General features: G+C 44.5%; 8 protein-coding genes, 4 non-coding genes and 1 pseudogene across 19 annotated transcripts; 1 reads left to right on the top strand and 12 right to left on the bottom strand.

The window, feature by feature from the left end:
- Nucleotides 1-8980: 8980 nt before the first annotated feature.
- Nucleotides 8981-19467, bottom strand: LOC138801751 (general transcription factor II-I repeat domain-containing protein 2B-like; annotated as a pseudogene).
- Nucleotides 19468-63342: 43875 nt separating this feature from the next.
- LOC138801970 (uncharacterized) lies at nucleotides 63343-72321 on the bottom strand. 2 transcript variants are annotated; one of them, XM_069985064.1, is made up of 3 exons: nucleotides 71633-72321; nucleotides 67157-67219; nucleotides 63343-63957 (listed from the first exon to the last, which is right to left on the bottom strand). In XM_069985064.1, the coding sequence occupies exons 1-3, from the start codon at nucleotides 72235-72237 to the stop codon at nucleotides 63867-63869; spliced, it is 759 nt and encodes a 252-aa protein (XP_069841165.1). In that variant the 5' UTR covers nucleotides 72238-72321; the 3' UTR covers nucleotides 63343-63866. The 2 variants fall into 2 exon arrangements, with proteins under 2 accessions (XP_069841165.1, XP_069841166.1); XM_069985065.1 differs by having other exon boundaries at nucleotides 63343-63939.
- Nucleotides 72322-101438: 29117 nt separating this feature from the next.
- LOC138800699 (uncharacterized) lies at nucleotides 101439-104917 on the bottom strand. Its single transcript, XM_069982582.1, has 3 exons — nucleotides 104193-104917; nucleotides 103654-103719; nucleotides 101439-101850 (listed from the first exon to the last, which is right to left on the bottom strand). The coding sequence occupies exons 1-3, from the start codon at nucleotides 104795-104797 to the stop codon at nucleotides 101760-101762; spliced, it is 762 nt and encodes a 253-aa protein (XP_069838683.1). The 5' UTR covers nucleotides 104798-104917; the 3' UTR covers nucleotides 101439-101759.
- Nucleotides 104918-108861: 3944 nt separating this feature from the next.
- Nucleotides 108862-147794, bottom strand: LOC138800698 (adventurous-gliding motility protein Z-like). Of its 2 annotated transcripts, none has more exons than XM_069982580.1 (2): nucleotides 147099-147794; nucleotides 108862-110755 (listed from the first exon to the last, which is right to left on the bottom strand). In XM_069982580.1, exons 1-2 carry the CDS (start codon nucleotides 147752-147754, stop codon nucleotides 109753-109755), a joined length of 1659 nt encoding a protein of 552 aa, XP_069838681.1. In that variant the 5' UTR covers nucleotides 147755-147794; the 3' UTR covers nucleotides 108862-109752. The 2 variants fall into 2 exon arrangements, with proteins under 2 accessions (XP_069838681.1, XP_069838682.1); XM_069982581.1 differs by lacking the exon at nucleotides 147099-147794 and adding an exon at nucleotides 114118-114740 and having other exon boundaries at nucleotides 108863-110755.
- On the bottom strand, nucleotides 123095-175508 carry LOC138801019 (uncharacterized). Its single transcript, XM_069983410.1, has 2 exons — nucleotides 175497-175508; nucleotides 123095-123563 (listed from the first exon to the last, which is right to left on the bottom strand). Exon 2 carries the CDS (start codon nucleotides 123557-123559, stop codon nucleotides 123095-123097), a length of 465 nt encoding a protein of 154 aa, XP_069839511.1. The 5' UTR covers nucleotides 123560-123563; nucleotides 175497-175508.
- Nucleotides 175509-193777: 18269 nt separating this feature from the next.
- On the bottom strand, nucleotides 193778-207093 carry ZFAND2B (zinc finger AN1-type containing 2B). Of its 5 annotated transcripts, XM_069982578.1 has the most exons (11): nucleotides 207015-207092; nucleotides 201163-201254; nucleotides 199407-199501; nucleotides 199184-199315; nucleotides 198620-198771; nucleotides 198164-198262; nucleotides 197639-197693; nucleotides 196758-196834; nucleotides 195454-195532; nucleotides 194313-194371; nucleotides 193778-194127 (listed from the first exon to the last, which is right to left on the bottom strand). In XM_069982578.1, exons 2-10 carry the CDS (start codon nucleotides 201215-201217, stop codon nucleotides 194351-194353), a joined length of 765 nt encoding a protein of 254 aa, XP_069838679.1. In that variant the 5' UTR covers nucleotides 201218-201254; nucleotides 207015-207092; the 3' UTR covers nucleotides 193778-194127; nucleotides 194313-194350. The 5 variants fall into 5 exon arrangements, with proteins under 5 accessions (XP_069838679.1, XP_069838675.1, XP_069838676.1 ...); XM_069982574.1 differs by lacking the exon at nucleotides 194313-194371; XM_069982575.1 differs by lacking the exons at nucleotides 194313-194371; nucleotides 207015-207092 and adding an exon at nucleotides 206964-206982.
- A 2640-nt stretch (nucleotides 207094-209733) lies between these two features.
- On the top strand, nucleotides 209734-239231 carry ADCY10 (adenylate cyclase 10). Its single transcript, XM_069984846.1, has 34 exons — nucleotides 209734-209872; nucleotides 211094-211198; nucleotides 211376-211414; nucleotides 212535-212678; nucleotides 212842-213047; nucleotides 213258-213348; nucleotides 213850-213938; nucleotides 214014-214205; nucleotides 214339-214460; nucleotides 217987-218063; nucleotides 218204-218393; nucleotides 219135-219190; nucleotides 220141-220312; nucleotides 220417-220609; nucleotides 221202-221288; nucleotides 221816-222096; nucleotides 222248-222411; nucleotides 222687-222821; nucleotides 222888-223164; nucleotides 223947-224203; nucleotides 224294-224389; nucleotides 224463-224612; nucleotides 226344-226410; nucleotides 227616-227832; nucleotides 228926-229063; nucleotides 229436-229617; nucleotides 231786-231933; nucleotides 232975-233179; nucleotides 233940-234036; nucleotides 235320-235435; nucleotides 235629-235746; nucleotides 235821-236016; nucleotides 236424-236612; nucleotides 238733-239231. Exons 1-34 carry the CDS (start codon nucleotides 209734-209736, stop codon nucleotides 238925-238927), a joined length of 5130 nt encoding a protein of 1709 aa, XP_069840947.1. The 3' UTR covers nucleotides 238928-239231.
- Nucleotides 239232-239571: 340 nt separating this feature from the next.
- Nucleotides 239572-261856, bottom strand: ATG9A (autophagy related 9A). Of its 2 annotated transcripts, none has more exons than XM_069982573.1 (17): nucleotides 261754-261856; nucleotides 254951-255018; nucleotides 253377-253488; nucleotides 252145-252295; nucleotides 251270-251313; nucleotides 249533-249597; nucleotides 249254-249409; nucleotides 248900-249041; nucleotides 246916-247664; nucleotides 245556-245709; nucleotides 245106-245285; nucleotides 244535-244780; nucleotides 243868-244034; nucleotides 243130-243247; nucleotides 242241-242448; nucleotides 241739-241881; nucleotides 239572-240503 (listed from the first exon to the last, which is right to left on the bottom strand). In XM_069982573.1, the coding sequence occupies exons 4-17, from the start codon at nucleotides 252245-252247 to the stop codon at nucleotides 240498-240500; spliced, it is 2481 nt and encodes an 826-aa protein (XP_069838674.1). In that variant the 5' UTR covers nucleotides 252248-252295; nucleotides 253377-253488; nucleotides 254951-255018; nucleotides 261754-261856; the 3' UTR covers nucleotides 239572-240497. The 2 variants fall into 2 exon arrangements, with proteins under 2 accessions (XP_069838674.1, XP_069838673.1); XM_069982572.1 differs by lacking the exon at nucleotides 239572-240503 and adding an exon at nucleotides 240510-240707.
- Nucleotides 261857-266397: 4541 nt separating this feature from the next.
- LOC138802286 (small nucleolar RNA SNORD89) lies at nucleotides 266398-266506 on the bottom strand. The gene has a single exon (XR_011364740.1). It is a non-coding gene; the product is annotated as a small nucleolar RNA SNORD89 (small nucleolar RNA).
- Nucleotides 266507-267241: 735 nt separating this feature from the next.
- LOC138802283 (small nucleolar RNA SNORD89) lies at nucleotides 267242-267352 on the bottom strand. Its single transcript, XR_011364737.1, has one exon. It is a non-coding gene; the product is annotated as a small nucleolar RNA SNORD89 (small nucleolar RNA).
- A 1625-nt stretch (nucleotides 267353-268977) lies between these two features.
- Nucleotides 268978-270152, bottom strand: LOC138801749 (histone H2B-like). The gene is made up of 2 exons (XM_069984845.1): nucleotides 270030-270152; nucleotides 268978-269178 (listed from the first exon to the last, which is right to left on the bottom strand). The coding sequence occupies exons 1-2, from the start codon at nucleotides 270150-270152 to the stop codon at nucleotides 268978-268980; spliced, it is 324 nt and encodes a 107-aa protein (XP_069840946.1).
- Nucleotides 270153-286392: 16240 nt separating this feature from the next.
- On the bottom strand, nucleotides 286393-286501 carry LOC138802285 (small nucleolar RNA SNORD89). The gene has a single exon (XR_011364739.1). It is a non-coding gene; the product is annotated as a small nucleolar RNA SNORD89 (small nucleolar RNA).
- A 795-nt stretch (nucleotides 286502-287296) lies between these two features.
- LOC138802284 (small nucleolar RNA SNORD89) lies at nucleotides 287297-287406 on the bottom strand. Its single transcript, XR_011364738.1, has one exon. It is a non-coding gene; the product is annotated as a small nucleolar RNA SNORD89 (small nucleolar RNA).
- Between the last annotated feature and the right edge of the window lie 952 nt (nucleotides 287407-288358).

The following is a 288358-nucleotide window of genomic DNA, read 5'->3' as shown; positions in this document are numbered from 1 at the left end:
AGAAAAAAATGTAGATGATTATGAAGAACAGGCAGAAGTTCTAAAGAACAGATTTTGCTGGGTATCCTGAAAAACAGGTACATGAAGCTTTGAAGAGAAACTTAGGAATTACCCAAAAAAGGATTTTAGTACCAAAATCAAAGGAAAAACCCCAACGCAGAAATGAACCAACTTTATTACAGGATTTAATGATAGTAATCCCATTCCGCAGGACTATGAGGAACCTAACCACTCCGAATAGAATAAAAAATCCAAGAACAAAAATTGTACAATGAAACCCAGAAAAAAAGGGATTAATAAATATGGTAAAAAGCTGTGAGACCATTGCATATGGGGAAAATAGTTTTAAATCAAATACAGCAGGGAATTAAACATCAATTAGTTTGTATCATCGTTTGTGATCTACCTATTGGATTGTAAATGTGTCTGGCATTACATAGGAAGAACTACTCAGCCACTTCCCAAAAGGATCAATAATCACAGATACAATACCAATAAAGGATTTTTTTCAATCAATCAATCAATATAAGTCAATAAATATACTTGTGGATGTGGGTATATTTTTTTAATGAATGTGTATATGTATGTTAATTGTAAGAGAATGTAGATGTTTTTCCTTTCTTCTATTCTTACCTTTAGAACTGAATGCCTGGAGCAGATACGTTCCATCCAATAATACCAGCAGAGGTTTCCTGACAGGTAATGTATACTTGGGGAATCCCTGCAGGAGATACATACTGTTATGCCGGAGTTGTTTTAAGAATTCCCCTTCAACGCACAATTTGAAGGTTGGTAACTTATTTCATATTCATATATTTCATATATTTTGATGTAATTGTACATCACCTATGGTCTGACCCTACACACCTGTTTTCTCCAAGATCAGCTGATGCATGTTGATGATATGTAAATTTGCAGTGACATTGTTATACCTACTCACAGGTGCGCTCACTTGTTGATGCTTGAGAAAGACTCCATGCTGGAGCTGAAACGTTGCATCATGTTTGTAAAGGCATTTTTGATAAAATAAATACTTTGATTCACTGGAATCTGTGGACTGCTGCAAGATTTTGTCTTTTATATTTACAAGGGGAGACTGGCCTTATCTGCTGGCACCCAACCTGTAAGCTGTGCACCTTTATCGTGGCCTTTTTTCCAAAGTGTACAGCACAGCAAACATTATCAAGTGGTCTATCTATCTATTATCTATCTATCTATCTATTATCTATCTATCTATCTATCATTTATTTATCTATCTTCTATCTATCTATCATCTATCTCCTATCTGTCTATCTAAAGTGAAAAAAGTGCTATTTATTGCAATGTGCGAAACATACAAAAATCCACAAGTGTACTGAAATCCACCAGGCCGACCAATAGTGTGAGGGTGTGGATCGGTGACCAGCCAGATCTCTATTTTCTTAGACCATACTTTTCTTAGACAACATGCTACAGGTGCCAAATCCTACATTTGTGAAACTAGTGATTTCCTACTCAAGATACAGGACTTGCACATTCCATCTGATTCCATAGTTGTATCATTTGACATTTGCAGTCTCTACACCTCCATTTCACATGTTAGGGGCTTGGCAGCTGTGTAGAAAGCATTACACAAGACCACACTCATCAGAAATCGCTTTTCTCTTGACCTTGTTGGAAATAGTTCTTACTCGTAACTATTTCTTGTTCAACGACACATACTACATGCAGTTGAAAGGTATCGCTATGGGTAAGAATGTAGCGCCCACGTATGCTAATATCTTTGTGGCCGATTTGGAGGAGACGTCTGTGTCCCACCATTTCAGCTATGTGCTGGGTGGTGGAGATACATAGATGACGTATTCCTGATCTGGCATGTTACTGAACAAGAGCTGACTGATTTCCATACGTACCTTAACTCCATTGATCAAGATATTGAATTCACCATGACAATCTCACACAACTTAGTACAAATTTTGGACACATTGGTGACAATTCATGATCACAGACTTACAACTGACCTCTACACAAAGTAGACTGATTGTAATACACTTCTCCACTATAAAAGCTGCCATCCCAGATCAATGGTCAAATATCTGCCCTACAGCCAGATGTTGAGGGCCCGGAGGATAGTTAGTGAGTCTACACAGGTTATGCCAGCCCCAGCAAAGATTTCAAACAAGTTCATAAACAGAGGTTATCCTACCAGTCTAGTCCAGAAGCACAAGAACACAGTTTCTAACATCGACAGACAACAGCTTCTACATTCATCACATTGTACACGTTCTATAGAAAGATTACCTTTTATAACTACTTATCATGTTGCAAAGATACTGGAATATCATCTGAGATATTTATACAAATATTCCTGAATTAGTATACCTTCACCTTAATCAGTAATTTAATGGATATACAGTGGGATGAGGATTCTTTATTTTTAACCCTAGATGTTACCTCTCTATATTCAGGCATTGAGCATGAGCCAGGTTTGAAAGCAATGCAATTCTTTCTAAAAGAAAAATATATTTGTAAGCATTTATGGAGTTTTTATTGAATAGTATGCAGTTCATTTTAACACATCACGTTTTTACTTTTGGGGACCAGGTGTATTATCAGACCAGGGGGACAGCGATGGGGATTCGAGTTGCACCACGTTAATTTGTGCATGGAACGGTTCGAGTCCTTTTATATACAACAGTCTCCCTGGACATCAGACAACATTGTGTACTATAAACGCTAGATTGATGATTTGTTCATTATTTGGAAAACACCCAGTCAGCTAATGCGTTTTTACATCATCAGAACTCCAATGATTGGGCATGACAATTTACTCTAACATGGATTTCGAGAGCATCGTTGTTTTTAGATTTAATAGTGGGTCATGAAAAACATTTTTATTAAAATAAATTTTAAACTAGTTGTTTCTAATAGTTTTTTGGATTTTAAAGGTTCACATTTTAGAAAATGAGACATAGAATATATCTTTTAGTCAGTTTTATAGAATAAGAAAAAAATTGCACAAAAGTAGAGGATTGTTTTTTCCAATTAAACATCGATTAGTTTGTACGTGGACACTGTTTAATAAGCGTGAGTCCTATTGGATTTATAAGATGCAATGCCTTATGCCTGAAGGATTGAATTTAGTTATTAAAGTCATTTGATCTGTGTATGTTCAGTATATATATATATATATATATATATATATATATATATATATATGAACAGCTATCCAGAAAAGGGTGACTCTGGATTTGCATATATTCACATTGGGAGAATATTATCGTGCAAAACGCATCCCAAGAAGCCATGAGGGCCCGTCTCAAACCTACAATGCTGCTAGAGGACACTGAATTTCAGAGGATGTATGAATTGCTGTCTAATAAGTATGTGTTGGACTTGATTTTGCTTCAAATTGACTCTATGCAATGACAACTCAAGGAAGTAACTAACTCTAAGGAAGCCATAGAGGATACACTGCAGACTTTGATGACGGCTAAAGAATACACACAATATACAAATTAAAACAATTTATGGAGAAATTCAGACATGACTTACAAGAAGAAAAAAGTGGTATCGGGACCTTCAGGACTACAAAACTGGTCGGATTTATGTCTGGGCAGCTGATACTGCGAATCCTGTACAAAAGAAAAACAAAAGGAAGGAAAGCGTGACGAGACCTACATCTACTTCTGAGAATGTTTTTTTTAGCCCAGCGCCCCCGGGAGTTCGAAGATCTCGGCGGACTCGAGCTCAAAAGGGGAGTCGCAACACCACTCCAAAGACTGTGTCCAAAAAGAAATAACAACTGACAACAATGTGGTAAATATCTCATTCTATGTTTTAAATGAGAATGAAAAATTGTTGTTATCTAAGGGTTTAAACCTTTGTCCGAGTGAGAAAATAGAATGGTTTGAGATTGACATGGATCTAACACAGTTTGTTAGGAGATTCAATTTTAAACTCTATTTTCAGAACAAACTGATGAGTAATATTGAGGATGCTTTTACTAAGTGCAAGTTGTCGATTAATAATTAGGGTCTTAGATGTTCAAGTGATTTCATGCCCCCAACTTCATCAACAGCTATTGAAACTTTTTCCAACCTGGTCAAACAGGATGTGAAAAAATTAAGAGAAAAAAATAGGTGAACAAAATGTGGTTATCCCCAATTTTACTGCAGGTGAAATAACACCATTGCCCACGGGAAGGACATTATTGTCAAACCCGCGGACCAGGGTGGGGCTATTGTGATTATGGATAAGTGTATGTACATGCAGGAAGCTTACCGTCAGCTTAATGACACGACAATATACAAAAAATTGCAAACAGAAGTTTAATACAATGAAAAAAATTGACAAGATTTTACAGGAGACAGTTACACACGATATTATAGACGAGAAGACTGGACTTTTTAACGCCCGATATTACCGATGTTATACCTGCTTCCAAAAATCCACAAGGATGTCCAGAACCCCCCAGGTAGACCCATTGTTTCTGGGAGGGGTTCCATCCTTTCAAACATTTCCATTTTTCTAGATCAGATTTTAAGACCCTTAGCGACTGGAGCAAAATCATATTTGAGAGACACGACAGATTTTTTAACTAAAATTCCAGATTTATATATACCTGAGGGAACCATACTTGTTACACTGAATGTGACAAGCTTGTATACGTCCATTGATCATGGGAGAGGCATGCAAGCCATTGCTGATTCTCTCATGTCATTGGAGTATAACGCCAAAGAATGTGACTTTATTTTGACACTGTTGGAGTTAGTGTTAATGAACAATTATTTTTCTTTTGATGGACAATTGTATCTGCAGCAACGGGTCGTGGCGATGGGGGCGAATGTAGCCCCCACGTACGCTAACATCGTCATGTTCCGGTTGGAGGAAACATCTAACTATACATGAAACATGATGAATATAGAGCCCAGTGATCAAGCTAGTGCAAAACGCATGTTGGGGAGGAGGAACTACACCCACTCCAGGTATATGGATTATTTGCTGGTACTTTTCCTGTAGCTTGACAGTGATATAGTAGTGGCTAGGCGTATCCTACTATTTTGTAATGAATATCAAGCAAATATAGAAAGCATGAAATCAGAATGAGGAAGAAGCTAAGAAGTTTTTTAGACTTTAAGATGTTCTAAATGGATGGAACATGACCGATTTATTGTGCTTTGGTTTTGCCATTTTTAATTTTATGTGTAAGTCTTTGCATTTTATTACATTTTTGGGTTAGTGTTATTGTTTTAAAGTGTTATTTCTAATTTTCAAAATATAGTGTTTATATATAAATATATGTTGATTTTTGTTTTAAAAACATAACTAAATAGTTTGTATATCATTTTACTTGATGCTAAAGTAATTTATATGCAAAAAAAATTGGCAGTCCATCATAGATTGTACAACTGGGGCGATACCGCTCAGTATGGGCCTAGTGTTAAAGTCCTACATTAGGTTATACCGGGTCATTTTAGGGGCACACTACACTGCCAGCCATATCTGCCCAGCAAATAGGCCAGATACTGAGTGAAACTCTACGTTGTGCGATAGCGGGACGTGGTACACGCACAAATTTAGGTTCGTCAAGGGCCAGGATTCTAAAATTAACCCCGCCCAGACTGTACCTCTTCTCACCCTTGTCTGGGAGTTACTTCTTCTCATCCTAAACAAGGCATATCATCTTTATGTGGACAACTTTTGTTCCATCATGGTCTTGTTCCAATGCCTGTTGTCCAGGGGCACTGTTGCCTGCGGTACATTCAGGAGGAGACAGAAACGACTGCCCAAAACGTTTGTGGTGCACCCAGTGAGGAAGTAGTTGTACAGTCGGGCAGTGTTCCGCAACAACTTGCTGCTCATATAGTACATACGTGACGTCCCTGTACTTTCACGCACCCAGTCCCAGTCCATGGATCCACAGTGCCTACCATCGAGCCTGTGGCTATTCAGGACTACAACAAGTATGTGAGCGGGGTGGATCTGTCCAATCAGGTCCTGCAGCCATACAACGCCCTCCAAATATCATACAAAGAAGTCGTGCTGTAGCTGATGCAGACTGCTGTGTACAACTCCTTTATGTTTTACCACAGAGCTGACCATGGGAGATTTCTCGACTTCCACGAGGTAGTCATCATGTGCCTCTTATTTGGGCAAACTGATGGTCCAAACAACCAACAATTTCCACTGAAAGTCCCTGGTGAACACTTCCCAGCTGAAAGTCCCTCTACAGAGAATAAGCTGAGGGCCTACAAGAGGTGCTGGGTGTGTTTCAATTGTGGTATCCGAAAGGATATCCTCTACTGCTGTGTAACATGCCTGGGCAATCCAGGGTTATGCGTTAAGGATTGCTTTAAAATCTACAACACCTCTAGAATTCTCTTAATAATAACCCCATTATTTTTTATATATTTTTGATAAAAACTTTATTTCACTACCTTGCTATTTTTCTTAGTCCCCCCCTATGCCCCAATATTATACTGCCCACATACTAACTGGTATTTAAAAAAAAAAAAAACCATAAAAATTCTCATTCTACCTCTAGATAAATATGGCTGAAGCAGTTCACGTTTTGCTGTCTGGACCTTTTTATATCTGGAACTTGGCATTGCAAACCCAGAAATAAAAAATCAGCAGTTTTATTTTTGCTGGCTGGACTTTTTATATCTAATAATACTTCTAACAATTCTGCTTTAATTTGGGGATATAGCACTTTCTGCATTGAAAATTCTTCAACATGTGTCCAAACAGTGATTTAAACACCTTTGGGGTCAAAATTCCCACAATACCTCTAAATAAATTCATGGGAGGAGTGTAGTTTCCAAATTGGGGGTCACTTGTGGTGGGGTCCACTCTGCTGGCACTACAGTGGGGGTGAGAATGCTAGTGTCATCAAAAAACTGCTCCAGCAAAATCTTCTGCACTGAAAATGCAAATGGTCGCTCCTTCCTTTCTGAGCTCTGCCATGTGGCCAAACAGCGGTTTATTCCCCTATATGGGGTACTATTGTACTAAGGAGAACACATGTTATACATTTTGGGTGTTTTTCCCCTATGTACCTTGTGAAAATATGACATTTTACACTTAAAAAAAAAAAAGTAAAACAAATCTTTCAATTTTTATGTCCTAATGAGAAATGCTTTCCTTTAACACCTGTAATATATAATGCTCACTATGCCTCTCGATGATCTTTATAGGGAGCAGTTTTTAATATGGGGGGGGTTTTCAATCCTACAAGCTGCTCCAATTCACTTCACAAATGAACTGGTCCCTAAAAAAAAATCATCGATTTTGGAAATTTTCATGAAAATATGAACATTTTTTTTAGAAGCAGAAATTTGTCAAGCATACTAGTGCAAATTTTTCATAACATTTTGCATTAAAAAAATACTAATATATTGACCAATTGAAAACACTAACATAAAGTATAATGTGTTATGAGAAAATGCCGTCTCAGAATCGCAAGCAAAAGTTAAAGCATTGCAGAGTTATAATAATGTATAGGAAGAGGTTAGATTATGAAAAATGAGCTTGGTCATTATGGGCAAAACAGACTGCAGAGGCAAGAGGGTTAATAATATCCATCTTATTTATAGAAACCTAAAGAGGGAGCTATGGGAGACTGAGTTACCAAACTGTGGCCTGGTGCTTAAGGGGTTAACAGCATCTCTTACATGTTATGATTTATTGGCATGGTTATTACCCTAGCCTATATCAAATCTGTGTATATATAATGTTCATAGAAAGTTTTTATTTGTTTATTTTCTTTTTTTTTTTAGTTTTCAGGGTAATTCAAAAGGCAGCATATAGGACATATTCTTGTTTTGCACATAGTTTCATTGGTCCAAAGCAGAAAAAACCTATCCCTTCATGCGCGGTGAACTACATACGTTGGCAATTTCCCGATCCTGATGTTAATTATATTGGCTTTAAATGGCCTGAAGATTATGCCGCCTATGACATGGCAGCCGATATCTAAAGTTGTAATAGGATCCAGATAACTCAGATTTGACTTTACTTATCTTTGCACTTTTTTTGCATTATTTATGTATTTTTATGTTTCCTGTTCATAGTTATTTATAGAGAAAAGTTTATCTTAATTGTTTTATTTTCTTTTTTTTTTTTTTTTACTATATATAGGTAATCAGAAAGTATCCCTTTCAAAACAAATAAATAATCTGAATTGAAAACTTGATGGTAATCTTTTTTTTTTTTTTAAATAAAGTTTGGGTTATCACTAGAGATGAGTGAACGGGGTTCGGGTTTGAGTCGATCCGAACCCGAACGATCGGCATTTGATTAGCGGTGGCTGCTGAAGTTGGATAAAGCCCTAAGGCTATGTGGAAATCATGGATATAGTCATTGGCTGTATCCATGTTTTCCAGACAACCTTAGAGCTTTATCCAAGTTCAGCAGCCCCAGCTAATCAAATGCTGATCGTTCGGGTTCGGATCGACCCGAACCCGATTCGCTCATCTCTAGTTATCATACAATAATAGAAAACTCAAAAAATTGCAATATAACATAAATAAGTAAAAAATAATAATTATTTGAAAACATTAAATTAACATGCTTGTAAAATTCTGTTACTAGAAGATAACACTGAAATTTTTTAGACTAAATTATCTAAATCAGAGAGAATTTTCACCTTGTAATATATTTTCTAAAATCAGCTCTTGTGCACCTCAATCATCTCCTGTATATTAGGTTTTTGTTTTGGAGCAATGTTTGATGGTACCAACAATCTTTTGGAAACCCAATCATGGGTACGATTTTTGAGGAATTCTTGCTGAGTGGGTGCATAGATTTCCTGTACAAACCATTCTTTTCTAGCCTTTGAATAAGAAATGTTGAAACACTCGGATCCCAGGACTCCGCTAGCTTTAGAAGCCTTCCGCACAACCTCTTGTACCCTCTTCACATTCTCATTATGATCAAGAGCTGCAAGTTGTGTACAGGCATGCATGCATTCCAAAATGTTGTCTTTTGGATCTGTATTTCAATATATTGCTGTGAAAGACAGCAGGTCTCCAGATTCATATGACACAGTTTTTGGATGTTGCCATTTTCCCACCTGTTCTGTGTCAATTGACAGTTCTGCATGTTGGCAAGCACTGTAGTCAGACTCGTCTTCTTTCCAGGTGTGCACATCCTGGACATGGTATAATAAGGAGTTTCACTCTTCCAATATTAGATTTGGATCCTGCCCTCAAGTATTGGAGGACCACCATAGGTGATTTCTTATTGGACCTATCCACTGTGCCAGTTCTGCACAGTTCTTTTTTTTTTTTACTTGCTGTCAGTAACCATTTGCCAACTGATTAAATTTGCCAACATACATTAAATTCATGAATAATTGCCGAATATTCGTCATGTTGCGAATGGAAACATGCAAAGTATACGTACATTTACTTCTTTCTCTAGCAGAAAATCTAGGGCATTTTTACAAGTTAGTTTCTTAAGAGTGAAAGAAGTTGCTCCATCCCCGAGTTGTTGAAAGTCAAAGTCAAATTAACATCCATCAGTGTGTAAATACAGTATTTTGCATTATGTCCTGGCGAGTCACATGATCCGTAGCCAGCAATACACACTGCTGTTTTTTTCCCAAAATTTCAAAATTTGTTTCCTGATTGCTCCTCCAAGCTATATCAATGGTAGGAAACAGAAATTCCTTTGATATCTGTAAAATATACTTTCAGATACACCAAGAAGGTTCATTAGATAAAAAAATAAAAACTTTTATTTTTGTAAAAGTATTTCCACTTAATAGAACTGCACTTGACAGCTCGGTGTTTCCTGTGGCTTTTCGATTTACTTTGGGTTGGCTTTCCCACACTATTTTAAAATGTTTTGATGTACACTCCACATAAACTGACAAGAAGGATACACTTTTTCTTCACAATTTGTTTAATTTTACCTGGACATGTTCCTCTATATTGACAAGGAATTTTCAATGATAAAGCATCTAAACAGCTCTAATAAACTAAGAAAACCGAAAAAAAATTGCACAATTATTTAGAAGTATAACAAAGTCCTTTATTTACATGTACAAAAATTTTTATAAAAACTAGGGAATTTCATGGGAAAAGACACAGATAACACCAGGCCAGAGGGGGAGAAAGATCTCAGTGTGGTAAATCAATATAAAATTAGAAATGATAAGTGCTGCAATATTATGTATACCAATTGCAACACTACCATCTAGTGGTCACTGAAATTATAGCAATGACAAGTGTTTAACCTGCAATGCAGTGACAGCATGGATGTAGTGTAATATGATATAATATAATGGAGGAGAGACTGTTTGTAACCCCTCAGCGGCCAGCCAAGTATTGAATAGAGCACCACAAGTAAGGCCCTACAGATTCCAATTCCTATGCAACCACACAAACCAACACTGAGATCTTACCCCCGTCCAGCCCACCAGCCCGATGCACGTTTTGCTCACTTCATCAGGAGCGAAACCACTTGCATCTGTAGCTTGCCTCAATATAATTGGTGATATTTCTGGACACGGCATAAGCGTTAGATTTTCATGTTGAGATAAAAACTCGGAGCTAACTTTTCGTACATTTGGGCAGCCAGCAATTTCTGATTGCGTTGGGTGAGACTTCTGAGACCATAGGTAGGATTTCACCACTTTTTGGGGGGGTTGAAGTAAAATGTGTGGATGGAGTTGAAACTGTCAGAATGCTTTCAGTGAAAACCAGTGATTTTTAAGATCGTGAAATAATTTTTTTTCTTTCCTTCAAAGTATTGCATTCCACTTTTACTGAGAATGTGGCTTGAACCTTCGTACTCTCAGTTCCATAGGTCCAATCAAATAAGGGGGCTTTTTCTGCTTTCTTTTTTGATATGTTAGAAGTCGCAGTAGATGAGGTTGTGCATTCTCCAGTAAAGACTTGGCTACATGTTGGACATTTTTCACCAACTTGGAGTGTAGCAGAACTTTGACCCATGTCCTCGACTCTTTTTCGTTTCAATGGGGGCGATTCTAAACATTCTAAAAGATCTTCTATTGCGAGAGCTCTTTGAAAAATAGTTGGAACCGCAGTGCGGGTGAGTCTCCTCTTCCCTGTTATTGGATTATGCAAGTAGCATGTGGGTTCAAAGTGCACAGAGCATAAATGATGTTTTTGAATCTTTGAACAGAAAACTTGCTCAACCATGTGATCAATATGTTGCATGTTAGGATCAATGACTAATAGCCATTTCTTTATTCGGTCTTTAGGGAACACGTGCAGTTTGACATCAGCTTCTCTGTCTACTAGAGGGTTTACATCCTTCTACAATGCAAAATGGCATGTTGAATCTAATAATAAAAAAAAAAGTTGAAAACATTATGGCAAACTTTCTTAGAGAAATATGGTTTTTTAATAAAATATATTTTACAATTTCTTTTTATCAATAATTTATAACTAATTAGTCACCCTATGTTAATCAGTACAGGTGCCTGCTTATACTACACAGGGCTTACACTGCTTCTTAGAGGGTATGTTGAAACACAGATGCCTGCTTATACTACATAGGGCTTACACTGCTTCTTAGAGGGTATGTTGAAACACAGATGCCTGCTTATACTACATAGGGCTTACACTGCTTCTTAGAGGGTATGTTGAAACACAGATGCCTGCTCATACTACACAGGGCTTACACTGCCTCTAAGAGTATGTGCACACTACAGAATCACATGGATAACTTGCCGCGGATTCCGCCGCTCATCTCTGCACACTCCCATTTCACTCTCTTGCCTGTACCACAGACTGCATTCTATGGTCAGGCGGATTCCGCCATCTGCCCAAAGTATGGATGTATATTATTTGGGCAGACAGTGGAATCCTCCTGAACATAGAATGGAGCCTATGGGACCGGCGGAACTTCAAGTCAGAGAAGTCAGAGTGTTTGTTGGGTGGCCAACAGAATCCACAGTGTGATCTCTGTAGTGTGCAAATACCGTTAGAGGGTATGTTGAAACCCTGATACCTGCTTATACTACACAGGCCTTACACTGCGTCTTAAGAGGGTCTGTTGAAACCCAGATGCCTGCTTATACTACACAGGCTTATGTGGTGAGCCCAGACCTTAAGGGTTTATCACGTGATGCCAGTGCCCGGTGGGCACACAGGTGTAATGGCATGCCTGCTTTTAAGGAGTAAGGCCGGTTGTACCCTTTTCCCCTGTGGTCGGTGTCCTGTTGGGTTGCTACCGGATCCCTTTAGAATAATGTAGTCACAGGTAGCCAGAGTAGTGTAATAACCAGTCAGCCAATCGCAATGCACCACACTTCGGCTGGGTTTACTGTAGGAAGGAGTACCGACCACAGGTATAACGATTCACAACCGGCTGCAAGGCCTCCCGGCCGGCCTGCTGTGCCAGGAGTTTTTTGTTACAATGTGGGGCGACACTCCCTCCCCATAGCACCAAACTAAATATCACAACAGAGCAGAGCAAGAAATATATATATCAAAGTACAAAAACTGGAAATTTAACTAACAATTTAAAATTTCTGGAATACGGAACCGACTCATTTTGTGTTTTTTAACATCTGCTTTATTCGGCCATTCTAAATAACACATGTTAGGGGAAAGAGAAGGAGCGCGTGAAGACCAATTTGAAGTAATGTCTCCCTTTGCAATTTTTAACGGACACAACGGACACATCCTCCAAATATTGGACATTCACTTTTTCATAAACATTTTTAACAATCCAATGAACGTTTTGTTCCTACGGCAAGCCGCAAGCTTGGTACGACCTTCCATAGCATCAATGCCAAAATGAATTCTTTTTGTGCAATATTTTAGGGCAAGGCTAAGTAAGTTCTCCAAGGCACCAATGTGGCAATTATGGAAAGGTGGGCAAGGTCTGCTAACAATTTTGGACTAGTGATTATTTTTTCAAGAGTAAGATAAGGCGCAGTCTCCTTATCTAACCAAAGAATTGGGTCGTCATCAGTGGATGGCAGCGGTCTATGACTACATTTTTTGTCAATTTCTCCATCAAATTCATGAGCATTGGTAATATGATGGAGTACCGACAGCCATCTCTCTTTCAAATACTGGACGTTATCATCTCAAGTCTGGATGCACTACCTAAAATGTAATTTTATCAATCCAAGGAGTAAGCTCCTTGCTAAATTTTTGGCGGCTAGCTTGTGTGAGTTTTTTTTCGAAGGGATTTAGCCAAATGCCAAACTGTTGGCAAATTTGGGGGTAATATAAATGCATATGTAACTAAAAAAAAAATTTCTGAATGGCAACATGCCTATCAGAAGCAAAAATGCAGACATTAAGACCTTCTGATAGGATTTGGTATATAACATTTCCAAATGCAAATTTTTCCATGGCGACTGATAAGCAACATTGAGTTTTTTGTACCACCTCTAAATCAAGAATTTTCTGTTTCACTGTCCATCATTGAGTAGATACAGTACTTTGTATTGTGGCCTGGGCTATCGCTTTGCCCATCGCCAGCAACACAAAGTGCAGTCTTCTTCATCTTGTCTCGTAAACTTCTCTTTTCAGCCTCCCATGAATAGCTGGAAAGAGAAATTTACTTTGATAATGGTAAGAAGAACTTTCAGAAATACCTACAAGCTCAAATAATTCATTAACTTTTTGAAAGTTCAAACCACTAAATAGGATAGAGGCTGCCAAGAGTATATAACCAGAACTGTAATTGACAATTTTTGGCTGTGTATGGCAAATCACAAAGGTATGACCTTGGTAGCACCTACCAGTAGCACCTACCCGGTGACTGGGTGACAGGCTCCCGACCCCCGTTAGAGCCCCCTATACTCACCTAATCCCACCGGGTCACGGAGATATCGGTGCCCGAAGCCCGGCGCACGCGCTCCTCAGATGAGTCCAACGCTCATAGAGAATGACAGGAGAGTCCAGCGCTCCGCCATTCTCTATGAGCATTGGACTCATTTCTCAGCGCGCGCCGGGCTGCAGCGGCTGAGATCTCTGTGACCCCACCGGATCCAGAAGCGGGACCCGGCGGGATTAGGTGAGTATAGGGGGCTCTAACGGGGGGTCGGGAGCCTTTAAGTTCCCTTTAAGGAATCAAATCCTACCGAGTTGGAATCATTAAAACTGTCTGCAGTTGGCAAATACTCCTCATCACTCCTGTCAAGATCTTCGTGTGGGCCACTTAGATCCATCAGACTTTCAATGGCTTCACAACACTGATCGATGGGCGACAGTAGACGAATGCCATCTAGGTCGTCATCTAAGTTTTCCACACTTTCTGGCTGGGCGTAATTGGGCCTTTTTTCAGAGGGGAAGAAAAGTCATCAGTCAAGGCTTTCGGAGTGCTATTTTTTGGGGGTAAAAAGGCCAAATTAGTTGATATAGGTGATAAATGGTGAGCCATCGGGTCAACAGACACATCGTGTATATATTGTATAATACAGTTACTCATTGTAAAATCTGTCTGAGTAGACACAGTACATTTACCAGAGTCTTCAACTAGCGAGCTAGAACAACCTGCCACTGAACCTTCATCACTGGTAAGGGTACTGGACTGGACAGCTTCACATGGCAGCTTCCTTTTCTTTTTATCCTTCTTCAAGTTTTCCTCTATCAGCCTCTCGCCAGGAATTAATGTCGGAAAAATTGAAGGGGTGGCCATCTGGGTCCAGCATAATGCCCCTTTTGGTCCGAATGTAAGAATTGCTGTGAAATGGAGGGAACATAAACAAAATTTGTTACATTTATTCTCTTGCTAACACATCCAAATTTTCAAATTGCTGGCCTGTACTCTGTAAACACATTTTTATCCTATCAAGATTTTTTGGGAATGAATGCAAAAGTGTGTCTGGACTCTGGCCTTTTCTTCCCATCTTTCTGAGACAGTTTAAAATGATACAGGTTGGCATAGTTGTTAGTGTAGCTGTTGGGAGAAAAAGTAAAAAGGAAAGATTATTAGTTTGACATACTTTAATTTCAAATATCACTCCAATTTTTTGCTAAATTTAACCACATACCAAGAATTTATATTAAACACCATGCTTTAAAATCAATCTGATTATTGTATTAAATTATACCACTGGAGAATTAATCCAAACCGCATCCATGTTGTAAAGCTTAGAAATAAAACAAAAAGGGGGGGGGGGAATAGACATACACATACTGCAAGTAGGTTGAATAACAATTTGTTTGAAAAAGTAAATTGTAACAAAGATATAGGGTGCTATCCTCAAGACCAGCGTACACGTAGAACATTGTAAAATAAAGCCCTACCCCCAGTGAAATACACCAAGAGGCACACGCATTTCATTAAATGTCTATGTACCTTAAGGCCCTATTCCACAGAACGATTATCGTTCATAAACTCGCTCCAACGAGCGAACGATAATCGCTTTGTGGAATTGGTGTAAACGAGCGAACGACAAAGGCGAAATCGTTATATTGTCATTTAAAATTGTTTTTTTCAGCATGTCGAAAAAAATCGTTGGTCTTTGAAAGATAATTCGCTAATCGGTTCGTAAAATTAGAAATCTTTCAGTCGTTCGTAAAAAGGTTTAAAAAAAGTAGGTGTGTTGTATGGTCATGATCACCCCGGCGAACGTTTTAAACGACCATGTAAAGTATATATGTGTTATCGTTCGCTAAAAAAAATTGTTTAGTGATCGTTAACGAGCGGTCGTTGGAGCGAGTTTATGAACGATAATCGCTGCGTGAAATAGGGCCTTTAGGCTTTACCTCTACAAAGAAGAAAGCTTGGAGCACAGGGTAGACAAGGCTTTAACAAAGGACAGAAAGGCGCACATGAATAAATTTAAAACTAATTACTTTTTAATTAACTAAATCTAAATTTTAAAAGGTTAACATACTTACCAACTGTAAAATTGAGAAGTGTTCAAGCTTAAAAAAAGTTTCAATACCTATAAAAATATATATATATATATATATATATATATATATATATACACAAATACAATTTTAACATATACGTCCCGTCGCTGCACTGTTATCTAACGTTTAATGGATGACAGTTGTCACAGAACCTGTGCCTATTTTATCTGCGGCAGGTCACGGCTGTCACGGGTAGCAGGGCACCCAATAAACACCTATTAAAAAAAAAAATTATATTTTCCATAAAATTTATTTAAAAAATTATACACTCACCGGCCACTTTATTAGGTACACCATGCTAGTAACGGGTTGGACCCCCTTTTGCCTTCAGAACTGCCTCAATTCTTCGTGGCATAGATTCAACAAGGTGCTGGAAGCTTCCTCAGAGATTTTGGTTGCTGCAGATTTGTCGGCTGCACATCCATGATGCCAATCTCCCGTTCCACCACATCCCAAAGATGCTCTATTGGATTGAGATCTGGTGACTGTGGAGGCCATTGGAGTACAGTGAACTCATTGTCATGTTCAAGAAACCAGTCTGAGATGATTCTAGCTTTATGACATGGCGCATTATCCTGCTGAAAGTAGCCATCAGATGTTGGGTCCATTGTGGTCATAAAGGGATGGACATGGTCAGCAACAATACTCAGGTAGGCTGTGGCGTTGCAACGATGCTCAATTGGTACCAAGGGGCCCAAAGAGTGCCAAGAAAATATTCCCCACACCATGACACCACCACCACCAGCCTGAACCGTTGATACAAGGCAGGATGGATCCATGCTTTCATGTTGTTGACGCCAAATTCTGACCCTACCATCCGAATGTCGCAGCAGAAATCGAGACTCATCAGACCAGGCAACGTTTTTCCAATCTTCTACTGTCCAGTTTCGATGAGCTTGTGCAAATTTTAGCCTCAGTTTCCTGTTCTTAGCTGAAAGGAGTGGCACCCGGTGTGGTCTTCTGCTGCTGTAGCCCATCTGCCTCAAAGTTGGAGGTACTGTGCGTTCAGAGATGCTCTTCTGCCTACCTTGGTTGTAACGGTTGGCTATTTGAGTCACTGTTGCCTTTCTATCAGCTCGAACCAGTCTGCCCATTCTCCTCTGACCTCTGGCATCAACAAGGCATTTCCACCCACAGAACTGCCGCTCACTGGATGTTTTTTCTTTTTCGGACCATTCTCTGTAAACCCTAGAGATGGTTGTGCGTGAAAATCCCAGTACATCAGCAGTTTCTGAAATACTCAGACCAGCCCTTCTGGCACCAACAACCATGCCACGTTCAAAGGCCCTCAAATCACCTTTCTTCCCCATAATGATGCTCGGTTTGAACTGCAGGAGATTGTCTTGACCATGTCTACATGCCTAAATGCACTGAGTTGCCACCATGTGATTGGCTGATTAGAAATTAAGTGGTAACGTGCAGTTGGACAGGTGTACCTAATAAAGTGGCCGGTGCGTGTATATATATATATTACCTCAACACAGATTTGCAGCTAATATGTGTTCAGATGATATCAAAACCCAATAAAAAAAACTATCGCTGTGAGATAAATGCTTACCTTTAAGAAGAAAAGTCTCGAGTACAGAAAGGTCTCCTTCGTATAACAGATCTTCAACCTAAGATTTAAAAAATATATAATTGTAAAGCATAGATTAAATGAATTTAAAATAATCCATTTAGGGTGCCTTCACACGTAAAGGATCAGCAGCAGATTCAGTGCCATTCTACAGTATGATAGCAGATCCCGCTGTGAGTATGTGAGTTATCCCCACGCCGCTGAGAGCATACATCAATGGCTCAGCGACGCGGCTGCAATTCAGGTTCCCGGCTCATTCAATCAGTGCACGGCAGCACTGATTGGCTGAGCGGGACCAGAGCCAGGAGCCTCACATGCAGCCGGGTCGGCGAGCAGGTAATGTATGCTCTCGGCGGCGGGCGGCGTGGCGTTAACTCACATAGTCACAGCAAGGGATGAGCAAGCTGGCCGAGGTTCGGGTTCATATGAACCTGAACTATCGGATTCTGATTCCTGCTGTCTGCAAGCTCCGTGGAGAGGGTGGATACAGCCTGAGAACCGCCTTGAGGCTTGGGCTGTTTCGGTACGGAGCTGGGGCTTTGTTTCAGGAATGTAACTTTTAAACTCTAGCAGCCACAGCATAAAACTTTGCCTTCACTTTGTTACAACACTGGAGTTTAATAAGCTCCATTTGAAGGTTAGTTGGTGCACTTTCCACATGAACTGTAAAAGGATTACTGAGCAGTTCAAACCTCGATTTCTGAGCGTCAAAGTCTGCAAATCAACCGACGTTGAAACTCGTCACGAAATAAACTAAGTTTTTCTGCAAACTCTGCTCATGGGAACACGGTGGTGGAGTATGTGTTTTTTATGATCTGACAGCTGGCAATATGGCCCAGGTTTTCTTCCATCATCTGAGTCTTCCACAGGCTCAGTTTTGTTTTAAAAGCTCTAACTAAAGCATACATGTCTGTGATAACACAGCCCCATCCCTGAAGCTGCTGGTTCAGCATATCAAGTTGGCTTGTAATATCACAGAGAAATGCAGGCTCAGCCAGGAGCTCTGCATCCCGCAGCTCTGCTGTGTCTCTGCCTTTACTTTCTAGGAACTAAGTTTCCTCACGCAGCTCTGCTAAGTACTTTTCCTCTACTTCACTTGTGTGTGATAAGGCACGTCTACATGTTCAGTACCACACTCCTCCTCCTGAATTGGCGATGATTTAAACCTTGTTTTGCTCTTATAAAGTTAACTACCAGTGTTACGGTGCTCATAACATGTTCGATCCTAAGGGCTTTGCCACACAACGATTCCTGATCTATAATGCAGTGGTAAACATTTAGTTCCCCTGCACAGTTTTCCTCCCGCATCTTCTCCCGAATCCTTACCACCAATCCATTCTTTTGACGGCACATCGCAGGGGCACCATCTTTTGTTAGCCCCAAAAGTTTATTCCAAGGTAGCCTCTTCAAAAATATCTTTTGCTGTGGTTGTGCCATGCATTGATTGTAACTCCAAAAGTTCCTGTGTAACGCACAGATTTGAGTCCACTCCACGAATAAAGATTGACAACTGGGCAGTATCAGTTATGCCACAGCTTTCATGCACAGTTAGTGAGAATGCAATTAAATTTTTTCCCTTTTCCATCAGCTGCTCATATAGATTTTGGGCAAGTTCACATGGACGATCATCTACTGTGTTTCTGCTAAGACTCACATTTAAAAATGACTGCCTTTTATCTGGGCACACAATGTCACGCACTTTCATCATGCACTTTTTGACAAACTCTCCCTCATTAAAGGGCCGTGCTGACTTTGCTGCCACAATAGCTTTTACAGCAGCCTCATTTTGTGCTAAGGCTTTGGTGAACATAGTTTGTCATGAAACCAAACTTTTTATTTAATCTCCTCTACTTTCCAGCACTTTTGGACTGTGCCCAGGTCCTTAAACCTATCCTGGTGTTTTGTTACATAGTGTCTTCTTATGTTATATTCTTTAACTATAACTCCATTGGCTCCACACACAAGACAAACTGGTCTGTCCTTTATATTTGTGAACATATACTCTGCTTCCAACTTTTCTAGAAAGATTCTGTTTTCCTTTCTTTTGGGCATTTTTGGATAGGTGTGACTTTAATTAGTAGCACAAGGGTTGCTGAGAGGGCATGTTTGGGTCCTGACTGATGTGAATGAATGCACAGGCAGTAACTAGCCACTGTGAATGGGAATAGTGTGTGTGTGGGGGGGGGTTGCCGTCGGCGAGTGTGTGTGGTGGTCAGATCCTATGTTACATCGGACGATCTGTGAGGCGGAGACAGCACGCAGAACTTGAGGGATACTGTCGGATGAGGGGGAGACCGTCCAAAGCAGCGCAGACAGTCCTCCTAAGGCCCCACACAATATAATTACCTGTCCTGCACTCCTGACAGTTATGGCCTCAAGCCTAGAATGGTGAGTTGCACAGTACAATTATGCGACTTACTGGGAGGCGGGTTAGGTTCAGGACATATCCAATGGCAGCACAGGAGGAGGGCAAAAGCAGGGCAACATGTGATGTTTGGTGGCGGGCTAGGCAGCCGGCCAATAGATCTTTGCTTACACATTCTGAACGGGCCAATAATAAACTTCAGCGGGCCAGCTGTATTTTAATCACAGATTTCTTAGGCGGGACAAAAAAAATGGCTCTGCAAGCCAAAGTTTGACATGTCTGGCCTAAATGAATGCATTGAACATACATAATAGGATATACTATCATTCCCCTACATACCTCTAGAGGGCAACATGATACCTCTTTCTCATGTGGATATATAACAATTTTCTTTATGCTGATCTACATATATACATTCATATCTTTATGTTTTCTCTTTATAATAATTTACCATCCTCACTTAATATGTCTCTATTAGGCTTCGTTCCCACTGAGGAAAACTAGCGAAATGCCGTTAGCCTCCCTCTCATAATGGGAGTCTATGGGAGGCGCTCGCTCCTGCTCTGTCCGCGGTGACATGCCATGTCCGTGCCATTGCTAAGACCCAGTTTCCATTCCCTGTTTGGTCGGCATACCGTGCCGGAGCGTCCGGTCATTTGTCAGATGGTAAAGGGTGACTCCACGCTGGAGGTGGTTGGCCGAGATACAGCCGGACTTTGGATTGTTACTTCGTGATGCCAGTGCTGGTTGGGCACACAGGTGTGATGGAATGCCTGCTTTTAGTTTACAAGGCCAGTTGTACCTTTATCCCCTGTGGTCAGTGTCCTGCCGGGTTGCTACGGGGTCCCTTGGGTTAGAGTGATCATGGATGGCCAGAGTGGTTTAGTGACCCTCCCGGACTATCGGAACTGCCACCCACAAAAAGGGGAAGTGTCCCAAGGTTAGGTGATGTGCTGTGTCGGTGGAAAGCGAAAGATCACAGAGTCTCTTTAACTTAAATAAGCTTGTTTTACTAAGAGGATATGTGTTTGAGGCAAGGTTACACGATTATGAGGTTTCTCTTGATAACGCACTTGGTAATACACCTGAAAATAGTTCCAGACAAATACTTGACAATACAGCAACCGAATCTGTAGTAGGATGCGGTGTAGGATACAGTCGTGCCGACTGAGTAGTGTACTGAGTCATACAAAGAAGCAGAGTGGCAGAGAGGAGGATGCCGTGAGAGTCTCCACCCAGGTAGTACTGTGCTCTGCCGGGATGTTGGAGGATGAGGTTAAATACTAAGAAGAAGAAGAACACGTGTTCCCATGTATTGACCTTGAATAGTCTTAACACCACCTTATGCCCACTAGACACAGGCACCAGACCTGACACCCGCGCTGCAAGATAGAGTTCCTAGGCTAATCGCAACTTTGCTCTATCAGGATCAGTTCCTAGCTTACTACTGTCTGTGGATACTGTCCTGCTCTTTGACACTCCTTGTCCTCTGTGTGGGTTGAGGTTTCCAACCCATATACAGAAATCATATACAGTACAGTAGTAGTACAGTCAGTGCACCACCATCTCCCATCCTGTAGAGTACTGTATAAGACTGCTGGAGTGCATATACAGTACAGTAGTAGTACAGTCAGTGCACCACCATCTCCCATCCTGTACTGTATAAGATTGCTGGAGTACATATACAGTATATAGAAAAAAAGGGATGTCAGCTCACCGATTCCAACTTCTCTGGTGCCCGGACTCACATATGGCTCGATTATATGTGATATGGCACCTCAAGGTGAACAAGAGTGCGCATGCGCTCGAAACGCGTCTAATCTGTGGGGTCACTGCATGTTGGTGTACTGCTGTGCATTGCAACGAAACTGAATAAAAACTAAAACTTCTTTGCCAAGTTCTGGACTGTGGAACATTTTTTCTCCAGTAGTACATATACAGTACAGTAGTAGTACAGGCAGTGCACCTCCATCTCCCATCCTGTACAGTACTGTATACGACTGCTGGAGTGCATACACAGTACAGTAGTAGTAGTACAGTCAGTGCACCACCATCTCCCACCCTGTACTGTATAAGACCGCTGGGGTGCATATACAGTACAGTAGTAGTACAGGCAGTGCACCTCCATCTCCCATCCTGTACTGTATAAGATTGCTGGAGTGCATATACAGTACAGTAGTAGTACAGTCAGTGCACCGCCATCTCCCATCCTGTACAGTACTGTATAAGACTGCTGGAGTGCATATACAGTACAGTAGTAGTACAGGCAGTGCACCACCATCTCCCATACTGTACTGTATAAGACTGCTGGAGTGCATATACAGTACAGTAGTAGTATAGTCAGTGCACCACCATCTCCCATCCTGTACAGTACTGTATAAGATTGCTGGAGTGCATATACAGTACAGTAGTAGTACAGTCAGTGCACCACCATCTCCCATCCTGTACTTTGTAAGACTGCTGGAGTGCATATACAGTACAGTAGTAGTACAGTCAGTGCACCACCATCTCCCTTCCTGTACTGTATAAGACTGCTGGAGTGCATATACAGTACAGTAGTAGTACAGGAAGTGCACCACCATCTCCCATCCTGTACAGTACTGTATAAGACTGCTGGAGTGCATATACAGTATAGTAGTAGTACAGTCAGTGCACCACCATCTCCCATCCTGTACTTTGTAAGACTGCTGGAGTGCATATACAGTACAGTAGTAGTACAGTCAGTGCACCACCATCTCCCTTCCTGTACTGTATAAGACTGCTGGAGTGCATATACAGTATAGTAGTAGTACAGTCAGTGCACCATCATCTCCCATCCTGTACTGTATAAGACTGCTGGAGTGCATATACAGTACAGTAGTAGTACAGTCAGTGCACCACCATCTCCCATCCTGTACAGTACTGTATAAGACTGCTGGAGTGCATATACAGTACAGTAGTAGTACAGTCAGTGCACCACCATCTCCCATACATTACAGTGCTGGGATGGGGGGGAGGAGACTATACAGTAAAGGAGGAGTGAGGAGTTAGTGACGGCGGTACTATAATTGCTGGTTTTGTTGAATGTTTCTTGTATATAATGTCCTGTACAGTATAGTGCTGCTCTGCACTGTACTGCAGGGATTATATTCGGCACCTTTCCCATGTAATATATAGATACTGTAGGTAATTATTGCTGGGTGCTGGAACCAATTAAACACGTTTATATTATTTCCTATGGGAAGACACTGCTCGGTTCTCACACTGCCTTCCTGAACCAATTAATTTCGAGAACTGAGGTACCACTGTATATATAATGTGGAATAGAGCATGGTGTGAATTGGGTGAAAAATAATTTTAGTGGTAAAATCCCTTTAAGTAAACGGAACTCAGAGATCACAAAGGTGATACTTAAATATAATTGGAAGTCAGAAAATACTAATCCTCCTCTAGAAGGAGACACAAGACCAACAATCACTTCTTCAGTTCCATGTAGCTGCTGGATCCTGGATAATGTAACCCAATTTACAGTCTTTCTGGAATCTTCTCTCTTTGTTTGATTCCAGCTGGTTTATCCCTATCTGATACACATTCAAGTCCAGTCATTGTGACCAGCAGGTAATATCCAGAGTTTCCGCCATGTGCGTCACAGACAACAGCTAGATGGGCGCGGAGTGACTCCATAAGATCCTGGACGGTGTCACAGGTCTCTGGAGCCGTACTGACTGGAGGGTCTATAGAACCAACAAGGTCCCCACAGATGATATATTGTGTTAAAATCTCTCGAATTAGGGGGCCAGGATAGTACTGGAAAGTCTTGGTCTTGCTCTTGCTCTTTCAACCAATGCTGGAAATTTCTCACTGTGTGACACGTTGCATTGTTTTGCTGAAAGATCCCATCCATCCCAAGGACTTGATGCTGGTGACAGGTTACAGTTCCCAACAGTAGGGTGACAGACATTAGAAAAAAATTAATCCGCATGATAGGGCATGCTCCCCTGTCGTTGGCTATGTTCAACTACCAGCAATCCCAATGTGGTTGGTGTGTAGGCTTCTGCCAGGTTACTCCACACCTACAACGTGTCCCCTCTATGTCATCCCTTGTGTCGTCTCTATATTCTTTTTATTCTGTAAAAGGGCAGCAAACGGAACAAGAATTCATGTAAAGTAAAGCATGGGGGGGGGTCACAGTAGCCTGAGACTAATGGGGCACAAGGTGGAGTTTAGACTACTTCAGACTCCTATGGACAGAGTCCCTGATCATGTAGCAGAGCTGAAGAGCAGGAAATACGTAGCAGGTGAACGTAACCCAGAGGTAGTGTATTACATGTAGTCACTTTGTATATAGTCAGTGTTCCTTGGGTTTAGCTTCTTTATCCAGACCAGGAAGCTTTAGATTGGTACCAAAGTGATTTGTCTTCATCATCAGCAGGTCCGTCATACGATCCAGGCTGCGTATACAAAGGGAATGGAAAGAATAAAAACATAATGATAACTATGATCATAGATTTGGCATATGTAAAGCAAGGACAGAAAATAAAAGGTCAGCTCAAAAGATGCGATCAACGACATACAAGTGAATTGCTGTTTGCCGTTATATGGTTATATTTGTACGTTAAATAAGTAAAATATTTTTGCGCATACATTCATTTAGCAATTTTGCTTCTTTGTGATAGGTTGCTCCTTCCCTCCAATTGTTGACATCTCGTTGTCTAGGTTACTGACCACCACTATGCTCTAAAAGCACTGGTCTGGGTGGTATTTGGTCGGTAACCTAGACAATGAGCTGTCAACAATGGGAGGAAAAGAGCAGCGTATCAGGAGAAGGATACAAGTATGTCAAATAAATGTATTTACAAAAATATTTACCTTGATGAGTCCTACAAGTATTTGTTTTAAGTATTAAGTTTATTAGTTGAGATGGGAATACGCCTTTAAGGAATGCGGACATATTCTTAGGGGGATTTCAGAAGTACAGCCAATAACTCACCACTCCAGAAGCAGAAAACAGATGATTAGAATATCCACATCATTGATTGTGTTTTTCCTTAACCTAAAATGTTACATTCATATAATGAAAATCAAATAAATAATGAATCTTAAATAAGCACTGTCATTTCAACAGACTGCGTAGATAAAGAATGCATGCGAATATAAGAAACACTGCATTATATCTTATCAGACAGTAATGCTTCCTTCTGTTAACAAGCACCTCCTCTCTTCCCCTTCCTGCCAAAGTCATCCACTCTTAAAATCAACCTAGCAAGGACTTCTGTTTACTGGTTACGACTTGAAGCAGCTCAGGAATCAGATTACAAGCCATGCAAGTCTATGGAGATGGGAGGGGGAGTGCCTGGGAACACACAGGCTACAGAGAGAGATCAAGAAAGCTAGTATAATTACAATAATACTCGGCCTCTGTACATAAATATCTGCATCACCCTGTGTAATAGGGCAGTGATCATCAGACTGACAAGCAAATGCTGACTGGTTGATTTGATCAATTTCATAATGTATTTGAGAATGGATAAGTGGCTGATAATGGAAGCAGAGGGTTGCACAAACAATCCTGCAAACGTTCATGTGGCCCGCCCCACATTGTAATTGATTCTTGTATTAGACTCTTTAAGGCTCGGTTCACACGTTGTAAGAGTGCGGCTGTATTTGCGGCTGTAATTGTGCGGTGGTATTTTTGGTGGTTCGTGTGTATGCTTGGAAGTATAGGATATGTGGCTGCACAGTGCACACTATGTATGAATCTACGGCCCTATCGTAAACGGACCCGTAAAAAATGAACAAGACCATTGTTTGCGGCTGAATATGCGGCCGTGGATTGACAGGCGGTCCGTACGGAGTACTTCAAAAATAGCCGGCAATGATGCCGAATGCCGATGCCTCTAATAGTTAATATATTAAATTAATCAAAGACATTTTCTTTGTAATCAAGACACTTTCGTTGATCAATAATTTATTTCTAACGAATCCATCATTTTGCAATTAAATATACTGTTAAAAAATATATATATATAAATAAATGTATATTTATCTATATATTTATTTTTTGACAGTATATTGAATTGCACAATGATGGATTCGTTAGAAATAAATTATTGACCAACGAAACTGAATTTATTTCAACGAAAATGTGTTTTCTTAATTAAATATTAATTAGTACAGGAAGCTCCATAAGCCGTTAATTCATATTGCCGGCAATAGAGCATTCTGTACTAATCATCACTTTACTTTAATGAAAACATCAAATGTTTCTTCTAATTATGTTATCACAATAGCATTATTAGAAGAAACATTTAGAATTATATGTGCGCTCAGCTGATTGGCTGATCGGCTGAGCGCACATATAATGAGCCGGTCCGCAGTACAGTGACTTCATTGTGCTGCGGACCAGCGAAGAGACAACATCGGGGTGAGTATAGAGCTCTCCCCACCCGCTCCCCGGAACTGCACCCCTCCCAGCAAGGAAGGGGGGTCACTTAACCCCTTCCTTGCTGGGATGGGTGCAGTCTGACATCAGTCTGGCCCCCAGGGGGTTAAGGGGGATGCAATACATCCTCCCTTAACCCCTTGGGGGCCAGACTGTAAGCAGCGATCTGTAAAGATGCTGCATACTGTAAGGAGCACAACACCGCTCACAATGATGGGTGTTGTGCTCCTGTTTGTGTGTTTTTTGTGTGTTTCTCCCTTTTTGTTTTTCAGATATCGGTATCCTGGGGATTACGTCGGATTCTATGGACTACGTCGATGACCAGCGTTTTTTTTACAGTTTTTTTTAATAAAATGGTCAATGAGGGGTGTGGGGGTGTTTTTATTTGAATAAAAAAATTTGTAAACTTGTGTCTTGTCTTTATTTCTTTACTTTATAGACTTAGTAGTGGAAGCCGTCTAATAGACGGAATCCATTACTAAGTCGGGGCCTAGTGTTAATTATTTATTTATTTAAAAAAAAAAACCGCATAGGGTCCCCCCTATTTTTATAACCAGCCGGGTTAAAAACCAAACGACAGCAGCCTGGTAACACCAGGGTGGGAAGAGCCATTGGTTTAGGCCCTCCCCAGCCTAAATCTTACCAGCCTGCTGCCGCCCGGTCCAGAAGCGCCAATTTTGACGCTCCGGGACCACTGGCACCCGGCTCTTCCCAGTACCCCTGGTGGCATTGGGTACTGGGGTAATAATAGGGGGTTAGTGTTAGCCATTTTATACCGGCTAACACTAGGCCCCAACTTAGTAATGGATTCCGTCTATTAGACGGCTTCCACTACTAAGTCTATAAAGTAAAGAAATAAAGACAAGACACAAGTTTACAAATTTTTTTATTCAAATAAAAACACCCCCACACCCCTCATTGACCATTTTATTAAAAAAAACAGTAAAAAAACGCTGGTCATCGACGTAGTCCACGGAATCCGACGTAATCCACAGGATACCGATATCTGAAAAACAAAAAGGGAGAAACACACAAAAAACACACAAACAGGAGCACAACACCCATCATTGTGAGCGGTGTTGTGCTCCTTACAGTATGCAGCATCTTTACAGATCGCTGCTTACACTCTGGCCCCCAAGGGGTTAAGGGAGGATGTATTGCATCCCCCTTAACCCCCTGGGGGCCAGACTGATGTCAGACTGCACCCATCCCAGCAAGGAAGAGGTTAAGTGACCTTCCTTCCTTGCAGGGAGGGGTGCAGTTCCGGGGAGGGGGTGGGGAGAGCTCTATACTCACCCCGATGTGTCCTCTTCGCTGGTCCGCAGCACAATGAAGTCACTGTACTGCGGACCGGCTCATTATATGTGCGCTCAGCCGATCAGCCAATCAGCTGAGCGCACATATAATTCTAAATGTTTCTTCTAATAATGCTATTGTGATAACATAATTAGAAGAAACATTTGATGTTTTCATTAAAGTAAAGTGCTGATTAGTACAGAAAGCTCTATTGCCGGCATATGAATTAACGGCTTATGGAGTTTCCTGTACTAATTAATATTTAATTAAGAAAACACATTTTCGTTTAAATAAATTCAGTTTCGTTGGTCAATAATTTAATTCTAACGAATCCATCATTGTGCAATTCAATATACTGTCAAAAAATAAATATATATATAAATATACATTTATTTATATATATATTTATTTTAACAGTATATTTAATTGCAAAATGATGGAATCGTTTACATTTAATTATTGAACAATAAAAGGGACTTTATTAGACAGAAAATGTGTTTTATTAATTCAATATATTAACCATGAGAGACATCGGCTATAGTGCAGAGGATTGCAAACCCCGGTAATAGCAATTCATGTAAACTGTTTCCCTCCTTTCCCAGATGCATCCAGAGGTGTTTGCATCACTTTCTTAACATTTTATTTGTTATTTTTAGTTGAACCAGATTTCCAAGTAAATGACCGTATGTTTTGAGCCGCATGTCTATTTTTTCCCACGGCAGTAGTTTCACCCGCACATTTACAGCCGCATAAAAAATACAGCCGCACAGTTACAGCGTGTGAACCCAGCCTAAAGGAGTACCAAGCTAGCAGATCAGTGCATCAGTGCCTGTAACAGGGCGATGAATCAGTATTTTCTTGATGTAATTTCTAACAAAAGAGATGTAAAAACTCACTTCTTTGGGCGCAACGAACAAACATTTGGAGCTTTATGATCGTCATCTTCCTCTTTTCTTGTCCTTAATGATCTAAGAAATCAAGAGATTATTTGTTACATTATAACTTTAAGCAGATTTTCCAGGCATGGGGGGATTTTCTATGTATCCCTCATGCTTCTGGGAAAATATAAAAGAATTATACTCACTCGGCCCGCTCCTCCACCGCAGTGTTGGGTCCCGCTGCAGTCCTGTTCTTCATAGTACCTGGGATGTTTTGTATGGGCAGAAATTTCCCCCTCATCCAACCACTATGCAGAGCGAGCAGTTACTGCCCACACAAAACATCACATAGAGGATGACGGGGAGTACGGATACTCGGAGAAACTCCAGCAGCGGAGGAGAGGGCTGGGTAAGTATGCGTCTTTTCTTTTTTCCTTGTGCCCCTTAAAAGAAAAACCTAAGGAAGGGTAAGGACCCTTTCACTCTCCCGCAATAACAAGCACCGATGATTGTGATCCATGTTTATTTGTACAGATTTTACAAGGCTCAATTAATCAAATTGTGGGTTGCACAAACGGTCGTTGGATCATTCATGGGGCCAATTAACTTCACCATAATTGGCCACACATTCCATTATTAGGCCCTGTTCACACTAAGGAATCTCGTGGCTGGAGGTGCAAAGCTGCCTCTGGCCACAAGAGAAACTGACAGGGCAGAAAGCTAGTGGCTTCTTGCTCTGTCAGTCAGAGTAATGCATCATAAACGCTCACAGATAAAGGGTCAGGGGTATGTGGGCCCCCCTTAGTGCATAGGCCCTGTAGCAGTGGCATCACTGTCATGAAAATTTTTTGTCGCAGAAATCAATAGTCCAGGCGATTTTAAGAAACTTTGTCATTGAGTTCATTAGCCGAAAAATGAATTTTTATCATGAAAAAGCAGTTTGAAGCTCTCCCCCTGTCTTCATTGTTCTCTATGGAGAGGGGAGGGGTGGAGGAAGATGAGTCACCAAAACAGGATGACAAAGAGTTAATTAAAAGCTACATTATCCGGCTCTCTCCTCTGATGTCACCACTGACCTATCTGACCTCTGAATAGCTCCCCCGCTTGTTCTCTGCTCTCTGCTGCCAACATTTCTCTGTGTCTCCTCCCCCCCTCCCCTCTCCATAGCACAGACAGGATACGTCTAATGGAGATTTCCTGATTATGAGCATTGGATGACAGAAAGGAGAGGAGGGGGGGACCTGGGAAAAGGCTTTTTAAATGCATATAATGACATATTTGCCTAATAAACCTAATTACAAAGTTTCTTAAAATCGCCTGGACTATTGATTTCTGCAAAATAAATTTCACAACAGTGACTCTTTAAGGTAGCGACACCACTGGAACCCCCCGCTATTTATCGGTTTCGGCATTGTTGCTCAATCCAGCATCGGTCTTTCTATTATATGTGCCACCGTTTTTGAGTATTCAGATCTAAAACAAATCTGCTAATCAGTCCATTTAGTGCATCACCGGCGTTCCTCGCCCCTCAGTGCATATCAGAAACTCTGCTGCAACAAGTACATAGCAGTAGGTTCCTTTTAAAACATCCATGAAATGCACCATTATATAGAGATATAGGAATCACAGAGTTGTAGAAATCAGGGAGATTAGTCTGATAGGATCTGCCCTCAGTAAAGCCTTGCCGGTATAGGTCCATCAGGTTGTTGGTCCTTAGGTGATCAGTTATGTTACGCTTACAGTTGTTAGGCCAACTGGCCTGTAGTTACTGGGCTCTTCTTTACTCCCCTCCTAGTGGATGGGTATAACATCGGCCGTTCTCCAATCATCAGGAACATCTCCTGTTGAGAGGGATTGGTCATACAGATCCGTCGGGATCAGCAATCACTGATCAGAGTTCTCTAAGAACTCTGGGGTAGAGCATTGTTTAATTTAAAAGTTTTCCTCTAATTTTATCCACCCCTCTGTAAGCTACATGTCCACTTTCTATATACCTCTTATAGGCAGATTCTTTTGTTTTTATTCCCTCTGTAATAAGCCGTCAAGGGACACATATAGGAGACAGAAAATTTGTAGAAACAATTTGAAGACATAATATAATACATGGCACCTACCTCAGCATGATGGCCATCCAGGATTTCTCGCACACGGTGTCCCTGGAGGTCTCACCACAGCAGGAGTAGGAGCCGTCTCTATAGGGTTCTGAGTGATCCATATCCGATGTCAGGGCTGAAGCTACTGTATAAGCCGTCAGGGGACATAACATAGACTGTGGTGACCTCTGTACGGCCTCACTGTTCTCCCGGACTGTGTGACCATATCCCAGAAAGTGGGAAACCTCATGGATGATTGTTCTTTGATGGGATCTAGATGTTGGATCCATTTTCCAAAATTCTTCACATAGATAGATGGTTGTGTCCTCACAGTCAGGGTATACATAAGCGATGGTTTCATTATCCTGTACTGGATTTGCGTTCTTTGCAATTATCACCTTCTCTAATTTCCGGATCAGCTCCTTCACCAGATCCGTGGTGATTAATGGACGATATTTGTTCTTCATCTTCCGGTCTCTAAACTCCATTACATCATCTACCAGGAGACTTCCCTGTTTCTTCAGGACATCGTATAAGAGTCGTAGGGTCCGTTTTACAGCCTCATAGGCCCGTCTCTTCTCGGCTGCAGTGAGGTCCGCAACTGACCACCGTGGTAAAACCTTAGAGAGCATGGTTCTAGACTCTACAAGTGTTCTCCTCTCCCTGTATCATGTCTTCTGCTGTTTCCTTCATACTGTATGCTGACATTGGGTAAGTGGAAAGTCCCCGTCCTTATTTCAGTTTCTTTGTGGTGCAGATGTTGTCAGATGATAAATCACGGGTATAGAAGTTGTCTGTTGTTTTGTTTTCTAGAATTATATACCATATGTAGCGTCCAGGAACCATTTAAAGAATGACTTTGGAATCTTATTTTATTTCTTCTGTGAAAACATCAATATATTTAATAGGTACGACATATGCGGTAGTGCTCCAAGGTAGAGAGATCCACCGTGAGATGTTTGGTTATCATGCTTTATGGGGGGTGAATCGTGCAGGAGCCCCTTTGGGCTTATGGGTGCCCTCCTTACAATAAGCTTAGGGTCATGTTATAGGGCCTTATTCTACCGGACGATTATCGTTAAATCGTTCGAATCTAAACGATAATCGTTCGTTTGAATAGCAGGTAATGATTAATGACCGAACAAGAAGTCGTTGATCGCTTTATAAGACCTGGACCTATTTTTATCATTGCTCGTTCGCAAAACGTTCGCAAATCGTTTGCATTGAATAAGACATCGTTCGCAGTAGATACGAACGCAATAGCGAAGAAAAAACGATCGCAAATACGATCATAAGTAATGATTATCGTTCCATGGAAATGAGTGAACATTTTCAGGTCTTTCGCAATAGCGGTCGTTTGAGATCGTTAATCGTTAACGGTTATGCGAACGATAATCGTCCGGTGGAATAGGGACCTTAGGGTCATGTCATAATGTTGGCCGAAGCTGTTACAGACTGACATTTGATGTGTATTGTACAGTTTAAAGGGTTGCTCCAGTGGAAAAGAATTGTTGGTGCCAGAAAATTGTGTATTCTTTGTAGTCTGACACAGTGCTCTCTGCTGCCACCTCTGTCCATGTCAGGAACTGTCCAGAGCAGTAGCAAATCCCCATAGAAAACCTCTCCTGCTCTGGACAGTTCCTGACATGGACAGAGGTGGCAGCAGAGAGCACTGTGTCAGACTGGAGAGAATACACCACTTCCTGCAGGACATACAGCAGCTGATAAGTTCAGGAAGACTGGAGTTTTTTTTTTTTTTATAAAAGTCATTTAAAAACCTGTACAACTTTTCTTGAGCACCCCTTTAACCCCTTGCCTCTAAAGCAGGGGTGGGGAACCTCCGGCCCGAGGGCCGCATCCGGCCCCTGAGACCTCCCGATGCGGCCCGCAGCTCCCCTGTGATGCTCGCCGCTCTGCTGGGGAAGAAGCCGGCATACACCGCATCCTCCGGTGTCTGTGACAGCTGGCGGACACCGGAGGATGCTGTCTGTGCCGGCTCCTTCCCCAGCAGAGCGGGGCGTATCTTTAGTCTCCTGCGGGCCGCGCGCGATGACGTCATTTCATCGCGCGCCGCCTGCAGGAGAAGACCGGCACAGAGGACCTGGGAGAGAAGAGGACCTGGACTGCGTGGGAGCGGAGGTAAGGTGAGTGGGATGTTTATTTTTTTATTTGGGGGTTAACTAGGATCCCAGGGACATGACTGATGGGGGGGGACAACTAGGCTACCAGGGACATGACTGATGGGGGGACAACTAGGCTACCAGGGACATGACTGATGGGGGGACAACTAGGCTACCAGGGACATGACTGATGGGGGGACAACTAGGCTACCAGGGACATGACTGATGGGGGGAAAACTAGGCTACCAGGGACATGACTGATGGGGGGGGGCAACTAGGCTACCAGGGACATGACTGATGGGGGGGGACAACTAGGCTACCAGGGACATGACTGATGGGGGGGGACAACTAGGCTACCAGGGACATGACTGATGGGGGGGGACAACTAGGCTACCAGGGACATGACTGATGGGGGGGGACAACTAGGCTACCAGGGACATGACTGATGGGGGGATAACTAGGCCACCAGGGACATGACTGATGGGGGGATAACTAGGCCACCAGGGACATGACTGATGGGGGAGACAACTAGGCTACCAGGGACATGACTGATGGGGGGGGAATAACTAGGCTACCAGGGACATGACTGATGGGGGGGGGGGGGGGGGGACAACTAGGCCACCAGGGACATGACTGATGGGGGGCACAACTAGGCTACCAGGGACATGACTTGGGGGTTAACTAGACTACAAGGGGCATCACTGGGGGTTAACTACAATAGCAGGGGCACTGGGGGAACAATACTATGCCTTGTCCTGGGTGCTGCAAACCCCCGCTACTAACTGCCGCGCACGGTATGCGGCCCTCGAATGATTTTATTAATGCCCGACCGGCCCTCGACATGGAAAAGGTTCCCCACCCCTGCTCTAAAGCCTGTTTTGGCCTTAATGACCAGGCTCATTTTTCAACATCTGACCTGTCTCACTTTATGCTCTTATAGCTCAGTGATTCTTTAACGTATGCTAGCGATTCTGAGATTGTTTTTTCGTCACATATGACACTTTATATTAGTGGCAAAATTTGGTCACTACTTTGTGTGTTTTTTTTGTGAAAAACATCAAAATATCATGAAAAAATTTAAAATTTTGCATTTTATGAACTTCTGAAATTCTCTGCTTCCAAAAAAAGAAGTCATAGCACATAAATTAGTTGCTAAATCACATTACCAATATGTCTTCTTTATTCTGGCATAATTTGGTAAACACATTTTACTTTTTTAGGGTGTTATGGGGCTTAGAAATTTATTAGCAAATTATCACATTTTCGTGAAAGTTTCCAAAACTGATTTTTTTAGGGACCAGTTCTTTTTTTTTTTTTTTTTTTTCATATTTAAAGTTTTATTTATTTTTATATGAGAATAACAAACAAAGGACGTTGAGTCCTCATCAAAACATAAAACAACATCAAAAGAGAGAGAACAATGACAAGGCGTTATCCATACAGTACAACAGATAGTCAAGGGACCCAGCTGCTAGGTGACAAAACTGCTCGCCAGATATACCCACTCTTGCAGGTCATATCCAGCACTATGGCCACTTACATTGGCCCTGACCTGTCATAAGCAATAATAGTAGAAATGTTGGACGCCCTAAGTGTGCAGCAGGATCTCACGACCGTAGCCACTTATAGATTACATGTTCTTACGAAAAACCAACTTAAAGAAAGGCCTGTCATGAGCCAGTAGACATAAATTGAGAGTAACAGAACAAGACAAGGACAAAGAGACAAAATGAAGGGAGGGAGGGGGATACTCTACGTCATCTAGATAGTATGTGGTCACAGCAACATATGTCATGGAAGATAAGGAATATCACTCGGCTGCGTCTACAATTAAGGCGGTGAGATTGGGTAGCGAGGGGGGGAGGCACTTCCCAGAGCGATCTTAAATATCCGCGTCCCTATATGAGTCTGAGGAACGGAAGAGCAACCATGAGCTCCATGTGGCTGTATACTTCTTTACAGCTGTTGGGGTGACCGCAACAAGATTCTCCATGTCATGAATTTGGGCAATTTCGGCATACCAGTCATCTAGTGTAGGGGGTTCCTTGGTCTTCCACCGTCGGGGAAGTACTGTCTTTGCCGCCTGCAGGAGATGTCTGGCTAAGGACTTCTTGAATCGGGATTGGGCAGTGGGAAACATATACAGCAGCACCGCTTCCGGGGTGTTGGGAATAAGGATGCCCGTGACAGCGTGTATAGTACGCAGGATAGACGACCAGTACCCCTGCAGTCGTGAACATGCATGCCAAATGTGTGTTATAGTTCCCTCAACCTCCTCACAACGCCAGCACCCAGCAGGTGTCGTGGGATACCATTTGTGGAGAAGGGCAGGAACACGATACCACCGGGAGATAATCTTATAACTGGTTTCCTGCGCTTTACAAGCCAGTACTGCCTTGTGCGAAAGAAAAAAAGCCTTAGACCATTGTTGTGGTGTAAAGCTTTTCCCCAATTCCGACTCCCATGCAGAACAAAACGATGGTAGGTGTTGCGAGCCCGAGGACAGCAGCTGTTGGTATACCACAGAGATGATGTGTGGCGGGCAGGAAGGAGACACATACAGATGCTCAAAGTCTGTCAGTTCCTGATGTAGGGAGTGTGTGCGTTTAGAGGAGGAGTAAAAATGTTGTAGTTGAGCATATTCAAACGAGTGTCGCGCAGTAGGTGGGGTAGTATCCAGGATCGCTGGTAAGGGCAAAAGGGAACCCTGTTTGAGTATCTGGTGGAAACGGAGGACCTGGTCTGCCGGGTGCCCTAAGAAAGAGGGAGAAAGGCCCGGTGGGAATTGTGGATTGTGTGTTATGGGGGTCAGTGGTCCAAGCCTACGCAGCAAAGCATGAGAGTTGCCCGTCCGGTGTAGAGAGGCCAATGTATGTCGTGTAACGTAGGACAAAGCAGTGGCATCCCGCACAGAGGGTGACCAGGTCCAAGGGAGGGTGGATAGAGGCCTAGGACATTGCGCCTGTGCCAGTTGGACCCACAGCTTAGAGTGGGAATGATGGACCATGTCCAGAACCCGGGCGTGGACACAGGCCAGATAATATAAATGACAGTCTGGCAGACCAACCCCGCCTGCATCCTTAGAGCGAGATAGGGTCTCTCGCCTAATCCTAGGACGACCTGCGGACCACACAAAAGAGGTGAAGCAACGTTGCACTCGTTTCCAAAATGAAATGGGGATGTACACGGGGATGGTCTGCAGCAAATACAAAAGCCGGGGCAGTAATGTCATTTTCAGGATGTTGATTCTCCCAAACCAAGAAAATTCCTTCTTGTTCCAGGCATCAAGATCCTTAATAAAACGTGCCAATAAGGGGAGGAAGTTTACCTCAAACAATTGGGAGAGGGCGGGGGGGATCCGGATGCCCAGATAGGTGATACCAGATTTGGGCCAAGCAAAAGGGAAATTGGACTGGATGGTGCTTGCCACTTTGGGGTCTAGGGACACATTCAGGGCTTCAGACTTGGAGAAATTGATTTTGAAATTAGACCACACTCCAAATTGTTCCAACCTAGCCATCAGGGCGGGGAGGGCAATATGCGGATTTGTGATGTATACAAGGAGGTCGTCCGCAAAGGCGGAGCATTTATACTCCTGGTTCCCAATACGTATACCCGTGATGTCTGGGTCGGAACGAATAGAGGCTAGCAAATTTTCCATGATTAATGCATATAGGAGAGGGGATAACGGGCACCCCTGTCTGGTTCCATTAAAAATGGGAAAGGGGGCCGAGAGTGTGCCATTCACTTTCAGTTGAGCCAAAGGGTTCTTATATAAAGCCATTATTTTAGCGAGGAAGGAGGGACCTATTCCAATATGTTGCAGGGTTTGCGTCAGGGAGAGCCATGAGATCCTGTCAAACGCCTTCTCGGCATCTAATGAGAGGATCATCAGGGGGATATGGTGCGATTGCGCATAGTGGATAATATCCAGAGTTTTGAGGGTATTATCACGGGCTTCTCTCCCTGGCACAAAGCCCACCTGGTCAGGGTGAATAAGAGAGGGCAAGTGGGGATTCAACCTATTGGCCAGTAATTTCGAATACATTTTTAAGTCTACGTTTAATAGGGAAATCGGGCGATAACTACTACAAAGCTGGGGGTCCTTACCCGGTTTAGGGATAAGGGTGACATGTGCGTTGGTAGCATGAGGTGGGAAGGGAACAGAGTCTGATATAGAGTTAAAAGCAGAGAGTAGGATAGGAGAAAGAGGTTCTGAAAGAGCCTTGTAGAACTGGGCAGTTAGGCCGTCAGGTCCTGGACTCTTCCCCCCGGGCAATTGTGAGATCACATAAGCTAGCTCGTGTGCAGCAAACGGCTCCTCCAAATCCTCTATGGTCTCAGTGGGGAGACGCGTCGCAAGGGGTGGAGGGGAGAAGGGCCCAGGAGTCGCGGGCCGGGAGTTTGGAAGGTGATACAGGGCAGAATAATATGTGTGAAAAGTGGATGCTATATCTGAACTAATGTGCTTAAGTTGGTGAGCAGAGTTCCTGATACAGCCAATGTGTAATTGTGCCATCCGATTCCTCAAGGCTCTGGCCAACATGCGCCCACATTTATTGCCGTATTCATAGAATCTGCTGCGGCATGTTTGGAGAAGTCTTCCCCAAGATGCCTCAAGGAGACGCTTAACCTCCAAGCGGGCTAGTTGTAAGTCCCGTAGCAGAGGTAGAGACAGGGCTCGCTTGTGGGCCAGTTCCAAAGAGGAAACCTTTGCAAGAGCTTTTTGTAGGGATGCGGCCTTCGCCTTTTTGAGCCTAGATCCGTGTTTTATAAGTACTCCCCTGAGCACACATTTAAGCGCCTCCCATTGAATGATAGGGGAGGTTGTGTCAGCAGAATGGTCTGAGCGAAAATGGGTAATAGTTTGCTTCAGATCAGCCAAACACACCGTATCCAGAAGCAAAGACTCATTTAGACGCCACGACCATGTAGTCTTAGATAGAAAAGGTAGGGTGAGGGAGCAGAATACCGGGGCGTGATCAGACCATAGTATATTGCCTATGGAGGCGGCAGTCAGCCACGGCAATGCACTATGTTGGAGGAGAATGTGGTCAATGCGGCTGTATGTCCCATGTGGGTTAGAAAAGAAGGTATAATCCCGGTCAGCCGAGTGCAGGAGTCGCCAGGCATCATATAGCTGTAATTGGAGTAAGGCTCTTTTGGCTTTTTTAATGGCAGCGTACGAAAGGCTTGCGCGGCCCGTAGAATTATCTAAGGAAGGGTCTAAGGTAAGATTTAGATCCCCACAGAGGAGCACTGTCCCTCTGACCAAGGGGAGGGAAAGATCAATCAAGTTCATAAGAAAAGCAGTTTGATCGTGGTTCGGGGCATAGGCATTGATTATGGTAAAGACGTGGCCACTAATGGAGAGGGAAAGTATTAGGTATCGTGCCGCTGGGTCAACTGTGCATGACAGGATCTGACACGGCAGCGACTTATGAACAGCTATGGCCACACCTTTGGTTCTGGAATCGGGGTTGTTAGCGAAGAACCATTGTGTATAATGTCTATCCCGAATGGAGGGTGTGTGGCCTGATTTAAAATGTGTCTCCTGTAGACAAAGTATGTGTACCTGTCGGCGGTGGAAATGGTGGAGAACCTGTGATCTTTTCTGGGGTGTGTTCAATCCCCTCGCGTTGTAGGATGCTATGTGTAAGTCTGCCATTCACAAAAGACGCCGGCAGGCGCAGCCGAGAACTTCCAGAGAGTGACCGAAACTGTTACAGGAAAGGAGATAGAGAAAATTAGGGCAGGGGAGACATAGACAGACAAGGACACACACAGATACAACAACAGCAGTAAGAGCAAAACTGCAGCGTAAACTTCAATAACTCTAAACTGAGTACTACCATACCCGGAACCGCCCAGGTTGGGTTTCCCATCTATTGGGGGGAAGAGACAGCTAAGCATGTAGATGCAAAGACCCAAGGCTCCCTCACAGACCCAGATGGTGAAGTGCAAACAATTCCAAGGCATATATCGGCTATTAAACATGTAAACTGATCCAACAGTAACGGGGATGGCAATAAACCATTAAACACTAAATGCTGTCCATGACTCAGGGGAGATGGGTACAGGGGCCATCCTGGACGGGAGCATGTGGAGAGGAGGCCGAGGTCTGGCGTGGGCTGTTCCGTCTAGAGGCTCGGGGGCCCCCGGCTGAAGATGTGGAAGATCGAGGTGACAGTGGCCTCTTGGCATTCCTGGAGGAGGACAGCAGTGACGGCCATTCAGGAACGGCAATGCCAGTAATGTTTAGGTCTTGTAGAAAACCCGGGATGTCCTCTGGTGCCCGTAGGGTAAGAACTCGGTTATTCCAGCGAACAATGAGGGCAAAGGGGAATCCCCAGCGAAAGGGGATATTGCGATCGCGTAGGATGTCCAATACCGGGCGAAGAGCAGCTCTCTGGGCTAGAGTGTGCCGGGAAAGGTCCTGTAGAATAAGCAGATGCACTCCTCTGTAGGTGACGTTACGTCGACGCCGGGCTCTCAGAAGGATTTCTTCTTTAGTAGAGTAAAAATGAATGCGGCATATAACGTCTCTGGGCCTCTGGTCATCACGGCTAGGAGGCCGCAGTGCTCTATGTGCTCTGTCTATCTCGATGTGCGTATTGGGCGGCTGCTCCAGGAGGTCATTAAAGATGGTGGAGAGTACATTAAATAGGTCGGAAGAAGGTACAGATTCCGGGAGTCCACGGATCCTGAGATTATTACGCCTGTTGCGATTCTCAATATCATCCATGTGCTGTTGCAGGACAAATAGCTGGTCGGAATGTAACTGTACAGTGGATTGAAGAGCAGACAGGGTAGTGGAGGTGGTCTCTTGCGCAGTTTCCAGTACCTCTACTTTAGATGAAACCGATGTGAGCTCAGCACGAAATTGCGCAAATTCATGTTTACATTCATCCAGCAACTGCTTGGCCAGCGTGGAGATGTCGGTTTTAGTAGGAAGAGACTGGGTGAGGGCTCTGAGATCCGATAGGGACACTGGTCTGTCTTCATCCATTACTGCGGGGCGACCAGAAGTCAGTGGGAATGACAAGTCAGGAATTCCGGAGGGTGGAGGTTGGGAGCAGACCCTAAAAATAGGGGGGGTACCCTCAAGGGAGGGAGGTATATCTGGTAGCCTTCTCGAGGATAGCACCCGTACAGTAGGAGAAACAGAGGAAGCCGGGGCATGTACAAGAGCAACTGTCTGGGTTACAGCAGCCGAGGCATGCGGGGGTGAGCTGCCCCAAGAAGAACCCGAGGACCATTGGGGTGAGGAAGAGGCGGGGGAAAGTCCTCCTTGTGCAGGTGGGAGTAGAGGTAGAGGGCCCCCTAGCTGGTTCTCAGCAGAAATTGGGGGTGCAAACCAAGGGCCACTCACCGCCGCACGGTCCCACGGTGGTGCCTGAGGGTTGAGGCCTGGGGAGGCACTTAGAGGCAAGGCCTCAGGAGGCCTGGTGAGGAAGTCGCCTTGTGAGTGCCGCGGCGGCAGCGCCACCAGTGGGGGGGCGCAGTGCGGGCTCGTTGCGGGGGGAGAGGGTACTTGCCGGGCACTTGAGGTGGTGTCCTCCCGCTGCTGTGGCTCTCCCGGCGTGTTCTGGAGGAGCTGCGCGCCATCCGGGACAGCAGCAAGATGGCCGCCGGAGCACATGGCGGATCGGGTATGCGGCCGGGAGGAGGTCGCGGCAGTCGTCTCCGGGTCCTGTGAGGAGGTGCCGATGCCTGCGGGGACCCCCGGTAGGTGTTGGCTCTCAGTGGCGACCCCAGATGACCGGGTGCGAGCCGCTGTGGGGAGATCTGGCGCCTCGCCAGCATGGCGGCGGCCATGTTCTGTGTCCGGCAGCTCCGTCCCTTTAGCAGGCCCCGATGGCTCCGGACGGGTGAAATATGTCCCGATATCCCCCTGGGGGGATGCAGTGCGGGTAGAGGAGTGTCCCCTGCTCTTTTTCGCCGTCTTCCCCATGGTTAAGGTGGCCGATGCCGGCAGATTAGAGTCTGGGTCTGGAGGAGCTCAGGCAGAAGCTTCCTCACACGGCCATGGCTGGTCACGCCCCCCAGTTCTTTTTTTTAAATGGATTTAGAAGTCTGGTATTTTGAAAACCCCCATAAGTGACCCCATTTTGGAAACTACACACCTTAAAGAATTAATTTAGGGGTATAATGAGCATTTTAAGCCTACAGGGGCTGGAGGAAAGTATTCACAATTAGGCCGTAAAAAAATCAAAAATTTTAATTTTCCAATAAAATATATGTTTAGATTAAAGTTTCTCATTTTCAAAAGGAACATGACAAAAAAAGCATGCCAAAATTCGTAACGCAGGTTCTCCTGAGTACAACAGTACCCCATATGTGGGCGTAAACCACTGCATGGGCACACAGCAGGGCTCAGAAGGGAAGGAGCGCCAATTAGCTTTTTTAATGCAGATTTTGCTGAAGAAGTTTCTGAGCGCCAGGTGCGTTTGCAGAGCCCCTGTAGTGTCCGCAGAAGAGAAACCCCCCAACAGTCACCCCATTTTCGAAAGTGCACCCCTCAAAGAATTCATCTTGGGGTGTGGTGACCATTTTGACCCCACAGGTATTAGAGGAAAGTATTTAAAATATGACAGTAAAAATGAAAAACCTGAATTCTTCCAATAATATGTTCGTTTAGTTTGAAATTTCTCAATTTCACGAGGAACAAGAGAAAAAAAGTACCCCAATATTTGTAACGCAGGTTCTCCTGAATACAACGGTACCTGATATGTGGGCGTAAACCACTGCATGGGCACACAGGAGGGCTCAGAAGGGAAGGAACGCCAATTAGCTTTTTTAATGCAGATTTTGCTGAAGAAGTTTCTGAGCGCCAGGTGTGTTTGCAGCGCCCCTGTAGTGTCCGCAGAAGAGAAACCCCCCAAAAGTCACCCCATTTTGGAAAGTACACCCCTAAAAGAATTCATCTTGGGGTGTGGTGACCATTTTGACCCCACAGGTATTAGAGGAAAGTATTTAAAATAAGACAGTAAAAATGAAAAAGTCGAATTTTTCCAATAATATGTTCGTTTAGTTTGAAATTTCTCAATTTCACGAGGAACATGAGAGAATCTGCACCCCAAAATTTGTAACGCAGGTTCTCCTGAGTACTACGGTACCCCAAATGTGGGCATAAACCACTGTATGGGCACACAGCCGGGCTCAGAAGGGAAGAAGCGCCAATTAGCATTTTCAGTGCAGATTTTTCCGAAGAAGTTTCTGAGCGCCAGGTGTGTTTGCAGAGCCCCTGTAGGGTCAGCAGAATAGAACCCCCCCAAAAGTCACCCCATTTACGAAATTGCACCCCTCAAATAATTCATCTTGCGGTGCAGTGAGCGGTTTGACCCCACAGGTATTAGAGGAAAGTATTCAAAATAAGACAGTAAAAATGAGAAACTCGAATTTTTCCAATAATATGTTCGCTTAGTTTAAAATTTCTCAATTTCACGAGGAATGGGAAAGAAAACGTACCCCAAAATCTGTAACGCAGCTTCTTCTGAGTAAAACGGTACCCCATATCTGGGCATAAACCACTGTATGGGCACACAGCAGGGCTCAGAAGGGAAGGAGCGCCAATTTGCTGGAGCAAAACCGCAGCTAGTAATAGTTATTAGAATAGCGCAGTTACTAAAATACAATTAAAAAAATGAGATTACAGGTAATGTGGGGTGGTCACGGGCAACCTGGGGTGGTTATGGGTAATCTGGAGGTGGTTATGGGCAACCTGGGGTATTTACGGGTAATCTGGAGGTGGTTACGGACAGTCTGGGGTGGTTATGGGCAACCTGCGGTGGTTACGGACAACCTGCGGTGGTTATGGGCAACCTGCAGACAATCTGGGGTGGTAACGAGCAACGTGGGGTGGTAACGGATAAACTGAAGTGCTTATAGGTACTCTGGGATGGGTACATGTAATTTGGGGTGGTTACAGCAATCTGGCGTGGTTACGGCCAATCTGGAGAGGGTCACAGGCAATTTGGGGTAGTTTCGGGCAATGTGCGGTGGTCAGAGGCGATGTGCGGTGGTCAGAGGCGACGTGCGGTGGTCAGAGGCAGCGTGCGGTGGTCAGAGGCAATCTGCGGTGGTCAGAGGCAATGTGCGGTAGTTAGGTGCAATCTGGGGGGTTACGGACAATCTGGAGGGGGTCACTGGCAATTTGGGCTGGTTATGGGCAACGTGCGGTGGTTATAGGCAACGAACGGTGGTTATAGGCAACGTGCAGTGGTTACATGTAATCTGGCGTGATTACAGGCAACCTGCAGCGGTTACGGGCAAACTGGGGTGATTACAGACAATCTGCAGGGGGTCACTGGAAACTTGGGGGGGGGGGGGGAACGGTGACACTTTTTATCCCCTGTCACTAATGATTTACCGCCGATCGCCTGTTCCGGGACCCCACAGGGGGGTCCCCGATCACTCCCCCATGCTCTCTGCTACCTCCAGTGGCGGAGAGCATGGGGCTTTGATTCATTTTTTTATTTCCATCCCTGTGAACAGATATAGTCTGTTCACAGGGATGGGGGCGGCCATCTTGGATGTGATGGCCGCCCGGGGAGGGGGGTTAGTGATCGGCCGAGGGGGGCTGATCTGGGGTCTGATTTACACTTATTTCATCTCATGAAATGCAGCGGCGCCAGTACCAGCGGATCGCCGCTATAACGGTAATAGCGGCGATCCGCCGGTACCGGGGGGCACGGAACGGCCAGGGGGAGGATCAGCAGTGGCAGCGGGAGGAGGCAAAATGCCACAGCCCCCTCCCGCCGCCCGATCGCCGCCATAGCACAAAACTCCCCATAGATGCTGCGGTCGCATTGACCGCGGCGTCTATGGGGTTAACTGCCCGGGGGGAGCGCGGCTCTTTTCCGGGCAGAGGCAGCAGGAGGATGCTGTGTGACACAGCCTCCTCCTGCTGCCTGATCTCACTTAGGGACAGTGGGGGGAGGCAGGGAAAGCATGACGTTTGGGAAATGTTATGTTGCAGGAACTACCTGCTTGCGCGGCTTCGGGGGGGGGGGGGGGGGGGGATTTGGAGCCCACTAGAGGGAGATCGGGGGTGGGGAGGGAACGGCCTGGCACATCGGAGGGACGGAGACCGGGACAGAGGAGCACAGGGAAGGTGAGGGGAGGGCAAGGAGCACGGGGGAGGGGGGCTGGGGAATTCACATCAGGGGGGGCGGAGCACTGGGAGGGAGATCGTGGTGGGGGGAGCAATCCGGGGGGGGGGGGTGAAACTGTCCGGGGGGAGCATCAGGCAGTGGCGGCTGGAGGAGGCAACATACCGCAGCCTCCTCCTGCCGCCCGATCTCTTTATTGAGCGACAAATCTCCCTATAGACGCTGCGGTCGCATCGACCGCGGCGTCTATGGGGTTAACTGCCCGCCGGGCAGTGGCAGCAGGAGGAGGTTGTGTGAGACAGCCTCCTCCTGCTGCCTGATCCCTGCTAGGGACAGAGGGGGGAGGCAGGGAAAGCATGACGTTCCTGGAACGTCATGTTGCGGGAACTACCTGCCTTACATGACGTTCCAGGAACGTCATTTTGCGGCAAGGGGTTAAACTGTACAATACACATTATATGTCAGTCTGTAAGAGTTTAACAAGTGGATTTGAAAAATGTTCTTTTTCTCCAGAGTACCCCTTTAATGCTGTGTATATTGTTCTAGTTTGCCGTATTTGTGTGGTTTGGCAATATTTGTGTCTGGAAAATTTCCGTCCATTAGGTCCCCGCTGCTTGATTGTAATTGATGGGAATGAAAACAAGGGACTATTTCTTTGACGAGCGTCCATCCTTCTCCCCCGAAACGTGCGTTGGGGTGGGGGCCGCCGGTGGACACTTTGACCCTTATTATTTATGGTAGGACACTTTAGTAATTTCTTTTATCAGCTGTAATTTATGAATTGTTTATTGCACTCCTTTGGCTTGCTTAGTATATACTATTTACCTATAGCTTTCTTGGTACTGTATTTAGCACTTTAGTCTACCATTTACTTATTTATTTATTAATTTATCTACTTGTGTCCATCTGCAGCAGCCCCCTCATTGTATGTTTGTCGTTTTTAATATTTCTTGTCAGCCATGGTTCATTGTGTATTTATTCATTATTTTGTTATTCTTTTGCAATTTTAACAATAAAATTTATATGTTATAATATGTCAGAGGTTGTTTTTCTATTGGTATTAAACATCAGCCATGGTAGAGCGGAGAATGGAACGTGTTGCTGCACATCCTAGAAAATATTACATAAAAAGTGAACAAAACTCTTATCTCCCAGCGCCCAGAATGTAAAATCGATAATAATCGTAATGTGGTGATACTAAGAAACTCTTGTAGAAGAAAAACAAAAACGTATAAATGTGGTATTGCTGTAATTGTAGTGACCTGCAGAGGACACCATGTTAAGAAATGGGGAACACAAATTTGTGCAATTCTTTTTTTTTTTTTTTTTTTCTATTTTAATTTAATTTTCCACCCAAAGAATTGACATGGCGGATCTTCAAGTGGAGGCCGCACGGTAAAATCAGCTTGAAGTCTCTGTGTGTATTCTGTATTGTGCACACACCCTAAGGGAGTGTTCAGACTAGGTAAAATGGAGAAGTTCCGAGCAGAACCCCTGCCGCGGAATCCGTTTGGACTCCCGCCTGTCTCAGTGTCTTAATGTAATGTTTTGCATGTCTCCGCTCTCCAACATATTACAATGACACTGAGGCAGGTGGGATTCGGAGTGGAGTCTGCTGCGGGGGTTCCCCTCGGAATTTCCCCCTGTTCCTTTAGGGAAGAAATATACATGAACAAATTAAATTGCTATGGCATGAAGGGGTTAATGAAAAGCCAAAAAATGGGGTGAGGTCACATGGCTCGCTGTGTGTTTGTAGTAACTAGCTGTACCGCTGTGCTGTGCCAGGGAGCTGGAATTCTGCTCTCTGCTTTCATTTTCACTTTTCCCGCTCACACGGGGGTTTCCCGTATTGGGGGCTTTGTGGAAGTTTTTCGGTGCTTTTACAAGTGACGGTTTGATGTAGTTTTAATGCACAAAAAAAAGGGATGGATGGGAAACCAGTATTGTATGAGAGATTCTACTTACTGTATTTTTTGCTTTGTAAGACACACCCCCCCCCCCCCTTCAAAGCATTGTGTGTGCAGAGAAAAAAGGGAAGTAAAAAGTTATTTTTGCTGGTGTACCTAGTTAGATCTGGTTGCATTTTCCACATATAGGCCCAGTTCACACTGAGCAAGAACGTCTGAATTGTGAGTCACGGTGGAGTCCGGAACGCTCCGCCGTGGAATTCCGACGTTCTCACTCAGTGTGAACGGGGCCTTAGACTATGGTTACACACAGTATCTTGGTCAGTATTTTGCAACCAAACCCAGAAGTGGATTGAAAATACAGAAAGGCTATGGGGGAGATTTATCAAACATGGTGTAAAGTGAAACTGGCTCAGTTGCCCCTAGCAACCAATCAGATTCCACCTTTCATTTTCCAAAGACTCTGTGAGGAATGAAAGGTGGAATCTGATTGGTTGCTAGGGGCAACTGAGACAGTTTCACTTTACACCGTGTTTGATAAATCTCCCCTTATGTTCACAAACTGTTGAAATTGAGTGGATGGCCGCCATTTAACCCATAGGACCCATGATGTACTGGTATGCCAGTGGGTTGTGTGATTTTAAAGGGAACCAATAAGCACAGGTGCTTATATAACTTTGTAATAGCTTTGTATTATTGATGTAGCCCCTCTCTCCCGCTCCATCCCCACTTTGTTAAACACCAGAAGTTAGGTTTATACTCTCTTTATATTGACTGTTGACCCCTCTGGTCTTCATTACGGGCGCCATTTTGTGTTGCTGCATCATATAATTTATTCATGATTGGCAAGGGTCTTCAGTTTGTCTGCTTTCTTCAGTTTTTTTTTTTCAAATCCGTATTTATTGAGGCTGAAACAAAACAGTTAACAACCATTGTAGCATCACAGCACCCATTTTTTCATTTTATCGTCGTGAATACATTGCAAAGTTTTCCCAAAAGTTACAACAGAACATAAGTGCATGGTAAGTTCAGTAAGGTCATAACACCGAAACACAACCCGCTTCCAGATTAGGATGCAGCATTATAGCAACAAGTAGTGCTTAAAAAAGGAAAAGAGGAAAGGAAGGTAATCAGGAGAAAGAGAATACCGCTGCCATAACGAGCTCCTTCCCAGAAGAAAAGGAAAAAAAAAAGAAAAAGGAGAAAAAAGGGAAGAGAGAAAAGAGCAAAAAAGGGAAGAGAGAAAAGAGCAAAAAAGAAATAAATAAAATACAAGAATGTAAGAGCTTCACAGAGTGAGGGAGGGGGGGGGGAGTTAAGGGAGGGTTTGGGGATGCTCCCCCACTGCCGTCCTGAAGATGGTAGAACTACAGAGCTATGCGTCCGACCTTGAGGTCCTAGTAGTCTGCCGCGACTCTACATCCGGGAGCCTCAGGCCTCCCATTCCTCCCGCAATGTCCCCCTTGAGGTACCAGTCAGTGTGTCTATATGGTCTCACAAAAGCGTGTACCTGATCTGTCGTAAAGTGAGTCAGTAGGAAGGTTTGCCATTTACTAAAAAAACGCTTGGCATGTTTTTCTGTGTTCCGATCAGCCTCCAGCCGGTCAGCAGCCAAAAAATTTTCAGATCCTCAATGACCCCTGACACTGTTGGCACTTCAGGGTGGATCCATTGCCGCAATAGGACTCTTTTGGCGATCAGCAGAATTGCATGGATGAGAGCCGGAACCGCTTTCAGGCTGGAGGCATCTGCCCCGAATTATCTATGCATTGGAAGACCAAAGGCAGGGCCTCCAGGGGCAATTTGAGTTTCCAGTGCCTGCTTACATAGTCCACTACTTCCTGCCAAAATGTCTGGGAAAGGGGACACAGCCACATGCCATGCCAGAAATCAGTCCGGTGTGTCTTACATTTAGGACAGTGTGTTATCCTGTCTGGGAGCAGGGCCGTAGGTGGTACGTCAAAACCAAAGTATGCTGAGTGCATTACCTTGAAAAAGGTCTCCCTCCATACCTCGCACGCAACGTGTTTCCTAACCCTGGCCCACCCCTCCAGGATTGATTCTCGGGGGTCTTCCATCCCCAACCGGGTCACCCATCTAGAAAAGATCTTTGTTTTGTCTATGGTCAGGAATTTGTCATTGAGGGCTCTGTAAGTGTCAGATAGAGTTACCCTGCGAGAGTTTGATCCCACAAAGCTATCAAAGCCGTTGGAGGATGATTCCTTAGAAAGCTTTAGTCTTTTCTTAAAAAACGACATGATCTGCTTTATCGCCAGAAAATGTCTCTGGTCTAGGCCATATTTCGCCTGGACCTCAGATTCCGTAAGCCATCTGTGGTCTGTATCGTGCATGAGATCTTTGACCGTCAGCACCCCCTTCCCCCTCCATTCTGAAAAGATAGCATTCTCTCTCCCCTGGGGGAATTCCGAAAGTCCCCAAGGTACAAGCCTTTTGGACATGAGGAAGGATAATCCAAAGATTTTCCGCACCGCTTTCCACGCCAACACTGTGTCTCGGATAATCAGAGATTTTTCGAAGAAGAGGGGGCAGTAGGGATATTTTGGTGTGTAAGCAAGGCACTAGATTCCACGGTGCTGCCAGTTCTGATTCCATAAGTAGATTACAGAAGTTACTAATGTTGTGAATCCAGTCTAAGACGTGTCTCAGCAGGCAGGCCAGATTGTACCCCCTAATGTTTGGGAAATTGACTTCCTCATCAAAACTGGACAGCGTCAATTTCTGAAGGGCAATGCGGGGTCTCTTGCCGCTCCAAATTTATTTGGAGAAGGCTGAGTTGAGCCTTTTTATGTCATCGTGCTTGAGCAAAAGAGGGATGGTTTGCAATGGGTATAAGAGCTTAGAAAAACTGAGCATTTTTACTTGATGACATCTGCCTAGAAAAGAAATTCAGCTCACCACAGATTTTTTCAATTAAACGGGGATAATTTAGATGGTATAGGGAATGGGGGTCTGCCCCTATCTTAATTTCAAGGTACGTGATTTGTGATTTTTCCGCTCCCCCCAATCGCACCGTCGCCCAAAAGGCCGTGGGCAGTTTTTTACCTAACTGGAGTATTTCGCTTTTAGATGGGTTGATTTTGTAGCCAGATAATGTGCCGAATTTGGTTATGGCCTCAAGAAGCGGTCCCAACTGTTCCCTAGGTCTGGCTAAAAATAATAGGGTACGTCCGCGAACAGAGCCATCTTAGTAACGGTTTTCCCCACCGCTATTCCCTGGAATAGGGAGGAGCCCTGGAGGAACCGTGCCAGCGGCCTTAGAGCCAAATTAAATAGCAGAGGCGAATGAGGGCATCCCTGCCGTGTTCCCCTACACAGGGGGATGTTAGAAGACAGTTGGGAGGGCAAGGCAATTAGGATTGGTATATAGACCTCCCAGGAAAGTCCTAAAGGGCCCCACAATCCCCACCTTGTCGAGCACCATCCCGAGCCAATCCCATCGTACATTGTCAAACGCTTTTTCAGCATCAAGGGCTAAGAGTATTGGGGATTCCTCTGGCCCGGGATGGTGCCGCACCCGATCTAGCACGGTCAGGACTTTGCGTATATTGTATACCGCGGACCTCCCCTTAATGAATCCCACCTGAGCTGAATTAATGATGTCGGGAAGCAAAATGCTAAGTCTATCTGCAAGTATTTTAGATGGTATTTTAAGATCTGCGTTAATTAGGGAAATCGGCCTATAAGAAGAGGGCTGAGAGGGGTCTTTCTTAGGTTTTAGTAGGAGTTTTACATGAGCAGTGTTGGCATGGAGCGGCACCGTACCTGTGTGTAGTAGGCAGTTGAAATGTTGCCGTCAAGGGTGGGGCAATCTCTTCCAGCAATGCCTTGAAGAATTCTCCCGTGAACCCATCAGGTCCCGGAGCCTTACTATTGGCCATCCCCTTCCCTTAATGACTCGTCTCACCTCCTCCTCTGTAAAGTCCGCATTAGGATGTCCCTTTGCTCTGGGGAAAGAGAAGGCATAGAAATGGAGTCAAGAAAGGTTCTGCCGCTGTCCCCCACCCCAGGAGGTTCTTTGTATAGGTCAGTATAGTATGCTTCCAGAAGCTCTAGTATCCTCGTGGGATCAGTGTGTGCCTGGCCCCCCTCGTCTTTCAATGTGGCCACAAATTGGGGAGAGAACTGACCTTTGGCCAGTTTAGCCAGGAGGTGCCCAGATTTGTTGCCATATCGTAGGTACTCGGATTTCAGTCTGTCTGCTGATGCTTTTACTTTACGTTCAGACCACAAGTCAAAGTCAGACTTAGCTAGTTTCCATTCGTCACAGTGCGTAGTGGTGGGTGTTGTCAGGTAGGTAGAATGTGCTCCCCTCAGCTTATCGCTAGCTAGTTTATATTCGGACAAGGTGCGTCTTTTAAGGGTCGCCATATATCCCATGAGTCTGCCCCTGAGTACCGCCTTCGCTGTTTCCCAGTATAGGGAAGGCTCCCCCACATGCTGCCGGTTGGCGGAAATGAATTCTGCCCACCATCCTTTGAGGGGTTTTTTACAAATTGCTCATCACGTGTCATATAGCTAGGGAACCTCCACACAAATTCCTGGATTTTCTGTAGTGGCTAGACACCATAATAGAAATGAGAGAATGATCCGAGATTACCAAATCATGGATAGCGGTCCCTTCCACCTTGTCAACCAGTTGGTCATTCACACAGAGATAGTCTATACGAGACCAGGCTGCGCGTGAATTTGAATAATGCGCAAACTCTCGATCGGCAGGATGTTGTAACCTCCACACGTCTTGGAGATTAGTAGTCGACAAGAAGGAAGGGAGCACCCTGTCTGAGGTACGAGTCACACACAGTGCATCTGCCGGGCCCTTCCTATATTCCCCCACACACAACACGGTGTTCATATCACCTCCCACAATTTTATTAACTATAGGGTCTAGTATTATTCTATCTCTAAGGGCAGCATAGAATTGTCTATTTTCACCATTGGGTCCGTAGATGTTGTAAACACTATAGTCGGTGCCCTCCACTCGTATAGTTGTCCGTTCCCACCTACCCTCCGTGTCATGGTCGTGGCCTTACCACCCGTTGCAGGTGAGCCGTACACCTCGCCAACCCATAGCTTTTTCATACGTACAATATCTTCCTCTGCAAGGTGACACTCCTGCAGGAGCGCCACGTCTGTGTGTAGTCGCTTCAGATGCCTTAGCACTTGTATCCGCTTGCCTGGGGACCTAAACCCCTTCACATTCCACGACACCACCTTCATGTGGAGAACCCGTAGAATCTGGGTATAAAAAATGGATGGCAAGTGGGTGAAGGGGACAACACGGGTTGGGGAGGGGAGAAAAGTGAGAGGAAAAGAGAGAAGGAATAAGAGAAGAAAAAAGAGGATAAGATAGGACAGTGAAAGAAGAACCCTTACTCGACAGCAAGCAAGGGCAACACCGGACAAGAAGATGCCCAGTAAAGAAATCCACTTTAGTGCCCGTAGTAGAGGGTGAGATGGCAACCCTCGGCACAGTGGTAACTGACTTCTTTTTTTCTGGTATGAGAACCCCGCCCGCCCCTCAACCCCATAAACACTGTAATAGGGTCCCCAAGAAAAGTTCAGGATCCAAGGGTGCTTATACACCCCTCCTAAGAAACCATTAGTCATAGCAGACATACAAGGGAGAACAGGCAGGGTAAGAGGTGGTCACTGACTCACATAGGGTAGACTCAGAAGATGGGAGAAACCAAGACATTCTCGCTGTGGAGAGGAAACAAAAGGTGTAATAGAGAAAAAAATAACATTAACTCCAACTTTGAGGGGCAGGGTCAAAGAGGTCGCTGAGTACTGACACCCAGCTTTTTCCAACTAAAGTGTTACATTTATAACTGCTACCCAGGGTTAACAAAGAGGAAGGAGTACTCCACCCGCCCCGTATGATATATCAACTGCACTCCCCCTTGAGCTCTTTACCCCTACCCGTTACCTAATGGGGTAATAACATATCAGGAGAACCATCAAGGTAATGGCCCCCTATACCCTGTTCATCCACCACAGGTGGCAGGCAAGAATACCAACATTCCCCATAAGTAATGCTCAAACCACGTTAGTAACTTTCGCAATTAACAGCATCAACCAACTCGGTGAATAACCCCCCTGGTGAAGTTTAGCCTGGCCCCCCAGAGTCAGAGCATCGAGGAGGATCTTCCTGCAAATGAGCGCTATCTTCCCTTTGTGGTGTTCGGCAGCGTGCAACATCTGCAGAAAAATCTTCGACGAGAAGCACCTTGCAGCCTCTAATTCGCAGCAGAGTATTGCGCCTCCGGAAGGTACGTAACAGCTCCTGTTTGTCATTGTAATCCAATAGCTTCATAATAACCTGTCTCGGTCTGATCACTGCTGATTGTTGTGCAGGGGTTGTTGAGAGTTGAGGGTCAGGGCCTATTCTGTGCGCCCTTTCCACCCTGCAGAAGTGGCTCAGCCCCAGCTCTTCAGGGAGTTCCCTCCTGCATATAGAATGTAAGTCAGCAATCTTCACCGCCTCATCTAACCCTACCATACGCAGGTTATTTCGTCTTGTGCGGTTCTCAATGTCCTCCACTTTCTGCCACAATCTCCCATTTACCTGCTGTAAGGCCCTGAGAGTCCCCATCACCTCATCCTGGGCTGCTTCCAGCTGGACCACTCGACGGTCGGTGGATTCCACTCTCGCTGTCGTGGCAGTGAGGTCAGCCTGCAGCTTGGGAAGGGTAGCCTGAATGGGTCGAGACGTCGTCGGTACTGATCCTCAGTATGGCCGGGTACGCCAGTTGGAACCGCATTTTACGTCTATACAGTTCCGAGCACACCTTGCTAAAGGCCCTTCGGCGGTGTGCAACATCTGCAGAAAAATCTTCGAAAAAAAGCACCTTGCAGCCTCTAATTCGCAGCAGAGTATTGCGCTACCGGAAGGTATGTAACAGCTCCTGTTTGTCATTGTAATCCAATAGCTTCATAATAACCTGTCTCGGTCTGATCACTGCTGATTGTTGTGCAGGGGTTGTTGAGAGTTGAGGGTCAGGGCCTATTCTGTGCGCCCTTTCCACCCTGCAGAAGTGGCTCAGCCCCAGTGCTTCAGGGAGTTCCCTCTCGCATATAGAACGTAAGTCAGCAATCTTCACCACCTCATCTAACCCTACCATACGCAGATTATTTCGTCTTGTGCGGTTCTCAATATCCTCCACTTTCTGCCACAATCTCACATTTACCTGTTGTAAGGCCCTGAGAGTCCCCGTCACCTCATCCTGGGCTGCTTCCAGCTGGACCACTCGACGGTCGGTGGATTCCACTCTCGCTGTTGTGGCGGTGAGGTCAGCCTGCAGCTTGGCCAGGGTAGCCTGAATGGCCGTTTCCACTGCCTGTTGGATGTCAGGTACAAGTTTTAGGGACACTTCTGCTGCCAACCGGGAGTAATCAAATTGGAGAACTTGGGATTGTCCGCAAGCGAACGTGTCCGGCTGTGAGGAAACCTCCTCCATGTTAACTGGGGCCCCAGCCATATCCCAGCGCGGGGGCAGAGATGGCGCTGGAATATGGCTCGTGGCTGGGTCTGGCTCAGGGTCAGGCAGTCGCTGGCTGCTTCTCAGGACGTATAGGTCCATGGGGTATAGTCCCTTGCAGGGATCAGGATCTGTCCTTGTGGCGTGTGAGCCCTCTGAGCTCAGGTGAGAAGTAGAAATGCGATGCCCTGTTCATCCACCACAGGTGGCATTCCCCATAAGCAATGCTCAAACCACGTTAGTAACTTTCACAATTAACAGCATCAACCAACTCGGTGAATAACCCCCCTGGTGAAGTTTAGCCCGGCCCCCCAGAGTCAGAGCGTCGAGGAGGATCTTCCTGCAAATGAGCGCTATCTTCCCTTTGTGGTGAGCACCGCCGTGGGCTGTTCTGGAAGATAGTATCCATGGATGACTCTGCTTCCTCCGGGGTGCGACATATCAGGGTCGAGCCATTGTCAGTACTGATCCTCAGTATGGCCGGGTACGCCAGTTGGAACCGCATTTTGTGTCTATACAGTTCCGAGCACACCTTGCTAAAGGCCCTTCGAAGATCTTCGAAGAGAAGCACCTTGCAGTCTCTAATTCGCAGCAGGGAGAGAGAACACACACTTGTCCTCCTGAAGGTGGAAGACAAGACTGAACAGGAAGTCACATGGTACTCCCCAGCCAAAGCTCGATGACCATTGGGGTTACCATGGAAGCAGGGGCAGTCACGTGACATCCAGCCATTGCATTATCACACCATTAGGCATATACAGTGAAATATACATGAGAAGTACCATACTTGAACACTGGGGGCGACATACCTGTTAGGCACAGATACCTGAAGATGCATACAAGAAATGAATGGAATAGCAGATCTGAACACTGAGAAGGGTGACACAATACACAGTTTGCAGTGAACCATAGCTTTCCAGAACAGAACTGGTTATAATAAAAGTGTGATGATAAGAGGACCTGTTCTGGGACACTGCACTAGGAATATATCGGCAGGTGTCCTATCCATGTATTAGGTAGAGGCAAGATGGCGGGCAGCGGGTCTGTATGTGAGGCAAAGATGCAGCAATTTGCCACCAGTCTCTGGGGGGGAGGGGGGCACCCTGGGTATGGTGTCCAGGGAGATGGGGGTCTTCAGATAACTCACAGGTCACGATGTTCCTTACCCCACCTCCACAACTGAGAGTCTGCATCGCTTCCAGGTGAACGGCCTTGCTTCTCCCCTGGGATCAGCAAGATGGCGGGGGGGACATGGCACAGCTGCCTTCCCCCTGTAGTGCGCTCTGTGTCTCAGACTGCTGCACTGCCACTGAGCGGCTTCAGCCGCGGCCGCTGTTTCCCCTGTCCGCGGCTGCCCACAGAGATCTGGCTGCGGTCGCCTGGGTGTGCAGCCTCGCTTCTACGCCCGGAGGCTTTATGGGCGGGAAGATGGCGGCAGACAGCGATGCGGGGGACGTGGATACCGGCGCTGTTCAGGGGGGCGCCGCACCAGAGGGGACCACACCGAAGCCGTCAGCTGTCTGTCGGGCACCCGAGGACCCGGTTTCCTGCGGATCCGGTAAATGAAAGACGGTCGGGCGGGTGCGGGAGCCCTCACACACGCAGCTACCCATACCAGTGCCGGAACTGGAAATCTTTCTTTTTCTGTTTGTTGCGTCACTGCCAACGTGTCCAAGCTGACTGTCATTAGTTCAGGCCGCTCACACCCTCTGATTCAGCATTCCAGGCAATGACACGGCCGACAGGAAGTACTGGCAGCGTGCGCTTAGGAACTGCACAAAATGTTGGCAGCGGTAACGGGGGTCGCAGGGGTCCAGGAACGGTGCAATTTGACCATGGAAGGCCCACATATTTTAAGGTAACACCATACCAGCAGTTTGTCTTTTTTTATATACAGCGCCGGAGTACTCTTTTAATGGCCACATAGTGCTGAGTCATGTATGAACTAACTACTTCACAAACAAACCGAGTTGCCATAAGTTCTCATCAGTTTCAAAGGTCAAATGTATCAAATTTTACTCTTTCTGCCACCACTAGGTGAGGTGCACTTTTTAACAATTTATACAACGACTGGGTTCAAGTGTAGGTGCTTAAAGGGAATTTGTCGCCTAGATTTTCTTTTACTAATCAATAAAGTCAGATATGAAAAGTTATTTTATTCCAATATGTTTCTATTTTCTGACTAATTGTTTTTTATTTCACTTTCTGTACATTGTTATGGGAGCGTCTGTTAACTGCACTTAGTGACATGCTTTACAGTAAGACTCATGGACATAGATGACAGTAGACAGACTCTGTCCCTTTGGGATGAATAGGTAACATTACTGAGCGCTCTGTGATCTGTGAAGAGGTCATTCCACTGGGAGCTGCTATTGTCTCCTCTATCTACTGGTGTCACGTGATGCTGTAATGCTGTAAAGATCACTTTACAGCAGCCTCCTCTTATCACCAGACACAACATGGGTACTACAAACTGACACATTTACTCATAACCCTCTTTAGAATGACCCACCCCAACATTGTATACACTTTCAAAATAAGGACAACTGGACCAGAATGGAGTAAAATTTGGCCACGGCCTCTTTATTAAACAGCATAAATTCATCAAGTTTACCTAACCGGCTATACCAGCTCCAGTTAGGATATAAGAATTTCAACAGTAACCATAAATTGACTGGCTAATACATAGGGCCACATGTATCATCCAACGAACGGATGATTTTCGGCGGAAAGTGGCGATTTGCATATTTTTTTATACGCAAATGGCCGATCTGCGAATAAAATATTCGTAAATCGTCACTTTACGCCAGGGGGGGGGAAAGGGGGCGTGTAGTGGGCGGAACGGAGGGCGCGGACTCAGAGTCTGCTCGATTTACCATCCGTTCCGCCCAAATGTACGCCGAAAACCTACTCCAGTCCTCAGCTGGCGTAGGTTTTCGGCGGTGCGCACCGGCGAGCACGGGATTTGTGTAGAGGCAGTCCGCCTCTACATAAATCCCCGTAGCGCCGGAGCTGCGGGGGCATTTATAAGTCCGGCGTAAAAAACGCCGGACTTAATAAATGCCCCCCATAGTGTCCACTCAAAGAGCGACATTACGCTAAACAGGCCTGGCCTAAATAATACAGAAACCGTAAACTTCAAAAGAGGGGGCGGGAGGGCGGGACGCAGCTCCACAGGTAACAGTAGCTTCTTCTTTCTTGACAGGATCACAGCAGACTGGAACCCCCACCCCTGCGCCTCCCCCTTATCACTGCTACCATTATGGTCAGCTAACCGGCCCGAATAGTAAATAAAGCTCGCTGCCGTGCAGTTGCCCCCCGGATACAGGCCAGGAACGCTGCCATAGGCTGAAAAGACAGCCAATGACAGCTGTCCCGGCATAAGGCCCCTGAAGGCGGGAAAAATTTCATAACAGGTCACACAGAGGTCAGCTGTAGTCCCATGCAGGCCTAAAGGTCCAGGCCCTGTACAAGAAGTCTCAGCTTACTTTTTGCCCCAGTGGTAAGAATAAAAATGACAAGGTATCAGGATTAATTTAAAATATATGTAGAAAAATTGAAAATGAGAAAAAATGTCATCAAAAAAGTCATTTTCTGATGACACTTTCTCTTTAACCCCTTAACGACATTGGGCGTAAATTTACGCCCCCGCGCTCTAGTACTTCGCGCAAATGGACGTAAATTTACGCCCGATGTTTCCCCGATCGCTGTGTGTTCACACACAGCGATCGGCGAAGATGGCCCCTCTATAAATCATAGCAGGCCATCTCAGCTTCTCTGACGATCGCCGCTATTGGCTGATCAATTCAGATCAGCCAATAGCGGCGATCGGCACCTTTCCGGGTCATCGGCAAATCGATGACCCGAAAAAAATGGCGGTCGGTGCTGTCCGAGGACGTTACCGGCCGCCATTACTGTAAAAAGTAATGGTGGTCACGGTGCCACCGGCCCGATCGCCGTGAATGGCCGGCCGGTACGGCGATCAAAGTCCCCAAAAGTAATAAATACCTGCTCTGGACCCCTCAGCTAGGTAGCTGAGGGGTCCAGAGCAGATATTGGTACATTACCCACCTGTCCTGGGGTCCTGATCGGCGTCTTCCGGGTTCGCGGCGTCCTCGTCTTCTCGTCGGGTCTTCCGTGGGTCCCGTTCAGCTTTTTCCGGCTCCAGCATTGTCTTTTTCCGGATTTTGCGCTCTGCTGCCCCCTAGCGGCTGATATGAGTAATACACTTATCAGCAGCTATAGGGATGTTCAGAATGTAGTAAAAGTTTTTTTTTTTTCCAAATTTTTTTTTCTATTTTTCACACCCTATCGCCGCTGAGTGTTGATCAGCATCGCACGAAAGTGCGCTGCTAATCAGCAACTCCTCCTTTTTGGCATAGGGTGTTTTTTTTCTATATCCTACTGCCACGGTCTGCTTATAAGTGCCGCACATAAGTGCGGCATTTATCAGCAATTCCTTTGTTGACGTAGGTTTTTTTTTTATACTTACTGTAAAAAAAACACGTAAAAAACACTACATTACACCACACTACACTACATTGAATAAAGTTTGACACTACACCACTACATACCCCATATACCAATCCCCATATAAAGATGGCCCCCAGGGTGTTTTCGGCGTCGGACGCATACGCTATTATTGCCTCCGACACCGAAACAGCCAGTGAGGATGAATGGGGGGATCCTTCTTTCCTCCATTCATCCTCATCGTCCTCATCATCCAGTGACGTGTCTGGGGGTAGCATAGCGTACGCTGCCCCCCAGACACGTATTTTCCGCCAGTACCGTCCAAATAAGAGATCACGGTAGGGCGTGAAATTCTACAAACGTACGTGCACACAGCGGAATGGCGAAGGATAACCCTTTGTGCATTCCGCAGCTGGCACCCACCGGCGGACTGATGCAGGCGCGTGTCTCCACCCGTGTCATAGACTCCATTCTATGCACGGGCGGATTCCTTCGTCCATCCAAAGAATGAATACGTTGGACGGTGAGCGGAATCCACCTGTGCATAGAATGGAGTCTATGACACGTGTGGAGACGTGCGTGCCCGCATCAGTCCGCCGGCGGTTGCCAGCTGCGAAATGCACAAAGGGTTATCTGTCGCGATTCCGCAGTGTGCACGTACCCTTAGAGTGTATGATGGAAGGGACACCCGAATCCAGCCCCCAGATGAACCCCCTCCCCCCCAATCCTCGGAGTTAGTGGGAAGATCGTTTGGGAACTGATCTTCCCACTGCTGGATAAAGGTTACCACCTGTACGGGGATAACTTTTATACCAGCACCCAATCTTCCGGTCCCTCGCTGCCCTGTAGCTTGCGGCACGATCCGAAAATATCAGAAGCAGTCATAGAGCCCTAATATTTAGCAGCCATGGAGCGGACCCAGCGCTTCTGGATATGAAGGACCCAGTATCGCACCAGGGCAACTGGAAAACGGGAGACCCCAGAAGTGCAGAGTGTGGCGTAACAGGGGGATCAGGAAGGACACCATTTTCCAGTGTGACACCTGTCCTGATCACCCCGGCCTCTGCATACTGGATCGCTCCAAGGCGCACCACACGTCATTGGGGTTCTACATTATCTAAATTCTGTCCCTTATTCCTATTTCAGGGGTCACGTTGATCCGGGGATTATTCTGATTGCCAATATGGAGTCAGGAAGGAATTTTTTCCCAGTGATGAGGCTACTGTCGTCTGACTTCCTCTAAATCACCACAGGTTGTATTTGATGGACACCTGTCATTTTCAACCTTATAAACTAATAATTGGCCTAATACCCCCAAATAAATTAGAATTGTCCTATTTCCCCAGCTAAATAGGTATGACCGCCATTCCCATTAGAGGATGCCATGATGCAATTACAAAGCCTCTGTGCTGCCAGGACAATAGAAACCCCCCACAAGTGACCCCATTCTGGAAACTACACCCCATAAGGAATCTAACAAGGGGGGCAGCGGGTATATGGCCCCCTGGTGACGGGCACATTTGTGCTGTGAAAATGAAAAAAATTTGTGTTTTTTATTTTCACACCACATGTTCTACATATGTGCCCGTCACCAGTGGGGTCCATATGCTCACTGCACCCCTTGTTAGATTCCTTATGGGGTGTAGTTTCCAGAATGGGGTCACTTGTGGGGGGTTTCTACTGTCCTGGCAGCACAGGAGCTTTGTAATTGCGACATGGCCTCACTCCACCATTCCAGCCTCTAAATGGCGCTCTGTCCCTTTGGTGGCTTGCCCTGTGCCCATATGGCACATTATGCCCACATGTGGGGTATTTTCGTACTCAGGGGAAATTACCCTACACATTTTGAATTTATTTTCTTTTTTAACCCCTTGTGGAAATGGAAAAAATCAAGGTTAGACCAACATTTAGTGTAATTTTTTTAAAATTTTTTACTCTAAATCATTGATCTTGTCATGATTTTTTCATTTTCACAAGGGGTTAAAAGATAAAAAAAAACACTAAATGTGTAGAGCAATTTCCCCTGAGTACGGAAATACCCCACATGTGGACATAAAGCGCCATGCGGGTGCAGGGTAAGCCTCCAAAGGGAAGGAGCGCCATTTGGTTTTTGAAGGCTGGATTTGGATGGAATGGTTTTCGAGGGGCCGTGTTGCATTCAAAAGGCCCCTGTGTTGCCAAGAAAGTTGAAACCCTCCACAAGTGACCCCATTATGGAAACTACACCCCTCAGGGAATGTAACAAGGGGTGTAGTGAGCATATGGACCCCACTGGTGACGGGCACAAATGTGGAACAATGTGGTGTGAAAATAAAATATTAGATTTTTTACACTATAATGTTGGTTTTGTTGAATGTTGAATTTATCATTTTCACAAGGGGTTTAAAGAGAAAAAAAACAGACAAAATGTGTAGAGCAATTTCCCCCGAGTCCGTAAATACCCCACATGTGGACATAAAGCGCCATGTTGGTGCAGGGCAAGCCTCCGAAGGGAAGGAGCGCCATTTGGATTTTGGAGGTTGGATTTGGCTAGAATGGATGATGAACGCCATGTCGCATTTACAGAGCCCTTGTGCTGCCAAAACACTGGAAACCCCCCACAAGTGACGCCATTCTGGAAACTACACCCCTCAAAAAATCTAACAAGGGGTGCAGTGAGGATATGGACCCCTTGATGACGGGCACATATGTGCCATGAAAGTGAAAAAATGAAAATTTCCACTTTCACGTCACATTTTTCCACATTTGTGCCCGTCACCAGTGGGGTCCATATGCTCACTGCACCCCTTATTAGATTCCTTGAGGGGTGTAGTTTCCAGAATGGGGTCACTTGTGGGGGGTTTCCAGTGTCTTGGCAGCGCGAGGGCTCTGTAAATGCGACATGGCCCTTGAAATCCATTCCAGTGAAATCCAGCTTGCAAAGGCCAATTGGCGCTCCTTCCCTTTGGAGGCTCGTCCTGCGCCCGCTTGGCACTTTATGTCCACATGTGGGGTATTTCCGTACTCGGGAGAAACTGCGCTACACATTTTGTCTTTTTTTTTTTTTCCTTTTATCCCTTTGTGAAAATGAAAAATTGAAGGCTAGAACAACGTTTTAGTGTAAAAAATAAATTTTTCTTTTTTCACGCCATATTGTTCGGAAAATCTGTGAAGCACCTGTGGGGTCCAAATGCTCACCGCACCCCTTGTTACATTCCTTGAGGGGTGTAGTTTTCTAAATGGTGTCCCTTTAGGGGTGTTTTTTATGTTTTGTGTTTTTTATGTTTTTTTAAAGTGGTACAGTCAAAAATGACCAAGTATAACGGAGGCGTTGAAATTCACTAGGCGCTCCTTTGTATCTGAGGCTTGTGGTTGCGTCAAATAGCGCAATAGGGCCACATATGGGGTATTTCTATAAACTGCATAAACGGGGCGATCAATATTGGGGTGCATTTCTCCGGTAATAGGTTTATAATTATGAAAAAATATTGGATTACAATAAAATCTGCACAGAAAATTTAAATTTTCAAATTTCTCACACACTTAGCTTTTATTTCTGTGACTCCCCTAAAAGGTTAAAAAACTTTCTGGATATGCTTTTGAGTGTGGGGGGTGCAGTTTCTGAAATGGGGTGCTTTGTGGAGCTTTCTAACATACAGGATCCTCAAATACACTTTAAGGCCAGGTTCAGACTATGTAAGTGTGCGGCGGTATTTTTGGTGGTTCATGCGAACGCTGGAAAGTATAGGATATACGGCTGCACAGTGCACACTATGTATGAATCTACGGCCCGATCGTAAACGGACCCGTAAAAAATGAACAAGACCATTGTTTGCGGCTGAATATGCGGCCCCGGATTGACAGGCGGTCCGTACGGAGTACTTCAAAAATAGCCGGCAATGATGCCGAATGCCGATGCCTCTAATAGTTAATATATTAAATTACTAAAACACATTTTCTTTGTAATAAAGACACTTTCGTTGTTCAATAATTTATTTCTAACGAATCCATCATTTTGCAATTAAATATACTGTTAAAATAAATAGATATATAAATAAATGTATATTTATCTATATATTTATTTTTTGACAGTATATTTAATTGCACAATGATGCAATCGACATAGTCCACGGAAGCCGACGTAATCCCCAGGATACCGATATCTGAAAAACAAAAAGGGAGAAACACACAAAAAAAACACAAACAGGAGCACAACACCCATCATTGTGAGCGGTGTGCACCTTACAGTATGCAGCATCTTTACAGATCGCTGCTTACAGTCTGGTCCCCAAGGGGTTAAGGGAGGATGTATTGCATCCCCCTTAACCCCTTGGGGGCCAGACTGATGCCAGACTGCACCCATCCCAGCAAGGAAGGGGTTAAGTGACCCCCCTTCCTTGCTGGGAGGGGTGCAGTGCTGGGGAGGGGGTGGGGAGAGCTCTATACTCACCCCGATGTGTCCTCTTCGCTGGTCCGCAGCACAATGAAGTCACTGTACTGCGGACCCGCTAATTATATGTGCGATCAGCCAATCAGCTGAGCGCACATATAATTCTAAATGTTTCTTCTAATAATGCTATTGTCATAACATAATTAGAAGAAACATTTGATGTTTTCATTAAAGTAAAGTGATGATTAGTACAGAATGCTCTATTGCCGGGAATATGAATTAACGGCTTATAGAGCTTCCTGTACTAATTAATATTTAATTAATAAAACACATTTTCGTGGAAATAAATTCAGTTTCGTTGTTCAATAATTTAATTCTAACGAATCCATCATTGTGCAATTAAATATACTGTCAAAAAATAAATATATAGATAAATATACATTTATTTATATATCTATTTATTTTAACAGTATATTTAATTGCAAAATGATGGATTCGTTAGAAATAAATTATTGAACAACGAAAGGGACTTTATTACAAAGAAAATGTGTTTTATTAATTTAATATATTAACTATTAGAGGCATCGGCATTCGGCATCATTGCCGGCTATTTTTGAAGTACTCCGTACGGACCGCCTGTCAATCCAGGGCCGCATATTCAGCCGCAAACAATGGTCTTGTTCATTTTTTACGGGTCCGTTTACGATCGGGCCGTAGATTCAGACATAGTGTGCACTGTGCAGCCGTATATCCTATACTTTCCAGCGTTCGCATGAACCACCAAAAATACCGCCGCACAAATACAGCCGCACACTTACATAGTCTGAACCTGGCCTTAAAAATAAGCAGGCAAAACGCAGGTTAGCTTTATACAATTGTTCTGCGTTAAAATACGCAATTGCGTATTTTTGAAGCGTGAAGCTACATGCGTTTTTCGCACAGGTTGTTAACAACTGATGCTTTGCTAACAACAAGCTTCACGCTTCAAAAATACGCAATTGCGTATTTTAACGCATTCAAAAATACGCAATTGCGTGTTTTAAAGTAGAACAATTGTATAAAGCCAACCTGCGTTTTGCCTGCTTATTTTTAAGACTGATTCACGCAGCAAATACGTCAAGTGGGTTTGTACCCTAAACCTGAACAGGTCCCTAAAAATATCTGATTTTGAAATTTTACTGAAAATTTGGAAATTTGCTGCTTATGTTTTAAGCTTTCTATTGTCTAAAAAAATGAAAGATAGTTTATTAAATGCCGCCAACATAAAGTAGATATGTTGCTAATGCTATTTAATATATAATTTATGTGGCATAACCATTTTCTGTATAGGCAAAAAAGTTTCAAAGTTGGAAAAATGCATTTTTTCACAATTTTTCACGTTATTTTGGGTTTTTTCATAAAGATTTGTTATAAGTATCGACTCCAATTTACCAGAAATGTTAATTACAATATGTCACGAGAAAACAATCTCAGAATCAGCCAGATAGGTAAAAGCATCCTGAAGTTATTAATGAATAAAGTGATACTGGTCAAATTCATAAAATGTCTCTGTCCTTAAGGCCATTTCAGGCCCGGTCCTTAAGGGGTTAAAGTGGTTTTGCCATGAATCAATCTCATCAAAACACCCTGAAAGGCTGATAATAGTTGGTAACTCAGTTGCTCTCTCAATGCATTGACTTCCTTCTGAGCTTCTGCTTATACAGAGCAGCAACCTGAAGAAGAACACCTGCAGTGTAAAGCATGGGGGTCATTGAAGTAGTAAGTGGAGTTTAGACTATTTTAGATTCCAGCAGATGATGCAACTAAGCAGAAAGCACTGATCATGTGTCACAGCGGAATTGTAGGAAGTAAGTAGCAGGTAAACATAACCCAGAGGTAATAAATTAGTCAATCACGTCTCAAATAGTTTGTATATATCGTCATTGTTTCTGATGTTTATCTTCTGTATCACTGAGAATTGTCAGAAGGATCTTCATCCTCATCATCATCAGGTCAGTCATTATATCCAGGCTAAATGGAAAGAACATAATGTTAGTGGTTACTTATTCTAAAACACTATGCACATATTCTTATCACACATACTCATACATGGCCACTTTCTCCCAGAGACAGCACCGCTCTTGTCTCCAGGTCAGGTGTGGTTTGCAATTAAGCTCCATTTACTTCAATGGAACTGAGTTGCACTGGATAACCCCTTTAATAAGCCAATCAAAATGTGTCAGTGTGGAGCCGGATTAGAAAGCATGGCAGAAACAAAAACAGATTGGTAAAAATAAACTCCATGTAAACACCCTCCCTAGCTTCCCCCATACACTGGAACTTGCTACCTTGACACTTCCGGCTCTAACCCATCTCTTCAAATTAGGCCACAACCTAAAATAACCCTGTGGACACCTCACGGCACTGTGACCAGCTACCTCCCCCACCCTGTAGATTGTAAGCTACCGCTCTCGGGCAGGGTCCTCTCTCCCTCTGTGAGCCCTCGCAGGCAGGGTCCTCTCTTCCTCTGTGAGCCCTCGCAGGCAGGGTCCTCTCTTCCTCTGTGAGCACTCGCGGGCAGGGTCCTCTCTCCCTCTGTGAGCCCTTGCGGGCAGGGTCCTCTCTCCCTCAGTGAGCCCTCGCGGGCAGGGTACTCTCTTCCTCTGTGAGCCCTCGCGGGCAGGGTCCTCTCTTCCTCTGTGAGCCCTCGCGGACAGGGTCCTCTCTCCTTATGTAATCCCTCGTGGGCAGGGTCCTCTCTCCCTCTTTGAGCCCTCGTGGGCAGGGTACTCTTCCTCTGTGAGCCCTCGCGGGCAGGGTACTCTCTTCCTCTGTGAGCCCTCGCAGGCAGGGTCCTCTCTTCCTCTGTGAGCCCTCGCGGGCAGGGTCCTCTCTTCCTCTGTGAGCCCTCGCAGGCAGGGTCCTCTCTTCCTCTGTGAGCACTCGCGGGCAGGGTCCTCTCTCCCTCTGTGAGCCCTTGCGGGCAGGGTCCTCTCTCCCTCAGTGAGCCCTCGCGGGCAGGGTACTCTCTTCCTCTGTGAGCCCTCGCAGGCAGGGTCCTCTCTTCCTCTGTGAGCCCTCGCGGACAGGGTCCTCTCTCCTTATGTAATCCCTCGTGGGCAGGGTCCTCTCTCCCTCTTTGAGCCCTCGCGGGCAGGGTACTCTTCCTCTGTGAGCCCTCGCGGGCAGGGTACTCTCTTCCTCTGTGAGCCCTCGCGGGCAGGTTCCTCTCTTCCTCTGTGAGCCCTCGCGGGCAGGGTCCTCTCTTCCTCTCTGAGCAATCGCGAGCAGGGTCCTCTCTTCCTCTCTGAGCACTTGCGGGCAGGGTCCTCTCTCCCTCTTTGAGCCCTCGTGGGCAGGGTCCTCTCGCCCTCTGTGAGCTCTCGCGGGCAGGGTCCTCTCTCCCTCTGTGAGCCCTCGCGGGCAGGGTCCTCTCTCCCTCTGTGAGCCCTCGCGGGCAGGGACCTCTCTCCCTATGTAAACCCTCGCGGGCAGGGTCCTCTCTCCCTATGTAATCCCTCGTGGGCAGGGTCCTCTCTCCCTCTGTGAGCCCTCGCGGGCAGGGTCCTCTCTTCCTCTGTGAGCCCTTGCGGGCAGGGTCCTCTCTACCTCTGTGAGCCCTTGCGGGCAGAGTCCTCTCTCCCTATGTAATCCCTCGCGAGTAGGGTCCTCTCTCCCTCTGTGAGCACTCGGGGGCAGGGTCCTCTTTTCCTGAGTAAGCTCTTGTGGGCAGGGTCCTCTCTCCCTATGTAATGGTCATTTTATTTTTTAAAGATTTGTTTATATCTTTGCTGTCAGTGCATACTTACCTTCTGTGCTGTGACCCAGCAACCCGTTCTAGCAGCTCTCTGTCCTGTATTTTCAGGCCCCGCCTCCTCCATCTGTCAATCATTCTGGAGATGGTGGCGGCCTGAAGATACTGCAGAGAACGGATGAATGAGATGCCAGATCATAAGCAGATGGATGTACTACTGCTTCTGAGCTGGAAATTGACAGCCCGGGTATATGCATATCCTATATACATATCTGTCCTGTCAGTTTTCCTTTATTGTTATTGGCTGCACATTACCCGTTTACACAGGAAGATGTGCGGCCAATAACTATACATTTTGTATAGTTGCTCTGAAGACATGGTCAGCCGAAGATCAGGCGTTTTCCCCATCCTCAACTGACCGCTCTCACTTGTACACGGGCCAATTATCGGCCGCAGGGACGTTTCTAACAACAATCCTGGCTTAGAATCGGCCAGTGTAAAAGGCCATTAAGCCCTCGTGAGCAGGGTCCTCTCTCTCTATGTAAGCCCTTGTGGGCAGGGTCCTCTCTTTCTATGTAAGCCCTTGCGGGCAGGGTCCTCTCTCTATGTAAGCCCTTGCGGGCAGGGTCCTCTCTCTATGTAAGCCCTCGTGAGCAGGGTCCTCTCTCTATGTAATCCCTCACCGGCAGGCTCCTCTTTATGTAAGCCCTCGTGGGCAGGGTCCTCTCTCTCTATGTAAGCCCTTGCGGGCAGGGTCCTCTCTCTCTATGTAAGCCCTTGCAGGCAAAGTTCTCTCTATGTAAGCCCTCGCGGGCAGGGTCCTCTCTCTCTATGTAAGCCCTCGCGGGCAGGGTCCTCTCTCTCTATGTAAGCCCTCACGGGCAGGGTCCTCTCTCTCTATGTAAACCCTCACGGGCAGGGTCCTCTCTCTCTATGTAAGCCCTTGCAGGCAAGGTTCTCTCTCTACGTAAGCCCTCACGGGCAGGGTCCTCTCTATGTAAGCCCTTGCAGGCAGGGTCCTTTTCCTATGTAAGCCCTCGTGGGCGGGGTCCTCTCTCTCGCTATGTAAGCCCTCGCGGGCAGGGTCCTCTCTCTCTATGTAAGCCCTCGGGGGCAGTGTCCTCTCTCCCTATGTGAGCCCTCACGGGCAGGGTACCCTCTCTCTATGTAAGCCCTCACGGGCAGGGTCCTCTCTCTCTGTAAGCCCTTGCAGGCAGGGTCCTCTCTCTCTCTATGTAAGCCCTCGTGGGCGGGGTCCTCTTCCTATGTAAGCCCTCGTGGGCGGGGTCCTCTATCTCTATGTACAAGTCTGTTATTTACTCTATTCGTGTTGTTTTCTTGATTTTATCTTACGTTTTATATGTTAACCCCTTATGATGTGCACTCCAGAGGCGCTCTGGAATCATATATAATATAATAATACAGTGCTTTCGTGAGTCAATAAAAAAAAAATGTAACCACTAAATACACACTCACACTTTTAGATGTGAAAACATGTCATGTAGAGACTTCAGATCATCCATTGTGTCTTCCTTTAACCTAAAATGTTAGTTACATAAGGAAAGTAAAAAGGTACAAAAATAAATATTGAATTTAAAATGCAAAGTCGAATCACACCCCTCTCGCACATTTTTGAAACCTTGGTGGGGAGGGTGGGATAGTTGGAGGTGGGGGGGGGGGGGGGGGGGGAGGATTAAAATCTTTTGGGTCTGAGGACATATGTTATTGTATTACAATGATGAATACATTTGTATGCCAGTTTTGTCCGATATTTATAAGATGTAAATGTGAGATTCTTTTTGTTTAACACAATAAAAATAAGCTTTGACATTAAAAAATATAGTCCCTCCCACCATGCATCAGGGCAGAACAGACATCGTATTCTCTTTACACACTGAGAACATTTGTCGTTTGCTCATTGATCTCTGTTATCAATGCTCTCTGTATGCGCCTCCGATGCGCTTCACTCCCCAGCCGGCAGAACCTCAGACTCTTTCACTCCGTAGAGCATGTGTGTCCAAACTGCGGCCCTCCAGCTGTTGTGAAACTACAACTCCCATCATGCCTGGACAGCTAAAGCTTTGGATTTGGCTTTCCAGGCATGATGGGAATTGTAGTTTTGCAACAGCTGGAGGACCGCAGTTTGGAGACCCATGCCGTAGACCATGGATGGGGAACCTTCAGCCCTCCAGCTGTTGCAAAACTACAATTGCCTTCTTACTTGGGCAGCCAAAGCTTTAGCTTTAATTTTAGTTTTGCGAGAGCTGTCAGGCCGAAGGTTGCCCATTCTTGCACTAGGGCGCTTTTACAGAGAGAGATTTATCTGACAGATTTTTGAAGCCAAAGCCAGGAATGGATTTGAAAAGAGAAGAAATCTCAGTCTTTCCTTTGTGACCTGTTCTCTTTTATAGTCACTTCTTGTCTTTGGCTTCAAAGATCTGCCAGATAAATCTCTCTTAGGCCCAGTTCACACTGAGCAAAAACGGTGGAATTCCGCTGTGCTCAGTGTCCGGCAGCCTCTGAATGGAAGGACACTGCAGGACACCGAGCACGGTGGGATTCACACTGAGCAATTGTCAGCACCAAACGGACGATGCACGATTTCTCGTTTGTCGTTGTCTGGATTTACACGAAATGATTATTGTATAAATTTGAATGATATAACGATAATTCACACAATAATCGTCCCAGGTAATAGGGCCTCAAGTCTGCTCATTGTATGCAAGCAAAGCCATGCCCTCATGTCATGCCCAATAGCTGCACAGTATTGCCGATGATAATGACTTGCCCCCTCCTCTCAGAAGATATACTTCTCTCTGGTGTCATCTATTGGATATAACTCCTCTCTGGTGTCATCTATTGGATATAGCTTCTCTCTGGTGTCATCTATTGGGTATAGCTCCTCTCTGGTGTCATCTATTGGATATAGCTTCTCTCTGGTGTCATCTATTGGGTATAGCTCCTTTCTGGTTTCTTCTATTGGGTATATCTCCTTTATGGTGTCATCTATTGGATATAGCTCCTCTCTGGTGTCATCTATTGGGTATAGCTCCTCTCTTTTGTCATCTATTGGGTATAGCTCCTCTCTGGTGTCATCTATTGGGTATAACTCCTCTCTGGTGTCATCTATTGGATATAGCTCCTCTCTGGTGTCATCTATTGGGTATAGCTCCTCTCTTTTGTCATCTATTGGGTATAGCTCCTCTCTGGTGTCATCTATTGGGTATAGCTCCTCTCTGGTGTCATCTATTGGGTATAGCTCCTTTCTGGTTTCTTATATTGGGTATATCTCCTTTATGGTGTCTTCTATTGGATATAGCTCCTCTCTGGTGTTATCTATTGGGTATAGCTCCTTTCTGGTGTCATCTATTGGGTATAGCTCCTCTCTGGTGTCATCTATTGGGTATAGCTCCTTTCTGGTGTCATCTATTGGGTATAGCTCCTTTCTGGTGTCATCTATTGGGTATAGTTCCTCTCTGGTATCATCTATTGGGTATAACTCCTCTCTGGTGTCATCTATTGGGTATAGCTCCTCTCTAGTGTCATCTATTGGGTATAGCTCCTTTATGGTGTCTTCTATTGGGTATAACTCCTCTCTGGTGTCATCTATTGGGTATAGCTCCTCTCTGGTGTCATCTATTGGTTATAGCTCCTCTCTGGTGTCATCTATTGGGTATAGCTCCTCTCTGGTGTCATCTATTGGGTATAGCTCCTTTCTGGTGTCATCTATTGGGTATAGCTCCTCTCTGGTGTCATCTATTGGGTATAGCTCCTCTCTGGTATCATCTATTGGGTATAGCTCCTCTCTGGTGTCATCTATTGGGTATAACTCCTTTCTGGGAAAGAGCTGCTTAGCATTTTGCCTTTAACAGTAGAGCATGAATGGCTCATAAGTCTCCATGCCTTTTCATTTCTCGTTTTAGTTTCTCGGTTATATTTGGCTATGTCACGGCGGTATTGGTAAGCAATGGTACATATACACTCACCGGCCACTTTATTAGGTACACCTTGCTAGTAACGGGTTGGACCCCCTTTTGCCTTCAGAACTGCCTCAATTCTTGGTGGCATAGATACAACAAGGTGCTGGAAGCTTCCTCAGAGATTTTGGTCCATATTGACATGATGGCATCACACAGTTGCCGCAGATTTGTCGGCTGCACATCCATGATGCAAATCTCCCGTTCCACCACATCCTAAAGATGCTCTATTGGATTGAGATCTGGTGACTGTGGAGGCCATTGGAGTACAGTGACCTCATTGTCATGTTCAAGAAACCAGTCTGAGATGATTCTAGCTTTATGACATGGCGCATTATCCTGCTGAAAGTAGCCATCAGATGTAGGGTACATTGTGGTCATAAAGGGATGGACATGGTCAGCAACAATACTCAGGTAGGCTGTGGCGTTGCAACGATGCTCAATTGGTACCAAGGGGCCCAAAGAGTGCCAAGAAAATATTCCCCACACCATGACACCACCACCAGCCTGAACCGTTGATACAAGGCAGGATGGATCCATGCTTTCATGTTGTTGACGCCAAATTCTGACCCTACCATCCGAATGTCGCAGCAGAAATCAAGACTCATCAGACCAGGCAATGTTTTTCCAATCTTCTACTGTCCAATTTCGAGGAGCTTGTGCAAATTGTAGCCTCAGTTTCCTGTTCTTAGTTGAAAGGAGTGGCACCCGGTGTGGTCTTCTGCTGCTGTAGCCCATCTGCCTCAAAGTTGGACGTACTGTGCGTTCAGAGATGCTCTTCTGCCTACCTTGGTTGTAACGGTTGGCTATTTGAGTCACTGTTGCCTTTCTATCAGCTCGAACCAGTCTGCCCATTCTCCTCTGACCTCTGGCATCAACAAGGCATTTCCGCCCACAGAACTGCCGCTCACAGGATGTTTTTTCTTTTTCGGACCATTCTCTGTAAACCCTAGAGATGGTTGTGTGCGTGAAAATCCCAGTAGATCAGCAGTTTCTGAAATACTCAGACCAGCCCTTCTGGCACCAACAACCATGCCACGTTCAAAGGCACTCACATCACCTTTCTTCCCCATACTCATGCTGGGTTTGAACTGCAGGAGATTGTCTTGACCATGTCTACATGCCTAAATGCACTGAGTTGCCGCCATGTGATTGGCTGATTAGAAATTAAGTGGTAACGTGCAGTTGGACAGGTCGTTAATCGTTAACTGCTATTCAAACGAACGATAATCGAACAATTTAACGATAATCCCTTGGTACCCTATTACATGCAACGATTATCGCACAGAAATTTGTTATATTGTTCTAATGTAAACGATAATCGTCCCGTGTAATTGCAGGCAACGATGGAAAAAATGTGTGTCATTGATCGTTGATTTATGCTGCGTTTACACGTAACGATTATCGTGCAAATTTGCACGATAACGGTCGAATTCGAACGATAATCGTACGTGTAAACGCAGCGAACGACGCACGATAAATCGTACATTTTGATCTTTCAACAGGTTATCAAATCGTCGTTCATCGTACGCAAAAAATTCGCAAATCGTTCCGTGTGAACAGTCGTTCGCCGATTTAACCAATGTGTGAGGTAGGCTAAAACGATCGCAGAGCGAATTTCTGTACGATATATCGTACCGTCTATACGCTGATCGTTATGAAAAAAAATCGTTAATCCGACATCGCTAATCGTACGATCGGGCCAATAATCATTTCGTGTAAACGCACCATTAGATCTGACCCCAAAATCATTGTTAATCGTTCGCTGTAATTTCAAATCATTCCTTTATTTGCTGGGATCAGATGGAGTAAACGATCATAGTAACGACTATTGTTCTATGTAATATGGTGAATGATTTCACCTTAACAATAAACAATCTCGTTTGCGATTATTCATCGTCATACATTAAAAATCGCTTCGTCTAATAGGACCCTCTAAACAATTTGAAGACATAATATAATACACAGCACCTACCTCAGGTTATTGGCCATCCAGGACTTCTCGCACACGGTGTCCCTGGAGGTCTCACCACAGCAGGAGTAGGAGCCGTCTCTATAGGGTTCAGGATGATCCATGAACATTGTAAAGGCTAAAGATGCTGAATAAGCCGTCAGGGGACATAACATAGACTGTGGTGACCTCTGTACTGCCTCACTGTTCTCCTGGACTGTATGACCATATCCCAGTAAGTGGGAAACCTCATGGATAATCGTGTCTTGTTGGGATCTAGATTCTGGATCCATTTTCCAAAATTCTGCACATAGATAGATGGTTCGGTTCTTAGACCTGCTATATACATAAGCAACGCAATACTTGTCCCTCACTGGATCTGGATTCTTTGCAAAGGTCACTTTCTCAAGTTCCTCGATCAGCTCCTTCACCAGACCTGTGGTAAGTAATGGCCAAATAGTCATCTTCCGTTCTCCAAACTCTTTGGGATCTTCCACCAGGAGACTTTTTTTTTTCTTCAGGGCATCTAATAGAAGTCGTAGGGTCCGTCCTTTAGCGTCATAGGCCTGTCTCTTCTCCTCTGCCGATAAGTCTGCCCCAAACCATCTTGAGAAAAGCCTGGAGAACATTGTTCTAGATCCTACAGGTGGTGCGTGATTTCTCTATCGTGTCTTCTATCGTATATAGTGTCTTCTGACGTCCTTTTAATATTGTTGCTGATAATGGACTGGAAAGTCCCGAAGCTTCTTTCACTTTCATTTAGGTACAATATATTTTATTACTCCCTTAGATTTTTTTCTGTCCAAACATTGGCACTCCCAGTTATTATACTCATACTGACTGTAATTTCCAGGAGCAATCACACGATTAAAAGAATAACCTTAGAATTTAATTATATTTCACTCATATTTTTATGAAAACATAAGACATATGGGGTAGTTCCCTAATGTCGTGAGTAGACATGAGTGAATTTACTGTACAAAGGAAGCAAATTGCTTTGTTAGCTCGGCAATCGGCTTATACATCGGCTGCCTGAGAAGTCGGTGCTGCTTGGAAAAGCACCCGTGGAGGTCTGGGCCTTGCTACACGGAGTGATAATCGGACAAATTGAGCGGAACAGACTTTAAAGGCAGCAGGCTGATAAGTCGATTGCCAAGCTAACAAAGCGATTCGCTTAATTTGTACTGTAAATTTGCTCATCTCTAGTAGTGAGTTCCACCATGGGATGCTTGAACATCATACTGTATGGGGGGGTGAAACTGTCAATGAATTGTGCAAGAGCTCCTTTGGAGTCGCAGGTTCCCCCTATGTCTGTATGTATGTTGTGCCTGATTCGGACGATTAACGCTTCGTGTAATATGGCCCATAGAGTCTTTGCTGAGCTTTTATTTCCAGGGGTAGCGCCATGTCACCGAATGTTTTGAAATCGCTAACAGAGACAGACAGAAGGCGAGTGGGACAGGTAAGTATATATCACCGACATGTCCTAGCAAAATATAATTATACCTCGGACAACCTCTTTTAGAAGTAATTTACAAATCTGTATAACTTACTGACACCAGTTCATTTCAGAATATATGCGTCATTGTGCCATGTAAGTCAGTGAAAAGTCCCTTCTCTGCTTTCACTTTCATTGATATCATATAATATGGTTATAAAACACATTTTATCTGTTATATTGTTTTCCTAGAAATGGCACTCCCATTTACCCAAGTTAGATACAGACTAATTTCCAGCCGCAGGGGTTAAAAATTAATTTTGGAAATTCAATAATTTTTTTTTTTTTAATTTTCCAGATTTTGAAGAATAAATAAGCTGCAAAGGGCAGTTGTACAAGGTAAAGTGAGACCCATCACGAAAAGCTAGGTCATAGTGGGGGGGGGGGCTGTTGCGTCATTTAAATTCATTGCAAGGTTTTTTTGGTGCAAAAAAAAGTCAGGAATATAAAACTATACTTATACTAATTTGTTTGGTGTTTTTTTTTCTCAATTGAAGTGCCTTTCATGGGTCAGAGGAAGTTTTTCCAAAATCAAGTGCACCGCAGGGGGTTTTCTCTAGTGGACCTCCATTTTTCTTTAATTTTGTGAAAAACAGGCAACACAGTGGCTCAGCGATTAGCTGGGGTCCCGGGATTCCACCAAAGTCAACATATGCCAAAGGGTTTGTATGATCTCCCTGGGTTAGCCTGGCTTTCTTCTGGGTACTCCGATTTCCTCCCTCACTAAAAACATACAGATAGGTTGTCAGATACTTATGTGGCCGCCCTCCAGTGTTGTCCATGGCTGAAGCACAACCCTGACCTCCAGGAGCATGCTCTGACAACCGCACAATGGGCGCACTGTAGGAGTGCACTCCGGACCTTCCGTATCTCGTTTCCAGTAGGTTAACTACACGAATACACAACGCATATACTGGAACGCTGCAGGTCCACGTGGACAGTGTATTGTGGAAGGCAAGTAGGCAGGGTCAACTGGTGGGGTCAGGCTAGGGCTCACTGTCTGTGTCCTCTCCGTCCTTTTTCTGGTCATACCCTACCTACGTTGTGACATAGGTGAATTTAGATTGTGAGACCTAAAAGGCACAGGGACCAATGTGATAAAAAGCACTGAAATAAGTTGATGCTATATAAATAAAGGAATTGTTAGGCAATGTTCACACAACGTGAGAGACCGGCCATTCCGTAACCCCGGCCGGGTCACGGGATGGCCGGTCTCTGCAAGGATCATCCCAGCCGGTACTGAACTTTTGGCCACAGGGTTCTGATGCCGGTGTACGATGTGTATACGCTCCGGCCGGGATCCCATAGAAGCAGAGGCAGTGTTCCACAACGTGAAAAGTACGGCCGTTGTTGCCGATGGCAACAACGGCCGTACTTTTACGTATAGTAAACATAGCCTTATTGTGTAAATAAATGTATTTTTCACATTTATTAATATAAATATTAAAAAGATGTCCTTTGAAATTAACCCTTTAAAGAAGTATTCCAGTTTACTTTTCGTTCCCCCCGCTGCAGTCTGGCACGTATACTTACCATTGATGATTGGTGTCCCGCAGCATGGCTTAATTCTGGTGTTATGGTGTCTTTTGGATCCTGCTCGTAGTGATCTCACGATACTTCTGACCCATCTTTTTCTACAGCATTTTTGAAAGTCGGACGTCAGGGTCTCCAATGCATCTCCATTAGAGGCTCCCAGCTGACGAATGATTACATGTACTGTGCTTCCCCACAAAATAAGACAGTCCCTTATATTTTTCCCCCAAAAAAACAGGCACTATGTCTTATTTTCAGGGGGAGAGAAATAAGACAACCTTCCCAGTCCTCCCCACAATACTCACCAGAAGAGCGCATCAACGGCGGGTCAGTGGTGTAATGTATGGTGGCAGTGTGCGTTGGGACATGAGGAGGACATGAGGGCCATGGACCAGGCTGTCTGCGGTGCCAGTTTCGGAGGTACACAAGGGAATTAGGTGAGCCAGGGGTGGTAGGAGGCAGCCTTACTTCCGGGTGCCCTAGTTTAGAGTAGGAAGTGCCCTGTTTTCGGGGGGGGGCTTACTTTAGAGTAGCTGAAGTGTCTTATTTCAAAGAACAATTAAAACGCTCTACAAAATATGGTACCAATGAAAACTAGAGATTGTGGCTTTGTGGGTTGAAAAATAAAAGAGCAATAGCTTAGAAGGAGAGGAGGAAAAAAGAAGAATTGTGTTTAAAGGAGAGGTTCGTCGAAATTTTTTATTAAAGTATTGTATTGCCCCCCCCCTAAAGTTATACAAATCCCCAATATACACTTATTATGGGAAATGCACATAAAGTGCTTTTTCCCTGCACTTACTACAGCATCAAGGCTTTACTTCCTGGATAACATGGTGATGTCACTTCCTGGATAACATGGCGATGTCACTTCCTGGATAACATGGTGATGTCACAAACAGACTCCCACAGCTGTGGGGGCTGTGGCTGTTGGAGAGGATGATGGCAGGGGGACACTGAGGGACACAGGGCACTGGAGGGACACTAAGCATCCCCCTGCCATCATCCTCTCTAGCAGCCACAGCCCGCACAGCTCTGCGAGTCAGGTCGTGACATCACCATGTTATCCAGGAAGTGACATCCCCATGTTATCCAGGAAGTGAAGCCTTGATGCAGTAGTAAGTGCAGGAAAAAAGCACTTTATGCGCATTTCCCATAATAAGTGTATATTGGTGATTTGTATAATTTTTGGGGGGGCATACAATTCTTTAATAAAAATTTTCGCCGGACTTCTCCTTTAAGGAGTTGGGGCGGTGCAGGAACATAATAAACAGTATACTTACTCGTCCCCATGCACCCACTCCGGGGTCTCGCTGATGGCTACCGGCTGTAATTTTCAGCTGCAATCCGGATATTTCACATATCCAACGTTTTAAAGGACCTGGTCTCTATTCCTGAGTCTATATTCCAAATATTTATGTTTATATTATATTCCAAATATAATTATTTTCATGACAATAAATCTGAACTAGCACGCTTGGCTTTAATAAATTCACCTATGGGAAAATTTCTTATCACATGTGGCAGGCGATTCCTCATGGCGTGTAATATACCGTTCCACGATGTCGGTTCCCTAAATAGCTTAGTGGGAATTTTGAGTCAGCATGACATCTAGGAAGGCAATGCTACACGTTTAAAATTCATAGGTAAATTTAAGATTTAAAGAATTACAATTAATGAACTGTACAAATGACTCCAGCTGCTGTACATCTCCCTCCCATACTAGGAGGATACCGTACCAAGATATACAAGAGGTAAAAGGGATATCGGTACTATATAGGACCATCTCCCCCTAGTATGCCATATGCAAATTTGCAAGTGAGAGGGAAAAACTTCACTCCCATCAGACAATCAACTTGTTGAATATAAAATGTATCTTCAAATCTGAAAAATTACATGATAATAGCAGGCAAGTGACCATAATTATGTACTCGAGTGTATCACTATAGTTTGCGTATTTGTTGAGATGATAATTCAGAGCTATCACGAGAAATACAAGTATACAAGCCAGATACATGGCATGGCAGCCAATAGCATCAGGTAGTAAACCTGGGTCAACAAGCTCTTGATGTCCTGAATGTAGTCTATCATCCTAGTAACCAATGGCTGAAGCAGAGAATCCACCCAGGCTCCAATATGTTCAACCAAAGACCCTGAATAGTGTCGGGAAAATACTGGAGTTTGTGGGAATGGCACATCAAAATATTCACATATCTTATCATCTAGAATACCTAATTCCTAACCCATATCAAGTATTTCTTTCGGTTAAACTCGGGAGCGTTTCTTTAATATGTATGCGTGGATCTAACACATTCTAGCATTCTCTTCCATTATGCATCATGCGTCTTTACTATGTACATTATAAACAGTTTTGTATATAGAAATTTGGTAAATCACCTTAGATGATCCAGGTAATGTTGGATCATGTGATCTTTGTTCAAGTTTATAGGCGTTCCTTTCCTGTACGTCCTCGCGCATGAGGAAGGAGGAGCCTGTCCTCCGAAACGTCCGCCGTGAGGTTGGATGGTTTGGACTGAGAGTGGAACACGCCAGCCTGTGAGCATTTGAATTTGTCCTGTACGAGATACCGATTTAAGAAAAATAAATGAACGCAAAGTCTGCATCTGTGTGAGTACTCTCCTTGATTTCGTGGAGTGAACACGGCAAAGCGGCAACTTCAAGGTATTTCTCGCACACTAGACACATCTCTCTATAAAGTATTGCTGTTGTATAGCGGATTTAGTGGAATCCATTAGATGTGTATGGACTTATATACTGCTTGGGAAGTGCGGTGTTGGTTATTTATTGTCAGACATCAAAATATTCACATATCTTATCATCTAGAATACCTAATTCCTAACCCATATCAAGTATTTCTTTCGGTTAAACTCTGCAAGCCTCTGTAGGATCCAACAAGAGGGGTCTGTAGGTAGTAGTGTCCTGAAACATATTACATATTTCAGATACGTGATTCTAATAAATACCCCTTCCATGAGATAACCGCTTTTATCTGTGGTTTACTGGACATCTGCGCCCTATCTGAGCCGGGATCCCCCATGGTCCTAAAGCCTGCTGCGGCTGATATACTTCTCCCTCTGACTGTACGACTCCCTTGGACGTACCCCGGCAGGAGCTGCGGTGTTCAACCCAATATGCCTGATATAGAGTTGTGCCTATAATCCAGCACAACTCTACTAGGTGAGTGTAACACCTCTTTCCCCTGTGTTTATCACTCTGGTCACCTTTTATTGCACCAGGAGGCGCCCCCACCTCTTCCCCTCTTCTCCCCCTTTTCTATATTTCAGATACGTAGAGCGTTTTATCCAAAATTATCACAGATCCCACAAGATTCATAAACATTTTTTTTTTTCTTTTACAGTATCTGGGTTCAAGTTCAATTCAACAATTTTCTTTTTTCAATTTCATCATTGCTGTTAACCAAAAATGACTCATCAGGATTATCCTCCAAATCACTTCTGTGAAAAGTCGTGTCCTCTTCGTTGTGTGTTGTAGAACTGTCATTCGCAAATTTCCCCTCTACAACAACGGATTCTTTGGTGTGAAACCATCAATTTTTGGGTGCAACATATGGAGCTCATAGAAATTGCAGACAGAATAAACTGTTCCCTTTCTGTTATCTCATGAAAAATCAAACAATAACTGTGTTTGAAAAAATTGATGGAAATTGAGGTCCAGAGACATTGGCGGACGGCTTAACAAAGTAGGTTGAAATGACAGATCAGGCTGTGGACATCTAGTGTCCCTAGCAATATTACTGTTATAGAATGTTACAGATGTTTAGTTCTTTAGCTGGAAACAGACATCAACAAAAACATTTTTTTTTTTGCAAATGTAGGTCTGAGTTGAACGATTTTTCTGAAATAAAGGGTACAGTCATACATAAAAAATATAGATAAATGGTTGACGTGTTCTTCCTCCCTTGCGTTCCGGCGGCCGCGTCCACTGCCCAGTGATGCATTGCGGTGGGCGGCGTGGCGGATGTGGCGTACTGCGGTCCAGCGTGACACGCACTCGGTGTACACTCCCGGAAGTCGCGGGGAGGAGGCATCGATCCCGTGCCCAGAGAAATTAAGGACGAGATTTGAAACATCTGTAAGTTACTATCACTGTATAAATTGTCTGTTTATTATTGTGTACTGTTGGCTTGAGAAAGGTGGCCGCTATGCCACTGAAACGCGTTGTCAAATAAACCTTATCCTATACACTCGGTGATTGCTTATGTGGCGTGGCATCGCATGGACTGGGATTGTTCCTCTTAATTGGCTTTCTTGGAGGGGGATGAGATACCGGTTATCTATCCCCCAAGCGAAGTAAGTGAATTCCGTAATCCTCTTGACATTTTGGTTTATCTTGAGCGCGGTCCTTCCCTTTTGTTCTTTCTCGTTTTGCTTTTGTTACCGGTGTGGATCTTTACACTCGGGCACCGGACCTGCGCCCTCCCCTTGTGGATGCATAACCATTGAATCTACCTGGCTCTAGGTGTTGTGGGTGTTCCAAGCTATACCCACAATCACCGGGTGAGTGTCACTCTGTGTTTACATCTTTTATTATTGGATGAGCGCTGCTCTATGTACTACTCCTAAATATAGATAAATAAGATAAGATAAATCTGTGAAACATGTTTGGTCAAATTCAAAAAGTTTGGGTTTAGCTTTTTCCTTTGCCTTTTCCAGCAGGCAAGATGCTTAGTTCTTTAGCTGGAAACAGACGTCGACACAAATTTTTTTTTTTTTTTTTTTGCCAATGTAGGTCTGAGGTGGCTGATTTTTCTAAAACATAGAGGAGTAACATTGGCTTTTTGAGGTCCAGGGGGTACCGACCACAGGAGACGATTGTATAAATGGTAAAGACTGAGAAAATACCGGTGCATACTCAGAACATGAAATGGTTTCCAGAGCAGTAGTCACAGAAGACTGTGGGGGAGGCTCCACACGAGATGGCTTTGTTGAACTAAAAGTGTCAGTGGGCGGTAGGCTACTAATAGTGCTATTTTATGGTAGTGGTGGTGGTGGTGCTAGACAAAGTGTAGTTTAAAGAAAACATGCAAAAATCATTAGAAGAATGTAACGAACAGATTGGATAGGTGTCATTGGCTTTGCCTAAGAGAACCTTTGTAACCGTTTCCTCCAGACTATCACCATATTTACCATGTATACTGTTTTTGAAGCCACAAATTAATCCTTTTGGTGTCCCGCGGAAAGCAGTGGAATTTTATGTTGTGATCACAAGTTCTCCGCTTAGTGGTGCATCCGTGGGCAATGCAGAAAGGCATTCTGTTTTTGAAATGAGATTTACAAGAATTTTGTTAGACACAAATGGAAACTTTAGCGTTTTTTCATTCATTTTGTTGCACGTTGGAATTCGCTGTGTCCACGTTGAGACAATATAATCACACACTGGAGAGGGCACATGTAACACAAGGGGAAAAGTACTAAGTTAACACCCACGTATAAAGAAGGTGAGGACACACTGGAGAAGGCACGAATGGAAGGCAAGGGGAGAAGTTGTACTGTGCTTTGCCCACATGGAGCACACACTGGAGAGGACAGGCATGTGACAGAAGGTAAATATTCCTTGTATAAAGATTTGTGTTAGCTAAGGGGGAAATTTATCAAACCGGCGTACAAGTATGCTAGTCTAATAAATTTCACTACCCCCGTGTTCTACATCGGATTTACCAAGGTTCCTAAGGCTTTACTAAGTAAATCTGTCCAGCCCGAAACAGTCGCAAATATCTATGCCTGCTTCTGAGAAGGCATCGATTTTCAGCATCATTAAAGAGAACCAATCACCTAAATATAACTGTCCCTATTATGACAGTACATCTCTCCCTAAGTCTATTCATGAAGATACAGACTGCCTTTGCAGTCTGTATCTTTATACTTTACCAGATCCTCTGTTCCCTGGCTGTTCCGGTGAGCGCCGCCATCTTGATGACGTCACTTGCGTTCCAGCTGTGCGTTCCAGCGTGACGTCATCAAGATGGCGGCGCCGCCGGAACAGCCAGGGAACAGAGGATCTGGTAAAGTATATCTATGAAGTCTATCTATGAAGATACAGACTGCCTTTGCAGTCTGTATCTTTATACTTTACCAGATCCTCTGTTCCCTGGCTGTTCCGGCGGCGCCGCCATCTTGATGACGTCACGCTGGAACGCACAGCTGGAACGCAAGTGACTTCATCAAGATGGCGGCGCCGCCGGAACAGCCAGGGAACAGAGGATCTGGTAAAGTATAAAGATACAGACTGCAAAGGCAGTCTGTATCTTCATAGATAGACTTCATGAGGATACAGACTGCATTTGCAGTCTGTAGCTTTATACTTTACCTATCCTCTGCTTCAGTGCCGCAAGGCCGGGCACCGCCATCTTGATTACGGGCCTTGCGTTCCACCGCTGGAACGCAAGTGACGTAATCAAGATGGCGCCGCCGGCCTTGCTGCACCGAAGAAGAGGATTAGGTAAAGTATAAAGATACAGACTGCAGAGGCAGTCTGTATCTTCATAAATAGATTAGAGAAGAGGGACTTTAGATAATACACAGCGATCTTGCGCTGTATAGCGCGAGATCACTGTGTGTTAACAGAGCGGCAAGCAAAGGATCATGGGAACCTTTCCTGCCACTCTGCATGACGGGAGTTTCCTGTCTCGCGCCGGCTCTTTTGAAAAGAGCCGGCTCGAGACAGGAAAGTAAAAAGGGAATAATTCAAAAACGTGACAATAAAAATAATTAATTATATTTGCAAATGTCAATTAAATTATGATTTGCATCTAATTAAGGAATACAAATTTTTTAACTTTCGTCCATGATTGGTTCTCTTTAAGTCCAAAAAAGTTCATTTTATTGCTCATTAATGTACACTCTGCAACCCCCATCCTGACAGAAAAAAAATAAATGTAGATATTTTTGCAAATGTATTACCCAAGAAAAACTGAAATATCACATGGTCATGATCAAGTATTCCAAGCCTTTTTTTAGTATTAAATAGAAGCCCCCCTCCTTTTGAGCTAGTACAGCCATGAGTCTTCTTGGGAATGATGCGACAAGTTTTTAACCCCTGGATTTGGGGATCCTGTGCCAGTTAAACTCCTCCTCCCTGACTACCACTAATAGATACACCTATGTTACTGCTAGCACTATATTATACAGAGCACCCACCCACTGAGCAAAGATTTAAAAAAAAAAAAATGAGGTAAAACAATGATTTTGCTGGGATACCCAGCAGGATCCTGAAGTATGTTGAGATGTTCTGACATATGAGGGACCTCCTGTATGTGATATATAGGTACAATCAGTACGATGTTCCTATGACAGAAGATAATGTTTTTTTCTGACAGCTAAATGGTCAGTATCAGAAGTAAAACCCACAAATCCTGACTGAGTAATCCTGACCTGTGAGTGGAGATGACCCCCCCACTTGTTTGGCTTTTCGAAGTGATTGGTGGCTGCTCCAATTTAACACTATAGAATGTTTCTAGTTACCATTAGGCCAGGGTTCAGACTATGGAATTTGCGTGGATAAAATCAGGCGGATTTCGTTGCTCGTACATGCTCATGGCCGCGCACCTCTCCGCCCGTGCCATAGACACCATTCTATGCACAGACGGACTCCGCATTCCCCCGAAAGAATTGACACGTCAATTCTTTCGTCGGATAGCAGAATCTGCCGGCCCATAGAATGGTGCCTATGAAGCTGGTGGAAAGGCGCGCGGCCGTGAGCGTGTACGAGCAACGAAATCCGCCTGATTTTATCCATGCGAATTCCATAGTCTAAACTCGCCCTTAGTGAGCATAGATAATAACAGCAATGAAGAATCGGGCAGGGCTCACACAATGGAATTGCAACTCTGATTCATGTAGACATCAATTAACTCAACTTTAAAAACATTTTTCAACAATTTTTTTTGCAGCCTTCCTCCCACTGGTGACCACCCTGACATATGGATTTGGCATCTTGCGGAGCTCACTTCTCATGGAGATAAAAGTGTTAGTAAAAGAGTCTAGTGATGGGATTCCTGCAAAAATAATAAATCATAGAAACTTCAGTGAATGTGACCCCAGACTCCGAAATACAACTTTATTATTGTAATGTTTATTCCAGACACTTATACAAATACAAGCTCTATATGTATCATTATATACTGTATATATATATATATATATATATATATCAGTATATGTGTATCATTATAATCCAAATCATGTCAGAAACATTTCCTGCTGGTGCTGTACACCACATAATGGGGGAGATTTATGACTATGCTCCCTATCTGCCCGTTTTCTGTGGTGTACGCCTGCCGTATCCATTGCTCGCCTGATGGGCAGGTGGGGGGCATGACAAGGCGGGAAGGAGGCATGGCCATGAAGGTTTAGAGTATGTTCACATCTCGTTTTTGGCTGCATGTTGGGCTACACGTCAGAAATCAGTGAAAAAAGGATGCTGCCGTGCAGTACGACGTGCGGCCGACGGCCACGTTGACTTAAAAGAGCAGGACGGAGTCATTATGTGACTGTGTTCTGCTCATTTGCGGGACGTACACGGCTTTTGTGCAGGACTCAAAAGCGTAGTCGACCATGCTTTTGAGTCCTGCACAAAAGCCGTGTACGTCCGGCAAATGAGCAGAACGCACGTCGGGCCGCACGGCAGCATCCTTTTTTCACTGATTTCTGACGTGTAGCCCGACGTGCGGCCAAAAACGAGATGTGAACATACCCTTACATGTACAAACAGGTGTAAACCAGGCAAAAATCTACACCTCCTCTGAGCAGTTGTAGCTTTTTGTGCAATGCCTGCGCCCGGTGCATGGCCAGCTGGCTGTACTAAGAGGTAATACATTACGTTCAATCACATTTATATATGTAGTCAGGGCCGGCGTCAGCACCTGGCATACTCGGGCAAGTGCCGGGGCCCACGGACGCCCAAGGGGCCCCCGACACTTGCCCAAGCAGTGAGACAGACGCTGGCAGCATCACCGACCCCCGGGGGAGGGCTGGAGGGGCTGGGGAAGGACCTGCCTTGTTTGCTGCACTGGGGAAGGACCTGTGGTGACGTCATAAGGGGGCGGGGCTGAGAACGGAAGAGGCTGCATATGGATGAAAGACCTGTGGTGATGTCATAAGGGGGCGGGGCTGAGAACGGGAGAGGCTGCATATGGATGAAAGACCTGTGGTGATGTCATAAGGGGACGGGGCTGAGAACAGGAGAGGCTGCATATGGATGAAGGACCTGTGATCATTGTCATGTGACAAGAGGAGGCGGGGCTCACTAATACCTTCCCTCTGGTATGCTGTGAGTTTTAGTTCTTCTCTTATATCTCCTTCTGTAATGGCCTCTGATCTCCCATAATAACAGGCTGTCCGTGCTGGGAGTTGTAGTCCTCTTATATCTCCTCCTGTAATGTCCTCTGATATCCCATAATAACAGACTGGACACACTGGGAGTTGTAGTCCTATTATATCTCCTCCTGTAATGTCCTCTGATATCCCATAATAACAGGCTGGACATGCTGGGAGTTGTAGTTCCCCCTGGTATACCTCATGTAACTCCATTCTAGCCTGCTCTATGGTGAAGAAGCTAGAATACAGACTCCAAGGGGACGACCTCCTTCTAGCACCTCCATTCTAGTCCATTCTAGCATGGATGCGCTCTCACCAACAGGCGCAGAACGATGACGTCATCACGCCTGCTGGTGGATCCACAAGGTGCACACAAGGGAGAAGACCCGTCCCCCGGATTAGTGAGTATGTTTTATTTTTTTATTTTCTTGTGCTGAGGGAGAGCAGGGGGCATTACTATGGGGACAGAGGACATTATTACTATATGGGGGGCACAGTATGGGGACATTATTACTATATGGGGGGCACAGCACAGGACCCACAAACCTCCTTACTTTACTGCACATGACACCAAACAGTGGAGTTACTACTGTATAGGAGCCTATGGGTGGGAAAAAGGGAAGGAAGTTGCTGGAAAAGTGCGGAGTCTAACATGTTTGTCTGACAGGTCCCGAAGAGATGAATTGTAGCTGGAAGAAATCATCATGGAGGTCTGGGCCAGATGGAGAGGAAACGGAGAGCGATCGCCTCAGATCGAAGAAGACAGTCACCTGTGAGTTACTGGATTACGGTTTTTTTCAATATTTTGTCAAACTTTATTTGGTAGGTGTGCCCCGAGGTGTGCTATGCAAAGGGGCCCGCTGAGGCTTTCTCGCCCAAGGGCCCACAAAAACCTGGAGCCGGCCCTGTATGTAGTCATTGTTTGAGATTAGTCAGAATAGTCGGTTTGGTAACAAGGATCTTCTTCATCCTCATCATCATCAGGTCAATCATTATATTCAGGCTGTATTGAAAGTAAATGGAAATAAGAGACCAATGTTAGTGGATTGTCAAGCAAGGACGTTAAAAAACTAATAACAAACAGGAAGGAATCTATCAAAATTGTCTATATTTTTGCCTCACTCACCGTGGCACTGAAAGCTGAGATCAGGCGGGAGTGGTATAAACTTTTTTTTGGTATAAACAATTGCGCAAGACATAAGATGATAAATTCCATCTGTATTCTTATCACACGTACTAGTCTCTTTTCCCAACATCTAATTTCCCTATCTCAGGCCAGCCTTTAAAGGGATATTGCAGAGAATTTTGTTTTTAATCAACTAGTTTCAGAAAGTACTAAGAATTTTAAAATACTTTTATTTTAAATTTTAAAGTCTTCTAGTATTTATCAGCTGCTGTATGTCCTGCAGGAAGTGGTGTATTCTTTCCAGTCTGACACAGTGCTCTCTGCTGCCACCTCTGTCCATGTCAGGAACTGTCCAGAGCAGCAGCAAATCCTCATAGAATAGCTCCTAGCTATTACACACACAGCAAGAGGGGAGGGCACCCAGACGATCTGTAGATTATCTGGGTTGTCCATAGGAGATACTGTTGCTAGCGGGATTGTTTCTTTCCACATTTTGACAATGATCAGCTGACATCATGCAGACTTCACACAGAAGTCGCTGGATAAGCTGTAAAGCTTACTGCACGTGCACCATCATATCATCCCACAGCACAAGTGTAAGAAGTGGAACAAGGTTCTGAAAGGTACTGGAGGCAAGCCGGGTGGAATGAAGGAGTCGGCCGGGCGTTACAGAGCGGTGCTGGCCTGTGGCTCTGATGCCTCCTTGGCTCTTAGAAGTTACTTTCTTTTTCAATGCAACAACGGAAAAAAGTAGATATGTCTTGTGATTACCAGATATAATATGCTGCTGTGCTTTGCTTATGTTGCATTTTCCAACTGACAGGTTTCCTCTAAAGGGGTATTCCTCTCAGATAAAATATATGTTGAATCATCCCCCCTCCCGGAGACTAATAATTCAGTCCATACATGTCATTACCTCTTCTGTCTCCTTCCCCCAGTTTAAAACAACTTCCTTCTGCTGAAGACACAAAAATGTGTGTGTGAGCTGTTCTCTCCGTCTTCCTCTCCTTTCCCTTGGGGGTTAAAAGTGCCTTGGTCGGCTGTATCTGCACTCTGTGAGGTCGGTAGGGTTAATCGCAGTAAAGCCACAAGTAACTTGACCGTAGATTTACTCTGGCATTACAGAGACAGCAGGCAGGAACACTGATGGGAAGGGAGATGGAGTAAACAGCTCTTATACACTTTTCTACATCTTCAGCAGAAAGCAGCAGCTGAGAACTCAGGGAAGGAGACAGAAAAGGTAATGGCATGTATTGAACAAATTGTTAGGAGGTGGAATGACTTGTATGTATTTTACCTGAGTGGAATACCCCTTTAATGTTATACAGGGTTGAGACAAGTGTTAAGTAGACTGAGCAATATTTTTTGGATAGACTTCCACCAGAGACAGTGAGGCCCAGGCATCACTTTGGTCTATTTGAGGCTGAAGTAGAACATATTTGAGAAGCCCTGCTAGACATAACTCCAACTCCAACCACTCACCATGGCTTATCCAGCAGAAGTCCAGTTGCTGTGCTGTCTAAAATATTCTTTTCATTTCCCTACACAGTTTTTCCCACTGCAAATGGATGGGATATTGAAATTCTATAGTGTTTTTCAGAGGCAATTCCTATTAAATAGAAACATCATTAAATGCAGCAAAGAACTCACCATTCCAGGCGTTGAAACGGCCAACTAGAGACTCAAAATAACCAATTTTGCCTCTCCTAAACCTAAAGTTATACATGAACATAAAGAGGAAGAAAAAAAAAAAGACAAAAATAAAGTTAACCCCTTAATGACAAAAGGTCGTTAATACACATATTTCCAGGTCACATTGAAGCAGCCCTCTATAGTTATTCCTCTTCACCTTCTAAGAGCCAGTACTTTTTTATTTTTCCACGTACAGGACCAATTTTTTGCATTTTTTATTTAAAAGGTACCTACCACCTGGAATGCGGCAAAAATCCTACTGGTGGGCTGTCTAGTCAGGTGCGCGCCGGAGACAAAGTTCAGCTATGCTACTGACTGCCTACACTTACAATGCAGTCAATGGTTAAGCTGGAAGAAATCCGTCTCCGGCGCTCTTGAATGTACAACCCATTGGCAGGATTTTTGCAACGTATCATGCCGCCCGCTTCAAGTGATAAGTACTATTTACGCTGTTCACCATGTGGGAATAATATCATTATATTTGAATAGTTTGGACAGTTCCTCACGGTACAATAACAAATGATTTTTTTATATTTTTATCAGTAAAATGGGAAACGGTAATTTCAACTTTTGGGGGAGGGCCTTTGTGAAATTTTTTTTAAGCTGTAAATTTCTTTAAAGGGGAACTATCAGCAGGTTAGACTAACCTGACCTGCTGATAGCCCCCTATAGCGCCAGGGATGCTGAGGATGAAGGGATGTGTATTACCTTCCTGCCGGTCCTGCGCTGTTAGGCCTCATTTACATGATCCATGTCGCAACCCGCGCTGCAAAAAACATAGATAAGGATCGCGGCACAGATCCCTCAGTAGAAGTGCAGCCCCCTGTGGCCGACAGCAGAGATGACAGGAGCTACTAATGTGCGCTCCTGCGTGCGCAACTGACAACTACTTACCTACCCCCCCCCCCCCATGCCAGCCGGCTTACACGTGTTCACCAAAGGAGCCAGCTAGCACAGGGAATAGGTGAGTAGTTGTCAGATGCGCTCATATAATCTCCGCATGAGCTGCACCTCTATTGGGGGATCCGTGCTGCAATCCTTATCCGCACTAGGACATGTCCTATTTTTTACGGCGCGGATCAAAGTGGGTGTGGTGGTACGAATCGTGTAAATGAATTGATTTGAGTGTCTCCTAAGATTTTCTGTGACAAATTTTCTAGGGGCAACTCAGCCAATTCTACATTACACCAGTTTGCTGAATCTCCTCCATAAACTTTTATTGATATCAGAAAAGTGTATTAAAAACAGGGAGGAGATAGATCACACAAACACCAAAGAAAAAGGGCCACAATTCACCAGCACAGGTACCTAGTAGTCACACTTATCTAGCCACAATATATTGTTGCCAGAGCATGGTACAGTACTTAGATAAAATAGCAGCTAAACCAATAAATCCACCAATGTCAGCATGTCCATGTATTGCACGTTACCCACTAAGCCGGTGCAACATATATATATATATATATATATATAGCAAAAAGAATATTGCAACTAGCCCATATAGTGCATCCAGAGGTTAAAGAAACTCTGTACCCACTTTTGCCCTCCCCCCCCCAAACTGTGATAATTTAAAGGGACACTGTCACCCCCTTTTTGCATTCTGACATCTCTACACAGGTGTAAAGGGTAAATTTAGCGTTTTTCATATCATACGTCATGGTGCTTGTTCAAGTAAAAAGTTTCCTTTTATTAACTGCAGATTGTATTAAGTGGGCGTGGTCTCGCAGCATTAGTGCCACTTAGCCCCGCCCACAACAGCACCGTTTGCCCCACCCCCTTGACGCCCATTGGTTGGTCGACGTAAAGGGGGTGGGGTCTAGACCTTTCGGCCAGCCTGTTCCAATGGCCGGCGAGGGGGCGGGGCCAACTGTGGAGTTGTGAGCGGGGCTAAGTGGTGATAATGCCGCGAGGCTCCGCCCACTTAACACAATCTGCAGTTGATAAAAGATGACTTTTTACTTGAACAAGCACCATGACGTATGATATGAAATACGGTATGAAAACCGCTAAATTTACCCTTTACACCTGTGTAGAGAAGTCAGAATGCAAAAAGGGGGGGGGGCAGTGTCACTTTAATAGTTTGTGGCAATACCAAATATGTTTGTTTATTTTTTTATTTATAAAATGGGAAAAGGGGGGTGATTCTGACTTTTATTAGGGGAGGGGATTGTTTATTCACTTACAGTAATTAGAAGCCCCCCGGGGGGACTTCTATATACACAGCACTGATCCCCCCCGGGGGGACTTCTATATACACAGCACTGATCCCCCCCCGGGGGGACTTCTATATACACAGCACTGATCCCCCCCGGGGGGACTTCTATATACACAGCACTGATCCCCCCCAGGGGGACTTCTATATACACAGCACTGATCCCCCCCCGGGGGGACTTCTATATACACAGCACTGATCCCCCCGGGGGCACTTCTATATACACAGCACTGATCTCCCATTGAGATCAATGCTGTGTATGTAATAGAGCACCGATCCGTCAGATAAGTGCTCTATTATACTGGTCTGCTGCAGACCAGATACACTGATTGCCGAGCCGGGAACAGCCAGTGTAACGGATCTCAATGCGACCGTGGGGGGAGGGGGGGGATCCACTACTAGACACCAGGGAGAAAGGCACCGCAGGACTCTTAAATGCAGCTGTTATGTTTGACAGCTGCATTTAACTTTACTATTTAATAGCCCCCTTATTAATATCTGCCGCTAATAAGAGTGGGGTTGTGGTGCGACCCCTCTCTGAACCTCCCCACAGCACGTGCCGGTACATCCTACGAACGGAAGGGGTTAATAGTTTAGACATATCAACATGGACAGACTTTTTTGTTTTCCTATATTAGGGTCCTTTCACACTACAGGTATCACGCAGATTCCATGCGCTCCAATTTGACTCTCCGTCTGTCCCATAGACTTCATTCTATACTCAGGCGGGTTCCACCGTCCCCCCAAAGTATTGACTTGTCAATTTGTTGGGTGGATGACGGAATACGCCTGACCATAAAATGGAGCCTATGGGACCGGCGGAACTTAGAGCGGGAGCACAGCGGAGTAAGGGCCCTATTCCACAGTAACGATAATTGTCCGGATCGGCCCCATTTGGCCCGATTCGGCTGATTATCGTTCGGTGAAATAGTGAGAACGATCAGCCGATGATCGTGTCATCGGCTGATCGTTCATTTAGGGCCAGACCTAAAATCATCGTTCCCCCACCGCCCATCGCTACGGTTAAATAGCGGTGCACGGCGGGCGACCAACGATTTGAGAAGAAACAGCAGCATCATCATATATTACCTGGCTGCCGGGCTTCTTCTCTGCGCTATCTTCATCCCCGGGTCCTGCGCGCTCTATCTTCTGAATGGCCAGTCAGCTGACGGAGCGATCAGCCAATCACAGGCCAGTGATTGGCTGAGTGTGACCTGTCAGCTGACCGGCCATTCAGAAGATAGAGCGCGGGGGACCCGGGGAGGAGAGAGAGCGGAGGACAAGCCCTGCAGCCAGGTAATGTATGATGCTGCAAGGGCTGCAAGGACATCGGTAACGATATCCCTGCAGCCCTCGCTCAACGATCATCGGGCCGTGGAATAGGCCCAGTAAACGAGCGGCGATCTAGCAGATCGCCGTTCGTTTACATCGTTGATCGGGCCCTCCTCGGCCCGTGGAATAGGACCCTAAGCAACGGAATCCACGGCAAGTTATCTGCGTGATTTTCGTAGTGTGCAAACACTGAGGAATAGGCGAGCAATTGAAAAGGAAAGTTTTCTGCCTGAAATTCCTTACATATTTAGCTCTAGTGGAATAGAAGCAGAATTCGAGTGGGATGCAAGCCACAATGTCTTCTAGAGGATTCCCGTAGGGGAATCCGCCTAAAGAATTGACTTGGCAAATCATTGGACCGAAAGTGGATCCACGTCAGAACAGAAAATCCTTCTCAAATTCTGCCATGTGAACAACAAAGCAGAAATCCCATTGAACACAATGAGGCATTTCTCGGTACATATTTTACGGGAGGAATTTCAAGTGGAAATTAAGAGCGCTGTCAGGATGGGGACAGGAGGACACAAGACACACCCCGCTGTCTCTGCCTCCTTACCACAACTGCTCTAGGCAGCAGCGGATAACTGGGCGACAGTCCCTAACCTGCACAGGTGAAAACATGGACAGCACAAACAAACACAACGTATTGTAGTCAACAAGACAGGTCGGTATCAGACAGTCAGGGCCGATTCTAGCTTTTCTGCTGCCTGAGGCGGAAAAAAAATGGCGCCCCCCCCCCCCCCCCCCCCCCAGCTTTTTTGATTGACGCCAGAATCAATTGTGTATCAACTATTCCCTGCTATCAATAAACATTATTTGTCATTGTGTATTAAGAGGTTCTGCAGCAGCTGGGGTGTATTAAGAGGTTAATCATACACCACAGCTGCTACAGAACCTCCTAATAAACCTCAACCGCTGCAGAACCTCTTAATACAAACTATAGATAGGAGATAGATAGATAGATAGATAGATAGATAGATAGATAGATAGATAGATAGATAGATAGATAGATAGAGAGATAGATTGATAGAGAGATAGATAGATATATTGATATATAGGAGATAGATAGATAGATAGATAGGAGACAGATAGATAGATAGATAGATAGATAGGAGATAGATAGATAGATAGATAGAAGATAGATAGATAGGAGAGATAGATAGATAGATAATAGATAGGAGATAGATAGATAGATAGATAGATAGATAGGAGATAGATAGATAGATAGATAGATAGATAGATAGATAGATAGATAGGAGATAGATATGAGATAGATAGATAGATAGATAGATAGATAGATAGATAGGAGATAGATATGAGATAGATAGATAGATAGGAGATAGATAGGAGATAGATAGATAGATAGATAGGAGACAGATAGATAGATAGATAGATAGATAGATAGATAGGAGATAGATAGATAGATAGATAGATAGATAGATAGGAGACAGATAGATAGATAGATAGGAGATAGATAGATAGAAGATAGATAGGAGATAGATATATAGATAGATAGATAGATAGATAGATAGATAGATAGATAGATAGATAGGAGATAGATAGATAGATAGATAGGAGACAGATAGATAGATACAAAATATACGCAGCACTCGTGTATGCAAAACTCGTGTATGGGTGCCAGCTGTCCCACCTCGGTCCAACCGGTGTAATAGATAAATCCAATATCAAAACGACTGCAGCACTCCAATAGTGTGATCTGTGCAAAGATTTATTGGCTCATAACAACAAACAGCGACGTTTCAGACCCGTCGATGGGGTCCTTTCTCAAGCAAAGAAAGCTTTGCTTGAGAAAGGACCCCATCAACGGGTCTGAAACGTCGCAGTTTGTTGTTATGAGCCAATAAATCTTTGCACAGATCACACTATTGGAGTGCTGCAGTCGTTTTGATATTAGATAGATAGATAGATAGATAGATAGATAGATAGATAGGAGACAGATAGATAGATAGATAGATAGATAGATAGATAGATAGATAGATAGATAGATAGGAGGGAGAGAGGTAGAGGGGAGGGAGGATAAAGGGGCTAGACAGAGAAAAGAATCATCAGGCTTACAGCACGGGCAAAGGATCCTGGACAGAATGGCTGAGGAAGAGGGAGAATGCACACGGCCCGGCAGAGGTCACAGGTTACCACACTGATGGGGAAGCACGGCTCATGCTACAGAGAACGCGGCAGCCGACTGATTTATGTCCTGATGACCTGTGGGGCACACATTTCAGCAGGCAGCATTGTCGGGGGCTGCAGCGTTCTCTTCACACATTGTGCTTCTCTGTAATTATCCCCCCCCCCCCCATCCCCGTAAATTACGATTTACAAGGCACAGGAGAGTCTGTGGCAGAGGAAGGATCACGGCCCCCCTGGTACCTGTGGAGGGCGGTGAGGAGCCGACCGGGTCAGGGACGGTATATGGATACTAGGCAGGGGCAGCTGTCAGTGACTGGGAAGATTCTGCCGCCCCCTGCAGGACCGCACAAACTGACGCCTGAGGCGGAATCCTCATTCCACCCCATGGCAGGAGCGGTCCTGCAGTCAGTCGCCACAGTGCCAAATCAGAAGTTGGAGGAATAGACGGGAAGCCAAAAACCAAAATTAGGGAACCAAGGAATACAGGTTAAATGCTAGCTTAGTAAATCTCACAAAGAATGCTCTATCACAGCCAAGGAAGGACAAATTAAGGGAGGATATATATGGAGGCCAGAGTCCCAGCCCCAGAGCGTATGACTCCAGCCCCAGACATTCATGCAAAGCGACACCAGTCAGTTAATACAAATACATTACACCTGGGCTGATTGGTCAGTAAAGCCCTGGCGTTGGAAACAACAAAACAAGGCGCCACCGCGTCCCTAGCAACCAGGCACGCCGTCACCAAGGGGGCAGCCGCACACTCCGGCAGTGCTGGGACCCAAGTGGGGCAGACAGCTCCTGACAAGAGGTTTCTGCTTCAAATTCCTCGCCTATTCGTCAGTGTGCACATGTTCTTATAGCTTTTACCTCTCTGGTGAACTAATAAAAAGAGGCACATGCATCTCATCAGACATGTGAGAAGTTATTGATCAGGTCTCATTGCTGACGGACTGCGCTGCTGGCCGGGGATTGCATTGCACTGCTTCGATCATTACCTGTCAATATCTTCTGATCACAGTGGGTGTCAGCAGTGAGACCCGCTCAGATCAATAACTTTTGACATGTCTGATGACATGTTAATAGTTTTTTTAAAAGTAGGTTAGATTTAAGTGTGCTGTTATTTGTGTGTATATTTGCCTGAGGAAGGTTTTGGCATAATTGAGAGCCGAAACGTGTTGCGCCAATGAATATTGTTTATTGTTTTATATTATACTGCCTGGAGTACAATCCTTGGTGGTGTCTATTCCTCTGGATGTTCTTTCACCTGCGCTGGGCTCACCAGAAGGGCTTCCTGTCCCAGACGGTCGCTGCTTGGAGTCTGTCTGTCTACAATTGTCTATAACTCCCAGCTTGTCCACCGGAGCTGGCTGCGGTGTTCTTTGAGTTCTCGATAGTGTAGTGCCTAGTTTATGCACAACTCATCCAGGTGAGCATACACTTGTGTTCACCACTCTTCGAATTCTTATTATCTGACCTCTATTTGCTGCACTAGAAGGCGCCCCACTTCTCTCCTTTTGTCTTAGGGTACAAACACACACACCGTATACGCAGCAGATCTGCAGCAGACTTGATGCTGTGTTCAGTTATTTAGATCTATATATACGTAGTGTGAACCCAGCCTCAGGGTTCAAACCCACTTGCCGGATCTGCAGCGAGTCTCCTTGCTGCGTTTTTGCAGTGAGACTCGCTGCCGATCCCGGCCCTATACTTTCAATAGCAGAGAAACTCGCAGCAGGGATGTACATGTATTTTGTCTGCAGCCCGCCCCATTAACCCCCCAGCTGCCGGAGATTATACATTACCGGGTCCCCGATCCTGCTTGCTTCGGGGCAGGATCGGGGACCCGGTAATGTATAGCCTGGCCGCCCCCCTGCTGCCCCGATCGTATCCTCAGCAGCACTGATCGCCCCCCGCAGCCCCCGGCCGCACGATAGCCCCCGGCCGCACGATCCCCCGGCCGCACGGTCGAAGCGGCAGGGGAGCGATCAGTGCTGGGGGGGGGGGGCCATCGTGCGGCTGGGGGCTGCGGGGGATCGTGCGGGCGGGGGCTGCGGGGGATATCGTGCGGCCGGGGCTGGGGGATATTGTGCGGCCGGGGGCTGCGGGGGGCGATCAGTGCTGCTGAGGATACGATCGGGGCAGCAGGGGGGCGGCCAGGCTATACATTACCGGGTTCCCGCTCCTGCCCCGAAGCAAGCAGGAGCAGGGACCCGGTAATGTATAATCTCCGGCGGCCAGGGGGTTAATGGGGCAGGCTGCAGACAAAATCGCAGCAGGGATGTACATCCCTGCTGCGAGTTTCTCTGCTATTGAAAGTATAGAGCCGGGATCTGCAGCGAGTCTCACTGCAAAAACGCAGCAAAGAGACTCGCTGCAGATCCGGCAAGTGGGTTTGAACCCTCTAGGTAAAAACCCACACACCGTATACGCAGCATATTTACTGCTGCGATACGCAGCAAATACGCAGCAGATTAGATCTAAATAACTGAACACAGCATCTAATCTGCACCATCAAATCTGCCTTAAAGAGAATTGAGCTGCAAAACCCCACCCATACTTGGGGCAAAAGTGGTACAGTCATGTTTTTCTAAAGCCCCTATTACACGGGGCAATCAGCGGGAGCAAGCGCCAACCTGTCAGGTCAGCGATCGCTTGCTCCTCGTTCCCCGCTCGCTAGCAGCACTGTTACACGTGCCAGACAGCGGCTGATCGTTGCCTTCTATTACACGAGACGGATGAATATGGCCGATAATCGCTTTGTGTAATAGGGCCTTTAGTCTGGATAAACCCTTTAAAGACATAAACTAATGTCACCTACCTCAGGTTATCGGCCATCTTGGATTCCTCACACACGGTGTCCCTGGAGGTCTCACCACAGCAGGAGTAGGAGCCGTCTCTATAGGGTTCTGAGTGATCCATATCCGATGTCAGGGCTGAAGCTACAGTATAAGCCGTCAGGGGATATAACATAGACTGTGGTGACCTCTGTACGGCCTCACTGTTCTCCTGGACTGTGTGATCATATCCCAGAAAGTGGGAAACCTCATGGATAATGGTTTCTTGCTGAGATTTAGATTCTGGGTCTTTTCTCCAAAATGCTGCACATAGATGGATGGTTCTGTCCTCACGGTCGGGGTATACGTAAGCAATGGTTGTACTGTCCTTTTCAGGTTTTGTATTTTTTGCAAATGTGACTTTTTCTTGTTCCCGGATCAGCTCCTTCACCAGATCTGTGGTCAGTAATGGACAGTTATTCTCCGTCTTCTGGTCTCCAAACTCCATAGGATCGTCCACCAGGAGACTTTCCCTTTTCTTTAGAACATCATGTAAGAGTCGCCGGGTCCGTTCTTTAGCGTCATCTGCCTGTCTATTCTCTTCTGAGCTTAACCCAGACCATATTGGAAGAAGCCATTCTGGCATTGTTACTGACTCTACAGCTGGTTCTCCCCTTCCTATATCATGTCTTCTCCCGTCTTTTTTACCGTTACTGAGTGGAAATCCCCCGGTCTCTCTCACTTCATTGCTGGTAACAGTAAGTCATACTAGATTATAATAAAACACGTGTCCATATTTTGTCTGTACTTTCACTTTCTAAACAATGATGCTCACAGTTTTGCTTGTTTGGACAAAGCCGCCCCTTTTAACTACTTCATGACCAAGTTTACTTTCACTTTTGCTATTACTGCATTTTATCCATCTACAGAGCCATATGAGGGTCTTGTTTTTTGGGGGGACAAGTTGTACTTTTTCATCACACCTTTAAAAAAAAAAAGTATGAGGAAACTGAAATTTTTAAATTGAAAATTAGAGAATTAAAAGCACACATATCTAAAAACATATATAACATTTAATAACCCCTGTTCCAGAAATCCATCTGGAACATTGTATTCCAAAACAAGGAGGCTCTTTAAGGGGAAACTAACAGCACATTAGAAGACTAACCCACCGTAGGGCCAGAGACACTGAGAATAAGGTAATGTCCTTACTTTTATCCCTGTTTTCAGTAAATCTTTACTTTATTCAATATTCAAATTAGGTGGTTTGGTGCGCAGGAGGCAGGAAGGATTGGTGCACTGAGAGCAATAGTTGTATCCCCAATGCACCAAACCACCTAATATGCATACTGAATAAAGGGAAGATTCACTGAAAAGAGCTGAGGATGAAAGTAAGAAAATCACCTTATTCTCAGTGTCTCCAGTCCTATAGGAGCATAAGGGTATGTACGAAATCGGCGAGGAACTTCAAGCGGAGTCCGCAGTGCAAACTCCGCTTGAAATTCCTTGCCGCTTTTGTAGTGTGAACAAACCCTTATAGCAGGTAAGAGTTTTCTAAACTGCTGTTGATTTCCATGTAACCCTTTGACCCCCAGTATTAGCATATGGATTAAGCTACTGTACAAAAGTACTAGAAAACTGCTGAGGATGACTGTAAGGAACTTACCTTCATCCTGAGCGACGTGTGCTCTATTGAAACATCGCAGGTTAGATGTTTCTATTTAAATAATAGGTTTTCCACAGCATCCTCCATGACCGCACCATGAATGGAGGATGCTCCCTTCATCTCTGTAGGGACAGGACACAGGTGAGTATGAAATGCCCCTCCCCAGGGCACACTCTCAATGTTCTTGTCCCTACAGAGAGGATGCAATTTTTCTCCCTGAGGAGAGATCTTATAGTTACCCGTCTGCGTTTTGGCCGCTCTGGTCCTGGACCGTGATGACATCCCTGTGGGTGGGTCGATTGGGGTTGGTGCCGGCCTCCTTCCTCCCTGCACACAGCCATGTGCCAAAAATCCTGCCCCAGCAACTCAGCAGAGGTTTCCAGGGGATTGCGGACGTCCTAAAATCGTCTATACAGGAGGGCCGGCGGCTGCAGACGGGTGCTGTGTTTTCCTGCACGCGGCTGGCCCCCGTCAGTGTTTGCGTGTTTCCTCCCGCACAGCTGTGGATGCTTCTGGTTCAGGTGCTGGGGAGTGCACCCCTGGTGGCAAATTTAAACAAGCTGTGCAGTGGCATTCAGTCTCTCACCTACGGCTATGGAGCAAGGTCAGAGATCAGACCTAGAGCCAGGGCAGAGCTCAACCGTGAGTAATACAAGGCCCAAACAGTCACTGTTACGTATGCCGGGCGGGCTCTGCCATGGCATCACGGCTGACAGGTTCCATTTAACCCCTTGAAGACCAGGTAAAGTCTCTTTTGCCTTTTTTATTTTCTCCATCTTGCCTTAAAGTGACCCACAATCTGACCCCTCAAACTGCTTGTACCGTCAGATAGCTGATTTTAATCCAAGATCTGTCCTGAGGTCCATTCGGCAGGTGATGCAGTAATTGTCCTAAAAAACAACTTTTACACTTGCAGCCCCGTGCCAAACGACCGTGGCCTAGAATGTATATGCATTAGGCTGGCACACCCTCTCCCTCCCTCCTCCCCGCCCTCCTCATCATTAGGAATGCTCCAGGCAGATTGGAATAGGAAAAATGGTGAAGAGGGCGGGGATGGGTGGTGCAAAAAGTAGGGCACAGATACTCCAAGCCACGGCCGTTGGGCACAGGGCTGCCAGTTTAAAAGTTGTTTTTTAGGATAATAACTGCATCACCTGCCGAACGGACCGCAGGACAGATCTTGGATTAAAAGCAGCTATCCGAAGGTACAAGTGGTTTGGGGGGGTCAGATGGTGGGTACAGAGTCGCTTTAAAGCCACAACTTTTTTTTCTGTGTAAGGAACCAAAAATATATAGTGAAACATTTGCTGAATTAAATTAAAAATGAAAACACATACATGTGAGATTAATACTTCTGTCTCCAGAATTATTTAAAAAAAAACATACAACACAGAAACTTTAAACAATAGGTCATTTTCCCTCGACACATTCCCTTTAAAATGTAATGCATGTACATTTTAAAGGGAATGTGTCGTGGGAAGATGACTTATTGTTTCTGGGTTCTATGTTGTTTTTTTTTTTATTTTTGGGTGAAGATCTAAATTATAAAGTAATCCTGACATCTTGCAGTTTTCATTCCCACCACTAGGTCTAAAACTAAGCTGAGACTTCCTGTTCTGTCTGTGATGATAAAGAGGAGTCTGCTGTAAACTGGTCTGTACAGCATTGCAGCAAGATGTGACACCAGTATAAGACAATAGCAGCTCCCTGTGGGAGTACGCTCAGTAATGTTTCATATTCATCTCCTGTCTATTGTTGTTTATTTTCATCCACAAAACAGACAAGACGCCTTCATAATGTACAGAAAATTTTATTACAAAAATTACAGTCACAAAATAAAAACAGATTAGAAACAACATTTATTATCAATAAATGAAATCCAGGCGACACATTCTTTTTAGGGACCCGGCCAATTGACTTTTTTATTTTTTTCTTCCTTACCTTCTGAAAGCCGTAATTTTTTCATTCCTCCATCTAAATGGCCATGTAGAGGCTTGGTTTTTTTGAGGGACCAAATGTACTTTCTAATGATAATAGATATATATAAAGTATATTTAGTAGTATATTTCCAGACCCCCCCCTTATATGCTCCTTTTTCTCTCTTCTTCTTTCTCCTCTCATTTTTCTCTTTTCCCTATCTCTCTTATTCTCTTATTACACCGCCGGTTTGCCCGGCCTATTGTTCTTTAACCCCTTCAAGACCGAGCCCATTGATGCACAGATGTCCAGGTCAAATTGGTGCAATGTTCCTCCCCGCCTAAGAGCCATAGCACTTTTATTTTTCCACCTACAGGGCTGGTTGGGGTGTAATTTTTTGCGCCATGATCTCTAGTTTTTATTAATATCATATTGGTGTAAAAGAAAAGTTTTGATCACTTTTTATATAAAAAAAAAAAAAATCTGCTATATAAAAAATCAGCAATCCTGGTGTGGTTTTTTTCATTACGCCGTTCACCGTGTGAGAACAATAATGTTATATTTTATTAGATCGAACAATTCCGCACGCTACAATATATAATGTTTATTTTTTAAAGAAAATATTTTTAGTTTTATAAGGGGCAACTTTTATTGGGGGGGTGGGGGTTTATAAGTTTTTTTTTTTTTTAATACTTTTAAAAACTTTTTTCACACTCTTATTTTACAGTATTACATGCAATCATTAGATTGCATATACTGATCTATGCTATGCCAGCATCAGTGTTATCGGCTTACCCCCACCCATCGGTAGAAGCGATCAGGACCCCTGCAGCATGGCTGCGGGGTCCCGATCAGTCAGTGACAGGACCTTGCAATCAAAATGACATGTTCTCTTTCGTTCAATATTTTTTTAATTGAAGTTTTTTAAATACAAATGCTTAAAGATGCATTGCAATCACAAAGTGGTCACAATGTATATACAGTAGAAATAAACAACCAGAGTCGAGTAACCACGTAAGGGGAGCCATGTGGGAGCTGTATCACCTTTTGCACCATTATCTGGTGTTTTTCTTCTTTTTGTACCATTTTAATTCAGATGAGACTGTTTGACTGCTCTTTCTTAATTTTTTTTTTCTAAGATGTGAGGTGACCAAAAAAAAATATGCAATTTTTATATTTATTTCCAAATATACCATTTACCATATGGGATCAGTAATGTTATTCTTTAAGGGGAATCAATTAGCCCAATTGGTTCCCTGCATCACTGTATAAAGCTCCTGAGCAGCCCACGGTGTGTACTGCAGCAGCAGCTTTATATGGGAGAAAATTAAAAGAGAAGTCCGGCGACAATTTTTATTAAAGTATTGTATTGCCCCCCAAAAGTTATACAAATCACCAATATACACTTATTACGAGAAATGCTTATAGAGTGTTTTTTTCCCTGCAATTACTACTGCATCAAGGCTTCACTTCCTGGATAACATGATGATGTCACTTCCTGGATAACATGGTGATGTCACTTCCTGGATAACATGGTGATGTCACTTCCTGGATAACATGGTGATGTCACTCCCTGGATAACATGGTGATGTCACTTCCTGGATAACATGGTGATGTCACTTCCTGGATAACATGGTGATGTCACTTCCTGGATAACATGGTGATGTCACTCCCTGGATAACATGGTGATGTCACTTCCTGGATAACATGGTGATGTCACTTCCTGGATAACATGGTGATGTCACTCCCTGGATAACATGGTGATGTCACTTCCTGGATAACATGGTGATGTCACTTCCTGGATAACATGGTGATGTCACAACCTGACTCCCAGAGCTGTGCGGGCTGTGGCTGCTGGAGAGGATGAAAGCAGGGGGATGCTCAGTGTCCCTCCAGTGCCCTGTGTCCCCCTGCCATCATCCTCTCCAGCAGCCACAGCCCGCACAGCTCTGGGAGTCGGGTTGTGACATCACCATTTCATCCAGGAAGTGACATCACCATGTTATCCAGGAAGTGACATCACCATGTTATCCAGGAAATGACATCACCGTGTTATGCAGGAAGTGACATCACCATGTTATCCAGGAAGTGACATTACCATGTTATCCAGGAAGTGACATCACCATGTTATCCAGGAAGTAACATCACCATGTTATCCAGGAAGTGACATCACCATGTTATCCAGGAAGTGAAGCCTTGATGTAGTAGTAAGTGCAGGGAAAAAAAGCACTTTATAAGCATTTCCCGTATATTGGTGATTTGTATAACTTTTGGGGGGAAATACAGTACTTTTAATAAAAAATTTCTACTTTTCCTTTAAATAAGTATAACTCACATACAGAACGAGAATAGAACTAAGTGCGTTTTTGGGGCGTTCAAGTACAGGTGATAGGGATTAGACATACAGTATGTTTGGAAGCTTTATTCGACTGTATTTCATGTGTAATATACCATTGTGTGGAGATTTGTTCCGTTTAAAAAGGGGCATTGTCCAGTTTTATTTCCCAGCGACATCACAGAACGATTATTCAACAATATTAATGCAAAAAACTTTTTCATCGCTCCATCCCACGCTACACGACAATTACATGCTGGAGTATAATGGATCAGTAAGGCAATGTTACTGTGCAGCAGACTTACAGTAAGTTTAGGGAGGGGTAACATGACTACTGGCATAAAGCAGGACATTACCAGGCTGTCCCCTCAGGACTCCCCCTCTTATTGGGGCTCATTCCTCTTCATCTATGTCCAGAAGAAGTAGAATAATTACTGCAGTGTAAAGTATGGGGGATCTCCGATGGGGCTGGAAGTCTGAAGAGCGGGGAATACATAGCAGGTAAACATAACCCAGAGGTAGTGAATTACAATCAATCAAAATGCTCAGTATATTTAGTCATTGTTCATTTAGCTTCTTTATCCAGTTCAGAAAGGGTGAAATTGATACCAAGAAAGAATGTCTTCATCATCCACAGGACACTGATAAGATTCGGGCTGTGTGACAATGTAAATGGAAAGAACATATGAGGTGAGTAATGGTGATATATTCTGCAGTGCTGTACAGGGATTATTATTGTGCACACCAGTCCATGTGTCCAAGAGCTAACAATCTAATATCCCTAACAGTCTAATATCCCTAACAGTCTAATATCCCTAACAATGTAATATCCCTAACAGTCTAATATCCCTAACAGTCTAATATCCCTAACAATGTAATATCCCTAACAGTCTAATATACCTAACAGTCTAATATCCCTAACAGTCTAATATCCCTAACAATCTAATATCCCTAACAGTCTAATATCCCTAACAATCTAATATCCCTAACAATGTAATATCCCTAACAAGGCTAATATACCTAACTGGGACCAAATAACTGGTCAGTATGTTCTGACTGTGAGAGAACAAGAAAACCTTGAACCCAACAAACACAGAAAGAATATGCAGCCTCCATGTAGATGCTGTCCTTGGTTAAAGTAGAATTGAGGACCCCAGTGCACTGTAACTATTAGGCTGGGTTCACACACAGTAAAAAAAAAAAAAAAAAAAAAAAAGTTTGTACAAGAATGGGCGTGGGCTAAGTGGGCTAAGACAGTCTTTTAAGGGGTTATCCAGCACTACAGAAACATGGCCACTTTCTTTCAGAGACAGCACCGCACGTGTCTCCAGTTCAAGTGTGGTTTGCAGTTAAGCTCCATTCACTTCAATGGAACTAAGTTACAAAACCTACACCCAAACTGGAGAAAAGAGCGATGCTGTCTCTAGAAGAAAATGACCCCTTTAAGTGCGACAGATTTATTAAACAGCCTGATACATCAGGCGCATTTAAAGATATATTATAATCTTAAGATTATCAAATACATATAAATATATTTATATTTAGTCCTATAGGAAATACATGTGCCCTGTAAATAATTTCTGGGGGGTTTTGTGCCAGAAACCTTTATTCCTCTTCCTGTAATATCTAATATGGTTGTGTTCTACCCTTTAGACAAAAATTGTCTGGACCCTTTAATAATTGTATGTCATATAACTATCTATTGTATATGGTGGTGTCCTGAGCATGGGTCTCCAAACTGCGGCCCTCCAGCTGTTGCAAAACTACATTTCCCAACATGCCTGGACAGCCAAATCCAAAGCTTTAGCTGTCCAGGCATGATGGGAGTTGTGGTTTCGCAACAGCTGGAGGGCCGCAGTTTGGAGACCCAATGCGTTAGAGGAATGTAGCATCACCCATGTTGGATTTAGACAAACCATGTACCATTCCATGTTCTCCACCAGAGGGAGCATGAATCCTCACTTTCTATTGAAGTAACATACTGGCTCTGCTATACATGCAATATATTGCTGCACTGTTTGTGAATAATAATATAATAAACCAATTATACTTACCTGTTCCTGCTCCCCCGGAGTCTTGATTCAGCCTCTCCGGAGTCCCCCCCTGACGGCAGCTCTGCTACTTTCGTGACGATCTTGTCTCTGAAGTGACAGCCTGCTTAACCAATCACTAGCACTGGCACTGTCCCATCTCAGACAGTCATTGGCTGAGTGGACTGTCACTTCTGAGACGAGCTGCAGTCAGTGGGTGACACCTGGGAAGCTCGGAGAGGTAAGTATAACATGTTTATTATGTTTACCAAGCGTTCAGCAATATATAAAAACTTTTCAAACACTGGATGACCCCTTTAATGGTGGCATCAGAAAGATTGGATGTCAGGTGGCAGCTTCTCCAAGTTTATGACCGCCTTAGGACATTTGTATTAAATAAATTTCCAGTAAAAGAAAAGCAGAACTCACTTCTTCTGGAACAGTAAGTAAATCGCTGGAATTTTGTAATCGTCTTCTTTTGTACCTCTTAGCGATCTAAGGAAGCGAAATTAATGTATTATATTTTAGAACAATAAAAATTAGACGTCCAATTTACACCCCAACTTCTGTCATTATTAATATAAAAAGGGGTTCTCTGCTGTAGACAGTGCTGGTTAGAAGGGTCCCTTGATGATGAATAGATTACAGAGTGTCCTGTTGGGGCACCAAACAGCGCCTCTCCCATCCTCAGCTTGTGTGCGGTATTGCGGCTCTGTTATATTAACCTAAATGGAGCCAAATTGTAATATCACATACAAGGACAGTTGTGGTGCTGGAATAACTCATGGATCTGGTTTGTGATTACGTTTTTGGGGGTCCTTTTTAATAATGGCAGGCTTCCCCAATGCGCAGCAAAAGCAAGAGAGAAAAGTTTCTATGCTAGTCTGGGATGTATGGAGAAGATAAAGAAGGGAAAGAGCTAACATCTAGGAACAGTGTGAAGACATAATATAATACACAGCACCTACCTCGGGTTATCGGCCATCTTGGATTTCTCGCACACGGTGTCCCTGGAGGTCTCACCACAGCAGGAGTAGGAGCCGCCTCTATAGGTTCCAGGATGATCCATATCATCTGTCAGGGCTGAAGCTACTGTATAAGCCGTCAGGGGACATAACATAGACTGTGGTGACCTCTGTACTGCCTCACTGTTCTCCTGGACTGTGTGACCATATCCCAGTAAGTGGGAAACCTCATGGATAATCGTGTTTTGCTGGGTTGTAGAGTCTGGCCTTGCTTTCCAGTATGGCGCACATAGATAGATGGTTCTATCCTCACAGCCAGAGTATATATAAGCGATGCTTTTAATGTCCTGTTCTGGATTTATATTCTTTGCAAATGTGACTTTCTCTAGTTCCCGGATCAGATCCTTCACCAGATCTGTAGAGATCAATGGGCAATAATTGTCCTTGAAGTTCTGGTCTTCAAACTCCTTGAGATCTTTCACCAGGAGACTTTCCTTTTTCTTCAGAGCATCAGACAGGAGTCGTAGGGTCCGTTCCTTAGTGTCGTAGACCTGTCTCTTCTCATCTGCACTTAACCCAAACCATCTCCAAAACAGCCGTGAGAGCATTGTTCTAGACTCTCCTGGCGGTTCTCCCCGTTCAGTATCATGTCTTCTGACATCTTCTTCATACTTTGTGCCAATAAAGAAAAGGAAAGTCCCTGCGATGCTTTCTGGTTAATAAATAACTATGGACTTTTTTTTTATTTTCTCGTGGAAATGTCTAGATTATTTAAGATGTTGTTCAAGATTACAGAAACCAAGAGGCTTTCTTACAAGAGCACCACAGCACCAGACCACAGGTTGTGTATGTGGTTGAGCAAGGGACATAACAACTAACCATGAGGACCCCCAAAGCAAAACCTAAAATGGAAAATAAATTCCTACAATGGAAAATCTGCACATGACATAAGGTAGTAACCAGTAAAAACCAAGAAAAAAAGGAATAAAAGAAAAGAGATTAAAAAAAACAACTGAGTATATCATGAGCTCCTCATGTAGACACCCTGTGGACCACCCAGATCCTCCTGGTTTCCCAAAGGTTCCCTTGGAGGGGTGGCGGGTCACTGAGTCACATATAAAGAATGAAGGTTGACCTCAGGGAGATCAACCAAAGCAAAGCGGAGACACCATCACGTTTCTTAACATCTGTGAATCTAGGAATATTGCCCTCTGAGAAGACAAATATTCAAAAACAGCAGAGACACCATCACATGTTTCTTAATGTCAGTGAGCTTGCCAGACCTTCCACTGGGAAGGAACAACCAAGCCAATGGGGTATTCTGGTCAAGAAAATCACCCTCCAACAAGCCACAGTCAAGCATGACATGACCTGAGAAATACCCAAACAAGGTATCCATCCACAGACAGCTGTTCCGGGGTATTTGCCCCTCATCAGCGTAGAGCAGGATTCTGGCTAGTGGGAGCAAGGTCTAGTAAGTACATTTAAAGTAATGATGGTTGACCTCAGGGAGATCAACCAAAACACAGCAGAGTCATCGTAATCTGTTTCTGAATGTCCGTGAATCTAGGACAATTGCCCCCTGGGAAGATTAGTGGAAGGAAAGCCTAGTAAGAACATTTAAAGGAATGATCAACCAAAACACCACAGAGACACCATCACATGTTTCTCAACAAAACATCTGTGGATGGATACCTTGCTTGGGATTTCCCAGGTCAGGTCATGCTTGACTGTGGCTTGTTGGAAGGTGGTTTCCATGACTGAAAATGTCCCTTGGCTTGGTTGTTCTGTGGTGTCCCACCACGAGTGTTTTGTGTTTCTTACACCAGTCGCAAAAGCCTTTTCTCCAGGTTAAGTGGTAATGAAAGTATTCTCTAGTTTTACCACAAGATCTCTCTATGGGAGATCACTGCAGTAATACTGAAAGTCCCCCAGTAAAATAAAAAAAAAGTGTTTTTATTAATAAAAAATCCCCTTCCCTAATAAAAGTCGGAATCACCCCCCTTTTTTTCCATTTTATAAATAAAAATAAATAAATAAACAAACATACTTGGTATTGTCGCGTGCGTAATCGCCCAAACTAATAAATTATCACATTCCTGATCTCGCACAGCAAATGGCGTAAGCGCAAAAACCCGCCAAAGTGCAAAATTGCACATTTTTAGTCACATCAACAAACCAAAGGATAAAAGCGCTATAAGGCTGGGAAGACTGACTTGAGGAACATGCGTAACATGTCAGTTTTACCATAGGGAGAATGGCGTAAAAACAAAGCCAACCAAAATGAAAACAAATTCCTTTTTTTTTTTCAATTTCACTCCACGAATATTTTTATTCTGGTTTCACAGAATATCGGGGTCTACAGCCCTGTACTCTGACCCAGGAAGTCTCCCTCACCTTCCAAATCATAGCAGATCCACTTCAGGCTGGGGCTTACATCAGGGGACAGGACTGTGGAGGTAATCTCTCCATAGCTGTAACCCCTCTCTCCCTGGACAGAGACTGCTACATGTATGTGCACTCACACTCAGCTACAGTATACACACTGCTGTAATGGAAAGTTTTGGTCACTGTCCTCCTGCACAGCTCTGTGATTCTCACTTCCTGATTGGTCCATGCTGAACACACCCCTTTCCCATTGCTGTCATGTGACCACACAGACCTCTGACAGCAGCCCTGCTTCTGTATTCTACCCTGTTGTACTATGCTGCTGCATTATGGAGATCTGCAGCTCCATCCTGTATCTACAAACTGCTGCTGTGTTATCAGGGTTATGCAGTTACTATACATTATACACCACATGCTGATTGCTATACTGTACAGTAACTTATATATCACATATCCAGCTGCTGTGTTATCAGGGTTATACAGTTACTATACATTATACACCACATGCTGATTGCTATACTGTACAGTAACTTATATATCACATATCCAGCTGCAGTGTTATCAGGGTTATACAGTTACTATACATTATACACCACATGCTGATTGCTATACTGTACAGTAACTTATATATCACATATCCAGCTGCAGTGTTATCAGGGTTATACAGTTACTATACATTATACACCACATGCTGCTATACTGTACAGTAACTTATATATCACATATCCAGCTGCAGTGTTATCAGGGTTATACAGTTACTATACATTATACACCACATGCTGATTGCTATACTGTATAGTAACATAATATCACATATTCAGCTGCTGTGTTATCAGGGTTATACAGTTACTATACAATATATACCACATGCTGCTATACTGTACAGTAACTTATATATCACATATCCAGCTGCTGTGTTATCAGGGTTATACAGTTACTATACATTATATACCACATGCTGCTATACTGTACAGTAACTTATATATCACATATCCAGCTGCTGTGTTATCAGGGTTATACAGTTACTATACATTATACAACACATGCTGATTGCTATACTGCACAGTAACTTATATCACAGATTCTGCTGTTTCTGAATGTTTGTTTCATCTGTTTTACATGTTATTCAGAATAATAAATCATTATATTTGGGGTGTGGAACAAATTGTCTACATTTCTATGATTTCTTATGGGAAAATTTGCTTTGGTGTAAGAGTGATCTGGATAACAAGCCCCGTCCCGGAACGAATTATGCTCGTAATCCAAGGCACCACTGTATTAGTATTTCCAATATGGCACCCATAACTGTATGTGCATGTGTAAGGTCAGACTGTAGTGGAAGTGTTTCAGTATTGTAGAGAGCATGGAGTACACTTAGGGCCCTATAACAGCGAGCGGTAATTGGCTGATTCGGCAGATTATCGTTCCGTGTAATAAAGACAGTGGTCAGTCGAAGAACCGATCCTGGGCAGATGGTTTAATAATCACCGGCTGCCGATCGCGTGTAATAGTGATGCACAGCTGACGGCCGATGACATTGTAGGGAAAATAATAGTATCCAGACTTCCCCAGTGTCCCAGTGCCTGTACCCCCTGTTTCCTGCTCCCCACTTCTGGCACACGTCTGTAGTGGATGATACATTGCATCACTGACATGCGGTAATTCTGAGTGGATTGAAGTGCTGCCCTGTAAAATATTCAGCACCAGGTGTGAGGACAGCTCCTGACGATCAGGACGCCTTGACTGCAATTCTGGACTATATCCAAAATGGCTGAATTACCTCTCCAGCACGTCCAGTGAATTCTGCAAGAAATGTCATGACAAAATCCGCACCAAATCCACTTAATTTCTACCTGAAGATTTCTAAACTGAAATTAATTTAAAATTTTCTTGGTCATATTAGCCAGTGTGCACATGCTCTAATAAAGAGAAACTCAGACTCTCAGATGAACATTCGTCATTTATTTAGCTTCCAAATCACAATATCTGCAATTGTCAGCATCTCAATAAAATAGTCATGGAAATTGTCAACATGTTCGCCATCTCAATAAATGCACATCACATGCCAATCAGCAGTCACGCTGCGCTGTTATGTGATGTGTGCATGAGGCAGCTCACTGCTGTATCTTTCATGGTGAGCGGACAGGAGAGCACTTTAAAGAGGGACTCCGGCAAAAAAAATTCTTTCAAATCAACTGGTTTCAGAAAATTATAGATTTGTAATTTACTTCAGTTTAAAAAAAAAAAAATCATGTCCTCCAGTACTTATCAGCTACTGTATGTCCTGCAGGAAGTGCTGTATTCTTTCCAGTTTGACACAGTGCTCTCTGCTGCCACCTTTGTCCATGTCAGGAACTGTCCAGATCGACAATTCCTCCACTCCAATCCTGGGTAAAAACAATAGGCGCAGGTCCAGCTAGGCAAAATAGTATATAAAATACAAATATTTATTAAAAACGCAATGCGTTTCAAAGTTGTGCTGACTTCTTAGGTGTCTCGAGGAATTGTCCAGAGCAGGAGAAGTTTAGTATAAGGATTTGATATTATTCTGGACAGTTCCTGACATGGACAGAGGGGGCAGCAGAGAGCACTGTGTCAGACTGGAGAGAATACACCACTTCCTGCAGGACATACAGCAGCTGATAAGTACTGGAAGACTGGAGATTTTTAAATATCTGAAACCAGTTTATTTGAAAGAAAAAACATAAGGCTGGAGTACCCCTTTAACACTAATACAGAGAGCAAGTCACTTCCTAGGCCGACTTTTTTTTAAGTTGCTAGTGTTGAAGAGTATGTTATACAGTTCAGATTTACTTGTAAACATAATTTATTGTGAATTTCTAATGTATTGCAATTAAAGTTTAATTAAACCACTTGCCCTATTGATGTAACTCTTGAACTTCCATAGTGGGTATTCAACTTCTGACCTATATATACCTATGATATAGGTGATAAGTATCTGATCAGGAGTTGTCTGACCTCTGGGACTTCAACCAATCATGAGAAGTATATACAGTTTATATATATATATATATATATATATATATATATATATATATATATATATATATATACACACACACACACACACCAATGTACTCATGACATCTACCTCACTTTCTGGCCTTTTATATCGGCCAGTGTCTCCACCATATTGGCCTGTGTCTCCTTCACTTCAGCCTGTCTCCTTCATATCAGCCTTTGTCTCCACCATACTGGCTTGTGTCTCCTTCATATCAGCCTTTGTCTCCACCATACTGGCTTGTGTCTCCTTCATATCAGCCTTTGTCTCCACCATACTGGCTTGTGTCTCCTTCATGTCTTCCTGCGTTTCCTCCATATCATCCATTGTCTCCATCATATCCACCTGTGTTTCCATCATATCCAACTGTGTCTTCTCCATATTATCCAGTGTTTCCTTCATATCAACCTGGGTCTCCAGCATGTCAGCCTGTGTCTCCATCATATCGCTCTGTATCTCCTCCACGTCCTTCTCCGTCTTCAGCAGTGACGTCTGCATCTGGAACAGAGAGACCTGTAATTTCAGTGTCTTGGATTGCATCTTGAACAGTCTGACCAGCTTCTTAAACTGATTGTTCTGTTTCTTCGTCACTTTGCTCTGTATTTTCATCAGACTGGTCTGGAGCCTCAGCAGATGTCTCTGTTCTTTTAGCCAAGCAGTGTGAGTCTTTACTGGTGAGGCAGCATCAGTATTCTTTATAGTATCTGTATCATCATCAGAGGTATGTGTACCTTCTAAATAGGTATCTGACCCTATACCAGAACTATCTGACCCTATACCAGAACTATCTGACTCTTCTCCAGCACTATCTGACTCTTCTCCAGCACTATCTGACTCTTCTCCAGCACTATCTGACTCTTCTCCAAAACTATCTGACTCTTCTCCAAAACTATCTGACTCTTCTCCAGCACTATCTGACTCTTCTTCAGCACTATCTGACTCCTCTCCAGCACTATCTGACTTCTTTCCAGCACTATCCGTTTCTCCTCCAGAATTATGGATCTCTTTATCACTAGTATCTATATCTTCACCAGAAGTCTCTGAATCTTCCTCAGACTTGTCTGTATCCTCACAAGCATTAGCCGTCTTATCACCCGCAGTGTCTCCTTGTAGGAGCGATATTTGCGTCCACTTATAATCCATCGCCTGCATCGACCTGGTAGATAGAAATGAAAAGACAATTTCAGTGCTCTCAATCATTTAAACCATGTATTTATTTGTATCTCTGTAAAGCAGATCTAGGGGTAAAAATCAAAACTTTCCCGAATTCCTAAGAGCCCTAATACATGGAGCGATAATGACGTACACGTACGATTATCGTTCGAATTCGATCGTTATCACGCAAATTCGCACGATAATCGTTACATGTAAACGCACCATTAGGGTGCCTTTACACATACCGGATCCGCAGTGGATTTCACGTTGCGGGTTTGCAGCGAAATCCGCTGCGGATCCATGTAGTGTGAAGGTCTATGGGTTACATATCCGGAGCACAATCTTCATTCCACTGTGGATATGTAACCCGGCCCCTTTAACCCCCCGCAGCCCGGAGCATACATTACCAGCTTGGCGCCGCGGCTGTATGAGGCTCCCGCCTCCCCTTGCTCCTCATCAACCAATCAGCGCTGCCTGCCGGGAGCTTCACTGCAGCCGCGGCGCCGAGCAGGTACAGTAATGTATGTAATTTTGTATCAGTGTGTTTATTGACATATAATTTAATTCAGCGCAGGAGGCACTTGCCGACACGCGTTCCACCAAGGAGCGCATGACGGTTACGTGCCATAGGTCTTGCTTTAGGATCAGATTCACTGTTACGTGTGTGTAAGAATAATTAGTTTATATAGTATTGCATATGATAAATATTCAGCACACACAGTCCTGTGCCCATGGGTCTTTTTCCTCCTCTTTTTTCCCTCTTTTTTCCTTTTTTTTCCTTTTTATACCATCTAGCTCAGTGTAGGAGATGATTGCAGCGGTGCGTTCCACTGTGGAACGCATAACGGTCATGTGACCAAGGTAGTATTCCAAGACCCAGTGTATCTGTGGAACGTATGTAGCGATGCATTCCAGAGTGGAACGCAAACACATCACACGTCATGCGTCTTCCGGCGGAAGTTCAGCCCATGTGGGCTATATCTAGCAGCGTTTTTGCTGTCTGGATCAGGACGCCTCTGGCTTTGCCTGGCGCCATTTATATGCTCCCTATGAGATGTTGAAACAGGTATGTACAAGGGCTTTACATTGAATGGTGATTTATGTTATTGTGTGGCCAAGCCATGTACATCCTATATGGATTTATTGGAGTATATAGGGCGATGCAGTAATTAATTATATATACGTGTGATTTTCTGCAGTAATTTATCTTACCTGTCCCCTATATGGACGTCATGCATACAGCAAATAAATATACTTCAGGTAATTTTTTTATTTTTTATTTATTTATTTACCTTTGTCTTGTCATATCTTAAAGTGGTATAATATTTATATGAAACATGATACATGATTAGATGGTAAGGCAACATGACTAGGACAAATATAGAGTACTAGATATCGAGAATCACATCTAGATATTGCTAGATTATATTCCGATACATTATATTCCGATACACTATCAGAAATGTTGCCTGCTGGTATAACGGGTATATGGTATATGTATGTTTATACACTTGTTTGTTCAATTTTTGAATTCTATGTTATCTAACAAACTAAAGAATTTTTAATGTGGAACTAATTCATGTCACTAATTTATGGAGATGGTTATTGTTGTCTATGTCCTTTTACACAGAAAACCATGACTAAGGACCCAGTGGGGTCTGAAACGCGTCGGTGTTATATGTATGTCCAATAAAGCATTCAATACTCTTTGAGCTGGAGAGGATCGTTTCTTCTTTTCATATGCGTTACCCCGGAGTCCAGGTGGAGCCTCTCCATGCCCGAACCCTCATGCAATTGAGCCAGGAGACATGACGGTTGATTCGTCTGTGCTGACCCTACATATGTTTTTTTTTTTCCCCTCCACAGTAATGTATGCTTCGGGCTGCGAAGGGTTAAAGGGGCCGGGTTACATATCCACAGTGAAATGAAGATTCTGCTGCGGAAATGTAACCCATAGACCTTCACACTACATGGATTGGCATCGTGAAATCCACTGTGGATCCAGTACGTGTGAAGGCACCCTAACAGCGATTTGCAGGTGGCGGTATAAACTGTTATGCATTACCTCTCCTGCCTGTCTGAGCTGACAAGCTGCTCAGCCAATCACTGGCCACCGCGGCCCCGGCCAGTGATTGGCTAAGCGGCCTGTCAGCTCAGACAGGCCACCCTGAACTTGCAGCCCACTGCATCGGGAGTAAAAGCGGAGGGCATGTGAAGACCGAGAGCGCGGAGAGGTAATGTATAACAGTTTAGGGACATCCTTTAACGTCCGCAAAAAAATATGGATCCGCAAATGTGATGTACGGACCAGAAAAAAAAAAACACTGAACGTGTGAATGAGGCCTAAAGCAACTCTTGATAGGCCGTGTGGATGGTGTGATAGGAACTTTAGTCAAGTGACAATGATTAAGGAGGCCAATCAGAACCCCGACAGGTGCCGCACCTGTTGATCATGGCATCTAGAGAGTTAAATGATTGTCACTGTACTAATGTCTGTGATAGTGAGTGTCGGCTGCTGATAGCCGAGTCTGCTCCACACGTCCCCACCCTACGTAAATATATGTCTTATGTAAGACAGGGGGTTACAGTATTCTTGAAATCTTGCCACTTATAAAAAGCCGACACTTCCTGTTCAGTAATAAAAACTTTTCAGCAGTCTCCTCCATCTTTACATTGCAATAAATGGTGGAACCTGTGTCTAAATAATACAGGGTCTGACCATTCACAATGGGTGACGGTCACAGCTCACCCCTCCCTCCCATTTACAATGACTCCTGAACAATTTACAGAGCCAAGAAACTTCTCCATAGGAGGCAATGAGTCCCATCCAGTCACTTGCTTTACAAGTCTATATGACTACTGTATAGCATATCTGTCACACATCGTGATTGTGTGTATATACATATATATATATATATATATATATATATATATATATATATATATGTACAAGCCGTGAGGCCAGGAATAAAGGGGGAGATTTTTTAGGCCTTATACAGAGGAGCAGTCGCCCATAGCAACCACTCAGACTCCAGTGTGCATGGCAACAAATCAGATTCCAGCTTTTATTTTTCTCTAGATTTTTAAAGTTAAAGAAGTGATATGATTGGCTCTTTTACACCTCTATGGCAATCCATCATACACTTTATTGCTGATCAGATTCACAGTGAATTTCACTGTGAGAAACCTGCAGCGTGAAGTCTGCTGTGATACTGTATGTGTGAACGTACCCTTAAAGGGAATGTCCTCAGGTTTGCATGCCATGTGTAACCAAATATTTCTATAACTTATGGTTGCTTTATAACATAGTCATAATTATTAATAGACAATTAAATTACCAGATATTCTTTATACTCCACTTACCTCAGGTTATCGGCCATCTTGGATTTCCCGCACACGGTGTCCCTGGAGGTCTCACCACAGCAGGAGTAGGAGCCGCCTCTATAGGGTTCAGGATGATCCATATGTGATGTCAGGGCTGAAGCTACTGTATAAGCCGTCAGGGGACATAACATAGACTGTGGTGACCTCTGTACGGCCTCACTGTTCTCCTGGACTGTGTGACCATATCCCAGAAAGTGGGAAACCTCATGGATAATGGTTCTTTCTTGGGTTCTAGATGCTGGATCCATATTGAAAAATGCTGCACATAGATAGATGATTCTGTCCTCGGAGCTGCGGTATACATAAGCTATTACTCCAATGTCCTGTTCAGGATCTGTATTTTTTGCAAATGTCACCTTCTCTAGTTCCCGGATCAGATCCCTCACCAGATCTGTGGTCAGTAACGGACAATAATTGTTCTTGATCACCCGATCTCTATATTCCTTAGCATCGTCCACCAAGAGACGTCCCCTTTTCTTCAGAGCATCGTGTAGGAGTCGTCGGGCCCGTTCTTTAGCTTCCTCGGCCTGTCTCCTCTCTTCATCACTGAGCAGACACGGACGGTTCATGGTGGTGGAGGACGTTGTTCTCACTACAGGCGCCTCCACCTTTCTGTTCAGTGGCTTCTGTTCTTATCTTTATATTTCAGGCAGATAAGAAAGCAGAAAGTCCCTGACATCTTTTACTTTCTATTTCATGTTTCATGACATAGCAATTTCCAGGAATAGGAGTTCCCGTTTAGAATACAAACACAGTATGATGACTTGTTGGGAGCGACCTCTTTCTGCACTATCCCTAATACTAGTTTAACATAATTAAAAAATTTTTATCTAAGGCACAAATAGGTCTTCCTTGGATGTATGTTTTATTGTTTTATAAAATTATATGTTTGTAAGTGTTATTAAAGAAAATGTATTTTTTTCTTTTACAGTTATACATTGACTGGCAGCAGTAAGGAGTGACATGGCCCCTCTGCTGCCAGCAATGGCTGTGTCAGGTACTGCAGGGCTGCAGAAGCCATAGTCTCAGCACAGGTACATATGACTAGCACTGCTGCATGCAGATGCTGAGCCTCCCCTGATGTCTATATATTACATGTTACCATTAGAATAGACATTACACTGGGGGAGCTGTCTGTGTCTCTAGTGCTGCAGCCTCCCCTGATGTCTACATATTACATGTTAACATTAGAATAGACATTACACTGGGAAAGCTGTCTGTGTCACTAGTGCTGCAGCCTCCCCTGATGTCTATATAATTCATGTTACCATTAGAATAGACATTACACAGGGAAAGCTGCCTGTGTCACTAGTGCTGCAGCCTCCCCTGATGTCTATATAATACTTGTTACCATTAGAATAGACATTACACTGGAGGAGCTGTCATAGCTCGTGGTTAGAGTGTTTGGCGTGTGAGTGCCCCCGAACTTCTTTTCTCTACATAAGTGGATTTGTTGCAAGAATGTTTGGTTTTCTCAGGGAGCACCCCGGATGCTATACCGCTGTCTAGCAGTAATTAATACTGGTCTGCATATATATAGAAACCGTGCCTAGTGAGTAGTGCCAGTACTGCACCTCTAAAACTAAGGTAACATGTAATATATAGACATCAGGGGAGGCTGCAGCACTAGTGACACAGACAGCTCCCCCCAGTGTAATGTCTATTGTAATGGTAACATGTAATATATAGACATCAGGGGAGGCTGCAGCACTAGTGACACAGACAGCTCCCCCCAGTGTAATGTCTATTCTAATGGTAACATTTAATATATAGACATCAGGGGAGGCTGCAGCACTCGTGACACAGACAACTCCCCCAGTGTAATGTCTATACTAAAGGTAACATGTATCATACAGACATCAGGGGAGGTTCAGTATCTGCAGCAGTGCTAGGGCTTGAGCAACCCTGCAGTTCCCAACACAATCATTGGTGGCAGTAGAGGGGCTGTGAAAAGAAAAAAAAAAATATTTTCTTTAATAAAATTATACTACATAGTAAAATAATTTATACAAGGAATGTAAAACATATACATAATTTTTATTCACCAGAATGCCCCTTTAAAGGGGTAGTGCAGCGCAAAAAAATTATTCACAGAATAACACACATTACAAAGTTATACAACTTTGTAATGTATGTTATGTCTGTGAGTCGCCCCCTTCCCGGTGTCCACCCACCCGTGTACCCGGAAGTGTGTGGTGCATTATACATTACCTGATCCGTGTCGAGGCCGTCCGCCATCTTGTGCCAAACGCCGAATCTCTGCCGCCGCCCCCCCCCCCCCTCCGCCGCGTCACAACTGTGCTCAGCCGCGATTGGCTGAGCACAGTTATGCTCAGCCAATTGCGGCTGAGCAGCTGATGACGTGGCGGAGAGGGGGCAGCGGCAGGGATTCGTCCGTCCGAAGATGACGTTTGGCACATAATGGCGGACGGCCTCGACACGGATCAGGTAATGTATAATGCACCACACACTTCCGGGGACACGGGTGGGGGGACACGGGGAAGGGGGCCATTCACAGACATAACATACATTACAAAGTTGTATAACTTTGTAATGTGTGTTATTCTGTGAATAATTTTTTAGCGCCGCACTACCCCTTTAACTAAAGTTGTTAACTTTTTATTTAATCAGAAAAAAGATTATTATTATTATTATTGTTGTTATTTTGTCTTAGTTTTGAATCAATAATATCTCAAAATATAACCACTATCAAAAAAATAAGGACAGCAATGGATAACATGACTGCCAAGAACAGTGCCACTCTTACATACAGGTTATGTCTGGTATTGCAGCTTGGAATGATTATATAATATGTATTGGACCATTTCTACAAAATCTGAACCCTGGGTGACTCTCTTCAGTTTGAGTCAATAGTCTAAAGCTTCTAAACTACAAACTGACTCTTTGTAAGAAATCTCCATACAGGGTCACTTTAACCCCTTGCCGCAAAATGACATTTGGGGAACGTCATGTAAAACAAGTAGTTCCCGCAACATGACGTTCCCCAAACGTTTAAACGTTTAAACGTTCGTTTAAATTCGAACGATATAAGGATTTTTCGCACGATAATCGTCCCGTGTAATAGGGCCCTAGACAGAAACATTAAAGAGAAAGAATTATCAGAAAGTAGCCTATTGTTTACATTTTTAATGTTTTATGTTATACATATTTTTAAAGGAGTTTTGTGTTTTTTTTATATTTTAAAATTTTACTATCTAAATTTTAAAATAATCTTGAAATTGTGCACTTTACATTTTGGCGACTAGTTTAAAAACTAAGCTGAGATTTCCTAAGATGATAAGGAGGAGGCTGCTGTAAAGGGATCCACACAGTATTACAGTGATAGGTGGCAGCTCAGCCTCCCCCTCCCTTGTAGAAGGACCTCTGCAAAGGTCACAGAGGCCACAGAACATGCTTACAAAAGTGTCCTATAAAAAGAATAGTGTGGATGTCCATTGTGTCCATGAGGCTTGCCATAAAGCATGTCACTAAATGCTGTTAAAACAGCTCAGGAAAGATGCCTGTCCCATCCTGTAAGTGAGCAGGAAGAGGAGATTGTCTGGGCACATAAAACGCTGCATTCACAGGTCAGACTGCTCAGTGCTGGTCTGAGAACTTGGTGAGAGAAGACTGCAGAATATAGTGCTGTGCAGGGCTGCCTTTTCTCCTCTCCATGCTCACTCATCCCCCTCGGCCCCTCCCCCCTCCATAGAGCATAATGGACACAGAAACCGTGCTTCTTTTGATGTTTGTGGGGGAAGTAGTAAAACAGCTTTTGAGGACAAAAAGAAATTCCTGGCTCGGTTGCCCCTAGGAACCAATCAGATTCCACCTTTCATTTTCCAAAGAGTCTGTGAGGAATGAGAGGTGGAATCTGATTGGTTGCTAGGGGCGACTGAGCCAGTGACACTTTACACCATGTTTGATAAATCTCCCCCTATGTTCACACAATGTTGTAATTGAGTGGATGGCCGTCATTTAATGGCAAATATTTGCTGTTATTTTATGTATAATCTGATTTTATTGGCAACCATGCAAAATAACAGATACACATTAAATCACATGCAATAAACTGCGACCTGCAAGTCGCATGGTATCAGGTTTTCTAATATAATAAAAGAATACAAATAGAAGCAGCTATCAATTATAGCATAATGCTGCTAGAGGTGCCCAGGGCACCAAACAGAACCACTAGCAAAAAGTAACATTGATGGATATGCAGGTTGGAAAGAAAAAAAAAAAAAAGGGGGAAAAGAAGGACAAAAGGAAAACAAAGATGAAGAGAAGATCAGAGGGAGAGAGGGGGATGGCAGGGGGAGGAAAATGACTACTACAGTCAGTTAGACTCGCCAATCCCAGAAACACAGAATCTCCGGATGTCAGGATTTAGCGGATAAGAGCAAGGAACTCCTCTGAATCCATGAACAAGCGCCAAGGAAACCATATTTTCTCAAATTTGTCAGATCGGTCATGGGCCTCAGCCACTAACTCTTCCATTCTGCCAAGGTCTCTAAGCTCACTCATCCATTCTGCCAAGGTAGGTACAAGGGGAGTCTTCCAGTGCCGGGGGATGACCATGCGAGCAGCAGTCATAAAGTGTCGCAAGAGTCCCTTTTTGGACTTAGAGAGAGAACCCGGTAATTTAGATAACAAAGTCAGTTGAGGAGAGTTGACGACGGTCTGTCCAGAGTACGCATTGTAGATTCCCAAGACTTTGTCCCAGAAGTCACGGATCCCCGGGCAAGCCCACCAGATGTGCAACATATCACCAGCCTCCGTTAGGCACCGCCAGCAGCGGTCCGAAGCCTCAGGGAACATTTTATGCAAGGTGACCGGGCAGTAATACCACCTCGAGATAATTTTGTAGTTCTTTTCCTTAGCTTTAGCAGCCATGGAAATGCCGTGGGTTAGTTCGCATATCGTCTGGACAGACTGTGAATCAAAAGAGGTGTTGAGGTCTGCTTCCCATTTATCAAAGAAAGAAGCTCTGTCAGGGTTAGCGGTACTGATCAAGATCTGATAAATAACCGAGATGCAATGCGGAATGGCAGATGTGGAGACAACTAGGTTGTCGAAGTCAGTGAGTGCCGGGTTGTAAGTGTCCCGTGGGAAGAGGGCCTGAATGAAAGAGACCAACTGATTATGTTCCAGCCAGGACAGCCGACCTCTTGCAGACTGGGCTTGGAGAGAAGCCAAAGAAGAAACTGTCCTGCCCGTCATGCAGTCACGTATTCTTGGACTGACAGATCGGTCCCATAACAGGAACGTGTGTGTCTGCCATCCGGGCTGGAATTTCGGATTCTGGAGAATAGGGGAGAGCGGCCCAGGGGTAACAGATAACCCCCGTTTAGCGACCCATCTATCCCAGACACAAAGCGTATGAGACATCAAAAAAGGGAGACCTGAGAAAACCTGACGGTCTTCAGGAAGTATCCAGGGAAGGATAGAGGGGTCAACCGGACACAGGGAAAACATCAGGTCCACCCATCTCTTCAGACCTCTGCCGTGTACCCAGTCCAGGACCCCACGCAGAACCGCCGCCTCATGATAAGAGCGTAAATCAGGGAGACCCATGCCACCCAGGGATCTGGACTGCGTGAGAGTTGAGTATTTGATCCGTGGTCTGCTCTTGCCCCAGATAAATTTTGAGATGGCACGGCGTAGGGTCCTGAAAAAGGCCACCGGCACGACAATGGGTACAGTCTGGAAGATGTACAGCAGTTTTGGAAGGACATCCATTTTTACAATAGCCATCCGCCCAAACCAGGAAGCTGGTTTTAAGAAGTAGGAGGTCATTTCTGACAAGACCTTATCCAGCAGGGGAGTATAATTCAAGGCAAAGAGAGAGCTAAGAGCGGAGGGGACTCGAACACCTAGATACACAATAGAGTCCGCATGCCACTGAAAAGGAAAGGAGGCTCTGACCACACCAAATGTCTCTTGTGGAATTGAAATGTTGAGACCCTCAGTTTTAGACAGGTTGACCTTAAAATTACTAAGGTCACCAAACCGCTGAAATTCCTGGAGAATGGAGGGAAGGGAAGTGATAGGAGAGGATATATATAGAAGCAGGTCGTCCGCATAGAGTGCCAATTTGTGGTGGTCCTGTCCAAATACTGCCCCCTTGATTGTGGGACTTTGCCGTAGGGCCACAGCCAGGTGTTCCATTGTGAGAATATAAAGCGTGGGAGACAAGGGACAACCTTGGCGTGTACCATTGTGAATCGTAAATGAGCTAGAGAGTATGCCATTGGCCCGAACACGGGCTGACGGGCAGGAATACAACGCCATGATCTTATCTACGAAATGCGGACCAAGTCCCACCCCTGCCAGGACCGGCCGCAGGAACCCCCAATGCACTCTATCGAAAGCCTTTTCAGCGTCAACTGAGAGTAAGCACAGAGGGGATCCCGAACGGCCAGCCCACGTTTGCTGTTATTTTAAAACAACGGCTGTTATATTGAAATAATGGCCGTTATTTACCCTTATATGGTTGAGGTTGCAAAATACTGACCAAATACTGACTGAAATATACTGTGTGGGAGCCCAGCCTAGTACTGCACGCAGTAGAGTTTAGTATAAAAGCGTTTATTTTGAATCTTTTTTTAATTCATTTATTATTCATTATTTATTTATTATGTTTATGTACATTTTTTTTTTACCTCCTACTTCTAACCCTATAAGGACACAATGGATTTTGGCCTTGTGGACACCCTTAATATCATATATATATATATATTAATAGATTGGACAATTGCTCATGCTCTGATATATAATATGTATAATTTATGATTTAAAGTTTTATTGGGGGAGCGCTTCTGTCATATTTTTATTTTTCTTACGTAAAATAAGGATACTATTAGAAGCAATCATTAGATTGCTAACACTTGTCAATGCTGTGTCATTGCATAGCATTGATCAGTGTTCTCTGCGCTCTTCTGCCTGATCGCCAAGCTGACTGCACAGCGGTAAGTATGAAAAACTATCACACTGTGGGGGTCCCTATCTGACACTTTGACCGGTGGCATTTAAGGGGTTAAAGACGAGGACCTGGCTGCTATCCTATAACCTCTGGACTTAATGGTGCACCAGTACTTTATGGGTCATTAAGAGGTTAAGCAAATAAACATATATCATTGGATGATTACCTTCTATATTTTGACAAATTCCAGGCCTTTTTTTCCATGTTTTTTTTTTCCCCTTCTACCTCTATAAGACAGAGATCATGTAAGAGGATCAGACCTATCATTACTATAGTGAGAACATTATCCCACAAGGGCCCTGCAGTATATATATTTATTGTCAGAGAATATATTGATTACCCATACCCAGTATTAATCAAATCTAACCATTTCTCCCATTTCTCTCACAATATATATATATATATATATATATATATATATATATATATATATATTCTTTTTTACAATTTTAGATATCGATAATGATGGAATAATTAGGCTGGGTTCTCACATATTTCAGTCAGTATTGTGGTCCTCATATTGCAACCAAAACCAGGAGTGGATTGAAAACACAGAAAGGATCTGTTCACACAATATTGAAATTGAGTGGATGGCCGCCATATAACAGTAAATAACGGCCATTATTTCAATACAACGGCCGTTGTTTTAAAATAACAGCAAATATTTGCCATTATATGGCGGCAATCCACTCAATTTCACCATTGTGTGAACAGAGCCTTTCTGTGTATTCAATCCACTCCTGGTTTTGGTTGCAATATGAGGACCACAATACTGACTGAAATATACTGTGTGTGAACCCAGCCTTAGGCTATGTTCACACACCGTATATTTTTGTAAAACCATTTTTACGGAAATATACGCTCCATTGCTGCCAAGGAATCCCGGCTGGAGTATATACACATAGGGGGAGATTTATGAAAGGATGTAAATATACACCTGGTGTAAAATGTCCTCAGCAACCAATCACAGCTCAGCTTTTATTCCACCAGAGCTGATAGCTGAGCTGTGATTGGTTGCTGTGGGCAGTTTACTCCAGGTGTATATTTACACCCTTTCATAAATCTCCCCCATAGTATACGCTCCGGCCGGGATCTCTCACGTTGCCGCAAACAACAGACATGTCAGTTTTCTGCGGCCTCTATTCATTGAACAGCGGCCGCAGAAAACCATGTCAGTGCACACTATGGAGCGAGCGGATCCGTCTGTTTGCTCCATAGCGTGCAGTAGAGAGTTCTGATGCGGGCGTTCACAGATGCGCCAGCATCAGAACACTGCGGCCGAAAAGATCATCCAGCCAGTACTGCAATACCTGCTGGGATGATCTTTTCAGAGACCAGACGTTCCGTGACCTGGCCAAGAGAACACAAGATAGGTAAGTAACTTTAGAATTTTAGGAACAAACAATGTGTTACCAGGTTGGTCCGACCCCCTCGTCAGCTAACAAACCTGACAAAGAGGTTGGACCGACCTGGAAACACGTTGTTTGTTGTTTTAATAAAATTCTACAGTCACTTAGCCATCTTGTGCCCCCTTGGCGGAGAGCAGCAGTATCGTTGTTGGAAGGGGACATTGTTGTATTTAGTCTTAGGAATCTGAACTGCTCAACTGCCAACAATGCAGCTTAATTGTCCCCTATCTACAAGCGATACAGAGGGCGCAAGCCTTACTGCATAACCTGTATAGGTGAGTGCACAATCATTGTTCGTGTTCACATATTTGTTCTATAGGTACCCCATTTTTTCTGCACCATGGAGTGCCTTTGTCTTTAGTTCCAATCACTGGTGGAAACAGGTCACCGTTGCAGCCAATGGTTTGTTGAGCAGGCGTTTCGTAAGTGTCAGAAAGAGACCAAATCATGGTGAGTAGCAGGGACCCAGCGCCAGAGGAACAGCAAAGACGGGGATCAACTATGACCAGGTCAATAAACATCGTCCTCTCCATCTTATTAGCCTATGTTGATACAGTATCATGTCTCAAAGATTATCCAGGGTCTTCAACATATCGTCCAGTGTCTTCAACATATCGTCCAGTGTCTTCAACATATCGTCCAGTGTCTTCAACATATCGTCCAGTGTCTTTACTATGTCATCCAGTGTCTTCAAGGTATTGGTCTGCTTATTCAAGGTATTGGTACGATTTTTCAAATGAGTGGTCGATGTCTTTAACAGATCTGTCGGTCTCTTCCTTGGTATCTGTGTCTTCTTCACAACAGTATCCGTGTCTTCATCATCTGTATCATCAAAAGAAGCATCGCTCTCTACACCAGAATCTGTCTCTTCTCCATCGCTATCCGTTTCCTCCCCTTCGCTATCGGTTTCTTCACCTGTAGTATCTGTATCTTCATCAGACCCGTCTGTATCTGCACATTGATTATTTGTCTCGTCACCCGCATTGTCTCCTTGCAGCTTTGGTTTCTTTAGTTGATTCTTTTCGCGCATTAACCTGGTAAATGAAAAGAAATCATTTTAATAATTTTGGTTTTATATCTGTAAAGCAGAGGAAGAGTGAAACATCCAAACCCGCTGAGCTCAGAACCTCATATGTCAGCCATTAATTGCACCATTTTGTATCAGAATCTAGGAAGTTGCTAAATGACAGCCGCCATGTTTATCAGCTGTTGGAGCCATCATGTAGCCGCAGAGTCACCAATAGAAACATATTTCTTCAACGAGGCGCAACACAGTTAAGAGAGTGTTAGTGTGGCATGTGCTGGGATGGTTCCACTATTGCTGAGGGTCTTGATCATGGGTCTCCAAACTGCGGCCCTAGAGCTGTTGCAAAACCACAAATCCCATCATGCCCAGACAGCTAAAGCTTTGGATTTGGCTGTCCAGGCATGATGGGAAATGTAGTATTACAGCAGCTGGAGGGCCACAGTTTGGAGAACCATGGTCTTGATGCTCTACATGCCCTATCTGTCAACAGCTGTTTTGGTTTTTTTGCCCCTCACCAGTACAGAGCATGGTGCTAGCTGGATAGTAAGACATTTCCACTAACCAGCCAGCACCTTGCTGAGCACTGATGGCAAGAACCCAACTACAGATGGCCATCTTCCCACTTTAAAGGAGTTTCTGGCTTGGCATATAATCTCTAACTATGTTTTAAAGCGTACCTGTCATCAAATGTGTCAGTGTCTGTGATCCTTCCTAAAAATTTTATTTTATTTATTTTTTGCTTTTACAGTGTAATGGCTGTCAGTCGTCCCAGCCGCTGTGTGTTCATTCACCGCTGCTATTCCTTCAGGCCTAGTCGCATTGAGCAGTATGTGTTCTCTTTACATGCAGTATAGATCCAGACACTAGAGGGGGTGCGTGCTCACCTTTCTTAGAGTTAAAGGGGTTATCCAGCGCTACAAAAATATGGCCACTTTCTTCCAGAGACAGCCCCACTCTTGTCTCCAGCTTGGGCGGGGTTTTGCTGCTCAGTTCCATTGAAGTGAATGGAGCTTAGTTGCAAACCGGACCTGAACTGGAGACAAGAGTCGTGCTGTCTCTGAAAGAAAGCGGCCATGTTTTTGTAGCACTGAATAACCACTTTAAGGCTCAATGCCTTAATTATATCGCAGCTGTGGCTTGGGTATTGGTCCTGAAAAGGTGTTTCTGTGGTTGTTTTGCATAAGCATTCCTGTGTTTCTGCTACAGTGTTCCTGCTTTGTTTAACCTGGTTCCTGTGTTCCTGCTGTGGTGTCCTCGTGCCCTGGTGTTCCTGCTGTTGGATCCTGCACTCCCAGTTACAGTGCCAACCACTAAGCCACAATACTGCCATATACATTGCTAACCACTGAACCACCATATACAGTGCTAACCACCTGTTTAACCCCTTAAGGACCAAGCCAATTTTCATGTTTTCGCTTTTATTTTCTCCTTCTTGTGTTTAAAAGGCCATAGCGCTTTCATTTTTTCACCTACAGACCCACATGAGCCCTTATTTTTTGCAACACCAAAGACAGACTTACTTTTTCCAAAAAATATGCTGCCAAACCGGGAAAAAATGATTTGTGCAGCGAAATTGAAAAAAAAGTGAATTTCTTTTTATTTTAAGGGGGTTTGTGTTCATGCCGTTCACCCTATGGTAAAACTGACATGTTATCTATATGTCTTGAAAAATTAAAACGTAAAAAACGTAAAATTGCTCTATTCTGATCCTTATAACACTTTTCTCCTTCGGTCTATGGGGCTGTGTGAGGTGTCATTTTTTGCGCCATGATCTGTACGCTTACACCGTTTACCGTGCTAGATAAGGAATGTGATAATTTAATAGTTCCGGTGATTATTTTTATTTATAAAATGGGAAAAGAGGGGGGATTTAAACGTTTGTTAGGGGAGGGGATTTTTTATTAATAAAAATAGTTTTTTGTATACACACACTTTAACTTGTTGTCCCCCTGGGGGACTTTTATTATTACTGCACTGATCTTTTATAGAGATCACTGCGGTATACTTGATACTGCACTGATCACTTAGATGAGTGCTGTATTACTCTGGACTGCTGCAACCCAGATCTACAGATTACCAAGTCGGTATCAGTGTCAGTGCGATGCTGAGGCTCGGCCGGGTGAGATGAAGGGATCTTCCCTCCGCGATTGCATCATGGGGGAGATCCCGCCCCACTAGACACCAGGGATGGGGGACACAAGCTATTATTTAAATGAGCTGTCTGTATAAGTGTGTATGTATGAGCTGTCTGTATGATTGTGCATGTATGAGATGTCTGTCTGTATGAGTGTGCATGTGTGAGCTGTCTGTATGAGTGTACAGGTATGAGCTGTGTGTCTGTATGAGTTTGCATGTGTGAGCTGTCTGTATGAGTGTACAGGTATGAGCTGCCTGTAGGAGGGAGTGTGCATGAGTGTATTGAGCTGCCTGTATGAAAATAAATGGATGAGCTGTCTCTCTGAGTGTACATTAAGGATCAGCAAATTTACAGTAGTAGCAAAGTGCTTCGCCACGATCGGCTGGCGGCTTATCAGCCGGCTGCATTTGAGCTTCGTGTGTCTGGAAAAGCTACATACAGTCCTGGGTGAAGTTTTGAAGGACTGTTTCCATCTTTTCCGGACACCCGGAGCGAAGCTCAAATGCAGCCGGCTGACAGGCCAGCGACCGATTTGCCCATACTTAATGTAAAGGTACGAGCTGCCTGTATAAGAGTGAATGTATAACCTGCCCATATGAGAGTGCATGTATGAGCTGCCTGTATGACAGTGCATGTATGAGCTGCCTGTATGAGAGTGCATGTATAAAGTCTGTATGAGAGTGCATGTATGAGCTGCCTGTATAAGAGTGCATGTATGAGCTGTCTGTATGAGAGTGCATGTATGAGCTGTCTGTATGAGAGTGCATGTATGAGCTGTCTGTATGATTGTGCATGTATGATGATAAGGCCAGGTGATGCGATTTTACCTACTTGCACCATACCTATATGACTACACCTATATATACTGCCCTCTAAAGAGACTGGAGATAATCAGAGCGTGATCAGAGGGTGACAGAGAGATGTTCTGGATGAAGAAGAGGAATGCTGGAAGCACGTCAATGAGAACAGCTCCTGGAAAGTTATCATTTGTAGACACAATCCCCAAGGAACAGAGAGCCAGTAATCTATAAACAGTTTATGGAAGATAACACATTGGGGGAGATTTATCAAAGGGTGTAAAATTTAGACTGGTGCAAACTATACACAGAGCCAATCACAGCTCAGCTTTAGGCAGTGCTGAAAGGAAAGCTGAACTGTGATTGGTTGCTGTGGGCAGTTTGCACCAGTCTACATTTTACACCCTTTGATAAATCTCCCCCTTTGTGTTACCTTGACTGCGCAGTACAGGATGCTACTGACCATATATGGACTGGCCTACCAGAGTGTGACATGTATGTGTCCTGTGACTTGGAACCCCGCCTGTATTGGATGTTACATATTTCATATGAATGAGTAGTATCGCCCCATATTCTGTCTATAAAATTTGATTACCATAATAAAACTTGGGCCATTTATCCAGGTTTATAATCATGATACAATGTCTTATCTGTGTCCGTGATTTATAAGTGAGGAGTTGGTAATACTGCAGGTTACAATTCTAGATATATTTAAAAACCATCCATCCTGGGTATTTGACTTTTCTCCATAGAGACGGGTCAACATCTAAATTTAGACTTATCAATGAGCTTCCTGTATGAGTGTGCATGTATGAGCTGCCTGTATGAGAGTGCATGTATGAGCTGCCTGTATGTAGTATGAGGTTCTGCAGCAGGTGAGGTGTATTATGAGGTTCTACAGCAGGTGAGGTGTTGTATGAGGTTCTGCAACAGGTGAAGTATATTATGATGTTCTGCAGCTGCTGAGGTGTATGATGAGGTTCTGCAGCTGCTGAGGTGTATGATTAGGTTCTCCAGCTGCTAAGGTGTATTATGAAGTTGGTTGGGGACATGCTTGTTGTGTGTGTACTGCTGTTCAGATTCGGTTGTTACAATAAAGAATTTGCTATGGACTTTCGTGGTGCTGGAATCTTCCTTCCTATGCTCTTACTATACATTATACACCACATGCTGATTGCTATACTGTACAGCAGTGCTTCTCAAACTGTGAGGCGGGCCCCTAGTTGTTGCTGAGGCCCAGCTGAGAAGCCAATTTTCACAGAGTAAGGCGAGGTTCACACGTCATTCAACGGCCGCAATTTAACTGACAGCAATGGCAATGCACTGAAGTCAATGGGAAGACGGACATCTAATGCACACACCGCATTGAAAAAGGGACGTTTTTACCGGGGGGGGGGGCGCAAAAGACAAACATATTGTTCAAATGAAGACTCCATTCTTGGCTATAATGGATATAGTTATCCATAGATACTGCACAGTATGTTACTAGTGATGGGAAAGATGGCCTTGTACAATGCTTGGACTGAATCTTGCATATAACCTGTATTATATGTTGTACAGTTCAATGGATGACATAAGCAAATTAGGCTGGGTTCACGCTACATTTTTACAGTTTGTTTTTTTTAATCCATTTTTACAAAAAACTATGGATACTTATTTGTGTGCATTCATTTTGATCCGTTTTTCCATTGACTTCCATGTTTAAAAAAATAAAACAGATCACAAAAACACAAAAAATTTGGTTGACTGGATTTTTGTGTATGTTAAAAAAAATGAATGCTTTGTGATCCGTTTTTTTTTTTTTTTTAAATTTATGAAAGTCAAGGGGAAAAGGGATCAAAACGAATGCACACAAATAAGTATCCTTTTTAATGCTTTTTTTTTCATCAGTTTTTTTGTACAAATGGATTAAAAAAAAAAAAACTGCAAAAATGTAATGTGAACCCAGCCTTACCAGATATTATTTATACCCCACCTACCTCAGCATGATAGCCATCCAGGATTTCTCGCACACGGTGTCCCTGGAGGTCTCACCACAGCAGGAGTAGGAGCCGTCTCTATAGGATCCTGAGTGATCCATATCAGATGTCAGGGCTGAAGCTACTGTATAAGCCGTCAGGGGACATAACATAGACTGTGGTGACCTCTGTACGGCCTCACTATTCTCCTGGACTGTGTGACCATATCCCAGAAAGTGGGAAACCTCATGGATGATTGTTCTTTGTTGGGATCTAGATTCTGGGTCCATTTTCCAAAAATCTGCACATAGATAGATGGTTCTGTTCTCACGGTAGGGGTATACATAAGCATTGGCTGTACTGTCCTTTTCAGGATCTGTATTTTTTGCAAATGTCACCTTCTCTAGTTCCCGGATCAGATCCCTCACCAGATCTGTGGTCAGTAATGGATACAAATAATCCTCACTCTTCAAGCCTTCAAACTCCTTAGCATCGTCCACCAGGAGACGTCCCTCTTTCTTCAGAGCGTCATGTAGAAGTCGTCGGGTCCGTTCTTTAGCTTCCTCGGCCTGTCTTCTCTCTTCATCACTCAGCGGACATGGAGGATTCCTGGTCTTTTTTTTTACTTCAGTTTTCTCCTCCTCAGTTGTCCCAAATACTTTCCAAAACCGAGAGAACATTGTTCACTTTGGTTAGATCCTGTACAATGTCTACCTTTAGTCATTTGATTTGTTCTTTATATGTGTACAGATAACGGAACGGAAAGTCCCCGCACTGATCTGCTTTCACTTTCTTTCTTTTTTTTTTTCAAAATTTATTGTGATTTTTATTGCTTTCTGTGAAACAGAGTGCAAACAGATATCTGGGGTAACTATGTTATGCTTGGGCATTTATAATAGCAGAGCACCTGACATAGGACATCAGGTAGTAGATGGGGGTTTTGAGGGGTGTACACTGGATGTTTAACCCTTAGAGGACCGGACCAATTTAAATTTTTGCGTTTTAGTTTTTTCCTCCTTGTGCTTAAAAGGCCATAGCACTTGCATTTTTTCAAATAGAAACCCACATGAGCCCTTATTTTTTGCGCCACTAATTGTACTTTGCAATGACAGGCTGAATTTTTTCATAAAGGACACTGCAAAACCAGAAAAAAATTCAATGTGTGGTGAAATTGAAAAAAAAAGAAACGCATTTCTTTTATTTGGGGGGAATGTGTTTTTACGCCGTTCGCCCTGGGGTAAAACTGTTATGCATGTTCCTCAAGTCGTTATGATTACAACGATATGTAACATGTATAACTTATATCTGATGGCTTGTAAAAATTCAATCCATTGTTAACAAATATATGTTCCTTAAAATCGCTCCATTCCCAGGCTTATAGCGCTTTTATCCTTTGGTCTATGGGGCTGTGTCGGGTGTCATTTTTTGCGCCATGTTGTTTACTTTCTATCGGTACCTTGATTGCACATATGCGACTTTTTAATCGCTTTTTATTACAATTTTTCTGGATTTGATCCAACCAAAAATGCGCAATTTTGCATTTTGGGATTTTTTCCCGCTTACGCCGTTTACCGTGCGAGATCAGGAATGTGATTAATTAATAATTTGGGCGATTACGCACGCGGCGATAGAAAACATGTTTGTTTGTTTGGTTGTTTATTTATTTATTATTTATAACCTGGGAAAGGGAGGTGATTCAAACACTTTTTTTTTTACTTTTACACTTATAGTAGAAGCCCCCCTGGGGTTAGGGTTATTCCTCCTGGGGGACTTCTAGTATAAGCACTCTGATCTCTCATACAGATCAAGGCTATGTTCACACTATGTATCTGTGCGGCTGTATTGCGGGCTGTAAATCATCGGCCGTATTTTTCCGGTATTTTTCATGTGTACGCTGGAAAGTATAGGATATACGGCTGCACAGTGCACACTATGTATGAGCCTACGGCCCGATCGTAAACGGACCCGTAAAAAATGAACAAGACTATTGTTTGCGGCCGGAACTGTGCAAATTCACGGCCGTGGATTGACAGGCGGTCCGTACAGAGTACTTAAAAAAATAGCCGGCAATAATGCCGAATGCCGATGCCTCTAATAGTTAATATATTAAATTAATAAAACACATTTTCGTTGTAATAAAGACACTTTCGTTGTTCAATAATTTAATTTAAACAAATCCATCATTGTGCAATTAAATATACTGTTAAAAAAAATATATATAAATAAATGTATATTTATATATATATTTATTTTTTGACAGTATATTGAATTGCACAATGATGGATTCGTTTAAATTAAATTATTGAACAACGAAACTGATTTTATTACAACAAAAATGTGTTTTATTAATTAAATATTAATTAGTACAGGAAGCTCCATAAGCCGTTAATTCATATTCCCGGCAATAGAGCATTCTGTACTAATCATCACTTTACTTTAATGAAAACATCAAATGTTTCTTCTAATTATGTTATCACAATAGCATTATTAGAAGAAACATTTAGAATTATATGTGCGCTCAGCTGATTGGCTGATCGGCTGAGCGCACGTATAATTAGCGGGTCCGCAGCACAGTGACTTCATTGTGCTGCGGACCAGCGAAGAGGACACATCGGGGTGAGTATAGAGCTCTCCCCACCCCCTCCCCAGCACTGCACCCCTCCCAGCAAGGAAGGGGGGTCACTTAACCCCTTCCTTGCTGGGATGGGTGCAGTCTGACATCAGTCTGGCCCCCAATGGGTTAAGAGGGATGCAATGCAGCGATCTGTAAAGATGCTGCATACTGTAAGGTGCACAACACCGCTCACAATGATGGGTGTTGTGCTCCTGTTTGTGTGTTTTTTGTGTGTTTCTCCCTTTTTGTTTTTCAGATATCGGTATCCTGGGGATTACGTCGGATTCCCTGGACTACGTCGATGACCAGCGGTTGTTTGGTGTTTTTTTTAAATAAAATGGTCAATGAGGGGGTGTGGGGGTGTTTTTATTTGAATAAAAAAAAAATTTTCACTTGTGTCTTGTCTTTATTTCTTTACTTTATAGACTTAGTAGTGGAAGCCGTCTAATAGACGGAATCCATTACTAAGTTGGGGCCTAGTGTTATCCGGTATAAAATGGCTAACACTAACCCCCTATTATTACCCCAGTACCCAATGCCACCAGGGGTACTGGGAAGAGCCGGGTGCCAGTGGTCCCGGAGCGTCAAAATTGGCGCTCCTGGACCGGGCGACAGCAGCCTGGTAAGATTTAGGCTGGGGAGGGCCTAAACCAATGGCTCTTCCCACTCTGGTGTTACCAGGCTGCTATCGCTTGGTTTTTAACCAGGCTGGTTATAAAAATAGGGGGGACCCTATGCGGGTTTTTTTAAATGGCTGCATTCAAGTAATCGGATGCAGCTGTCAACTTTGACAGCTGCATCCGATTACTTTATTAGCGGTAATAGCCACGGTCCCGGGCTACATGCCGCACCCTGGACCACAGTGGTTCAGAGCGCGGCCACACTCTGAACACACGTAGGCGGCCCAGGGCGTACAGGTACGCCCAGGGTCGCCCAAGGGTTAAAGGAGCAGTCCGGTGAAAATTTTTATTAAAGTATTGTATTGCCCCCCAAAAGTTATACGAATCACCAATATACCCTTATTACGGGAAATGCTTATAAAGCGCTTTTTTTACCCTGCACTTACTACTGCATCAGGGCTTCACTTCCTGGAAAAAAAATGGTGATTTCACTTCCTGGATAACATGTTCACGACCCGACTCCCAGAGCTGTGCAGGCTGTGGCTGCTGGAGAGGATGATGGCAGGGGGACACAGGGGACTTGAGGGACACTGAGCATCCCCCTGTCATCATCCTCTCCAGCAGCCACAGCCCGCACAGCTCTGGGAGTCGGGTCGTCACATCACCATGTTATCTAGGAAGTGACATCACCATGTTATCCAGGAAGTGACATCACCATGTTATACAGGAAGTGACATCACCATGTTATCCAGGAAGTGACATCACCATGTTATCCAGGAAGTTACATCACCATGTTATACAGGAAGTGACATCACCATGTTATCCAGGAAGTGACATCACCATGTTATCCAGGAAGTCACATTACCACGTTATCCAGGAAGTGAAGCCTTGATGCAGTAGTAAGTGCAGGATAAAAGCATTTTATAAGCATTTCCCGTAATAAGTGTATATTGGTAATTTGTATAACTTTTGGGGGGCAATACAATACTTGAATAAAAATTTTCACCGGACTTCTCCTCTGCAGCCACTTTTGTCATTAGGGACCGAGCCCTATTTTTCACATCTGACCTTTCTCACTTTCTAACATTTAGTAGTGAATTGGGGTCTATACATTAACCCTTTCATTGTCAAAAACTCAAAAATGTCTTAAAATTTTTTGAAAAGTGTGGATTTCTCTTGGTTTGAAATTCTCTGCGTGTAACAAAGATAGTCACGCCACACTAATGAGTTAATAATTCCCATTTACAATATGTCTACTCTATGTCGGCCATATGGTAAAGGTCCTTTTACTTTTTAGGATGTTATGGGGCTTAGAAGTTTAGCAGCAAAGTTTTTAAATATTGCATAAAGTAACAGCAGTTACGAACGGGTATAGTAACAGGAGCGACCATCACGTACACTAACAGCATCAGATACACTAAGGGTCCATTTACACAGAAAGATTATCTGACAGATCATCTGCCAAAGATTTGAAGCTAAAACCAAGAATGGATTTGAAAAGAGCAGAAATCTCAGGCTTTCCTTTATGACCTGATCTCTGTTTATAGTCTGTTTCTGGCTTTGGCTTCAAATCTTTGGCAGATAATCTGTCAGATAATCTTTCTGTGTAAATGGACCCTAACAGGATTGGGATTACATACACTAACTGGTGATGATCAGATACACTGTCAGGGGTGTTAGTACTCGGGCCGTGAATTCGTCTCCTGGCGTCGCCGATGCATGTGGCCAAAGCCTACATAACAACCGCGCAGGCTGGTTGCTGGGGACGCAACAACGGCATCCATAGCAACTGGACTGCTTCTCATGTTTTTCACCTATTCTGCTCTGCTATTCCGTGTTGTAGCAGTGGCCAGGTTTTCACTTCCCTGGCTGATCAGCATTTTTTTTTTTTTAAATCAACTGGAGTCAGAAAGTTATATAGATTTGTAATTTACTTCTATTTAAAAATCTCAAGTCTTCCAGTACTTATCTTGCTGTATGTCCTGCAGGAAGTGGTGTATGCTTTCCAGTCTGTCACAGTGCTCTCTGCTGCCACCTCTGTCCATGTCAGGAACTGTACAGAGCAGCAGCAAATCCCCATAGAAGGAAGCTGCTGTAGCTCCCAGGAGTACATGGCAGTCTGGCTCCTAGTTACTTCTCCTGCCTCCTACCATTGATCTATATAGGAAGTAGTCTCTCACCCGCAGATCTAGAGATCCCACTAATACATAGAGTAATTCCACCCTGCTTTGTGTTATCTAAAAGTTTACTTTTGATGTTGAACTCTTATTGTTTTGTTCAGTCCTTGTTGTACATTGCCAGACAGAATAGGGGACATACAGTATATAAGCAATGCTCTGATTGCATATACTGATGAATGCTATGCTGATCCGACCGGACGGTAGTAAGTGGCTTACCCCTGCCTGCCGGTACAAGTGATCGGGAGTTTTGATCAGTCAGTGACAGGTGCTTTTCCTGTCACTGACTACCTTAAACACTGTGATGAACAGCACAGGGGGTTAAATGCTAGCTGGTCTTATTCACGAAGTCCCAAGTTACAAGTTTTTCTAAAAGCCAATCTATAACCAAGATAGGAAACTACATTTCCCATCATGCATCTCCCTGATTGGTCCATTTGGGTACTTGCTCCCTTAGCTTTCTTTCCTGACCACTGCTGTCATTACTATTGCACAGTAAACACAGGACCCCAGTATGTATTCCGTACTTGCTGATGATGTAGCAGAGCTGACGCACGCATGGTGTAGCAGAGCTGACGCATGCATGGTGTAGCTATGTGCTGCATAACGGGCATCTGTAGGGGGTGGTGGTGTAGGATTAGATCTCTGCTTGCTAACCGTGAATGAAAATATTCTAGTTTCATCCAGACTCTAAGAACATCCATAATACTTAAATAGAGAACTGAGACACAAAGACAGGTACATATGCCTGCATTCACTGACAGCAAGCAGAAATAGAACTATAGCTATATCGTTCGTTCTCTGCAATTACTCAGGGTTATTATAATTTAAATTCAAATGATTTAATGATTTTTCGCACGATAATCATCCCGTGTAATAGGGCCCTAAGTCTATGTAAGCAGCACAGGTGCATGGAGATGATGAAGATAAAGAGAGGAGATCACATGTGACTACAAAGGGAGGGGGGAAGAGGGAGCTAAGTGTGGTCTGAGTGGACCCAAAGAAAAAAAGAGGGAAAGGATGCAAAATAGATTATACGTGTGTATTAGACATAGGGTTATATTGGAAGGGAAGTAGTTTAGAATATTGTTTTTTGTTACCTGGATAACCCCTTTAATGACAGGCAGCTGTGTGAGAGCGGCTGCCTGTCATTAGCTCCGGCCCCGGACCACACTGATGTGTGCCGGACTGCTCACATTGACGTGATCCCACACACATTTAAAGCCCCTTCAGTCCCGGAATGTATAGATTCGGTTTATGGACGTGAAGAGGTTAAACACTTGTAGCAATATAAAATAAGTTATATAAGTTGGGCATTGTCATTGTACTTGTACGTGTACTTGAGAAATATAGATAACATGTCAGTTTTACCACATGACAAGAGGCATAAAAATAAAAAAAAATTCCCGTTTTTTTGCATCATTACAAAGTACAATTGGTGCGGCAAGAAAAGTCCTTATATGGGGCTGTAGATAGAAAAATGAAAGATCGAAACTAAAATTGTCTGCGTCATAAATGAATCAGCAGAAAGTCCCCACGTTGATTCCTTCACTTTCATTTCTTTTCTATTACGCCAGGATAACAAAGTACAGGGCTTTTGGTTCTGTGGCCTCCGAGAAAAGGCGTTCCAATTCTTCCCAATCATTTCCTAGTTTAACCATTTCATGACTGCCCTGTTTTAGGCCTTGATGACCTTTTAGAATGATGGTCTTGTTGTTTTCTAAAACTGAAGCGGATGTACAGTACTTCAATCAAAAATCACTTAGTTACTTTAATTTAGAATAATATTTTTTTTAAATATCTACCACCAAATGTCATCCTCTAATTCTTCATTGTATACGGACGAGTGTCCGTTGTGTAAGTATAATGGCTTTATAGGAGATGGAGCTGTACAGCTGTACGTGTCTAATGTGCTATGGAGTGCGCATAGCAGGCGGGGGCAATCAGCAGTCGGGCCCTCACCATTAAAGGGAACCTGTCACCCCCAGTACAGGGGCAGAGCCCGGCTGACCCCCAGCTAGAGACCCTTATACTTACCCCGTGCACTGGACCGGGTCCCACCGCCGAGTTATCACCGTCGGAAGCCCAGCGGGCGTGCATCAGAGATGAGTCCGACGTTCATAGATAATGACGGCTCCATTCATTCCCTATGAGCGTCAGACTCACCTCTGATGCGTGCGCGCTGGGCTTCCGACAGTGATATCTCAGCAACGGGAGCGGGTCCAGGAGCGGGACTTCGGCATGGGGTAAGTATAAGTGTCTTTAGCTGAGGGTCAGCCGGGCTCTGCCCCGGTACGGGGGGGACAGGTTCCCTTTAATGACAGACTGCACCGATCACACTGCAGCCTGTCATTAACCCCTTAAATCGCAGCGTGTAAGTGACAGGAGCCGGGACAGTCCCCCAAGGGGACTTAAGAAGTGTTTAACCCTTGAAGGACAGAGCCTGAAATGGTATTAAGGACCGGGCCAATTGCGTTTTCGTTTTTTCTTCCTTGCCTTCTAGGAACGATAACTCTTCTATTTTTACACCTACAGGGCCATATGAGGGCTTGTTTTTTTCAGGAGCAGGTGTATTTTGTAATGGCATCTTTCAATCTGCCATAAAATAAAGGGCGGAACCCCTAAAATATCATTTATGGGGTGAATTTGGTTCAAAAAATGTGATTCCGCACATTTATTTTTTTTTTGGGGGGGGGGGGGGGGGGTCCATGTTTACATAATACACTTTACGGTAAAACTGGCCCTATTGTGACTCCTATAGCACATTTATTTTTTTCACCTACGGGGTCGTATGGTGAACTTTTTTTGTGCCATGATCTCCATAAAAATATTTGCCTTTAAATGACGGCCATCCACTCAATTTCAACATTATGTGAACAGAGCCTTTCTGTGTTTTTAATCCACTCCTGGTTTTGGTTGCAATATGAGGACCACAATACTGACTGAAATATACGTAGTGTGAACCCAGCCTTATAGTTCCCTTAGGGGACTTTTACATTAATACATTAGATTTCAGACACTGATCGCTGCTATGCCATAGCATAGCTGGGATCAGTGTTATCAGCGATCTTCTGATAGAGCCTGCCTGTGGCCTGAAGATTGAAGACCTGACGGCACGGAGGTAGGTAAGAGACCTCTAGCAGTCAGGCCATGCGATCGGACCCCCGCAGACACGCTGCGGGATCCCGATCGTTAAGTGACAGTCAGTGACAGTGCTCCTGTCACTAACACTAAACGCCGCTGGCGATCGCGGCGTTTAAGGGGCGATTGCGGCTTCCCGCCATTGAAGGTGTGGGGCTGGCTGCAGATAGCATTCGGTCCTCACCAGCTATGGAGCGAGCTCAGATCGTGAGCCCACTCCATAGCCCGGGACCCTGGCAGGGCGTATATTTACGCACTCCTGCGTTAAGGCCCAGGCAGTGGGGGCGTAAATGTACGCCCATAGTCGTTTAGGGAAAAAACATAAAAAATAAATAAAAATAGTATATACCACGGCGTACGTAATTATCATATCTATTAAAGTATAACAATTGTCATCCCGCAAGGCGAACGGCGTAAATGAAAAGTGGGGAAAAGCGCCAGAATTGCTGATTTTTTGTTACATTATATATATAAAAAAATTAATATATAGTGGTCAAAACATCCGATCTACACAAATAGGGTATTAATAAAAACTAGAGATCATGGCGCAAAAAATGACACCTTATACAGCCCCGTAGGTGAAAAACTAAAACCATTATAAAAGTCAGAATAGGAGCATTTTACTAATAATTATTTGCAAAAAAAAAAAAAAAATGTCATTAAAAAATAAATAAAACATTGGAAAATCTGTGTAAACCTGCATATTGCTGTGTTCAGACTGATATATAGAATAACAAAGCCATTTTTACCGTATAGTGTATTACGTAGACACAGGAACCCCCCCCCCCCAAAGGTTACAATATTGCTTTTTTTTTTCTAATTTTACCAATTTATATCTTCATAAATAATATTTTGGGATTCCATCATACATGTTACGGTAGAATGAAAGACGCCATTACAAACTACAACTATTCCTGTAACAAACAAGCCCTTACACGGACCTATAGATAGAAAAATGAAAGTGTTATAGCTCTATTAGCAGCAGTAGAGGTGAGGAACCACAACCTTTTATCCTCAATGGGATAAGTTATGATGCTTATTTTTATTTCCTTGTGATATTTGTCCTTATCTTTATGCATGTTTGCCTACCTAATATACTGTATACTTACCATGTGATTTTTTTTAATTGAAAATAACTTTATTACAATCAGTCGTCATCAAAACATATATACATGTACTGCGACGCAGCGCAGGCCGAGAAGCAGCACCGAATAAATTAGACAATATACACACTTCCCTCTCTGGGGGTTTTGGCCTTGTAGTCACAGCCAACTTTCAATTTTGCATTTTTTTTTTCCTCCTCGCCTTCTAAAAGTCATAGCAATGTTATTTTTCCACCAAGGGGGCTGTTTGGGGCGTCACTTTTTTTGCACCACAACCTCGAGTTTTTATTAGTATTATATTTGTGTAGAAGGGAGATTCTGATTGCTTTTTATACATTTTTTTCTGATGGATAATGTGACAATCCACAATCCTGACACTTTCTTCCTTTTTTTCGTTTACGCCGTTTACCTTATGGGATTAGTATTGTTATATCTTAATAGATTAGACAATTGCACATGCTACAATATATAATATGTTTATTTATTTTTACATATTTTATTCGGAAAATAAGATAGGGGTGTTTTAAAAGTTTATTGGAAGAGGGGCTATGTCATATTTTTTTTTAACCTTTTTAGTCTCCATCATTAGATTGCTAACACTGGTCAATGCTTTGCCACTGCATAGAATTGATCTGTGTTATCTGCACTCTTCTCTGTCTTAGGCAAACTCTATGAGAAGATCACTGAGCTGACTGCACAGATGAAAGTATAAGACCCCTTGCATTTATGGAAAATGATCTGGAACCATGTAGTTACACTGAGGGGGTCTCAATCAGACAGTGACAGGAACAGCTCCTGTCTGTTACACTTTAACACAGCAATCAATGGCGTTTAGGGGGTTAGTTAGGGGCAGGAGCCTCATTTATGGTGATGGCAGCCGTTCCTCACCCTCTACGATACAAGCTCAGCTCCTGAGCTCACTTCATAGAGCCCCTGGACTTCATGGTGTACTGGTACGTCATGGGTCCTTAAGAGGTTATTTTATACATGCAAGTTGAATTTTGTATTTATTTGTCCTCTTTATACAATACCTTACCTCTGGGGAGAACTTCTTGAGAGTTTACTATATTTTACATTGTTCTTTGCTGGGGTACAGGAGACGCTTTTTTTATATCAGATAAATTTTTATTTGCTTTCTCACTGCAGTGTGAACAATACCATTGCTTTGATATCGTACATAGCAATAAAAGAGTACAAATCATGTTGAGATACAACTGATCCAAGGAAGATTGTATACAAATGGAATGTTCAAAATTAACAGAGATTAAGCGAAGAAGGCAATAAAAACACACTGCAATAAGTCCTCCATTTTTCTTGTATGCATTTCACATGACTCAACGCCGGTGAGGCTTCATTCTGAATGTCCAGTGGTTTTCATGGAGCCTTATTTTTTCCGCCCTGTGAAAAACAGTCTGTGGATGCACGGGGTTGGGGTCGGGAGGTGCTGGTGTTGACCGGGGTGGGGAGCGGAGAGGAGCAGGGAGAGACGGGTACGGTGACGGGAGCAGGGAGAGATGGGAGTGGTAACGGGAGCAGGGAGAGACGGGATCGGTGACAGGAGCAGGGAGAGATGGGAGCAGGGAGAGACAGGAGTGGTGACGGGAGCAGGGAGAGACGGGTTTGGTGACAGAAGCTGGAAGAGATGGGAGTGGTAACGGGAACAGGGAGAGATTGGATCGGTGACAGGAGCAGGGAGAGATGGGAGTGGTAATGGGAGCAGGGAGAGACATAAGTGGTGACGGGATTGGTTACAGGAGCAGGGAGAGATGGGAGTGGTAACAGGAACAGGGAGGGACGGGCACAGTGACAGGAGCAGGGAGAGATGGGAGTGGTAACAGGAACAGGGAGGGACGGGAACAGTGACAGGAGCAGGGAGAGATGAGAGTGGTAATGGGAGCAGGGAGAGACGGAGCGGTGGCGGGAGCGGTGACAGGAATGGTGAGAGATAGGAGCAGGGAGAATGTGGGTACCCTCTTGGTGGGTTTACTCCCCCGGTTGTATCCTGGTTATTACTACATTCTTTCACCACACTTCCCCTACGCCCACCTGCCTACCCTCTCCCCAGCAGAATTAGAGCACTCAAGGACGTCTACTTCCCTTTTTTTCTGGCCATTGCATTTAGGAACAGTTGGTAGGGATTTCTACATGCCTACAATAGGAAAGGGCTTGGGAGACCAGGAGTATCCAACCACCATCCCCAGATTTGCTCCAATTTGCGAGGACATTTTCTTTTAATGTATACTCCTCTTTCCAGCCTTATAACTGTCTTCATTCTATGTAGGAATTGAGTTATGGTAGGGGCTGCCACTTGTATCCGTTTAGAAGCTATGGGTTTTCTTGCCTGAAATAACACTCTCTGTACCCCTAATGCAGTGTAGGCATCTAGCTGTAAATCCTCCAGTAATCCTAATATACATTGTTTACGTCACAAAGTCAAGGTAAAACTATATATCTGCTTTATTAAGTCTCTAATACTTCTCCAGTAGCTGTCCAATTTCGTACATTCCCAAAACATGTGTAACTAGTCTCCACCTCAACAAAAGGAAATGCCAGCCCAGCCAGTCACTGGCTTATAAACACCTCCAAGAACCATAGTGCTGCTCCCCGCCAAGGGAGCACAAGATGGATAAGTAACTTTAGAACTGTGTTACCAGGTTGTACCGACCCTCCCGTCAGCTAACAGCTAACAATCAGCTAACAAAGAGGTTGGACACGCAATGTTTGTTGTTTTAATAAAATTCTACAGTCATCTTGTGCTCCCTTGGCGGGGAGCAGTAGTATCGTTCTTGGGGGTGGATATCGTTGTCTTCAGTCTTAGAGGTCTGAACTGCTTCACTGCCGGAAGCCCAGCTTTATTGCTGCCTATCTACAAGCGATATCAAGTGTTTTCCTTACTGTATAACCTTTATAGTTGAGTGCACAACCATTGTGCGTGTTTACATATTTATTCTATACACCATGCACGCCAAATTTTGTCTGCACCATATTGTCCTTTGTCTTCAATATATCTTCCAGTATCTTCAACATATCACCCAGTGTCTTTACCATATCGCCCAGTGTCTATACCATATGGTCCAGTGTCTTTACCATATCACCCAGTGTCTATACCATATCGCCCAGTGTCTTTACCATATCGCCCGGTGTCTTTACCATATCGCCCGGTGTCTTTACCATATCGCCCGGTGTCTTTACCATATCGCCCAGTGTCTTTACCATATCACCCAGTGTCTTTACCATATCGCCCAGTGTCTTTACCATATCGCCCGGTGTCTTTACCATATCGCCCAGTGTCTTTACCATATCACCCAGTGTCTTTACCATATCGCCCGGTGTCTTTACCATATCGCCCAGTGTCTTTACCATATCGCCCAGTGTCTTTACCATATCGCCCAGTGTCTTTACCATATCGCCCAGTGTCTTTACCATATCGCCCGGTGTCTTTACCATATCGCCCAGTGTCTTTACCATATCACCCAGTGTCTTTACCATATCGCCCGGTGTCTTTACCATATCGCCCAGTGTCTTTACCATATCACCCAGTGTCTTTACCATATCACCCAGTGTCTTTACCATATCGCCCAGTGTCTATACCATATGGTCCAGTGTCTTTACCATATCGCCCAGTGTCTTTACCATATCGCCCGGTGTCTATACCATATCGCCCAGTATCTTTACCATATCGCCCAGTGTCTATACCATATCGTCCGGTGTCTTTACCATATCGTCCAGTGTCTTTACCATATCGCCCAGTGTCTTTACCATATCGCCCAGTGTCTTTACCATATCGCCCGGTGTCTTTACCATATCGCCCGGTGTCTTTACCATATCGTCCGGTGTCTATACCATATCGCCCAGTGTCTTCAGCATTTGGTCCTTTGTCTCTTTTTTAGTCTATGTGTCTTCTCCCCAGCAATACTAATCGCGATTATCATCAAAATAAGTATCACGCTTGACACCACAATCAGACTCTTCAGCACCATCGGTTTCTTCCCCAGAGACATCGGTCTCATCACTTGTAGTATCTGTTTCTTCATCAGGCTCATCTCTATCTGCAAATTCCTTTTTCTCATTTCTCGCATTGACCTGGTAGATGAAAATAAATAATTAGAATCATTTAGATTTAATATCTGTAAAGCAGAGGAAGGGTGAAAAATCTGAGAACTTGTCTTATCTTCATATGTCAGCCATTCATTCTGACCTGAACCAAGGAGGCTAAATGACAGCCGCCATGTTTAGAAACACATTGCGTCTGAGAGGAGCAGGGTAGCTGGGAGAGTGTTATTGGGGCATGTGCTGGGTACTAGGATGGGGCTAGTCTTGCCTATGGTATTTACATTTGAATTTTGGTGCCCATAATGTAGGAAAATCAGACTATGCCCCTTTGCTACCCTAGGTCACCAGTTATTTTGGCATTGACCCCTTCACTACCATTAACCTTAGACTAGTGATGTTAGTATTACACATTTTTTACCTAGGATCACTCTCACCATAAAAAAAACCTTTGAGATGTTTTCACTGTGTCACATGATCAGTCAGGCTCATTATGTAAGTCTATGGAGCCTGACTTATTATACTGACACAGAGCGGGGAGTGGACGTGCTGATGTGCAGTGCTCTCCCTGCTCGTTCTGATGATCAGTACGGATGTGAACACTCAGACCTGGACCGATCAAAACCTTTGACATGTCTCTATGATGTCTCTATGACATGTCAAAAGTATTCTATGGTGATAGTATCGGCAGTTCTCCTAAACTCTGTGGGTGTGTACAGGAAGTGATGTCATCTACCCTCACAACCTGCCAAGTAAGGGCAGTGAGAGGAGGAAGTGATGTCATCTACCCTCACAACCTGCCAAGTAAGGGCAGTGAGAGGAGGAAGTGATGTCATCTACCCTCACATCCTGCCAAGTAAGGGCAGGAGTGCAGTAAGAAAAGCTCCACAGTAACTGCAGCACACATGGTACAGATTATATATCACTTCCATATCATTTTATAAGCATATAACTGTATATATGAGCTGCCTAGCACAATAAAAAAAAATCTATCATGATTAGAGATGAGCGAATCGGGTTCGAGTCCATCCGAACCCAAACATTCGGCATTTGATTAGCGGGGGCTGCTGAACTTGGATAAAGCTCTAAGGTTGTCTGGAAAACATGGATACAGCCAATGACTATATCCATGTTTTCCACATAGCCTTAGGGCTTTATCCAAGTTCAGCAGCCCCAGCCCCCACTGAACGTCCTGCAGCTGGGGGCCCCAGACAGCCGGAGAGTGATGCTGCCTGTCCTCAGTGGGCCCCAGCATCGGACGCTGCCGCAGATGTCAGATCTTCAGCAGCCCTGCTCCCTGGCTCCAGCCCCCACCTCATCCCCGCCCATGCACGAATGACGTGCAGACGTCACTCCAGCGCCTCACGGGCCCTGCCAAAGACGAGCGGGAGACTGATGGACTGCTTCAGCCCGCTGAACCAGGAGAGGTGGATTGCATCAGCACCACAGTGATAGGGGGAGCCGCTTTCTGCCTTCTCCTTACTTGTAAGCTTCTGCTCTGCCTCCTGTCACAGCTGGACCTCCCCCCCCATCCCCGTAGTTTTGCCGGGACTGTCATGATTATGTGGAGACAGCCCGGCAAATCCATGTTCCGGGTATGTCCCGGGAAGCTCCGCCCCCCGCCACACCAAACCCCGCCCCCTGTCGGCGTGAGTGATGTCACTCATACAGAGCAGGGAGAGGAGTCGCTGGGGGTCTAGAGGAACCATACAGGTGGGGTAAGTATAGCTCTTTTTGTTTTAAATACAGATGAAGGGGCAGGAGTATGGTGAGGAGGGGCAAGAGGATAAGAGGGGTTCTACTATGATGATGGAAGGGCTGGAGGATGAAGGGGGTAGTAGTATGATAGGGTAGGAGGAGGATGGAGGGGTAGTAATATGATGAAGGGGCAGAAGGATGAAGGGGGGTAGTAGTATGATGATAAAGGGTGTAGTATTATGATGGAGGGGCAGAGTGATGAATGGGTAGTAGTATGATGATAGAGATGCAGGAGGATGATGATGGAGGTGCAGGAGGATGAAGGAGGTAGTAGTATAATGATGGAGGGTCAGTATATATATTCGTGCTGTTCTGGGGTCACTTCCACACAATGAGCCCCCACATAACTCTGATCTCCCACAAAGCATTCAGTGTACAATGTACCTAAGACCCTACAACTACAACAGCTGCAGGCACTACAACTCCCAGCATATACTGATAGTCTGCATCCCTCAGGATGCCACCAGAAGCTTCTGCACAACAATCAATTATTAAAGGTTTGTTCTGTCTGAAACTACAACTCCCAACATACCCTACATTAAAGTTTCATAAGTGTAGGGTATTCTGGGAGTTGTAGTTCAACTGTAAAACATGTCATTCACAAGGGAGTTGTCGCAGATTCAGATGAATCCAGAATAGGGCCGGGTCAGTATGTCGCTTTTTACCGATTCTTCTTTGGTGAGCCCCAAGGATCATTTCCTCTGGTGGGCCCCATTTATCCCAGTCTGACACTGCCGTCAGCTCCCAGGCACTACCTAAGGTGCTGACAGTGTGCTGTAGCTGACAGTCCCCAGTAAGCATGGTGCCTTTTTGGTAATTTCCCATGCAGCGGATTATGTACAATCTTATGTCTCCTACTGTCACAGAGCTGTTGTTCGTGCCACACTTGTCATGCATCCTCCTCCCTCTTCATGAATAATCAATGCTGCCCGGCCTCCTGCTCGCTCAGCTGTTAGATTGCAGATCAGTCTTCTGTAGGCAGGTTATCTCTGAAAGAATCTCTCCTCCCTGATGTGTTGGAGTTGTGGTCTAGGGGTAACTCACCTGTCTAGAGACCTGCCAGCAGTTCATTCTCTGGTTTGAATCCCCTGATGGAAATTAAATAGATGTCTTTTTTTCCTCATTATTGTATCATTTTAAGGCTATGTTCACACACAGTATTTTGGTCAGTATTTTGCAATCAAAACCAGGAGTGGATTGAGAACACAGAAAGGCTATGTTCTCACACTGTTGAAATTGAGCAGTGAGTGGGCCATCATTTAATGGCAAATATTGGACATTGTTTTAAAAAAACATTCATTATTTTCCATTAAATTACAGCCATCCACTCAATTTCAACAGTGTGTGAACATAGCCTTTCAGTGTTTTCAATCCACTTCTGGTTTTGAATATGCAAAAGAAGGGTCCGTGGAGTCTAAGTTACGAGTCTCAAAAGACAGGAATAACCAGATATCCCTCCAGGGGAGGGAAGCCTATTGCCATGGGGGTGCCTCCCAGTGGGGAGTACACCAAACCGAGGTAGTTGCCCCTCGTCAGTGTGGAGTAGGATTCTGGGCAATGAAAAATAGACCAACAAAACACAGCAATCGCTGAGCTCAGGGAGACCAGTGACAAAAAAAATCAAATGGAGTACTCACTGAAGAGTCTCCACTGATGCATTGCCCCCTATAAATTTAAATATGCAAAACAAGGGTCCGTGAAGTCTCAGTTACGAGAAGCAACTACTCCGAAACGATCGTCTGTGGGTGGATGGATGCCTGCCTTGGTAAACCCTTGTCATGTCGCAATACTCGCCACAGAGTTAGACTTTGACGTAAAAGGGGCCACCCTGGTATTTCCCTATTTATGTTCCAATACTCGCAACCGAGTGGGACTTAAGGGGCTACGTATCAGGGTGGTTTGGTGATCTCCCCACTGGGAGGCACCCCCATGGCAATAGGCTTCCCTCCCCTGGAGGAATATCTGGCTATTCCCGTGTTTTGAGACTCGTAACTGAGGCTCCAAAGACCCCTCTTTTGCATTTTTTTATTTATAGGGGGCAATGTATCAGTGGAGACTCTTCAGTGAGTACTCCATTTGATTTTTTTGTCGCTGGTCTCCCTGAGTTCAGCGATTGCTGTGTTTTGCACTTCTGGTTTTGGTTGTAAAATACTGAGCAAAAATACTGTGTGTTTGAACATAGCCTTAAAAATGATACAATAATGAGAAAAAAAAGACATCTATTTAATTTCCATCAGAGGATTTGAACCAGAGAATGAACTGCTGACAGGTCTCTGGACAGGTGAGTTACCCTTAGACCACATCTCCAACACATTACAGAGGAAAGATTCTTTCAGAGATAACCTGCCTACAGAAGACTGATCTGCAATCTAACAGCTGAGCGAGCAGGAGGCCGGGCAGCATTGATTATTCATGAAGAGGGAGGAGGATGCATGACAAGTGTGACACGAACAGCAGCTCTGTGACAGTAGGAGACATAAGATTGTACATAATCCGCTGCACGGAAAATTACCAAAAAGGCACCATGCTCACTGGGGGACCGCCAGCTACAGCACACTGTCAGCACCTTAGGTAGTGCCCGGAAGCTGACGGATTCCCTTTAAAAGAAAAAAAATCAAGAAAGGAGCATGAACTGCAGTTTGAGAAAAAGGAAGACACCTGATGGTCACATGTTTAGGGTTAATTTTAATATTGATAACTTTAAACAAGTTATCAATTTATCACAACCCCTATTAATTTATTAAAAAATACTGTGACAGTGCCTATTTAGGATTCTTGAACATTGTAATAAAGGGAGGCGGCCTCCAGTAGGTGGCGCTGTAGAGCAAGTTCTTTTCCTTCTGGAAATGAGATAATTTGCCTATCTTTCCCATGGATGATTGCATGACCATTCCATACCTCAGTTTCATGGTCTCCTCAAGTAGACACATACTGCAATACTTTACTTGTATATCAAAAGCTTCCCTGAGATTTTTTTTTTTTTGGGGGGGGGGGCACATTCATTTTCTCAACTAAGGGTCCATTTACACAGAAAGATTATCTGCCAAAGATTTGAGTATGTTACTAGTGATGGGAAAGATGGCCTTGTACAATGCTTGGACTCAATTTTGAATATAACCTGTATTATAAGCTGTACAGTTCAATAGTTTTATAGTAAATTACCAGATATTCTTTATACTCCACTTACCTCAGGTTATCGGCCATCTTGGATTTCTCACACACGGTGTCCCTGGAGGTCTCACCACAGCAGGAGTAGGAGCCATGTCTATAGGTTCCTGAGTGATTCATATCATCTGTCAGGGCTGAAGCTACTGTATAAGCCGTCAGGGGACATAACATAGACTGTGGTGACCTCTGTACGGCCTCACTGTTCTCCTGGATTGTATGATCATATCCCAGAAAGTGGGAAACCTCATGGATAATTGTTCTTTCTTGGGATCTAGATTCTGGGTCTTTTCTCCAAAATGCTGCACATAGATAGATGGTTCTGTCCTTGGAGCCGGAGTATACATAAGCAATGGTTGTAATGTCCTTTTCAGGTTTTGTATTTTTGGCAAATGTGACTTTCTCTAGTTCCTGGATCAGCTCCTTCACCAGATCTGTGGTCAGTAATGGACAGTTGTTCTCCATCTTCAAGTCTTCAAACTCCTTAGGATCGTCCACCAGGAGACGTCCCCTTTTCTTCAGAGCGTCATGTAGGAGTCGTCGGGTCCGTTCTTTAGCTTCCTCGGCCTGTCTTCTCTCTTTATCACTCAGCAGACATGGAGGATTTGTGGTCTTTTTTTTAACTCCAGTTTTCTCATCCTCAGTTGTCCTAAATAACTTTAAGAGCGAAGAGGACATTGTCCACGTCAGGTAGATCCTGTACAACGTCTGTTTCTGTCCCGTTACCTTCTTTATATGTGTACACGGAACGGAAAGCCCCTGCACTGAACTGTTTTCACTTTTATTTTTACCAATGCAATAAGCGCTTGTGTCACACAGGACATCCGGAAGAAGATGGGGATTTTGAGGGGTGTACACTGGATGTTTAACCCCTTACCTCCCCAGCCATCGAGCTCTATTTTTCAGATCTGACCTTTCTCACTTTTTTTGTGACAAAATGTACTTCATGTTAGTAGTAAATTGTGGTTGATACATTAAAGGAGAACTCCGACCAAAAAATATTTTTTAATATGTTATTTCATAAGCACAGTTTGACGAATTCCTAATATACACTAATTATGGGAAATGCACATATACTGCTATTTCACTCAATTTACTAGATCAGGCAGGCCTCAGTTTCTCTAAAAAAAAAAAAGTGACCTCATGACTCCCCAGTCTATACCTGCAGGATCCAGTAGGGGGCGCAGTATATGTAGAAATTACATGTAATGGCCATTCCTATGCCTTTCTGCCCTAAATTCAGCTACCTGAAGCACCCCCCCCCCCCCCCCCCCAGCTTGCCCTCCAACCTCCCCGCCCTGCTATGACAGAAGGCCATAGTGCAATCATCCCCCAAAGAACATAATGGTCACCAAGGCAAACTCCAAGATCCTGTGTACAGATGAGAGCGGGGGGAGAGAGAGGAGGGGTGACAGGAGCGATGGAGATGGGAGTGGTGACGGAGGCAGGGGACATGGGAGCGGTGAGAGCTGGGACAGGAGCGGGAGCGGGTGACAGGAGTGGGGAGAAATTGGAGCAGAGGGAGGCATCCGTGCCGCCATTCGCACTATGACACGGATCATGGCACGGATGGTATAAATACATACATAGGATTTAATGGGCCCTAAAAATGGCTGTGGTTGTGGCACTGTACAGTGCCGCAGTGATTCAAAGAGATTCCCGCTGCCGGCATGATATTGATACATGATGCCGGGCGGGGAAACATTCCGTGCAATTTACGGGACATGTGAATGCAGCCTTAGCCATAGAAACACATTGGCTCACATTTATTGGGCCTGATGTGCCACCATTTTTCCTCCACGTTACCCATAATTGAGATACATTTATTACGTTTTGCGCACCAAAAAATGGAAGAATGTGCCTCATTGCACAAGGCAGTGTGTCCTAAAGGTAAAAGGCCATGGTATATATTGAGACGGTTGTGGGAGAAATGGTTTGGGGAATGATTGGTCTTCAGCTTGCACCTACCACACTATATTTGCCGTCCAAAATGGCGCCCATAGATAGATTGTTCTGTCCTCGGAGACGGGGTATACATAAACTATTACTCTAATATCAGATTCGGGGCTTGTACTTTTTATGCAGATGTCACCTTCAGATCAGCTCCTAAATCTGTGATGATTATTGGATAGTTGTTCTCCATTACCCGCTCTCCAAACGCTTTAGGATTTTCCATCAGGAGACTTCCCTTTTTCTTCAGAGAATCGTATTGGATTTGTAGGGTCCGTTCTTTCCTTAGTCGTCTCGGTTCTTCATTCAGAAACTACGGACTATTCATGGTCCTTTCTTTAGCTTTATTGGCCTTTAAGCTTTAAGATCTGTCTAATTCACAGGTGTTTATTATTTATGTAAATCTGCTGCAGACAGCCTATATATATATATATATATATATATATATATATATACACACACACACACACACCGTATTTTTCGCTTTATAAGACGCACTTTTTTTCCTCCCAAAGTGGGAGGAAAATCTAAGTGCGTCCTATAAAGCGAAGACGGCTTCCAAGCAGTGCCGAGCACCGCAAGGAAGCCGTCCCGCCCGCCCCCTGTATACATATGCATAGTGAGCGGCTCTGAGCGACCCCCTCCACCCGCCCAGCCCGCCCCCTCCATCGCCGCTCAGCTGAGCCGATCAGAAGCCCAGGAAAGTCCAATCACCATCACTTTTCTGGGCTCCTGATCGGCTGTTAGCTGAGCGGGCGGGCGGAGGGGGTCCCGGAACTCACCTGTCCGGCGGCCCCAGAAGCTCCTGTCTCCCGTCGGCCGTGCGCACTTCCGACATCCTCCGGGCACAGGCAGCGGGGTACAGAGACTGCCTATGTCCCAGATGTGTTCTGCAGCCTCTATCATTCATGATAGAGGCTGCAGGACACTTCCGGCACAGGCAGCGTTTCTGTACCCCGCTGCCTGTGCCCGGAGGATGTCGGAAGTGCGCGTGGACGACGGGAGACAGGAGCTTCTGGGGCCGCTTCTGGGGTTAAAGTAATCTTTAACTTTATTAGCACAAAGAAAAAATGATAAAAGCGGTGGCTTCCTTGACGCAGTCCGTCTGGACCAGGAGTCTGATGTCTGGATCACTGGGTTTCCTCAATGTTACCGGACACTGACTCCACGTTCTGGTGAAAGAAGTTCTTTATTTGCATTCAGCTACGTGTTTCAAGGAGGACACCCTCCTCTTCATCAGGCATGTGACATAAGGTGCTGGTGTGCATTTTATAATGAAGTTCATAAAGGGTGACCTGGAAGTGATCTCACTGGGGGCTTGAACCCGTGATATCATAGGTCAGCATGCAATTGAATTGAAACAACAATTTTAGTTCATACGCATAAAAACAAAATTTGATTCAAATATAAATAAAATGCAATAGAAACATATCTGATAAAATGCTATAGATATTATAAATGGTTTACATTCAATCTGTAATTTAAAAAATAAAAACATTTACCCAGTGATCCAGACATCAGACTCCCGGTACAGACGGATTGCGCCAAGGAAGCCACCGCTTTTATCACTTTTTCTTTGTGCTAATCTTGCTGACGGAAGGTGGCGGGCTGCAATCCCACTGCAATTTCAAGCTCTGAATAGTGTTGTGCCTAATTCAGTACGACCACACCATGTAAGCGTGCATACTGTGTACTTGTGTTTGTGGCTCCCTCAGAGTTAATTTTCCTGCACATGCAGCGCTTATTGCTTTTTTCTTTCATATATTTGCGCATCTTTAACTGTCACTTTCAATGAGATTACATACTCGCAGCGGGATTGTCTTGGTATCAAGTGCCAGTGCCTAGACATTCATATACAGGTCTATGTCCCAGCAGTACGGCCTCCCGCTTCTTCAGGCCTATGTCCCAGCAGTACGGCCTCCCGCTTCCTCAGTAGTATGTCCCAGCAGTACGGCCTCCCGCTTCCTCAGGAGTATGTCCCAGCAGTACGGCCTCCCGCTTCCTCAGGTCTATGTCCCAGCAGTACGGCCTCCCGCTTCCTCAGGTCTATGTCCCAGCAGTACGGCCTCCCGCTTCCTCAGGCCTTTGTCCCAGCAGTACGGCCTCCCGCTTCCTCAGGCCTTTGTCCCAGCAGTACGGCCTCCCACTTCCTCAGGCCTTTGTCCCAGCAGTACGGCCTCCCACTTCCTCAGGCCTATGTCCCAGCAGTACGGCCTCCGGCCTCCCACGTTTTGTTTCTAATTGTTTTGTGATGGCATATTTCATAAAGCTTTGACATATTTCCATATTTGGGTGATGGTTTATTATTTATAGAGTACTGGATCCATTATAGGCATAGCTTTAAATGAATACACTTCATAATTTAGCCATAATCCACAAAGACTACACAGAAGCTTTTTATAGGACTACATATAGGACTTTTATAGGACTCTTAATAAACATGTTACGCTGTATGTGTAGTGTCCCACCATGGGTATTTCCTATGTCACACCTGTCGCAAAAGCTTTTTTTCTTAAAGTTAAGTGGTGATGAAGGTATTTATTAATTCGCCACTAGATATCAGTGTTTTGTGTATATGCTCTTTTTTTTTTTTCTTTTTTTTTTCAGCTCTAAAACAATTACAATGCTTTATTTATATTCCAACCCTACAGTTTTTTTTCTTTTCTTTCTCAAAGCTTTTTATTGAGAACATAATGCATTACAAACAGCAAAGAGTAGATTAAGAGTTAGCAGTAGGTGAAGTATGCATACAGTTCTATGTGGCAAAACAATCATCCAATAAAAACGGGCAAACAAAATCTCCCAGATAAATCCGGAGAGGTAACAATAACAAAAGATAGGAGAGCGAAAAAGGAGGGAAGAAGGGGAAGAAAAAGAAGGGGGATGCCAGCATGGTCACAGGAGGAGAGAAAAGGTCTGCGGAAGAAGAGAGAGCGACCATGTGGGTCTTGACTTATGGCGTAGTGGAGCGGTTCTTGTAAGAAGGTGAGTCCAAGAAGGCCGCCCACGGAAACCACAGTCTAGCTGTAGGCTGAGGTTTATTGTGGAATTCTGCTTTTAGTTCTTCCATTCTTTGCAGATACATGACCTCCGCAAACCACTCAGTTACCGTGGGCGGGGATTCTGATTTCCACCTCCTCGGAATCACCGTCTTCGCTGCCAACAATAGGAATTTCGTCAATCCCTTTTTGAATTTGGTCAAATGGCCCGGTATCTTGTGTATATGCTCTTATAGACTTCACAGCTGAAGCTAACAAAGTGTTACCGTTTTTTGTATACTATGTACTTTTATTGTTCTTTCTGACTTATCATTTTTCTTCTCTTCGCACACATTCCTTTCCACCACTCACAGGGTCTTTTACATAACTCTGAAGGAAGTAATCACTTGGTGAGAGGAAGTGTGGCGTAAGTTTTACCCAGATTCTTGTGGGAGGAGGACGCACAGAGCCGACCTCCCTGCTGTGACCGGGCTGGGGGCTGCCTCTCAGGCTATGCAGTGCTAGAAACTTCAAGGAGGACAAGTCAGGTATCATCTCAGCCCATGGTGAAGCCCGCCCGACCCCCCCTTGGAGCACCATATATTTACCCCTTCCTCGAAGTACCGGTCCTGCTGTCGTGGTATCGCCATCGGAAGCCGTGCATGCGATCACCAGAGATGAATCCAACGCCCATAGAGAATGACTTCTCACTCTCAAGTATGAAGTATTCTTTTCTCAACTTCCGGCAGATCACAGTACTACCTTGGGTTGGGACTCTCTTGACAAACTCCTCTTCACTACGCTGCTCTACTCTACTCTCAGCTATCTAAGCACCGCTACAACTACTTCTACTACATTCAGCACTTTCAAGTATCTCGGCAGCATAGACCAAGTTGAGCACTGTTATCTGTCCAAAGATTATCGATTTGCTGCCAAAGTGTTTTGTACTATACTATACTGCACAGTAAAGCTTTTATATTTTTATCACTGGGACTCATCTTTTCCTCTTCACCAGCACCTTTACACACCTTGGGTCATTTTCCCCTTTTCTGTGGGTGGCGTTACCGATAGTCCGGGTGGGTCAATTGATTCTAAGGACTACCGTGACAGGAGCCCAAGGGACCCATCGCAGCCAGGCAGGTCACTGACCATTTTGTAGAGTACAGCCAGCCAAAACACTAAAAGCAGGTACCAACATCATACCTTTGTGCTGGACAAGCACTGGTGTCACGACACTTACACCCCTGGCTGAGCTGTACAACAGAACCGACCACCCATCACAAAAGTGGCGTCACTAGTAATAGTTAATTTAGGTTAGTACTGCAACAAAAAGTTCCAATGCCCCTGTCATTTTGCTTTCACCCCAGGCAACGCCATCTCTATCATAGTCTGGAGATTCAAATTAAATCTGTCCAAGCCAGTTTTGGTCAGCTGCACCCCATCACTTCCAGTCTCTATACCAGTCTCTAGATTTTTGTGCCTGAAAGAAAACCCACCCAGTGATGGCATAAACCTACATAGAGTTCTATTAATCCTCTTTCTGGTTTCTTCACAATAAGTCAGATCCATTCTTTTTAACCATGAAATCCTGGGAATAATTTCCGAAAAAATTAATCTGACACCAGAGAACATGTGACGGACGCGTTGGAGACTTCGCTTCATTTCAAAGACTAAATCAATTGTACCGATCTTCTCAATGTCATTGCCGCCTAGGTGGACGATGATAACGTCCGGGTCTGGTGACAGCTCACGCATCAGCAGGACTTGTTCTAGTAATCCTTCCCACGTCTGTCCTCTGACTCCCATCCAATGGACCTGCACCTGGTCAGACGGCAGTGATAGGTTTCTACCATAGTGCCGCTCCTCAGCTCTTCTTTCTGCCCAATGGACGAACGAATGTCCGAGTATCCAAACTGTAAAAGAAAACATTAGTACTATAACATCAAGCCCAAAACTATCTGACACAAAGCTCAACATTTTTTTACAAACACCAGAGTTAGGGCTGTTTTATATGGGCCAACACTTACCCAAAATGAGCATCGGTGCTCGATTAAGGAGCCTTTTACACAGCTTAGGGCCCTATTGCCCGGAGTGATAATCTGCCAAATCAGACCGATTCAGCAGACTATTGCTCTGTGTAGTAAAGACAACCATCAGCTGATTAATCGATCATTGGCTGATCGTTGTAGTTTAATCCAACGTAAAAATCTTCAGCTGCTAGGTGCACGTCACTAAACGTTATATAGACCTTTCCATGCTCCCTGGTGTTCTTCTCTCTTCTGCCCACAGTCCACAGCCACTACCAAAACTTCTGAGCCGGTCTTTGTAATGACAGGCTGCTCTGCCAGCACAGCCAGTGATTGGCTGAGCGGCCTGTCACTTCAGAGCAGCATGAATATGCAAAAGAAGAGCCTGTGAAGCCTCATCAAAGAGTATGAAACACAGGACTAGCCAGATATCCCTCCGGGAAGGACCCAGCCAAGGGGCGGCTCCTGTAAGGAAACCACCAAAACCACCATATTAAGTGGCCCTATAAGTCAATGTAATGACAAGGGAAAAACCAAGGCCAAGTAACCATCCACATACAGCTGTTTCGGGGTGTTGCCCCTCATCAGTGTGGAGCAGGATTCTGGCTAGGTGGGAGCAATGCCTAGTAGAGCTATAAGAGAAACAGATCGCTGATCTTAGGGAGACCAGGCAAACGACAACACTGCCGGCTGCTAGTGAAAAGCGCTTAATGCAGTGAAGTCCTAGGTGCATTGCCCCCTGGGAAACATGAATATGCATATGTTTCACTTCAGAGCAGCGGCTGAGGACCGGGGAGTGAGCATAAGTAAGAAGAACACCGGGAGCGTGGAGAGGTATCTACTGTACAAAGTTTAGGGCACTAAGGCAAGGGCTGCACGGACATCACTAACAATGCACAATCTGCTAAATAGGCACTCGCTTACATTAAGGATCGGGTCGTGTAATACAGTCCTTAGTTATTGGGCAGACAAAGCCACAGTAAGGAGGATAAGAGGCCCTTCCCTAAAAGTAATAATGGCGCTGCCTAGTGTATAAAGGGGCAACAGTTTTTCTGCCTAATCTGTATATATTCATAGGAAGTGTCCACCTCTACATCAGGAGGGAAGTCTCTCACTTTTTTTTCTAAAACTATACGTTTTCTTACCAGATGTGTCCTTAAAGTGAAGAGGAGCAACTGAAGCACGGCTCTGCACCGGTAATGCTTCTATATGTGGATGGCCCACCATGCGCATAGACCTTGGAAATAAATTTGTACAAAATCATTTCATTTTTATTTATGTATAGAGTAAGCATAGCCAGATTTGTGTAAAAAAAAAGTGCAATAACATGTATAATGTGGAGGAGGTTTCCAAGGAGAAAAAAGGTAGAAATAAGACCTTCTGGTATAAAGAGGCTGAGCACCCGGCCATGTTTAGTTAGCCCTAATTCCGCACCGCGGGTGTAAATACTGCGAGCAATTTACTATTAATAGGTGAAACTGTTTCTATTTATTTTTGTTCAGGGGTGTAATCTGATATTTCCTTACTCTATCACTGCGTCTCATTACGATTTTATGTTTCAATTAATAATAAGCAGTGTAGACACACAAGGCACCTACCTCAGCTTATCGGCCATCTTGGATTCCTCACACACGGTGTCCCTGGAGGTCTCACCACAGCAGGAGTAGGAGCCGTCTCTATAGGGTTCAGGATGATCCATATCACTAGTCAGGGCTGAAGCTACTGTATAAGCCGTCAGGGGACATAACATAGACTGTGGTGACCTCTGTACTGCCTCACTGTTCTCCTGGACTGTGTGACCATATCCCAGAAAGTGGGAAACCTCATGGATGATTGTGTCTTGCTGGGATCTGGATTCTGGGTCCTCTTTCCAAAATAGCGCACATAGATGGATGGTTCTGTCCTCAGAGTTCTCATATACATAAGCAATAAACCTAATATCGTCTTCAGGATTTGTATTTTTTACAAACGTCACTTTTCTTAGTTCCCGGATCAGATCTCTTACCAGATGTTCCGTAACTAATGGGTGAAATACGTCCTTCATCTCGCGGTCTCCAAACTCCTTGGGATCTTCCACCAGGAGGCTTCTCTTTTTCTTCAGAGCATCTAACAGGATTTGTAGGGTTTTTTCTTTAGCTTTATTTGCCTGTTTGTTCTCTTTATTACTCAATAAACATGGATTATTTGGAGGGATCCTTTCTCCCTTGATCTTTCTTATTTCATCCTCAAATTTCCTAATTAGCTCCCGAACACTTCTGTTCATGGTGCCGTCTCCAGGAGGTTTTCTCCGTACAATGTCATCCCCTGTATCCTTTATAATAAGGAAGCAAAAAGTCCCTGTGCTGCTTTTACTTTCATTGCAGTCGTATGTTATTACATGATGACATAAGGTACAAAGTTCTTTAATGTTTTTCCTTGAAAGTGAGCTCCTATACAGGTAATACCCTTTCATGGAGCCTAGATAGGTGTAGTGTCCCAGTACAAGTTTTTCCACAAAGTTTGGTGTCACCCAGGTGAAAGGTAACTCTGTCAAGTGCCACACTAGGGGAAGAAGCTGCCATTTGCACTTTTACTACTTGGTGTCTCACTTTCCCCATCTGTTGTAAGAGCACAGCTGAAGGTTTAACTGCGTTTTCCTAATGGTCCTTTTACACGGAACGATTGATCGTTCGAATTTGCGCGATAACGGTCGAATTTGACCGATAATCATACGTGTAAACACAGCGAACGATCAAACGACGAGCAAAAAATCGTTCATTTTGATCTTTCAACATGTTCTCAAATCGTCGTTGATTGTTTGCAAAAAATTCGCAGATCGTTCAGTGTAAACAGTCTTTCAACAATTTCCCCTATGTGTGAGATAGGCTAAGCGTTCGCAAAACGATCGCAATGCGAATATTCCGTACGATGTATCGTTCCGTCTAAATGGCGATCGTTCTAAAAAAAAAAATCGTTCATTCAGAATCGTTAATCGCGGGATCGAGCGAATTATCACTACGTGTAAAAGTACCATTAGTTCCTGGTCTTTTGTCAGTAGTAGTGAAGTTGGAGAGAGACTAAAGGTGCGTTTACACGTAACGATTATCGTGCGAATTTGCGCAATAACAGTCGAATTCGAACGATAATTATACGTGTAAACGCAGCGATTTAACCAATGTGTGAGATAGGCTTAAATGATTGCAAAACGATCGCAGAGCGAATTTTCGTACGATATATCGTACCGTCTAAACGCTGATCGTTATGAAAAAAAAATCGTAAATCCGACATCGCTAATCGTACGATCGGGCCAATAATCGTTTCGTGTAAACGCACCATAAGACACAGCTTGGCAACACAAAGGGCCAACATTAAATATGAAAAAAAAAAAAACAAAGGGCCAACTTGGCAACACAAAGGGCCATGGGCCCAGATAAACCAGAATATCCCCGAATAACAAATAAAACGTAACTTTTAATCCATAAAAGTAAAATAATAATGTGAGATTGTGAGATTAAAACCACTAACCCACAATCCGCGATCAGTAAGGCACATTTTTTGAGTTTGTTTAAGACACAGCTAAAGACATACTTCAGAGAGAGACTTTAGCCAAGACGTAGTGCTAAACCCACAAGTGGGGTAACCGTCCTCTAGGGCAACCTTTTCTATGCCAGGGATCTTTCTCCAGTTTGTCAGTTTAGAAGATTCAAGAGACTGATCCACAGTAGGACAAAGAGCTTAAGCTGAAGTATCCTACTGATATACACACGCTATGTTGGGAGGTCTTGAGGAGTCTGCTACACCCAGTTGTATTGGCCTGGGGCTTGTACTACCCAACCTGGCACTCTAATCTGGTTGGGCAAAAGTTGGTCTTTTATGTTTGGTACAACCCATAAGTACGAGTATTCTTTTTTTAACACTAAGGCTGCATTCACACGTCTGTAGATTTTGTGAACCTACAGACAGTGAATGCATGCAATGTGTCAACAGCGGGGAAACTCTTTGAATCTCCACAGCACTGTAGGCCAGAAAAGTCTACGGACGTGTGAATGCAGCCTTAGTATCTACTCAACACAATCCCGGCAGAGTACAGTTCTACCTTAGACAAGACCCCCAAGACGATAACTACACCTGAACTCAGTCAAGCTACACCTTTCCACAAACTCGGCCTTTCTTTTTCTATCAACCAGCTTCTTAAGGTACTACCTCCAGCACTTCAGTCACTTACACCTGCACCTAGTGAGCCAACCAGTTTGATTTGTATTGCACTAAAACCTACAGTAAAGTCTCTGTTTGGTGAAGTGGTAGACTCTTTGCTCGCCGCACCCGCACCTTTACCCTCGACAGGTCTATTTTGTTCAGCCACTGAACAGCAGCCGTACAAAATAATCTGTGCACATTGTAAAGTACGACTTCTGGACGCACTTTACACTGTGGTCTATGCCCATAGGCCCCGGGCTGTTCACCAAGCCTGGGCCCCCCCACCCCACTGTAACCATGGCAACACTAGCCTGGTGTTCATAGTACAGGACAGATAATGTCATGATGTCCTGATTTGTGCAAAATTGCCATTAAAAAAGTGATTTTTTGCAAATCATGGCAGAAGTGTAGCCAGGAGACAGTACGCCACTGAAAGTATAAATCTTTTTGGGTGGCCATGGGCCCCCCAGGAGCTCAGGGCCCCGGGCTGCCGCCTGAAACGCTCCTATTATAATCTGCTACTGGGTCTATGGGAAATTGGAGCGCAGCACACCCGAATGAACACCCGAATGTACCCGCATTCCATTTAAAATCAAAAGATGTTCATCCGGCTAATAATGCAGTGTCGGCTGAGTGAACATGTAAGACATCGGCGGTTGTTTGCACACTGTGTGAACATGGCCTAGAAGTGCATTAATAAGTTATACAACCTTTCCAGCATAATGCCACATCGTTTTTTTTATGATAGATGGACTGAAACGGAAATGGGAGTCTGAATTCAGGAGATTTGCTTCACTACAACTGCATTTGTTGCCATTGACTACTATAGAGCCTACAGAATGCCACGTGGTATGAGGTCTCATCTCACCCCTAACTCATAACCCAATAATGGGGAGTTTTGTCAAAAGTTAGGGTATGTGCACACTGAGGATTACCGACGGAACCACAGGGGCGGGCGCGCGCGTCTCCGCCCGTGTCATAGACTCCATTCTATGCACGGGCTGATTTCTTCCTCCGTCCAAAGAATGAACTCGATTATTCTGTGGGCGGAGGAAGGAATCCGCCCGTGCATAGAATTGAGTCTATGACACGGGCGGAGACGCGCGCGTGAGTTAGCCGTCAGTGGACATAACAAAAACTGTGGTGACTCTTCTGGCCGTATGATCATTTCCCAGACAATGGGAAACCTTCTGGATAATTGTTTTTTGTTTCTGGATCCATTTTTGAAAATGGCGCACATGGATAGATGTTTCAGGGTCAGGGTATACATAAGCTATGGTATCAGTATCTTTGGGATGTGTATTTTTTACAAACTTCACTTTTCTAAGTTCTCGATCAGTTTCCCTACCACATGTTCTGTTACCAATGGGCAGGGATTGTCCTTCATCTTCTGGTCTCCGGACTCCTCAGGATCTTCCACCAGGAGAGTTTTCTTTTTCTGCAGAGCATCATGGTCCGTTCTTTAGCTTTATTTGCCTGTTTAGTCTCTTCTTCACTCAGTAAACTTGGATTATTCCGGGGGATCCTTTCTTCATTTTCTTTCTTGTTTCTGCCTGAATAATCCTAATGAAGTCCCGACGCATCGTCCGGTCTCCAGTTTTTTCTCCCCATCATTTCCTGTCGTCTTCTATATATTTTGTGCAAATAAGGAAGCAAAAAGCGATTTAAAATTTATTGTTACCATATTATATTTACATGAGGATGTGCAGAATGCAAAGATTTTTCCAGGTTTCCATGAAAAGGATCTTCTATTGAGTATATACTCTTTAGTGGATCAATGTAAATTAAGCTGTGCCTATATGTAACTCCGTGTCTGTCTCTGTACTGGCAATATACCGCACATCACAAGTAATATCTATTGTTTCAGCAGTCTCTTTTCTTCATGTCTACCAGCCAAAGATATACAGATAACCACAAACTTGTACGTGTATGTTGGGATTATATAATTCACTATTATTAACATAAATAAGTACCCTTTTAGTAATAATAAGACACATATCATGGTAGTAAATAAATTGGCCATGGCCTTTATTAAAGGTATAACAAACCAATTTAATTCCAAGTTACTTTAAAAGGAAACTGTCATATTGTCTACACAGTCAAGAGCGTATTCCATGATGCAGAGCCAAGTAAGTAGATTTGTGGGCGAAGATTTAATAGTTGTAGTTGTGTTGGTATTTAGTAGTTGTACTTTATGCATATACATCTAGGTTTAGGAGTCCAGGAGTAGGAGTAAGAGTTTTAAATGAATGAATTATTACTTCTCTTGATTCTTTTCCTACAAATATGTATATTTATCTCCTCAGTTTCTCTTTCTCTCTAACATGATGCCCACAGATTAAACTTACCTTTGTATCAATAAATTAATAACCTTATAACTTAGCTGTAGGCTGATGCCCTGAACTGTTGTCAGATATGCACAAGCCAAAAAGACAGAAATGGCTGCACATCGCCCCCATGGTTGACACGAAAGCTTGATCAGTTACATTTAAAAACCAACATCAGAAGTTAGTATATAATTTGATTAAACCATATTGCCTCATGTACCAACATGCAGGTCTCTGATACAAATGAGTCAGTAACCAAAAAAACATCAATGTGGCAGTCAGCGAACACAAGCAGAGAAGGGGGGCCATGGAATGGCCTGCAACCCCAATGTCACAGGAACAAACCCCAAAGGGCCCCCCCGTTAGGGACTCATGTGTATCAGAGACCTGCACGTTGGTACATGAGGCAATATGGCTTGATGAAATTATATACTAACTTCTGATGTTGGTTTTTAATGTAGCTGAACAAACTTTTGTGTCAACCATGGGTGCGATGTGCAGCCATTTCTGTCTTTTTGGCTTGTGCTGTTGTCAGATATACCCGGTGTTATAGGGGGCTATCAGCAGGTTAGATTCATCTAACCTGCTTATAGCTCCCCTTTAAAGAGGTGGTGTCATTAGGCAAAGAAGGTAAAATCAGAACTAAATACACTCACGTAAAGGAGAACTAATATATTGTTTTAGTAGCTTACATCCATATACTGTTTTTCTTCCCCATGCATCTGATTACTTCCTCTATGAACTGCAACCCTGCTGCTGCTATGCAACAATGCAGAGACTTTCCCACAATCCCCCTTGCTTTTATGAAGTGAAAGCCAACTGCCAGTACTTATAGGACAGATCCGGAGACTGCAGATGAACTGAGCATGAGTGACCCAACCTAGTGGACGCCTGGTGGCCGTAACCAAGAGCAACAGGTTAACTCAAAGCAGCACATGGGGGGATTAGTGAAATCTATAGCTCTTAATAATACCTTCTAAGAATTGTATGTACATTTCCATTAATGTTAATAGTTAATAGTTAATTAATAGTTTGTGCCTTAATTACCAGGCAATTTACCCACTTTTATCATCGCTGCTTTCCAAAAGTCATACCATTGTTTTATTTTTAGCCGACATAGCCATATGAGGGCTTGTTTTTTGTGGAACAATTTTTACTTTTTTTTGCGCCATTTTTTTATTTATGTAACTTGATTATCTTTTATTGACCCTTTTTTGGGTGAATAAAGGAAGCCATGTGGTAAAACTAACATGATAAATCTATTCTACACGTCATTACGATTATAGCTGTACCAAATTTGTAGTTGTTTTTTTTCCCCCCAACTATTAGCACTTTAGCACAATATAAACTATTTTATTGAAAAAACTACAAAGACTTAAACACATTCCGATATACATTGTGTTTGTATTTTTCTTGTGACGTGACAATTTGCAGGTTCATTTTTTGCAGGAAGATGTATAGTTTTTATTGATTCCAATTTTTACATATATATGACTTTTTGATCTCTTTTATGTTTTTCTGAAGCAGATTGTCATAAACGTATTCCAATAGGTCAGTAAAAAGCCGTATGTATCAAAATAAGGTCCATTAGTGATGTCAGTAAAAAGGGGTTAATGTTTCAATTAACATAACGTATTGGGATAGACCTAGTTTTCTTTGTGACACAACCCTTTTAATTTAAGTTGGTACGGAGATAAGTCCCAGTACAGTTCGGACCACGATGAGCAGTTTGCTTTCACCCCAGGCAATGCCATCTCTATCATGGTCTTGAGATTCAAATTAAAACTGTCCAGGCCGATTTCGGCCAATTCCCCACCATCACTTCTGTATAGTCCGGACTCTCCAGTCCCACGTCTGTCCTCTGACTCCCATCCAATGGACCTGCACCTGGTCAGACGGCAGTGATAGGTTTCTACCATAACAGGGCTCTTCAGCTCTTCTTTCTGCCCAATGGACGAATGAATGTCCGAGTATCCAAACTGTGAAATCTATAAAAAAAAAAAATCAGCACTAAAACATAAAGCCGAAAACTATCTGATTATCTTAAAGAGGACCCCCCATTACAGCCCCCTATACTCACCTGATCCCGCCGGGTCCCGCTTCCTGATCCGGTCGGGTCACGGAGATATCAGTGCCCGAAGCCCGGCGCGCACGCTCACAGGAGAGTCCGATGCCCATAGAGAATGACGTAGCATTGGACTCCCCATTCATTCTCTATGAGCGTCGGACTCTCCTGTGAGCGCGCGCGCCGGGCTACGGGCGCTCATATCTCCATGACCCGACCGGATCAGGAAGCAGGACTCGGCGAGATCAGGTGAGTATAGGGGGCTGTAACGGAGGGTCGGGAGCCTGTCACCCCGGCATGGGGGGTGACAGATCTCCTTTAACTTCTAGCCAAGCTGACTTGAGGAGAAGCATAAGGTTTAGCCAAGGGCCAACATCTTACACTGTCTATATAAAGGAATGACAAGCTGTCGACTTCTGGGGGGATTTCCAATTATAATAGAAAAAAACACCAAAACATTTGTGAGCTGCTGAGATTATATCAACTTGCCGGAAAAGTCCAGAACATTCTTCTGGAAATTTTTCTCCCTTTACACTGGCATATGGAAAAATTCATGGTGCCATGAATCTAACTTGCTCTCTGACCTGTCCAGTGTGTTCCTGACCTGTCTGGTGTGTCCCTGACCTGCCTGGTGTGTCCCTGACCTGTCTGATGTGTCCCTGACCTGTCCGGTGTATTCCTGGCCTGTCTGGTGTGTTCCTGACCTGTCCGGTGTATTCCTGGCCTGTCTGGTGTGTTCCTGACCTGTCTGACCTGTCCGGTGTGTCCATGACCTGTCTGATGGGTTCTGACCTGTCCCAGGAGTCCCTGGCCTGTCTGATTGTTCTGACCTGTCCGGTGTGTCCCGGACCTGTCTGGTGTCTTCCTTTGTTTGATCACTAATGTTTTATTTTGGGGGATCAGAGTTAATGAGATAAATACATGCTGCACCTGACCAGATTTTTATTTTTAAAGAATGTTGAAAACCTTGTATTTTCTATAGTGTTCAAAATGACTTTGGTCTATCAAATAAAATCCAAATCAATCACATTTACTTAACGTGACAAAATGTGGAATACTCACTTAATGTGCCGTATATCTTCACCAGGGAAGGTTCTCACTTTTTTTCTAAAAACTTAGGTTTTCTCACCAGATGTGTCTACATAGCAATCAGGAGAATCCGTTTTTTCAACTTCAGTGTCGCTCTGCACCGGTAATGTCTCTATATGTAGATAGCCCACCGAACGCATAAAACTTGTAAACAAAATTGTACAAATTTATTTATTTTTTATTGATTTTATTGTTATATACAGTGGGGAAAAAAAGTATTTAGTCAGTCACCAATAGTGCAAGTTCTCCCACTTAAAAAGATGAGAGGCGTCTGTAATTGACATCATATGTAGACCTCAACTATGAGAGACAAAATGAGAAAACATTTTGTAAGAATTTATTTGCAAATTATGGTGGAAAATAAGTATTTGGTCACCTACAAACAATCAAGACTTCTGGCTCTCACAGACCTGTAACTTCTTCTTTAAGAATCTCCTCTTTCCTCCACTTGTTACCTGTAGTAATGGCACCTGTTTAAACTTGTTATCAGTATAAAAAGACACCTGTGCACACCCTCAAACAGTCAGACTCCAAACTCCACTATGGTGAAGACCAAAGAGCTGTCAAAGGACACCAGAAACAAAATTGTTGCCCTGCACCAGGCTGGGAAGACTGAATCTGCAATAGGCAACCAGCTTGGAGTGAAGAAATCAACTGTGGGAGCAATAATTAGAAAATGGAAGACATACAAGACCACTGATAATCTCCCTCGATCTGGGGCTCCACGCAAAATCTCACCCCGTGGGGTCAAAATGATCACAAGAACGGTGAGCAAAAATCCCAGAACCACGCAGGGGGACCTAGTGAATGAACTGCAGAGAGCTGGGACCAATGTAACAAAGCCTACCATCAGTAACACACTACGCCGCCAGGGACTCAGATCCTGCAGTGCCAGACGTGTCCCACTGCTTAAGCCAGTACATGTCTGGGCCCGTCTGAAGTTTGCTAGAGAGCATTTGGATGATCCAGAAGAGTATTGGGAGAATGTCCTATGGTCTGATGAAACCAAAGTGGAACTGTTTGGTAGAAACACAACTTGTCATGTTTGGAGGAAAAAGAATACTGAGTGGCATCCATCAAACACCATAGCTACTGTTAAGCATGGGGGGGGGAACATCATGCTTTGGGACTGTTTCTCTGCAAAGGGGCCAGGACGACTGATCCGGGTACATGAAAGAATGTGGAAGCATTGTGGGTAGAACTACAGAAGGAGGTAAAGAGTGAAAAAATTATTCTTGGTGTAATCTATAGACCCCCCAACATTACTGAGGAGGTAGATGGCCAGTTGAATAGACAAATAGAGCGGGCTGCCCGGGAGGGGACAGTAGTGGTAATGGGGGACCTCAACTACCCAGATATAGATTGGGGTCACGGTTCAGCTAAAACCACAAAGGGGAGGGAATTTCTTAACCTCCTGCAGGATCATTTTCTGGGCCAGTTTGTGGAGGAGCCAACTAGAAGTGATGCCTTGTTGGATCTGGTTATTTCTAACAACGCTGAGCTGGTTGGGGATGTCACTGTCCATGAACACCTGGGTAATAGTGACCACAATATAGTGACTTTTAGCTTAAAGTGTAGAAAAGAAAAACATGTTGGGAGGGCAAAAACTCTTAATTTTAAAAGTGCCAATTTTCCTGGGTTAAGGGCAGAACTTCAGGGCATAGACTGGGAGCGGCTGCTGTCACATACGGATACAGCTAATAAATGGGAAATCTTCAAATCCACATTAAATAACTGTACTGCCAAATATATTCCTATGGGTAACAAATATAAACGGTTAAAATCCAATCCCACATGGCTTACAACCGAGGTTAGAAGGGCTATAAATGAGAAAAAAGGGGCATTCAAAAAATATAAATCAGAGGGGTCAGCTGTAGCATTTAAACATTACAAAGAAGTCAACAAAACCTGTAAAAATGTAATAAAAGCAGCAAAAATTCACAATGAAAGGCAGGTAGCTATAGATAGCAAAAGAAACCCCAAAAAATTCTTCAAATATATTAATACAAAAAAACCAAGGTCAGAGCATGTAGGACCCCTAAATAATGGCGACGGGGAATTAATAACTGGGGATCAGGAGAAAGCTGAGTTACTTAATGGCTTCTTCAGTTCTGTATATACAAAAGAGGATGAAGCTGTGGTGGGTGGGGCCAGTGCTGCGAACACATGTAATGTACTGAACTGGTTTACTATAGATATGGTCCAGGATAAATTAAATAAACTCAATGTAGCCAAAGCTCCAGGGCCTGATGGATTACACCCCAGAGTTCTTAGGGAACTCAGTTCTGTAATTTCTCTACCCTTGTATGAAATATTCCGTGATTCTTTGCTTACTGGTATTGTGCCGAGGGACTGGCGTAAGGCAAATGTAGTGCCGATTTTCAAAAAGGGCTCTCGAACTTCCCCAGGTAACTACAGACCTGTAAGCTTAACGTCCATTGTGGGGAAACTATTTGAGGGGCTTATAAGGGACTACATACAGGAATATGTAGTGGCTAATAGTATTATAAGTGATAACCAGCATGGTTTTACTAAGAACAGAAGCTGTCAAACCAACCTGATATGTTTCTATGAAGAGGTGAGTAGAAGTCTGGATGGCGGCGCGGCTGTGGATATCGTGTACCTGGATTTTGCTAAAGCGTTTGACACAGTTCCTCATGGACGTCTGATGGGTAAGTTAAAGTCTATCGGTTTGGAAAGTTTAATGTGTAAGGGCCCTATTCCACCGGACGATTATCGTTAGCATAATCGTTAACGATTAACGATCTCAAACGACCGCTATTGCGAAAGACCTGAAAACGTTCAGTCATTTCTATGGAACGATAATCGTTACTTATGATCGTAATTGCGATCGTTTCTTCTTCCGTATTTCTTCGCTATTGCGTTCGTATCTATTGCGAACGACCGAACGATGTCTTATTCAATGCGAACGATTTGCGAACGTTTTGCGAACGAGCAACGATAAAAATAGGTCCAGGTCTTATAAAGCGATCAACGATTTCTCGTTTGGTCGTTAATCGTTAACTGCATTTCAGCCGAACGATTATCGTTTAGATTCGAACGATTTAACGATAATCTGAACGATAATCGTCCGGTGGAATAGGGCCCTAACTGGATTGAAAACTGGCTTAATAATCGTACCCAGAGAGTGGTGGTCAATGATTCCTACTCCGAATGGTCCCCGGTAATAAGTGGTGTACCCCAAGGGTCAGTAGTGGGCCCTCTTCTGTTTAACTTGTTTATTAATGATATTGAGAATGGAATTACCAGCAATGTTTCTATCTTTGCAGATGACACCAGGCTTTGTAGTACAGTACAGTCTATGGAGGATGTGCAGATGTTACAGGATGACTTAGACACACTGAGTGTTTGGGCGGCCACTTGGAAAATGAGGTTCAATGTGGATAAATGTAAAGTTATGCACCTGGGTACTAATAACCCGCATGCATCATATGTCCTGGGGGGAGTTACTCTGGGAGAGTCGCTGATGGAGAAGGATCTGGGTATACTTGTAGATAATAGACTACAGAACAGCACACAATGTCAGTCAGCTGCTTCTAAGGCCAGCAGGATATTGTCATGCATTAAAACAGGCCTGGACTCACGGGACAGGGATATAATATTACCGCTTTATAAAGCTTTGGTGCGGCCTCATCTGGAGTATGCCGTCCAGTTTTGGAACCCGATTCATAAAAAGGACGTTCTAGAGCTGGAGAGGGTACAAAGACGGGCAACTAAACTAATAAGGGGAATGGAACATCTTAGTTATGAGGAGAGATTAAAAGAATTACATTTGTTTAGTCTGGAGAAGAGACGTTTAAGGGGAGATATGATTAATTTATTTAAATATATAAATGGCCCCTACAAGAAATATGGGGAAAAGATGTTCCAGGTTAAACCCCCTCAAAGGACAAGGGGGCATTGCCTCCGCCTGGAGAAAAAAAGGTTCAATCTCCGGAGGCGACAAGTCTTCTTTACCATGAGAACTGTGAATCTGTGGGACAGTCTACCACAGGATCTGGTCACAGCAAAAACAGTAGAGGGCTTCAAAACCGGCCTAGACAAGTTCTTAGACCAAAATAATAAAATAAATAGATGCATATGTATAGAACCTATCACCCCTCCCCCTTCCCTGTATCCATCCCCTCCTTGGTTGAACTTGATGGACATGTGTCTTTTTTCAACCGTATTAACTATGTAACTATGAATGGGGCCATGTATTGGGAGACACTGAGTGCAAACCTCCTTCCATCAGCAAGGGCATTGAAGATGAAACGTGGCTGGGTCTTTCAACATGACAATGATCCAAAGCACACCGCCAGGGCAACGAAGGAGTGGCTTGGTAAGAAGCATTTCAAGGTCCTGGAGTGGCCTAGCCAGTCTCCAGCTCTCAACCCTATAGAAAACCTTTGGAGGGAGTTGAAAGTCCATGTTGCCAAGCGACAGCCCCAAAACATCACTGCTCTAGAGGAGATCTGCATGGAGGAATGGGCCAACATACCAACAACAGTGTGTGCCAACCTTGTGAAAACTTACAGATAACGTTTGACCTCTGTCATTGCCAACAAAGGATATATAACAAAGAATTGAGATGAAATTTTGTTACTGACCAAATACTTATTTTCCACCATAATTTGCAAATAAATTCTTACAAAATCAGACAATGTGATTTTCTGGATTTGTTTTCTCATTTTGTCTCCCATAGTTGAGGTCTACCTATGGTGTCAACTACAGACGCCTCTCATCTTTTTAAGTGGGAGAACTTGCACTATTGTTGACTGACTAAATACTTTTTTCCCCCACTGTATATAAAGAATACATATAGAAAAAATGTGCAATAAAGGTATAATGTTGAGAAGGTTTCAGAGGAGCATAAAGATACATCTGGACAGATGTCCAGAAGGCTGTCATTCATACACTCCACAAGGAGGGTAAGCCACAAAAGTTCATTGCTAAAGAAGCTGGCTGTTCTCAGAGTGCTGTATCAAAGCATATTAATGGAAAGTTGAGTGGAAGGAGAAAGTGTGGTAGAAAAAGGTGCACAAGCAACTGGGAGAACCACAGTCTTAACAGGATCGTAACTAAACGTAACAATGCCATTCAAAAATTTGGGAGAGATTCACAAAGAGTGGACTGCTGCTGGAGTCAGTGCTTCAAAAGCCACAAGCACATCCAGACGTCTGCAGGACATGGGCTACAAGTGTTACATCCCATGTGTCACTCCTGACCAAGAAACAACACCAGAAGCGTCTTATCTGGGCCAAGGAGAAGAAGAACTGGACTGCTGATCAGTGGTCCAAGGTGCTGATTTCAGATTAAAGTAGATTGAGATATATACATAGATTTTTTGTGGGAAAAGATTAAATAGTAGTTGTATTTTATGCAAAAATAAAATTGGAGTCCAGTAGGTGGTGCTAATCAGTAATTGGCTCTCTTTATTCGCACACTTTTACAGGGAAGACTATCAATCACTGAGTAGGACCGCCCACTGGACTCCTAAACCCTGAGTGAGCAGAGTTTTAAACGAATAAATAATGTATATTCATCTGCTCAGTTTCACTTACTTTATAACATGACACCCACAGATTAAACTTACCTTTAAAGTGAGACTGTCACCCCCTTTGTGCATTCTGACATCTCTACACAGGTGTAAAGGGTAAATTTAGCGTTTTTGTGCTTGTTCAAGTAAAAAGTGACCTTTTATCAACTGCAGATTGCGTTAAGTGTGCGGTATCAGCGCCACTTAGCCCCGCCCACAATGCCCTTTCAGACAGCCTGCTCCAATGGCCGGCAAGGGGGTGTGGCCAACGGTGGTGTTGTGGGCGGGGCTAAATGGTGCTAATGCAGCCAGGCCCCGCCCACTTAACGCAACCTGCAGTTGATAAAAGGTCACTTTTTACTTGAACAAGCACCATGACGTATGATATAAAATAAGATATGAAAACTGCTAAATTTACCCTTTACACCTGTGTAGAGATGTCATAATGCAAAAAAGGGGGGACAGTATCGCTTTAAATACATATACCAATAAGTTTATTAATTAGCCATAATTCAACGCCCACTTGTTGGGTCAGTAGTACGCAGAGACTTTTTGTAGGATTACTGATTGCAGCTTTGGACTGCAGGGACATCTCTAGTCCTAAGCAATACACAGAGTTGTAAGCAGTCAGGTTCAGTCGTCACTTAATTGAGAAATGAAAGTAGTACTGCGACAAAAAGTCCCAGTGTAGTCGGGACCATAATAAGCATTTAACCCTTCTACCAGCTAATAAGTCGTCTAAAGTCATTTCACTTTCACCCCAGGCAATGCGATCTCTATCATGGTCCGGAGATTCAAATTAAAACTGTCCAGGCCTAGTTCAGCCAAATGCACCCCATCACTTCTGTACAGTCCGGACTCTCCAGTTTCAAAATTTTTGTGCCTGACAGAAAACCCTCCCAGTGATGTCACAAACATGAATAAAGTTCTATTAATCCTCCTCCTGATCTCTTCACAATAGGCCAGATCCATTGCTTTTAACCAAGAAATCCTGGGAATAATTTCGGAAAAGATTAATTTGACGCCAGGGAACATCCGATGGACGCGCAGGAGACTTCTCTTCATCTTAAAGACTAAATCAATTGTACCGATCTTCCCAATGTCATTGCCACCAAGGTGGATGATGATAACGTCCGGGTCTGGTGACCGCTCACGCATCAGCAGGACTTGTTCTAGTAATCCTTCCCACGTCTGTCCTCTGACTCCCATCCAATGGACCTGCACCTGGTGAGACGGCAGTGATAGGTTTCTACCATAGTGCCGCTCCTCAGCTCTTCTTTCTGCCCAATGGACGAACGAATGTCCGAGTATCCAAACTGTGAAAACTATAAAAGAATACATCAGTACTAGTACATACATCTGTACATAAAGCCCAAAACTAAATGACACTAAGCTTAAAAAGTTTTAAAAATACCAGAGTTAGGGCCAATTTATATGGGTCAAAACTTTACTAAAATGAGCGTCAATTAAGTAGATCAGTGCTCGATTAAGGAGCCTTTTAACAGCTATATGGTCTTATACACAGGCCGATAATTGTCCTGTGTAAAAGAGACAGCGATCAGCTGAGGAGCGGGAAAACACCCTATCCTTAGCTTTCTGATTGCTATAAAAATTTATCACTATCAGTCGCACATCGTCCTGTGTAAACAGAAGATTTGTGGCTGATAGCAAAAGTGAACATGCCTATATCCATGCTGTCAGTTTTCAGATCCCACAGGCTGTGTGTACATACCCAGTGCTGGCATTCTGCTCTCCGGCCATTGCTGTATCCTCAGGCCAGAGAGAAGGACGGGAGAGTGGGATTCCGGATCACACAGCAGTACACAAGTAATGTATGCAATGCTGTGTGATCTGGAACAGCACAGATGTATGCATATATGTGCTGTCGGATTCCATGGCCGCGCGAACGATACAATCATTTTTAGGCCTGCATAAATTATACTTTTGCCCACAACTATAAAAGGCTTTTCTGTGAACCAGTGATTGGCTGCAGAATTGACATGGGTATAGAGACACAGCCTGTGGAAACAAAGTAAGGGTAGGTTCACACTACCGAACCCAAGCAGAGAATTTCCGACGGATTCAGTCATACCCATTCACGCCACGCGACTCTCCGCCCATGCCATAGACACCATTCTATGCATGGGCGGATTCTGCATTCCGCCGAAAGAATTGACATGTCAAGTTTTCAGCGGATAGCGGAATCGAGCCACCCATAGAATGGTGTCCATGGAGCGGGTGGAAAGGCGCGCGGCCGTGAACGGGTACAAGCTGCGGAATCTGTCTAGAATTCTCCACTCGGGTTCTGTAGTGTGAACCTACCCTAAGAGGGGATACAGAACCCATGTTGTATACTTTCAATTAATACTTGCAGAATGTTATGGTTTGGGCACCACTATAATAAAGGTAACGTGTCACTGAGATGCTTCCCTCCACAAAAGGAACAATCATGCATAAGCCAAACAGGTCCTGTGCAATATAACCGAACATTGCTGGAAGATTCTGCATGAAAGTGCTAGAAGATCTCATTACTGGCCACATTATAGGGCTGTGATGGCAGGGAGAAGACTGGACAATTGATGGGTGGCCCTGACTGGCCAGGACTCTGTTACCTCAGCAATAAATAGATAGAATGGTGACTGACATGAGGTGACGTATCATCGCCCCTCTCTATATCACACACACAGCAGCAGCACCTGACACCGTACATCTTTACAGTTCAATAGTAACAATATAGGGAGAGATGTATCACAGCCTGTGCAGGGGAGCAGTTGCCCATAGCAACCAATCAGATTGACAAGTTTTGATATATCACCCCCCATAGTTCCTTTGCTGCAGTGCTGTACAGAGATTGTAGTCCCTCATATTTGTTCCTGTCCCCAATAAAGCTGTCAACGTTATGGAGAGTGTGATAAAATCCATGCAAACATGGGGGGGGACATACATGCAGCTGTTATCCCAGGACCCCAACACTACAAAACAACATGGCTAACCCCTGTGCCCCCCACAACATGGCTAACACCTGTGCCCCACACAACATGGCTAACCCCTGTGCCCCACACAACATGGCTAACCCCTGTGCCCCCCACAGCATGGCTAACCTCTGAGCCCCCCCACAACATGGCTAACCTCTGAGCCCCCCACAGCATGGCTAACCTCTGAGCCCCCCACAGCATGGCTAACCTCTGAGCCCCCCACAACATGGCTAACCCCTGTGCCCCCCACAACATGGCTAACCCCTGTGCCCCCCACAACATGGCTAACCCCTGTGCCCCCCACAGCATGGCTAACCCCTGTGCCCCCCACAACATAGCTAACCCCTGTGCCCCCCACAACATGGCTAACCCCTGTGCCCCCCACAGCATGGCTAACCCCTGTGCCCCCACAACATGGCTAACCTCTGAGCCCCCCACAGCATGGCTAACCTCTGAGCCCCCCACAACATGGCTAACCTCTGAGCCCCCCACAACATGGCTAACCTCTGAGCCCCCCACAGCATGGCTAACCTCTGAGCCCCCCCACAACATGGCTAACCTCTGAGCCCCCCACAGCATGGCTAACCTCTGAGCCCCCCACAACATGGCTAACCTCTGTGCCCCCACAACATGGCTAACCTCTGAGCCCCCCACAACATGGCTAACCTCTGTGCCCCCACAACATGGCTAACCTCTGAGCCCCCCACAACATGGCTAACCTCTGATCCCCCCACAGCATGGCTAACCTCTGAGCCCCCCACAACATGGCTAACCTCTGATCCCCCCACAGCATGGCTAACCTCTGAGCCCCCCACAACATGGCTAACCTCTGTGCCCCCCACAACATGGCTAACCTCTGAGCCCCCCACAGCATGGCTAACCTCTGAGCCCCCCACAGCATGGCTAACCTCTGATCCCCCCACAACATGGCTAACCTCTGAGCCCCCCACAGCATGGCTAACCTCTGAGCCCCCCACAACATGGCTAACCTCTGAGCCCCCCACAGCATGGCTAACCTCTGAGCCCCCCACAACATGGCTAACCTCTGTGCCCCCCACAGCATGGCTAACCTCTGTGCACCTGTGCTGGGTGTCAGGTTTGTTTAATGATGTACTGAAGGCCGATTCCCTTTTCCTTCCCAAAACCTGTTACACTTAAAACCTTCTTTGTTCAGATGTTTATTTTTAAAGTCTGAAAGTCTTGTAATATTTTCTTTTCATTCCACAATTACTTGTTACTTTGTGTTGGTCGATGACATAAAAACTAAATAAATTACATTTACGTTTGTGAGCGTAACATGAAAAAATTTGACTTTTTTTTTTTTTTAAGTGCTGTATATCTTTAAAGGGATATTCCACTCAAACATAACTTTTGATATACTGCTGCCCATGGTGGGACTAACAATTCCTTCCATACTTGTTATTCAGTCTCCTTCTCCCAGTTCTCAGTTGCTGCTTTCTGCTGAAGACACAACAATCTGTGAATGGACCTTTCTCTCCGTCTCCTCCTCCCCCCTCCTTTCTGAGACAGCTAATGTAAACAAGTCCCTGGCAGGCTTTATCTGCAACATTGTAGCTTCTTTGTAATGCTAAGAGGAATAATCTGAGGCCAAGTTTCTAATGAACTCACTATGATTAACCTTCCCAGCTTTACAAAGAAGCTACAATGTTGCAGATAAAGCCTGCCAGGAACTTGTTTACATCAGCTGTCTCAGAAGGGGGGGGGGCAGAGAAAAGCTTAAACACAATGTTTTGTGTCTTCAGCAAAATGCAGCAGTTGAGAACTGGGGGAAGGAGACTGAATAGACAATAACAACATGGAATGAATGGCTAGTCTCACCATGGGCAGCAACATATAAAAAAGGTACATTTAAGTGAAATACGCCTTTAACGGAAGTGTCCTTCTTTACATGAGGAAAGCTTCTCCCTTCTGAAACTATAGGTTTTCTCACCAGATGTGTCCTTACTGTGATCAGGAGCATCTGTCTTTCCAACTGCGGCGTCGCTCTGCACCAATAATGCTTCTATATGTGGATGACCCACCGTGCGCATAGACCTTGTTAAAGAATATATAGAAATTAATTTTTTTTATTTAGGTTTTATTTATATAAAAAATTATAGCAAAAATTGTGAAAATATGTGCAATAACAGCAGCCCCCCCACCCCCCTACACACACACACCACCACCAGCTGGCAGGGCCAGCACCACGAGTGTTGGAACCCACCCCCGGACAAACAGGCACTGCGCTCAAGGTTTGGATAGCCCAAGTGTAACCTGGTGTATAGGTGCCGGTGTGAGAAATGACTGACCAGAGTCCAATGACATAACCAGGAGAACTTGGTTTACTTATATAAACTTCAGTGCAATACAAGTCAAGTACACTTTGGTAACTGCAGGCAGAAGGTAGTAATCTCTGACCGACTTTTGCCCTATAGTGTTAGGTTACCCATCATGCTAGGGTAGTACGAGGTCCCTGCGCTGGGTTGAGAAGGCTTTCCAAGACTTCACAGAACAGCCGTGCGTTACAGTAGGATACGTAGGCTTAACTGCTGCTTTGTCCCTAAGGGTCAGTACCTAACTCCAGGTATTCTGCCCTGTGTGTTGCTGAAGGTATCCCTGATGTGGACAAGGTTTTCCTCAGAGGACGTCACTCCCTACTAAGGTCTCTAGCACTGCATGCTAGCGGTAGTCTGTGACATCAAAGAAATATTTCTGGCTCAACTAGAAGACTAAGGGCCTTATTACACCAACAGATTATCTGATAGATTTGTTTAAGCCAAAGCCAGGAATGGATTTGAAAGGAGGAGAAATCTCAGTCTTTCATTTGTTACCTGTTGTTTGTTTATAGTCCATTCCTGGCTTTGGCTCAAAAAAATCTTTTTAGATAATCTGTTGGTGTAATAGGGCCATAAGACCCTCCCACCAGGACGTAGCTCCTTTTTATAGGGTTACCTTAGCTAGTGTGTAATTGGTGGGGCTGTGTGTGGAGAAGAACGAAGAGACAGGATAGGAGGAAAAGTGAGGGAAACAAGCCGGCACCTGTGATAGGGGAGAACATAACTAACAGTAATTAACCCATGAGACCTTCAGCTGTACATAGTACAGTACATACAATAAACACAACAGTGACACCTAGTGGGGAAAACACATAATACAATCTCCTTCATCCCCTTTTGTGTGAACCTGAGAGAGTTACTTTACCCAGGTGCAATAAGACTTAGTGGCACACCTGTGTTGGGACACTACACTCATTATTATTTGATTAGTAAAATTGTAGACATACACAGCACCTACCTCAGGTTATTGGCCATCTTGGATTTCTCACACACAGTGTCCCTGGAGGTCTCACCACAGCAGGAGTAGGAGCCGTCTCTATAGGGTTCTGAATGATCCATATCAGATGTCAGGGCTGAAGCTACTGAGTTAGTGGTCAGAGGATATAACATAGACTGTGGTGACCTCTGTACTGCCTCATCATTCTCCTGGACTGTGTGACCATATCCCAGAAAATGGCAAACCTCATGGATAATCGTGTCTTGCTGGGATCTAGATTCTAGGTCCTTCTCCCAAAATAGCGCACATAGATGGATGGTTCTGTCCTCGGACCCAGGGTATACATAAGCGATGGTTTTAATGTCGTCTTTAGGATCTGTATTTTTTACAAACGTCACTTTTCTTAGTTCCCGGATCAGATCTCTTACTAGATGTTCCGTAACTAATGGGTGAAATACGTCCTTCATCTCGCGGTCTCCAAACTCCTTGGCATCTTCCACCAGGAGGCTTTGCTTTTTCTTCAGAGCATCTAACAGGAGCTTTAGGGTCTTTTCTTTAGCTTTATTTGCCTGTTTATTTTCTTCTTTACTCAATAAACTTGGATTATCCAGGGGGATCCTTTCTTCCTTGGCCTTTATTTCACCTTTAATCTTCCAAAGGAACCTCCGAAGCCGCCTGTTCATGGTGCCGTCTCCCGCAGGTTTTCTCCGTACAGTGTCATCTCCTGTCTCCTTTATAATAAGGAAGCAAAAAGTCCCTGTGCTGCTTTTACTTTCATTGCAGTCGTGTGTTATTACATGATGAGATAAGGTACAGAGTTTTGTCTGGTGATTTTGTTTCTTTTCCGTGACAGGGAGCTCCTATTCAGGAAATACCCTTTCATGAAGCTTAGTCAGGCCAGCAGCAATGCTTTTGTGACACTTGGTATTCAGACATATCCTATTGGTATCATGAGGCCTAACAAGTCCCATGCCTCTATAGAGCCGCTACTGGCTAGTATGGTGGGTGCCACATATGAGGGGCTTAGGCTGTGTATTCTGATCCTGTAGTGCAACTAAGAAGGAAGCAGCATCACTAAACCTGCAGTGCCCAATCCTTATTGTCAATGGTCCCAACAATTTCATTGGGTAAAGTGTCTCTTTTCTATATGTGGTTGGATAGGGTTTTGTGGTTACATTTCCTGGTTCAATTTTTATTAATTTTAAAAAAAATTTTAAACAAAGCGCAAAGACAGTAAGATAAATGTATGCAATGATTGACATCTAAAGGCACACAGGAAACAACATGTTTCCAGAAAAACACAACAATATACAAGTAAGTAAAAGAAAACACGCATAAAAACATGAAAGGAACTAACTAATCTACTAACCAACTAACAACGTGGTTACATTTCCTCCTCTCCTATATGCTTCTATTGATACGAACAGAAGAGACTGAGTTCATGTGACTTTGGTCTCAGAAGGGGGGGGGGGGGGGTAGGTATGACAGAGGAGACAAGATCTTGTGGACCAGGAAGTGAGCATTTTCTGCAGCCTCAGGCGTATAATTTCATTAAACCATGGCCGTTATTTAATAAAATTACCGATCACATTAACCCCTTAAGGACGGGGCCAACTTGCATTTTTGCACTTCCGTTTTTTTCCTCCTTGTGTTTAAAAGGCCATAGCACTTGCATTTTTTCACCTAGAAACCCACATGAGCTCTTATTTTTTGCGCCACTAATTGTACTTTACAATGACAGACTGGATTTTTTCATAAAGTACACTACAAAACCCCCCAAAAAATTCAAAGTGTGGTGAAATTGAAAAAAAACGCATTTTGTTTATTTGGGGGAAATGTGTTTTTGCGCCGTTCGCCCTGGGGTAAAACTGACTTGTTATATATGTTCTTCAAGTCGTTACGATTACAACGATATATAACATGTATAACTTATATTGTATCTGATGGCCTGTAAAAAATTCAAACCATTGTTAACAAATATATGTTCCTTAAAACCGCTCCATTCCCATGCTTATAGCACTTTTATCCTTTGGTCTATGGGGCTGTGTGAGGTGTCATTTTTTGCGCCATGATGTGTTCTTTCTATTGGTACCTTGATTGCGCATATACGACTTTTTGATCGCTTTTTATTACAAGTTTTCTGGATTTAATGCGACCAAAAAATGTGCAAATTTGCACTTTGGGATTTTTTTGCGCTGACGCCGTTTACCGTGCAAGATCAGGAATGTGATTAATTAATAGTTCGGGCGATTACGCACGCGGCGATAGCGAACGTGTTTGTTTATTTTTATTTATAACATGGGAAAAGAGGGGTGATTCTGACTTTTATCAGGGGAGGAGGCTTTTTATTAATAATAACACTTTTTTTTTTTAGTTTTTCACTTATACTAGAAGCCCCCCTGGGGTTAGAATTATTCCCCCCTGGGGTTAGAGTTATTCCCCCCTGGGGTTGGGGTTATTTCCCCTAGGGGACTTCTAGTATAAGCACTCTGATCTCTCATTGATCTATGCTGTATATAGTAATACAGCATATGTAGATCGATGAGATAGGCACTCGATTGCTTTCGGCTGCTGCAGCTGGAAGCAACCGAGTGCTGAGCCAGGATCAGCACCATTACGGCGCAGACCCCGGGGGGCGATCTCCATCACTAGACCACCAGGGATCGGGCTGCATAAGTAATCAGATGCAGCTGTCAACTTTGACCGCTGCACCTGATTACTTTATTAGCGGGCACGGTGATCGGACCGTGCCCGCTAATAGCCGCTGTCCCGCCGGGCTACATGTGGCACCCGGGACCGTGGCAGTTCAGAGCGGGGTCGCCGCACCCCCCCCCCTCTAAACTCCCCAAGGCGGGGTAAATATACGCCCTGTGTCGTTAAGGGGTTAAAGTCTATGGAATCGCGGACGGAGTGTATACACACTGTATACACACCGGCCGAGATTCGATGTGGCCACACAAAAAACTGACATGTAACTTTTGTGCGGCCACTATTCATTGAATAGCGGCTGAACAACACTGACAGTTCAGACAATGTAAGGTCCAGCTCCGGACGGACTTTACAACGTTGGCTATGGTTTTTCGAAATGCGGGCACACCAGAACGTGTCCGCAATCCAAATCTAACGAAATGACGTTCATCCGGCTGGTACTGCAGTACCAGCCGTGATGAGCTTCACTGACACCGGCTGTTCTATGATATGGTGGGTGTCTTACGTAGTGTGAACCCGGACTCAAGGTGTAAGTCAGGATGCACTGCAGACAAACGGTCAAATTCATGTAATGGAAACCTATTACAAACAAGCTTAGATTATGAGTGGGGATTGAACAGGGTTAAAGTTTATAAAGTGGAGTACCCCTTTAACTGCACATAGTATTTGGCTCTTCACCACAGGTATACGTCTCATTACCAGTAAGATCTGTTGTTTAATGCAACTCTGTACCCACAATATGACCCCCCAAACCACTTGTACCTTCAGATAGCTGCTTTTAATCCAAGATCTGTCCTGGGGTCCGTTCGGCAGGTGATGCAGTTATTGTCAGCGCTGTGTCTAACGGCCGGGGCTTACATTTGTATATGCATTAGGCTGGCACCACCTCTATGTCCTTCCTCCCCACCATTAGGAATGATCCAGGAACATTTACTGCTGTTTGAGCTTTGCACAGGTGTATTAACGATCCAGCCCATGTTCATTATGCACACAGGTGGGGAATAGGAAGCAATCTGCCTGGAGCATTCCTAATGATGAGGAGGGTGGGTTGGAGGGACAGAGAGGGTGTGCCAGCCTAATGCATATACAAATGTAAGCCCCGGCCGTTAGACACAGCGCTGCAGGATTAAAAGTTGTTTTTAGGACAATAACTGCAATCCCTGCCGAACGGACCCCAGAACAGATCTTGGAATAAAAGCAGCTATCCGAAGGTACAAGTGGTTTGGGGGGGGGGGGGGCCAGATTGTGGGTACAGAGTCGCTTTAAGTATCTCCACCAAAGGTCGCTGACTGAGCACAAGACCTTCCATTATGAGTATCTGCGCATTTAAGAGCAGTATAGCAGTCTGTCTCTACACCAGAGTTATAGGGCTTCTCACTATATTTGTCCATATATTCACCAAGAGGATGAGTGTACATCAGCAATGCTTCTTTTTGTTGTTGCTTCATCTCATGCAGGGACCTTGTAACTAAAAACTGAATTTTTCAAAATCTATTTTAAGATTTATACTGTAGGTAAATGTGCAAAGTCCTTGGAATCACTTCTGGTGGTTTTCTAGGGGTCCAATTAGGCTCCATGCACACAGAGCAAAAGTGGCAGAATTCCAAATGCTTCCAGCCTCCCACGCCTCCTCTCTCCTCTCTGTTCGTTCCACCGCAGAATTCCGCCACTTTTGCTCCATGTGCACGGAGCCTTAGAGTGATTATTTGCCAAATCAGGCAAAAATGGGCAGATATTAAGGTGCGTTTACAGGTATTAGAATTAGAACGATAATCGTACGTGTAAACGCAACGAACGATCAAACGACGAACAACAAATCGGTCATTTTGATCTTTCAACATGTTATCAAATCGTCGTTCGCAAAAAATTCGCAGATCGTTCCGTGTGAACAGTCGTTCGCCGATTTAACCAATGCGTGAGATAGGCTTAAGCGTTCGCAAAACGATCACAAAACGATTTTCCGTACGATATATCGTACCGTCTAAACGCTGATCGTTATGAAAAAAAGACTGTTAATCCGGCATCGCTAATCGTACCATCGGGTCAATTATCAATTTTCGTGTAAACGCACCATTAGTCTGTGTAATAAGGACAATGGTCAACTGAGGAGCCAATCATTGGCTGATCATTGTCTTTCAATAATTTTATAAATTATTTGCCCCATAGCACCTGTGAGGTCACAGAGAACTTTGCACCAGAACTTTTCCTTTCGGCAAGTGGAGTGCCGGGACGCACTCAATAAGCTTTGACAGTTTCAGAGACCCAACCAGGATATCATCGGCCAGACGGAACGGGCTTGACCAAGCACACTGCAATGAAACTGCAACTTACGGACTTCATGACATAGAAAAGCAGAGATGAGTGAGCATACTTACCTCTCCACGCCAGTTTGTTGGACTATCAACATCATTATTTCTGTTTGATTAGATATTGTAGACACACTGTGGTTCCATCAACTCGGACCCATATGTGGATCCAGAGTTATTGCTCTAGCCTCCTATACTTTACTGAGGTAGTGTTACCTACCTGATTTGCTGCCATAACATTTAATGACAAACAATAGAGTGCAAAACAAGAAAACTATTTATTTTGTTTGCCTAGTATAGGGGGGGGGGATTCTATTGTGCCAGGATAGTAATATAGACCTGCAAATATACGCACCCAGAAAATAAAGTTGATAATAATGTTATTTTTTACCACATGGTGAATGCGGTAAGTGTAAAACACATTAAAAAAAGAAAAAAAATCATGCCAATGGAAAAATGAAAAACATTGCTTGGTCAAAATTTACGACTAAACTACAGTAGTAATTATTACCAGAACAGGAAAATAACGGACATCAGACCCCACATACACAGCACCCACCTCAGTATAATGGCTATCCAGGATGTCTCACACGGTGTCCCTGGAGGTCTCACCACAGCAGGAGTAGGGATTCTTTGGGCGGACAGTGGATTGAGCTTTAGGGCCCTATTACACAGGAAAATTATCGTGCGAAAAATCGTTATATCGTTTGAATTTAAACGATAATCGTGTGTAATTGCAGGCAACGATCGAAAAATTATTCATATGTCGTTGATTTAGATCTGAACCCAAAATATTGTTAATCGTTCGCTGTAATTCCACATTCATTCGCTCAAGTTTCGCATTTTTTCACTAATTGTCAGTGTAATTGCACATTGTTCATTGTTTTGCTGGGATCAGAATGACGATCGTAACTAACCACCATTGTTCTGTGTAATATGATGAACGATTTCAGGTTTACGATAAACAATCTCGTTTGCGATCGTTTATCGTTAGTCGTTAAAAATCGCTCCGTGTAATATGACCCTAATGCTGCATTTACACGTAACGATTATTGGCCCGATCGTACGATTAGTGATGTCGGATTTACGATTTTTTTTTATAACGATCAGCGTTTAGATGGTACGATATATCGTACGAATATTCGCACTGCGATCGTTTAAGCCTGTCTCACACATTGGTTAAATTGGCGAACGACTGTTCACACGGAACGATTTGCGAATTTTTTGCGTACGATGAACGACGATTTGATGACCTGATGAAAGATCAAAATGTACGATTTATCGTGCGTCGTTCGATCGTTCGCTGCGTTTACACGTACGATTATCGTTCGAATTCGACCGTTATTGCGCAAATTCGCACGATAATCGTTACGTGTAAACGCAGCATTAGAATTTAATTGAGTCAATGGAACAGGGAGAACTTCAAGCTCCATGTGTGTTCCGTAGTGGGAACTTAGTATCCTATTACACGGAGCGATTTTTAATGATTAAGGACTAACGATAAACGATCGCAAACGAGATTGTTTATGGTTAACCTAGAATTGTTCACCATATTACACAGAACGATGGTCGTTAGTTACGATCGTTACCGCAATCGTTATTGCGATCGTTACTATGATGCTTTATTCCTTCTGATCCCAGCAAAACAATGAACAATGTGCAATTACACTGAACGATTAGTGAACAAATGCGGAACTTGAGTGAAGAAATGTGGAATTACAGCGAACGATTAACGATAATTTTAGGTTCAGATCTAAATCAACAACATATGAAAAAAAATTTCCGACCGTTGCCTGCAATTACACAGAACAATTATCGTTTACATTCGAACGATATAACGATTTTTCGCACGATAATCGCCCTGTGTAATAGGGCCCTTACTCTTAGAAGTGTCTCTTTTCTCTTTTTTATGTGGTTTTGCGGTTACATTTCCACCTTACCCATCTCATTCTACTGATAAATGTCCAGTAAGGTCTGTGATAGTTTATAGCTTTCTATGTATTTCAGGTCATCAAGCACCATAATAATCTACAATAGTCTATAACACATACAAACTTTAGCTTTCCTGGACCAATCATCATGCAAGGGTTTATGGGTGCAATAATAAGAGTGGATATGATATACAATTTACTACTTATTATTTCATAGGCCTCCTCCCATTGTTATCTGTACCTTCTAGAGATGAGACAACACAGACAGACAGACCGCAAGAGGAGCCCTGCAGCCTGGACAGGTAATGTATTCTTCTCTGCATATCGTCAGCGCTGGCCGCCCGACGATTATAGGTCAGAACCTATATGAACGATCAGCTGATGACAACGATCATCGGCTGATCGTTGTCTTTATTACACGGAACAATAATCGGGCGGATAGGGCTGATTTAGCCGATTATCGTTCCGTGTAATAGTACCCTAAGAAGCTACAATGTGGTGGAACCAGTTTTGACAATTGTCTCCAAATCACGTCTTTACGATGGACACAAATGGCAGATAAGTATAAACAGGGCATGGACCAGGCTTTTTTTGTTGTTGATTCTTTTTTTTTTTTCCCTAAGTCTGATGTTTTTTATTGAAAAGTTATCAATGTATAAACATACAAAAGCAAAACCAATATGGGAACCAACCCCTCAGCCGCACAACAAGTGACTGAGTATCATAAATATCCAGAACATAACGGATGTCGGCATCTTAGTGAGAGATTCATGGAAACCATCAAGGCTCGGCCCTATGGTTACTATGACTTTGTGTGATGTAATTATTGGTTGTGTAAATGTTTAGGATAGCTGAGATTATTAACACCTAAACTTTCATTTTATTGAGTTACTGAACCCGGCTGTATATGGGTCAGACTCAAAGTGCATTGATATCAGGAAACCATTATGCTGCAGATATAGTGTAAATGCTTAAAGGGAAATTCCACTCAAACATAACTTTTGATATGTTGCTGCCCATGATGAGACTTACAATTCCTTCCATACTTGTTATTATCTATTCAGCTTCCTTCCCCAACTTCTCAGCTGCTGCTTTCTGCTGAAAACACAAAAATCTGTGTGTGAGTTTTTCTCTGTCTTCCCCTCCTCCCTCCACCCTTCTGAGACGGCTGATGTAACCAAGTCCCTGGCAGGCTTTATCTGCAACATTGTAGCTTCTTTGTAATGCCGTCAGGGATAGGGCCCCATTCCACCGGACGATTATCGTTCAGATTATCGTTAAATCGTTCGAATCTGAACGATAATCGTTCGGTTGAAATGCAGTTAACGATTAATGACCGAACGAGAAATTGTTGATCGCTTTATAAGACCTGGACCTATTTTTATCGTTACTCGTTCGCAAAACGTTCGCAAATCGTTCGCATTGAATAAGACGTCGTTCGGTCGTTCGCATTAGATACGAACGCAATAGCGAATAAATAGCGAAGAGAAACGATCGCCAATACGATCATAAGTAACGATTATCGTTCCATGGAAATGAGTGAACGTTTTCAGGTCTTTCGCAATAGCGGTCGTTTGAGATTGTTAATCATTAACGATTATGCAAATGATAATCGTCCGGTGGAATAGGGCCCTTAGTCACAGCGAGTGCATTAGCAACTTGTTCTCACATCAGTCCTCCCAGCATTACAAAGAAGCTACAATGTTGCAGATAAAGCCATCTCAGAAGAAGGGGGGAGACAGAGAGAAACGCATAGGGTCCTATTAGACGAGGCAATGGCAGCCCGATCAATAATTGAAGTAAGTGCCGATCCGCTAGATCTGCGTTTGTTTACTGGGCCTGTTACACGGTTCGATTATCGTTTAGCAAGGGCTGCACGGACATCGTTAGCAATGTCCGTGCAGCCCTTGCCCTAAACTGTTTATTACCTTTCCACACTCTCGGCCTTCTGCTCTCTGCCCGGCACCGCAGCATCTCGGAGCTGACAAGCCGCTCAGCCAATCACTGTCCACGGTAATCCTTTGCCAGTGATTGGCTGAGTGGACTGTGATAAAAGTTTCTGAAAAACTAAATAAAGTGTGCACTTCTGTCTCAGCTGAGAGAGAAGGTCATACCAACTCTTTGGCTAACGATAGTCACTTGTGGAACAAGGTGGATAAAAAGAAGTCCGACCTTGAGAGTTGACTTCATCCCCTTACAAGATTTTGTCTTTGCGTCAACGCTCATGGCCACCTGGCTGTGCAGAGCTGTAATATAGGAAGAAGCAAAAAAGGGCACACACCAAGCCAATTACCACTACAGCAGGATGTATCTATTAGTCTTGGATGCCTGACTTTGTGATTTAGTACCCGTTATTTAGTGAGTATTGTGAGGGCACAGGTTATTTATGCATTATGCTGCTCTGGTCCTGTTAGGGCTTTCTAATGGCTGCCGAGAGCCGGTGATGTCCATGGCTGCTGAAACGTTAGAAAACGCAATCAGGTCATAAAAATGAAATGTTCAGTCCTGAGTGTTGCAGCAACCCATTGGGGCGGTTAGGGCAGTAGTCCTTGGTGGTCACCGTACAGTTCTTAGTGATCATGGCACAGTGATGGCGGTACTAATGTTCCTCCAGGGCAAACCCTGTGTCATGCCTGGGCTGATACGGCCATTGATGGTTACATGAAAGGATGAGGCTAGACACAGCAGTAAACTTAAACTTACTGTTCTTTTCATTGAAAACAGCAGATTCATCCACAAAGGAGGCGCAGCTAACAGGTAGGCAAGGACTTACAAATTCTAATCGCAAACAGAACGGCCTGCAGCGTCTGCACCTTAAACAGTCGGGTCTGTCTCTTCACCTGATGGGTCGGTATTCTTAATAAATGGGTCAGTATTTTTGCCATACGGCAGCTCTGCACCTGCTTAACCGCACGTAATATCCGTCTCTTCACCACAGGTATACGTCTCATCACCAGTAAGATCTGTTGTTTTAGTTTCTCCACCAAAGGCCGCTGACTGAGCACGAGAACCTTTTTCGGGATATGTCTCGCCTGTCGTATATGCTTCTCAATTAGGAGTATCTGCGCATTTAAGGGCAGTATAGCAGTATCTGTCTTCTCAGCAGCTGTCTCCATCTCCTCATCCGAGGTATCAATAGCTTCTAAAGAATTGTCTGTCTCTACACCAGAAGTATCTGACTCTTCTCCAAAGCTATAGGGCTTCTCATCATACGTGTCCATATAGTCACCAAGAGGAGCAGACTCCTCATCAGCTGCACCGGGGTGTATCAGTAATGCTGCTATATGTCGGTACTCCATCTTACGCAGGGACCTGGTAAATAAAACCCAAAAAATATTTATCATCTCCATACTGTAGGTATAAAAATGTCCAATTTACATCCCTATTACCCAGAATAATTATCTGCCAAATTAGACAGCTATCGCCCTGTGTAATACAGGCAACAATCAATCAAGAAGCAAGAAATTGTTTTCTCCTCAGCTCGTCTTTCTCTTTCAACATGTCTAAGAATTATTGGCCGCCAATGGCGCATTGCTCTGTGTGATAAAAGCAAGGACTGGATGGACATCCCTAACGATGCCTGTGCATCCCTACCCGCACAAACATCGAGCTGTGTAATAATCTCAGTCAACTGTGTGTGAGTGTTAAAGCAGGATTACACACTTATTGACATAAAAAACATAAAAGTAGTATGAATAGAGTGTAACTTCTCATCTCTACAGACATCCAGCATTCCCCGATTAGTGACTGATGAGTTGTTATTTGAATAATTCATCAGTCTCTTTTATGTTGCGTTTACACGGAACGATAATTCGCCCGATCGTACAATTAACGATTTCAAAGTAACGATTTTTTTTTTTTATAACGATCAGCGTTTAGACGGAACGATATATCGTATGGAAAAATAATTTTGCGATCGCTTAAGCCTATCTCGCACATAGGTTACATGGAACGATCTGCGAATTTTTTGCAAATGACGATTTAAGAACATGTTGTAAGATCAAAATGAACGATTTCTCGCTCGTCGTTTGATCGTTCGCTGCATTTACACGTACGATTATCGTTCGAATTCGATCGTTATCGTGCAAATTCGAATGATAATCGTTCCGTGTAAATGCAGCATCAGCCAGAAAACCCCTTTAACTTAACAAGCCCTACAAGTTTAAGGGCCCTATTACACGGAACGATAATCGCCCAAATCAGCTCTATCCGGCCGATTATTGCTCTGTGTAATAAACACAACGATCATCCAATCACAACGATCATCGGCTGATCATTGATATATAGGTTTGGACCTATAATTGTCGGGTGCCAACCGCGCATCGCTACGTGTAATAGCGGTGCACAGCCAGCGGCTAATGATTTACATTACCTATCCAGGCTGCAGGGTTCCTCTTGCACTCTCTTTCCCGCGTGCTCCAGCTTCAGAGTGGCCTGTCTGAGCTGACAGCCAATCAATGGCTGGGACCGCCACGGCCAGTGATTGGCTGAGTGGCCTGTCAGCTGAGACAGGCCACTGTGGAGCTGCAGCGAGCAGAACCCGGTAAGAAGCAGAGCGCAAGAGGAGCCCTGCAGCCTGGATAGGTAATGTATACAAGTTAAGCAAGGGCTGCGAGTAACGATTTCCATGCAGCCCTTGTTAATCGATAATCGAGCCAGATAATAGGCCCAGTAAATGAGCGCCGATCTAACAGATCGGCCCCTGTAATACTACCCGAACTGTGGTATTCAAGATGGGAATGACCAACAAAATCAATCAAAAAGTCATATGTACATCAAAATGGTACCAATAAAAACTAAGTTTTCCAGAAATGTAAAATATGTTTTACTATGTGATACTACCACATGGTGAATACCATAAATTAAAAAGACAAAAATTAACCCTAAAAAAAGAGTAACAATTGAGAAATGAAGAGCATTGCTTGGTCACAATTTAAGAGGAACGGAACTGTAGTAGTTATCAACAGAACAGGAAAGTAATAGACATCAGACTCCATGAAAACAAGACGACATACACAGCACCTACCTCAGGTTATCGGCCATCTTGGATTTCTCACACACGGTGTCCCCGGAGGTCTCACCACAGCAGGAGTAGGAGCCGTCTCTATAGGGTTCGGGATGTTCCATATCATCTGTCAGGGCTGAAGCTACTGAGTTACAAGTCAGGGGACATAACATAGACTGTGGTGACTTCTTCACTCTGTCACTGTTCTCCTGGACTGTATGACCATATCCCAGAAAATGGCAAACCTCATGGATAATCGTGTCTTGCCGTGATCTAGATTTTGGATCCATGTTAAAAAATGCTGCACATAGATAGATGGTTCGGTTCTCAGAGCCGGAGTATACATAAGCTATTACTCCAATATCCTTTTCAGGTTTTGTATTCTTTGCAAAAGTCACCTTCTCTAGTTCCCGGATCAGATCCCTCACCAGATCTGTGGTCAGTAATGGACAATATTCGTTCTCCATCTCCCAGTCTCCAAACTCCTTAGCATCGTCCACCAGGAGACTTTCCTTTTTCTTCAGGGCATCATGTAAGAGTCTTAGGGTCCGTTCTTTAGCTTCCTCTGCCTGTCTTCTCCGCTCTTCATTCAGCTGAGATGGATCATTCATGGTCCCTTCTGCAGCCTCATTCACCAATTTTCTCTTCCACTTAGTGAATTGGATTTCCATTGTTATCCGAACATGGCTCTGCATCGTCCCATCTGAACTCAGCTCCACATGGTCTTATCTGAACACTTTTATATGTGTGGTCACAAGGATTAGAAAGTCCCGGTTGTTGCTGCTTTCACTTACGTTTCCCTGAAGAGCCTCTTCCTGGAAATAACAAGCAATGCAGCGGTCTACTATTCATAGTGAGTTCAGTCTCACAGGCTGCGTCCCCACATTTGCACTTTTGTTGTATTTATTTGTTTACATTATTGGAACCTGATGGACGTGTCTGTTTTCAACCATACTAACTATGTAACCTTGTCTGTCGGAGCTCCACAACATGATCAGCAATACCAGACACAGAAGGTGCCCCTTCCCTGGTGTATATCACTATACATACCATCTCCGGCAGGGGGAAGGTACCTGGTTTTTGGGTCATGTAAACCTCATACTGTACCTCGGACAATTCCTCTGATCTGCCAGACGCCGTCACATCCTATGGCCACCGGAACGGCCGATGTCAGAGAAGATCATTCCGGCCAATACTGCAGCACCGGCCGGATGATCTTCACTCTTGATGAATTCGCCGCTGCACACAATGGAGTGTGCGGCCAGAGCTGCAAGCTCCATTATGTGCACTGATCGGGTTTTCTGCAGCCGATATTCTGTAAATAGCGAGCGCAGAAAACTGACGTCAGTTTTTTGCGACGCCGCTAGAGATCCCAGCCACAGTGTATACTATGTGTATACACTCTGGCCGGGATTCCATAGACGGCAGCACTATGTAAGCTCCGTAGTAATCACGGCCTTTGTTGCAAATTACTACAGAGCTTATGTAGTGTGAACATAGCCTATTAGTGTAATAATAACAAAGCAAACCATAAAAAGACTCTGAGCCGTACTAGAATTTACATTCATAATTTATTTGGTTTATAAATTAAAATAATAACTCGAGGAGCCGCCTTCTTGCGCAGAAAGTTTTTCCTCCAAACATTTCAAATTGTCACAGTATCGATAAAATTTTAACTTCCCGGCACTTACAGAACCTGAGAAAACAGCTGATCGTGGGATTTACAGAGAGACTTTATGTAGTGGCCTCTTCTAATACTAGATCTGAAATTGTTACCTATAAAATAACCAGCTTAAAAGAAAAAAAAACTTCTATCCCATATTCTGCATAACGTCCCCATCCCTCTGATATATCTCACATATACAGAATTAGTTTTATAAATCTGATTAATAGCGCAAGCTGAGAGAAGAGAGACCGCTGCCAGCTGCCGGACGGGGTGAACAGTCATGTGAGGCAGTCTGGTTCACACTATATTTTTGCTGTCATTTTTTACCCATTTCATGCAAAAAACGGATGTATTTGTATGCAACAGTTTTGATCAGTTTTTCAATTGACTTAGACAAAAAAAATAAAAACTAATCAAAACGCATCTATTTTTTTAGCATACACAAAAAGTCGGTCGACCACATTTTTGTGTACGTTTAAAAAAAAAAAAAAAAAAAAAAAAAAAAAAAGGAATGCGTTTTGATCCGTTTTTTTTTTTTTTTTTTTTTTAATAATGGGAGTCAATGGAAAAAAAGGATACACACAAAAACATCTCTTTTCTCATCTTTTTTTGTTGCAAAAAACGGACTGCAAAACGCAGTGTGAATCCAGCCTAAGGATAAACTGACTAACCTTCACAACAGTTGTTGGCCAGGTAGTTGACCCTGTCAGTCTCCATTTATTCTGGTCTTCAGCTCTAGGCCCAACTACTTATTAAAGGGCAGAGGATGGGTATCAATTTGTGGCAGTGCACAGACTATATATACTTTATCAATTATGTAATTATGTTTATTAATCAGATTTTTGTAAAAACATTCTGGTGGAGAACCTCTGTAAGAGTCATCATCCATGTGAAGCTACGGGAGCTCTCCCTGTTAGGAGCTGAACGGTGGAGACCACCCACTTGACAGTTTAGGTCTATGGGGGGGGGGGGGGGGAGAAATACCCACATTCACAGAACAGCAGCTCTACATGGATGACCACAAGTGACCATAGACATGAGATGACTTACTGCCAGCGCCCAGTCCTGACAATATTAGAGGGATGTCGCCTAATGTCTATGGACGAAAATTCCAAATGCAGAGAAACCTTCAGGCAATGTATAACTAATGGTAAATGTAAGGAAATCCTATCTTAAAATTAACACACACATAATATGGTTCATCCCATACGATTATCAGATAAACCCTTATGAATACATAGTACTGGATTATAGAAGACGATATCTGGCCCCTGTGATATAAAGGAATCAAAGCATTGTATAATGTACAGATAGAGCATTGCGGCTCTGAGATCAGTCACTACTATGTAGGAGACTAGGATTTGTGTGTATGAAGGCCCCTACGGATGTGGTGAAACTACAACTACCAGCATGCCTTACTGTGTAGAGGGGTGTGGTCTGAGTTGCCTAGAATCCACTTAACTTCTTGTCTGGGTGACTACTATTTAAAGGTCCCATAATCTACCCAAGACTGGATTCACACTGCGCTTTGGGAGGACTCCTGATGTATACCTCCGACTGAAGCCACAGGGAAGCTCTGATGATGAAACCATCTGTATCTGGACTGTTACTATAAATACGGTAGTATATGCATGTGAACGGTCCATTGGAGCTTCCCATTGGTGAAGCCAGGTAGTTCAGCTGTATAATGACCCTCACTCTCCTCCCCATAAGCTCCCTGGAGAGAGGTGGTGCTGCTGACAACCATCCAATACCTCACAACCACATCTTTAGTGTAGCACCATGGCTCTAGAGGGAGCTCAGGAGCGAAGGGCAGTCCCTGCATTCCCATAGCATCTATGTATAGGCAGTGATGTGGCTGGAGCTTCCTGAGGTGTCTGCTACATATAAGCCATAATTTCTCATCTGTCACCCATAGGCTATACGGTATCTAGTTAACATATACAGTTTTAGGATCCAGTTGGATGGAAGTGTGCAGTCTATTATGCTATTCCAGACTCCATCTTTGCAGTATAGTTATGTATATACAGCCAGGACACTCCTTTGGCCTTTGTGTAGCAATAAAAGCCTATAGACACTTTTGGGCTATGTTCACACACACAGTCAAATTATGACTATTTTTATTTAAAGTCCACCATTTAACAGCAAATAATGTCTGTTGTTAGAAAATAATGGATATTATTTGCTGTTAAATGGCGGCCATCCAATATAAACGGCCATCATTTTAACAGTGTGTGAAAATAGCCTTAGCACGTATGTCGGGAGCACTTCCAGGCTACATGCCACGAACACAGTGTGAAACCAGTCTAAGGCTTCTTCCCTAGTGGACACATCATCTCATTTGCTGTGCAAGATACTGACACTGAACCAGCAGGGATTGCTGAGAAACGAGAAGCCACAAGTGAAAACTAGTCAGCAGAATTGTAAACAGTCATAACATAACTAAAACAGATAGAACCTAATAACAGATAGAAGGAACAGGTATAGAAAACGGATTATACAATCATCTGGACTCTGGTGCCTCCTCCATGTATAGAGGATTGTGCAGTCCTATGTAAATAAAGCTTAATTAGTGTCAGTAGAAGGAAAACTGTTCTAGCATATTCCTACACAGCTGCCGTTTGTTACAGTGTATCAGTACAGGTAAGAGCTATTAGTCTAGGACAGGAAAGAGATTTGTGCTTGTGTATTGTGCTCACAGAGCATTGCCTGCACTGGATGCATTGTAACCTGCAGCTGTGTGAACAGGACCACGTCACCCTGAATATAAACTCAATTCTCTGACAGCAAGCAGAGACCTTCACTCTGAGTGCGCTAGAAAGTTGGAGAAAGTTTGTTAAGCTTTATTGACCTAAGAATGGAAACCTCCTTTAATTCTTTACCCCACCCCAGCTTGTCTGTCATGTCAGGTATATAACACATCTGATGTCTTTCTGAGAATCTTAGCATCATGTAGATTTTACCTGGTAAACTGTTTGCTGCTAACTACAGCTCCTAATATAACCTGTCAATGTGAAGCATGATGAGACTTGTAGTAGGCTGCAATTGCAGACAGGGGTCTATAATAATTATCTGACTTTAAAGGAACACTCCACTGCCAGGTCTGAGGGGTGCGGAGCCTGACACAGATATTCCAAGAACACTGAGGAGTTCCCCTGTGTTATACTCCATCCCTCAAGTCCTGTTATAGAGTCATTGCACCAGGACCGAGAAAATTATAAGTGTGAGCAAGACAGACAAAGTAAAGGCAAGTCTCAAGAGTATATACAGAACTTCTTTGGAATTAGTGAAGCTGAACGTGGTTCAGGACCTTCTGCCTCCGACCCAGGACTCTGGGGGCAGGTAAATGTAAGTTAAATGATTTGCCCCAGAGCCATTCCAGCCGCAGCTGTATTAACATGAATAGTGCCAGTAAACCCCTGTTCAGACTTGGCAGATTTTTGGTGCAGATTCATAATAAACAGTCCAACGTAAGTGAGATAAAATTGGTGCGGATTATAAAATATGCAGTATGTCCTATAAGGTGAGGATTTGCCTCGGATTTCATCCTTTACAACACAGAGGGTTAAATCCATATGAAGTCAGGATATAGTACTCCACATCTGAACTTACCCCAAGGCAGGTAACATGGAGGCATTTCTGTCCACAAGTACTGGAAAGACTGTGGATCTAATGACCCAGACTGATAGATCACAGATCCCTATAGATCCCTATGGTGCTTTCTGTTCCAGTCTTTAGACCAGAGGGACGGTACTGACAGCCGTAATACAGACACAGAAGTGCGTCCATATTACCCTAAATGTTCCTCCTCTCTTGCCTCAGGAGATTGTCTTCATCCAGAGCGGAGCTCACTGTCACCCCCTTCTGGTATGCATGAAAACTAGTGAAATGGAAAGGTCAAGGACTTGCCCACATCAACCAATCCGATCACAGCTCCCATCTGTCTAAAGCTCTTATAGCAGGCGAGTCAAACTCATGTCCCTCTAGCTATTGCAAAACTACAATTCCCATTATGCTTTAGCTGTTCAGGCATGATGGGAATTGTACATTTGCAACAGCTGGAGGGCCACGAGTTCTCACATGTGCCTGATAGGCTGCTATGGGCAAGTCCTTCACTTCTCTTTAGTATCAAGGTTAGTTCACATGTGGCATGGGGCAAATATTCGCTGTACACGTCAGCATACTAGCACGTATACCACCACATAGCCAAGTCATGCTCATTCATTTAAATGGACCAAATGTGGTCTATTACTTTCTTCAAGGGATTATCCAGGATTAGAAAGACATAGCTACTTTCTTCAAGAAACAGCACCCCCTTGTCTACAGTTTGTGTGTGATATTACAGTTCAGCTCCATTGATGTGAATGGAGGCAAATTGCAATAGTACATACAACCTGAGGACAGGGGTGGAGTTATTTTTGGAAGAAACCAGCCATGTCTTTGTAACCTCGGACATCCCATTTAATTCTGTCCATTTCTCAGTGTATATGTAGCGGTACACGTCAGCACGCCATTACACCAGAATGCCGACGTATCCAGCCATAATAAATGTGAACGCAGCCATAGTTTACATAATTTTCCCCTATTCAATGCTATGACAAACCTACTCAATACAATGAACTGGAATCCCTCTCTCACATCCATAGGAACATTTCCCTCATCTTAGCTACAATTCACAGGCCAAACGCCTTATAACAGTTTATCATTTAACCACGGGTGTGCGGTGAATGACGAACCTGAGGAAACTAAATGGGGGCAGCATTTGGCCTGTGGTCTGCCAGGTGGAGAGTCCCATGCAGTCCGTTCTGATACGGTGTCCACCTCACTCAAAGTCATAAAACATACTGAAAAGAAATCGGTGCATGCAAGACACAGTCCATGTCTGCCATCTTGGAAAACAGGAGAGGCGCTGCTTCTTGGATTGGGTGAGGATCCTGCTCGTAGTCCCTGTATTTGTGCTGAGTGGTGGGTGGCGGTCTGGGTGGCGCTAGCACATACTGCAGGTGCTCTGCTTGGCACTGCGATTCCCCTGAGCCTAAATGCAGATATTACAGGTTTATTAAGCACAGGCTTTGAATAGAAAACGCTCAGCACAAATAATAGCAGTAAATCGATATAGAACATACAAGGTACAATAGGCTCACACCCCATAGCGCCAAAAGAAAAGAAGTATAAAAAAAAAAAAAAAAAAAAAAAATTTAAAAAATTCTTTTCACTTACCTGTGTGCACAATGCTGTGCTACGGGGCATGCAAAATCCTAAGTGTGTCGGGCAGAGCGCTGAAGGGAAAGATATTTGGAAAAAGTGTTTTTCTGTGTCTCATATCGGATTGTTTTGTCTTTGTTCGAGGAGTGTTGGTCTATTGGTACCTTGTACATTGTGAGGCATATCAATGCACATTAGATGGGAGCCATGAAGATTATGTATATGGAGGCGACTATTAAAAGGACACTACCACCATTATTATATTTAATAGGGTTAAGGTCATGTTCACACATGGCAAAACAGTGGCTGTACTGTGACATGGCCTTGTCACAGAACAGCTGCTATCTGTGATGTTCACCCCGAGTGAACGTCACTTTAAAATTAGAATGCAAGCACATTCAGGTGTACATTCGGGTGTGCCCACATTCCAATTAGCCAAAGCAGACAATGTAAAGTACTGCCGCTGCCCCACTTTACATTGTCTGCACAGTCTATTTTGTGCGGTCGCTGTTCAATGAATAGCAGCTGCACAAAACATGGCAGTTTTCTGTCCGGCCACATGGAACCCCAAACGGAGTGTATACACAACAGCCGGAATTATACAGTAGTTAATGCGATCAGCCGCTGTGATTAAACAACAGCCATTGTTTAATCAAAAAATACATAAACAAGGCCTATGGGTGTGTTCACACATACAGGATCCGCAGCAGATTTGATGGCGCAGCACCACCAACAAGGGAAACCGAGTCATGGTTTTGACTACATCTACAGCATAATACATCTGAAAACGTCTAAACCTGATTTTTTTGTGCTATAGACTGATAACGTTTGGTGGTAGTGTCACAATTGAATTGCAGAAAGTGGTTTATGGTAATATACACTTCACTCGAAATAAAAGCGATAGGCATGAATCTAGACTGAATGGGGCGATGCACAGACTCCTCTATGTTTTACCATGTACATGTTACATTAAAGGGGTTGTCCAGGATAAAACAACTACTGTGACAAGGGAACCGGAAGCAGACGACTCTCCCCTGTGAAGCAGCAGCACCAGTGTTCAGCAACCTCGGCTCCCATTAAAGTGAATAGGCTGTGGATATGGATAACAATTGTTTTATCCTGGACAACCCCTTTAACCAGGCCGCTTTCTACTCACTGCCTGCTGCTGCCGTCTGTATTCTTCTTCACTGGCTGACAGAGCTCGGGCTAGAGCTAAATCCTCTTCTTCCTGAGAGCTGAAAGACAAGACAGTATACATTATATATGGTAGAATATAATCAATGTGGTCCATTAGTATTCTAAGAGAGAAGGCATTCAGCAGCTTCCTAATCATATCTGTGTATGGGGAAGCCGGGTGACAAGGGGGACTCCTAAACAGAAAAAGTACCTTGTTATACCAACTAACGGGGGCAAAACATGAGTCACTGACTAGATAAGACGCTCAGGAGTGTGGAAAAGCTGGGAAAGAATGGGTACTTTTTTTCTTATGACTTTAAAGGGGTTTTCCATACAAAACATACAGATGAGGTAGCCACAGGAGAGGCCATCAGTTTCTGCTGACCAGAGACATGTACTTTTACACTGCGTCTAATAAATTACTTATATATAATTCCTCTCATAGTGGGGTCCCAAGTACAGGATCCCCCTTACTATGATATATAAGCACACATGTGATAATTCCCCTAATAGAAGTGGATGTGAAACAGCTAACACATAACATTTTTAGACTTATTTTTTTTCCTGTTTGTTTTGATTTGAGCAAGAAAATGCTGAACTTCTTATACGGCAATGCACAATATTTATATTTTAAGGGGTTTTCCGATGGCCTGCCCCTGGGATATGGCATCGATCCCCTTCTGAACAGCTTAGGTGAAAGCTGCGGCTACTTGATTGTTCATCAGACACAGCGCTGTACAGTATGAGCCACCATGAAAGGGACTGAGCTACGTGTAGTACAAGGCACTGCCCCTACAATTGCAGAATTGTGCCTGGTAGTAAAGTGGACATACCACCACAGCCCCTTCAACCAGCTGATCAATGGGGGTGACAGGAGTCAGACCACAAACAGACTGCTGCTCTGCCCCCATGCCTGAACATACGAATGATCCCCATCTCTCCTGTCCTCATAATACACATGAATGTTCACATATTCTCTTGGGAAGGGGTAGGAATGACCCTTCTCTCCTGCAACATCTTTTGGTGGAGAGTTGGAGGTCCCCTATACACCTTTTACTATGGGCTGCCGGTGGCAGCAGGTTTGGCTGACTTTAGTGTAAGGTGTATAAGGTATAAACTGCAGCTCTGCTTGTTCAGATTGATTGCTGTGTAAAAGCATAATCCCTGCACAAAGTCTGTGCAAGTGGAATAGATTGTTTCCCCAGCAAGGACAGAATGATATGAACCAATGACAAATCTTATCAGTTAGATGCAGCACATAAACACCTATATTAATATATTTACCTATGCTGTGGAGTTGCACTCTGTACCGATTCTGCAAGCGACATCTCCAAAGCCCTCTGTAAAGCTTCTTCCTCTGACTGGTAGAAGAAAATGTAGTTAGAGAGAGACTCCTAACATAGAGACAGAGAGGCTGTGCTGGGTCTCATGTGAATAAGGTCACATATGCTGGGATTATACAGGGATCACACAGTATGAAGAAAACGCCACGTTAGGAACTTTAATGTAACATAACTGATCAGGAACATACTCTGTTTTCCCTGTACAGCAGGGCAGCCCTCCAGCCGTTGCAAAGCAACAATTGTCATCATCTCTGGACAGCAAAAACATTGGCTGTCCAGGCATGATAGGAAATGTAGTTCTGCCCCAGCAGGAGGGCGGAAGGTTTCCCATCCCCGGTGAATGGAATAAGTAAAGCCCCTATTTCACGGGCCGACAGTGAGGAGCAAACAAGCGCTATCAGCCCGTTCCCCACTCGCTGCCGCTGCTACTACACGCGGCAGCAGTGAGCAGGTGAGTGCGGGAGGGGCCGTCCGGGTGAACGCTAGATCATCCAGGCAGCCCATAGAGGATAGTGGCGGTCTGCTGCTGCCACTCCTATTCCACAGAGCAACGCCAGCAGATCAATGCTATCCCAGTTGTTTGTTTTTCAACATGTTTGAAAGACAAACCACGCAACGATCAGCCGACTCGAACGATGTCGGCTGATCGTTGCCTTCTATTCCACAGGACGATTATCAGCCGATAATCATTCTGTGGAATAGAGCCTTAAGGATGCTTAATTTTATAGCAGTGGAGCCCCATGGCGGTAATGAGGATATGGTAGGTGCACAATAAAGTCATCAAAAAAAAGCAGAGGATTATAAGGTTAGAGCCACACTTACTAATCCATTCTGTAGGGCAGCTGCAGCAGGGCGCGGGGCGCTGGGGACACTTGCTCTGAAAAACAGGAGCAGATCAGACCTACATGAAGGTATTTCACCCTGTTTAAGACCATATGTATCATCCGGACATGAGCTTTAAAAGGGAAACAAACAGGAGGTTGGAAGTCTGTAACCTGCTGTTATGTTCCCATACCACATGGAACACTGAGAATTAAAGGCCATTTTCCCTCCTTCATCTTCACCAATATTTTTACTAAACCTTTACTTTATTCAGTATGTCAGTGATGCGGTCTGAAGCACCAGGAGCAGGACTAATGCCCTCTTAGTGCACCAAACCAGCCCGCAGAAGCTCTGCAGTCACGCCAAGAGAAGGAGAGGGCAGACCGGTGCACTGTGCGTGTAAGGCCAGTACCCAGTGCACCAAACTGACTAATTTACATATTGATTTAAGTGAATATATAAGGAAAACGGCAAATGCTAAAAATTATCATGAGATATAATAAAGAATAAAAGTTCCTCTGGTACCTGCTGCGCTGAGGCTGTGGTGCTGGCTTGGCTGCTGTGTTACTAGAGGAAGCTGGGGATTTGGAAGAGGAGGCCTGAGATCTGAGCAATGCTGCATGTCTGAAAAACAAAAGCAGGTTTCTCGGTTTTTAAAGCTAATAAGTAAATTCCAAGTGGTAATCCAGGGATTAGAAAAACACGGCCGCTGTCTTCCAGAAACAGTAAGACTCGTGCCCAGTTCAGGTGTATTTTGTAATTAAAGTGTCAATGTCATCATAGAAAACTTTTGACACTTCATAGAGGCGTGTCAAAAGTTTCAAACTGTACAGGTGTTCAGTGTTAAGACCCGTACCGATCAGGAGAATGAGTTGGGAGAAAAACGCGCTAAGCGTGGTCTCTATGACATGTCAAAAATATTCTATGACAGTGACACTTTAAGCCCCATTCACATGTACATACAAACCAGTAAGCACTCACCCTGCCCGGGAGATGGGGGCGCTCTTGCCTTGGCAGTCATGGTCAAGTGGATGTCTATGCTTGAGGCAGAAGTTTCCATGGCAGTCTTCACATATCACTTTCATGAGTTCTTTCTGCCGACATCCTGGCTTCCCACATTTATTAGTGAATATCTAAATGCAGGCACAGAAACCTTTTTATTATGAATATTGAATATAATCAGAGGAATGACAAAAGAGCTGGTGTGCAAAAGAAATACACATCCTTAGGATAGGCCATCAGCATCATATTAGTGTGGTCCTACTTGTCGCTGACAAAATGAACCACACTGACCTGACAATGGCTACAACCCCTTTACTGCTTACCAAGAACCGCTCTATACACCGGGCAACAGCTCTGCAGACAGATGTAGTACCAGGTACAGCCACTACGAAGTCTACAGAGCTGTGAGCTCAGTAACCAATGAAGGGGATGCAGCAGTAATGCAACCTCTCATCCAGTTAGGATAGTTAGTGTAACCCATTAATAGCAAAGTCCTAGAAGGCAAACATTTCCCATTCCAGCGGTCACCTATTCAGTCCTCACCTTGCGCTTCTGCTGAGCCGGATCAGACTTGCAGTCACGATCAATGTGTTCCCCGACGACAATATCTGGGGTCTGGCCTCTTTTAACAGGAATTGGGGTGTTACAAAGGGGGCAAACTGGGACCTGCACATCCTGAAAGAGAACAAACATCATGCTGTAATATAGTGCAACCACATAAGAGGATATTCTATCAGCTACACAATGGCTTATCACATGACGTTACCTTCTTGTACGCTGAGCTGCAGTTATGGAGGACGTACGTTATGTGGTCTTTGCAAAAAATTTGTTCACACGCATCACATTTGAGAGGTAGAAAATCTGTGGGGAAAGAGGACATGAATGAGGCATATTAACTCTTTCTATTTAGTTTTGTTCTTCTTCATGAAAAAGATCCATAGTGATGTTTCGGACCACGAATTCACCCGGCATGTCTTAAAGAGTAACTCCAGTGAAATTTTTCTTCTTTTAAATCAAATCATATAGATTTGTTATTTACTTTTATTTAAAAATCTCCAGTCTTCCAGTACTTATTAGCTGCTGTATGCTGTAACCTCAGCTAAATAAAAGAAACAAACGTAAAAACAAGAAGTGGCTTGAAACAGCCGTACCCGAGTGATAACCAGCGCTGCCCAACACAGTATTCAGGAGTAGAGTGCAAATAAAAATGTAAAAGTTTATTGCATGCTGCACATATTACGTGTTTCAAGAGTACTAGGCTCTCTTCATCAGATTAAGTGCATGGTATAGATGGTAACAACAGGGTTTAAATACATAAAAGGGCGCCAAACACACCCACTAATTAAGAGGAGAAAAAAAAAACAAAAAAAAAAAAAAAAAAAAAAACTTTATAAACAATAACACATTAAGCATACACGTGAACAAAAAAAAAAATGTTGCATTTGTATCAACTTTATTTCTATTATTTTCTGTGGTTCATTTTTAGACCCACATCTGTACTTTTTGTGTCATTATAGGTTGATATGTTCATGATATGTGAATGTGTTTGCACATTATCATAATACTCATATGCGCCTTTTTTAGTATGTATGTACTTATGATTTCTTTTTTGGCCATTGTCCATCTTCTCCAGGCCCATTCACTTCTTTTTATTATTGTATTCCGACTGACTCATGTCCCTACTATTTCTGACATATACCTATGAGATGTCATGTGACCGCTGCGAGCCCCGAGAGATAGTATTTCCAGATACAAATTATTCTTTATGTATCGTATACCATAGATCTGATCATTCTTATAATCCATATAGTGGCTAATTGCCCCTTCAACTACACAATCACTATTATCTAGATTATCATTACACTGTTCATTTCTCCATTCTGTGTTCACGTGTATGCTTAATGTGTTATTGTTTATAAAGTTTTTTTTTTTTTTTCTCCTCTTAATTAGTGGGTGTGTTTGGCGCCCTTTTATGTATTTAAACCCTGTTGTTACCATCTATACCATGCACTTAATCTGATGAAGAGAGCCTAGTACTCTTGAAACGCGTAATATGTGCAGCATGCAATAAACTTTTACATTTTTATTTGCACTCTACTCCTGAATACTGTGTTGGGCAGCGCTGGTTATCACTCGGGTACGGCTGTTTCAAGCCACTTCTTGTTTTTACGTTTGTTTCTTGTATCATACGGGCCCCTTTTTTTCTGGGAGTATCCCGTTCATGTACCCTCAACTAGCTCTTGCAGCCTAACATCACATCAGAAGGACTTCCGCCTGGACCCACCTCAGGATCAACCTTCCATCCACCTACCCTACCTCAGGGTGATATGCATAAAGCCCAAGGGGCAACAAGGTGAGCCTTGCTACCTTCCCTTTCTCATTACCAACAACCTTTGCGGTATCACACGAGGCGCCGTCCTCTGCCTGTTTTTTTTCTACCCTTTGTTCTCAGCTAAATAAAGACATGCTGATGCTTCTGTAGCCCAAAACGCAGTAAAAGATTCCCTTTAAAGAGTCCGTACCCAGCTGCTTGCATGTTGGTTCTGAACAATGCTTCCCAAGATCTGGGAACTCCATGGCGTAAACGTCCTAAAAACAAGGATACGATGGCCGCCTGGAAATAAAGGAAACAAGATATTAGGACATAAAGGAGTGAAAGAGTAGACACAACTAAAACAAGATGGCTACTAAGAAACAAAAGGTGACTAGTGACACAATCATGATAACAAAAGTCTCCGAAGTGAATGAAGCAGCAGCACACATGGCCACTGCTCCACTCAGTCTCTATGGGAGTTCTAGAGCCGGCCAAATCCATTGCTGTACTTCCCAGTGGTTGGACCCACACTGATCAGCAATGACAGGTAATATCCTATTCTGAGAATAGGCCATCAATATATTTTAATTAAAAACCCTTTTAAAGGGGAACTCCATCCAGGCTAAAAAATAAAAAGTTTACAAAGAATCAGAAAGAACAAAGTCAGTGTCTTCCCTAAACAGCGCCACTCGTGTCCACTGCTATGTGTGTTATTGCAGTTTAGTTCAACTAAAGTAAATGGAGCAGAGCTGTAATACAGCACATCACCTACAAACAGGTGTCACTGTTTTTTCGTAATCCTCATTAATCCCTGTAATACTGTGCCAGGCCGATCTTCTCTCTTCTTTCTGCTTCTGAGAGGAGCACTCAGAGGCCGGAGCTGCTGCCTCAGCCAATCACTAGCCAGAAGGGGGACACTGCTGTGATTGGCTGCGCCACAGGTCCTGCTTCTGAGTGCTTGTCTTAGGAAGACAGAAGATCAGCAGACTGGGTGGAGCCGAACGAGAGCGGCAGAAGGCCTGGTATGGTAAGTGTTTTTTTTTTTTTTTTTGTAAGGGACCTGGCACAATATTCTCTTATGGCTAAGGACTGAAATACCCCATTTTACGAAGAAGTCCGACGAGGGTTGGGGGTAAAAAATTGATATTGGGCAGGGTGTGGGGGAAAATAAGAACATATGCTTACCGGGCCTTATGCCCCTGCTGGGCTCCCGTATGACTGCTGTGAGGTACGCCTGCTGTGAGGTACACTGGGCTATCGTGCACCCGGCTGTGAGGTACTTCACAGCTGCCATGTCACTGAAGGGTGGGGTTCAGCCTGCTCAGCCAATCAGTGGTATCCCGCTCCAATCAACCAATGGCTGAGCGGGGCATCCCCCAGCTGGGTCGTGACGTAGGAGCAGGGCGACCTGCAGGCTGTCGGCGGGGTCCAGGAGTGGGATGTGTGGGCACTAGGACAGGTAATTATACCTTCTTTATTGTGTTCCCCCCACCCCGAAATAATTTTTTTCCCCTCCCGACGGACTTCTCCCTAAGTATGGCCTCCTACAATCAATGACTTGGGGGTTAACTGAATAAATTTTTAAAAGGGGTTTGTGAGAAACGACAATGTTATGGCATACCTGTATGAGCAGGTCAAAACAATTGGGTGCAAACCAGGCATCACAGATAAGAAAGGTGAAAGGTGAGGAGCACCGAGGACATTGTGCCCTGGGGGTAATTCAATAATGCAGGAGCAATGGTAGTAAAGTAACTGTCCACAACAGCCAATCAGATTTCAGCTCCTGATTTTTGGCTACACTTTGCAACCTGTAAGCGCAGTGATATCGCAGCCGCCCTCCTCCTCCTCCCATCATCAGCGCAGTGATATCGCAGCCGCCCCGGGCCCCCCTCCTCCCATTATTAGCACAGTGATATTGCAGCGCCCCGGGCCCCCCTCCTCCTCCCATCATCATCAGTGCAGTGATATCGCAGCCGCCCCGGGCCCCCCCTCCTCCTCGCATCATCAGTGCAGTGATATCGCAGCCGCCCCGGGCCCCCCTCCTCCTCCCATCATCATCAGTGCAGTGATATCGCAGCCGCCCAGGGCCCCCCTCCTCCTCCCATCATCAGTGCAGTGATATCACAGCCGCCCTCCTCTTCCCATTATCATTAGCACAGTGATATCGCAGCTGCCCCGGGCCCCTCTCCTCCTCCCATTATCAGTGCAGTGATATCACAGCCGCCCCCCTCCTCCTCCCCCCATCATCAGTGCAGTGATATCGCAGCCGCCCCCCTCCTCCTCCCATCATCAGTGCAGTGATATCGCAGCCGCCCCCCTCCTCCTCCCCCCATCATCAGTGCAGTGATATCGCAGCCGCCCTCCTCCTCCTCCCATCATCAGCGCAGTGATATCGCAGCCGCCCCCCTCCTCCTCCCATCATCATTAGCACAGTGATATTGCAGCGCCCCGGGCCCCCCTCCTCTTCCCATTATCATTAGCACAGTGATATCGCAGCCGCCCCGGGCCCCTCTCCTCCTCCCATCATCAGTGCAGTGATATCGCAGCCGCCTCCTCCTTCCATCATCATCAGTGCACTGATATCGCAGCCTCCTCCTCCTCCTCCCATCATCAGTGTAGTGATATCGCAGCCGCCTCCTCCTTCCATCATCATCAGTGCAGTTATATCGCAGCCTCCTCCTCCTCCTCCCATCATCAGTGCAGTGATATCACAGCCTCCCCCCTCCTCCTCCCATCATCAGTGCAGTTATATCGCAGCCTCCTCCTCCTCCCATCATCAGTGTAGTGATATCACAGCCTCCCCCCTCCTCCTCCCATCATCAGTGCAGTGATATCGCAGCCGCCTCCTCCTTCCATCATCATCAGTGCAGTGATATCGCAGCCTCCTCCTCCCCATCATCAGTGCAGTGATATCGCAGCCTCCTCCTCCTCTTCCCATCATCAGTGCAGTGATATCGCAGCCTCCTCCTCCTCTTCCCATCATCAGTGCAGTGATATCGCAGCCGCCTCCTCCTTCCATCATCATCAGTGCAGTGATATCGCAGCCTCCTCCTCCCATCATCAGTGCAGTGATATCGCAGCCTCCTCCTCCTCTTCCCATCATCAGTGCAGTGATATCGCAGCCTCCTCCTCCTCCTCCCATCATCAGTGCAGTGATATCGCAGCCTCCTCCTCCCATCATCAGTGCAGTGATATCGCAGCCTCCTCCTCCTCCTCCCATCATCAGTGCAGTGATATCGCAGCCTCCTCCTCCTCCTCCCATCATCAGTGCAGTGATATCGCAGCCTCCTCCTCCTCCTCCCATCATCAGTGCAGTGATATCGCAGCCTCCTCCTCCTCCTCCCATCATCAGTGCAGTTATATCGCAGCCTCCTCCTCCTCCCATCATCAGTGTAGTGATATCACAGCCTCCCCCCTCCTCCTCCCATCATCAGTGCAGTGATATCGCAGCCGCCTCCTCCTTCCATCATCATCAGTGCAGTGATATCGCAGCCGCCTCCTCCTTCCATCATGATCAGTGCAGTTATATCGCAGCCTCCTCCTCCTCCTCCCATCATCAGTGCAGTGATATCGCAGCCTCCTCCTCCCATCATCAGTGCAGTGATATCGCAGCCTCCTCCTCCTCCTCCCATCATCAGTGCAGTGATATCGCAGCCTCCTCCTCCTCCTCCCATCATCAGTGCAGTGATATCGCAGCCTCCTCCTCCTCCTCCCATCATCAGTGCAGTTATATCGCAGCCTCCTCCTCCTCCCATCATCAGTGTAGTGATATCACAGCCTCCCCCCTCCTCCTCCCATCATCAGTGCAGTGATATCGCAGCCGCCTCCTCCTTCCATCATCATCAGTGCAGTGATATCGCAGCCTCCTCCTCCCATCATCAGTGCAGTGATATCGCAGCCTCCTCCTCCTCTTCCCATCATCAGTGCAGTGATATCGCAGCCTCCTCCTCCTCCTCCCATCATCAGTGCAGTGATATCGCAGCCTCCTCCTCCCATCATCAGTGCAGTGATATCGCAGCCTCCTCCTCCTCCTCCCATCATCAGTGCAGTGATATCGCAGCCTCCTCCTCCTCCTCCCATCATCAGTGCAGTGATATCGCAGCCTCCTCCTCCTCCTCCCATCATCAGTGCAGTGATATCGCAGCCTCCTCCTCCTCCTCCCATCATCAGTGCAGTGATATCGCAGCCTCCTCCTCCTCCTCCCATCATCAGTGCAGTGATATCGCAGCCGCCTCCTTCCATCATCATCAGTGCAGTGATATCGCAGCCTCCTCCTCCTTCCATCATCAGTGCAGTGATATCGCAGCCTCCTCCCATCATCAGTGCAGTGATATCGCAGCCTCCTCCTCCTCCTCCCATCATCAGTGCAGTGATATCGCAGCCTCCTCCTCCTACCATCATCATCAGTGCAGTGATATCGCAGCCTCCTCCTCCTTCCATCATCAGTGCAGTGATATCGCAGCCTCCTCCCATCATCAGTGCAGTGATATCGCAGCCTCCTCCTCCTCCTCCCATCATCAGTGCAGTGATATCGCAGCCGCCTCCTCCTTCCATCATCATCAGTGCAGTGATATCGCAGCCTCCTCCTCCTTCCATCATCAGTGCAGTGATATCGCAGCCTCCTCCCATCATCAGTGCAGTGATATCGCAGCCTCCTCCTCCTCCTCCCATCATCAGTGCAGTGATATCGCAGCCGCCTCCTCCTTCCATCATCATCAGTGCAGTGATATCGCAGCCTCCTCCTCCTTCCATCATCAGTGCAGTGATATCGCAGCCTCCTCCCATCATCAGTGCAGTGATATCGCAGCCTCCTCCTCCTCCTCCCATCATCAGTGCAGTGATATCGCAGCCGCCTCCTCCTTCCATCATCATCAGTGCAGTGATATCGCAGCCTCCTCCTCCTCCCATCATCAGTGCAGTGATATCGCAGCCTCCTCCTCCATCATCATCAGTGCAGTGATATCGCAGCCGCCCAGGGCCCCCCTCCTCCTCCATCATCATCATCAGTGCAGTGATATCGCAGCCGCCTCCTCCTTCCATCATCAGTGCAATGATATCGCAGCCTCCTCCTCCATCATCATCAGTGCAGTGATATCGCAGCCGCCTCCTCCTTCCATCATCAGTGCAGTGATATCGCAGCCTCCTCCTCCATCATCATCAGTGCAGTGATATCGCAGCCGCCCAGGGCCCCCCTCCTCCTCCCATCATCAGTGCAGTGACATCGCAGCCGCCCTCCTCTTCCCATTATCATTAGCACAGTGATATCGCAGCTGCCCCGGGCCCCTCTCCTCCTCCCATCATCAGTGCAGTGATATCGCAGCCTCCTCCTCCTCCCATCATCAGTGCAGTGATATCGCAGCCTCCTCCTCCTCCTCCCATCATCAGTGCAGTGATATCGCAGCCTCCCCCCCCCCCTCCCTCCCCCTCCCTCCTCGTCCTCCTCCTCCCCCCATCATAATCATCAGTGCAGTGATATCACAGCCTCCCCCTCCTCCTCCCATCATAACAGTCACTAATGGCAGCAAATGCTTCTAAAGCTAGGAGGAGGAGGAGGAGACACCATTATCATCCATTATAGAGCGCAGGAAGCAATGAGCCAGGAATAATATCTCACCTTTAATTTTTAATGAACATTGAGGTTTGGAAACAACTGTAACAACCCCGCAGCTGTGAGAAGTATACTGTATGTACAGGAGCACAGGCAATGTATGTACAGAAGGTGGTTACTATTCACTGACAGCAAGCAGAGATCTCTACAGTGTCAGGAAATAACACTAAGTATCAGAAAGTTCCAGAACCTATTGTACTATGGCTCTCCAGCAGTTACAACACTACAACTCCCAGCATGCTCTGACAGCCATAATAGGAGAGCCACAGGTTAGAGAACACTGCTATTAGGCCTCACCCCACAGATAGCACTACAAGGCGCAGAATACACCCACATAGCGCAGACCCCCGTATACAGCACGTATTCCCGGTGTACCGTCACCTCTCCCCCGCCGCCCTCACCTCACACCCGTAACGGCCTCAAATCACCCGACTACACCCGCTGACACTCACCAGAACCAACTGCGGCTCAACAACACCGGAAAAAACGTCACTTCCTCTCCGTTACCCTGGAGACCGCAAGCTTCCTCACAGAGCGGATCCGCCATTGGCTTCACAGAGCTGCCAATCAGGAGAAGGCGGGACTATCGGCCATGTTTGTACGCCCAAGAAGTCTGAACTACGGAAGCCTGGAGGAGTCGTTTTGACAGATCGTCATGTGATGCGCGTTGTGCAACTTGTTTGACTCCTACATGATTGTTCAAAATAGCAAACTCATCGTCTCGTTCTGGATTCCTAAAGATCAGTAAAAATATGGGCCTCACTATATTATATATCTTAGTTTTGTGTAGTCATCTTGTTTTTTATGCCTCTTCTTCCTCCTGATTGGCAGCTTACATGGTGATTTATTACACAGTCTGTTGTCCCTTTGATAAGGCTATTAGTATGGTCACCGCTGGATAGGGGGCACATTCAGATTTTGTAGCTGCTGCCTGACCCTTTATACACAGTCTAGGGTTATGTTCACATGGAGGTGATTTCCTGCATTTAACGAAACAAGAAAAAACAAAGAAGACGTCTTCAGCCCCTCGCATATGGCTATATGACAATTGTGGACAGTATCAGACTCATTCTAGTCTATGGGCCAATGCACATGACTGTGAATGCCACAATCCATGCATCCGCCCAGAACCTGCACCACAAAGAAGAATGCGACCTGCGCCTATACAGGCCCGATGAGCTCTATAGACTTTTGCATGGTCAGTGATTGCAGGCGGCCATCTGGGCTTTAAAGGAGAAGTCACTCCTTTAATGGCAGGGGGACACTGAGCATCCCTCTGCCATCACCCTCTCCAGCAGCCACAGCCTGCACAGCTCTGGGAGTCGGGTCGTGACATCACCATGTTATCCCGGAAGTGACATCACCATGTTATCCAGGAAGTGACATCACCATGTTATCCAGGAAGTGACATCACCATGTTATCCCGGAAGTGACATCACCATGTTATCCAGGAAGGGACATCACCATGTTATCCAGGAAGTGACATCACCATGTTATCCAGGAAGTGACATCACCGTGTTATCCAGGAAGTGACATCACCGTGTTATCCAGGAAGTGACATCACCATGTTATCCAGGAAGGGACATCACCATGTTATCCAGGAAGTGACATCACCATGTTATCCAGGAAGTGACATCACCATGTTATCCAGGAAGTGACATCACCATGTTATTCAGGAAGTGAAGCCTTGATGCAGTAGTAAGTGCAGGGAAAAAAGCACTTTATAAGCATTTCCCATAATAAGTGTATATTGGGGATTTGTATAACTTTTGGGGGCAATACAATACTTTAATAAAAAAAAATTGCCGGACTTCCCCTTTAAGGCACCAAATACAAATGTGGGCAGGAGGCCTGAGGCTAGCAAAAGGTGTTTTTTTCCATATATTTAAGGATCTCTCAACTTGAAAATTGTGACATTTATTCACACCGGGAAAGGCAATGTTTTGGTTGCGCTCCTTTTTTTTTTTTTAGCATACGTTATTTTATTTATTTATTTATTATGTAGTCCCTGTCGTTAAAAAGTTTTTTGCAGAAATCAATAGTTCAGGCGATTTTAAGAAACTTTGTAATTGGGTTTATTAGGCAAATATGCCATTATCTGCATTTAAAAAGCCTTTTCCCAGGCCCCCCCTCCTCTCCTTTCTGTCATCCACTACTCAGAATCAGGAAATCTCAATCAGACGGATCCTGTCTGTGCTATGGAGAGGGGAGGGGGAGGAGAGACTGAGGAGAAATGTCAGCAGCAGAGAACAAAGGATTACAACATGGGGTAGCTATTCAGAGTGCTATTCAGAGGTCAGAGAGGTCTGTGGTAACATCAGAGGAGAGAGCCCGGTGATGTAGCTTTAAATTAACTCTTTGTTGTCCTGTTTTGGTGTCTCATTTCCCTCTCTCCATAGGAGAACAATGAAGACAGGGGGGAGAGCTTCAAACTGCTTTTTCATGATAAAAATTCATTTTTCGGCTAATAAACCCAATGACAACATTTCTTAAAATCTCCTGTACTATTGATTTCTAAAAAAATTTAACAACAGTGACGCTTTAAGGGAATTTTCAGCAGGTTAGGTGAATCACGGGGCGCTGAGGATGAAGATATGTCTCTTGCCTTCATCCTTGGCGCCGTTCCTGGGCAGTTTTAATGTAATCCTGTGTTTGGTAAGGCCCCTTGGAGCACTGCCCACCTCCAGAGCGCCAATCCGCCTACAGCACCCCCTTCTAGTGTTTATGATTGGAGCGGGGCAGACAGGGGCAGATTGGCTCTCTGAGGGTGGACAGTCCTCCAACCGGCCTTACCGGACAGAGGATTACATTAAAACTGCACAGGAACGGCGCCAAGAACAAAGGTAAGAGACATATCTTCATCCTCATCACCCCGTGCACAATAGGGCGATATCTGCAGGTTAGATTCATCTAACCTGCTGATAGTGCCCCTTTAAAATAGCGCCACACAAACAAATGCAGCCTTTTATTCTGCACTTAGCTGTCCAGGCATGATGGGATTTGTAGTTTTACAACTGCTGGAAGGCTAAAGGTTCCCCATCCCTTCCATACTCCATAGCAATACATTGCCCTTAGTAAAGATGGCGGCTAATCACCTGCACACAGCACTGTAGTCAGTTGCCTGTTGTTGCTATAGGAACAGGACTCCACTCCTCATTTACCTGGATAAAAATGGCGGAGAGGAGAGTCCTAAATACGCTTAGCAAAGTGACGGCCCACGTGCCAGATCTTGTGATATATGGAAATCTAATGAATAAAACGCCATGTATTCAGACTTTCAATGGAGTCTTACTATTTGCCGATATCTCAGGTAGCATGAGTAGATACAGAGACTGTATCACACAAGATTAGCTACACAAGCGAATGATAGGCTTAGATACATAAGCTTAACCTATAGTAATAGATAGGATAGGATTAGATTAAACCCATAAACCTGTTTTACTCATGAAATAAGCAAGAGAGTATCACACAAAAGAGAATTAGATACACCTCCAGTGACAGTATCACACAAAATAGAATTAGATACACCTCCAGTGACAGTATCACACAAAATAGAATTAGATACACCTCCAGTGACAGTATCACACAAAAGAGAATTAGATACACCTCCAGTGACAGTATCACACAAAATAGAATTAGATACACCTCCAGTGACAGTATCACACAAAAGAGAATTAGATACACCTCCAGTAACAGTATCACACAAAATAGAATTAGATACACCTCCAGTGACAGTATCACACAAGATACTTACATTCACGGCACATGAAAGGTTTAGATACACTGGCTCAGCAAACAGTAATAAACCCTTGAAGATGAGATATATCACCACATGATCAGTCATAGATACATTGGCTCAGCAGATAGTATCACATACTGTAAGCTTAGATACACCAGTTCATAGACCATATTCCACATGATAAGGATTAGATACACCTCTCAACAAACAATGCCACACAATAGGGTTATATATTCTACCTCAGGAGCACCGTATCACTCACAGTGGGCTGAGATACATCCGCTCAGCAGACAGCATCCTCTAGGATAGTCTTAGATACTCTGGTACACATGATAAGCTTTTGTACCCAGCTCCAAAGACAGTATCACACATGACAGACTTAGATACGCAGCTCAGCAAACAGTATCACACATGAAAGGCTTACATATATCAGCCCAGCAAATAGCGTCACAGCTCAGCAAACATTATCATGCACGCACATTGGTTCAGCGGAGTATCACATATGAATAGCTTAGCTACATTAACTCAGCCGACAACATGACACATGATAAGCTTTGATACCCAGCTCAGCAGATTGTACTAAACATGACAGGCTTAGATACACAGCTCAGCATACTGTATCACACACAAAAGTTTGACTTGTCAGACATGACAGCTAAGATATACTTGCTCAGCAGTATGGTATCTCAAGAAGACAAATTCAGCATGCAGTATCACACAGGCTTAGATACATTGTTGCAACATCTTCCTCTTGATGTTGTGGTTGTCACTGACCAGTCTTACTTCTTCTAGGTTTTACAGCTTTGACAGAAAAATTCAGCAGCGCCAATAAGAAGGGGAATGGTGCGGACGAGCTGACCAGGACCCTGAATAGTTACATGGGCGATATTGTAGACCGTGAGTACTTTTATTATAAAGGGAGCTTCCTCCTGTATCGGTGACTCCTGTGTCTTCACATATAATAGACATACTAGGTGTGGGCTCCGGCCCATGATACATACTATGGTTTATTGCCTACTATGCTTTCATTGCTTTCCATTGCATAAGCCTCAATACTGTGTGTTCTTTCCACAGATGTCCTGGTGGCCGGAGGTGACATCCTCAATTTTGCAGGTATTAAATATTCTAATGTGATGAAAAGCAAAAAAAAGAGGTCCTCTACCAGCCTCTCTGCTATACATACAGCTGTGCCCGTGCATGGTACTGCAGCTCACATTCATGTAATACATCTTCAATAATTCTCGAATTATCATTTTGTCACCGCTTCTCTCTCCTGTCCTACCCGTACTCATGGACATTGGGCACGGGCAAACGTTCATGTGTCCCCTATGGGATGGGGAAGGGTACGCTGCAGCCAAAGTACACTGGCACTGGCTTATTTCTCAGAAAACAAAAGGGTTCAGGCAGCAAAAGTCCAACATGCCCGACCCCTATCTTTAGCAACTTCATCTGTGGAGAGTTAGGAGGCCGCCATACACCTTATACTGTCGGGCAAAGCAGATATGTTTGACTTTAGTATAAGGTGTAAGGGCAGCTTTAAAGTGGATATCCAAAGATTAAAACTTCTCACCCTGGATGGGTAATAAGTATCTAACCAGTATTGGTTTTACCACTGCCCCCCCCTCCCCTCATCATAAGAACAGAAAATCATTGACCCCCTTCATGAATCAGTCAAACATGGACACTGTGTCTTCTTTCACTCTCTATGTGAGAGTTTGGCATGCCCATAGCATATAAATGGAAAGGCAATGTGCATGCTTAAGTTCCACTCCATTCATACAAGGGAATGGAGAACCATGGTCCTCAGATTGTTGGGGGTCCCAGTGGTTGGAGGCTGGGCTTTAATATTGGTATAACCCTTTTTAAAAGGGACCAAGCTGCAGTACCAGGCACAGCCACCACCAAATGTATGGCACTGTATCTTTGTAAACAAAGGGGACACACAATGCTCCTTCAGCTGATCCACCAGGGGCACCAGAAGTCGAGCCTTGAACAATTTGTCCACTTCAGCCTACAGCAAAGAGTCAAACTAATATTTGTTGTGTCCTTGATTTTCAAACAATTTTCATGTGATAGCCATTTATTCCATGCTTTTCATCCGTTAGTTGGGATAGTTGACACTGATCTGTTTGCAAAACTTTTGTTACAGTCTTAATCCTGAAGGGTAGACCACAGCGGCATATTTACCATTTTTGCTCCCTTACCGCTATACTGGGTATATCCTTCCTCCTAGGAGACGCCCTGCTAGCCCTCTGGAAGGTCCGGCGCGATCAGCTGAGCGAAGTCATCACCCTGGCAGTGCAGTGCAGCATGAACATCCAGGAGACCTGCGCCATAAGAGACACTCCAGTAGGGGTGGAGTTGAGGGTCAAGATTGGTAAGACCAGCTTGACATTGTAGAAAATGTTGAATCGGTGATCCCCAGAGGTCTACATGAGACCTATTACCAAGATGGTGGCCTATTGTTGTTGTACAGCTGGTACCAAGAAAATTTACAGAATTTTAAGGAAACAAAAAAGTTCTTGTTCCTTCTTTTGTAGCCATCTCTGCAGGACGACTATCACAGATTGTGGTGAGGAACAGGACACAGGAGTTCTTTGTTGTGGTGGGCCGGGCTGTGGACGACGTGCGCTTAGCGGAAGGTTTGGCTAAAGCCAGTTCCATTATTCTCTCACCCAACGCCTGGGATCTGTGTGACCGAAACAACATAGTGACCGAGAGAATCCTGAACGAGCGTGCCGTAAAGGTTAGTCCTGGTAGAGAGGACGTCTGGGTGAGTGAAATTCTTAGAGGAGTTTTTGGTGGTTTCACTTAAAAAAAAATATATAGATGTAAATGTGTTTTTATGGAGGTAATGACCATGTTGGATTATTTTGCGATTGCATCAAAGGATTTTCAGTCCCGATGAGCGCTCACATTTATCATTAGATTTTGTATGTATCTTGTATTTCTGTAGTTGCTTTACATAAAGAGGAAGACCAGCTTTGATCTAGAGGCCCACCTACAAGACTATGGCAGCCATCTTGAGCATGAGCCTAATGCACATGGTAAATGCATCACGTGATATATGTCTGCAAAGAATATTTATATTGCTGGAAGGTATTTAAAAAACTAAATAAATCCATGACACAATTAAAAATCTCCTATCATTTTGTGAATACAGCTCCTTACTAAGAACTATGGGGGAGATTTATCAAACATGGTGTAAAGTAAAACGGGCTCAGTTGCCCCTAGCAACCAATCAGATTCCACCTTTCATTTTCCAAAGAGTCTTTGAAAAATGAAAGGTGGAATCTGTTAGGTTGCCGGGGGCAACTGAGCCAATTCTACTTTACACCTGTTTGATAAATGTCTCCATGGTTACAGACTGCAAACAGATCCTGTGTAGTCTGAGCCTAGAGTCAGGTGTTTCTTTGTCCCATTGATAACCTAAAGACAGTACAAGAGGAGTCATACAGGACTGCAGGATCATGACTGACACGTTCATCTATGTCCTTGTCTATAGAAATGTCCATATAATGCTACTCAACGACTCTTTCTGTTCATAGAAAGCATAAGGAAAGCATCACTTCTATCCCCTGATCCTACCCTAGAGCATAACCTGAGGAAGTACGTCATGGAAACTGTGCTGCGGAAGGTAGGCCTGTCAGATATGTCAGAGCTTTATGATGGTCCATACTTGTTACTGATCCAGTTCCTGATCGCCCACTAGCTGGATGATGACCAACCCTTGGAGTATCTCTCGGAGATGAGGCCGGTGACTGTCTTGTTCCTGAACTTGCAGTTCCATGAGAGTGCTCCTATTGAGCTACTATGTAAAGCCATACAAGATGCCACCATGGGCATCCTCCAGCAGATCACTTACTATCGAGGCAGAATTAACAAGATCTTTGCATTTGACAAGGTGAGTGATAGCGAAGGAAACACCTGGTGGATACAACCCATACATATATTACAGAGTAGCCTTGTTATATACTGCACTCCTTCATATACAGTATACTGAGCTATATATCAGCCATACTTTCTCTGCCTTCCAGGGTTGCACTTTTCTGTGTATATTTGGGCTCCCAGGTGATAAACAGGAGGATGAGGCCGCACATGCCCTACACAGCGCCTTCAACATACATAGCCTCTGCTCAGAGAGCATTGCAGCCATCAGGTGAAAGGAAGAGCTAAGGATACCAATACTTTATCAATTAAAAAAAACATAAATAAATTACACACCTATGCAGAACTATGTGTCTCCATAGATACAGAGTGCAAACAACCTGTTTAGTTTAACAAGGGTTAAGACGGCTTGGAGTGACACGTGACTGCAGGATCAGACTACACAGGATTTGTTTGTAGTCTGTTACCATGGAGACACATAGTTCAACATTGCAGAGCACAGGCTATTAGGTTGACACACTTGTAATTAAAATATTGTACAATTAGAATTGTAATTATGTGGATTTTTTTTTTTTACTTCTGGGGTTCACAGAGGAAACTCTATGTTGGTTGGTTAGTACGGCCGGTGGGCAGGGATGTTTCTAGAGTCGACAGTGAGACAGAAATTATGCAGCTGCAGGAGAGGAGAGCTGTCGGTATGTGACAGCCAAACTATCCAGACACAGCAGAGATGGTTTGTTCCCTATGGCTGTATACACAGTGCAACAGGTAGTCATAACCTAAACTAATATGCTTGCTTTTTCTGTCGATCACGTAATCGCTGGGTGCCGGGTAACTGAAGAAGCTACTGGGTCTTACAGATCAGCTTGGTTCTGAGTATTAAGAGACTGTACTTTTACATATGAGCCCCAATTACAAGGGAAATTAGAAAAAGTAATGGCCCCCAAAAGGCTTTTTTAAAATTTTATGGAAGGTACTATGTGTAAAAAAGAAAAATAATAATAAGATTCCCTATATAATTATGTAGAAACATCCGAATAGAAAAGTATTTTAATTAACAAATAAAGAAGAAACTTCATAGCTTTCATATCCGCATATACTGACAAAGAAGGGAAATTGGTGCAGAAGTGGTTAACCACACATTGCTGGATCGGCGCCCCACAGTTCCCCACAGATTACTTCTATAAATTTATAGATATATTGTTGTTGTTTTTATTTTTTAAGTTATTTTAAAAAACAATCATGTACACGGCGCTGTACTTAGAAAAAAGCCAACTGTTATGCTGCTGAAGTGTAGCAAGGGATTCCGTGATCCCTTCTTAAAGTTAAAATATGCCAAAAATATGTGTGTACACTTATAGCGCTACAGTGTATGCTTGAATGATCAAAAATAGTTTTCTGAAAGATACAGTGCTATAAGGATGTTATTACAATGTATCTTATCTAAAGTACATTTCCCTGGCTTCCCTTAAAGGGAACCTGTCACCGAAGACGCGGGCACAGAGCCCGCCCGCCCCCCCCCTAACCCCCCCCCCCCCCCCCTCCGCTGCAACCCCCGGATACTTACCCTTTCCGGCGAGTCCCGCTCCTGGAGCCGGTCCCGGGACGAAGATATCAGCACCTGAAGCTGTGCGGGCGCTGTATGCAAATTACCTGAGATGAGTCCGATGCCCATAGAGAATGACTGGAGCCGTCGTATGGGCATTGGACACATCTCTGCAGCGCGCGCACGGCTTTGGGCGCTGATATCTTTGTCCCAGGACCTGCTCCAGGAGCGGGACTCGCCTGAAGGGGTAAGTATCCAAAGGGTTGCAACAGGGGGTCGGGCGGGCTCTGTGCCCGGGCTCTGTGTGGTGACAGGTTCCCTTTTAAATGTATAGTTATAGGGGGATTTATCAAACATGGTGTAAAGTGAAACTGGCTCAGTCGCCCCAAGCAACCAATCAGATTCCACCTTACATTTTCCAAAGAGTCTGAGAAGAATAAAAAGTGGAATCTGATTGGTTGCTAGGGGGCAACTGAGCCCGTTTCACTTTAAACCATGTTTGATAAATCTCCCCCATAGAGTCTACTGTGTAAAAACATTCACTTTGCTAGTGTTCTTCTGGCGAGTAAGTAGTACTCAGTAACTATTGTAACAATGGTCCGTTCAAGCAGTTGTAAGTATCCTCTGCAATATATGTCTATATATCTATACTGCTGAATACCTGGTAGTCTTATGATGTAGTAAGGTTGTGGGCTGTATAAATTCCTCGATTCTTCTGAATCTACTTCCTCTTTACCTCTTTACCTCCCCAACATCACTGCAGAGGTAAAGAGGAGGGAGGGTGATATAAGGAGACCTGCACCAGGGCCAAAACCATCTCTGACGAGGGCGACCATTGATCGCTGAAACATGTAAGATATTTGACCTGCATGAGCTACCGTAACTACTAGAGTGACGTCACTGCTACTCTGTGGAAACCTTTTGGATTACTCACCGCATGCTGAGTTGTTAGTAGTGGAGCCACCGTCCAGGGCCCGCTCCCAACCCGACACCTCAATACCTACAACTGCTGAGAAGATACAAAAGAATCGAGGAATCTATACAACCCATTACCTTACTTCATCACAAGACATAGAAACATAGAAGATTGTCGGCAGAAAAAGACCACTGGGTCCATCTAGTCTGCCCTTTTAGGATTCTCTTTCTTATTATCATAGGATACCTATATGTTTATCCCAGGCGGGTTTAAATTCTGTTATTGTAGATTTACCAACCACCTCTGCTGGAAGTTTGTTCCAGGTATCTACTACTCTTTCTGTAAAATAATATTTTCTCACATTGCTTCTGATCTTTCCCCCAACTAACCTCTCACTGTGTCCTCTTGTTCTTGAGCTCAGTTTTTTTTAATAAAAACACTCTCCTCTTGGACCTTATTTAGTCCTTTAACATACTTAAAGGTTTCAATCATGTCTCCCCTTTCCCTTCTTTCCTTCAGACTACACAGATTCAAATCCTTAAGTCTTTCCTGATATGGTTCATGCCTCACACCCTCCACCACCTTTTTTAGATGAGGTCTCCAGAACTGGACAGAGTATTCCAGATGTGGCCTCACCAGAGCTCTATACAGCGGGATCACAATCTCCCGCTCCCTACTGGTTATACCTCTAGCTATACACCCCAGCATACCATTATATATATATATATATATATATACACACACCCCAGCATACAATTTGCTTTCCCCACCGCCTGGTTGCACTGGTGACTCATTTTAAGGCTGTCAGAAATAATTACCCCTAAATCCTTCTCTTCTGAAGTCTTTTCCAACACAGTACTGCCGATATGATACTCGGATAGAGGATTCCTCCACCCCAAGTGCATTATTTTACATTTGGAAACGTTGAACTTCAATTTCCACTGTTTGGACCACTTATCTAGCAAAGCTAAATCATTTTCCATATTACTGACACCTCCAGGAATATCCACCCTATTGCACACTTTTGTGTAGTCAGCAAACAGACAAACTTTACCTACCAACCCTTCTCCTATGTCACTTACAAACATATTAAAAAGAACAGGACCCAGAACAGACCCTTGTGGCACACCACATGTAACCAGTCTCTGCTCGGAATATACACCATTAACAACAACCCTCTGATATCTCTCCTTCAGCCAACCACAAATCCACTGAACTATCCAGGGATTAAGTCCAATTTAATACCTTTAAAAAAAAGACAACAATCTATACAACCCACAACAAAGAGTACACACATATGTTTGGCGTAGTTCTATAAATTGTTCTCTGTTACAGTTTTGCCTCCATCGGTGTCACCAGTGGTCCAATCTACTGCGGGGTGGTTGGCCATGCAGCCCGCCATGAATACACAGGTAAGGTGGGGCCGGAGCTCAATCGTACATTAACTTTTTTTAAAGTTCAATGAGAAGTTTGCTACAAATTTATAGTAACCATAAAAGTGAAGCTGGAATGATGATGAGAGCCTTGTTATGTCTTGTCTATTATTGTTCAGTCTTTGGGAGGAAGGTGAACCTAGCGGCCCGCATGATGATGCATTACCCCGGATTGGTGTCATGTGATCAGGAAACCTACCAGGATTCCAAGCTTCCGGCGTATTTGTTCAGTGAACTCCCACCCAAAGAAATGAAAGGGGTGATAAATCCGGGGACCCTGTACCAATATCTGGGAAGCAAGAAAGAAACGTGAGTTACATTATGTTCACCACATTATATTTGGACGTGTGTTATATTAAGGTTTTCTGCCTGTCAGTAAAAGGACTTTGAATGACCTATTTTCCATGATTCCCATAGCCCTGTATGGGTGAGCGCCATCTAGAGGTGGCTATAATCAGACAAAATTCATCCTAATGTCTATGAGGGGATTTGGAGCTATCTATCAGTAAAATGAAGCTCCAACCCCTATAACAATATATTATGTAATCAATCAGCCCAGAATACGGCTGCATTCTGTGACTTGTGCGCCACTATAGCTAATCTAACTGAGGCCGTAACCTGACTATTGCCAGTCCAGGATGAATAACTTGTTGCAGTCTAGCAGTACAACCCCATTTACTTCCAATAGCGACAGAGCAACAGGATTCAAGAAGACACAGCAATCTTTGGCCACATAACCCACATGAAGACATGTAGATCTAGCCTAAATGTAAAATTTCTGCACTGTCTAATGCCATATACTATACACCATATTACAGTAGGGGACCTGTATTTTACCCAGAGTTGGACTGGCCCACCAGAGGACCAGTGGATCCTCCGGTGGGCCCCCAGCTTTAGAACCTGCACTACCACTGACTGACATGTTGTTTCTCACTGGTTCTTCATTGGTGGGCCCCCAGGATCATTTCCTCTGGTGGGCCCCAGATACCACAGTCCGACACTAATTTTACCCATCTAACCAATTTGAATTTTCTTTTACCATGGGAACAGAACAATAGGAAAAGCTTACATGAAGACACAAAGAGATGAAAAGCGCCCCCTACTGGGTAAGACTTTAGATAAATTCCATTTGTATTGACGATATATCAATATATCAGATTGTGGGGCTCACAGCCTCTTCACTTCCTACCAGGCATAGCTTCTGTAGCTGCTGTACCTGATATTGCATTCATGGCAATGGGAATGGGAAAAGCTGCAATACTAGATTAAAGGGCCTATTACACGGGTCGTTTAGAGGAGCAAACGAGCGCTCTCAGCGCTCGTTTGCTCCTCGTTCCCCGCTCGCTGCCGCCGCTATTCAACGCGGCTGCAGCGAGCGGGTGAGTGCGGGAGGGGGCGGCGGGGAGCTGCGGGGGGGCTGCCCGGGTGATCGCTGATCGTCCGGGCAGCCCATAGGATACAGCAGCGTCTGCTGCCGATGCTCCTATTCAACTGAGCGACAGCAGCAGATCACTGCTATATCAGTCGCTTGTTTTTCAACATGTTAAAAAACAAGCAACTGCAACTATCAGCCGACATGAACGATGTCGGCTGATCGCTGCACTCTATTCCACGGGACGATTATCGTCCGTAGCGGCCGATATCGGCCGAATACGGACGATAATCGTTCCGTGGAATAGGGCCTTTAGCTGCTACTAAATGTACAGGGCTGTGTCTGGTAAGCAGTGAAGAGGCTGAGGGTACTGGGATTCCAAACCCACTGACCTGATAGTGATTAATAAGCCATCAATTTAAAAGACCAAGAAAACGTCTTCTTCTTTCACAACTGGAGGATCTTGAAGCCCTGGACAGAGTTTCACCTATTCAAACCTTGTCTTGTAAAGGCACAGGGACCGGCTTGATAATATATGTTGGACAGGTAGGAAAGGGTTAACAATACCCTTCTAAAATAAAATAAAAAATGCAAAACAACAGACTAACCAGGGCTCTCAGTAGGTGTTTGAGAGTGACAGCCAGGGCCCCAGGGTTAACCATTGTCTTCATGGTCCTATTACAGGTCGGGAAATGGAAATTGGCCTATTCAGAAGTACAATTAATGGGTTCACCCTCTGCAGGGACCGTAGGTGGCAGGACTGTCAGCGTGTGCTGATCTATGAAGGCGCTCGGGGATTCGGTAAAAGTCAGATTTTGGCTGAAATCAATTATTTGGCACAGAGTGATGGTTACAGGTAAGTCATGTATTATAGCAGCTATGTAATATACTTTATATATCACAGATTATATATATATATATATATATATATATATATATCGCCCTCTCTATTCTTCTCAGGATCATTGCCCTGGAGCTGAGCAGGATGAACAGGAGGCAGCCTCTGTACACTATGCAGAATCTCATGGCGATCTTTCTACGTATCGACACTTGTAAGGGATTTGCCGAGAGGGAAAAAGTTTTACTGAGCAAAATCTCGAAAAATGAAGATATGAAGAATCTCTGCTTAGTCAATAATATTTTTTTGGTCAAGGTAAAGTCCATGGACTATGACTGTCACACTGCAAAAATCTATGTGTAATCCCAGCCTTAAAGGGAAACTTTTACCAGAAATACTGAGACTTGCACCCACTAGAGGCAATAAGGATTATATCATGTTTCCCAGCAGACAGGACATATGTAAAGCATTATCAAATTATAATTTTATTTTGTGTGTGTCTACTGCTTTTTTTAATAACTGTGTTTCCATGGTAACAGACTACAAACAAAGCCTGTGTAGTCAGATCCTGTAGCCATACTATTATGCATCTGTTCCCTACTTTTTCGTTCCCCACCTAATTTATGTTAGTTTTAACTAAGGGTGTTAGATGGAAGAGAATTATAATTACAGGATCAGACTACGCAGAGTTTGTAGTCTGTAACCATGGAGACATATAGATCTGCAAAGGAGCCGTAGACACAAAACATTAGGAGATTTTTTATCCAATTTAGGGTTCTAAGGAGCTCTGATTTTCCTTGTAATCTAGTCAAAGCTTCATCTAAAGAGAGAGCTGTTGGGGATCATGTTTCAGGGGTTCTTCTATGGTACAGAGGATGAGAGTCTATATACATTTTGTGTGCTCCAGTTTCCTATGACAGAGGAAGTGTCTCTGATGGACCAAGATGTAAAACATAAGGAGATGGAGAAGCTGATGATCCGACTCCTCCAGCAGGTATGTTATAAGAGGACGCATTTATAGTATTCGTCCATAGCCACACTTATAGTCACCATGTGGACCAGGAATCCATCCTATCACTGTTCCCACATGTCAGGGATCAACTTAATTTACAGGTCACTTTCAGTGTCATCAAAATGGCAAGTGCCAAGGTCCCAGCATCTCTTCAGCAGGCCTTAAGTAGCTTGTGGCCTACAAGAGTGAATGGCTCTAGGGTCGCGGGTGCAGCTGAAAGTGGCGTTTGCTGGGAGTTGGGTCACCAGGTTCAAAATCAACGCCATGTGCTCAGGATCCTGATGTTATTGGTGTCATTCTTTCCATTGGTGAACATTACAAAGTTACTTAATGTGCCCTGGAAGTGGTCCATAAACTTTCAGGCATTAGGAAGCCCCTTCTACCATGTTTGTTGGCATTGGTGATGGGGGGCATAGAGAAGAACATGTAGACATTGGCAGCAAGGTGTTATGGAAACGTACCAATCCAGATCTAATCCATAGAATTGTCTGTGTCGTTTATCTCCACAGGCCGCAGAGAAAGAGACGGTTGTGTGCATCATCGATGATGCCCAGTATATTGATGCCGAGTCCTGGGGATTCCTCTCAGAAGTCACAGATTCTGTGCCCCTCTTTTTGGTGATGGCATTGTGCCCTTTCCGCCATGAGAAGCAGATGAGCAGAGCGGCAACCCATATGCTTGGGAGCCCGAACATCGTCTATGTTTATCTAAAAGAACTGGATCCATCCGTTATCCCACACATTGCCTGTCACAGCCTGGGGGTCATCAGCATGCCCAGCGAACTTCAGATGTAAGTCATAGGTCTTCATGGAGTTATACGTGTGCTGGACGCGGCCATAGAAGATAGCTAATCAATAGATACTATTCGAGAAGCTAAAGGGTCGGTGCCTCAAAGGAGAAGCAGACATTGTGATAAATTCCCTTTGTCTTCTCCTTTGCAGGCTCGTGATACAGCGGAGCCATGGTGTTCCTTATTACCTGAATGAGCTGCTAAAAAGTCTGTGTTCTAACAAAATCCTGCTCCTTGAGCCGGTGGAAAAAGATGATGGTGATGGGATGGGAAATCTTCTGAAACAAGCCAAGAGTCACAGTCACGTTCATAGATGTGAGTAACTATAAGGGGTGCAGAGGTGGAAGTCATGCCTGAACCCTGGTTTCCAATGGGCCCCAAAGGTTCTTCTACTATATAAGAAGATAGCTGTATTATAAGTGGCTGCTTCGTAGGTGGTGGTGGTAGGGGTCCAGTTCTTGAGTTTATATTGGGGCCTGGGAGCTTCTAGTTACGCCTATAGACTATGAAATCAGATTCCATCCATCCAAGCATATTTGGTTCTCTTGAATTACCACCCATCACATCTGACTTACTTTTCTTGGATGTAGCACTCAGCAGGTGGATGAACGCCCGTAAGGTGATGCCCATGGTCCAGGAGCAGACAGAAGAAGACAGAATATTGTCCTGTAAACTGAATGAAGCTGTAAATCTACAGAATATCCCTCTCCCATATCCACTGAAGGGTAAGACCCTCCTATAGCTTAGGTATCCCTGCAGGACACAGGTCTCACCTCCCTCTCCATACACAGGGATAGCGCTTTCTCAGCTGGATAACATGACAGCAGCTCAGCAGTTAGTGGTAAAGTGCGCCGCGGTCATTGGTCAGAAGTTCAGCATTATTCTACTCAACCACATCTTGCCGGAGGGAGCACAAAGCAAGTTCAGTGTCACCATTAACTCATTGGTCAAGTCACGAATCTTGGAGTGTGCAACCAAGAACGATGGACGAGACAGGAGTCAGACCCTCGCCCATACACCTGTTTGTTACTGTCCACCTGAAGCCCCCCAGGAGGGGGAGAAAGGAAAGTAGCTATTATAATACATAGGTACAACCTTCTAAGGCTTTAAAATGACAAAGAAACAATTGACTAAACATGTTAAGGCATTAACTATTCACATAGAAAAAAGTAATATACAGCCAGGAACATACAGCCATCAGCTTCAACCAGCAGCCATCAGACCAATCCTAACACCATTCACCACTGATATACAGGAACAGCCACCATCTGCATACAGCCAACAACTATCATTGCTAACAACCACCAATGTACAGCCAACACTCACAAGACCAACCAAAGCTAGCACAATACCAACAAAAAACTGAACTTGCCACCACTGGCACATGGCCAACGCTTACCAGGACCAGCCAAAGCCAATACACCACCATCAATGCCCAAGACCGGTCAAAACCAGCACACCACCAACAATCCCCAAGACTGGTCAAAACCAGCACACCAGAAACAATCACCAAGACCAGCCAAAACTAGCACACCACCAACAGTCACCAAGACCAACCAAAGTTAACACACTACCAACACTCACCAAGACCAGCACACCACCATCACCAAGATCAATCAAAATTTGTGCACCACCAACAATTACCAAGACCAGCCAAAACCAAAATATCACCAACAATCACTAAGACAAGCCAAAACCAGCAAACCACCAACAGTCACCAAGATCAACCAAAGTTAGTGCACCACCAACAATCACTAAGACCAGTCAAAACCAGCACACCACCAGCAATTACCAATCTCATTCCTATATTATTATATTTGCACTACTTAAAACACAGGACTTTATAACAGAATTTTCCCTTCTACAGGGTGGGCACCATGGTGGGCCTTCGGTCACCCATTAGAACAATGGCCTTGCCGCGTGATGCGCTTCTGCACTCCATTGCTGCAGGAGACCTCTTATGAGCTATGGCTTTGGGAGCAGAGCAGGAGCCTCCATCACCAGTGCGCTATATTCCTCCAGCCACACGCACATAGATGCCAGCAGTGTGGAGGTGGCAGCTTCATTTACCGTCATAGCCTGGCACAAAGCCTGAATGAAGAGTCAGGTAATGGATTACGAGGGCCTTGTAAAAACGTGTAAAAATATGTTATACTATATACCGTGTAGGCGACTAGTACTTGTTTTTGTATTTTAGCAGACACCAGCTTAGATGGTCCAGACAATGTTCAACCCATGGCACCACCAATACCTGAGGACGTTCTGTCAGTGCCCGGGGCTGTGCACCATCATGGTAAGGTTTATATTAGCTACTTTTTTAGCCAGATTTATCATACATACCCCTCTATAGCTTTTGTTTTCTTCAGGGCTCAAAACCTCAGAGGAAAGTCCCATAGTCAGTGACAACAGGACTCTGAGACCCCCTGATGACATCTTCCCATCGACATCTACAGCAGTGACGCTTCCTTTAAGCGAATTATCATTAGAAATAAAACCTCCATCTACCACCAGTTACAGTATGTAGTTATATGGGCCGAATACATTGTGCAACCTCACATATAATAGTATAGGACATGGTGTTACCCCCTAGGCAGGATGGCCACTTCACTAGATCGTGCCAGTTGTATCTCTAGTCTCCAGTTATGGATCCCCCTCTTGGTTCTTATATATCATATAGTAAATAACTTACAGGTAAAATTACAAAAAAAAAAATGAAAAAAAATCCCAATTTCAAAACTATCTGCATCTATGGGACGTAGGTACAATTGAAATCTATTGCAGAGCAGGAAACCATAAGCTAATTGTGCTGCTTTTTCCTATACCTACTGTGCTTTGAAAGGGGTATTTGTAACGCCTGGAGTAGTGGATCCACTGGACGTCACCAACGATGGCAATAACCTCACCAGGGAGCGGGGTCTAAGGGGCCGCTGGTTTTCACCAGAGCCCGCCGCAAGGCGGGATGGACTTGCTGCGGCAGGCGACCCCCAGGTCGCTACCCCTGGCTTGGTTACTGGTGACGGCAGGCGAGGCGTGGCAGGAGCAGTAGGCAGGAGATCGCGCAGGCAGAGGACAGAAGGCGTGCTCGCAGGTGGCGGACAGGACTCAGGAACAATGGGAAGGCAGCGGGCAAGGATAGGGACAAGGACTAAGGACAGGAACCAGGGACAAGGACTAAGGTCAGGAACAACAGGGAGCTGGGCCAAACGCTATGGGAAGCATGTAGAGGCTCCAACACCAGGGACAGGGCATGCTGGGATTTATAGGGGAGTGATTGGTGCAACTAACCAATTAAGGGCGGACTGGCCCTTTAAATCTGAGACAGCCGGCGCGCGCGCGCGCCCTAGGAGGCGGGGACGCGCGCGCCGGCCGGCACAGACCGGGACAGGAACGGAGGAGAGGTGAGGCGCCCCAGGGCCGAACTAGCAGCAGCGCCGGGTCCCAACACAAGGACCCCGGCGGCTGCATGGGACAGGAGGCGGTCGCGGCGGCGACCCGGAACGCGGGAAGCCGCCGCGGCCGTGACAGTATTCCACTCGAACATAGCTGCCCATGGTGAGACTAACAATTCCTTCCATACTTGTTATTATCTATTCAGTCTCCTTCCCCCAGCTCCTCCTTCTCAGCTGCTGCATTCTGCTGAAAACACACAAATTTCTCTGTGCCTCCCCCTCCTCCCCCCTCCCTTCTCACACACCTGATGTAAACAAGTCCCTGGCAGGCTTTATCTGCAACATTGTAGCTTCTTTGTAATGCTGGGAGGGTTAATCACAGTGAGTTCATCAGCGACTTGACCTCGGATTAACCCTCCCAGCATTACAAAGAAGCTACAATGTTGCAGATACAGCCTGCCAGGGACTTGATTACATCATCTGTCTCAAAAGGGGGGGAGGAGACAGAGAGAAAAGCTCACACACACATTTTTGTGTTTTCAGCAGAAAGCAGCAGCTGAGAACTGGCGGGAGGAGATTGAATAGATAATAACAAGTATGGAAGGAATTGTTAGTTTCACCATGGTCAGCAGCATTAGAAAAATTATGTTTCAGTGGAATACCCCTTTAACTACACACGTACAGTATGTCAGAATGCTTAGGAGTCTTTGGGAGGGACGTAGTTACTGGGGGTGATAGGGTTTCAGCTATTAATAATCAACAGTCTTGTTTCTTCTAAATTTATTTGCACCAATAGGAAAAAACTTATGAAAAAAAATTGGAAAAAAAGTATTTAATACTGTAATTTTTGTGTTATAGAAAAAAGAATATTCAAATCAGGACTTCATAAGTGTAACAAAGCCGCATCCGAAACAAGTCAGCCCAGGTACCTAATATCTAATAGAGGTAAAAAATTATACATCAAATATGTGTATAAGGACATTTTTTCAAAAAAATTGTAATTTATTTTTTTCCACCAAGAAGTTGGTCTTTTAAAAATGTCTGGTTATATTATATGTATTATACAGCTCCCACTGACTGCCGATAAATCAGTATACAGAGATCTTCTTCTAGAGGCCACAGAATCTTCATTTTCATTTAGAATATACTATTATGCTGCGTTTACACGTAACGATTATCGTGCGAATATGCGCGATAGCGATCGAATTTGAACGATAATCGTACCTGTAAACGCAGCGAACGATCAAACGACGAGCGAGAAATCGTTCATTTTGATCATTTTGAACACGTTCTCAAATCGTCGTTGATCGTTCACAAAAAATTTGCAGATCGTTCTGTGTGAACAGTCGTTCGCCGTTTTAACTAATGTGTGAGATAGGCTTAAGCGATTGCAAAACGAATTTTCCGTACGATATATCGTACTGTCTAAACGCTGATCATTATGAAACAACAAATCGTTAATCGTACGATCGGCCCAATTATCGTTTCGTGTAAACGCAGCATAAGGTGTCTTCATAATGGGCCACCTGACTCTTATCCCATCCGGAGACACGGCCACTGACCATCACCTCTAGGCTAGAAATTAATAGAGAGGTGTCCATGTGTAATGCAATTCTAACTGTAGAAGTTAAAGGGATACTCCAGCAAAAAAAAGCAAATCAACTGGTACCAGAAAGTGCCAGAGATTTGTAGTTTACTTTATTAAAAAATCTTCAATCTTTCAGTACTTATCAGCTGCTGTATGTCCTGCAGGAATTGGTGTATTCTTTCCAGTCTGACACAGTGCTCTCTGCTGCCACCTCTGTCCATGTCAGGAACTGTCCAGAGCAAGAGAAGTTTTCTATGGGGATTTGCTGCTGCTCTGGACAGTTCCTGACATGGACAGAGGTGGCAGCAGAGAGCACTGTGTCAGACTGGAGAGAATACACAACTTCATGCAGGACATACAGCAGCTTCATAGACGATGACTGGAGCACCGGTGTCATTGGAGTTACTGCTTCATTGATAACCATGAGATTGCAGTGGGTCCCAGCAGTCGGACCCCCCATGATCTGGCACTTATTCTCCATTCTATACATAGGGGATAAGGTATCATTCCACAATAAATAGACTCTCCATTATCATGTTTAGAGAGGAGCTCATGTTCCTGCAGAGAATGGACAGTTTCCTTCAGAAGTTACAGACCGGAGAGTCTCCTACCCTGGTGGGATGCAGCTGTTATAAGATATTAGAGGCGGTGGTCTCGCCTTTGACGCATCACTGGATGGAGGTGGGAAACCGAGCCAAGACTATGTATTACCTCCTCGAAGCGGCAGCTGCGGCAATCCATATATCCAATAACTACCTGGTGAGTGCCGTAGATACCAGTATGATAAGTATATATATATATATATATATATATATAGAGAGAGAGAGAGAGAGAGAGAGAGAGCTCCAAATGCTGAAATATTGTACGAACAACAGCCACTTACTATATACTATAGTTACAGGCACTATACAAAGGCCAATTTTACCAAAAACACCACTATACAAGGTGCAAATAATACCGCTAAACCGTGACCACATGTTACTAGTGCCTAATGACTGGAAAATACACCATACCCAATAAAATTTACTGTACGAAAACCAAAATGGTATGCTAGACATCAGCTCTACACAGGCGTCACAGACTGTTTATATGATCATAGTGCAGCTACATCCAGTGACTGCTATTTCAAATGGGCCATAATGTCCTGCTGATGGACATAAAATAAATTTTTACTCATTGTGTAATGCCATAAAATACCTTATTCCACCATGATTTGTGCTATATGTAACATTTTACAATGGCTTCCTCCTCTGCTATAGACGTATAGGGTCTTAAAGGGGTATTCCAGGGAATATTTTTTTTTTTACATTTCTTTAATAAATTTATATAAAATATTTTTTTATTCTCATAATACCTCTTTAAAGAGACGCTGTCAGCAGGTTTATGGTGTCCTTTCTCAAGGTAGCATAAACTAGTGACAGAGAAGCTGAACAGAATGATATATCACTTACATGGTTCTGTGCAGCTGATCCAGAGATCTCCTCCTGAATAACAATAAGTAGTCCTCTCCATTATGTGCATGAGCTCAGTAGTCCTGGATAGTCATGAGAATGAGAAAACTCCGCCCACCTGCTGCTGATTGGCAGTTCTCTATCGATGCTGTGTATAGGCAGTCAACTGTCAATCAGCAGCAGGAGGTCGGGGGGAGGAGTGTGGCAAGAATCCTATTCTCCAGCATATTAGGAGAACGGCTAAACAGAATGATGTCAGTAATACACCGATCTATTTAGCATTTCTGTCAGTAGATTATGCTGCGCTCATTTAAGGCGACATAAACCTAGTGACAGATTCCCTTTAAGGAGATAAAATATAATTTAAAGGAGATGTCACATTCTCCTGTGTTACTTTTTAGGCATTATCCTTTCTAAACAAAGCAGAGACGCTGCTGACAGATAAGAAAAAGCCCCAAAAAACTGAAGAATTGGACGAGAACTTAAAACAGGAAATCTCTAGATTTGAGCTCGCCTGCATGTACAGCATGAAGGGAGAGGTAAGAACAGTGACATGCATCCTATCAGGTTCTCCTGACCACAAGAGCTGACACTTTAGTGAAATAAGTTCAGAAGGGTATATAGCTCCTGGTGGGCTGGGTGTTGTGGCCATGTAAACATGGCCACAAAATACCTGTCCATGGGTGTGTCTGGTATTACCTGAGCTCCATTTAAATTATTAGAGCTGAAATGCAATACCACACACAACCTGTGCACAGAGGTGGCGCTGTCTCTGGATGAAACCTGTGTAGATGTATAGTGGTAATACCCTATAGTACGGTATAGTAGAGGAGCTGCTCAATGCTCATGGTGCAGCACATGATAACCAACCAATTTACACTAATTCCATCATCTTTCTTTTCTTTTTTCAGGTTCTATTTAACTTGGGCCAGAACAAAAATGCAGAAATCCTCCTGAGGAAATCATTGGGACTTCTCCACAGCCGCTTCCCCTGTTCTGTTCCTGGCGTAGCTGTGAAACTTCTAGTAGAAAATGCCAAGACTGGTCTAAACCATATTCACCACCACCAAGTGCAGGAGATGCTTCCTGCCGAGTAAGCAGGTCACATGATCAATGCTGTATTACAGACATAGCTATCTGTCTATTAGAGATGAGGGAACCTCGAGCATGCTAGGATCCGTCCAAGCCAGATTGTTTGGCATTTAATATCGGTGGCTGAAGAAGTTGGATGCCACCCTATGGCCTATGATGCCCTGGGGCAGCATCCACACAGTTGCCAACAGTCCCGATTTCGCCGGGACTGTCCCGATTCTGAGGAGATAGCCCTGGCAAAACCACGTCTCGGGTATGTCCTGGGAAGCTCTGCCCCCCCCCCCCGGAGCGGAAAGCCCCACCCCCTTCCAGCGCGATGATTGTACTATGATGATGGAAGGGCAGGAGGATGAAGGGGGTAGTAGTATGATGATGGAGGGGCAGGAGGATTAGAGGGGTAGTACTATGATGATGGAAGGGCAGAAGGATGAAGGGGGTAGTAGTATGATGATGGAAGGGCGGAAGGATGAAGGGGGTAGAAGTATGATGATGATGGAGGGGCAGGAGGATGATGAAGGGGTACTAATATGATGATGGAGGGGCAGGAGGATTAGAGGGGTAGTACTATGATGATGGAAGGGCAGGAGGATGAAGAGGGTAGTAGTATGATGATGGAGGGGCAGGAGGATGAAGGGGTAGTAATATGATGATGGAGGGGCAGGAGGATGAAGGAGATAGTAGTATGATGATATGGGGTGCAGCTGCATCATATGGGTACAAACTACCAGTATGTACAGTCAGTCAGTAGAATGCTATCTCTGAGTCTCAGCCTGCTCTTAGTAGGGTGTGTAATATACTGGGGACCTGAAACTAGGGTGTGTAATATACTGGGGACCTAATACTGGGGTGTGTAATATACTGGGGGACCTATTACTGCGGTGTGTAATATACTGGGAACCTAATACTGGGGTGTGTATTATACTGCGGACCTAATACTGGGGTGTGTAATATACTGGGGACCTAATACTGGGGTGTGTAATATACTGGGGACCTAATACTGGGGTGTGTAATATACTGGGGACCTAATACTGGGGTGTGTAATATACTGGGGACCTAATACTGGGGTTTGTAATATACTGGGGACCTAATACTGGGGTGTGTGATATACTGGGGTGTGTATTATACTGGGGACCTAATACTGGGGTGTGTAATATACTGGGGGACCTATTACTGCGGTGTGTAATATACTGGGAACCTAATACTGGGGTGTGTATTATACTGCGGACCTAATACTGGGGTGTGTAATATACTGGGGACCTAATACTGGGGTGTGTAATATACTGGGGACCTAATACTGGGGTGTGTAATATACTGGGGAACTAATACTGGGGTGTGTAATATACTGGGGACCTAATACTGGGGTGTGTGATATACTGGGGTGTGTATTATACTGGGGACCTAATACTGGGGTGTGTAATATACTGGGGACCTAATACTGGGGTGTGTAATATACTGGGGACCTAATACTGGGGTGTGTGATATACTGGGGTGTGTATTATACTGGGGACCTAATACTGGGGTGTGTAATATACTGGGGACCTGACACTGGGGTGTGTAATATACTGGGGACCTAATACTGGGGTGTGTATTATACTGGGGACCTAATACTGGGGTGTGTAATATACTGGGGACCTAATACTGGGGTGTGTAATATACTGGGGACCTAATACTGGAGTGTGTGATATACTGGGGTGTGTATTATACTGGGGACCTAATACTGGGGTGTGTAATATACTGGGGACCTGACACTGGGGTGTGTAATATACTGGGGACCTAATACTGGGGTGTGTGATATACTGGGGACCTAATACTAGGGTGTGTAATATACTGGGGACCTAATACTGGGGTGTGTAATATACTGGGGACCTAATACTAGGGTGTGTAATATACTGGGGACCTAATACTGGGGTGTGTAATATACTGGGGACCTAATACTGGGGTGTGTAATATACTGGGGACCTAATACTGCCAAAAAGCCTTTTTAACACTAAAGTGTCCATGGAAAAAAATTTCAAATGTTGCCAACTCTGCATCCACCTTCTTCAGTCACCGCTAATCAAATGCCAAACACTCGGATCCAAGCATGCTCAGGGTTCGCTCATCTCTTCTATCATCTATGTACAGTATCTATCTGTCTACTCTCTCCTCATGTCTCTCATGATCTTCCAGTCTTCCCATTGTCACTGAGCAGATCCGATGTCTTTCTCTACTATGGCAAATCTATATTGTGTGTGGTGGCACCAGGGGACGTGTTCGAGCTCGGCTTGCAGCAAAGATGGAGGTCAGGTGTGCAGAATCCACTAGAGACCAGTCTAAGGTATGAGATAGTGATAGACCGAGTAAGTTTCATTATAAGAACTTATTACAGAGGCCTTTGGGTGATTTACCAATAAAGGAGAACTTTGGCGATTTTTTTTTAATTTGGTTTGAGAAAGTTATAATGGTTTGTAATTTACTGCTATTTAAAAATCTCTGAGTTTCCAGTACTTATCAGCTGCTGTATGTCCGACAGGAAAGTCTGACACCTCTGTGTCAGGAACTGTCCAGAGCAGGAGAGATTTTCTGTGGGGATTTTACTACTTCTCTGAACAGTTCCTGTTATGGACAGAGATGGCAGCAGAGAACACTGTGTCAGACTGGAAAGAACACACCACATCCTGCAGGACATACAGCAGCTGATAAGTACTGGAAGACTGAAGATTTTTAAATAGCAGTTAATTACAAATCTATATAAATTTCTGCCGACAACTGGTTTGAAAGATACTTTTTTTTGCCAGAGTACCCCTTTAACTTAACTGTTAAGAAATTACTTCCATAGTCTATGCTGATATTGTGACTAGAGATGAGCGAATTGTAGATTTAAACAAAGTGAAGCGTTCAACGCTGCTCTGCTCCTCCCAGGATGCCGGGAAAAGCTAGATCCAATCCTGGGAAACTTCTCCCAGTTTCCCAGGATTGGATCCAGCTTTTCCCTGGCACCCCAGGCGAAGGGGCAGGGAGAGGAGCAGCTCTCACACCCGGTGGCTTGATGAGGGGGGCCAGATCAAACAAAGTGATTCGCTTAGTTTAAATCTGCAAATCACTCATCTCTAATTGTGACTTGTGACCTGACGTACCTCACACCACCACATGGACAAGACTGGTGCTACGTCTAGCAAAAAAAAAAAGCAGACCCTCAGTTTCACCTGGCAACTTTCAGCGCATAATGCGCACCAACGCCAAATCCTACCAATCCTAGACAACGAGTAAAAGCAATGTACTTGCTAGTTTATACAGCGTGGAGTTATACTATACAGATCTGTAAATCCATCTAAATGGCTTCCCTTGCATGTGACTTCATGTAGTTGTGTTGATTCAGATTATTGAGGCCTATGCCGACTACTTCCAGTGCTGCCAAAGACTGCGCCGCAGGAGGAGCTGCCAACATTTTGCCGCACTATCACTGCAGCTGAGTTCCCGTCTCGTCCCGTCTATACAAACGCTGAACATCATTTTACACCTCTCACTGGCACTAAGTCACTTCAAGCTCTGCTTTGGCCACTTGAGCGATGCCATAGAATTTGGTAAGTACCATACACGCAGCACAGCCATGTTACCTGACTTTCTGCCCAGATCATAGAAATATATTCACATGAGCCTGTAGTGTAATCTACAACACACCAAAAATAAACTAACAATATAACAAAATAAGAGGTCATTGTTAAAGGTTATGAACACTTTTGTTGTCTAAAATGCCTCTAAAATACATTTTCCAGCTTAATATTTTAATAAAACTTATGTGTCTCCATGGTAACAGACTACAAACAAACCCTGTGTAGTCTGATGTTGCAGTCAGATAATATATCGCTCTCTGCTCCTTTTTCTTAATAACCTAGAGAGGCAGAGGGTGAAGAGTAACACATGGCCGCAGGACAAGACACCACAGGGTTTGTTTATAGTCTGTAACCATGGAGACTCATAGATCCGCATAGGAGTTGTATAACCAAATAGTAGATTTAAATGAAGACTCTTTGTAAAGTTGCTTCTTCATTTTATTATGGAGAGATAAAGGTTCTAGAAGTACCGTATACAGACTCCCTGTAGGTGCCCATTGTCCAGTCCAGTAAAGGATATGGCTGCAGGCTCATATGACTATACAGTACAGTTAGGCCTGGGCAGAAGATCCAGTCAGTGTCCAGTCACTTAAAGGGGTTATCCAGCGCTACAAAAACATGGCCACCTTTTCCCCTCTCGTCTTCAGTTTGGAACTCAGTTCTATTGAAGTAAATTGAGCTTAATTGCAAACCACACCTGACCTGGAGACATTGGTTTTTGGATTTCCAGGTCGTCGCACTCAGACACTCGCCTTTCTGCTAGATAAAACTATGACGGAATATCGAATCCTTCCCATTCTTATCAAAATTCTTTTTCTCAGTAACAGGTATGAGAGCTCTTGGGTCTAAGTGAATGTATATGAAATGGGATTTATGGGAAGGTATCACAGGCAGGGCTGGTGTCAGGGTGTGGCAAACTATTTAAAGGGGTTATCCAGCACTACAAAATCATGGCCACTTTTGCACCACTCTTGTCTCCAGTTGGTGCAGTTTGCAATTAAGCTCCATTTACTTTAATGGAACTGAGTTTCAAAACCTGCACTCAAACTGGAGACAAGAGTGGTGCAAAAGTGGCCATGATTTTGTAGTGCTGGATGACCCCTTTAATTGCCCTGAGCCCATAATGCAAGTGCATGCTGTTACCAGTGGATCCTGTGTTATCTGCCTGCACCTATACTCACTGGTGGATCCTGCGTTATCTGCCTGCACCTATACTCACTGGTGGATCCTGTGTTATCTGCCTGCACCTATACTCACTGGTGGATCCTGCGTTATCTGCCTGCACCTATACTCACTGGTGGATCCTGTGTTATCTGCCTGCACCTATACTCACTGGTGGATCCTGCGTTATCTGCCTGCACCTATACTCACTGGTGGATCCTGCATTATCTGCCTGCACCTATTGTCACTGGTGGATCCTGTGTTATCTGCCTGCACCTATACTCACTGGTGGATCCTTTGTTATCTGCCAGTATCTATAATCACTGGTGGATCCTGTGTTATCTGCCTGCACCTATACTCACTGGTGGATCCTGCATTATCTGCCTGCACCTATTGTCACTGGTGGATCCTGTGTTATCTGCCTGCACCTATACTCACTGGTGGATCCTTTGTTATCTGCCAGTATCTATAATCACTGGTGGATCCTGTGTTATCTGCCTGCACCTATACTCACTGGTGGATCCTGCATTATCTGCCTGCACCTATTGTCACTGGTGGATCCTGTGTTATCTGCCTGCACCTATACTCACTGGTGGATCCTTTGTTATCTGCCAGTATCTATAATCACTGGTGGATCCTGTGCTATGTACCGGTGCCTATACTCACTGGTGGATCCTGTGTTATCTGCCTGCACCTATTGTCACTAGTGGATCCTTTGTTATCTGCCAGTATCTATAATCACTGGTGGATCCTGTGCTATGTACAGGTGCCTATACTCACTGGTGGATCCTGTGTTATCTGCTTGCACTTATTATTATCGGTGGATCCTGTATTATTTGCCTGTGTTATCTATCTTTCTCTGTGCTCATTGTCATCCCCTGCTGGTAATGCTCATTGACATCCCAGAAAGGGGGATATGACAGAAAATTCAGAACCTTTTATATTTCAGGTACCGAGAACTTGTGTCCATTGTCAGACGCATGGAAAGCCTTATAAACGTCTACGGGATGGTAAAAGTCCAGGCCTGGTTCTACATTATATGTCTTGACATCCTGCTGGAAGGGGGTAAGCAGGGGAGTAGCAATGGGAGGGGCCAAGAGAACAGTCACAGCAGATAACACAGAGGGGGGCGGAGCATGACACAAGGATTCTAAGGACAGACCGTTTGTGTTATGCCCCACCCCCGCAGTTCCTGCATAGCCATAACACACACACAGTCTTGCCTGGAGTGATGTTTTCCTATTACACCTATCACTAGGCTTTGCTATCCGAAGAATGGACGACTGTCTGGAATTCATGGATAATTTTCACACTTATTCCGCCATCTCCATGGAAAACCAGATCAAACTGAACCTGTTCTCCTCCTTGGCGCTCTGGTAAGATGTCATTCATGTATTTTCTATTGTCTATGAAGAATTCATTGGGACATGACCGGGAGTCTCGGCTGTAGGTTCTGCAGGTTACAGCAGTGGGACCTCTTCCAGGACTTTTTCCAGACGGCAAAGACCTTGCTGCCACAAACCGGCTCTTCGTTTTTCACCCTGTGCGGGTTTTCCAAGTTACTGGAGTGTCAGGTGCTGCTACTGCGTAAGGCTGTGGCCGAGAGATCTGAAGACTGGGACATTGTCGGCGACAACACAGACCAGGTCTCTGTTGTTTTATATTTCTTATTCTACTTTTGCAACCATGTTTCTACTGTGCTAATGAATAATGACTGATTTCATGTATGCAGCTCTTATGCATAGCTATAAATCTCCATGGTTACAGACTACAAATGAACTCTATGTAGTCTGATTCTTCAGATATTTCTTAACCCTTACAGACGACAGATGGAAGAAAATTACACATCAGACATCTTGTAGACCGTAACCATAAGGACATTAGGGTCTGTAGGGGGCTGTATACACAAAGTAGGAAGCTTTTAATCAGAGTTGTTTGATTTTGCTAACCCACATTGGAACGACGTTAAAGTGGTTGCAAAAGTATTCATACCTCCTTTAATCCAAATAAAACCTTTAGGGTCAGTGGATTGTAAAACTATCATTCATTACAGCTTATGAAAATATTTAAGTCACGCTGCGAAACGGCTCCGGTATTCCTGTCCCGGCTCTATCACCTGGAGGCTTATGTCATGTTGCTATATGGGTACAAGGAACGCGCGCACGCCTACCTGCAGAAAGCGACAGGCTGCGCTATCGACCACGAGAACAAGCTGGAAGAAAGCTGGATCATAGTAAACACTGTAAGAAGCTGTGGTGGATCAGATACGTAGCAATGGTTTTATCTTGTGTTCCTTGGATAAAACGCAGCTTTGCAATTTACATTGGATATAACTATGTAGAGAAACACATAACTAACCACATCAATCACATGACTCCTTCTATACAAGATGAAGGAAAGGGCTCGGTTAAGATTATAGAACATACTTTCTTCTCAAGAAAACTAGTAACATGGCATGGAATGTTGTAAGTGTAAATCCCATCCTATATACAGGCTGTATCCCAATAACCAATACTATCACTAGTACCCCCAATAAACAGTGCCACAACCAATACCATCACCAATGCCCCTAATAAACAGTGCCACAACAGTATCCCAATAACCAATACTATCACCAGTGCCCCTAACAAACAGTGCCACAACAGTATCCCAATAACCAATACTGTCACCAGTGCCACAACAGTATCCCAATAACCGATACTGTCACCAGTGCCACAACAGTATCCCAATAACCAATACTATCACCAGTGCCACAACAGTATCCCAATAACCAATACCATCACCGGTGACCCCAATAAATAGTGCCATAACAGTATCCCAATAACCAATACTATCACCAGTGCCCCTAATAAACAGTGCCACAACAGTATCCCAATAACCAATACTGTCACCAGTGCCACAACAGTATGCCAATAACCAATACTGTCACCAGTGCCCCCAATAAACAGTGCCACAGCAGGATACCAATAACCAATATTCTCACCAGTGCCCCCAATAAACAGTGCCACAACAGTATCCCATTAACCAATACTGTCACCAGTGCCACAACAGTATCCCAATAACCAATACTGTCACCAGTGCCACAACAGTATCCCAATAACCAATACTGTCACCAGTGCCACAACAGTATCCCATTAACCAATACTGTCACCAGTGCCCCTAATAAACAGTGCCACAACAGTATCCCAATAACCAATACTGTCACCAGTGCCACAACAGTATGCCAATAACCAATACTGTCACCAGTGCCCCCAATAAACAGTGCCACAGCAGGATACCAATAACCAATATTCTCACCAGTGCCCCCAATAAACAGTGCCACAACAGTATCCCATTAACCAATACTGTCACCAGTGCCACAACAGTATCCCAATAACCAATACTGTCACCAGTGCCACAACAGTATCCCAATAACCAATACTGTCACCAGTGCCACAACAGTATCCCATTAACCAATACTGTCACCAGTGCCACAACAGTATCCCATTAACCAATACTGTCACCAGTGCCACAACAGTATCCCAATAACCAATACTGTCACCAGTGCCACAACAGTATCCCAATAACCAATAATATCACCAGTGCCACAACAGTATCCCAATAACCAATACTGTCACCAGTGCCACAACAGTATCCCAATAACCAATACTGTCACCAGTGCCACAACAGTATCCCAATAACCAATACTATCACCAGTGCCCCCAATAAATAGTGCCACAACAGTATCCCAATAACCAATACAGTCACCAGTGCCCACAATAAACAGTGCCACAACAGTATCCCAATAACAAATACTGTCAGCAGTGCTCAACAAAGAAGTGTCCTATATAACCAATACTGTAAAGTGCCCCAATAAAGAATAGTGCAATTGTGACCCTAAAAAAACCTGTCTGCAGTGTCCTCAATAATAATATAATATAGTCACATGATACCCCCAGAAACAGTGCCCATAATAAACTTTGCAAGAATGCCCTGAACAATACTGTCAGAGTTCCCAACAAACTGTACTAGAAGAGGGCCACAATAACCAATGCTGTCAGTAGTGTCCCCAACAACAAAAACTGTGCCAGAAGAGGGCCCTCAATAAGCAATACTGTCAGCAGAATAAAATAAAATAAAAAATATATATTCATATGCCAGCAACCACCACAAGGGGGAGCTCACTATATAGGAGCTGTATACGTTTGTAAAAAATCAGTAGGGTCAATATACATGGTACATATGCAGTTAACTCCCCCTAGTGACAGACGCCTGTTCTGCAAGGAGATCTCCTGTATGTTGTCAGACCTGAACAGCACTACATCCCCCGTACAGCTTATCAGGCTTGTGACTGTGTACATCTGTGCTATCTCCTATCTGCAGGATTGCTGGTTTGGAGACGTGACACAAGATCTCTGGCTGGAGGCAGCAGCTGAGATGCCTCTGTGGGAGGACGTCGATGGGACAGACACAGAAATCCTGACCCGCAGGAAGTTCTTGCTGAAGCCACTTCCTGTTCCTGAGGCCCCTGGTAAAGCGGAGGCGATGCCCGATCAGGAGACGGATATAGAAGGATAGATGGACATGGATCACCCTGCACAACTTAAGGGACAAGATAAAAAAAGGCTTACTTTTTTTCAAAAACAGCACTAAAACTGTTCACAGAAAAATAACAAACCTGAATATTTTATAATCTGAAATAAACCAAAAAGCTGATGATCCTGCACCTGTCTGGGCCTGCGTGTAGATACATCGCTGGGATATGTCAGTAATGAGGGCAGCCATAACTGGCGGGATCTTCCTGCTTGATGCACAAAGAACCATGACTGACAGCTCTAGCGTCCAATCTGAAGACTACTGGAGTTGTCAATCATGGATGAGAGGAGGGGCCAGGAAATTTCTCAATACATGGAGCTCCATGCACCGATCAAAAGATGATGGTTTGGATTTTTTTTTTCCAGCCAGTCAACTACTTTACGTTTTTCAGTTTTGTGGAAAAGGACCATAAGGGAAAAAATGTTTGCTGTCCGGACAGTAGAAACCAAGTAAGTTTATGCCCCACCCCCTTAACCATGCCACACCCTATTCTAGCATAATCCTGGACACGGAGACAGTCAGTAACTGAAGGATCTCTGCTTGTTTTTTGTATTTTGCGTCCTTTATTTCCAGGTTTAGGAGGTTGGCTTCCCGCTCTGTAATAAATGTGACGACACTAAGACGTGTGACATTACAGATAATTTGTTTTAATTAGAATTATACAATGGTACAAAAGATGCAATATACATTTCTATACAAAACATTTGCAGACGTTTCAGTGGTGCACTATATAGTAAGGACAATGAACCTATGTGAACCCATAGATCCTGTCTTATGTATATACCAGCCGATGTATAGACCTCTGCAACCAATGTTTTAATAGCTCAATGCATCTGAAATAAAAGAAGAAGCAACTTTGTAAATAGTTTTGATTAAAAATATTGTATCATATTGTGTATACGGCTAATGCAGGACTGTGTGTCTCCATGGTAACAGACTACAAACAGACCCTGTGTAGTCTGATTCTACGGTCATGTATTACTTTTCTCCCTCTGCGATTATCGGTAGATTTAAAAAAAAAAAAAAAAAATAGAAAGGGGGGGGGGGGGTGACAAGGGCTAGGGTAACAACATAACCGCGGACACACATAGCTCAGCATAGGAGCTGTAGGAACAGGACAGCGCAAAATTTATGATCAAAAATGTATGCTTCATGTTCCATTTTAAATGCATTGGGGAAATAAAATATGGTTGCAGATGTATACACAACACTTAAAGGAAACGCTTTCCTTAATGTCGGATGATGTCAGATACAGAAGAAAAGTCTACAATAAAGAATCGGCAGTATTATTTGTGCGATGTAGACACATGGCTGCGTTATGTCTCCGCATTCAAAGCAACGCACAATAAATTGGATCGTCCAGTGCAAATCCAGTCCAGTATTCAGGAACATGTAGGCAAGACCATAATATTCATATATACAAAAGGTATTTACAGACACTGACGGGAATACGGAGCCAGACTCGCACACACACACGGACAGATTCACTCTCCCAAGAAAGTCCGAGGGGAGGTCTACAGAAAGAGCATTTCTTCATGATGGAGAAGACATTTTACACCTACAGGGGGGGGAAAAGTTGAAATTACCCCTTTAAATACAAAAAGTTACATTAGCACCATTATTAAAAAGGCATGTCCTAGAAAAAGTTCTGATCAGTCTGGTCTGGGTGGTCAATTCCCCACCGATTGCTAGAACCAGACATGCTCGATAAAAGTGCAGGAGTCAGGAGACAGACTTCTATGAACATCTATGTGACTGTTTCCTGAAGCGAGAGAGGGAGAGAAGTGCTCAGTCTGATGCTTCTCTCTGTTGGTTCTTACAATTGATGGGGGTCTGAACCCTAGGAAATGTGCAGTTTGTTTTTATACCCTAACAGCTACTGAATGGTGTCTGCATTTCTTAGCAGTAAACAGAGCTGAGAGGTTCACCTTAAAGGGGACATCTAGGCTCAGATAACAATGGGTGTTTGCTTAAAGGGGTACTCCAGCGAGGGGGCTATTTTGGGATCTGGCCGGGGAGGAGGTGGCTGAGGGAAAAGACGTCCACTCACCTCCCCGGATCCAGCGGCGGGTCCCATATCGCGGCGCTCCGGTCCCCGGCTGCTTCCTGGTGTCTGACGCGGGCTCGAGCGTGATGAAATGGATCCCGCCTCTGTCACAGACTGGCTGAGCGGACTTGAGATGTCACGTCTCGAGCCCGCGTCAGGCACCAGGAAGCGGCTGGGAACCGAAGCAACGCGATACGGGACCCACCACTGGATCCAGGGAGGTGAGTGGACGTCTTTTCTCTCAGCCACCTCCTCCCCGGCCAGATCCAAAAATGCCCCCCCCCCCCCCTTTTAAACTTTTTTTTTATTTTTTTTTTTTAAAGCGCCACATCTGTACATGGGTTGTGTCCGGTATTGCAACTACATTCACTTAAAAAAAAAACAAAAAAAAACCACTGACCTGTTGTTGGAGAAGTGAAAAGTTTTATGTTTCAGGTTCTGGGTGTTAGGACCCTGACTGACAGCTGAAGCAAATATGGATAAATGTGTTTTCTTCCTAGCTCTGAGCTAGATGAGAAGCTCTAAGCCATGCGCTTCTCCTTTCTCATTCTAGCCATCATTCGGGTCTGAACACCCAGACAAATTAAATTTTTTTACATGTCTCCATGGCAGTGATAGAGAGCTACTTCACGATACCACACACAAAACCTGCGGACAGGTGTAGCACTGTTTTTAGAAGAAATCCAGTTTTCTAATACCGTAGTCGTAGTCAGATGAATAAAATATAGACTGGAAGAAGCACAAACCTTGTGCGTCTGAGGTGGAAGCTCGTCTTCAGACCCTTCCTCTGGCACAGTTTCTGGGTGGCGGGTGCTTTGAGGATCTTCACTCCATCCACCCATGGGCTGCCGGGCTAAGTTAGATGAGGTTCTCTGGGTTGATCCAAAGTCTGTGGGGAAGATAAACCAAGAATAAAGAGTGAACGAGATCCCTTACACAGGATGTTATTATGGTTTCTGATGCACTCCACCAGTCTCTATGGACATCGCAAAGTTGGGATGTGACAACAGAATTTCAGTGTCTATATCCACCTTAAAGGGATTGTCCACCTACGAGGAACAAGTGTGTCTTGAAAGGTATACCCATGTGGTGGATGTCCTGAATTATATTATGGGTTGCCCATAATATTTCACCCCCTGGTGCAACACTACCATTCCCATCATGCCTGGCTGGCATAATGGAATTGTAAATTTGCAATCCCTGGGGAAGGCACAGGTTGGACACCCATGATCTATTCACCATACGCACCTGTGCTGGCACTGAACCTATGTTCACTGATGGGTGGCATCCGATCCTCCCGGAGTAGCGTGGTCGGTGATGGGCAGCTAGCGGAGTTGGGCATGTTGGATGTAGTGTTGATCAGTCCGTCCCCTGACACGCTCTCTCCGCTCTCGTCGCTCTCCTGCCTGTGCCATATATGTCGGCCTGGCGCCATGCGCGTGTGCTGCTGATGTAACTGGTGGAGAATAATCGGTTCAGTATATGATAGCATAACTTCATTATTGAGAATGATGTACACTGTATGTGTGTGTATGTGTATATATATATATATATATATATATATATATATATATACACACACACACACCTGCATAGACATCACTTACTTTTAGTATATGATATTTATATAGAACATGTCATCATTTTCATGCTGCCTGAACCACTGGTCATTTGGCCGGTCCCCAGTATCTTCTGTCTGCCCCACAAGCCTTGATTGATTGGTCTCTCCAAGTATATGTAGAAGGGAAGCTCTATCAATCAAGTCTAATGGTTAAAAGCTGTCGAGGACTGGTCTGTGTGTACGTGGAGTTTCGTGCCTATTTTGTATATGTTTTATTTTTTCTACTTGCACCCCGATGGATGCTGTTTGTATTCCAGTCTTCCAGTACTTCTGTCCATTTCAGGAACTGTCCAGAGCAGGAGAGGTTTTCTATGGGGATTTGCTGCTGCTCTGGACAGTTCCTGACATGGACAGAGAGCACTGTGTCAGACTGAAGATAATACACCACTTCCTGCAGGAAATACAGCAGCTGATAAGTACTGGATGCCTTGAGATTTTTCTAATAGAAGTAAATTACAAATCTCTGGCACCAGTTTAAGTAGTACTTTGCAGGATACAAGTGTTATAACCACTTACTTCGTGCATGTATAATGCGTGCAGACTCATCTCCATGGAGGCGTATTCAGACAGGGGTCCACTGGTCATAGGGCCTTCCCACAGACTGCTACCAAAGCTGCCATTCCTAAATTCAAGGCTACAAAGAAACAAATGAAGCAAACACATACATAGCAAAATATCAATATGATAGCAACAAGTTAAAGAGGTTGTCCAGGCTTAGATAGTATGGCCGCTTTCTTCCAGATACAGCGCCACCCCTGTGCTCAGGTTGGGTGTGCAGCTCAGTTCCATTGTACCACACACAACCTGAGGACAGTGATAGAGCTATTTTTGCAAAAAAAAAAAAAAAAATAGCTGTTTTTTCTAATCCTGGATAACCTCTTTAACCCTTAACGTATGTCCAGCACAAGACATGATTTCATATGTGGCGATTAGGCTGGGTTCACACTGCTTTTTTGCAATCCGTTTTTCGCAAAAAATTTATGCATTTGTGTGCATCTGTTTTGATCCGTTTTTCCATTGACTTTCATTATAAAAAAATAAAACGGATCAAAACGAATCCGTTTTTTTTTTTTAACATACACAAAAACGTAGCTGACCTTACTTTAGTGTCCGTTAAAAAAAAAAAGGGATCCATTTTGATCCGTTTTTTATAATGGACGTCAATGGAAAAACGGATGCACACAAATGCACCCAGCCTTACTATCCCCCTAATGTCAACATGAAGCATGAGAGGCCTGTACCCTGCTTCCTTACCCACTCTGATTCTGAGCCATGTGACAGGACTGCTGCGGTGAGAGGGAACGCAGAGCAGACGCCACCTCAGATACGGCAGAGACGTGTGGAGAACAGAGAACGTCTGTGTGTGGCGGCATCCCCGCAGGAGACATCCCGTGGAACATGTTCACCATTAGACTGTGGGGCTAAAACACAACAGGATATAAGTGGGTGGTAAGAAGTGGGGTAACGTTACTGCTGGACTACGCTGTATACACAATTTTACAATCAAGACTATATGGAAAGTTGCCTTCCTCTGCTCTGCACTATCCCTACTTATCAGAAACTTAGTTTGACAAAAAAAAAAAAATCAAGAAAATGACCCCCAGCGATCAGCTGTAATCTGTGGGGAAACCTGTCAATAAGTGTTCAGTTTCCCTGCAGCGCCTTCACAGGGGGAATAAGGCATTACACAGTGCCCATTCATATCAATGTGATCTCTGTGCTATGAAATCTTCTATTACCTTACAGTAGGACATGTAAAAATTTACTTTCTAGTTAGATGTACCCCTTTAAATGCACTGAATCTGCCTAATAGTTGCAAGAGTGCAGATAGCACTGATCCGAATTAAGAACATGAAATATTAGTTCCGGCCCTTTAAAAATAATGTATAACTCAGCAGGAGGATAAGGTTTGTGGTCAGACCTCAGAGTCGGACTGCATGGATAGCCCGGAGCAGTGCAGGGGGTGCCCCAGCCCAGGGGTGTTCTTTGGTGTCGTTCCTCCGCTGTCTTTCTGGACTCGCTCTCGTAGATGCGTCAAGAACGCAGAACACTCTCGAGGAGGCTGCCAGCGAGGATTAGTGATGGCAAAGTGCATAAGTGACAGCTCGGTCTTACCATCCTCCGCCTGCTGGTAAACTGAAGCCTCCGTCTTGCCGGCAGACATCCACTGAAAAAGAAGGAAATATACACCGCCATTAGTTATATATCAGGTAATGGATATTCCTGCCCTAAGGCGAGTGGCTGATCCAACCATCAGGGGGAATCAGAGAAATAGGTGAGGTAAGTTTACTACCATGGGTATAACACCCCTAAAGCACACCCTCAAAAGTAGCAGCAGCAAGGGGTACATTATGGTGCAGTACTGGGTGAGATACTAAGAGCAGCAGGAGCCTAACCTTGTTCTCTCCGGCCACCCTGTAGACTTTTATGAGCAGCTGTAACCTGACAAGACTTAATTTTTCCCAGTGTATATCATCCTGGTGTGCACTTACCGCAGGATTGCCGTGCTGGCGGACGTCCATTTGTGCAAAAGAACAGGTGTCCCCGACTCCCACCACTTCCACAGTGAAGTTTCGGAAGAAGTCAATGATCTCCAAGGACTTTGGACGCAGTCGGAATATCAGCACTAGGGGTGTCAGCAATGGACTCAGGAGCTCCTCCAGAATAAAGACCTGCACAGAGATAGGAAGAGAATAAAGGGGTTCACTACAACGGGGGTATGAAATTTATGAGATGGAGTAAATGTATAGAGCCATTAGTGTATACAGTGGAGGAAGAGGTATATATGGGTCATTATGTATAAAACAGATTATTCTATGACATGACGCCCATACGGGGCTTCTCTACTCCTGACACACACAGGTATACAGGACACAGCGCCCCCTATCTCCCTGTGTGGGACATTGGCAATGTTGGTGTACAGCTCCCTGGAAAACACTCACCGCCTTGTACTGGAAAAGTTGTGCAAATTCTCCTCTGGTCTCGGCCCGGTGAGCGCTGCGCTGCCAGTGGTCGGGCATGTAGTGAATATGAGCCAGGATGACCCTAAGGAGCTGCTCCGGGCAGAAGACCAAGTGCTGATCGGGAATGAATGACCTGAAGACCAGACGTGACAAGTATTATAAGATTATATATACGCAATATGGACAGGGACAACAAGTACATAATTTTAGCAAAACAATTTTCACGTCCAATATAATTAAGCAACATAAAATGTACAAAAAAGGGTGTGTATACTTTTTTATCCAATGAGTCTTGTTCCAATGCATAAGAAATACAAAAAATAAACAACTTTGCAGCCAATTACGATTAAAGAACACCTTCTGTAAACAGATGATGCAAACACATGTGTCTCCATAGCAACAGACTACAAACAAACCCTTTGTAGTCACTTTTATCTTCCTCTTCTTCTGCTGTGTGTAGTTTAGGAAAAATAGAAGGCAGATGTAGCAGAGTAACATGAGACCGAAGGATCAGGTAACGCTGGGTTTAACCCCTTCCTGCTGTTTAGTCCAATGAGTACATATTTTGACTCCACATTGCTACCGCCTAGGTGCACAGTAGGGGGTATGCAAGTGTTTCACATGTTTTATAACTTTTAGGTGCCATTGGGACCATTTTGGGGGGTAGATGTAACTTTTCACCATATTTTACTACATCATGGATGTAATAAAAAAAAAGAACTATTCTGGCATTGGGTATTTGTCATAGACACATATGAAAAGGTTTTCTTGGTTGGGGTCCGAGTGTTAAAACCGTGACTGATCAGAAGAACAAGCCAGAAGAAGTTGAGCTCAGCGTTTCCCCTGCCGGCTCTGTGTCACATGAGCAAGATGGCTGCATAATGTCCATCTCTCTCACATCACAGACCGGTAAAAACTTTACATGGTTTGGTTTAAGTATATTATGTAAACCATGAAGACAGAGTGGTCTCAAAGAAGGTGAATACATAAGCCAGTAGAAGACTAACTAACAGCTGTATTAGATGGCCCAATATTTAGGAGCAAGCGAGAGCCTACCTGTCAGATCAGCGCTCATAACATTCCCTTTATGCATGAGCTATTACAAAACAAATATTGGCCGAAACAGCCGGTAATTGTCCATGTACGTCGGATAATCGCGTAATAGGACCCTAAGACTACCTGCAAAGTAATGGCTGCAAAAGTCTACATACCTTTTGAACCCTATACACAACAGAAGATCAGCCTGTTATGGGCTCAAGTCTCACAGAAACTGGATTGGCCTAAAACAGGCTAATAAATAAGAAACCTAAATACGCTCCCCTATCCTGTTAGGACCGACCTGCAGACAGTCACCACCACTCCCAGGAGTGTTACGGCACTCAGGACATGTTCCACCGCCAGCACGTCCTCATCGTAGACAGTGAGCGCTATGAGCACCGCCAAGATGGACCCCGCCAGGAATCCTAAATGTTTAGCAGCCACGGCCAGGAGTGGTGAGAGGAAGCAGTTCATGTACTTGCTGGCCGGTTTGTACGCCCGGCTCAGCCTGGCCTGCAGCTGATGATCCAGCTCATTAAAGTGGCGGAGGTAGCAGCGGCCGTACAGGGACCAGCATCGGGCTCCAAGGCTGCCAGGCTCTCGGCGTAGTACTTCTGTGTAGCTGAAGAAGGCGTAGAGGATCTGCCAGACCAGGACGAGCGGACACAGTACCAGGTTGGCCAGTCCTATCCAGAGGATGCGCTGAGACAGCTTGTCCGCCAGTTCCAGGCGCACTCCTGCTCGCTTGTACTCCGGCTTTAGGCTCCATTCATTCTGGAAGAGGCATCCGGGACCCCAGAAAAAGATCAGCTGAAAGTTGTACTTGAGGCCACGGGTGTAAAATATGGTGTCGCCCAGGAAAGGAAGCCGGTGCTGCAGGGGCAGGAGGTTCTTGTTCACCATGGCCACCATGTAGTTTTTGAAGCGTAAGATCCTATGAGACACATCCAGCTCTGACAGCTCCTTCTTGTGGATGCAGATCTGGTGCTCCTTCTGGATCTGGACAATTCTGCTTTGGATTTCCTCCCAGGTGTAGTAGGGAAGATCGGCCTGAAAGGAGGAGAAAGGGTTAATAGATAAATGAAGCACAAGTGAATATCTATCACTGAACGCTCTTGCATTTCTAAAAGTTCCATTTTATAATATATCCAATATATCCTCTTCTGATACACAGCTCGAATTTGGCTGCATACATAATTTGACTGCTCAAACATAACTTTTGATATGTTGCTGCCCATGGTGAGACTAACAATTCCTTCCATACTTGGTATTATCTATTCAGTCTCCTTCCCCCAGTTCTCAGCTGCTGCTTTCTGCTGAAGACACAGAAAACTGTGTGTGAGCCTTTCTTTCTGTCTCCCCATCCTTCCCCTCTCTTCCGAGACGGCTGATGAAAACAGGTCCCTGGCAGGCTTTATCTGCAACTCTGTAGCTTCAATCTTCAGCAGAAAGCAGCAGCTGGGAACTGGGTGAAGGAGACTAAATAGATAATAATAAGTATGGAAGGAATTGTTAGTCTCACCATGGGCAGCAACATATCAAAAGTTATGTTTGAGTGGAATACCCCCTTTAAAGGGGTTATCCTAAAAATATAACTTTTAGCTGATAAGCAACTGATTGGAGGGGGCTGAACGCTGGGACCCCCCTAATAACAAGTGGTCAAGCAAGTGTGCTCCCATTCCATTGACTCTCTATGGGACTGAAAGACAGTAGAGTACAGCGCTTGGCGGTGTTTAGACAACCCATATAGAATAATTGAAGTAGTGGTGCTGCATATGTTGTGGTGGTCTTAAAGAGACTCTGTCAGTAGGATTATGGTGTCCTATCTTAGTGTAGCATAAACTAGTGACAGAGAAGTTGAGCAGGATGATGTATCAGAGATCTAGAGATCTCCTCCTCAATAACATGGACAATAAGTAGTCCTCTCCATTATGTGCATGAGCCCAGTAGTCCTGGATATTCATGAGAAGCAGAAAACTCCACCCACCAGCTGCTGGTTGGCAGTTATCTATCCATGCTGTCTATAGGCAGTCAACTGTCAATCAGCAGCTGGAGGCCGGGGGGAGGAGTGTGGCAAGAATCCTATTCTCCAGCATATTAGGAGAACGGATGAACAAAATGATGTAAGTAATTCACAGATTCACCTAATTTAAGGCAGAATAAACCTAGTGACGGATTCCCTTTAAGTGGCCTCAGCAGTCAAACCCACACAATCCACAAATGATCTCCTTTAGATATAGAGTAAACCCCTTCCCGCTGCCTGTATAACAATGTCTGGTCCGCACCATAGGAATTCGCAGAGCTTGGATGTAGAAGTTGTAGATCTCCCAGTAGCAGCAGACATTGTAAATAAACTTGATCAGTCTGTGAATCCAGAAAACGCTGGCGATGACCAGAAGGACCATAAGGAACAAGTTGTCCTGAATGCTGAGAAACAAAGCAGATACAAAGTGACCAGAGAAGATCCTGCAGCTCTGTACAGATGGCCGAACCCAATGATTTCAGTGGGATTGGGCAACAACCTATGGAAAGTTATGCTTGAGTGGAATACCCCTTTAAGCTCTAGGTTAATCTAGTCTGAGATTTATTTCTAATATGCATTATACAGAAAGGATATAGAGAAGGAATGAGATACAGACCGATCCCTGCAGACTCCCGGCGGCAAGAAGGCATCTGGCAGAGTCACTTTATTGTTTTCGCTCTGACTGTGATTCACCATCTTGTTTGCAAAGAGGATGTCATAATCCACACAACTCACCAGGAAGGTGGTGAAGCTGACGACAAAAATGAACTGCCTGCATAGAATCGGGAACAAAGTTACTGCAGGCCGTAAAGCAAACTGCAGTAAAATCCTAAAAGCCAAAATACTAAGGGATCTCAGGAAGGGAAGCAACATCAAAACCTCTTTTTAAACTCACAGCAGCTCGAACATCTCTCCGATCAGCATACAGGTGAATCCGTTCTTCTGGTGCAGGTTGTAGACCTATAATGTCTGTGTTAAGGAAAACCCTGTGCCTATAATTCTGCACAAACATCAACCATCCATAACAATACCAGCATAATATAGTGTCGCTACCCCTTGAGGCCCAGACCCCACAGCCCTGTGATGTGTCACCCCGGACCCCATAGCCCTGTGATGTGTCACCCCGGACCCCATAGCCCTGTGATGTGTCACCCCGCACCCCATAGCCCTGTGATGTGTCACCCCGGACCCCATAGACCTGTGATGTGTCACCCCGGACCCCATAGCCCTGTGATGTGTCCCCCGGACCCCATAGCCCTGTAATGTGTCGCCCCGGACCCCATAGCCCTGTAATGTGTCGCCCCGGACCCCATAGCCCTGTAATGTGTCGCCCCGGACCCCATAGCCCTGTAATGTGTCGCCCCGGACCCCATAGCCCTGTGATGTGTCGCCCCGGACCCCATAGCCCTGTAATGTGTCGCCCCGGACCCCATAGCCCTGTGATGTGTCGCCCCGGACCCCATAGCCCTGTAACGTGTCTCCCCAACCCCCACCTTCGGATCCCATATCCCTGTGACGCCCCCTGTGATATTCACAGCAGATCCTGTAAGCTGCGGCCTCCATGGATGGGATTGAGATCTGGGGAATCTGGACAACGAGTCACCATCTTGATCCCTTTTTCATGTTCCTCATTCCTGTACAATGTCTGCAGTGTGGACCCCCAGAGTATTATCCTGCTGACCTCTGCCATTAGGGGGTCCTGCTGCCATGATGGGGGGGGCTTGGTGTGTATAATGGTTAGGTAGGTGGTTGGTGTCACAGTAACATCCACACATCAATGAACCCTTGGCCCCATGACTATGTCCCCAGTCATCCTTCAATGGTCAGTAATGACCACTAGATACTGAGGAACGGCCGCTCTGGCACCCGAGTACTAGCTCTTGTTCTCATGCAGTGTTTTCTGCGGTTGTTGCCCTATATGTTTCTATGTGTTTGGATTTTCGGAGTAACACATTGTCTACGTTGTGAGACGTGCCTGCCTCCTGTGTCTGGCCCGTCTGTTTGAAAAAAAAAAAAAAAAAAGGCCAGCCGCTCTGGAGATGCTGTGACCACGGGGTCTACACATCCCTATTTAGCCCTGGTGATAATCGCTCAGATCTGTACGGCCTTATGGCCCTATTCCACGGGTCGTTTTAGAGGAGCAAACGAGCGCTATTAGCGCTCGTTTGCTCCTCGTTCCCCGCTCGCTGCCGCCGCTATTCAACGCGGCTGCAGCGAGCGGGTGAGTGCGGGAGGGGCGGCGGGGAGCTGCGGGGGGGCTGCTCGGAGGATCGCTGATCGTCCGGGCAGCCCATAGGATATAGCAGCGTCTGCTGCCGATGCTCCTATTCAACGGAGCGACGGCAGCAGATCGCTGCTATATCAGTCGCTTGTTTTTCAACATGTTGAAAAACAAGCGACTGCAACGATCAGCCGACATGAACGATGTCGGCTGATCGTTGCACTCTATTCCACGGAACGATTATCGTCCGTAGCGGTCGATATCGTCCGAAAACGAACAATAATCGTTCCGTGGAATAGGGCCATAACATATCCCACTTCTTCAGTCACCATATGATCCATGTTATTACTTCACTTGTCAGTGGTTTTATTATAATGGCTGAGACTGTAAATCGCATCACTAGAAGGATACCCTGGAGAAGAAGAGATCCAAGTTCTCAATGTGATTCCATGGAGCTAAAGAGAAGAAAACCATACATCTTATATTATAACCTGGTTATTGGCTAAATCACATTAAGGCCAAATCTAATCATGTAGCGGCCCCCACCCCATCCATGTGGTCAGTATAGTAGTCACACAATGCAGGGGAATGTTAGCTGTCCATATGGCAGTACAGAGCCTGGTATAAAGGAGACACCTTCCATAACAAAATCACCAACGAGGGCAGACACTGAACAAGTAGGGGGTGCTAAAGGATTTCTGCTCTGAAGCTGGTAGGCTAGTATAGTATAGGCTAATATATGTGTTATTTCCTGGCTTGTATACAGAGTGATAGGACATGGGACATCACTCTGATCGGTATACACTCAGTATGGATGATAGGAGTATACAGTGAAGATATACTAGTAACTCATTGCTCATTGTAACAAATCTTCAACCTGTTCCTACTCATCTCTGCAGGTTGGAGACTTTGGGGGAGATTTATCAAACATGGTGTAAAGTGAAACTGGCTCAGTTGCCCCTAGCAACCAATCAGATTCCACCTTTCATTTTCCAAAGCGTCTGTGAGGAATGAAAGGTGGAATCTGATTGGTTGCTAGGGGCGACTGAGCCAGTTTCACCTTACGTCATGTTTGATAAATCTCCCCCTTTGTCTTTGGTCCATTTCCTGTTGCTCAGTTAAATCTACAACATTGTGCAACTAAAGAGCGACAGAGAATATAGGGAAAGAGGGAAGGAAGCCAAGGGTCACATTACACAACACATAGGACTCCATATAGGACAGAGGCTGCGCTCATCAGGTGTTATACACAGACAGGACAGGGTATATAGCTCCGGAGTACTCACATTTACTCCCCTCTGGTACATGCACCAGGAGGTCATCCTCTCCCATAGGGGAGTCTGTGTACGAGGCCTCCAGCCTCTGGTAGGGCGTATCAAATACCGCCATTTCCCCCGGCCTCACATCAAGATCTCAGCCTTCAAAATGGAGATGGCACTGGACAAAGAACAAAAGACACTTTTATATTATATCAAAGGTGTCAAACTGAGGCCCCCCAGCTGTTACAAAACTACAATTCTCATCATGCCTGGACAGCCAAAGCTAAAACTTTAACTGTCCAGGCATGATGGGGACTGTAATTGTGCCACAGCTGGAGGGCCGAAGTTTGACACCCCTGTACTATATGCAGCAAATTAGATTAACAGCAAATCAGGCAATAATGATAGAGGTAAACTGCACAGTAAAATTATACTTGAAATGACGATATGTCCTGTGTGGTGTAGTATATAGAGGAGGAAGTGTCCTGTGTGGTGTAGTATATAGAGGTGGTGTCCTGTGTGGTGTAGTATATAGAGGAAGTGTCCTGTGTGGTGTAGTATATAGAGGAGGAAGTGTCCTGTGTGGTGTAGTATATAGAGGATGTGTCCTGTGTGCTGTAGTATATAGAGGAGGTGTACTGTGTGGTGTAGTATATAGAGGAGGAGGTGTCCTGTGTGGTGTAGTGTATAGAGGTGGTGTCCTGTTTGGTGTAGTATATAGAGGAGGTGGTGTCCTGTGTGGTGTAGTATATAGAGGAGGTGTCCTGTGTGGTGTAGTATATAGAGGAGGTGTCCTGTGTGGTGCAGTATATAGAGGAGGTGTCCTGTGTGGTGTAGTATATAGAGGAGCAGGTGTCCTGTGTGGTGTAGTATATAGAGGTGGTGTCCTGTGTGGTGTAGTATATAGAGGTGGTGTCCTGTGTGGTGTAGCATATAGAGGTGGTGTCCTGTGTGGTGTAGCATATAGAGGTGGTGTCCTGTGTGGTGTAGTATATAGAGGAGGTGTGTCCTGTGTGGTGTAGTATATAGAGGTGGTGTCCTGTGTGGTGTAGTATATAGAGGAGGTGTCCTGTGTGGTGTAGCATATAGAGGAGGAGGTGTCCTGTGTGGTGTAGTATATAGAGGAGGTGTGTCCTGTGTGGTGTAGTATATAGAGGTGGTGTCCTGTGTGGTGTAGTATATAGAGGAGGTGTCCTGTGTGGTGTAGCATATAGAGGAGGAGGTGTCCGCTTTCTATGAGGCCAGGCCTGGCTCCTTACATAAAGAGTCTGTTTCCAGGCTCCACAAAACTTTTCACATTTTCTGGTATCATTTCCTTGGACTCTTCATAAGACGTCTGATATACTTCTTCCCATTTCTACACTGCAGTGTCTGACAAATAATAGAGTAAAATTAATTCTAACCATAATACTGCTCCTATATACAAGAATATAACTACTATAATACTGCTCCTATATACAGGAATATAACTACTATAATACTGCTCCTATATACAGGAATATAACTACTATAATACTGCTCCTATATACAGGAATATAACTACTATAATACTGCTCCTATATACAAGAATATAACTACTATAATACTGCCTCCTATATACAAGAATATAACTACTATAATACTGCTCCTATATACAGGAATATAACTACTATATTACTACTCCTATATACAAGAATATAACTACTATAATACTGCCCTGTATACAAGAATATAACTACTATAATACTGCCCCTATATACAGGAATATAACAGCTATAATACTGCCCCTATATACAAGAATATTACTACTATAATACTGCCCCCTATATACAAGAATATAACTACTATAATACTGTCCCTATATACTGAAATATAACTACTATAATACTGCCCCTATATACAGGAATATAACTACTATAATACTGCTCATATATACAAGAATATAACTACTATAATACTGCCCCTATATACAGGAATATAACTACTATAATACTGCTCCTATACACAAGAATATAACTACTATAATACTGCTCCTATATACAGGAATATAACTACTATAATACTGCTCCTATACACAAGAATATAACTACTATAATACTGCCCCTATATACAAGAATATAACTACTATAATACTGCCCCCCTATATACAAGAATATAACTACTATAATACTGCTCCTATATACAGAAATATAACTACTATAATACTGCTCCTATATACAGGAATATAACTACTATAATACTGCTCCTATATACAGGAATATAACTACTATAATACTGCTCCTATATACAGGAATATAACTACTATAATACTGCTCCTATATACAGGAATATAACTACCATAATACTGCTCCTATATACAGGAATATAACTACTATAATACTGCTCCTATATACAGGGATATAACTACTATAATACTGCTCCTATATACCAGAATATAACTACTATAATACTGCTCCTATATACAGGAATATAACTACTATAATACTGTTCCTATATACAGGAATATAACTACTATAATACTGCTCCTATATACAGGAATATAACTACTATAATACTGCTCCTATATACAGGAATATAACTACTATAATACTGCTCTTATATACAAAAATATAACTACTATAATACTGCTCCTATATACAGGAATATAACTACTATAATACTGCTCCTATATACAGGAATATAACTACTATAATACTGCCCCTATATACAAGAATATAACTACTATAATACTGCTCCTATATACAGGAATATATGTACTATAATACTGCTCCCTATATACAAGAATATAACTACTATAATACTGCTCCTATATACCAGAATATAACTACTATAATACTGCTCCTGACACACTCACCCTGTGTGGCACCCGGGCACCTCTGTCTTCGATGTGTTAGTTCTGCTTCACGCCTGGCGACATGTCAGCTACACATAGAGAAAGTGAAACTAACATGTAACTAATGAGTCTGAGTCATTGCCAGTTCCAGTTCTGTCTTAAAGGGCCAGCGACCCTTTTCCAGCTTATAATAGTGCAGCAGTTATAGTGGGTCTGACTACTGAGGGAGCACACAGTGCACATACATCTACATGGCCGTTCTATTATTATACGTATGATGTAACACAGACTCTGCTGATTTATCCGCACACACATAATATCAGGATGAGGAGGCTCTTTACAGGAGGTGAATGACCGATGTGTCATAGCCCGCGCCCATGGAGGGTCACTCTTCGGCCCCTTCTGCACTTTGTTGACATGAGACCAGAAAATCCCTTTAAGCAGCCATGTCAATCCCAATGTATCGTATTCCCAGTTATTATATCCAGCCCTGGAGTGTAATATATACAGTATATAACATAGACACCCATAGAATGAGATGGAATGCCATGAAATCCATTGTAATCTAAGACTGTGACTAGCAACCTGCACTACAACTCCCAGCATGCCCTAACAGCCTTTTGGTGAGCAAAGGGTTAAATAGAGAGCCACAGGTTAGCAACCACAGGGCAAATGCAATAGTCTTCAACTCATTGCTGTCCAGAAGGTTGTCGGGGTATGATGGGAGTAGTAGTAGTTTTGAAACAGCAAGAGAGCTATAGAAAACAATAATCTTTAAAGGGGTTCTCCAGCGAAAATCTTTTCCTTACAAATCCACTGGTGTCAGAAAGTTATATTCATTTGTAAATTATTTCCATTTAAAAATCTCGTTTTCCAGTACTTATCAGCTGCTGTATGTCCTGCAGGAAGTGGTGTATTCTCTCCAGTCTGACACAGTGCTCTCTGTTGCCACCTCTGTCCATGTCAGGAACCGTCCAGAGCAGGAGAGGTTTTCTATGGGGATTTGCTGCTGCTCTGGACAGTTCCTGACATGGACAGAGGTGGCAGCAGAGAGCACTGTGTCAGACTGAAGAGAAAACACCACTTTCTGCAGGAAATACAGCAGCTGATAAGTACTGGAAGACTGGAGCTTTTTAAATGGAAGTAAATTACAAATCTGTATAACTTTCTGACACCAGTTAATTTGAAAGAAAAAAAAGATTTTTGCCGGATTACCCCTTTAAAGACTAGTGCAGTGCTATCTTGGTTTAAGAGTAACTTGGATTAAGAGCGCTTTGCAAGAAGAGCTCACAGTTTTTTAAAATTGTGACTTGGTGTAAGAGCATTGCTTTGGTGTAAGAGCTCCCTGTACTGGGTGGGAGGGTCATGGTCTGCTCAGCGGGGTCTACAGCCCTGTACTCTGAACCAGGATGTCTCCCTCACCTTCCAAATCATAGCAGATCCACTTCAGGCTGGGGCTTACATCAGGGGACAGGACTGTGGAGGTAATCTCTCCATAGCTGTAACCCCTCTCTCCCCGGACAGAGTGCTGCATGCAGTAGCGGATTACAATAGGTCCTTTTCGGGTGGTAGCCCGGGGGCCCTGAGCTCCTGGGGGCCCATGACCACCCAAAATGACTTACACTTTCAGTGGTGTATGGTCTCCTGGCTACAGTTCTGCCATGATTTGCAAAAAAAATCGCTGCCATTTTACCACAATTTTGCACAAATCAGGGCATCATGATATTATCTATCCTGTACTAGGAGCACCACGCTAATGCTGCCACAGTTACAGTGGGGTGGGGGGGCCCAGGCATGGTTAACAGCCCGCGGCCTATAGTAAAGTTAATCCGCCCCTGGCTGCATGTATGTGCCCACATCTGTCCTGTTCATTCCTTCATGCTCCCTGCAGTCTCTGTCAGTCCTTGTGTTTCCTGTGCTCTCCATTCCTTCAATAATGTGCCTGCACTTACACTCAGCTATACACACTGCTGCTATAATCTGTCTGCACTTACATTCAGCTATACACACTTTTGTACTACATTACTGCATTATGGGGATCTGCAGCTCCATCCTGTATCTACAAACTGCTGCTGTGTTATCAGGGTTATACAGTTACTATACATTATATACCACATGCTGATTGCTATACTGTACAGTAACTTATATATCACATATCCAGCTGCTGTGTTATCAGGGTTATACAGTTACTATACATTATACACCACATGCTGCTATACTGTACAGTAACTTATAATATCACATATTCAGCTGCTGCTGTTTTATCAGGGTTATACAGTTACTATACATTATACACCACATGCTGCTATACTGTACAGTAACTTATTTATCACATATCCAGCTGCTGCTGTGTTATCAGGGTTATACAGTTACTATACATTGTACACCACATGCTGATCGCTATACTGTACAGTAACTTATATATCACATATCCAGCTGCTGTGTTATCAGGGTTATACAGTTACTATACATTATACTGCACATGCTGACTGCTATACTGTACAGTAACTTATATATCACGTATCCAGCTGCTGTGTTATCAGGGTTATACAGTTACTATACATTATACTGCACATGGTGATTGCTATACTGTATAGTAACTTATATATCACATATCCAGCTGCTGTGTTATCAGGGTTATACAGTTACTATACATTATACACCACATGCTGCTATACTGTACAGTAACTTATATATCACATATCCAGCTGCTGTGTTATCGGGGTTATACAGTTACTATACATTATATACCACATGCTGCTATACTGTACAGTAACTTATATATCACATATCCAGCTGCTGCTGTGTTATCAGGGTTATACGGTTACTACACATTATATACCACATGCTGATTGCTATACTGTACAGTAACATATATATCACATATCCAGCTGCTGTGTTATCAGGGTTATACAGTTACTATACATTATACTCCACATGCTGCTATACTGTACAGTAACTTATATATCACATATCCAGCTGCTGTGTTATCAGGGTTATACAGTTACTATACATTATACACCACATGCTGCTATACTATACAGTAACTTATATATCACATATCCAGCTGCTGTGTTATCAGGGTTATACAGTTACTATACAATATACACCACATGCTGATTGCTATACTGTACAGTAACTTATAATATCACAGATTCTGCTGTTTCTCATTGTTTGTTTCATCTGTTCTTCATGTTATTCAGAATAATAAATCATTATTTTTGGGGTGTGGAACCAATTGTCTGCATATCAGTGATTTCTTATAGGAAAATTAGTTTCAGATTTGGATTACAAGCACAGTCCCAGAATGAATTATGCTGGTAATCCAAGGCACCACTGTATTTTCTAATAGCTATATTCTAATATATTCTAATAGCTATTTCTAATACCTATAGCTCTCCTGCTGTTTCAAAACTACAACTCCCATCATGCCCTGACAGCCTTCTGGACAGCAGTGAGTTAAAGACTATTGCATTAGCCCTGTGGTCTCTAACCTGTGGCTCTCCATTTGATAACTCAGGGCATGATGGGAGTTGTAGTTATGCTACAGTAGGGCTGGGCGATATAAACGATATGCCAAAATATCGTCATCAATTCGGTTGACGATATAGATTTTTGGCATATCGTCATATCGCGATATACCACGGAGCGGTAGTGAATAAGCTTCTCACTTACCGCTCCGTGGTACCGCGCTGCAGGGCCTTCCGTTCACGCATCGTCAGCGCGCTAGCGCGCTGATGCGTGTGACGTCAGGTCTCCCAGTGCATGCTGGGAAGAAGACGCGGCCCGTCTCGCCTCGCGGACTCCATCAGCCAGCCCTGCAGGAAAGGTAAGTAGCAGAGGGGTCGGGGGCGGCAGATGGCTTGGCATGGGGCTGATGATGGCCCTGGCTGGGGGGACATGATGGCTGGCACATGAAATGGCTGGAAAACTGAGAGGGGAGATGACTGGCACTGGGGGGGGGGGGGGGCTGATGACTGGCAACGGGGGGCTGATGACTGGCAACGGGGGGCTGATGACTGGCAACGGGGGGCTGATGACTGGCAAGGCGGGTGATAACTGGCACAAGGGAGGGCTGATGACTGGCACAGGGTGGGCTGATGGCACAGGGGAAGGCTGATGACTGGCAAGGGGGGCTGATGACTGGCAAGGGGGGCTGATGACTGGCGCAAGGGGGGCTGATCACTGGCACAGGGTGGGCTGATGGCACAGGGGAAGGCTGATGACTGGCAAGGGGGGTGATAACTGGCACAAAGGAGGCTGAAGGCATAGGGGAGGGCTGATCACTGGCACAGGGGAAGGCTGATGACTGGCAAGGGGGGGGGGTGAGTATACACACAAAATTTTTTTTATATATCGTGATATATCGTTATATCGTGCATGCATCAAATTATATCGTGATATAAATTTTAGGCCATATCGCCCAGCCCTATGCTACAGGTTAGGGCTCAGCACTCTAGGATATGTATACATCTCCAGACCAGACAGACAGATACAGACGAGGCTTCTCCGCTGTCCATGGTGTTGAAATAGTCGAGTTTTTGGCTGCTGTCCAGTCAGTGTCACCATAGATACAAACAACAGATCCTATACATGGCGTCCTGCCTCATATAAGAGCGATAGCAATATATTCACACCCACACAATAACACCGGGGACATAAAGGGTTTAGGAAAACACAGAAACAGCGCCACCTCTGTCCTCAGGTTGTGTGTGGTATTACAGCTCACTTCCACCAAAATGATTGGAGTTGTAATACCACACACAACCTGAATAGAGGTCCGGCGCTGGTTTGGGAGGGGGAATCAGCTGTTTTCCTAATCCTGGTCTGACACCTCTGTATGTACTGTATAAGAATTGGCCATTGACTAGAAGTCACAAAGTCATGTGCACATTTTATGCCGGCTGCGCCATTTCTAGATATTTTTCACGGGGCTTGGTAACATTAGCTACTTTTTTAGCCAGATTTATCATGTGCAATTTATTATTTTGTGCAAAAAATACTGCGCAGAACTCAGACCCTGGCCTAAACTAGCCAAACAGCGGTGCAATAATCAAGGGCCGCGCTCCTATTGATCACTTTTGCGCATGGAACGGTTTGTTGTGCAGCGCGTAATAAGTGCACTAGCGGGAAAAAAATTGCATTAAAGGAGTTATCCAGTGAGAATCTTTCTCCTTCATATCAACTGATATCAGAAAGTTATATAGATTTGTAATTTACTTCTATTAAAAAAATCTCAAGTCTTCCCATACTTATCAGCTGCTGTATGTCCTGCAAGAAGTGTTGTTTTATTTTCAGTCTGACACAGTGCTCTCTGCTGACATCTCTGGCCGAGACAGGAACTGTCCAGAGCAGGAGACGTTTTTTATGGGGATTCATATAAAACCAAGACTGTCTCGGCCAGAGGTGGCAGCAGAGAGCACTGTGTCAGACTGAAAATAAAACTTCCTGCAGGATATACAGCAGCTGATAAGTATAGGAAGACTTAAGATTTTTTAATAGAAGTAAATTACAAATCTATATAACTTTCTGAGATCAGTTGATTTGAAAGAAAAAGATTTTCCCTGGACAACCCCTTTACAGGGAATATCCAGCGCTACAAAAACATGGCCACTTTTCCCCCTACTGTTGTCTCCAGGTCAGGTGTCGTTTGCAATTAAGCTCCATTTACTTCAATGGAACTGAGTTCCAAACTGGAGACAACGGTAGGGGGAAAGTGGCCATGTTTTTGTAGCGCTGGATAACCCCTTTAATGATACATTACCCCCCCTGTAATGTTCGCAGACTATAATCCGGAATGAGACTCATGCAGAATTGCAAACATTTCCGTGTCCAAATCAGCAAATGCATTAAAGGGGTTATCCAGCGCTACAAAAACATGGCCACTTTTCCCCTACTGTTGTCTCCAGTTTGGGTGGAGTTTTAAAACTCAGTTCCATTGAAGTAAATGGAACTTAAAGGGGTTATCCAGCGCTACAAAAACATGACTACTTTTCCCCCTACTGTTGTCTCCAGTTCAGGTGCAGTTTGCAATTAAGCTCCATTTACTTCAATGGAACTGAGTTTCAAAACCCCACCCAAACTGGAGACAACAGTAGGGGGAAAGTGGCCATGTTTTTGTAGCGCTGGATAACCCCTTTAAATCCATCTCCCGCTGACCTGTGATTCTTCAGCAATTGCAAAACTACAACTTCCAGCATGCCCTGCAGAGAAATGGGTTACAGACCATTACGTTAGATCGTGTTGTCCGGTGGTGAAATAACTACAACTCCCAGCAAGCCCTGATTTCTGAGAAGCAATGGGCGGGAGGCTATTGATTTAGATCAAAGATGGGTAACCTTCTCTCCAGCTGTTGCGAAACTACAATTCCCATCATGCCTGGGCAGCCAAAGCGAAGCTTTGGCTGCCCAGGCATGATGGGAATTGTAGTTTCGCAACAGCTGGAGAGAAGGTTCCTGCTTTAGATCCATGTTCTGAAACTACAACTCCCAGCATGCCCTGACATCCTCCTACATAGCAAGGTATTGGAGACTCTCTTTAGCTCACTGTTCCCCAATTTGCAGCGGTTACAGTACTACAACTGCCAGCATGCCCACAGCCAGTGTGATAGCCCATATATAAGCTGCCATATAGGTGATATATTATAGCCTCCCCCATCACATACCTGTCACTATGTATCCTCCATATCCCCCATAGTTACATTGTGATATAAATTGATACATTGTATAATATGTAAAAAAAAAATACATAAATTCAATATAAATATCACCACAGACGTATTATCCGCCATGTTGCCCCTCTCCAGCCCACGTCTCCCCCGTTACCCGTTAGGTGGGCGCCTCTATGGCCCCTGTCTGTCTCCCCCGGCCGCTCCTATGGCACAGCAGCCTGGCCCGTCCTGTCACTCTAGATTGTTGACGAAACCATAAGCCAATCACAGGGCGAGTATTAGGCCTGTGGGAGGCCTAGGAACCAATCAGAGCTAGAGCGCTTGGCTTAGTAACCAATGGCTGCACGGGGGGGCGTGTTCTAGGTTTGTTTTGGGTCAGCGTGAGCGGTAAGGTTGCTGTGATGGGCGGAAGTGACGTCATATGAGGAAGAGAAGTGACAGCGGGGTCACACGTGAGCAGTAGCGGCTGTGCGCTCCATCATGGAACCTGACAGAGCTTACTACTAGCAGGTTATACTGTAGTACAGGGGTGTCACACGACAATTCCCATCAGCTAAAGTAGGGTTAATAGCTACCCAGGCATGATGGGAATTGTAGTTTGGCAACAGCTGGAGGGCTGAGGGTATGGCTACCTGTGCAAAAATACTCTACCATATCGCAGTAGAAAATCCGCTGCGGATCCGCAACGGATTTAACTAAATTAATGAACACAGCATATAAATCCGCACGCATTTACAAATCTGCTGCGGATTTGACAATGCGTATTTAATGCTGTGTTCATTCATTTAGTTAAATCTGCTGTGGATCCGCAGCGGATTTTCTACTGCGATACGGTAGGTGTGAAGGCACCCTAATTAAAGGGGTTATTCAGCGTTACAAAAACATGGCCACTTCCCCCCCCCCCTCTTGTCTCCAGATGGGGTGGGGTTTCAAACTCAGTTCCATTGAAGTAAATAGGGCTTAATTTGCAAACCACACCTGACCATGTTTTTAGTAGCGCTGGATAACCCCTTTAAAAGGATCTAGTAGCCCGCTAGCCATGCTCTGCTTCCTCCTAGTCCGGCTTTATTGACATCTTGGTACAGTCAGAGACTTCGGAGAGCTCAGTACGGGCGACTAGTCACCATTTATTAGTGTACGGTGCGAGCGACACACAGCATGTACTACGACATAAAGCCTCAGCTGGCGGATGTGGAAATAATCCTTTATACAATATAAAATATATGAGGTCACCGTATGGGGCTATAGTCTAGTAAATGGGAAAATCTTTTTGTTTCAAATCAACTGATGTCAGAAAGTTTTATAGATTTGTAGTTTACTTCTAAAAAAAAAAATCTCATCCTCCCATACTTATCAGCTGCTGTACGTCCTGCAGGAAATGTTTTATTTTCAGTCTGACACAGTGCTCTCTGCTGCCATCTCTGGCCGAGTCTCAGTTCTCTATGAATCCCCATAGAAAACCTCTCAAGCCCTGGACAGTTCCTGTCTCGACCAGAGATGTCAGCAGAGAGCACTGTGTCAGACTGAAAATAAACCACCTCCTGCAGGACATACAGCAGCTGATAAGTATGGGAGGACAAGATTTTTTATCTATATAACTTTCTGAAAGAGATTTTCGCTGGACAACCCCTTTAAACTATAGTGTAATATATCCTGCACGGTGCACAAAGCAAACAAAAAAAAAAAATGGTGCAGAATTTAACTAACCGCTCAGATGTGCACAAAACCTGGTCTCTTATGGGTGCGGTGCTATCAAAGGGGAAAGTATACAGAACACTGGTGTCAGAGTATATACAGGTGTAAGATTATGGTACCCAGCATCACTACTGATCTGATCCAAAGCCATCCATATCCTTCCTGGTCTGATATATAGCGCTCCATATTATTACAGCATTGCTCCCCATGTCTCTCTCCAGGGCCCCAGCATCGCTCCCCATGTCTCTCTCCTGGGCCCCAGCATCGCTCCCCATGTCTCTCTCCTGGGCCCCAGCATGGCTCCCCATGTCTCTCTCCTGGGCCCCAGCATGGCTCCCCATGTCTCTCTCCTGGGCCCCAGCATGGCTCCCCATGTCTCTCTCCTGGGCCCCAGCATCGTCCCCATCTCCCCAGTGCAGAATGACCAGAGCTGCAGCCTCCCTCCTCCTGCTACTTATGTAATTACTCAGCATCTTCTTGATGTCCTGTACAGATCTTCTCCTTGCTCCAGCTTGTTGATGATGCGGCATAACACAGATCATCCAGATGACTCAGAACTAGAGATGAGCGAGCATGCCTGAGTCCATCCGAACCCGATCATTCGGCATGTGATTAGCGGTGGCTGCTGAACTTGGATAAAGCCCTAATGCTATGTGGAAATCATGAATATAGTCATTGGCTGTATCCATGTTTTCCACACAACCTTAGAGCTTTATCCAAGTTCAGCAGCCCCCGCTAATCAAATGCCGAATGATCTGGTTTGGATGGACTCCAGCATTCTCAAGGTTCACTCATCTCTACCCAGAACACATCTCCAATATGTTGTGTTATCAAAAGGGATTCTCACCTCAAAAGTTACTTAAAAAAAGTCTTTGGTCAGATAAAGGGCTGCCCTGCGTATTTAATAGCTGCCATAGCCTACAATAAGAGAAAAATACACAAAAAAAGTCTAGAAGGGAATTTTCACTGTATCCTAGAACATGAAATAAAAAGTCTGGTTAGTTTTGTCTAGAGATAGTATACAGTTCTATAGACCTCCGAGTGTTATACCAGACCCCGGGGTAAGAGCAGCTCAGCTTCACTGAACAAACCACTGGCTGACACTCAGTTATAGTCTGCTCCAATAAACATCTTTCCTGTAACCCACCAGGTCATTCATACTATTAGGAATCAATATCTAAGCGTCTCACTATATACAGACATGTCCCCCAACCTACAGCTGTTACAAAAATACCAACTGCTTTAGCTGTGGGGGCATGCTGGGAGTTGTAGTTCTGCAAAAGCTGGAGAGACAGATTAGAGAACACCAATACACAGGAATGAGGTCAGTCACGAGTACAAGTCACACTTCAGGAGGATCTTAGGCTGTTTTGTGGCAAATTTGGGTTTTTACCAGAGATCATTTCCTGAAATAGCTTCTATGATTATGGTCAGTAGAGGGCATATGTTAAAGGGGTATGCGGCAATTTTTTTTTTCTTTTAAAACTACATAGATTTGTAGTTTACTTCTATTTAAACATATCAATTCTTCCAGTACTTATCAGCTGCTGAATGTTGTGCAGGAAGTGGTTTATTCTTTCTAGTCTGACAGTGCTCTCTGCTGCCACCTCTGTCCATGTCAGGAACTGTCCAGAGCAGGAGAGGTTTTCTATGGAGGGGGGTGTAAAGGGAGGAGATTTACTGTTCTGGACAGTTCCTGACATGGACAGAGGTGGCAGCAGAGAGCACTGTCAAAGTGGAAAGAATCCACCATGTGCTATATCAGCATGTGGTCTGTGCTAGGACATGGTGCCGCCTTCTATTACAACTCAATTCTAGGCTGCAACTAGTGTTAACCCTGCGGTAGTGCCTGTGTGTCCTAGCACAGGCAGTGTAGTGACATCACATACACAGCGATGATCATACAGCCCAGAAAAGCAGGATTAAAGCGCTGGCCAGTCCCAGGACTGACTATCTGGGGTCCAGGGACCGTCCTGATATTGCCTTTACATACAGTGGGGGAGTTCAAAGTAAGTTTGCAGGACATGAAGTCAGTGGAAAACAGAAAATCCTTTTAAAAAGTTTTTAGGGGGTTAGTACATTTTTAATCTTGCAAGAAAAAGGGGAGGCAGATAATGTATTAATGCGACATGATCAATATCATGCTGGCAGCAGGGAGACGCTGAATTGCTGCAGACTGTAGTGACAGACAATTGCCTTCCCCATCTACAAGGTCTGCAAAACTGCAGACATGTGAATGCCCCCTAATACTTTGAATATGCAAAAGAGGAGTCCGTGGAGCCTCATTGAAGAGTCTCAAAACACAGGACTAGCCAGATATCCCTCCGGGAAGGATCCAGCCAAGGGGCAGCTCCTGGCTGGGTCCTTCCCGGAGGGATATCTGGCTAGTCCTGTGTTTTGAGACTCTTCAATGAGGCTCCACGGACTCCTCTTTTGCATATTCATGTTTCCCAGGGGGCAATGCACCTAGGACTTCACTGCATTGAGCGCTTTCACTAGCAGCCGGCGGTGTTGTCGTTTGGCTGATCTCCCTGAGTTCAGCAATCTGTTTCCCCTAATACTTTGAGGCACACTGGTCTTTGATAATGTCCCCAGACCTACACTGATACAGCTGCTGAACATAACCCTCCAAACTGGCCCCAAAGTCATGTCATTCTTAATAAGCCTTTACACCTATGATACAGAGGCATATCTCCAACATAGGCCGTCATGTCTACCTACTGCTACAGGGCACATACATGTACACGAGTCACTTCTATAGAAGAATCTGAACGACGTCTTTAACAATAACCCATTTTATTCACATTATACAGAACATACACAGGACTAGGTTCTCATCTGTTGGGGTCCATTCCCAGAGATCTCAGCACACTCCAGTTCGTAACATTCACAATCAGGAGGGGGAGGGACTCCACAAACACTCATGTCAGACACAGGGGTTCCTCCTGCTGCCGGGGGGGGGGGGGGGGGGGGGGGGGGGGCACTGGTCATCTGCTCAGATGATTCTTCATATTGGAGTAAGTTCAGTATCAGCCCCGTCCTGCAAGAAAAGAGACTGTTATCTCACTGCTGCAGTAACAGAATACATGATGGCTGACGCTGAGCCGAGGTCAGTTTGATTTCGCTTCAAGGGTTTTTGTCATTATGCCACCCTTAGAGAGCGCTGCTCCGGAGGCACTGTAATTCGGCCTTTTATGTCATCATTCCTCGGCTTACACATCATGATTGAGCACTAGAACAGTGTCTGATCTAGAGCTACAACTCCCATCCTAACCAACAGCAGCAGAAAGTTTAAAAGTGGGTAATACAGTCGAGCAGTAGCAAATCCCCATAGAAAATATCTCCTGCCATGAACAGAGGTGGCAGCAGAGAGCACTGTGTCAGACTGGAAATAAACCACTTTCTGCAGGTTATACAGCAGAAGACTGGAGATTTTTAAATAGAATTCACTTTACAGATTTGCCCCTTTAATTATTGTGTAGAATTAAAGCTTCTCCACATTTTTCTTGCATTATCCTCACTATCAGCACTTACAAGATAGACACGGAGATAAACACGGCATCTCAGTCAGGACTAGATAGACCTTGTGGAAGGGGAGCTCCAGGATTCACAGCTCAGACACATGCTCAGCCCCAGGATATCTGCTGAAAGGAAGAGACAGGAATAGAGTTATACATAGACTGATGTCCAAAGTTTCTGTGCAAGGTTGTATGCCTGTACTAATATAAAATTTGTATATTATATTTCACAGTTTATATCCTCTGCAGGAAGTACAAGATGCAAGAAACCCTACAGGTCCCTGCTATACAGCGTGCAGAACCCAGGTGGGGGCAGCCGACATCACATGCCTATTCGCTTCTTCCCCAGCAAGTTGTGGATATAGCGGAGCTGCACAGGACAGTGATGGCGGCTTCAGCGGCCTCCACCTACTCTACCAGGAGACATAGCCGGGGGTCAGCCAAGTGTCGCTTCAGGAGGATTTGTCATGGTGTCTCCCGCAGAGAGTCACTGCTCAGGAGGACACTGCAATTCGGCCTTTTTGGTCATCATCCCCCCATACTCTGGGTTCTCCTGCTATATTGGATACAAGAGACGTATACACGCAGGCAGTCATACTGTATACACACACAGGCAGTCATACCGTATACACACACAGGCAGTCATACCGTATAGATACCAGCAGTGAGCGGACGTTACACCGGGCAGGGCAGGCGGCTTGTGATGTGGTCACCGGGCTCGTCCTTCTATCCAGACCCCCTTCATGGTGGATAGTGGGGTCAACCCCGCAGCCCTCCAACTGTGGCAGAACTACAATTCCCATCATGCCTGGACAGCCAAAGCGGAGCTGGGAGACCATTGCTAGAAGATCAGATCTACAGAGAAACAAGGTGTCAGTGAGTCAGCAAGTTTCCTACATTCACTAATACAGGGATGAGGAACCTTCAGCTGCTGCAAGACTGCAACTCCCATCATGCCCCGCCAGCCGCTGGTTCTCCATCCCTGCTGTATAATGACTACACGTTACCTCATTCAGCTGCCGCTTCTCCGGCCTGTCTGTACACCGCCTCAGTCTTCTCCACACAGAGCCGTGCTGCTGCACACGGACCGGACCCTCTGCTGTGCCAATACACACACAGCCGGTACCGCGCCGGCGATTCCTTCTCTCACCACGAGGCAACATTGGGCCGCGCCATTGTGAGTGTATAATCCTGCACACGTGACCCGGAAGAGGCGGTACTCAGTGGGAAAGCAGAGCGCAGTGACGTAACGCGTCGCGCGTGGGCGGTGCTTGGTTGCCTAGTGACCAGAGCTATTATAGTCAGCCCCTCCTCTGCCTGTAGACGGGCTCCATAGAAACCATGTGACAAATATAAAGCACGTTAGAAAACCACTACAGAAGTTACATCCATATTGGGATTGTAGCACAAGTATTCAGTCTCTTTATTCACTGAACATGGCAGAGTACAGTGCCCTGGAAGGGTCAGACATCCCATAGACTGAACAGCCAAGCATGTGGTCACTCCAGTCACTTACAGGAGGCCTCCATTCTCATGATGGGTGGTGGTCCCAGCAGTCAGACCCCCCTTCTTAGTTATCCCCCATCCTGTGGGTAAAGCACACCTTCATATAGAAAGAACTGCAGTAAACCGAGGGCTGTTACATATGGTGGACTGTATTACTAATTGCAGCCATCAGAGGCTGTAGAGCAGGGATGGGGACCCTTTGGCCCTCCAGCTGTTACAAAACCACAATTCCCATCATGCCTGGACAGACAAAGCTTCACTTTGGCTGTCCAGGCATGATGGGAATTGTAGTTTTGTAACAGCTGGAGGGCCAAAGAGTCCCCATCCCTGCTGTAGAGGCTCATGTCTATAAGCCTTATAGACGCCCTCACGTGCCTGTATGCGGAGTGTAATACTCCACCTGCATTTACATATCATGTATGTGAGGTCTATGGAGAGGCACAAGTCTCCAGCTGTCTCAGACAGAAGCTTGGAGCAGCTAGTCACATTGTCCTGAGTAATAACCATGGCCGGAGAGCCGTGAGCTCCTCTCCCTCAGATCAGTTATGGAAGGATCTGCATAAGGACCAAATATATAAAAATACAATTTATTTCCAGATAAATAAAACACAACTTGTCACTTCACATAATACACATCCCGCTCCACCTGCATTGACCCGTCACAAGTCCTCATTTGTTGCCCTGGCCGGGTACAGCGCCCTCAGTGCAGAGCAGATCTCCAGGCTGGCGATGGCTCTTCTGGGTTTGTAATGGGAGAGTCTTGCAGCTTCGGCCGCTACCTGAGGGAAACCATCACCATGGAGGCCTTCTCTGGTCAATACATCCAGGGCCCAAAGCTGTTGGCTTGTAGTCTGCTGTACCTAGGAGGGATTGGGTGTTGGTTATGGCAATGATATGGGGTCAGCACCCCAATAGTCTACCATCCCGCATTCAGCAGTGTCACATGCATGTTTCAGGGTTCTTGGTGTACAACTTTAGTGGCATCCAGCTAAATGGAGTGTCTAAGCTCTGCGCCATTCCATACAGCAAGTTCTAATTCATACATACTCCAAAACGGCACTCTGACCTACATCTGGCAAATGGGGGTCTACAGCTGTTTGATGCATATACAAGGGCTTACATTAAACAGACCCCGATTAACATTGTTAACCCAGTCTACAAAGACTATGGAGGGGGGGAGCATCACACAAGCGTAAGGAGTAGTCACAGACAGGCCCTGCCACCCCCCCTTAACCACATCTTGGTCTAAACCACTTTGTCCCAGGGTTTGCAGCAGCCATATAACACTACCCTGCCCCAGCAGCAGAGGGCAGAGTTCAGCCTCAGCCCACTCCCTTTCCACATGTATAACCAGAATCAGAGTGGGGAAACTAATGCTGCAGTTAAACGATCAATTGGGCAAATTATTGCTCAGTGTAACGATTTGGTTTATATAACGATCAGCGTTTAGACAAATAAATTGTTAGAAAAATCGTTATTGCAATCTTTTTTAAGATCGCTTAAGCCCATCTTTCACATAGGATAATTCTTTGAAAGACTGAACAAAGCGATCTGCGAATTTTTAGCGAATGACGATTTGAAAACTTCCTTGATCGTTTGCAGTGTTTAACCGGAACGATTATTGCTCAAATGCAATCGTTATTGCAAAAATTCAAATGATAATCGTTCCATGAAAATGCAGCATAACATCTACTGGTCGGCACAGTCTTACCTGCCCCAGGACTTTAGCCAGGTGACGCTTGTAGCTCTTCTTGGATTTCTCTATCACCTTCTGCTGTATTCTGGCCCCAGGATGGGCTCTTCGGCCGCTCCTCATCTTCATGGTTGGCTTCATTCTGGCTTATAGATTATGGATTTGATACCCAGCAGTTGCAGCTGGATAAGAGCACATAGGTAGATACAATATTAGGGACTGTATGTCAGAAGGGCTGCACTTCAGTTACACTATAGACAGGCAATGCACCACAGAAGTGGAACTACAACATGAGGGGGGGGACCTCTTAAGGGTTCATCAGGCTTCTTCACTATTGCACACCACATGTCACCCTCAGTGTGTACATGTGTGGGTACAGTCAGGGGCGTAGCTAGGATTCATGGGGCCCCCCGACACTTTGTGGCCAGAGGCAGAATCCTGCGTGCAGCCACAACAGTGACTGGCAGAGGAGAAAGCCAATGTCTGCTTCTGTCATGTCTGTCCATCCACTGTATATAACAGCGGTATTAGGAGCCTCATGGTTATATACTAGGTGCAGGAGCAGACTACCTTTTGCTTAACCCTTTGTTTACTGCAGTGTGTAAGTGACCCAGTGTTCTCTTACAAGCAACACAAAGGGTTAAAACAGAAGACAATTAGCTCTCCACTACTCCTGCACTGATAACCCCTGATCTCTGCAGGAGCTCAGAGGTTATCAGAGTAGTAAGGCAGAGCTAATTGTTAACCCTTATTTGTGTTGCAGCATGTAAGAGAGCACTGGGTCACTTACACACTGCAGTACATAAGGGTTAAACAAAAGGACACAGGAGGCTCTTATCTTCCCTGGGCCCCCTCCCTCCACAGGCCCCATAGCAATCACCTTCCCTGCCTCTATGGTAGCTACACCACTTGGTACAGTGATGGCAGATCCCCTTTAGGACACACCATTTCTATAGTCAGTGCTACATGAACAGGCACAAGTACAGGACATTACAAGAAGAAAAAAAACTAATAAAATAAACCACAGCAAGGCTACAACACAAGAAATAACCAGATGATAACCTACTCTAACAGCCAGGGGCCCACAACCACCACAGCTCTGCTACTCACCAGCCCAAAGCTTCCTATGACACAAAGCAGAGCAGCTATAGGAAGAGCTTTATAGCCAAAGGCAAGTGGTGCCGGCCCATCCACTCACTGACACATTGGACTCAGCTGGGCCAGGGTTTAAGGACTTAAAGGTATACTCCCAACAGTTAAGGCCTATCTACGATCCTCATTCACTAATATGCTATTGAAGTCCAAAGACTACAGGTGTCCAACTCGCAGCCCTCCAGCCGCGCAAAACTACAATTCCCATCATGCTTGGAAAGCTGGAAGGCCACAAGTTTGACACCTGTGCCATAGATATTATGGAAAGAGTGCAGAAACTGCTGTAATAGAAGGAAAGCGACCTGCTTGCAGCTTTGCATTTTTTATCTATCGGTCATAGGTATCTGTCAGCACCCCACTATTTATCAGGGCTTTTCTTTTTAATCAGCTGGTATCAGAAAGTTATATAGATTCGTAACTTACTTCTATTGAAAAATCTGCAGTCTTCCAGTACTTATAAGCTGCTGTATGTCCTGCAGGAAGTGGTGTATTCTTTCTAGTTTGACATAGAGTTCCCCTTTAATAATGTGCCCAGTCTCATTGAATTGGTGTATACCACCAAAATGGTGTCACCAGGCGACTCTGTTCAGTCCACTGAAATGAATGGTGATGGCTGCTCTCTTCCCTCATATACACCAGCATCACGCTTTTAATGGGATGGCAATGGATACCTGTAATGGATGGAGAAAATATATGTCTATATGACTTGCCCCTGTATGGCTATTATTATATAACCCACCTCCCCCAGTGGGATTCTGCAGAACATAGTGTGAACCTAGCCTAAGAGCAATATGGCTGCTGGGGAGCGGTAATATTGGGAGACAGGAAGTTTTTACTGACTTGAAGGTGAAAAGCTGAATCTCTGTGCAGAGCATCCTGGCAGACATGTTATTCCTCCTCATAGACCCTCATCCTGAGGTCATGTCCCCCCACGAAGCTGTAGTTTAATATAACATGATACCCCTTAATCTTTTAAAAAGAGATACCTCTTTTGACCCCCTGCCACTGTAGAAGTTGGATGCAGCCCTAGGAAGTCCTGGAAAACATGTATACAGCCTTAGACTGTTCTCCTACAGACAACTGATTCAGCAGACAGTGTATGGGCACCTTTAGGGTACGTTCACACTTACCGGATCCGCAGCAGATTTCATTTAAATAACTGAACACAGCATCAAATCTGCTGCAGATCCTGTAGGTGTGAACGCACCCTTAGGGTACAAACACACACGGCATATACGCTGCGTATTTACTGCAGCAGATTAGATCTAAATAACTGAACACACCATCAAATCTGCTGCGTATCTGCTGTGTGTGTTTGTACCCTTAGTGTCAGTGGCGGATTAAATGTACTCTGGGCCCCGGGCTGTCCACCCAACCTGGGCCCCCCCCCCCCCCCCCCCACTGTCCCCAATAAACACTGCCTGCCTCCCCTCCCTGCTGGCCCCAATAAACATAATGTTTGGTCCCTTGCTGCTACCCCCCAGTAAGCATTGCCCACCTCCACTGCCCCCAATAAACATATTGCCACCTCACCTGGTCCCCTGATGTTGCCCCCCCCAAGGTCACAGCAGCACAGAGGATGTCAGGAGAGGAGGGTGCTGATCTTATAGGAGAGGACCGAGCAGCACAGAGGATGTCAGGAGAGGAGGGTGTTGATCTATAGGGGAGGTCCCAGCAGCACAGAGGATGTCAGGAGAGGAGGGTGCTAATCCTATAGGAAATAGTCCCCCTTTATAGATGGTCTCCCTCTTTCCCCCTCTATAGATGGTCCCCCCTCTTCCCCCCTCTATAGATGGTCCCCCCTCTTTCCCCCCTTATAGATGGTCCCCCTCTTTCCCCCCTTATAGATGGTCCCCCTCTTTCCCCCCTTATAGATGGTCCCCCTCTTCCCCCCTTATAGATGGTCCCCCTCTTTCCCCTTCTATAGATGGTCCCCCCTCTTTCCCCCCTTATAGATGGTCCCCCTCTTTCCCCCCTTATAGATGGTCCCCCTCTTTCCCCCCTTATAGATGGTCCCCCTCTTTCCCCCCTTATAGATGGTCCCCCTCTTTCCCCCCTTATAGATGGTCCCCCTCTTTCCCTCTTTATAGCTGGTCCCCCTCTTTCCCCTCTATAGATGGTCCCCCTCTTTCCCCCTCTATAGATGGTCCCCCTCTTCCCTCTCCCCCCTTATAGCTGGTCCTCTTCCCCCCCCCCCCCTTATAGCTGGTCCCCCTCTTCCCTCTCCCCCCTTATAGCTGGTCCCCCTCTTCCCTCTCCCCCCTTATAGCTGGTCCCCCTCTTCCCTCTCCCCCCTTATAGCTGGTCCCCCTATTCCCTCTCCCCCCTTATAGCTGGTCCTCCTTTCCCCCCTTATAGATGGTCCCCCTCTTTCCCCCCTTATAGATGGTCCCCCTCTTTCCCCCTTTATAGATGTTCCCCCTCTTCCCCCCTTATAGATGGTCCCCCTCTTTCCCTCTTTATAGCTGGTCCCCCTCTTTCCCCCTCTATAGATGGTCCCCCTCTTTCCCCCTCTATAGATGGTCCCCCTCTTCCCTCTCCCCCCTTATAGATGGTCTCCCTCTTCCCTCTCCCCCCTTATAGCTGGTCCCCCTATTCCCTCTCCCCCCTTATAGCTGGTCCCCCTCTTTCCCCCTTTATAGATGTTCCCCCTCTTCCCCCCTTATAGATGGTCCCCCTCTTCCCCCCTTATAGATGGCCCCCCTCTTCCCCCCTTATAGATGGTCCCCCTCTTCCCTCTCCCCCCTCCCTTTATAGATGGTCCCCCTCTTTCCCCCCCTTTATAGCTGCCCCCCCCTTTCCAGCTGCCCCCCCTTTCCCCCCCTTTATAGATGCCCCCCCCGGTGAGTAAATAACACAAAAATAACAAAATATAACTCACCTACCCTGCGTTCCCCCGTCGATCCTCTCTCCGGCTGCCTCCGGCTGATGCGCGGCTGCCGGGGGTGTCCGGTCCTCTCCCCGGCAGCGCGCGCATCACACAGCTCCTAGTGCCGCCTGGGCCCTGACTTCCGGTACGTGCGCTCCCAGTACCGGAAGTCAGGGCCCCAGGCGGCACTAGGAGCTGTGAGATGCGCGCGCTGCCGGGGAGAGGAAGGGACACCCCCGGCAGCCGCGCATCAGCCGGAGACTCTTGTGACCGCAAGCGAAACAATGCTTGCGGTCACAAGAGTGCAGTGGCGAGGGGGCCTCCCGGGCGGCATTATAATGTGGGCGGCAAGGCATGGGCCCCCCCGGAGCCTCGGGCCCCGGGCGGCCGCCCAAACCGCCTACATTATAATCCGCCATTGCTTAGTGTAGACACATTGATATCTGGCATTTGGAGACTGTCTATAGAGATGAGCGAATCGCTTTGGTTGATCAGCAATCAAGCTGCTTTGCTCCCTGCCGCTCCCCACAGTTGCTGGGGAAAAGCTGAATCCAATCCTGAGAAGCTGAGAGAAGTTTCCCAGGATTCAATCCAGCTTTTCTCCAGCATCCCCGGAGGAGCAACAGGGAGCAGAGAAGCGCTGGCCAGCAGGCAGCTTGGTGAACGGAACGCTAATCAAACGAAGCGATTCGCTTATCTCTAGTGGTCTACACTAATTTGCCACATTGAAAGTTTTAGTAAACATAGACCATTATTCATCTAGTCCTGCTCATTATACTGCAGAATAAGACATTGTAGTACTGCTTGTAGGGGAGAGGATTTTGCCAGAGGAGCCCCAACCCAATGTAGCCCTGTACTGGGTTCACACTACTTTTTCCAAAAACGGATGAAAACCATATGCCTTTATGTGCATCTGTTTTGATCAATTTTTCCATCGACTTCCATTTAAAAAAAAATAATGGATCAAAAGTAATGCGTTTAATGTACACAAAACATAGTCAACCTAATTTTTGTGTCTGTTAAAACAGGTCCGTTTTGATCCACTTTTTTTTTATAATAAAAGCAAATGAAAAACAGATGCACACCAAAGGCATACTTTTTCTTCATCTGTATTTTACAAAAATGTAGTGTGAACCCAGGCTTACTCATACTCACGTTTAGACACTGCCTGCCTTCTGGTAGCATTTAACCCATCCCAGTAGGGTAGTACAAGCCCCAGCCGTGGTTATCTGGGGGTAGCTAGGTTTCCGAGTCTTCCCAGTTACCTGCAGTAGGATACATAGACCTTTACATACTGGTTGCTTTGCCCTACTAAAGGTCATTTCCTCCCTTCAGGATACTGCCCTGCACTTTTGAGACATCCTGCACTTTTGAGACATGTTCCTGGCGTGGGCTAGGGTGTTCCTCGGTGGCTACTCTCCCTTGTCAGTGCTATACTGAATATAGTAGTTTGTATAGAAGTCGTTGGCTTTAGCTGCCTCTCACTCTGGTGGCTAGACTCAACTGAACTGTTGTCCATGGCAAGGGTCCTGGCATAGGCCAGGCCCTGGCTTCTGCAGGAACCTTTTTTTTTCCTTAACGTGTCCTCACTGAGAATCAGACTAGAACTGCACTTCCTCCACCAGCGACTCCTCCTACAGGGGCATTTTCTTCATGTGCCTGCCTGTGAGTGGTAGGGATAAGTGTAGAGGAAGAGCACCTCCTAGTGGTCAGCACAAAACACATGGTACACATTAACCAATTACCTTCTTCAGCTGTGCATAGAAATACATACAAATATAAAGCACTGACACCTAGTGGGGAAACTTAATACCTCATCCACCACATAACCTGAGCTTTCTGACAGGTGCAAAGAAGACTAGAAGTGGGACACTACAGATAGGGGACAAGTATTTTTTAAGTTAGAAAACCCCTCTAACCCACATCAAGTGGCTTGTTGGGAGCATAGAGCAGGCACAGCCTACAGCCAGTATAGAGGACACCGACCATAGCCATTTACCCCTTAAATGCCTGGTCAACAGCCTCTTGGTAGTTAGATGCCTGGTGGTCCCCCCTGTACCCAGCTCCCCATTATATTATATACAGGAGTCACTTCCTAAGTTAAAACACATTTTTATTTGACAAATAAATTAACAGTAAAACATGAGAAGCGATTCAGTCTGTGGCCTCCGATCTGGAGAGGGTGGAGCGCCCCGAGGCTGTGATGGTCTTCGCTGCAGACTCCACCTCTCGCCTGGTGATGGTTCTCCTCTTATTATATAGGGAGAGCCGGGCGGCTTCAGAAGCTATGGAGAAGATCAGGTCAGAATCCATGGACAGACAGACGCTCGGCTCCTCAGGTCCCTGCAAGGAGAACATTATAAGTACAGGATAGGTCACTGGCATCATGTATAGGCCACCTCACCTACCCCATAGACCCAAGAGTACTAGGACTCCAAAGGCCGACATACACCAGAGCAGCATTGCAGCATTTACCTTTTCAATCATTTAAAAAGGGACAGAAAGCAAAGTGCCCATTTATGTTGAGGGGCAAAAAAAAGTTCTATTTAAAAGTCTCCAGTACTAAGCTGCTGCTGTATGTTCTGCAGGAAGTGGTATATTCTCTCCAGTCTGACAGTGCTCTCTGCTGCCACCTCTGTCCATGTCAGGAACTGTCCAGAGCAGGAGAGATTTTCTATGGGGATTTGCTACTGATCTGGACAGAGGTGGCAGCAGAGAGCACCGTGTTAGACTGGGGAGAATACACCACTTCCTGCAGGACATACAGCAGATTTTTTTTATACATATACACAAGTTGCAAATGTATACAACATTCTGAAACCTGTCATTGAGAAAAATCCGTTTTCCAGAGTACCCCTTTAAACAAACTTACAAATGTTAAACAAATCTGGGGTATTTCTCTCTCCAGCTTTCTATTCTCTCTGTATATGAATCTTGTAGTTTTGCAGCTTAGATTCAGTCACTAGGCCTAATGTGACACTGTCCTATACAGGTCACCATCTAGCAGTGTCCCCTGTAATCTTGTCCGAGAAGCTGATTGATAAGACGGGATCTACAAACATAGTCAGTGCTCAGCCTCCCCCCTGCACAGGTCACAAACCCAAGGCCCTCCAGCTGCCACAAGACTACAATTCTAATCATCCCCGGCTTTGGCTGTCCAGACGTGATGGGGTGTGTTGTTTTACATCTGGGGGCTGCAGGTTTGTCACCTGTGTGTCCTGTAAGGTAGGGACGGGGAACCTCTGGCTATACCAAGTCTCTCCACAGAGGTCTAGATGTGCAGGGGGTTCTCTGACCTGCTTTAGCATCCTGTACATGAACCTGGAGTAGTTCTCAGACTTTCCTCGGTTTTTCTTTTCCGCTGATCTTCCAGTTTCCATTTTGTTCACAGCTGCAGAAGAGAACTTCATCCTCAGTTATTGACTAGGGAAGACAAGACCAGTCACCAGCACAGGCCCATCTCATCTGGTTATACAGTACTGCAGCAGTCTGCATGAGGCCCAAGTATAGCAGGAGCTAGGATCCACCACTCCCACCCCCCAACCTCCTATCCATATACACCACACATTACATGAGCACATGCTAGACGGGACACTGTATAATAACCACAGAGTCATTATTACAGGTGGATGACACAGGCATTGCATCAGTGACATAAAGCAGGGGCCACCATCAAGGAGACTAAACCTCCTGCAGGGTCTATAGGGGTTAGTGCAGCAGCCTGCAGGATTACTGGAGTAGGAGCTCCTGCAGTCGCCCTCTACTACAGACATTTCTTCTTTAAGGCCTTTACCCCAGCAACACCGAGTACTCTGGATCAGCGGTCAGAAAATCTGCAGCACTGAACTATATACAAGAGCCTGAATATCAGACAGTCCACCCCAGCACCCACCATGCACACCCTCTAACTCACCTACTAAACAGCTCAGCACAGGCAGCAACTATTGTGCCCCCTGCTGGCTGTTATATAGCAGGATCCCAGGTGCTCCCCATAGACTCATCACCCCCGGACGCTCCCAGCAGACCATCACTCCATAGCTTTCACCTGGAGCTACTTCCAGCCGATTCCATCGATTTGCTCCCGTGCTCCCGGTTGAAGTTCCACCAGTCCCATGTCAATTCTTTGGGCACATAGCGGAATCTGCAAACACACACAGCAGATACGCAGCAGATTTGATGCTGTGTTCAGTTATTTAGATCTAAGGCTAGGTTCACACTGCGTTTTCAGCATCCGTTTAACGGATCCGTTTTTTTTTAACGTCCAGAAAAATAGAGTCAGCAACGTTTTTTGGTCCGTTTTGGTCCGCCAAAAAAAACGGATCCGTTTTTTTTATAATGGAAGTCAATGGAAAAACGGATGCACACAAATGAATCCGTTTTTTGCAATCCGTTTTTCATGCGTTTTTTGCAAAAAAACAGATGCGTTAAACGGATGCTGAAAACGCAGTGTGAACCTAGCCTTACCTGCTGCGTATCTGCTGCGTATCGCAGCAGTAAATACGCAGCGTATATGCCGTGTGTGTTTGTACCCTTACATTGACTTCCATTATAAAAAAAAAGACAGATCAAAACGCATAGGTTTGTTTTTTACATACACAAAAATGTACATTAGGGGTTCAAACCCACTTGCCGGATCTGCAGCGAGTCTCCTTGCTGCGTTTTTGCAGCGAGACTCGCTGCAGATCCCAGCCCTATACTTTCATTCTCGCAGCAGGGATGTACATCCCTGCTGCAATTTTGTCTGCAGCCCTCCCCATTAACCCCCAAGCCGCCGGACATTATACATTACCGTGTCCCCGTTCCTGCTTGCTTCGGGGCTCCCGGTGTTTTCACGGCCCGCCCGGCCAATCAGTGCGCTGCCCCGTGCCGGGAGCCGCCGAAGCAAGCAGGAACGGGGACCTGGTAATGTATATCCTGCCCGCCCCCCCTGCAGCCCCGATCGCCCCCGGCCGCATGATCGCCCCCCGCCCCCGGCCGCATGATCGCCCCCCGCAGCCCCGATCGCCCCCAGCCTCCGGCCGCATGATCACCCCCCGCAGCCCCCCAGTATCTGCTGCGTATATGGTGTGTGTTTGTACCCTTAGGGTACAAACACACACACCCTATACACAGCAGATACGCAACAAATACGCTGCAGATTTGATGCTGTGTTCAGTTATTTAGATCTAATCTGCTGCGTATTTGCTGCGTATCGCAGCAGTAAATACGCTGCGTATACGGTGTGTGGGTTTATACCCTTAGGGTGCCTTCACATGTACCGTATCGCTGCATATTTATCGCTGCGAGTTTCTCGCACATAAATCCACAGCGATACTGATTGCTATAAAGTCAATGTATGTGTATTCTCGCTGCGTGTTTGGTGAGATTTTTACATGCGAGTTTTCATTTTCACATGATTTTCACAGAATTTAACCCCATAAAAAATGCAGCTACTTTCATGTGAGATTCATGCGAGTTTCGTGCGATATATACGAAGGGATACGGTATGAGTGAAGGCACCCTTAAAAAATGATGTTTTTATCTTTTTTAATCCTTTTTTTTTTTTTTTGCAAAAACTGATGTAAAAAACGGATTGCAAAAAACGCAGTCCGAACCCAATCTAATGGTGCTTTGACAGATTTATCTGACAGATTTTTAAAGCCAAAGCCAGGAAAGGACTATACACAGAGAAAAGGTCATAAAGGAAAGACTGAGATTTCTCCTCTTTTCACATCCATTCCTGGCTTTGGCTTAAAAAATCTGTCCAATAAATCTGTCCGGTTCACACAATGTTTTTGCTATCCGTTTTTTTCATCCGTTTTTTTTCAAAAAGCAGATGAAAAAACTGATGCATTTGTGTTTTTCCATTGACTTCCATTGTAAAAAAAACTGATCAAAACAGATCCGTTTTTTTTTTTTAAACGGACACAAAAGTAGGGTCAGCTACATTTTTGTGTACTTTAAAAAAAAAAAAAAAAATCCGTTTTGATCTGTTTTTTTTTTTTTTTTTTTTTTTTTATAATGAAAGTCAATGGAAAAACAGATCAAAACGGATGCACACTAGGGATGAGCGAACCGAACCGTAACGAACCAGATTTGCAAAAAGTTCGGTTCGTCACCGAATCCGGTTAAAATAACAATAACAAATAAAATCAAAGACATCTTTAAAAAGTGATGCAAACACCTCTGGAATGCATCTGGGAAAGCAGGGAAACAGTATAAGAGGAATCGGCATTACGGGGTTAGTGATCCTCTGCAATAATGTCGATGCCTCTAATGGTTAATATATTTAATTAATAAAACATTTTCGTTGTAATAAAGTCACTTTCGTTGTTCAATAATTTAATTAAAACGATTCCATCATTGTGCAATTAAATATGCTGTGAAAAAAAAAATATATATATATATAAATAAATGTATATTTATATATATATATTTATTTTTTTACAGTATATTTAATTGCACAAGTATGGATTCGTTTAAATTAAATTATTAAACAACAAAACAAATTTTATTACAACGAAAATGTTTTTTATTAATTAAATATTAATTATTACAGGAAGCTCTATTAAGCTGTTAATTCATATTCCCGGTTAAAATAGCTCACTGTAATAATTAATACTTTACTTTAATTAAAACATCAAATGTTTCTTCTAATTATGTTATCACAATAGCATTATTAGAAGAAACATTTTGAATCATATGTGCGCTCAGCTGATTGGCTGATCGGCTCAGCTGAGCACACATATAATTAGTGGGTCCGCAGCACAGTCACTTCATTGTGCTGCGGACCAGCGAAGAGGCCACATCGGGGTGAGTATAAAGCTCTCCCCACCCCTGCACCCATCCCAGCAAGGAAGGGGGGGTCACTTAACCCCTTCCTTGCTGGGATGGGTGCAGTCTGACATCAGTCTGGCCCCCAAGTGGTTAAGGAGGATGCAATACATCCTTTCTTAACCCCTTGGGAGCCAGACTGTAAGCAGCGATCTGTAAAGATGCTGCATACTAAGGTGCACAACACCGCTCACAATGATGGGTGTTGTGCTCCTGTTTGTGTGTTTTTTGTGTTTCTCCCTTTTTGTTTTTCAGATATCGGTATCCTGTGGATTACGTCGGATTCCGTGGACTACGTCGATGACCAGCGGTTGTTTGGATTTTTTAAAATAAAATGGTCAATGAGGGGTGTGGGGGTGTTTTAATTTGAATAAAAAAAAATTTCACTTGTGTCTTGTCTTTATTTCTTTACTTTATAGACTTAGTAGTGGAAGCCGTCTAATAGACGGAATCCATTACTAAGTCGGGGCCTAGTGTTGGCCGGTATAAAATGGCTAACACTAACCCCCCATTATTACCCCAGTACCCAATGCCACCAGGGGTACTGGGAAGAGCCGGGTGCCAGTGGTCCCGGAGCGTCAAAATTGGCGCTTCTGGACCGGGCGGCAGCAGGCTGGTAAGATTTAGGCTGGGGAGGGCCTAAACCAATGGCTCTTCCCACCCTGGTGTTACCAGGCTGCTGTCGTTTGGTTTTTAACCCGGCTGGTTATGAAAATAGGGGAACCCTACTAGGTTTTTTTTTAATTATTTAAGTAACCATTTTCATAACCAGCCTGGTAACACCAGGGTGGGAAGAGCCATTGGTTTAGGCCCTCCCCAGCCTAAATCTTACCAGCCTGCTACCGCCCGGTCCAGGAGCGCCAATTTTGACGCTCCGGGACCACTGGCACCCGGCTCTTCCCAGTACCCCTGGTGGCATTGGGTACTGGGGTAATAATGGGGGGTTAGTGTTAGCCATTTTATACCGGCTAACACTAGGCCCCGGCTTAGTAATGGATTCCGTCTATTAGACGGCTTCCACTACTAAGTCTATAAGGTAAAGAAATAAAGACAAGACACAAGTGAAAAATGTTTTTTATTCAAATAAAAACACCCCCACACCCCTCATTGACCATTTTATTAAAAAAAATAATAAATCAAACAACCGCTGGTCATCGACGTAGTCCATCGAATCCGACATAATCCCCAGGATACCGATATCTGAAAAACAAAAAGGGAGAAACACACAAACAGGAGCACAACACCCATCATTGTGAGCGGTGTTGTGCTCCTTACAGTATGCAGCATCTTTACAGATCGCTGCTTACAGTCTGGCCCCCAAGGGGTTAAGGGAGGATGTATTGCATCCCCCTTAACCCCTTGGGGGCCAGACTGATGTCAGACTGCACCCATCCCAGCAAGGAAGGGGTTAAGTGACCCCCCTTCCTTACTGGGAGGGGTGCAGTGCTGGGGAGGGGGTGGGGAGAGCTCTATACTCACCCCGCTGTGTCCTCTTCGCTGGTCCGCAGCACAATGAAGTCACTGTGCTGCGGACCCGCTAATTATATGTGCGCTGAGCCGATCAGCCAATCAGCTGTGCGCACATATAATTCTAAATGTTTCTTCTAATAATGCTATTGTGATAACATAATTAGAAGAAACATTTGATGTTTTAATTAAAGTAAAGTATTAATTATTACAGTGAGCTATTTTTAACAGGAATACGAATTAACGGCTTAATAGAGCTTCCTGTAATAATTAATATTTAATTAATAAAACATTTTCGTTGTAATAAAATCAGTTTCGTTGTTCAATAATTTAATTTAAACGATTCCATCATTGTGCAATTAAATATACTGTAAAAAAATAAATATATATACATTTATTTATATATATTTATTTTAACAGTATATTTAATTGCACAATGATGGAATCGTTTAAATTAAATTATTGAACAACGAAAGGGACTTTATTACAACGAAAATATGTTCTATTAATTAAATATATTAACCATAAGGGAAGTCGGCTCGGCATTATTGCCGATTTGCCGGCTATGTTTTTTTTTCACTATTTTTGCACTTTGATTTTTTCCATTTTTTTCATTGTAATAGCAACTGCAACTACACGAAACTATACCCTATCACACTCCCACTATTGTAGCTGCAATTATTCAGCCGTTATTGCAAGGTTCATTTTCGGTTCATCAGAACCCGAACTTCAGGAAAGTTCGGGGGATTGAACCGAACCGAACTTTTCAAAAGTTGGCTCATCCCTAGTCAGAGACTTGGAGAGCTCAGTAAGGGCGACTAGTCACCATTAGTGTACGGTGCGAGCGACAAACAGCGTGTACTGCGACAAAGCCTCAGCTGGCGTATGTGGAAATAATCCTTTATACAATATATAAGATCACCATATGAGGCTATAGTCTAGTAAAGGGATAAATCTTTTTGTTTCAAATCAACTAGTATCAGAAAGTTTTATAAATTTGTAATTTACTTTAAAAAAAAAAATCTCGTCTTCCCATACTTATCAGCTGCTGTATGTCATGCAGGAATTTTTTTATTTTTAGTCACACACAGTGCTATCTGCTGCCATCTCTGGCCGAGACAGGAACTCTGTCAAAGTTTTCTATGAATGCCCATAGAAAACCTATCAAGCTCTGGACAGTTCCTGTCTCGGCCAGAGATGTCAGACTGAAAATAAACCACCTCCTGCAGGACATAAAGCAGCTGATAATTATGGAAGGACGAGATTTTTTAAATAGAAGTAAATTACAAATCTGTATAACTTTCTGAAAGAGATTTTCGCTGGACAACCCCTTTAAACTATAGTGTAATATATCCTGCACGGAGCACAAAGCAAACAAAAAAAAGTGGTGCAGAATTTCTTAACTAACCGCTCAGATGTGCACAAAACCTGGTCTCTTATGGGTGCGGTGCTATCAAAGGGGAAAGTATACAGAACACTGGGGTCAGCGAGTATATACAGGTGTAAGATTATGGTACCCAGCATCACTACTGATCTGATCCAAAGCCATCCATATCCTTCCTGGTCTGAGATATATATAAAAATATATATATAGTGCTCCATATTATTTCAGCAGCGCTCCCCATCTCTCTCCAGGGCCCCAGCATCGCTCCCCATGTCTCTCTCCTGGGCCCCAGCATCACTCCCCATGTCTCTCTCTGGGGCCCCAGCATCGTCCCCATCTCCCCAGTGCAGAATTACCAGAGCTGCAGCCTCCCTCCACCTGCTACTTATGTAATTACTCCGCATCTTCTTGATGTCCTGTACAGATCTTCTCCTTGCTCCAGCTTGTTGATGCGGCATAACACAGATCATCCAGATGACTCAGAACTAGAGATGAGCGAGCATGCTGGAGTCCATCCGAACCCGATCATTCGGCATTTGATTAGTGGTGGCTGCTGAAGTTGGATAAAGCCCTAAGGCTATGTGGAAATCATGGATATAGTCATTGGCTGTATCCATGTTTTCCACACAACCTCGGAGCTTTATCCAAGTTCAGCAGCCACCGATAATCACATGCCGAATGATCTGGTTTGGATAGACTCCAGCATGCTCCAGGTTCACTCATCTCTACCCAGAACACATCTCCCAATATGTTGTGTTATCAAAAGGGATTCTCACCTCAAAAGTTACTTAAAAAAAAAAGTCTTTGGTCAGATAAAGGGCTGCCCTGCGTATTTAATAGCTGCCATAGCCTACAATAAGAGAAATACACAAAAAAAAAGTCTAGAAGGGAATTTTCACTGTATCCTAGAACATGATATAAAAAGTCTGGTTAGTTTTGTCTAGAGATAGTATACAGTTCTATAGACCTCCGAGTGTTATACCAGACCCCGGGGTAAGAGCAGCTCAGCTTCACTGAACAAACCACTGGCTGACACTCAGTTATAGTCTGCTCCAATAAACATCTTTCCTGTAACCCACCAGGTCATGCATACTATTAGGAAACAATATCTAAGCTTCTCACTATATACAGACATGTCCCCCAACCTACAGCGGTTACAAAAATACTAACTCCTTTAGCTGTGGGGGCATGCTGGGAGTTGTAGTTCTGCAGAAGCTGGACAGATCAGATAACACCAATACACAGGAATGAGGTCAGTCACAAGAACAAGTCACACTTCAGGAGGATCTTAGGCTGTGGTTTTTACCAGAGATAATTTCCTGAAATATCTTCTGCTATTATTGTGGTCAGTAGAAGTCATATGTTAAGGGGTATGCGGTAATTTCTCTTCAAAACTGGTGTCAGAAAGTTATATAGGTTTGTAGTTTACTTCTATTTAAACATCTCAAGTCTTCCAGTACTTATCAACTGCTGTATGTCCCGCAGAAAGTGGTGTATTCTTTCTAGTCTGACATTGCTCTCTGCTGCCACCTCTGTCCATGTCAGGAACTGTCCAGAGCAGGAGAGGTTTTCTATGGGGATTTGCTGCTGCTCTGGACAGTTCCTGACATGGACAGAGGTGGCAGCAGAGAGCACTGTGTCAGACTGGAAAGAATACACCATGTGCTATATCAGCATGCGTTTTGTGCTAGGACATGGTGCCGCCTTCTATTACAACTCAATTCTAGGCTGCAACTAGTGTTAGGCCTGCGGTAGTGCCTCTGTGTCCTAGCACAGGCAGTGTAGTGACATCACACATACGCAGTGATGATCATACAGCCCAGAAAGGCAGGATTAAAGCGCTGGCCAGCTCCAGAACTGACTTATCTGGGGTCCAGGGACCGTCCTGATGCTGCGTTTACATACAGTGAGGGAAGTTCAAAGTACGTTTGCAGAGGATAGAAGTCAGTAGAAAACAGAAAATCCTGAAAGTTTTTAGAGGGTTAGTACATTTTTAGTCTTGCAAGACAAAGGGGAGGCAAAACCCACTGAGGCATTCACACGTCTGCAACTGACTGGGAAGGCAAGTAATGTATTAGTTCCCCGTGCGACATGATCAATATCGTGTTTGCAGCAGAAAACACTGAATTGCAGCAGCTCTGTAGTGACACTTGCCTTCCCCCTATAATATTTTAGGAGGCACACTGGTCTTTGACAATGTCCCCAGACCTACACTGATACAGCTGCTGAGCATAACCATCCGAAGTGGCCCCAAAGTCATGTCATTCTTAATAGGTGTAAAAGCTTATGATAATGAGGCATATCTCCAACATAGGCCGTCATGTCTACCTACAGCTACAGGACACATTACATACATGTACATGAGTTACTTCTATAGAAGAATCTGAACGACATCTTTAACAATAACCCATTTTATTCACATTATACAGAACATACACAGGGCTATGTTCTTGTCTGTTGGGGTCCATTCCCAGAGATCTCAGCACACTCCAGTGTGTAACATTCACAATCAGGAGGGGGAGGGACTCCACACACTCATGTCAGACACAGGGGTTCCTCCTGCTGCTGAGGGGCACTGGTCATCTGCTCAGATGATTCTTCATATTGGAGTAAGTTCCAGTATCAGACCAGTCCTGCACGAAAAGACACCGTTATCTCACTGCTGCAGTAACAGAATACATGATGGCTGACGCTGAGCCGAGGTCAGTTTGATTTCGCTTCAAGGGTTTTTGTCATTATGCCACCCTTAGAGAGCGCTGCTCGGGAGGCACTGTAATTCGGCCTTTTATGTCATCATTCCTCGGCTTACACATGATTGTGCCTAATCTGGAACGGTGTTTCTGCTACAAATCATAACTAACAGAAAGTTTAAGGGGGTAATACAGTCTAGCAGTAGCAAATCCCCATAGAAAACATCTCCTGCCATGAACAAAGGTGGCAGCAGAGAGCACTGTCAGACTGGAAATACACCACTTTCTGCAGGACATCCAGCAGCTGATAAGTACTGGAAGACTGGAGATTTTTTTAAAATAGAACAGGTATATAAATTTACAGATTTGCCCCTTTAATTATTGTGTAGAATTAAAGCTTCTCCACATTTTTCTTGCATTATCCTCACTATCAGCACTTACAAGATACAGACCTGGAGATAAACACGGCATCTCAGTCAGGACTAGATAGAGACCTTGTGGAAGGGGAGCTCCAGGATTCACAGCTCAGACGTATGCTCAGCCCCAGGATATCTGCTGAAAGGAAGAGACAGGAACAGAGTTATACATAGACCGATATGTCCAAAGTATCTGTGCAAGGTTGTACGCCTGTACTAATATAAAATTTTTCATTATAATATATATATATATATATATATATATATATATATATATATATTATATATATATTCACAGTTTATATCCTCTGCAGGAAGGACAAGATGCAAGAAACCCTACAGGTCCCTGCTATACAGCGTGCAGAACCCAGGTGGGGGCAGCCGATATCACATGCCTATTCGCTTCTTCCCCAGCAAGTTGTGGCTATAGCGGAGCTGCACAGGACAGTGATGGCGGCTTCAGCGGCCTCCACCTACTCTACCAGGAGACATAGCCGGGGGTCAGCCAAGTGTCGCTTCAGGAGGATTTGTCATGGTGTCTCCCGCGAGAGTCACTGCTCAGGAGGACACTGCAATTCGGCCTTTTTGGTCATCATCCCCCCCCCCCCCCCCATACTCTGGGTTCTCCTGCTATATTGGATACAAGCAAGAGACGTAAACACACAGGCAGTCATACCGTATACACACACACACACAGGCAGTCATACCGTATACACACACACACACAGGCAGTCATACCGTATACACACACACACAGGCAGTCATACCGTATACATACCAGCAGTGAGCGGACGTTACACCGGGCAGGGCAGGCGGCTTGTGATGTGGTCACCGGGGCTCATGTCCTTCTATCCAGATCCCCTTCATGGCTAGAAGATCAGATCTACAGAGAAACAAGGTGTCAGGGAGTCAGCAAGTTTCCTACATTCACTAATACAGGGATGAGGAACCTTCAGCTGCTGCAAGACTACAACTCCCATCATGCCCCGCCAGCCGCTGGTTCTCCATCCCTGCTGTATAATGACTACACGTTACCTCATTCAGCTGCCGCTTCTCCGGCCTGTCTGTACACCGCCTCAGTCTTCTCCACACAGAGCCGTGCTGCTGCACACGGACCGGACCCTCTGCTGTGCCAATACACACACAGCCGGTACCGGGCCGGCGATTCCTTCTCTCACCATGAGGCAACGTCGGGCCGCGCCATTGTGGGTGTATAATCCTGCACACGTGACCCGGAAAGGGCGGAAGCAGAGCGCGGTGACGTAACGCGTCGCTTGTGGGCGGTGCTTGGTTGCCTAGTGACCAGAGCTACTGTAGTCAGCCCCTCCTCTGCCTGTAGACGGGCTCCATAGAAACCATGTGACAAATATAAAGCACGTTAGAAAACCACTACAGAAGTTACATCCATATTGGGATTGTAGCACAAGTATTCGGTCTCTTTATTCACTGAACATGGCAGAGTACAGTGCCCTGGAAGGGTCAGACATCCCATAGACTGAACAGCCAAGCATGTGGTCACTCCATTCACTTACAGGAGGCCTCCATTCTCATGATGG

The sequence above is a fragment of the Dendropsophus ebraccatus genome, chromosome 9 (assembly GCF_027789765.1).
Source record: "Dendropsophus ebraccatus isolate aDenEbr1 chromosome 9, aDenEbr1.pat, whole genome shotgun sequence".
Lineage (NCBI taxonomy): Eukaryota > Metazoa > Chordata > Amphibia > Anura > Hylidae > Dendropsophus > Dendropsophus ebraccatus.
The sequence above is the reverse complement of the archived record's forward strand: the minus strand, read 5'-3'. Positions and strand labels throughout refer to the sequence as shown.

What these genes read in the sequence shown, in the direction of transcription:
- LOC138801970 (XM_069985064.1), bottom strand. Translation starts at nt 72,237, where the DNA reads ATGTTCTCCAGGCTTTTCTCAAGATGGTTTGGGGCAGACTTATCGGCA. An exon ending in TGGATGGCCAATAACCTGAG is followed by an intron (nt 67,220 to 71,632) that starts GTAGGTGCTGTG and finishes CTAACATTTTAG; the next exon opens with GTTAAAGGAAGACACAATGG. An exon ending in ATGTTTTCACATCTAAAAGT is followed by an intron (nt 63,958 to 67,156) that starts GTGAGTGTGTAT and finishes CTTTCCATTTAG; the next exon opens with CCTGGATATAATGACTGACC.
- LOC138800699 (XM_069982582.1), bottom strand. Translation starts at nt 104,797, where the DNA reads ATGCTCTCACGGCTGTTTTGGAGATGGTTTGGGTTAAGTGCAGATGAG. An exon ending in AAGATGGCCGATAACCCGAG is followed by an intron (nt 103,720 to 104,192) that starts GTAGGTGCTGTG and finishes TCGCTTCCTTAG; the next exon opens with ATCGCTAAGAGGTACAAAAG. An exon ending in TACTTACTGTTCCAGAAGAA is followed by an intron (nt 101,851 to 103,653) that starts GTGAGTTCTGCT and finishes ATTGTCACACAG; the next exon opens with CCCGAATCTTATCAGTGTCC.
- LOC138801019 (XM_069983410.1), bottom strand. Translation starts at nt 123,559, where the DNA reads ATGCGCGAAAAGAATCAACTAAAGAAACCAAAGCTGCAAGGAGACAAT.
- LOC138800698 (XM_069982580.1), bottom strand. Translation starts at nt 147,754, where the DNA reads ATGTCCTCTTCGCTCTTAAAGTTATTTAGGACAACTGAGGATGAGAAA. An exon ending in AAGATGGCCGATAACCTGAG is followed by an intron (nt 110,756 to 147,098) that starts GTAAGTGGAGTA and finishes TCTATCTACCAG; the next exon opens with GTCGATGCAGGCGATGGATT.
- ZFAND2B (XM_069982574.1), bottom strand. Translation starts at nt 201,217, where the DNA reads ATGGAGTTCCCAGATCTTGGGAAGCATTGTTCAGAACCAACATGCAAG. An exon ending in CTGCCCTACAGAATGGATTA is followed by an intron (nt 196,835 to 197,638) that starts GTAAGTGTGGCT and finishes TTCTTCTACCAG; the next exon opens with TCAGAGGAAGAAGCTTTACA. An exon ending in ACAGACGGCAGCAGCAGGCA is followed by an intron (nt 194,128 to 195,453) that starts GTGAGTAGAAAG and finishes ATCTGCATTTAG; the next exon opens with GCTCAGGGGAATCGCAGTGC.
- ADCY10 (XM_069984846.1), top strand. Translation starts at nt 209,734, where the DNA reads ATGGCGGAGAGGAGAGTCCTAAATACGCTTAGCAAAGTGACGGCCCAC. An exon ending in CGGGGCTGTGCACCATCATG is followed by an intron (nt 224,390 to 224,462) that starts GTAAGGTTTATA and finishes TGTTTTCTTCAG; the next exon opens with GGCTCAAAACCTCAGAGGAA. An exon ending in ATATATCCAATAACTACCTG is followed by an intron (nt 227,833 to 228,925) that starts GTGAGTGCCGTA and finishes GTTACTTTTTAG; the next exon opens with GCATTATCCTTTCTAAACAA.
- ATG9A (XM_069982572.1), bottom strand. Translation starts at nt 252,247, where the DNA reads ATGGCGGTATTTGATACGCCCTACCAGAGGCTGGAGGCCTCGTACACA. An exon ending in CCATGCAGTCCGACTCTGAG is followed by an intron (nt 244,035 to 244,534) that starts GTCTGACCACAA and finishes GTTGTGTTTTAG; the next exon opens with CCCCACAGTCTAATGGTGAA. An exon ending in ATGGCTCAGAATCAGAGTGG is followed by an intron (nt 243,248 to 243,867) that starts GTAAGGAAGCAG and finishes GTTTCTTTGTAG; the next exon opens with CCTTGAATTTAGGAATGGCA.
- LOC138801749 (XM_069984845.1), bottom strand. Translation starts at nt 270,152, where the DNA reads ATGAAGCCAACCATGAAGATGAGGAGCGGCCGAAGAGCCCATCCTGGG. An exon ending in TGGCTAAAGTCCTGGGGCAG is followed by an intron (nt 269,179 to 270,029) that starts GTAAGACTGTGC and finishes AATCCCTCCTAG; the next exon opens with GTACAGCAGACTACAAGCCA.